Source organism: Lates calcarifer, linkage group LG2 (genome assembly GCF_001640805.2).
Source record: "Lates calcarifer isolate ASB-BC8 linkage group LG2, TLL_Latcal_v3, whole genome shotgun sequence".
NCBI lineage: Eukaryota > Metazoa > Chordata > Actinopteri > Centropomidae > Lates > Lates calcarifer.
In genome coordinates, this window is record NC_066834.1 from 14,380,480 (window position 1) to 14,668,837 (window position 288,358).

Sequence of the window (288,358 nt, forward strand, 5' to 3'; positions counted from 1 at the left end):
GCATTTACGAAGAAGCAAATCAGATAACAAGGCCGAGCAGGGAGCACTTCACCAGTTTAGAGTCAAGACGCTGAAAATAACAGCTGCCTCTGCAGAGAGACGACAGATACAAGACTCACTCTGGTCTCATCAGGGTGTCTGCATGTCTTTAGAAAGTCCTACAATGTCTAAAATCCAAAGTTATAAATATCACAGTCTGAGAATTTAATCTGATTTCATTTCATATTTTTGTTTAAATCTGTGTTTTTCTTTAAGTCGTTTTGCAGCCTCTAAAATCTCAAACCTCATCCCAACCTTGGAAACAAACAAACTGGCCATGAGGTCTATTAAGTGACAGCTCAGGAGCTTTCACTTATCTTCCTCAGCAGATGGAGTTTGCTCATATCCAATGCTGATACTGATATACATTCCAAATATATGAAAATTACTATTTTTATATTTATATTACTAATTTTATTACTAAATAAATATAAATAATAATATAATTAAAAAGGGATTCCCACCAGAATTACATAGGTGGAGGCCTAAGGAAACATTTAGATCATAATGAGGGAAGATAACATTAGACAGAAATAATTTAAACCGTAAATACAATATATTAATGAGGATATATATATATATATTTTTTTTTTTAATCACACAATTTCAGGTGTTTTGGTTCCAACAGGAAAAATCAGCCAAGGAAAACAATTCAGGTCTGTTTTTATTTTTCTGTCTTTATTTCACAAACTCCACTCCAGGTTTTCATCTCTACATCTCCACACAGTCAGGACACTGAACCACAGAATCCAGGTCGGATTTTAGGAGGCGACTGAAAACTCCACCTGTTGCAGATGGGTGTTGACGTCATAATCAGTGGACCTGCATCTCGGCAAAACGACCGATACAACCGACACAAACCGCGGGACCAACGTTCGGCAGGTGCTACTTTCTCAGTCCAGGATGTTTATTTTCCCCTCAGGTAAGTTTCCTGACAGTCTGTTCTTTAAAATGACAGATGACGTAACAGGGCCTGGCTAGATTTGATTGGTTCATAGATAAATCTCCGAGCAGCGGTTTGTTGGTTTTAAATCTCCACGCAAACGCGTTTTACTAACCGGACGAATGAAAACAAAATGGCCGAACATCTTTCACAAGGAAAAGGTAATTTACTGTCTCTGAAAAACTGCTGTAACAGAAGGTAGTTTTATATGTTTAACATGTCACCTGACCTCATATTTACCCGTGTCTGCTTCACCGTAAATACGAACAGGTTCTACCACATAAAAGAAGTCAATGAGATTTTTTCATTGAGTTTTGAATTATTACAGAAAACAAACTATGACCAACTAAAGTTTCTACTCCGTAGAGGTTTAGTTCATCAGATAATCACCACTGAAGTTTGAAGCCTAAATTCAATCTCCAGCAGTAAAAAGCTAATGTTATATAGCTATAAACCCACTACACCATGGTCACATGATGACAATGTCTCCACTACTAAGCTTCCAACTTGTCATTGCTAACTTATTTCCTGGTTTTAGGATTCATTCCTGCAGCTCTGTATTACATGGCAAAAACATGGAGTAGGATGTGGTCTAATTCCTGTCCTGTGGTCTGTTCTGGGCTGAATGTGACCATCTTCTGGTTTGCACAGTCTTCAGGTTTGTTCTGGCCCAGGCCCAAAGTTCAGGACCTGTGAAAACCTGAGTTGACTCTGACCAATTAGACACCTCCTCTCCCTCTCTCTCTATTAAGATGAGAACAAAGTAGATGATGTAGTTGGTGTTAGGAGGAGGTTGTGGTGGATGGAGATCTCTGTTCACTTTCTGTTTGAACCCAATAGTCACTGTTGTTATAAACGTATTTTATTTAGAATAAACAAACTAATGATTGCTGAAATGTGGGAAAATAAATTACACAGTACCAGGACTTCTGGTTCTCGTACCAGTCCCCTCTTCTGTTTCCAGGCTGTGGGTTTGACCTGTGAAGCTGCAGATTTCCTGTGAGGTGAGGTGGTGTATCGGCAGCCTGGTGCAGTAATAATCTGTCAGAGTGGCTCTTAACGAGTGCTGACGCTTCACTCGCTGCTCTTCAGATGCTAATCGCCTTACTAATTAGCAGCTCTCCTGAAGGCCGCCGCTCGTTTACTAATCAGCCTCCAATTTGCTTAATCAGCGGTTTAATTGAAGTAATGGCCTCCTGCTCACAGAGTCACTGGAGTGTGCAGAGTGGAGGCAGGCGCTGCTGAACCTGGTGACGCAGCTGGGAATTGAACCGCTGATGACAGTGGTGCTAGTGCCTTGCTTCATCCTGAGTTTGATTCCAAAAACCACGAAACACAACACCAAGTGAAACCAATGTGGATTTAGTTTTAGAGGCTGTTTACAGACTTCATAGAGAAAAGCTTTTTATATCAGTTGACTGGTTCCCTGTCAGTGCCCCCTTAAGGTTGCAGAGGTCACTACAGCCACAATCTAAACAAAAAAAGGTTTGTCCTGTGGGTGGTGCTAGAGGAAAAATCATGTGATCATTTATACGAATCTGAGCAGCAGTTCCTGACAGTTTGAGTTCAGTTTTTCTAGAGTTAAGTTCAAATAAATGTGTTGTTTTTTTAGATTTATTTTTCTGTGAGGTAGCTATCTTTAACAATTATTGTTATTTATTATAAAGAAATCTGCCATTTATCTCTACAATTACTGTTTATTCTATAGAAATATCCAAATATAATCTGTAAATGTCTACTAACAGTCCCAAAGATATTTAGTTTACGGTGATAAAAAACAGAACCTGGAGAGTCTCTTTAACTTGCTGGGTGGTTTTTTAATGCGAAATGTGTATTTTTTTTAATGTACCTACATAATATGACAAATAAAGGAATCTGATTCTGAATTGGCGATTGATTGATATTCTGTCATCAACTAATTGAATATTGACAAATTCTACCAATCTATAGAAATTTTAATATTTATATAAAATGAATCTAAAGAATATTTCTCAATCTGTCAGAGTTCATTGTGACTTGAACCATGAAGAAGAAAACCTTAATGACTTTTACTCTTGTCATTCACTTTATTAGGGCTGCAGCTACTGACCATTTGTGTTGTTGATTAATCTGTGTCTGTCCTTCTTGACTAATTGTTTGGTTATTAAATCTCAGAAAACTGTGAAAAATGATTCATTTATCACATGTGAGATGGTGGAACAAGGTCAAAATGACTTACAGGTTTTATTTATTTCAAAACAGTTGTTGATTAATGTTCTTTTAATTAACTAATCGATTAATCGAGTGATTCAGCTCTAAACTTTATTTAAAAGTTTTTGTGGTGCTCTGTAAAGACTGAAACCTGTGAGTGGTACAGTGATAATGTTGTTGTGCAGGTTCCTGATGATGAAGACGATGCAGGGAGCTTAAAGTGGAGGAAGTCATGCACAGACGGTGGAGATACAGAGCCTTCGACAACAGGAGGTAAATCACACACTGATACTGAACGCACTTGGATGCACAGCAGCGTGACCTTTTGACCTTTTCTCTGAGTGTTTACATTGAAAGATGGAGGCAGGAGCATGAACTGGGCGTCAGGATTATGTTCAAAGTCAAAGCATGATTGTTGTTAAATGTTTGGATTCTTGGTGGTTTCTTAGTGTGGATGGAGCCTGGGACTCTGAACCTCCCAGTATAATGTGGTGGGGTTGGGGGGCCTGCTACTCCATATTCAAACAGTGTAATTGAGTGATTTACATTGTTGTGAATTCTCTCCTCCTCCTGATAAATCAGCAGCTCTAATAGAGGCCACCAGCTCTGACTGGGTGGGTGGAGGGGCACTGTTGTAGGCAGCGTGCTGAGTGGTAACGGCCATGACACAATCAGTGGCACCCATTCATTTGTTTCATAATAAGGGCCTGGCTAACCTGCGGTGGCGGCGGCAGCAGCAGTGGGTGGGGTGAGGGGGTAAGTGGGTGAGGGTGGGGAGATGTCATTAATCCATCACAAATTGGAGGCTTGGAGGCGCTCGATGAGTCAACAACAGAGGAATATTTAAACACACACCGGTTCAGCTTCATTATTTGATGCCTGGATGCTGAGCTCGTCATGATATGTGGTAAACAACAGTTACCAACGGTTACCAACAACAACAAAGACTGTAAATTAACACGGCTCAAAGCGTGCAGGATTAAACTCTGATTTCTTGTCGTGGTTCCTTCAGCGTTGTCTGGCGTTTCACCATGTTCTTGTCCAGTTTCAGTAACAGAACCATGAGTATGAAGGTTCATCAGATGCCAGTAACACTTAACAAGCATTTTACTGCTCACCTTTTTGACCAAAACTATGTAAAAACCTGCTTGGACCATGTATGAACATGGACAGTATCTCTCCTGTCGGGCTGCTGACAGTCTTATCAGCTGTTGTTAACTTGTCATAACATCAGTAGTTTCCTCTTTAGCTGTTCATGTTCCTGCTGTGCACCTGACACACAGGCAAACAAAAACGAGTAGCACTGGCCTCCAGTCCATGTGCTGAAGTATCCTTAGGCAAGATACTGAACCTCAAATTGTCCCCAATGTGTACCATCTGTGTGTATGTGTGTGTGAATGGGTGAATGTGATCTGTAGTGTAAAGTGCTTCGAGTAGTTGATATGATCAGAAAACCTCCATATAAATGCAGTCCATCCCTGAACCTCTGGTTTAGGTTTAGGTTTACTTCTTTTACTCCTCAGAAGGTTTTAGGTCCTGGTAAAGTTCTTGTGGTGGAACAGGTGAACATATTACATTGGTCAGTGCAGCATGTCTTGAGGTGATTTTTGACTGTCGTTATGTCTTACACTGGTTGGTAAGTTTGTTTGGGGTCCTGCACAGTGAGGGGATTGAGGGAGAGGTACAACATGTCCATTGTGGTTTAGACATCTAAAACTCTTTGGTTAAGGTTCAGGGAAAGATGGACTCATGGATGGACAGCAGATGTGGTTTGAGAAGGTTTTATTTTAACATTTATTCTCGATGATCAGTGATGATGATCATGTTGAATGTTAAAATGTGTGTTTAGGTTTAACCGAGTTTGATTTTTGATGCAATTCGCAGCAACCTTTTAAAAATGATTTAAAGCTCTTTCATCATGTTATACAGTTGTTTCATCTGAACTTCAGACAAATTCAGAGCCATCGGTCTGCAGAGTGTAAGTCATATTCAAAACAAAGGTTTCAGTGGAGTGTTTCTTTAATGATGGTGACATCTGTCTGTTTAAAGCCTCTTAGACACAGGGATCGTGCTATATTGGCGTTAAGAAGACTCTTGAATATGTTGCTTTTGTTTGTTCACATTGAACCACATGAAGCCAGTTCAATGCTGAGATTTATATACTGCAATTCCTCGAATGTCCACTGGCGGCTGGCTTCAAAATCAAGCCAATCCCCATAGACTATCATGCTAACAGCAGAAATAAACATGTTTACAGCCTGGTATAAAAAATAGTATGGGTGTCTAATTCTTACCCTTTTAACTTGTATTAATGTTTAAAGTTATACATAACTGGCAGCGCCTTGAGTGACAGCTGGGTATCATTACAGGTGGCTAGCCATTCAGTGGCTAGTTGCTAGCTGTCTGCTAGGCATGACGTCAGTATATTCAGGTCAGTGAACGTGACCTCTCGGCCATGTGTCCAGTGGAGTTGATTACTTTTTCACGCAAGTTTCAGCCAGCAACGCAGATTAGCATATAGCCTACCTTCTTAGCCTTAGCTAGCTTTGTAATTTTGCAATTTGGAGACTGTGTCCATCTTTATTTACGGTCTGTGGCTACGACAGGCCAGCAACTCACAGAGCTGAGGTGTGTGTGTCTGTGACTGTGTGTGTGTGTGTGTGTGTGTGTGTGTGTGTGTGTGTGTGTGTGTGTGGTCTGCTTCTTTTCTCTGAGTGCAGCTGAAGTGTTGGTGGATGATGAGGAACGTGCTGAAGTGCCACTGCTGCTGCCGCTACTCTGCATTTTAAACACACACACACACACACACACACACACACACACACACCACTCTAACGCTGTTGTACAGATTATTGCCTCAGCTCAATGATCTTCACAGAAAACAGTACGAGAGGAGGAATCACTCCTTAAAATATTTACTTCATTTAAGAATAAGAGCATTTTAAAATCAGTGATCGGGGTGATCCTGATCCTGATCCAGGTCCTTTAACACTGGGTGTCTGCTGATACTGAATCCGATTTGATACCAGGATTAAATAAAAAGCAACATTTTAAATCTGATTAATTTTCCTCTGGTCTTCAGTTTGTGGATTAATCCACTGCTGAAAATAGTCCCCAACAAAATCACTATTTCCTCCTGTTGGTTTGATTATAAACTACAATGGGCAGCTGTTTTAGTCTTTGTGTTTTTAAAGATTTACGTCTCACAGACAGACGAGGGAAGGTGTTGAGAGACAGACTAACACACTTGGTTTGACCTAAAGAAGAAAATTACAGAGGAAAAATACAGAATAACACATCCTGAGGTGGCCCATTCATTCATTTAATCTGTTCTTGATTTTCTTATAAACGGATCTTAGAATGGAGTTGATGCTTGGACCAGACTTCATCTTCAGAGCCACTCTGAGGTGATTTAAAATAAAACTCTGATGAAGATCTCGGTGCAGGAAAATGTAGATGTCTGTGTCTCGTTCTGTCTGAAACACAGAAAACAAAACATGTTGTTTCTTCATTAATCTGTTGTCAGCTGACATCACACTACTGTTTAATCAATGAACACACACACACACACACACACCATCCTGCTAATTGATCAACAGCTTGTTGAATATTTAGCACTGTTAAAGTTTAACACTTCAACCTGCTGTTTATTATCATTATTACTAATAATGATAAAATTATATTTACTCAGTCATCATTAAAACCAGAAGCAGTTCTGCTATTAGTGGCACAGTAATATAACTGTTATGATCAGTGGTAAAACAGTGTTTCATTCAGTTCAGTAAAACTTTATTTACTGAATGTTATTAAATACTTAAAAATTAAATATATAAGATGTAATAGTCTAATAGTCTGAATCAGATCCTAATTTTACTACTAGAGATATTTACATTTGTAATATTAGTATTATAGATTTTTACATAATAAGATCAAAGTGTCATTATTTCACTTCCTGCCCTCTGATTGGCTGCTGTGTGACCAATCAGAGATTAGCTTCGGCAGGAAACAGAGAAGCTTTAAAATTTAAACTTTTCTTTTCTTTTTTAAACATTTTCATCCAGTCAGACACAAATATTTACATTCACTGTCAATATCACTCACCTGGTACTTCTCCAATAAATTATACACCTATAACAACAACAATAATAATAATAGTAGTAATACAAACAAAACAAAAACATAGAGAAGAATCAATAATTATTTATCAGAATCGTTCATCTTTCATGTTGTCAAGACAAAAATAAAAGCAAAATAAAATTTAAACAACTTCAAATACAAACTGGACTTGATAAATAAAATTGACATAAAAACAGTTAACTGTGAGTGTGTAAAGAAAACTGTTAAGAAATTATTGTTGTTTTTAATTTTAAAATAAAATCACACGTACAAATCTGCAGGGAGTTGTAAACTTCTCTCATCAACTATCAGATTATGAATTTATTTTTGTTATTATTTATTTTCTAATTAACTTTTACTTAATTATCTGAAAAACAAAATATAAGTTAAAGTCATTATAAAAAATGAAATAATTAAAACAAAAAACAATAATAAAACGTCAAGAATCCCATAAATAAACAGGAGAAACCAAACAGAAAACCAATCCTAATGTGACTGATTATTGATCAGATTAAAAGTCTGTGATCGGCTGTTTTAATTGACTTCTTCTCTTCATGAATTCACGGAGCTGCAGCGTCTGTGTTGTCGGAGCGTGTCTCTGCATCCTGAACCAGATTATCAGATCACAGGTCAAAGGTCAGACGTGTGAAAGTGGCTCTTTGGTATCAACCCCCAGCCCCTCACCCCCACCCGTCCTCTGGGAATATTAAAGCTCCTCCAGCCTCAGTCATTTATCAGAGAAACACGTGTTTCCTGTTTATTCCATTGAAACACAAATATCATCAGCTGTTAAATGCCAGACCACGTGACCACTGGTTAAAACAATAAACTTACTGATTATTGATTATTGACTGTAAATCTATAAAATCAATCAGACAAACAATTAACTAATGACTGTCTCATATAATTAAATTGAGTCTATTAAACTGTCATTATCAGGCTGATACATTAACACTGAGACAAAGATTAACGAGACAAACCTTTCATTATTATTAATATTTTGGTTATGGTTTAATTACTCATAATAGTATAATAAATAGAACCTTAATTGTTAATTAATAAAATAAATATAAATAATAACAACAATAATAATAATAATGTCCAGTGGACCGATGCGGCTCGTGCCTGTGCGCGTATTGTGACAGAAACTGTCCGTAATTGTTTTATTTTATTTTTTCTCCTCAACAGAAAAAACAACAAACTTTTGGAGTGATTCAAAATAAAGCAGAATAAATTCTCAAAGTCTGGAAAACGAAACGCAGATTTTAAAATTTAGATTACACAAAATTTAAATTAACAAATTATTTCTGATTTAACAATAAAAAAAATAAACCTTCAAAGACAGTCATGAAAAATAAGATCGTTAATGTTTTATGTCAGCGATCTAAAACACATGAAACAAGTTAATTGAATCCTCAAAAACTCAAATGTTTCTTCAGTTTGATTTAACGATGATGCGAATTAAAGATGTGTTTTAGTCTGATAAATTAAAGGATTAAATCAACTTGTTTGTCTAAATTAGGAGATTATTAAAATAATGTAATGTTTCTTGTAGAGGGTGTCTGTTCCCTGCGCTGCGATAAAGTTCTGTAATAAAAACACCTGGAGACTGATCCGTTTGAAAACCGGGAAACTAAAGAAAAGGCAAAAAATTCGGCTAAATTCGACGATTTAATTTACCACTGCAGGTGCGTAAATCAAAGTGTTTTTTAAACAGTGTTTTTCCCCCACATCATTTTAGACTAATTACAATGTATTTCTCATGGTGATGGTGGTTTGGTTTAGTTGGAGCAGCAGCTTCACATCGACGCTGTGAAAGGAAAAAAAAAACCCGACATAAAACAGGAACAAAACAAATTGCCATTAAAGCCGCTCAAACAGCAGCTCTCAGCGGCTCTATTTGTCAATGCAAATTGGTGAGGGGGCACCCGACACCCCCTCAACCCCCACTCACACTCATACACACACAACACACACACTGCGCGTAAAATGTTGCCAAACGCACCAACATACCTCCACAGAGCGCAACGCGGCTTCGCCACAAACATCCCCGACAATCAGACTCTCTGCTCGGCTTCTCTCGGCTCTTTTTGCCGCCGCGGCTTCAAATGAAAGTGACTTGTGTTGGCTCAGCGCGTCCATGTAAATACGTGTAAATGAAATCACACTGTGCCCCTGTTCCCCCCTCCCTCCTCCCTGAGTCCACCCCCCCGCCTCTCACCCTCTTTATCCCTCCTCCTCCTCCTGGCTGTGATCATGTGATGGTGAAGAAGTGGCCCATTAATGAAGCTCCTCTCCGGGGGTCTTTTCTGCTCCTGTCACCGCCGTCCAGCCGCAGACGGGACAGACCGACAGAGAGAGGGACATGGAGGACGCCGCAGCCGCTTAGCAGCAGCGGGGGAAGGAGGAGGACGGGACACCGCGCTGCACCTGCCGAGGACCCGAAGCAGCAGCAGGAGGAGGAGGAGGAGGAGAGGAGGAACCAGCCGCTGCTTCTCCAACTTTTTTCCAACTTGTCTGCGGAGTTTCGACCGCGTGAAAAACGGAAGCATGCGCCAGTCAAGTTTCCTCTCGTGCGCAGAGGTACTGTGAAGAGTTGGACCACTTTGGAGAAAGTTTGCAATAAGTGAGGCGAGTCTTTCTTCTCTGTGGACTGAGACTGAACTGATCCCGACCCGGCTCGGTCCGGCCCGGTTCAACTGAATAATGCCTCGCCCGGGGAGGAACACGTACAGCGACCAGAAGCCTCCGTACTCCTACATCTCCCTCACGGCCATGGCCATCCAGAGCTGCCCGGAGAAGATGCTCCCCCTCAGCGAGATTTACAAGTTCATCATGGACCGGTTCCCGTACTACCGGGAGAACACGCAGCGTTGGCAGAACTCCCTGCGGCACAACCTGTCTTTCAACGACTGCTTCATCAAGATCCCGCGTAGACCGGATCAGCCCGGTAAGGGCAGCTTCTGGGCTCTGCATCCCAACTGCGGCGACATGTTCGAGAACGGGAGTTTTCTTCGGCGCAGGAAGCGCTTCAAGGTGGGCAGCATGCAGGCCACGGACCCGCTGGCTCCCAGCAAGCCGCAGGACGCCGCCCACTACCTGCAGCAGCAGGCCAAGCTGCGGCTCAGCGCGCTGCACGCCGCCGCGCACCTGCCGCAGATGCCGGGCGGATACAACCTGAGCTCCGTGTCGCAGCCGTCCAGCTTCAAACACCCGTTCGCCATCGAGAACATCATCGCCAGAGAGTACAAGATGCCGGGCGGGCTGGCGGCATTCTCCACCACCGGGTACCCGCTCCACAACCAGCTGACCCCGGCCTGGCCGCACATGTACGGCTCCGGGATGATGGACACCGCGGCTCCTATCTCCATGGCCAGCGACTACTCGGCCTACGGCATGCCGCTCAAATCCATTTGTCACGGCGGACAGACTCTGCCCGCCATCCCGGTGCCCATCAAACCCACGCCCGCCTCGGTGCCGGGGCTGCCCGGGCTGCCTGCGCACATCCCGGCTTTCCTCGCGAACTCGCCCCAGTCTCTGAGCCCCACCTCCCCGCAGACAGCCACGGGACAGAGCAGCCCGGCCGCGCCCGGAGAGGCGCTGCCCTCGTCGGCCTCGCTGCAGTCCGCGGTGGCGGTGCACTGACGGGAACCTGGACTCTCTTGTGTTTTTATAAATAAAAAGAAAAAACACTTTAAAAAGGGAAAACGACGAACTTGTTCAACTCCAAAGCTGTGTTTCATCTCCGGGACGCAAACGCGAAAATGTGCGTTATTTTTTATTTTCGTGATATTTCAGTGTTTTTGTTTTATTCTGAAAAGAGAGTAACGAATCATCTCATCCTGCAGCACAAACATGTTTTTCCCATCATGTACAGAAACGGCAGGTTGACCTCTGACCTCCAGTAAACGATAAAAATAATGATATTTTCAGTCTGAATTTGTTTTATTTCCAGATTTAAGTCAGAAACTAAAATAAAAAGCTAGTTTTTCTTCACATTCCTTCACAGCAGACCGACTGTGTGGTGACAAATTATCCAGATCTTTTGTGTTTGCAGCCTTTTCTTCTCAAACTGAAAGAAGAGTCTCAGATTAATGACTGCTCTCTGGCCTCTTTGCTGTTTCTCTTCTGCCTCCAAAACAAAAGTTTAACCCCTAGATGACGTTAATTTTACCACTCGCAGGATTTTTCCTCCAAAAATCTAAACAAACTCTACAAAAGTCAACAGGAAAACCTTAATTAAAATGCAGAAAACCAAATAATGACCCAGTCTTTCTCCTTTTTTTGATTTTATTTTTTTAATGATGAATATGAACAATCGCAGAGATGAGAAGATAAAATGAGACTTGAAATCATATATTTATGTCATAGTTTCTGCACAGTTTAAAAAGAAAAAACACTGGAGATATTTGACCATGAATGCAAGGATCTACTGTCTCTGATGCACTTTTTAAAAAATGAAATCTAGATGTTTTCTATTCAGCTGCTGACAGCCGTATTGATTTAATTTAAATTTGTTGTTTTCTTTAAAGAAGCTGTGGTGTTAAAATGACCCGCTCTGTGTATTTGTACTGCTGCATGCTCCAACTGTCTGAAAAAAGAAAAATATCTCGGTGTTTGTAAGTTTGTTTTTGTTTGTTTTTGATTTTGTTTATTTTTTGGGCTGAAAGCAAAAAAAGCATGAACATGAACAACAGGGTTTTTATTCCCTGCGCTCTGTCTGCTCATTCACATCCATTAAAAAAACCTTCCTGGGAAAAATATGCCAAAAAAGACGCCTGTTATTCACCTCCACACACACACACTTTGTTTTCCACATTTCAGAGAAAAATATTTAGATTTTTACATTGTTTCTCCGATTCCTGTGCAGATTCACATTTTACCTCCAACAACAACACCTCTCAGCCTGTCAGGAGATTTATAAAGTAGATTTATCTCCTGTCTTTTCTCTCTGTCAAACATAATCTAAAGAGGTTTAACGATGAAGTTATCTGGCTGAAAAATAATTTCCTGCTTCATGATCTCTTCCTTTGGGCAGAGCTGAATGACATGCAGAAAAAATCATACTGTAATTATTTTTGACATTATGATACAAGTCATGATTTTAGTGGGAATTTTTAAATTGAATTCACATCTGGAGAATCTGATTTGTAACATCACAGTGATTTATTTATGATGTTGTGACACATTTGACTTTTATTTGGATATTGCACTCGGCCATATCTGGATAATATTTGGATTAATTTAGCTCTACATGTGGATATGAGAAATTAAATTTGACCAAAATCTTCCAGCACAGTAATCTAATGAGAAAATACTGAACAAAGTATTTCTGCACTCTTTTGTTCTAACAGGGCTGCAAATAACAACCATTTTATTTCTGAATTAATTTGTCAGTTATGATGGTTTGTAAAATGTCGTTTGTCTGAGCAAACCCACAGAAAAACAATTTAAAAGTCATTTACACTGATATAAAACAGATAAAACTATAATAATCACTGGCAAATACTGAACACTTTTCCTTGATTGAGTCGAACAATTAAAATTTCTGTCAATCAACTGACTGATCATTAGATTCAGCACTAAATAAATCAATAAAACACAAGCTGAGTGGAATATTTAGCTCATCTTTCTCATACTGATCCTGAGATATTTATCTTCATATTCATTTTCTCTCCGTCTCCAACCTGTCGCAGGACTTTTCTCAACCTGTCGGAGCATGTCATTAAAATCTTAAGCTGATCTGAGAGGGGAAAAACTCCAAACTGAGCAGACGTCAACAACATCAGTCACTTTGTGAAAAATATTTCACAGTAAATTACTGACTGTGAACTTTAACTCACCTGTGATCTGCTGCTGTTTTCACAATACATTTAAAACAAAAACAAAAAACCACACACAAAACAAAAACCTTCATTTTATTTTTAATACAGATGTTGGAAAAATTTCTAAGAATCGTTCTGCGATAAAATCTTTATAAAACATTGTATCTGTTCATGTAAGTGGAAACTTTAGAGTGTTGACAGTATTCAGGAAATTAACACTTGTGATGACTGAGTGAGTTCCAGGCTCTGATTGGTCGATGTGGAGTCACTCAAATCAGGAGACACTTGTGACTGTGTTTGTCTGCTGCATCTCTTCATCTCAGAACAAAAAACAAAACCATGTCAGTTCTACAGCAGAGTTTAGGAAAGACTGCGTGATGCAGGAATGAAACAATCTGAATAATACGTCACTCACTTCACGCCACATTTTTTAACTCCTAACCAAGAGAGTAAAATGTAAAAATGTAAAAAAATAAATGATTAAAAAATTACAAAAGAAATGTCCTGAAAGTGACATTATATTTGTACATAATCCCATGAGGATCATACACTTCAGGCTGCACATGGATGTCCTCAGTCTAAATTCACATCATCCTCACATGACCCATCACCTTCACTCGACTTCTTTGTGTTATTTAAAACACGTCAGTTACCTAATTTAAGTCTCGTACTGCACTTGAAGTACATTTTGAGGTACTAGTACCTTACTTGAGTATTACTTCTGCTCCACTACATTTCACAGGTAAATACTGTGGTTTTTAGTTGAAACCCAACTGTGAGACCAGCCCTACAAACACAAATGTTTGAGTGAGTGAAGTTACACTGTTGGTCATCCGCCTTTTGGACTTTTGCCATTGGACGTTGCTAGGGATGGGCATAATTAATTGGTAAAAATTTTATTGATCACATGAATTTAATCGATGAGTTCATCTCAGTGAGGTTGTGTCATGTGTCTTGAAGCAATATAATGATTTTCGCTACATGGCAGCAACCAGCAGGAGGCGCTGTTAATATTTAACTGAGAAAACCGAGTTGTCAAAGAACTTGAAAGTAAAGATGAAGAGAGCAGGAGAAGTTTTGGGAAAGTTGTCTGCCTAAATAGCCTTTTTTTTTTTTTGATATGATTGATAACTTGTTTGTATTGCGTCTAAAAGCCTCTCAGTTATTTTTCTGACAAGCATCGCAGCTTTGGTTTGTTAATTTGTTTGGTTTGACTCGGAGTCTCTGGCTCCTCTGCCTTTATGAGGCCACGGATCTTTGTTGTTTTACTTTCTGTTCTGTTTCTTACCTGTTCTGCTGTGGTGTCAGTTTTTACGGGGAGTTAAACCCGACAGTGGAGACACTCGCCACATCCGTACATGGTCTAACCATATACTTGTTACCAGGTCGAAGAAGTACTCAGATAAAAAAGTAAAAGAAGCAGTATCATCCTGTCAGAATACTTTGCCACAAGTAAAAGTTCTGCAATCAAAATTTTACTTTTAATAAAAGTTCAAAAATATTTTCAGCAACATGTACTGAAAGTTCTAGTTTAAACATCTCATTGTAAACACATAGCCTAAAATAAATGTGCATTAAAACTATTTTTCTTTTTCTATTTCCTTACACTCTTTATAGCAGTTTTGATGTTTCCCCTTGTCGTATTGTGTTTTTATTGTGTGTGTGTGTGTGTCCTGTTTTTGTGTTTTGATGCTGCTGTCCTGTTGTGGGACAATAAAGATCCGAAGTTTTTGTAGCAGTACAGGTGTGTTTCACCTATTAAATGACCGCTCAGTAACTGTCTTCATCAGCTTTATTTTTGTAAAACTCCTTAAATAATCTGAGCCTGCCTTTAACCTGATCCTGTAGTTGTGAGTGTGTTGAGTCTCAGAGGTTAATGTGTGTGTCCGATAGCAGCAGATTTTTCTCTTGGCATGTCTGTTGAGTTTAATCGACTCTCTACTGCAGTTTCTCCAAATGCTGACAGCTCTTCTTGGAGGGAGAAAAGCTCTGTCTGAAGAGCTTTTTATTCTCCCACAGTGACGGAGGTCTGGTGTGTAAACACTGGCCGGTTTGTGGAGGAGCGGTGAATTAGCAGCAGGCAGTGTCTGGGCGGCCGTAAGGGATTAGCCAGTTAACACCTCCCTGGTGCCAAACACAATTGTGCGCCATCAATGTGTATAGGTCTTTGAGTGTGTTGCCGAGAGACTGCGACTGTTACCGTAAAAATGTCAGTTTGTGAACGCACCACCCCTCCTCCTCCTCCTCCTCCTCCTGAGCTTTCTGACCACACACAAGTAAAACAAATGACATTTAAACAGGAAAACTCTCGTCTGCTGTTATTGACATTCCTGCTCAGAGAAGGAGAAGAAAGACTTTAGAGAATAAAAAATACTCCAACAGAAGTAACAGGCCTACAGGCAAATATTTACTGAGGTAAAAGTTACTGAGCGTTGGCTGTAAAATATACCAGAGGATTAAAAGTACAAGGTGGAGGAGGTGGATGGAGGATGATGATTCAGGTATCAGGAACAAAATCAAACTCTCACCTGTTCTCAATGATTTATTGATCTATTAATTCCCAGGAGACTTCATGAAATGAAATCATTCATTGTGATCTCCCCAGTTTCATTATTAGTGGTGGGATTCGCCATTCCTCTGGGGGGTTCAAATTTAAATTTAAAAATTATTTCTGTTATCAACTAATATGCTGACTATTTTTAATCATTTAGTCCATGAAATGTTCAAACATTTAACCTTTTATTTTGAAAAAAATCAATGATGAGGAGGAAGGGTTGGAAACCTCCTGTTACTCTGCTGGGATTCAGATGTCGGGAATAATATCACACTCTCACCTGTTGTCATTGATTTATTGATTGATTAATACCCTTTAAATCCACTAATTCCCTCTTTACATATTAGTTTTCATTATTACTGGCGGCCGTCATTATTCTGCTGGTTTGGGCATAATTAATCGATGAACACTGAATTATGGCTAGGAGTTTTGTCAATCACCTTAAATTTAATCAATATATTTATATTAACAAGGTTGTGTCGTGTGTCTTGAAGCAATATAATTCTTTTCACTATGTGGCAGCAACCAGCAGGAGGTGCTGTTAAAATTTAACAGCTTAAACTGAGCTGCCTTCGAGCTGTCGTAGAAATCGAAGGTAAACATGAAGAGAGCAGGAGAAGTTTAGGGAATAGTCTGCACTAAATAAACTAATATTATATACATATATTTTATTAACGTTTAATAACTGATAACTTCTTAGCTTTACTTCTGTTAGTTTTCTGTTAGCTTTGTTGAAGAGGTTTGTTGTTGGACTATAATTTCTTCTTGGAATCAAGATTTCATTACGGAAAAGACACTTTGTTTAGTAGCCAATTTTTTGCCATAAGTATTTTCAGTATAAAAAATAATGTTTAATAAATAATTGATCGTTAATTTTCCAGATGATCGATCAAAGAACTTTCTTTAAATTCCCATCCCTAAATTCAAATTTAAAAATTATTTTTGTATCAATTGATCTGCAGACTTTTTAAAAATCATTTAGTTCAGGAAATGTTTAAATAACATTTTAGTTTGAAAAATGACAAACATTCATTATTCATCATGATTAATCGACGAATTGTTGCAATATGGCTAATGCTAAGCGAGGGTCTGGCAGTCGAGGGTCTAAAGTACCATTGACTGAAACACAGCAGAGTATTTTCTTTAACCCTGAGATGTCTGTACGGAAACATTTAAAAAGCAGCTGAGAAGCTTTTTAACGTTGTTTCTTTGACAACCCAATGCTGTGATGTCATATTTTAGTTTCAGCTGAATGAAGCTGGACAGGAAACGATTCAGGTCTAAAATATCACAACCACAATTAAAATTAAATATCAGCTGGATGTCCGATGTCGACATCACCGCTCGTTGAGCTGTAATTAATCACGAGTCCCTTGCTGCCATTTGTGTTCGTTAATTAGACTCTTCAGGGAGAAGGTGTGACAGCGAGGTGTCGGATGCTCTCGCCAAAATCTTAATTAACAAACAAGTTCTTCACAAAATAGGCAGAGACCAGACCAGACCAGAGGAGGAGGACAACAAATAGCAGAGAAGAAGAAGATGGTGATGATGACACGGCAGTGCACGGAGCCAGCCAGACGACACATGGGTTATTTACACTGATGAATAAATTCAGCAGATGATGAAACACTGTGAAAGAAGAGGAAGATTTTTACAGTCGTCAATAAGACATGAAGAGACAACGAAGAGGAGACAGGAAAGGAAAGAGAACTATTTAAATGTGTGGATTTTGTTCTTGTTTACCTTCATCATCGTCATCATCACAGCGTCTTAACTTGAAGGAAGTTTCTCTCCAAGCAGAAATGTGGGATGTGAAGACAAAAGGACATAACTTGATATTAGAAATTTCCTTTAAAGTTGCACTGATCGATATCTGAAGTTGTCTCATCTCTGCAGCTTTACAGAGCTTTTAGCCTCTTTTAGCTCCTAGTTTTGGTTAGTCAGGCTTCATTTCCACTCATCAGTTCAAGTGTCGTGTATCCAGATAAAGTCCAGATGATTCAAGACGCTCCCTCTCCAGTCCAGTAGGTGGTGATAAAGCACCTGAAGCTGAACTAACAAAAACACCAGAAGAAAACTTCTGACCTTTTAGCGGCTGAGTTAACCACAGCGACAGATTAGCAGCAGGCTAACAGCGATCCAACACACAGCTGGGTCGTGTTTCTGAGAGAAACTGAAATTCAATTGTCTCAATTGTCTCACACGTAAAAGCTTCAAACATCAGGAGTGGGGGATTTACTGACAGAGTTTCGTAGAATAAAACCTGAAAATGTCTTGAGGTTGTGTTAAAACCACAGACCTTATTTCAGATATTTAAACAAAAATCCATCGACTTTGGGACAAGGGAACAGGAAGTGCTAACATGCTAACTTCCTGGTTTTAGGATCATTCCTGCAGCTCTCTATGAATTTCAGACCTCCTTTTGAACGATCATTTTGTTGTCCCCATTTGTAGTGGACATTTTGACCTGTTTGTCAGACCTTTTAGTGTGTTTTACTGTTTTAACCCAAACCACAATCTTTCTGTAACCCTATCCAAGTAGTTATTGTGCTTAAATTGAACCACATTTCACATTTTCCTCCCTTCCTCACCTCCTCTCTCCTCTTCCTCCTGATGAAGAAAAGCACAGACCTGTCTGAACAGGTGGAAAATTCAGTGTTTTATAAAGACCCGTCACTTTTCACTTAATATATGATCTGTGGTTGTTTTAGAATCTTAATATCTGTCTGTCACTGTGTTTTCTTTATCTGATGTGAGTTACCTGTTGAGCTGAAACTCCTGACCCTGGTCTGTCCTGAGGTGTTGATTGACCTCCTCTCAGTCCTGGTGTGGAAGCTGGTTTTCCTGTTAAAACTCCTCCAAGCCCCCTCAGGCCTGATGTGGCCTTTTTCCCCCTCAGCTGGAGGAACATTCAGCTCCCATCCTTTTCTCTCTCTAAATGTTTCTTTCCTCCCGACAGTAATCTACGACACCTCATCAATCTGCACATCTTTTCCCCTCAAAGCGCTGGGCTGGTTTTTGGCACCTCGGCCTCTCACGGCAGCTTTGAAGTGTTGCTGTTAGGTGTTAGTTTATGGTCGGACGGTGGAGATAAGATTCCTGAACGGGGCCGTAAATTAAAGTCGTATGCAGAGAGAGAGAGAGAGAAATAAAGCTGGAGGCAAAAACACACAGAGGTCATTAAACCTGACAGAGTCTGTTATCACCTGACACATTCTCCAAATACAAGAGGAGCTGTTTAACAGCCAAACAACTACTGGACCCTGCTGCATGAGAAATACACACTGATAATAAAAAGACTGTGTCACAACTGAGGCCCAAACATTTGAAAACACTGATTCACTTAAGTGTTAAACTGTTAAAAGCTTAAAACCTGTGTATCTGTTTTGTAGGCCAGGGAAGAGGACTGTCATTTTAAAAGATTCTGTTTAAGACAGAAACTGATCAACAACTTACATTTGTGCTCTATCAACACCAGGAGCTATTTTGTAAATACGTGGAACATGTTTAGAATAATTTGACTTTAAATGGAAGTTGCACATTGTTACTTTTGACCCTGTCAGCTGGGACTAACACATCAGTAGAAATGCCAGTTGTTCATATTATTCTCGTGTTTTTTTTTTTTTTGAATGTCTGACAGTATCCTTGTTAATATGTAACTGCAAACACATAATGTCCTTTATCTTAATATCAAAATATGAATTTAAATTTAAATTTTATTTTTAGAACATAGCACCTAACGATGAATGCGCACTGATTTTTTTTGTGGATCAGACCATTAACATTTTGTATTTCCTTAAATTCTTGCTTCAAATCAAACTTAAAGATGTGTTAAAGTACTAAATTATCTGTTAATACATTATGTCTATGACACACAAAACAATTTTTAAAAAATTATTGCTTGAGTGAATTTACAGTTTTGCTGTTGAAAACAGTTTCCTGAATAAAACTCATATTTGGGTAATATTTTATGGTAATGGTTGAGTGTTGCGTTTACTGTCTGCCGACACAGTCAGACATATCACACTTGAACAAGCTCAGAGACTTACTTTTGTTACCTGGTTCTCCTCTATGTCCACGCTAATACGTTTTAGCTTTATAACGCATCACTGTTGCTGTGGTTAAGCCTGGCATCCAAACTACTACAGAGTTTTCCAGACCCTAAAATGGAGACTTTTGGAAACTCTGCTGGCTCTGTTTTAGTTTGAAAACTCTGGGGTTGTGTTTTAGTCTGGACACCCATGTTCACTTCCTGATTGGCTTTCATCAGTGTCTGCTGGTGTCTGTCCAACTATGATGACTCTACCTTTTATTCAGACATTGATTCAGCTCTGTGACTACCCCCATTGCCAGGTTAAAGGTAGGACAGCAATCTTTTAAGAAGTAACGACACAACACTCCTGCTTGTGTGTCTTATAACTGGGGACAGTGAAGTAGCACATCTGGAGCTGGATTCAGTCTCACCTTATACCAGAAAGAGTAGGCTAAGATACTAATTTCTTTATTTTTTAGTTATGTGGAGCTCTATGCAATGGCTCCCCACTGAGTTCACACACCTGGAGCACAGGTGACCAGGGGAAAGCTCTCCTCTCGGTACCCTGCATTTGCGGAGTGTCGCAGGCCACAGGTTCATGAATTTGATAGACAATACTCTGCACAGGGCTTTAGATACCCAGCTGCCTCTTATGTCATTTCAAACATTTTATTCTGATTTGGCCGCACCACTTTGAAACTAAGGTCAATTTTTTATCATCCAGATTTCAGTTAAATGTTTGTTTAACTTGAATCACTTTTTGCTGCTGTTTTCTCTCTCAGACTCAAACCTCTGTGTATGAATATATCGACTGTCAAACATCAGGATGAGAGTGTGTGATGTGTGAATCAGTTTCTCTGTGAGTTCGTTAGTTCACTGACAGTTTACGGCCATGTTGAACCCACCTGATGGCTGCAGGGAGCAACCCCTCCCCTCTCCTCCCCCTCCTCCTCCTCCTCCTCATCATCATCACGCACAGGTGCGTTATGGGAGGGCGGAGCCGCCTACCACAAACCATTTAGAGGGCAGAGAGGGGGGAGGAGGAGGGAGGTTAGTTAGTGGGTGTGTGAAAAGAAAACGACACTAATTCATTGGCAATAAAACCCCCTATTCCCCCGTTCCCAGGCAGTGCTGTACTCAGCAGCAGCCCCCACCCCCGACTAATTGTTAGACATGTAGGGGAGGAGTTTCTCAGTAGCCTGTGACCACCACGGCTGATACACATCATCATAAACAAATCAATAAACAACAGTGTTTTAGTGGGGACAGAGAACTTCTACACGGTGACCTGGAAGACTTTTACCTTTATCTAATCTGAGATCATATTAGTTAAACTGGGCAGTTAAGCAAATTAAATGGGTGAAAGAAATAATGGATAAACCTAAAATTTATACTTAGATCAGAGGGTTGTTGTTTGTCTGTGGTGCAACTCAACAAATATGAAGTTTTTACTTTACAGATGAATATTATTCTGGTTTTTCCAAGATTTTAGAGGCAGCCACTGAACTCTGCTTCTCTATTTTCTGTAGAATGACTTGTCAGATGAGATTAAATAAGATAGTACTGTTTTTAATCCAGAGGGAAATTCTTGCCAGACATAGCTCCAAAAAAGATAAAGTGACAAATGTAATATAGTAACAGAATAAAAACTATAATAGAGACTGTTAAATATAAGTGAAAAAACAAAAAAAAAGGTATAAGTGTAAAGTGTATAAACAATAGAAATAGATTAGTAGCTTAGTAGAGTTACTTTCATTGACATAGAAAGTAACATTGGCAGTGAATAAAGTAATATAAAAGTAATATTGCACATGAAAATGAATGGGTAAAATGATATGAACTGTATTAAGACACAATATCTGTAATACTGATATCAGTTATTCAAATAGCAATTCTTCATTACAAACTCGAATAAATTCACACATGAACCAAACTCTCTGCCATTCAGCCTTTGAAGGAAACTATAAGAAATTATAAGCAACATATGAATTCTCTAAGGAAATGATTTGGAAGCTCATCAAGATATTATTCTGCAACAGAATAGAAAGCTGTTTACAGTATTTGATTATTACCTGTTCAGACCAAAGCTCAGACATGTATTAGAGTCATGTTAAACCAGGTCAGACATCATGTGTTGACCCCTTCAGACTGACAGACACACAGAAACACAGGTTTATCCTCTGTCACTGCATCATTTACACGCTCTCACAAGGGGAAAACCTCGTTATTTGGGTCACACATGAAATCAAACAGATTCACCTCTAGCTGAGACGGATGATTTATTCAGACGCTGGCAGCCGGTCGTGCTCAGTGACAGATTGTGTTCTTGGTGATCTGCCCGACGGCGCCGAAGGGAAACCGACAGACGAGGCTCAGCAGAGACTCACAGACAGAGTTTAGCCTCACCAAGCTCAAAGACTGAAGCTCTGGGAACCGTCGCTTCTCAAACTACGTCTCACTCTGACATTCAACAAGACACATGTAAATCAGGAGGGTTTTTCTTCTCTTGATGGAGCTAGGCTAATAGCTTCCTCTGCTTCCAGTCTTTGTGCTAAGCTAGCTGGATGCACAGAGATGACACTGACATCCAGAGGATTTCCATAAATGTTGGACTGTGCCTTTAACTGTAAAATACATGAACCCAATGCTGTTTTAACTGTTGTAGCTGGATTCAGATCATTTTTGTTTATAGTTATTTCTGTCGCAGCCTAAACACACAGTTTGGCTGTTGTCTGCTTGTTTCCCAAGAGCTCAGTTTTTGCGACACTGGTCTGAGATCACGGTTTCCATCAAGTCTGAGCTTCAGGCCATTTCATCCAATTCCCTGGACCTTTTTGTTTCACCTACATCCATAGGTGTCAACAGGTGGTGTCCAATTGTTGTTTTAAAGGGAACGTGCAATGAAAAACAGCAGAGTGTGAAATGTATTGTATGTGTGTCTAGAGTTAGGGCTTTTAGAGTTGTTATAATATATATTATATAGACATATTTTTACACGCAGATGTTGCATTGGTAGGATAGCATCCAATTTTGTTGTGAATGTCCAATTACAAGAAAGATATATTCTGTTCTCTTGCTGCTGGTCAAACCTCTGAAGCAGCTGACATGTGATGTTTGGTATGAAAAAAATAGAAGTAGTTCAGTTATTCATCCCAAGTTATATGTAACTGTGGGCTACAGCGTCACACGTAAACAGTAACAAAGCATTTTTGCGTTTTTTATCAATGCATTTCTTAAATTAGCCTTTGATTATGTTCTGGTCAAACATCTGCTGACTTAGAAACATAGAGGCGTGAGGCCAAACTTACCTGGTGACCTCTGACCTACATCATCTTTGTGTTTTCCTGTTATGGTGTTGTCAAAACATAACAAAGATTGTGCAGGAGAGGTAAGAAACCCATAGTATTTATTGTAAAACCTCCCCTCTAGGATTTACAGTTTATTCTAGTTCTGAGAATATTTTTCTCCTTAACAGTTTAGACAGCAACAAATGGTCGTAAATGAAACAAACATGAAATGAAAACACAAAACACATGAACACATGAAAAAGAGGAAAAAAGTGATCCATTAGCTCTGCCTTTGTTTGTGTTCACATTGACTTTTAATAAATAAACCAATTAACAGGCAATTCACTGATTGGACAGTTTTGGTGACATTCAATCTGATTATCAGTATTATTAGTGTAATTAGGATGCAAATCGACTGCATATTGTGAAAACTTCAAACTGGTAGACACAGGATGAAACCCAGAAATATTGTGGAGGTTTTAGTGAACAGTTTTTTTCACTCAATATCTAACAGTTTGGTTTCGCATCTACAATAATTTGGTTAATTAACAGGTGAGTGAGCAGTTCAGACAGTTTGGTACGGGTTTCCTTCACCTTCTGTAACTCAGTCTGTGTGTTGTGTGTAATATGTGTGGTTATTTGCCTTTCACCTTTACTGTCTATGACGTCTGTGTATCTCTCAGCTTCTCCCTGTCAGTGATGGATATTACCTCTTTAGCAGATGTAGCTGTTGGCAGTGAACTTCTCTTGTGATGTTGCCTGATTTTTACGCCTCAAACAAAAAGCTGGAATTAAAATTTCAAGTCTTGAGACATCGGTCCAATCAGATTATGGCGAGACACATCAGTCAGGCTCATCATTGACAGCAGCAATCAGCAGCAATTTTTTTTTTACTTTGAGGTATGATTACAGCTCACGCCTGCTTTGATGTTTGTTTCTGTAGGTCGACGAGTCAGAGTTCTCTCACAGGCGAGCGATCAATCAGCCACTGTCTGACAAACCTGCTCTTGCCTCCTGTGTCTCCAGGTGAACCCCGTAGAGAAACTGTATTATCAAGCTGTATTTTTGATGTGATCAGCTTGGTGTTTGATATCAGTGTATTTATGCACCTGAGGTACTGGAGGAATTTGCCAACTCGTAGAGGAGCATGGGATCCCTGAGTGATTTTTAGAAATATCAAAAATGGAAATGCATCAATCTTGATTTACTGAGGATCTGCAGTTTTTTTAAATTTTTCTGGCCTCATCCTCCTTCTTAAAGATTCTAGGCGAAATCGGAGAACCCTTCTTATTACTGACACCTGTGGCCATCAACTGAACTGTAGCCTGTGTCCTGTTGCTCGCATATGTACTTGCACTTCGTCAGTAGGCAGGCGCAAGCATCCATAAAGTTCTTACCAATCCTGTCAGAACATCAGCCAGAACATTACAAAGCAAGCAAGTACAGGTTAGCTAGGTAGCTGTACCTTAAGGTGTGTTCCATTTACAGCGAAAGGCAGTGGTCGAACCACATTCCAGTTGAGAAGGCAGACAGATATGGACACTCGCATGAAAAGCTTTTGATGTTCTTGCACTTTCAGTGCATGAGAACAAGTCTGTGCTCCACCTGAAGAACACCTCAGCATATTTCATTGTGCAAAAAACACTTTGATTACATTTTATTTGTCATTCTGTTACCAAAACACAAAACCAATTAGCAGTGTTCACTGCTATTGATTGATCTGAGTAGCAGCCATCTCGAATTCTAAAGTTGGGGTTGATAGGGTTGCTCCGACTTTCCGTGTTGGAAATCCGACCTCAAGGGGGCATTCCATTTGAAACTTCTGACTAGGAATTCAGAAATTCTGACTTCTGAGTACATCTAGAATGTGCCATTATCTACACTGCAGGGATCTGGTGTTGGTTTGTTAGCTGATGAAATAATTATCAAACACTATGCTTGTCGGTTTATCAGATAGATCAGCTTCGGTAGTTTGGATGAATTAGAAGGCATTATCCACTCAACACAGTAGTTTGCTACCACTAATGCTAGAAAGCATTAGCCAGCTAAAACCACAATATCATAGTAAATTTCACAGGCTTTGCAGTGATGTTAGCTGACCTGTCCAATAGGAAGAGAACCAGCGCAGGGTCAGTTTTGATTCCCAAAGCTTGAACGTTGGTCCAGTTCATCTTTGGCCAAAGAGGCTTCATACAATTTTCTGGTTTTTGTTCTTGGAATTTGTGTTGGAGTATTTCTTGTGCTGGGGGCCGGTCATTTTGTAATGGTGGCAGGCTCCATCCTGAAACTAACGATAGTACACTACTTGTGCTGTAGTGGTACAGAAGAAAGACTCTTATTGTGGCGAGGCAACTCGACCAGAGTCCTTTACAGGGTGTTATCAGCAATGGAGAAAGTTGGGGAATGGCTAATTTTTTGTGTCACGTTACAATCTTTACACACATTAATTGCTTCAAATTCTTCCATACAGTACCTTTAACCTCTGAAACCTCAGGCCATACCCACTTCACCATGATTGGACATGTGGCTCTATGACGCCTCCTACACCTGGTGTTTAGGGGCTGGTGGGTTTTAGGTGTGTGGGTGGTGATGGTGGGGTTGAGGGGAATTGTAAATTTGACCCAGCAACCAGGAGCAGACATGCACCGTCAAAGCTCAGGCCTCCGTCTTTCTTTACTTTGTTTTTTTTTTTTATGACTAGCCGTCCTGCACCTGGAGTCTTTTTATCAGGCGAAGAGGACGATCCAAGGCTGCACGCATTCACATTCACATCTACAAGGAGAAGATTAGGCCCCAATTCAGCCTCTTTTCTTTCCACTGAGCCTGAAAGACAGGATGAGGGGAGGGAGAAAAGAACAACTGAAAGGACTCCTCTGGTGGTTTCTGCTCTTGAAGGCTGAAAGGCAGAGTGAAGAGAGAAAAGAAAGAGGGAGGAGAGAAAACAGCCCATTGTGTTTCTCTTTAACTGCTAATTCACATCTGATTCTTCTTAATGCACTCGTGAGACTCTTTTAATTGTCTGAGTTTGCATTCACATGGTGTGTTTGTAGCTTTTTAACTATGGTGTCTTTTTTAAGGTGTAATTGAAACAAGACCTGTTTAAATACTTGGACATCTCTAACCTGCTCTGGATGCTTGTTGTCGGCACTGATAAATGACTGCTGACGAGAGGTATTTTGTACTTCAGTGGTGTGTTTACTGACCACTCTTGGCAAAGAGATGGGCTTGGATTGGGGATGGATTGGGATGAAATCTGGTTCAGACGAATACCTGCAGAACTAATAACATTCCCGTCAGCCTCAGCTGTACCATGTGTTTACTGACTGTATCAAGATTACTCTAATTGTTTCTTTTCTATCTGCCTTTTTATTTGAGTGTCAGTATTCACAATTTATACAGTGCCCACTAAAATCCTACAAAGGAACAAAAAAATGAGGGTCTGACATTGTAGCAGTACTTGATGCTAACAATCCTAAAAAGCAGTTTTCCGCAGTTACCATCGCTTTTTGACTCCTCAGCTGTCAGTGGTGACACAAATTGATGAGTGTCAGAAATCTCAGTTTACAGTTCTGTATTGGGTAAACTTGCTACGATGTAACAAATGAGTGACCCAAGTGATTTCTGACACAGTCCATATTAGTCACTGTGAGAATGTTAGCATTTGGCTCAAATCACCACCTCACAGAGCTGCTGCCTGAAGATTATTTTTTATCACTTGGATTTGCCATATACTATTTAATGAGTTAAGGCCAATACGTGGTTTCCATGCCTACATGGCTGTAGACGAGTAAAATGGACACGCTTCTTTTTACTGTCTCACTGTTGCCATAACATATTTCTAATACATCTGTGGAACATGTCTGTGTATGTACCTGGTTGTAGTAATTACAGAAACGTGTCCACAGTCCAAGTCCACAGCTGTTCATTGTCTCTGACTGTACTGAAGTATGAACAAGTCTTTAATTGTTGAATTACTGTACATTTTCTGCATGGAAATTCCTCTTGAAATCAATAACTGCTTCCAAACTCGACATAACTAACTTAACTCTGAATTAAGAAGTACCAAATTACAGTTATTTCTAAGAGCCAACATAGGAGATTATATATTTCCCCGGCATATATAAATGCTGCCATGAGAAACACTGAATCCTAATTTATTTAGTCTGTAGACAGATTTAAATGTACAGAGTTAAGAATAACCAGAATCAGCCTTTATACGCATCATTTGTAAGATTATAACTTTCTAATTTTATCTTTCTTTCTCTGATTGTTGTAAAATGGTGATATCAGTCACTCTCGAATGAGATCTTCTGCTTTGTGTGAGTGTAAGAAGTTTAATAAGGTGATGATTTTTGTTTAACTTTGTATAATTCTTGATAAATAAGGATTCTGATGTCCATCACAATCGTTCTCCTTCCTGCTTTCCTTCCTCTCTCCAGTTCTAAGAATAAACCTCTTAACACAGTTGGATTTCTGCTGCAGAAACCTGCTTTCTGTGGCCATGTAAAAACCCCTAATCAGGTCTCTAAAAGGGTTTTTTATGAGGGAGCATTTGCATGACAAAGTCTCAGCTCAGGGAAAGTATCACTGTGGCAGCAGAGCAGCAGGATGAAAGGGCAGATAATAACACAGAGCTGTGACTCATTGTACACAAAATAATTTATTCCAAAGTCCAACTGAAACGGAACAAAACTTTGCTAATCTATTATAAAAGTTAAACTAATAAATAAACAGACTGCATGCAGCGTCTCTAAAGTGAACTGAACTCCTGTTGTCAGGTTTGAGCTCAACTGTCAACTGATCCAGCTGACTACAGGACAGACTGCTGACTAGCTGGTTAGATCATATGTTAGAACATACAACATGTAAGCTAGCTGTTGGAAGGTGGCTTCTCTCATGTGCAGATGGAGTTAGACCAGTAGTTTTTACCTGCATCTAGTCTTTGTGCTAAGCTAGGCTAAATAGTTTAGTTCAGTTTGGTTAAAGTTTCAGTCAAATAATTAAAACCGTTAAGTTCAGGTTAGCTAACATTTCACTCAAATAGCTAAACAGTTTAGCTCAGGTTAGCTAACATTTCAAGTAGTCAAAACACTTAAGGTCAGGCTAGCTAACGTTTCGATCAAACAGCTAAAACAGTTTAATTCAGGTTAACTAATGTTTCAATCAAGCAGCTTAAAAGTTTACTACAGGTTAGCTATGGTCTCAGTCAAGTGGCTAAACAGTTTAGTTCAGGTTAACTTGTGTTTCAGTCAAATAGCTAGAATAGTTTAGTTCAGGTTAGCTAATGATTCAGCCAAGCAACTAAACAGTTCAAAGTTTAGTTCTGTTTAGCTGTTGAAGCTAGTCTATTTGAACCTAAACTGTTAAACAGTTTTTTTTTTTTTTGTTTTTTTTTTTGCATGACTTAACTGTTCAGTTTAGCAGTCAAAACCATTTTATTTCATGGCTTCCTTTGACAGTTAGCATTAAAACAGTTTGCGTCAGTTTTGCTAAAGGTTCAGTGTAGCAACTAAAATAATTTGATTCAGGTTAGCCAAGAGTTCAGTTTAGCAGCAAGTACCTTTTGCTCAATGTTAGCTCACAGTACAGTAGCCATTAAAATAGCTTGGTTGATTTTAACTTACCAAGTTTAGCAGTTAAAATTGTTTGGTTTAATTTATTGGCTAAAATAATTTATTTTGTTTAGTTTAATAACTAATTAAATTTGGTTCAGGTTACAGTTAGGTTTTAGCAGATCAAAGTCTGTTTGTGGTAGTCAGTATGTAGCAGCTAAAACTGGTTTAGCAAATAAAAACTGTTAGTCCGGGTTAGTTAACAGTTCAGTTTAGTGCAGTTTGGTTTCAAGCTGCAACAAGTAGTCGACTAATTGATTATTAAAGCGAGCGCAAATAAATTGGCAACTATTTTCATAATCTATTATTTATTTAGGGCAAATGTTTGGAGGATTTTAGGTTTTCAAATGTGAGAAATTGTTGATTTGCCTTGACTTACATTTTAGTAAATTGACGATCTTTGGGTTTGGACTGTTGGTCCAATAAAACACTTGATGATGTCACCTTGACAACTGACATTTTTCACTGTTTTTTAAAAAATGTTTTATAGACCCATTGATTGATAGATAATTATTGTTTGTTGACCTAGTTTGGTTCGAGTTAATCTACAGTTCAGGTTAGTTAACAGTTTCACCTTTAAACAGATTCCGATTCAGTTTAGCAGCAGAATTTGAGCCTCACTGCTCTCTCCTATTCCATTAAGAACTTTTTTCAGCATTTTAAAGTGAAGTTGGTTCTTAAGTGTGTCAGTAAGGAAATGTTAATTGTTGGGAAATTATCTCACTGGCCTCTCTGCTCTCATCTGGTCTGCAGTAAAGTGTAGGTTTCTCCACAGTTTAAATCTGTAAAACTAACAGTGCTCTTCCAGCCATATTTGCTCACACTCATTCAGCTCGACACAAAGCACGGTTCAATCACTTTTTTCCACAAGTGGAACTCATGTTTTGTTTCGACAAAATAAACTACCGGAGCCGTCCTTTCTTTCTTTCAGCCTCCTCGCAGCTTTTATTTCACGGCTGCCCCAAGTCTCAATGAGAGTGTCAGCTCTGAAGAATGCCTCGCCCTCCTCCTCCTCCTGCTCCGCTCGCTGGGATTCAGCCGCCGTCCAGCCGGCTGACAGCTTCCCCACCACATCGCCTGGCGACTGAAGGGACCACACACGCTCTCTGTTCTCCATGCCTGAGTAATTCTTCTCCTTGGCTTTTTGGGAGGGTGAGATTGTTTGCAGCCACAGGTCTTTTCTCTCTGGCAGCTTTTTACCCTCAAGGACTTCCAAACAAATTTCAAGCATGAGTGTAAAAGCTGTCGAGTGTTATTAGACAATGAAAATGTCCCCTTTTTGTCTTTCAGGTCGAAACTACACAACACTTGTATCTGTGTCTGCGGAGGCCACAGCTCAGTAAGTGTTCACATTATTTATGCACCATCCACAGAGAATAGTTTGTAATGTGTGATATCTCATCAGGAGACTCTTAAAGAAAATAAATAAGGTCCTATACATTTTGCTGACATCATACTAAAAGGATAAAGTGATGAAGTGATGACATTTTACATCCCAAAGGTCAAAGGTCAATTTCACTATGATATCATAATGTTCTGCAAGAAAACTTTTCTATCCATTATTCACTGACATAACTCAGGAACAGAAGGAAAGATTGTTCACATTTGGTCTGATACTGAATCGTTGACACTGATCTTGGTGCTCACCTTGAAATTGTGGTGATTGTGCTGGGTTATGTGTTTTAGCTTCTTTGCAGCACATCCATATTTACAGCATTGTCTAAAGCCATGGCTACAACTTTGTGTTCAACCAGAATCAACTTTATCGTCCAAACATGCAAGAAAGCAAGCAAGTTGATAAGATGAAAAGCTACAGACAACAGAAGCTGAACTGCAGTGTTTTTGTTTGCTGTTTGTTTGTTTTTTTTCCCCCAACATATTGTAAGGATTGTAACATTAGTGTATTTTCTTCATTGACTGAATGAGTGGACTTTTACTGAGCGCTATTAGGGGTATCATTTGAAATGGTTTGATTCATGTAGTGATATGATACCTGAGGATACTTGAGGATAAAAAAGCCCATTCCTACTGTTTTAATGCAGCCAAATTCACGATATAGTTGTTTTCATTTATGTACTTTTCTATTCTATATGACCTCAGAGTTGGTTAGGCGATCAGATCCTGTTGATGATCTGTGGTAATGACAGTATGATGACATGAAAATACAGATAATTACCCAGCCCCAGTTTTACCATTTAAACTTACTTCAGCCTGAAACATGGCGGATGTGAGTGACATTTTGGGGATTGATTGACTGATGGCCTTATAAAATTATTTTTTATTCTTCTTTGACTCCTCCTTTTCCTACCAAACACAATGGACTGTGGAGAAAATGACACCAAGTCGCGCTTCGGTTGGCGGCCGACTGACTGACGGCAGTGAAAATAAATCGGCTCGGCTGCTGGCTCACAATCATTCTTAAAAGTTAAACAGCCATAAAAGGCTGCAGGAACTCTGACCTTCACAATCTAACCGAGCAGGAAAAGCCAATGATGTGTACAAGGCCCCGCTCGGCCTCGGCAGATTATGATAAAATATGTCTCAGCGTCACAAAAAGATAACTGTACGTCTCGCTGTGACAGATACGAGCCCGCTATTTTAATAACAGCCCAATTTCTGTGGCACTAAAATGTTTTACTGTCGGCTATAAAGCATGCAGTGTGTGACACAGGGAAGCATGCGTCGTCTCTGAACGCTTCAAAGTAAGATGGACCACATGAAGCTGCAGAGGATTTAAACTAGACGACCCAGAGTTAAGTGCCATGACATCAAAACATGTAAACCTCCACTTCTGCTCCACCTCAGCCAGGGGAGATTTGTTGCTTTTCCTGTCTTCACAGCAGCAGGAATTGTTTTCTTCTGATAATTTTATTTAAAATTATATTTTTTAAAGCCAGGAAGTGAGTAAGCATATTAGCAAATGACAGAAGATTATCTGATGAACTAAACCTGTGAAGATCAGAAACTTTACTTGGTCACAATTTATTTTCTGTAATAATCCAAAACACAATAAAAAAAAAATCCCATTGACTTTTTGCGGAGTGAACCAGGGTGATATTAACTTCAGGGCTGGACTACAAAAATACATCATCCTGTACCACTCTGTTAATGGATTGTGTTACCTACCAAACCATTAGTTCTGCCAGTCAACTTGGAAGAACCTGTGGATGCTATGTGAGATTCACTTCCCAGTTCCTACCTTGTTTCCTTCCTTCAATCTTCGTAACACTGAACTTTGAAATACTTTTTCCTTTCTCAGGGTTTGATCCTCACAAAAAAGTCAGTCACCTTTAACAGTACTTGAGTAAAAGCACTTAGTTACTTTCCACCACTGCACTTAATTTGGAGGATTTGTTGTGGTTGGTGTTTCAGTGGGACTGAAAGAACAAAACCAGATTGTTAAATCGGAGTTGGTAAATTGACATTATGCCCACCACTTCTTAACATAATTCCACTTCCTAATGTTCCTCCTGCAGCTCCCCCTGCCTGCCTGCTGTCAGACTGTGAATATTTGGCCGGTGGTTTTGGTCTCATGGGACGCCCCACCTTTGCCGCTCCCCGTCATTGGCAGCATCTTTTTTAAACATGGACACTGCTGCCGTCTGTGATCGAGGAACTTCAGTGTCTCTGTTTTATTCACGTTACACAGTCAGTTCCCTCTTTGTGCTCATTAAATATTTAATGGGGGGTTTAAGCGTTTGCTGGGATTAGGCTGCAGTCTCCAGGGAGCCAGCTGCATTGTTTCTCTCCATGGCTGCTACTTTACAGTCTGTCTGTTTAATCTGCCATTTACATCTCACAGTTTTGTTGTATTTTGTTGATGTTCTGACAGTGAATGAAAACATTGTATCCTCTCTGAGAGTTGAAACTAAAGCTGCTGATGGACACTGCAAGTGCTGTTGGGAGTTAAACCTGTGACTTTACTGCTAAAGCTATACAAGGACTATATATGTTTGTATCTCATGATGCAACAAAAAGAGGAAAATAGGGGAAATGTCCTTATAAAGATTGTAGGGCTTTTTTGGGAGGTTAAAGGAGACTTTTTGATGGTAATAGGGGTCCTTTATCAGAGTTACGGGGTTCTTGTGGAGGATTTAGATATCCTTAATTGGCTTTCATCAGAGTTTACATTTTTACATGTCACTGAAAAGATCCCAGGGCTTCTTGTGTCTTTGATAAAGCTTGGTTAAGGTTTAAACATATTCTATGTGTCTTTGAGGAGGTTCTATGGGCTTTTAGATATCTTGTTGGAGGAGGATCTATGTGTTCTTTAAGTGGTTCTGCAGGTTAAAAGGGGTTTAGACGTCTACAATTATGTTCATGGAGTCCTGGGGGAGGTTCCAGGTGTCTGCTTCTATGGGTATTTGATGATTTTTTTTTTTTTTTTTAATTCAAAAAGGTTCTATGAATATCTGAAGGGATTCTCTGTGTTTTTGAGGTTCTGTGGGTATTTATGATGTATTTTAGTTTTATAAGGCTTTACAAGGTTATATGTCTTCGGGGGAACCACTGTGCATGTTTGAGGAGAGTCTACATGTCTTTGCCAAAGTTCTAGGGGTGCTTAAGAACATTCTTGGGATCCTTGAAGGGGCTCCAGGTTCTATAGATGCTAGAAGTTTTTGATGATTATGGGTATGTTTCGGGGGGATTTAACAAAGTTCTAGGGGTTTTTGAGGAGGTCTAATGGATAACCCCGGTGGTTTTGGATGTCTTTGATGGGGTTCTAGTGGTGCTTGAGGACGTTCCAGGGACCATTGAGTATGTTTTAAATGGAGAGTTTTCCACAAGTTTTTAAACAAGGCATTTGGAGCAAGTAGGTTCTTTGGGTGTTCAAGGACATTTATAGATACTTGAGGAGGTTTTTTTTTTAATAAGGTTCTAGATGTGCCTGAGAAGTTTCTGGGTGTGTGGAGAAGGGTCTAGGTGTTAATAGGTGGATTCTGCTAGTGTTTGAAGGGGTTTTTGATGTCTACAAATAGGTTTTGGCATCCTCTAGGTGTCTGGAGGTTCAATGGGTGTTTTTGGTGGAGTTGGAGGTATCTTTGGTGAGTTTCTATGGGTGTTTGGAGAGGTTTTTGGCATCTACAATTTGATTCTAGGGACGGTTGAGGTTTTAGGTGCCTGTGAGGTGTTTTTAGGCAAGTTTGAGGAGGGTCTTTGAGTGCTTTAGGAGGTCACATATACCTTTTAGGAGGATATAAGGTGTGTTGAGAAGGTTCTGAATGTCTTCGAGGAGGTTCTATGTTCTCTGTCACAGTGAAAAAGAAAGAGGAGTAAACATGAATGAATGAAAATCATAGCAAGTGGATGAAATCATAGCAAGTGCTGCCAGCAGTGAAATCTTGGCCGCCTCTGTGATTCTGAGGAGGTGGTGGTGAGATGATTTTCTCTCAGTGATCCTCTGGTGTTTCAGTTTGTCTCACAGAGATCTGAAGTCTCTCCATGTCCTCTGGGTTGGCAGGTTCTGGTGTTTGCATGTGTGGACTTGAACCCAGTTTAACAGAGTGGTTCACATGTGACTGGCAGTCCTGCTGTCTTTGTAGTGGCAGAACTCTAAAAACTGACACCCCGGGGGTCTTGAGGGCTGGGGGACGTTAGTATTGGGGGACTGTGGGGCCACGCCTTCCAGCCGCCATATGCTCGGGATACCAAGTCAAACATGGGACTCTTTTCTTGGCTCATTAAAATGTTCGACATTTGGCAGAAGACAACGCTGTGTTTTCCTGACCTATTTTCCAGTATGGAGGCTTTTCAGTTAACGTTTCAAATCCATACTGAGAATTAACACTGATGCCCTGATGCTGACAGTGCATTATTTACTTTACTCAGATCTGTGACCAAGCAGATTCTGACAGGCATCAAGCTAAACTAATCTGACGCTGATACATAGCTAACAAAACATTCTAGCTGTTAAGTCACTGGTGGACAAACTATATTTTACTCTTAACTCTTTCTCTTAAGGACTTTTATGTGTATGTTTAGAGTGATTACCATGTTGTACTTAATGGGGGGATTGATGTTTATCCTCCAGGATTCCTTTTTAAGTCCTGGCATTAGCAACATAGTATAAATCTGACACTGGGTCTTTACTTTTTTTGAATCAAGTTTCCTCATCCTCAATCGTTCATTTCACACATGTTTAGGCTTCTTATTATTCTCTGGCTTGCAATCACTTGTATTCAGACAGATCCAGTAGATGACTTAAAGGTGGGTGTACTTCATTGGTCTTGCATTGCAATTTGATTGACTTGTGGGGCTTGAGGCGCCCTGGCAGCCAAACAGTTAAGGCACAGATCATATAACCATTAAGTCCTGGTGTCACTTCAGCCAATTGGACCTTTTTCCATGTCCTATCCCCTTTTCTCTCTCTCCCCTTGTTTCCTGTCTACCTCTGATTCTGTACTGTGCAGCAGAAGTAGCGATACCCTGAGATACTCCAAAAACACTGGGTCCTACATTTCCCATAATGCAACTGGACTTCATTAGAGGCTCCCTGCCTGATAACAGCCACATCTTTCAAATTTCACATCTCTGGTTTGTAACACAGACTCTGTGTTGGATATTTTTTTCTTCAAGCCCAGACTGATATAAAGTTTTAGAACTACAGACATTATCCAGCTGTTATTGTGGATGAGTCAGCTGATGAGGCTTTAGGATGAAGAGACTTTTGCTGTGTTTATATCAAGTTTTCGTGAATTTCTTGATGACAAAAATCCTCATTTAACCAGTCACAAATTTACACAATATTACACTACTCCACAATATATATTACATATGTATTTTCATGGTCCAATTAGACTCCACAGAATGAAACAACATTTTACATTATTTCATATTTTATTCTTGACTTTCAATCTCATGGACTTTTTCTCCTGGACTGAGAGCATCTTTGGTCATGGAAGTAATGGAAGTCCTGTGATCTTCATTAATCCACTTGACTCCTGATTTATATTTATTTTGGGACAGATCTCTAATATCAACTATTTGAAAATATGACTTTTCTGTATTATAGTGGATTTGATTATAGCCTCTAGAATAGTTTTGAGGCACTGCAAAATGTGAAATCCAGCACACATCCCGTAAGTCTGTGCACGATAGATTAAAACATATTTTTAAAAATGGTACTCCCTCTTGGACCTATGTGTAAAGCTTGACAAAGTGCCTGTTTAGATTTTGCTATGTTTTTAATTCCCACACCATGTCTTGTTATATTGTTATCGCACTGCCATATACTGATGTTTTCTTTAAAGTAAATATAAACCTAAACATAAAGAAAAATAGAAAAACAAACACGATTGAGTTAAAGTGAGTCTATCTGTCTATCTGTGGTATTATTATTATTAATAATAATAATAATAACACCTCCTCCTCTTATTGTCTTGGCAGAGCAGCGTCTCCTTTTATTACCCTGCAGGGTCATTTACAACCCATCCTATCTATTCATTGGTTGAGGAGATAATCCTGTGATAAATCCTGCGCCATGCCCTTCACAGTTGTCATAGCAAGACCATAAACAGCATTTATAACAATCTTGGGGGGGGGGGGGGGCTGGGAGCGGGTGGTGGTGGTGCTCTGCTTAGCATGCAGAACAGATTAAGATGGGACGGGTCTGCTTAGAGCCGCCACTCCATCCGTGACAGACAGACGGACTCATGGGAAATGTTCCATCGCCCACCCGTTTATTCTCAATGGGAAATGAGCTGCGGTGACAGCTCACTCAGTGGAAGGAGATGCAAGAAATTTACAGTTTTATGACTAAAAAAATGTTCTGCAAGTAAACATTTTTGTCCACAAAAAATGTAAATGTAAATATACCTATCTCTCTCTCTCTCTCTCATATATATGTATATATATATATATATATATATGTGTGTGTGTGTATATGTGTATATGTATATATATATGTATATATGTATATATATATATATATATATATATATATATATATATATATATATATATATGATACTATACTATACTGTAATATGTACTATTATTGAGTTTGGGGATTTTTGGGAATGACTGAAATGATTGATCAATGATGTAGTAGTTGATTAGTTGATAAATATTGGATTTACCTGGTGCCACAGTAGCTGTGTTTCCATATAACTGTCAAGTGATTTTGAGGCAAACTTGTGAAATGTCGCAAAAAAAGAAAATGTGAATTAGATGTGTTTCCATCAACTAGTTTGGAGCACATAAACTACGCTGTGTAGTGTTGCCACAAGGTGGCGGTATAGGCTATGTTACACATGGCCGTAATAAACAAGAGTAGAGGAAGTAGGAACCAGCTGATCAGTCATGTGACTTCACTGTTCGCTACATCAGAACTTATTTGAAAAACGTCGTTTCATCTCCCATTGACCGCACTAACTCTTTTTCAAGTTTAAAGAGTTTAAACACTTTTTTGTGCAGTCGAGGAAGCCCCCCCATTCCCCCCCCCCACTTCAAACTGGGTATAAAATATGTTAATGGAAACACAGCCTAATTAATTAATATGTAACCTATAGATTCTGTTTACTGTCGTTAATTTCAGCTTCAGAAATCAAAATAATAATAAAGAAAAATGTTAATACCCCACAACCCCACCCCCACGGCATTTTGATGAGTTGAGCCGCACACAGTGTGGCAGCATTTAGCCGGCAGCGTCCAGGCTAAACACCACCGGAGGACTCTTCACAGGTACACAATTAATCTTAATTAAAGCTGAGTGTGACAAACAACACAGACACACACACATACACCCCCCCACCACTACCACCCCCCACCCCCCTTTTGTTCTCCCTTCAGTCTGGATGAAAGCAGCAGAGTGTCCTGATGAAATAAAGAAACACAGAGAGCAAATGAAGCAAATGAAAAACTGACAACAGACGAAACACAGATCAGAAGATCAGAATCAAACAACATCACAGAATCCCAAAATCACATTTAAAGTCAGGATCAAATAACAGTATGTCAGATTAGAAATTATTCTATTACCAGTAACAGGCCTGCAGTAAAAGTTTTTTAGTTAAAGATGATCAACAAACATAAACATGTTGCTATGGTAACATGTTGACATACAGACCCAAAACAGCAAGCTACAGATGTGTTTTCAGTTTTCTGATCATCATCATATTTATATTTATGAATGTTATGACTTGGCTGTTAGCAGCTCATGAAGCAGAATTTTGAGCTCTGTGATTCGATCTTTCTTTCAGAAATGCACCATGGAAGTTGTAGTTAATGTCTACCTCTAAGTTTTTATGTTGTTGTTTGTGTAGTCAACCAGTTTTAACCCAAACCACCATCTTTTCCCAGACCTAAACACACTAAGAGCATTCCATAATGTTAACTGTGTGTTTATTATCGTTAACATTAGCGCCAGCTGTATTGAAATAATTTCAGCTGACTACTTTCTCACTGTTTCAAGTCACTGTCACTTTTTATAACATTATAATCTTAAACCAGATGAAGATTTTTTGTTATCAGATGTCTGGAACTTCAGTAATCAGAGAAACACGCTGAGCAAACAGCCGCTCTCCATGTCCAGAGCATCACGGAGAAGCATCAGTTTTTAACTCGAAACAGTTTTACTCAGTGTTTTTACTGATTTTAATGACTTGATCTGTTTGTTTTGGAGAGGAGGAGATCAGTGGGGATAATTCAGCTCTTGCTAAAAACCTCCTGAACAATGAACACTGAAGGAATCTGAAAGTGCAATCAGGCCAATTACTTCTGTAACCCAGACTTTGTATGCACTTGTCTAACTTTCTTTTGAGTACATTTCACTACAGTTGATTACTTACACTGCAGTAACAATTTTGAATGCAAGACTTTTTATTTTTCTACACTGAAGTGATTGATTAATGACAAACTCAAACCAGACTAAAACCAGACCTGATTGTCTCCTGTAGTCTGTATCCTCTGTGCTGCAGCCCTGCTGACTGTCTGCTGACTGCTCTGTAAAGAAAACAAAGGACAAAAAAGCAATTAAGTCCAGTAATAAAAGCCCAAGTACCATAACATGCTACATTAAATATCTGTTGAGCTCCATAAATTAACAGCAAGCAGCTTCTCAAGCAGTTTGTCTCATTGAGGTTGTTTACTAGAGGAACAAACTTGGACTGTTACTGGTCCTGCTGCACTTTGGATTTTTATTGACCACAGACACTGAACTGTATGAAGGACCATTAGTGCCAAAGATACATAAATACATATAGGAATAGGGAAAGGTAGGAATTATGTGTCAGTAAAATCAACGTTTTAGTTTTAAAGCTCATCAGTGTTGCTATGGTTACGCCTGGCGTCTACACTACTCCAGAGTTTTCGAGCCCCTAAAATGGAGACTTTTGGAAATGCTGCTGGACCTGTTTAGTTTGAAAACTCTGCCTCAACTACCAGTGGTGAATATAACATGGAGAATAATTTACAGGTGTTGCTGACCTCAGTGTCTTTGCTAGCAGCTGTTGCGCAGCTAAATTCTGCATTTTATAAAGATACAACTGCCTTAGTACGGACAAAGATTATTTCTGATACGGTGGTAAAACATATGTCTGGACAGAGATCATTTTCATTTTAAAACTGCATTAAAATAAAACCCAGAGAAGCAGCATTCAGGTTTTATGCTCCATATATCTGAACAGCTGTTTGTCACTGCCTTTTAATGAATTATATTTGGGACTAGTTATACACTTTACTTCCCTAATTAAGTCATTTTTGTGTCTGAATACATCCAAACCCTCAACATAACTGTGTAACATCAGGAATTTTTTTTTATTTTTATTTTATTTGTTTATTTTATGGATGTGGGGATGGAGAACTTGCTGGGTTTGGGAATGGAGGACTTCTTGAGTTTGGGGATGGAGGACTTTTTGGTTTTGGGGGTGGAGGACTTGTTGGCTTGGGGGTGGAGGACTTACTGGGTTTGGAGAAAGAGGACTTGTTGGCTTTGGGGGTGGAGGACGTGTTGGGTTTGAGGATGGAGGACTTGCTGGTTTTGGGGGTGGATGACGTGTTGGGTTTGAGGATGGAGGACTTGCTGGTTTTGGGGGTGGATGACGTGTTGGGTTTGAGGATGGAGGACTTGCTGGTTTTGGGGGTGGATGACGTGTTGGGTTTGAGGATGGAGGACTTGCTGGTTTTGGGGGTGGATGACGTGTTGGGTTTGAGGATGGAGGACTTGCTGGGTTTGAGGATGGAGGACTTGCTGGTTTTGGGGGTGGATGACGTGTTGGGTTTGAGGATGGAGGACTTGTTGGCTTTGGGGTTCAGTTCTTTACTTATTTCAAAAAACAGTTACACGTTAATCTGTATTTTCTAGGTTTCTTGGTTGTCTCTTATTTCTTGTTACCCTGACATTAAGAGTCTTTGGAGGTGTGGTGTTGAGGCTGTTTGATGGTAAAAAGCGTGTTTGTTTTGGGGTCCCAGTGGAAGAGGTGGAGGATGTAGAGGAGGGGTGTATTATTTTGTTTGTCATGATGGCTCCTGACTCCTCCTCCAGGGAGTGATGGAGGCAGCAGACTGTGGAGGGACAAACACTGAGGCTTTAAATCTGATTCATCTTCATTGTTAGAGGTTTTTACTACATCAGCACACACACTGTTACTGCTCAGACAGAACCACTATAACCATATACTGAACACGTTGAAGCTCTGTTTCCTCCTCTTTCTTTCTTCACTGTAAAATTATCTGCCTTTCAGTCACTGTTTAACACTGAATCCCGTTTAATGCATTTTGACAAAACAAGGCATTAAAATCAAATCAGATGTGGTTATTTCAATCTTTTACAGTGGAATTGTTAAATGTGAAGAGCCTGCCACAAGTATTTTCCCCCAACCATAAATTCCCATTGCATAAGCAGTGGAGGAGGAGGTATTCAGATCCTTCACTAAAAGTACTGAAATTACGCTGTAAAAAAGCATTTATTTCAGTAAAAGAATGTGAGTATAATCAGGAAAATGTACTTAAAATACTAAAAATGAAAGTACTTGCTGCAGAAAAATGTCCCATTACTGTTACAGAAAGTTAGTGATACTCTTCAATATTATATCATTCCTGCTGTCTTAATACAAAAGAAGCATTTTACTGTTTTAGTTTGTTGAGATGGAGCTAATTTACAACTGACTGAACTGATTATCAAAATGGTTGCCAATTCATTTTCTGTTAATCACCTAATCGTTTCAGCTGTAGGCAACACTATTAAGTATTTTATAAGCTCTTCATATGTTTTGTGTGTTAAGTAACTAAAGCTGTCAGATAAATGTGGTGTAATAAAAAGTACAATATACTATACTAACATACTGATGTAGTGAATTAGAAATACAAAGCGGCATGAAATGGAAATACTGAAGTAAACATTACTACTAAACTACTAAACATTAATTAGAACAAGCTCTCCTTGGACAGCATCAAACACTGTTAACACAAGAGTGACACAGTGAAGCAGTAATAACTCAATAATATATAAAAACACTCTGACACTATTTTGCACGAGTACTTTTACTTTTGATACTTTCAATACATTTTGCTGCCCTAAAACACTGAAACTGTGAATTTGAACTCACTGAAATATGTCCCTTATTTCTCTCAGAGTTAAAACAAACAATTAAAATACTAATAAAAGTAACTGAATAGCTTTAATTATCAAATCAGTCAGGGGTCATTTAATGTGTTTTTTCACATTAATAACCATAAATTGCCTCAAAAAATCTTGTAATTACACAAGACTCCACACTTCAACCCATAAATACATCTCTTAAAAACCTCTGATGTTCACCTCTCACAGCCGTTGCTGTTTAATAAAGAATTCATCTGGATTTAATGAACAAATTAAGGACATTTAACGTCTAAAATAACATGTTTTGGTTCATTCAGGGGCCATTGGTGGAGGGATGAAGAGCATCCCACCAGAATAAGAGCACAGATCTGGAAGACGTTAAAGAAAAAGCAGCACATTACAGAGGAAACACTGAGAGTTGAGTGTGAACTCAGTTTGTCTCTGAGCTCCAAAACAGCAGCCAGCATGGTGCCAATTAGCACGGAGCACACTAACATACGCCCTCCTGTAGCTTCTGATTAAAGTGCATATTGATGGTATAAATTATCTCTCGCTACAATAGATAGCTGGGCATCTATATGTAAATGTTTAATTAACCCGTGGCTGAATCGCCGCACCGGTCCAGAGCGGAGGTTATTAATCTGATGATGGCGGCCATAACGCCGGGCCAGTGCCGCCACAATGAGCCGTCTGGACACAGCGGCAGATTCATCAGAGACACCGCCTCGTTTCCTAAAGTGCTGTTTGTTCTCAGTGATGAAGTCTGCACCACATCCCTCTTTAAGGAGGACTCAGATCTGCTTAATGCTCTGGCTGAATCTCACATTTAAAACAGAATCTGCTGCTCATAGGATCTCTGTTCAGCTCTGAGATCTGCAAATAATGAAAAATATTAAGTCTGTGGTTCCTAGCCTAGGGGTTGGGACCCCTATAGAGGTCACAAGTTGAAGATGATAGGTCACAGCATGTTTCAAGTGTGTTAGAAGTAAAAGTATTTTAATTTTAGTTTTTTAAACATGGATAAACCCACTAAAAAAAGTAGGGTAGTTGACCTCTGTGTTCAGACTGTGTTCAGACTGTGTTGTGCTGTATGTAGCCCATAGACAGAGACTGTCCTCCTGTAAAAAAATGACCACCTATGTCACTTGTGCAGTAGCTTATTACGGCCTACAGTTACTTCTACTTGTAAAGCAACATCTAGTGGCTATAGTACTTATGACATCTCTGACGTAAGGTATTGTAGTATAAAGAGCAAAAAAGTCCACACTAGACGCAGGTTATGGTGGATGGATGGGTCAAAAAAACACAGGACTTTCACACAGAAAACTTGAGTTTGGGTCACGTTTGAACCTGAATCCGTTTTTCACAAGCAATTTTAGCCAAAACTGCAGTCTTTTCTTAAACCTAACCAAACAAAGACTGCTCCACCAACAACGGTCTCCAGAGGTAGAAACCAACACTGGTGTTTTGCTTGTAGTTCTATCACCTCTTTTCCTCTACTGAGGTTAGCAAGCTAGTCAGCTAGCCCTGTCTGTCTCGTTAGTGTCCAGACTGCTCTGAAGAAGTAGCTCTGCTCAGATGGTGTATGCTAACCTCTTATATTGTAAACACAGCGATGGCTGAAGCTCTGGGCAGGGACCATCACCACCACCTGCTATTCACAAGCAATTTTCTATCTATCTATCTATCTATCTATCTATGTCATATAGAGCCATTTATTGTGTGAAACCTTCTGAAATCATCCTGGTTTTCCCTCGTAAACATCTGTCTTACTGCAGCTTTCAATATTTGCCATATCGTTGTCGTTTAAAGGCAAATACCCTGTTGACACTTTACTCACAGAAGCAGCTGCATGAATATTTAATACGCTGTAATAGAAAGACTCTGAGTGCTCGTGCGTCAGTTGTTTACAGCCTGAGGAAAACAAAAAAACAACAGGGAACATTAAAGCTAACCTCTGAGCCGTCAGTTAGTTCATTACAAGGAAACGAAGTGAGACAACAGAGCAAATAAACAGTGAACAACAGCGTCGCTCTCACACTCTGAACATGTGAGGGTTAAAAGGTGCTTTAAGGAAACAGCAGCTGCAGGTGAAACTCAGGTGAGTTTGATTTGAAGGGGAAACTATTTTCTGCAGTCAAACAATGGGATTTAATTTCTTTAAATCCAGGGCTGACTATGTGTAATGTTCTCCATAAGACTTTGTAGAAAAGTGTATAATTACTGTGGTTTTCAGTTTGTATCATTATACTGATAAAACAGAGAACACCAGACGTAAATAGTTTTATATGGATAAATAATCTTCTCTTCTAAATAGAAACAAAAAATTACATTTATGTTTTTGTGGTCCTGAAAGTTAACATACACATGCTACAACTAATTTATTCTCTTTTTTTGGTCCTCTACCACCTCTGGAGGGAAAACTCTGTCTCTGTAGCTGCTAAATGCTCCACTATGTTCACCAGCTCTCTGACTGAGTCTGTCTGAGCAGACAGAAAACACTGGCTTTATCTGAGCTAGTTTAATGACAACAGCTGAGACTGAACTAGACAGAAAATATGCAGGAAAACTACGGTCTAGGAGCATTGATCACCTGCAAGTGTTTGTTCTGTTATTACTGATATTTGTCATCAGACCACTGGACACTGTTTCTCCATCCTCTCTTTCCAACCTGTAGAATAGGACACGCCCACTGACATTGTCATGGTTCACACCTGAAAAACAATTTTTGGCTCAAGCTGGGAACTGACTTTTCAGTTTCAGAACCTATTTATTTCTGGTGGAAATACTTTGAACTGTTCTGAAATAGTGCAAACTAGAAATTCAGGGGGAAGTGTTGAGTTTCATTCATGGTAGTTTAACATCATGTGGAGGAGAGACTGACAGTGGACAACTGATGTGACCATAAATTTACTTTAATTTTATTGATTTATTTGTGTACTGTTGTCGTAGGCTACAAATTCTTTATTTGTTACTTGTGTTGACCAATGACTTGGTCGTTATGTGACACCAGCTTGTGTATGAGAATTCCCAGTGAACTCTTATTGAGCACCTACAGATACAGGTGTACAGGTTTTTTGTGAAAATAGTGTCAACAGCATTTTTCTTTAGGTCTTTACACACTGGGGTTATTTTTTCATGTGATTAATTCAAGTCAATACATTTTTTTGTACTGTTGATTTGTCGTGACTACTTCCACACAGAACAAGCATATTGAGTGAAGGACATTGATCTCTGAGCTTTCACGCTGCAAATAAAGGCATCAACCAATCTCAGACTGTCAGAGGCTGCCCTGGGATGTGGAGGCAACATCCCCAGCAGGACCTCAAACTGTAGTTAAAAATATCCATCCCGTCCCGAACCGGTCGTGATGGCACTTCAGCTCCTGAATATTCACAGTAGAGCGTTTCACATTTTAGTGTTGTTTATTCTCATTTTACTGTATGTGTAAAGACCTTTATTGTGTAATTAAAGAGTAAAAAGGGGAGAACAGACATTATATTACAGTCAGTACAACAAAATGACTCTGCAAACTTTGGCCTTTTATCATAAAGAGTTAATGAAAACATGGATCTAAATACTCTGCTGAGAACTGAGGCCTCAGGATTCACTGCTGCAGTTTCACTTGTCTGTTGTCTTATTGTCCTCCATGTCCTGTTTTATTTTTACTCTGCAGTGATTAAATGTGTTCTCTGTACAGTCTGCACTGACTCTGGGTAAACGCACAGAGATGTGGATGTTTCCTGTCTCCTCCATGGTGAGGACTGACAGACAAAGACATGTTGAAGCGTCTGTCAGAGGAGTCGAGTCTCATTATTCCCCCGTCTGCAGACAGACAGACGGATCACATGAGGAAAAACCCTCTTTCCTGTTCTTCCTTTGCCACTGTGCAGGAGAGGAAAACGTCACTGTCCTCCCTCCCTCTCTGCAGGAAAGTGACAGCCCGTCTAATTGGGATTAATCAACTGGCAGCTCCAGTTGAGTGGCGGCGTCGCGATCTGAAGAGAAATGGCATTGACCCAAAGAGAGAAGGTGTATACCGCCCCGGGGCCGGCGCTTGTACCGATTCATCTTCCTCAGCATAACATTATTATTCCCAACTCCACCACAGAAGAAGAAGAAGGAGCCTCTTTAGGATTCCTGGGTCAAGAACAAAAAGCTAGAGAGGGTGAAAAGAAACTGAACTAATCAAAAAAGAAAGAAAAAGAGCAGCACTTGACAGTTTTTTCCCACCGAACACAAAAAAAAACCCAAATGAAAGCTGAAGAAGAAGCAGCAGCAGCAGCGCTACATTATTCTTTTTTATTCTTTCTCTCGCAGCCATCGCTTTGAATTACAGAGGGAATCTTTTTGCTGAGAGTCAGGCGTTGAAGAGGAAAAAATCAAAAATTCATCTGAGAGACTTTCAGGAGCGAAGACAGAGAGAGAGAGAGAGAGAGAGAGAGAGAGAGAGAGGAGGCGAGGAGGAGGAGTGTTTTGTGCTGGAACCAACATTTGCAGAAAGTTCCAGCTCCTTAAGCAATTATTAGCGGTGATAGTTTGACATGTTCAAGAGTTGTCAACAACTGGCTTTAAACAAAAGTACAAAGCAGAAATAAACACTGCCCGCGGTGGAATTAACTTGAGGGACGTGCAGGGTCGATGAATTAAACATGTGCTGCCTCGTCTTCTTCTGCTGCTGTGTTACAGCCGAGCGCCGGCGTTCGTGTTACCAGGAGGCTCCAACGCTCACTCTGCTGCATCGATGTGGAAAACAGACGAACACTGTAAAAATCTGAGAGCCAAGGCAGATGATCATCTTATCATTAACTCAGGGACACATTAGGAGCCGATGGGCACTGACGGGTAGAAGGCCCTCACCCAACTCTATAAGGCCCTCAGACAGGTGTCATATGTGGTCATTTCAGCTGAGCTCTCTGACTAACAAGAAATATTAACTTAATTCACTGTACCAGGGGCCCCTGGACCTCAAGCCTTTGGGCCTGTTCAGTGATCTATCCATATAATAGCTCTGGGGTTTTCTCACCAGTATAAGACTCAGGTGCAGCGTCTCAGTCAGGAGAGGGTCTGAACTGGTTTTCACTCGTCAAGAACTGGTTTCTTCAGTGGCAGTACCAATCAAAATAAACACCGAGACAAAGAGGTGAGCTGCCCTCTGAATGACAAAAAAACTGCTTCGAATAAACATCACGAATCTGCCAAGTGTCGTCACTTTCAGGAGCTAAGGTCTTTTCACAAACAGCATGGACGTGAATAAAGAATGTGAAAGTGCAATATACTTGTCTACAAATATTGAGGAGCTGAAGCTGCACTACAGCCAGTTGTAGACATATTTTAGGATGTGGGTGGGACAGTCTGAAGTCCTGCTGAGGAGGCAGAGACCAACTCGCAGGATCCTGTGACCCAGAGCAGCGATGTGATTGTGTTTCCTTTATTCACGGTGAGAAAGCTCAGAAAAATCCACCCTTAAAAATGACACAAAATGACATCGCTTAGCATTCACATTCTGTGCGAAAGTACTCATAACAAAAACTACAGTTTGAAAAAATAAACAGACGTGCAGATTAATTGTACGAAAAAAAATACTCCCAGTGTGAAAAGACCTTTAGACAGTGTCACCTCCATAATTAAAACTACTGGAATAAATCTTGTTATCTATAATGTCAGGCCACTGCTGGAGACTTTGTTTCCTCAGAGCTCTGACTGGACTGTGGTGGAAAGTAACATTTACATTACACAGATACTTTAATCACATTTTTCTAATAATACTGTAATTATTTATAATTTATTTTTTATTCTTTGGTTTCCTCCTCTACTTGATTGGATGATCCTCATATATGGTGTTTAATTAATTTGTAAAAGCAACAAAACAAAATGCATATGTGTGAGATAGGAATGCACAGAAAAGTATCTGTAAATGGAAAACCATCCTCATGAGGGAGCAGCTAAACATTTGCTCCTCAAGTGGTTTGTCAGGAAAGGAGTGATATTCATGGCTGACAGGTCTCCTTCAGCAGGGGCTTGTGTAGACTTGTGTAGACGGTCTACATTTATCATAGTAGTTGGGTCATATCTACCACTGCTGTTAACTTGGGATTAATCATACATGTAAATGTACTTAAAGGATTCAGTTTTTAAAACTCTTATCAACATGGGAGTGGGAGTAAATATGCTTGCTTTATGCAAATGTACAATAGATACAGCTTTGGCCTTGTGGAGAGAACCACCTGGTAGAGCTTTGAAGCTGAACTTTGCTTTTCAAAAAAACACTTATTTATCCATTTCTGCTCAAGGAGGTTTGTTTCCACTCGCCATCCAAAACATTACTGCTGCATCGCTTCTTGATTTCCCAAACTACAGGGCAGGCCAAAGGTGATAATCACAGAATGTGCACCCCTAAAAAAGTAGTGGTAGTGTTAAAGTAAAATTTCATTAACTCATGATTATCTCGTTGACAACCCTACTGTCGATACAAACAGCCTCTGTTACATTTTTGTGTTAAAGACAGTATAGAGTTGGCTGTTCCTCTCTTTACCTCTTTATTCTCCAACATCTTCTTGATAATCCTGCCACCACAGACGGAGTCAGAGGATATGAGATGAGATGGAGACTGTGGGTGTTGAAAGTGACCAATTAAAGGAGCAGACATGTCAGCCTTTAAAAGTCAATTTGACGAGTGAGGGTCGAGTGGTTGTGCAGGTGGAGCAAAAACGCTTTCCTTGAGAGGATGGTTTTCTGCTCGTGGATTCTGCTTGTGTTCTTGTATCAGATGCATCCTTGTGGTTTTTATGTGGCGAGTTTTAAGACTAATTAAACACATATTGAGGAGGATGTGAACGATAACTTCAGCTTTTCTTAATTCACAAAGATCCATTGAAGCCATGGCTAATTCATCTCTAAATAGTACCTTCACCAGTAAACATGACTAAACTGTTGATTAAATTGATCATCTTAAGTTTGATTCTCAGTCAACAAACTGTTCAGAGTTGATTCATCAACATCAATTCTTCATCACCCTAACGACCATAAACAGAAGTAATATTATATTTTTTACAGTGCAGAGCAGTGTAATGTGCAGCTTCTTGCATCATTTCCATCGACATGTAATGAAGCGACCCTCGTCTCCCCGGGGGGGTCATTCATTCACTCTGTTGTTTTCAGTGTTTTATTCTGACTCCACTTACCAAAATGTATTCATCCTGTCTCTGCTGCTGCTTTGCTAATTAGCAAAGTGCTTAAGACATAAAAGACTAAAGTTTTATCCTTTTAATCTCTTATTCCCTTGTAGTTCTTGGAAATGAAAACACTGCCTGTTCTGTTTTTTTTTTTCATGCAAATGGCAGCTGCTGAAAACATTTAGTATATTTTTTATTATTTTGGCTTTTATTGAAGCAGGATGGAGAGAAATTTAAATTGTGCAGTGGATCCAGCAGAGTTTATGAGGTTAATTTATTTCTGGTGTTAAGAAGGTAAATAAGTTGAACAGGGCTGACTGTTAAACAACACGATGACCCGTTTGTCTGCTGGATTTTATTCCGTTTGAATTGAAACTTTGCTGTGTGTCAGATTTTAACCCAAAAAGAGCTGAAATTATATGAAGTCAGTGAAATATTTTGGTGGGAATGTGGGAGTTTTACCAACCTGAGATTGAAGGTCATTTCTGACAGAATCCAGAGTTTTTATTAACCAAGGAGAATTTTCTCACCTGATAAATGAGCCTGAAACTTTCAACTGATCTGAGAACATTAACAGATACAAAGTGACAACATGACAGGTGAAAACTTGATGCTAACACTTTTTTTTTTGACCCTTCAATTGAATTAAATAACTTGAGAAAATAAACAAAATTACCAGCTGTTTTCCTGGTATCACCAAATGGCCTTATGATAATACATCATTTTCCTCACAGGTGCTATATGTAAGTTTTGCTATCACTACATAGCTAACGTTAGCATTAACAGCTGTTTACTGACCAGTCTAGAAGAAATGTTGTGAGTTTAACATCAAACAGCTGTCTCCAGAGGTAGAAAACAACACCAATCTTTTCCTCTATTTCTATCATTTCTTTTCTTCTTCTGAAGTTAGCATGCTAACCAGTTAGCCCTGTCCATCTTGTTACTTTCCAATCGTCTGTCCTCAGTCTGACATGAGAGGATGAAGAAATACCTCTGCACAGAGGATGTATTCTAAGCTCTTGGAAACACATCAATGGTTGAAGCTCTTGGTAAATAAATAGCTGCTGATGCTAAAGCTGGATATGTAGCAATAGCAACAACTTACATGTAGCACCTTTAAATCATTGTGCTTGTCACCAACACCATTTTTTGCTTCTCGCGTGTTATTTCATGCCTCATCATTTCTCTACTGACTAACCCTGACTCTTTAACCAAAATGGCTTTAAATGACATGAAAAGCTTAAAACGCGTAGACATGACAGGTGAAATGTGCTTAAAAGTGGCCATTTATATGTAATCCCATGAGATCATGTAGCTGGTTAGTTCAAATTTTATGCAGAAACAAGAAGTAAATCCTGTGTGATAACTGTGTCTTATTATATGTGCACAAGACAAACAAAACCTTTAACCAGCAGCAGCAGGTGTTTCGTGTCCTGAGCAGTAAACAGGTGAAAATACCAATACACAGTGAACTTACCTGATGCTCCTGTCAGCGGATTTCAGGAGTGACAAAAAACAACAGGTATGATGAAGCTGAAGCGCTGAAAGGATTCAGTATAAATAACTTTTATTTTGCGTACACCTGTGAGTTTGTAGAAAACTTGATCTAATGTCTTTATTGTTTGACTCCTCCTTTGTTCTCTTTTGTTTGTTTGACTGTCACCTGATTGTGATTCTGATCCGATTCTATTCATTATGTGAACATTAAACCAACATAACAGGAAGTCCACATTAACCCAAACATGTTTACAGTCTTAAGAGACCCCTGCTCTGTGGCAGAATGAAATTACACCAATAGGAACTTGAGTATTCATATATAGGCCTACTGTAGGTTTGGACAGACTCTTTGTAGGTGCTGTTTGCAGCCTGAGAGGAAGATTTAAGACTCCGACTCAGAGCAAATCCTCTTATTGTTTTTCAGGTTTAACAAATACATGTCCTATGTAAAAGTTTAGGCTCTAAGTTTTTATTTTTCTGTAAACTTCACCTAAAGTTTAGTAGAGAGAAAATAAACTAAATCAGACCAGTATTTTCTGTGACCCCCTTTGCCTTTAAACCATCTCCACAAAAGATGGCCTTGTTGTTTGTACTCAACAAGACGTGTGTAGCAGATTGATGAGAGTGGTGTACATTTTCTCAAAGACACTGGAACTGAACGTTAGTTAAATATGAAGCAGAAAAGTTTGGTTCTCTTTGTTGTAAATATAAAAATTTAACATAATCTGTGGTAAAATATCACACAACTAAACATGATTCAGGCAGAAACAGCTGCTCCATCTGTTTTAAACAGAGTTAGAGATTTGAATTTCTGATGTGTTACAGTAAGATTATTACTGAAACAATTCCCTCATGATTTTTCTTTTCTGGTTGAAGAATCTCCTCCTTGTGAGGAGCGCTTCTTTAATCCCGTCAGGTCGTCTCTAACAGCGCTCTGAGGAGGGAGGGGTTAATTCAGGCGACGAAATGCCCGAGCGGAACAATTCAAGATCGCTGCCTCCTCAGCGAACAGGAATATTATTAACAGTAAGTTGTGGAGCAGGCAGGCGTTTTCCCTCCTCTCCGTGCTGCCGAGGTCCAGACTAATCCCACAGACCAGAGTCAGAGAGGAGTTATTATCTTCGAACGTTTGCTGCATCTCTGCCTCCCTGCATGTCAACCTTCGCTCTTCATAATCCATTACGTTGTGATCAGAATGAGCTGTGTTGATTGATTCAAACATGTTAGATCAGGGAAGCAGGGGGTAGATTTAGAGTAATGGAGTCTCAGGCCTGGTTCACTTAGCAGATGGATGATGGGAGTGGCGGCGGGCCGTACATCGAGGCCCTCCGCTCCATCAGTCCTGACGCCGTGAGATAATATTTGAAGTGCAATGGATGTTCACGTTCCCTCTCTGTGTTTTTTACCCAGAGTACCTCTCTGCGCCTGTTTTCCTCTCCAGGTGAAGTCGGCGGGTCGTGTTGTCGTTGGCGGGCAAATCACTGCAGGACGTGACATTAATGAGGTTCCCCTCGCTGGGTACGCTCTGTGGTTCAGACACACACCTGATTCTGTCTGAAAGAGCAGGAGGAGGGAAAACATGCGGGTGACATCAAAATAAAGGCGTGGAGGCCGACGTCTCAACTTTAAATCAGATTCAGCACGAATTTATAAAGAAGGAAACTTAATATGTTTTATATTTATTTATCTACTTTGTTCACAGTTTTGTGTTACATCAGCTCGGTCTCATCAAATGATATCTGAATAATACACCATTTCATGTGTTATCACTACATATTTTCTTGCTTTTTGCGTCATTTCACAGCTTTTAGTCTCTATTGGCAGTTGGCAGCCATGACAGTCGACTCAGAGCCTGTCGGCCTGTGGATAGAGAGCTGTGTTTATTAAGAGGGTCAAGGTGTTTTTACTGTGATACATTAAACCAATTTGAGTGCTTCTTTTTGTCAAATTGAAGAGAAAGTAATCAGTCAGAGGACAGTGAACAAAGTCTGAACAAAGAGAGAAACATCAGAGGGGGGAACAGTTTTAGCTCTTCCTTGTGCATGACAGAAAACCGATTTCTATTGAGTTCATAATTTTGTCTCTGTATTTTAACATTTACAGTTTTCTCATCTGAGAGGAAGCTAAAACACAATCAGAGCCTGTTTTATAAACTGTCCATTCAGGGTAACTTCAGCTAATTAAACCGACGTGACGAAGCAGAGTGAGAATAATAGTCATGATTTATTTTCAGTTGCTGCGTTTTCCTGATAATTTTCTAAAAATGACTAATAATAATTTCCTCAAGGACATTTAGACTCCCACAAAACCAAAACATCATCTTTGTTTCTGTCAGGAGGTAAATTAATATTTGTGGATCCAGAATAGGGTCCAGAGTCTCTCAGACTCAGGCCTCCCATCTATCAGCAGAGCTAATTCACTCCCAGTATAAACCAGTACCGCCTGAAAAACAGCCATAATTTTCTCCATCCTTATGTATTTATCAAGATGAATAATCAAGATGAAAAAGCCTCCCCCCTCGCTGCTCGGGAGCGGAGGATCCTTCACCGCCGATCGCTCTGCCACATCAATATTCAGACGATCAGCGGCCCATGAGTAAACAGAAAGAAGCGCTGGCCTCGGCATATTTAAAACGCAGCCATTTTAACGCAGCACCTATTAACTGATCTCCCAGTTATTTATTTCCTTTCCTTGTTATTAACACCGGACGTGATATTATTCTAATTATATCAGGCCCAATCAGCAGTATTGCCTGTCTCTGGCTCATTTCCATTAGCTTTGTCTTTCACACTGTGATACTAATTCAATGAGACATCAAACATTTAAATGGAGCTGAGATGCAGAGGTCAGGAGTTTTTCTCTTTTTTTCTCCCTCTCTCGTCTTGCCTCTGCACTCTGTTATTGCTTCGCTGTAATTGTGTTTGTCCCCCCGCCGGATGACTAATTGTGCTGCGCTGCCCGTCCCATCAGATGAACTGCACACTAATATGTTAGTTTGCTCTCTAATGCTAATATGTGTTTTGTTGTGGACGAGGCTCCGCTGGACTCTGTGCACAACCCTGGATTTCTGTCGCACAAACACACCGTTTACACAAAAACTGAAGGAAAACTTCAGAGAGAGAGAAGGAGAGAAAAGAAGGTATGGTGCAAAGGTAGATGGACAACAGGGACAACAACAAGACAAGAGGATAGGGATGAAAACATGGGAAAGACAAGAGGACAGCGTGAGACAACAGATAAGACAATGTGATGGGGAGGATGACGACATGAGATGGTTGGTATGACAACAAAAGATAACGGAGAAAGAGGAAGAGGGAGGAAGACATGAGACGAGAGGAGAAGAAGATGAGGAAGAATGAAATGAGATGCCAGGATGACACCGGGGCAGTGAAGACAATAAGACAAGATGACAACAACACGAGATAAAGAGGAGGAGGACATGAGCTCAGGGAGGATGTGATGAGGACAACGTCAAACACCAGGGAGGACAACAATGCAACAAAGACATGAAATGGTGGAGGACGTGACAAGAGAACAATAACCCCTAAAATGCCAGGGAAGAAAGGATGAGGATGACATGAGGGAGCAAGGTGGACGCTGCTAGACAGCTGGGACAAGAGGACAAGACAACAGAGACGCCAACTCAAAATGACAAGAGAAAGAGACAACGATGGGGAGAAGGACATGAAATGACATGACACATCAGGGGAGATGACGAGACAAAATGATGGTCATTGTTGTCAAGTATCTCACTCGGTGAAAAAAAGGGAATGCTCAGAAGTTCAGACAAAGTCCAAAAAGTCCAAAAATGAAAAAATCCATGGCACCATTCTGGCAAAAAAGTTAAAATATTCATAATGAAATTCGGATGGACACATGTTAGACTTAGACTTGACTTTATTGATCCCTTTAGGGATGACTCCCTCAGGGAAATTAAATTTCCAGCAGCTTATAAGGAAAGAAGCAGGACACAGGACAGTTTGCAAACGACAACAGCTGCTTGCAAACAGGTATAAAAAACAGTAAACTCTTAAAATATACAAAATATAGATAGAATAAAATAAGGATGAAATAAGATAAATGTAGAGAACTGTATATGGCCTGTGGTTAAATTATTGCACTGTGGCGGTAGATGAGATTATTGTACACAAAAGAAGAATGTCCAGGTCTGTGTGTGAATGAATGAGTTATTGCACATTAAGTGGCTACCACCACCTATCTCCTCCTCCCCCCAAGTGAGGAGTTATAGAGCGTGATGGCATGATGGACAAAGGAGTTCTTGAGTCTGTTGGTCCTACACTTGGGCAGGAGCAGTCTCTCGCTGAACAGGCTCCTCTGGTTGCTGATGACGGTGTGCAGAGGGTGGCTGGCATTGTCCATAATATCCAGCAGTTTGTCCAGTGTCCTCATCTCTGCCACCGTCACCAGAGAGTCCAGCTTCATGCGGACCACAGAGCCGGCCCGCCTGATCAGTTTACCCAGTCTGGATGTGTCCTTCTTGGATATGCTGCCCCCCCCAACACACCACAGTGTAAAAAAGGACGCTGGCAACCACAGACTGGTAAAACATCCACAGCAGTTTGCTGCAGATGTTGATAGACCGCAGTCTCCTTAGGAAGTACAGCCTGCTTTGTGTCTTCCCATACAGGTGGCTGGTGTGTGTTGTCCAGTCCAGTTTATTATCCAGCCACAGCCCGAGGTATTTGTAGGAGTCCACAGCCTCCACCTGAGCTCCCTCTAACAGGACTGGTTGCAGTCTTAGTCTGGACCTCCCAAAGTCAATGACCAGCTCCTTCGTCTTAGATGTGTTGAGCTGTAGGTGGTTAGTGTGGCTCCATGCAGCAAAGTCCCCCACCAGTCTCTGATACTCCTCCTCTCTGTTATTCCTGATGCACCCAACGATGGCTGTGTCATTGGCGTAATTCTGTATGTGACACAGCTCCAAGTTGTAACAGAAGTCTGAGGTGTACAGGGTGAAGAGAAGAGGGGCCAGCACTGTGCCCTGGGGGGCTCCAGTGTCAGACGTGGTGTCCTTCAGCCTGACGTACTTTGGCCTCCCAGTGAGGTAGTTGGATGTCCCAAAGTATGGGGGGCTGGATGGGAGTGGGCTCGGTGTAGCAGGTAGAGGATGGCATCCTCCACACCAACACCTTGCTAGTACGCAAACTTCAGGCAGTCCTGGGCGTGTTACACCTGGGGTCTGAAGAGGCTGAGGAAGAGCTGCTCCAATGTCTTAATTAGGTAAAAAAAAAAAAAAAAAAAGCTGAGTAACAACCCATGAGTAGCAGCACAAACCTTCTACAGGCTGGATAAAGGCTTTTTAACTTTTTTGCCAGAACACTGGATTTTTTCTTATCGGACTCAGTAATTTGAGTATATTTTACCTTTTTGTGTATTTTTTTTTTTTACACATTATTAATTTTCCCAGTGTAAAAATATGTGTATATAGGACATAATCACAGTAATAATTTTGTCCACACACCTGCCAGATTAGCGAGTGAATCAGCTTTTTTAGCAAACGCCTGTGTAGCAACAGCTAGGACGCTAGCTGTTTGTCAGCAAATTATTAAAATAGTCAAATGACAGACAAACAAGTCTGCCCTCCTGTAAAAAAAAAAAAAAAAAACAAAAACCAAAAAAAGCCTACAGGTCATCGGTGCAGAAGTTCATCACCACCCAAAGTTCAGTTTTGTTGTTGTGCACCCTCTAGTGGTCATAGTGCTTGTGACGGTAGTACAGGAGGAAGTCATATTGTTTATCAGTTAAGTTCAATTCTTTATTGGTATGATTATATTCAGATAAAATATCACCACAGCACTGTGTGAATACTTATGTTAATCTATAAAACATTCACGTTTGTTACAGAAAACAAGATACATTTGGAATATTGTTGTTTTTATATTGGTATTGAAAGGAATCATATTATTTCCTATGTTTAAAGCAGTGCTGAGCTTTGGTTACGTTACTGTGTGTGTGTGTGTGTGTGTGTGTGTGTGTGTAGGAGGTGTGGGGGGGAGGAGTCTTGTTAATAGTATTTAATCTATCACTTAAAGTGGTGAGCGACCTCTGGGCGTCCCGGTCCCTCCATCACCTCCTCAGCTGCTCCCTTTAATTGTTGGAGCTGAGAGAGTAAATGAAAATCAACTGGCCTCATAATGAATGGAGGCCATTACTCTGTTTAAACCACACACCCGCACACACATACACACACACAGGGCAGTACAAAGGCCGACTGAAGGTTTCCCATCAAAGGTCTAAGGAAACAGTCAGAAACATCAACCTGTTACTTACAGAAAAACTTTCACTCAGTCACAACAAAGAGTGGAGGAGTGAGGTGTTGGACTTACAGACATCAGAGGTCATCACAGACCCTGACCTATGACCTACGACCCAGGTCCACATTATTTCTAACTGAGTCAGATCTGTGAGGGTCGTGTAGCTTTTAAGGCAGACAGACAGTCTTAAACAAAGCCTTTAAAGTTGAACTAATAGAAAGTAAAACAACAAAGTTATCAATCATATCCAACAGTTATATGTTAATAAAAAAAAATGTATAGGCTAGTATTAGTCTATTTAGTGCAAATAATTTTCCCAAAACTTCTCCTGCTCTCTTCATGTTTACTTACCATATCTTCAACAGCTCCAAGTTAAATTTTAGTAGCGCCTCCTGCTGGTTGCTGCCACATAATGAAAATAATTATATTGCTTCAAAATAAATGACACAGCTTTGTTGATACAAACATATCAATTAAACTTCACATGACCGACAACATTTTTAGCGATTTTAGAGAATTCAGTCAGCGATTAATTATGCCAATCCCTGCTGAGAGGAAAGTTTCCTCTATCTTCGACATCCAGTCACTGTAAGAAACTGGTTTACATTCACTAAAGTTCAAAATTCAGTCTAACTGGTTTCTAATGCATTTTGGTGCCATGACTGATGATCACATTCAGCGAACTGGATTTGGGCTGATGTGAACAGATCATAATATTTATTGGAAAGTTTCTGAAGGAAGAAAAGGAAGGATGTCTGTCTAGCTTTGTTTTAGCACAAACTAATTTTAATTCACCACAGATCTCAAACCTTCAGCCTCAGCAAAAAAAATAGATAAATAAACAGCTATTTATTTTATTAATTTGTGTGACTGGATCCTTTAAGTTTTTGAATAGCCGAAGATCATCACGTTTTTCTCCCTAAACCTGACGAAGGAAACAATAATCAGATTACTTAAATGCATGTGCACACAGTGACTTTCCCTGACAATGTGTTAGCCCACGGCCTGGAGCAGGACTGTATGGGTGGAGACAGATTTGTGGATGAGCGTCTTCACACAGGACAGTGTAATGAAAAGCCTCAGAGTGGCTCTGCTAAAGAGTTCATTACACCCCGTCATCAATCCTTCCTCTTTCTGAAGCATTACATTCATCAGGAAAATTAAAAAAGTGTCATGTCTGCAGTGATTTGTATTCTTCCATCAAAAACACACACCGTCGAGCCGCCTCAATTTGCATATTCTCAGGATGTAATAATAAGTCATTGGGGCCTGGCTCAGCCTGCACAGAGCTGAGGAGGAGATGGAGTCTCTCAGCAGGAGAAGAGATGAGCAGACCGACCAGAGGAGATGGATAAAACCACCGAGAGTCTGCGTGGAAAAAAAATCCACAAATAAACACATAAACACGGGTGGAAACATCATCAGTCGTGTTATATGCCCTCCAGTCTCTGGTGTGTGAATAACTGGTCAAAATGTTTGTGCTTTTCCCAGTGCATATTAAGATTCAGATGCTCTGCATCCATGGACTAAGATTATTTTAAATACAAGACTTAGAGATACTTTAATGAAGCAAGACCAAACAAACTGGTATGTCTGCCTCGATCCATTCAGGTACATGACTGCTTGAGAAGTTTAGTTCCTAGAGAGATCTGTTGCCGTTTCTTTGTGCTGTCAAAACAAACCATGTGCAACTATAATTCCAGACAACTACAAATGTTCTTGCTCTGTCCAGTAATTTACCAACGTGCATTTCACATCAACCACCGGAGGACATGAGCCAACCTCACAACTGCAATCATTACAACTACAACAACTGTTGTTGTGCCACCAAGTTTTATTAAAACAACGCCAACTTAAAGAATTGCCTCAGTGTTTTTGGAGATGCGAGACCAAACTCAGAGTCGTCGCAGAGAGAACAGTCTGATCGCAGCTGCTCTTTGGTCATTTACCACATACTCATTTACCACATATTAGTTTGTCTAAGGGGACAGTAAAATGTCTGACTCCATACATGAACAGATCTCGTTGGTTGGAGTGCTGTTGCTTTAACTGCAACAGTGACAGAATCTCAATCGACACAGTCTTGTCCCTTTGACCAGTAGCCAAACTGTTTGTTTCTCAGAGAGTTTCATGCCCATGTTAGTGCTGATGATCACCTTTCTGTAGGAACCCTGGACCATACATTGAACCACGCCCTCGAGATGTTTGTCTTTGATAATAAATCCCACTGCTGTCTTAAGAGCCTGAAGGAGGGAAGGGGTGGTGGTCACCCAGGGGTGGGGTGGGGTAGATGAGGGTTATTATGTTGATGATATATATATGGGAGAGGAGGATCAGAGATGGAGGACACAGCTGACTGAGTCCATTTACATGACGGCTTTGTTAGGACGTTCACTGACAGATGATGAGGTTTGATCTGCCCGAAATCACGTGACACTCGTAGGGAAAAATTTACAGGAAAATGGTGGATAGATAGAAAATAAGGAGGTGGATAAAAGGAATAAGATGTTGGACACAAACTGAGTCTCTGTGTGAAGGAGCTTCAGATGTATGTTTGTCGTTTTTAAGACAGTGAGGTGAAAAATGCTAACAGAGCAGCAGGCTGTGAAACATGCAGATAACAGGGTCGGATCAAAGATCAGCTTTGTTGCAGATGTGAGTGAATCACATTATAACCTGGTTTTTGAAGCAGCAGCAGCAGCTTGGTGACACGCTTGTTGTCCGACGTGCAACGATGATCCCTTTGTTTAACTTTATATTTCTGCATATTTTTCCCCCGTCTCTGTGTGAAGGAGAGAGGCTGGAGTCACAGCCTGTCACTAATGGGAGCTGCTCATTTCATAATCCATGAAGAAGACGGCTGGAAGACGAGACAGCAGCTGTGGTGATGTGAGGCCTTCGGGGGGTAAGACAGGAGGGGCTGTCGTTATTACCAGTGCTGCTTTTATAATTGTGTGGATGAGGATTTATAGAAAACATGAGGAGAGGGAGCAGGTTAGCAAGTACATTTACTCATGTACTATACTGTAGGTAATATTTTTATTATTTCAATTTTATGCTACTTTACACTTTGTTTTTTAATGCTTTTCTACACCACAAATAATCACAAGACTCCTCAGATGTTCTTAGGAGGAGGCCTAGACCTGTCAAAGGAACCACTGGACTAATTGTGTAGGTTCCCCTGTTGCAGCCCTGACCCACTGGCGTATGGACCTCTAGGGGTGGATCCTTTGGGTCCTATGGGTTGTAGAGTGGGGCTTCCATGGATCTGGCTTGTTCCAGATCAACCCACTGATGCTGGATCAGACTGGGATCTGGGGAGTTTGGAGGCCAGGTCAACACCTTGGACTCCTTGAGATATTTCTGAGCAGGCTTTGTGGCATAGTGTGTTTGTCTCCGTGCTGGGGGGAGCCCCTGCACGGAGTGTTGTGTTGGAGGGTGTGCTTGGTCTACAACAATGTTTAGATGGGTGGTACGTGTCAAAGCAACATCCAGATGAATGAAGGACCCAAGGTTTCCCAGCAGAACATTGGTTTGTAAAGAGATGATCAGTGTCCGTCAGTTTTACCCTATCAAAGATCTGATTGTATAATTACCCCAAACAAATCAGAGGATGAATAGCCTCATTAATTTCCATCCTACATGTTGATAGTTGTATCTGTGCAGATGCACACACTCGGTATTGTGCTCTGTGATTTTTTTCTTATGTATTTTTGGGTCATTTTCTCTCTAATCTGAATCTTTCATTGGGGCAAGCTAATCAACTCTGCGCCTACAAACAACATCAAATAGTGAAAGACAAGTGTTTGACTGGAGTGCTGGATTCGCTCTGCCCGTGCAGTTTGTTTTGAAGTGCTGAGCAGTAGCCAAAGGCGGGAGTGGAGAAATTTTCTGCTTCCCCTTTCGTTCACTTTAATTTTAATGATGCTCTTCCTCAAGCTTAAGTAAAGTCTTCCACAGTGGGCTCTGGAGCCAGACAGGGTTTACAACTCCTTTGAAATCAGATGTAAGTATATATTTAATTTTGCTGCTGGATGGCTGCAGGCACACACAGACACAGAGATTAATTGGCACAGCATTATATGCCCTTATAATGTTACTGCACCTTCATTATCTGCAGAGTGAAAGATCTGACTGGAATAAAACTTTGAGACGGAGCTGCTCTGTGAGTTTTCTGCACTACTTACCTGAAAGTTTCTTGACTTTCTCCCACTTGTCACAACTCAGCATCGTCAGGGAGCGATGATTCCCTCGGTAAACTTCCAGCGGATTGCTTTCCATCTAGAATGTAAATAAGTTGGTGTGAAATAAATAATGTGTACAAGTATATCTCATAAATGCAGCAGGGAGATTTGCATTCTCGCAGGCTGCAATTCTCCGAGGCTTTTTCTCCTTGTAATCAAACTGCTCTCTTTGCTCCCAAATATGTTCAATAAAAGATTCCACAAAGGGTACATATGTTTGGCTGTTTGCCTCTCTTGCTTCATCTTTGTATGTTAATGTGGAGAAAAGTACACTTTACAAAGGTTTGTCATTTTCCGGCAGCGCTCAGTGACATCTCTGGGACGCATTCAGCCGGATCCTGTTTCAGCAGCAGCAGCAGCAGCAGGGACGACGCAGGGCGGAAGGAGATGAAATATTTATGCTAATTGTTGCAAAACTTCCCACAAAAGACGACAAGAGGCATGTGATGAGGAGCTGTCAAGCAGTGCTGTCATTATGACAAGCATGAAACCCACGGAGGAGCAGAAATCAAAGGCTCGTGCACGCAGCGCTTGGGTCCCGGACGGGGCGCGCAGAAGGTCGGAGCCCCTTTAAAAATATTTATAATGAAGGGCTGGCATCAGGAGCACGTCAGGGCAAATTAGCACACACGGGCGTCACTGCGCCAAATCAAGCCTGCAGGCTAACTCTGCTTCTACCTGACTCTTCAATCTCTTTCAGCGTCTGTCTGCATTCTCAGTCAAGAAGCCAAGGCCTGACATGAAAGTCAGGATGCAGGCCTGATAAACTTTGCATATTCCCCAAGAACAAGAGCAGCAGAAGAAGAAGAAATGGCAAGATTAAACATGTGCAACTCAGTAGGCGGGCATAAATAAAAATTTTAAAGTTCCAGAGCCTGGCTTCATTTGCATTTGGCTTTGGAGAGCAGAATGAAAAGGCGGCAGAGTGACAGAGAACAACCACCCTGTGTGAAATTTTTCTCTTTGTTTTGACTCACAAACAAGTGTTTTTGGTCGCTGCTTTTTCTTCATGTGTGTAATGATGATTCAACAAGCTGCGACTTTCATGGATTCTGTTCAGCAGGAAATATTTGTTGAGTTATCTCCCTGTGTCAATTTTTAGTTTTCTGCAAAACACAGCTTTCTCTTTTGTAACGGAGGAGTGGGGAGCGGGGCATTAATCTGCGTTTAGCCAGAGGAAACGTGCCGTCACGGGGCTCGTTCCTTGGGCGTCGCTTTGATCAGAGGCCCGGTGGAAAACCCTCCTTCAGGGTGAAGAGAGAAAGACGCTTGATCTCTGCGCTTAATTAGCGGCCCGCTTCTTAATTGTTCATTTTACAGATCGGGGTGGGTGGGGAGTATATGCATGTGGCAGCTTGGTGTGCTCATCATAATTCATGACTCGAAGCCTTGATTTGAGCTGAAAAGCCACTAAATGGTTTTACTGAAATCTGTTGTTCTGCATTATGCATGAATGAATTGTTGTGGTCTTTTTAATCTTTTTGGATCTTCAGAGTAATTCGCTTCGTCCTGGAAAATCATTCATGTTAACAGCTGTAAGACTGAGTGTGTCAGAATTATATTTGTCGAGTTTTTTATCCGACGGGTAAAACTGGAAGTCTGGAACCGGTGGCTCTGTTTGGTCACAGGCAATGGTGACATTAGGATTCAGTGCTGTCGGCCCGTGGCGTCGACCATGAGTCAAAACAGACAAAGACAGACAAGACAAATGCAATTCTGCAGCAGTTTGAGATGAAACGAGACCTTTCGCTCTCTGCTCCCCGAGAGAAAACACAGCTGAGAGCCATCGTTTCTGCTCGTCACCATTAAAACAAAACCTGAGGCAGGACAGAGCAGGCGAGGGGAGGGTGGAGTGAGGAGGCAAGGCGGGGTGGCACCCAACATCCCCTCCAGTGGTTCTCCAGAGGGGGCTGCCAGATAACATTTCAGGGTTAGAAGATGACTTATGATGATTTATTGGAAAAACAACAACAAACAAGAAGCATATTTAATATTTTTAAATTCACACAGTCTTTGTTTTTAAAGGCTCAGCTGTGAAGCTTGGTCACGTGTATTAAAATGTGAACTGTATCCAGATAATAAACAATCCAGTCTTGTCTTTGAATTGAATGCCACAGATGAACACCACTGTTCTGATGTTTGAAGCCTAAATACAATCTCCAGAAGTAAAAAGCTAATGTTAGTCTATAAACCAACTGTACCACGGTCACATGACGTCAACGTCTCCACCACTAAGCTTCCAACTTGACGTTTAATTTAGCTCTGACCTCTTCTACAAAAGCCTTTCTTCTTAGAAAGTTAGTGATAGTTTGAAAGAGTGTGAGTATAAACACAACAAGGCTGTAAAGGTGGACTGGTGAGTAGATCAGTTTTCATGTTAACATCCCCGACAACCTCTGCTGTCTCATTTAGACACTCGTTAGCAACCATCTTTTTTAAGACACGTAAAAGCTTCAAACATCAGGAGTGGAGGATTTATTGACTGATTTTATGTTGTAGGATAAAACATGAAAATGTCTTGAGCTTGTGTTAAAACCACAGACCCTATTTCAGATATTAAACCAAAAACCCATTGACTTTGGAACGGGGGGAACAGGAAGTGCTAACATGCTAACTTACTTCCTGGTTTTAGGACTCATTCATGTGGCACATGACTATTCTGGTCCAATCATGACCAAGTGATCACACTCACAATAAAAGTTAGGCTAGTTTAATTAGCTCAAGATGGATAATAACCCAGAGACTGCATACCGTGTACACAAAATCAATAGAAAATAATTTTCTGATGAATCATGACCAGCATCTGTCTTTACTCTTCACCAGGTTCTTTAAGGTGACAAACCTTAACTACACTTTCTTCTAAATTTATTTTGTTTGGTTACGTTGGGATTGATTGAACATCCAGAGGAACAGCTAACTGATAAATTCTGCCTCACTCTTGTTAAAACCCTCTTGTCTTCTCGGCAGGAGGTTAATTAACTGGAGGAGGGGGTCACAGAGAACAGCACAAAACTCCAAAGGTGAAGTGTCACCTGTCGTCAGCAAATATACTTTTTAAAGAAATTTCCTTGTGACTTTCAGACTTGAGAAACACTTCAGGTTATAAAGTGGATTAATCTTAAACTCAGATCTCTCTGCTGTTGTATTTAACAGATCCTCCTCTCCTGGCTTCACCTTCAGAGTCCTCCTCATGTTGTCTTTTACCGTCCCAGTGGCGGCTGCGGTCAGAGGAAGGAAAATGGCAGTGAGCAAGCGGCAGTTGTAATTATCTTGTCCGTCTGCAGCTCCGTGAGGAAGGAGAGTCTGACATTTAGTTCATGTTGGAGTGGCTGTCGTGGTGATTTCTGCTTCGTCTGTAGGTCTGGGGGAGAGAGTGAGAGAGAGGGGGGTGATGGGATTGAAAAGGAGTGCCGGTGATGGGATTATGGGAGCGTGACAATTGGGGATTAGCTCTGCTTTAAACAAATAACACTCGTGCAGGTCAGCAGATCAACATTCAGGGTGGAGAGCTGGAGGAAGAAGCTGCTGCTGACTTCATTAAGATGTGAAAATCAGGATCTGTCGGACCAGAAGGTTGGTTACTGTTTCATTTATGGACTTAAGTGACAAACACAGGGCTGTTTATTAAAGACAGAGTGAGGCATCCTGGAGAAAAACTGCTGATGTTGAAATCAAACACACCCTTCCCTTCAGTCCTCCTTCAGAAGCTCTACCACCCAAACTCATGGACACTCATGGTACCTTCCATTTACATCGGAAGTTGGAACTGGGAGTGATATCACCTCCGAGTTGACCACGTTCCAGTTGAGAAGACAAAAAACATGGACACTCAGTGGAAAGCCTCTGTTGTTGTTGCTCTGAGTAGTGTCAGAACAAATCTGCTCGTCACCTAAAGAAGACCTCAGATGAGGAGAGGATATCTTTGTTTTTCAGCATTGTGATTACATTTAATTGCCATTCTGTTACCAAAACACAAAACTGACGTAAAATTAGCAGTGTTCAGTACTGTCGATGTGAGTAGCGGCCAGCTTGAATCCTTATGTTGGGGCTGGCTGTTCCAGTTGAGACTTCTGACTAGGAACTCGAGATGGAGTGTGTCCAATTTTTCACAGCTGAAGCAAAACAGCTCACATAAAATGCCATCAAAGGCACAGCATCCGCAACATAATGGAGTAAAGATTGGCAAGAGTTAGTTGTTTAGATTGTTTTTTCAGAACTACAGTGGCCAAAGACAGGCTTGTAGATTTGTAGTTAAACTAACAAGGAAGGAAACTTCACCTTGCATAGCATTTCAGATTATAAATCAATCCCACGTTTGATTTCAGGTCTTCGCATCTATAAAAGCCTTTGCAAACATTCTCTCAAACCTCTGTAGTGGTAGCATGCAAAAGATATTCCCTGAATTTGAATAAAAGTCCATTAGATTATAATTGCTAATTCTACCTTTAACTAACTGACTTATTCACATTTATAATGTGATTTGGAACAATGAAAATCCCAATGTCAGGCTCCATAATGATGGAAGCAGTTCTCCATATCAGTGACATGTCTTCAGATTCATTGGTTCAGTCTTTGTGAATCCACAAAAAAAAAGTTTCACCTGCCGTCAACATGTCCACCCTTCAGCTCCTGCTTGCCAGAGACATCCTCATCGCATCAGACCATTTTCAAAGCTTCTTCCCTGTCGATCTGGCGCCAACATGAAGCCTTGTCTGTCATCGCTTACATCCAAGACAACAAGCTGAAGATTTTATTTCTCACTGTGAAATGAGACACAGTTCATCAGGTGGAGTCTGTCCACCTGTCTGTCAGTCTGACAGGAGACGATTTATAAAGGGATCAACACCAAAATCAGAACAAGCTCCTTCCTCAGAGAAGTTCAGGAGAAGACGTGATCAAATCAAGTTTTTATAAGGAGGTTCTGAACTCGTTCCTGTTCTCTAGAGAACGAGCCCCTCAGATTTTAATGACCATGGCTCTAAGAAGACTGTAGGTAAATCATCAGGGTATTAATTATTCAGTCATTACTGTTGTGTTTGTAATGAACTCTGCAGCATTGAGAGAAAAGACAACCAGTTGATTTTAAATCTCTTACTAGTTTTATGCAGATGATGTGCTAATTTACACACAAGGTGTTGATTAATCCAATGCTGTCAGTATTTCTACATTAAGTTTCATTTATACTATATCTGAAAATAATGAAAATTCCTGCTGTAATGTCTCATCTGTCTTTTTATCTGATCACCAGACCAAACATATTAATTTAATTATCATATATGATAAAGAAAATCAGCAAATCTTCACACCTGAGGCTGAATTTTTTACATTTTTGTTCAAAAAGTGACCTGAAACATCAAAGCAATTAATCAACTATCAAAATAGCTGCAGTGTAAGTAAACAGGCCACACTGCTGGACCTCTTCTCAACTGTTTGTGGCCTCAGGCCGCAGACGGATGGACAGACAGCCCACAGCCTCGGGTTCTGTTTGAACAGATTCAACCAAAGACTTCATCCACACTAAACTGCCGATTCTGAAAATCACATTCAACGCATGAAAACGATGTTCGTCTGAACTATAGAGAGGAAACTTGAAGTTATCTCTGACCCAGACTCAATCATCATCTTCCAGAAGCTCAGTCTTCCTCATCACTGTGACAGAGATAATATCTCTGGGATGTTGGTTTGAAAATTCAGAGAGATCAGCCCCAAATAATGTTGCAAAGGGGTGAAAGATTTCTGGTAAATTTCCAGAAACTTTACATGGAAAGTTAAGATGGGGAATTTTGGAAATATTCCAAGTTGGAAACTTCCCATCTGAATATATGTGAATTAACGGGAATTTATAGGAATTAACTGGAAATTTGGGGTGATTTATACTGTATCATATACAGACATATTAAATCGTCATTTTAAAAAAAAAAAAACTGAGTTTAGTGAGGAGTGGTTCCTGTCAGCTCCCGTTCTTCAGCCACTCTGATCTGATTGGTCAGTTTTCATCACCGCCTTCTTCACAACTGTTTAACAAATCTCCCATGTGGTTCACTAGTGCCGTCCCAGCATGCTTTGCATCACTAGGGGAAGGAGAGATAGAGAGAGAGAGAAACACTACAGCCTCCCTCCTCTTTATGATCATCAGATTAATCTGTCCTCTCGTAAATCTCCCCCTTCCCTCTTTGCTTTTATAAAACAGTCTTTTGTCTCTTTGCACCATATTTAATCCTTTATTGGTGATAAACATAAAAGCTGCACAATAGGCTAATGTCCTCATCAATATTATGACTAAATGATAATAAATTTGAGGACGGTGTTGCACTCGGGAGTTTCCTCTCACAGTATAGAGACACAAATAGGAAAGTGTTGGTTCACACTGAGCTTTAAAATCCAGCTTTAAAAACCTTAAAATGCATTATGTATGATTTGTCATTAAGCTGGATGTGTTTTTATTTATTTCATCTATTGTTAATTAATTAATCCACAATTAATTAATACAAAGATATTGATTATAATGAAACTTTAAGTTGAGACTATTTATTTAAGTATCATCATGAAACATCTCCAGCTGATCACTTATATTAAGACAATTATTTTTTTCTGTGACCAGTTTTACAAAATTTTTGAAAATGTAAATGATGAATTATCTAATTTAAAATGAAGAACAGAAATCAGAATTTTAGATAGAGGTAGGTCCAGAACTCTTGTTTCATGTTGTTGACATTAAAAGTCAATGTTTTTTTTGTTTGTTTGTTTGTTTTTGTTTTTGTTTTTTGTTTTTTTTTTTTACAGGAAACAGACATTAAAAAAAAACATTTTCTCAATGTTTTTAGGATTAAAATCAGGCTGCAATCAGTATATGTTAAAAACCTTCCAATATAAACAGGAATAAAACAAAAGGAAGGAAACAACCTTTAAAGTTTTGTGTTACAATTCAAATTTATATACGCAAACAGACCAATGTTGTAAAATAAAAACCTAAATTTGTATTTTTAATGTTATCTTTCTACTGGTCTGAAATAAAATGTGTTATAGAAGCAAAATAACAAAAATCGCAGTTTTGAGTTATTTGTAGTTTTACAAATAGCTACAAATATTTGTATTTGTAGTTATTTGTACAAATAGTACAAATAGTTGGTACAAATAACTACAAATAGCAACACTCAACATGATCCTTGTCATAGTTACAGTCTGTTTCCTCCCTTTGTCTCTCTCCCTCTCCCTCTCTCAGAACGGCAGAAACTATGAACTGTTTTTTTTTCTGCAGCTAAAATGTAAATGAGCGTCTCTTAGCTGGAGGTAAAATTAGCATCTTTAATTAAAAAATTAGCAGCAAACAAACAATACAAAACCTACGAACAATTACAGGAAAAACAACCTGAAGGAGCAGCAGAGGAACCTTTTTTATCTGGATTTAATGATCAAACATGAATTAATGTGAGATTACACAAACACAAACACACATCACAAATATGTGTCTATGTGAGTCTGTTGGGGCATCATTAATAACCAATATTTTCACATCAAATACCGACTTTGATCCAACAAACCCTGATTCGTCCTCAGGAGAGAGATGACACTCAGCACAGGAAAACTTTACTTTTATTTATTTCATCATCAGTTTGACTTTTTTTTATTTGTCGCACAAAAACCTTCATGTTTTATTATAAATTAATCTTCTCCGGATAATAAACAATCTTTCTTTTACATTTTCACCCGGTATTTTTAACCCATTCTCGTTCACTGAGATCAGATCTGTGTCTTCTGTGAGTTAATCTGAGGTGGAGACAGATCATCTGTAGGAGTCAGACATGTCTGTTTCTGTAAGAACTGTCCGGTCACCACAAAAACACCAACAAACATCTGGTTTCCTGAGGCTCCAGGTGACGAGAATCTAACATTTCTACCAGTCACTGTAACTGTTAGAGCTTCTGTCTTTACATCTTCATCAGCTACAGCTAGTGTGTGATGTGCAACAACAAGACCAACACAGCACATCACACACTAACAGATTCACCACCAACAACCAGAGTCTGGACTCTCAAAACTCAGAATCTCATGTGGTCAAACACAAATTTAGAGTAAACAAACGTGGCATACGACAATGTATCTTGTTTGTTGTGCTTCCATCTTCAGTCAGCTTGCCTCCTGATTAACTATTGTTCCGTTCCATGTGACAATCCACAGAGTGTGTGCTCGGTTTTCCTCTGTGTTCCTCCCCACATGGTTTAATATCAGGTGTAAACACAGATATTGATCCCAGACATGCAGTGAAGGGGTCCGGCCAGCCAGGAGTCAAACCAGGGACTTCCTTCTCAGGGTATGCGTCCACATGGTACACACCCTAACCATTCAGTCATCGGCTCGCCCCACGTTTTATTTTTTTTTTCTCCCACTCTGTCAACAGTGTGTGTCTGTCTGTGTTTGTTTGTGTTGTGTCATTAGATATGTATTTTCAGTTTCATTTTTTCTGAAATTTCAGTCTTTATCTGACCTTCTTGTTGAAGAATAGTAAAGTTAAAACTCAGCTGAATAAGAAATACATACGGAAACTCAACAACTGTTGACTCCCCTAAAGACTTCAGCTCACCTCAAGTATTGAGTTTTGACCTGACCTCTGCATGGACGCACAGTACATCACACATTTGAGACCTGGATCTATTAATTTAAAGCACTTGGTCTAAGGTAGTCCAGATTATCAGATGGGCAAAGCAAGCTACCACCCCAGGACCCCAGAAAAAAATAATTGTCTGAAGCAGCTGAAAACATGTCACTGAAGGTGTTAAAGTAAAAACACATCAATATTTTACTCTTTATTATCAGTGTAGATTTAGTCTGTGATGTAATCTCATTGAAGATGATTTGACCTTAACCTCGGGTGATGAAAATACAGCCAACATTTCTTCCTCAGAGGCTAAGTAGAATCTGTGTGTGTCTCTGCTGCCCTCTTGTGGTCACTCCATCAAATAGCAAACAAACACAAACTGCTGAAAAGTTTTTATTTTTATTTCAGAAACAGAAGCTGCTCAAAAGAAGGAGGCGACACACTCTGTTTAATATGAACTTAACAAAGGGCTCTAACACTGTACGAACATCTGCAGTCAGCTGACATTTTAAAATCCAACTGCCTTCTGGGAAACTGAGTCCAGACAGAGCTGAGGGTTCAGTCGTCTCCTCCACACAGACTGAGCAGAGCCTTCTGGTAATCTCCTTTAGTGTGCTCCTGAAAAATAATATAATAATTGAAAGTTAGATTACTACTTACACAATGTCAAAATATTACATTAGAAGTAAAAATACTGCATTTATAATCCCACCAAAGTAAAAGTAATATCAAATTATGCTTTAAGTATCACAGGTCTATTACACAGGAACATGGTCTATCAGGGATCTGGTCTACCCCACAGACTGGTACTCACAGCAATGGTCTGGTACAGTGACCTCTTGTGCTGCCTCTTGAACTCTGTCCTGATCTTCATCAGATCGACTTCACAGCGAGAAACCATGATCCTGGTCACCACCTTCTCCTTTGCCCCTTTACTCTGAGAAAGAAAACAGATGTCAACATGGAGCACCAGTTTGAGGACGAGTCAGTTTCAGCGACCAGTCAAGCTCGGGAATGACTTGGTCTGTCCCCAAGTCTCAGGGATGAGTTGGTCACAGGAAGGAGTCGGCCTGTCCTCAGGTCTCAGGAATAAGTCGGCCTGTCCTCAGGTCTTAAAGACAAGTCGGTCTGTCCCCAGGTCTCAGGTCTTAACTTGATAAAATAAAAATTTACCTTCATGGCTTCACTGAGTCTGTTGGCGAAGTACAGCTGTCTGTTCTCAAAACACTCAACTGTGAAGAGACAGCAGACACACCTTTAGTTCACCTGTCCTCTTAAAGGGCCAGTCCACCAATGTCTGATTGTCACCGTTAAAGGACCAGTCCGACATGTTTCTAGTTGGACGTACCCAGAGTGAGGAAGGACTTCTCCAGGTCTCCCTTCACCTCCTTCCTGATGCTCTCCTTCATGTCGTAGGGACTGTAGCTCTTATACCTCTCAAACACTGAAACACACACGACAACCAGTCAAAAATGATGTTGACGATCATTGTGTGATTCTGTTTGTGCGGAAGTGAGCCATGTGTTTCCAGTGCTGCAGGTGTAGTTCACCTTTCTGCAGGTGGGGGACGCTCCTCTGAGACATGATGGAGATCCAGGTCGCCACGTCAGTTCCCTTCCTCTTCACCCCAGCTTCATACAAACACTGAGACGTTCACACATGAGGACAGTTAAAATCATTTCAGGAGATGACCACAGAGATTGGCTTTTTAAAAAATTTTTAAATAAAAAACCTTTATATAAACATGCAGTTCAACTCACTCTGGCATCCTCGTCAATCTTCTGATAGTCAATGACATTAGAGGGTTCGTCTCTCTTTGTCTGCAAATCAAAACAGATTCTAATGTCAGAATAAAAAAATAAATAAAAGTATAAAAGTTTTCATTTCAGTGGCAAAAATAATATCAAATTAATGTTTTTTTCTAATCTGACACATTTAAAAAGAGTCCCTATTTGTAGACAGTTAAGAATAAACAGCTTTTACAGTTTATAACATTTTTCAAATCATTACCAAAAATATTGTGAATTAACATTAACAGTTTTTAATTTAAAAAAAAATCATATCCATCTGCTGAAATAAAGATGCTGTAGCAAAAATAAAATAAAAATCAGTGAGAAAGAATCCTAGATTATGTTATAAGTTTCATGTAATGAACAGTTGCTTAAAGGAGAAATTGTTTTTTCAGAATAAAAGCTTAGGATGTGTCCAGGTCCTGGTCCTGGACTGACCTGAACCAGAGCCAGCAAAAGTTTAGCGAAGTCTCCTGACGTATCTCCTGCGACGTCTTTGTCCAGTTCCTTCTTAAACACTGCAGAGAAAAATAAGACAATCAGACGACCAGAGGAAACTCAGGATAAAGCTGAGGTTCCTGCTCTGATCACATGTAACTGTGGATCTTTTCCTAACAGACTAAATACACTTGTTAGTCATTAACAGGTTAAATAAATGAGACAAATGTGTTTCTTGGTTCAATATGGATCAGACTCTGTGTTTCAGTTTAATATTTTAATGTCTTACTCTCTCTGTAAACCCTCTTGATCTCCACCAGCTCCTCGTTGTTCCTGGAGCAGACGATCTCAATCAGAGTCTCCTCGTCTGTTCCCAGTCCCTGCTCACAGAAACAAAACCAGGTGAGAACGCCAGGAGAGACCACCAAGTGAGACTACTAGGTGAGACACTGTGTAAGACCACCAGGTAAGACCACCACCTTGTTTATGTAAAACTGTTAAACAGGAGGGTTTTTTTTTTCGAGTAATTAAAACACCTCCTGTTCTATAATATTCCAGTCTGTGAGGCCACAGTGAAGTTAGTGGCAGTTCTGAATCACTGTTACTTTCTTTATCAGGTCTGTAGAGCGCCACCTACAGTCCTGATGCAGATGTCACATTTACAGACACATTTTAACTGAAGTGTGAACTCTGACCTTCATGGAGGCTCTGAGCTCGGAGGCATCATATTGAGCAGTGCTTTTCATCAGTCCCAACATCAGAGCCTCCAGTGAGCCGGACAGTGCCGCCTTCAGGGCTGTGATCAGGTCCTGAAAACAAACACAGGTATATTACAGAGATCAGTGAGTCCTTGGAATAAAACTCATATTATCTCAAACCAACATGTCAAACTTCACATGACGACCATGATTGTTGAAACAGAAACATGTTTAACCTTCTTGGCGATTCGTTCATATTCGAAGGCGATCTCTCTGCGCTGCTCGTAGCTTCGTCTGGTCAGGATGTCGATGATGGTCTGTTCATCTACACCTGCAGCAAACAGATTTAAGTTTTAATTTAACTTAAATAACAGAGTTCAAACTTTTAACTAACAGAGCTGCTGACTCTTAAGTTATTACGTAGTCTAGTTTTAGTAGAGAATTGTTGTTCTTTGAGTTTATTTAATCTGACCCAAAGAAACTTAACACAGGAAAAAAAAACTGGAGTAAAAAACATAAATGTTGTTACTTCTGTTCCCTGATCAGAAGAAAATATGAATAAAATATTAAAATGTCAACACTTAAATATAAATTTGAGATACTTATTATATTTCCATTTTATACAACTTTATATTTCTACTCCACTTTTTATTGCTCTGCATTTATCTGACAGTTTTACTCACCAGTGACTTTAAAGACTGTAGATACAAAATATTAAAATTAAATGCTAATGCACAGGTAATACTAATCCACTGATATAATACAATAGTTAAAGCTGTAAGCAGGAGTTTAGAAATACTGAGCTTCCATGTCCAAAACCCCAACTTGCAAATATTTGTAATTAGTTTTTAAATGTTTTTGTATCTTATCTACATACATGACCAGTTATTTTCCAGTAACTTTTAATTTAAAAGACTCATCATGTGTCAGTTTTTAATTGTTACTTAAAACCTCAGAGGATAAATCTCAGTGTCATCAGCTCTGACAGAGGCTTTTTATATTTTGTACATTTTGCTGATATGTACTTTTACTGCACGTCTACTGCAACTTTTACTTGTAATAGAGTACTTTTACACTGCTGTATTGATACTTGTACTTGAATAAAACTGCCTCCCTTTTGTCCTCTGTGACTCAGTGCTCCTGATTGTTTTTGTGGCAAAGAGAAATCAGGTCAAGTCCTTCAGTTTTTTTAATCAGAAACATGTTTTTCATTCATGTTAAACTCTGTGGTTTTATTCTCTAACTGTCAGCAGCTGTTTCTTTGACGGTGGAAAATCCTCCAGCTGCTGAGGGACGTCCTGCTCTTACTGCAGCTCACACAGGAGGCTGAGTCACAGCAGCAAACAGAGGCGTCCAACCCATACCATCCACTCCAAGGGTTCGATTCCCTCACACAGTTTTCGACAGGAGAGCTCTGTGCCTTGCTGCATATGAATTCCTCTAACTTTAGTCAGTTTCCACTCGGATCAAAAACATTCTGTCATGGTCTGAACAGCTCATACGTGGACAGAAGCCAGGCAGTAATCTGATACCTGACTGTAACTGGATGAAGTCAGACTTCTGGCCTGTTCTCCTGGATGGAAACTGGAATCTGCTGAAACACTGCAGGAGTCTGGTTCACATAAAAACAGGACTAAAGGCTGTTCTAAGACCACTAGGGGCCGCAGAGATTAATACAGCCACAGTGTAAAAGTGTTGGATAAAAACAAGGTACTGGAGCTAAGAATGTAAAGTTTGTCTTGAAAGTGGCACTAGAGGAAAGATCATGGAGTCACAGGCTTTATCCTCTGGAGATCAGGAACACGTTAATGAGAGTGTGAAATGTGTTTCCATCCATCCACCCTTATTATAGCAGTTTGGGCATGAAGAACCTGATTCTAAGTGTGAATAAGCACTGACGTACATGAAGCATGAAGAGAAGAAAAACTCAGATTTGTCTGGATTGATGAGGAGACTGGAACCTTCCTCAAATTATAGTGGAAGTTCAGGACTTTTACATATAAATGAACGTTATGTTCAAGTCCGCAGTGCCAAACAAGTTCATACGATGCTGATGTAGCGATGGAGACTGAGTAGCCTACAGCAGCAGGGAGTATGGTGGAAAAACCTGTAGTGGACCTGAGTCCAAGAAAAGTTTCTGATGCTTTCCATTTGTTTTCCTCCTCGTATCTGGGGTCGGGTCGTGGTGACAGTACGTTAAACATGGTATTCCAGATGTTCCTTTCCACAGCAGCATTTTCCACCTAGTCCTGGAGGATCCTGAGGTGTTCCCAGATCAGATGGCATATGTAGTCCTTCCAGAGAGTTCTGGGTCTACCCTGGGATCTCATTCTAGTTGGACATGCCCTGAAAGCCTCCAACAGAAGGCAGCCAGGAGGATCCTGACCAAATACCTGAACCACCTCAACTTCCTCCTTTCAACATGAAGGAGCAGCAGCTCTACTCCAAGCTCCTCACCCGGACTCTGAGGCTGAGTCCAGACACCCTACAGAGGAAACTCATCTCAGCTGCTTGTATCCATGATCTTGTTCTTTCAGTCACTACCCAAAGATCATGACCAAAGGTGAGGGCTGGAACGTAGATCAGCTTCTTCCTCACCACAACGGTCCGATAAAACGTCTGCATCACTGCTGATGCTGCACCAATCCACCTGTCAATCTCATGCTCCATCCTACCCTCACTCATGAACAAGACTCTGGAAGGAACAAAACACCATTTTCCAACATGATGTACCAGATGTAGAAGAAACTCAGCTGAGTGGAAGGGTCACAGTCTAACTGATTGATGGATTGTAATTATTCTCACCACCAGAAGGGGGAGACAAAAGTTCTGTCTGCAATACATGAAACAAAGAGAGAAGTCAGATTTCCATCATGTTTTCCGTGGTCTTAGCTTTGACTCTTTTAATGACTTCATCTCACTGTGTCTTCCTCTTCCTTCTTCTTGGTCTGTGGTTTAATAGCAGCAACTGGAGAATCAGCTCCATCTCTCATCAGCAGAAGAGGAGGGAAACAAGACTTCACTCAGGTTTTACTTTGATGATTTTGAAGTTGACTGGCAAGTCTTTATAGTTTATTGGAGGGTGAATCAGTCTGATGTCTTCTCGTCTCTGACTCTGACTAAACCAGTTTCTACTCTGACAGAGCAGCTTCAGTAAAATCTGGACACTGACAAACAGCTGCTATGACAACTTCTTTTGTTTCAGACTCTCCCGCTCCCTGTTGGTTTGTTATTAGTCAGCGACGAAATTCCATGTGTCAGAGTCCACCAGGGTTGAACCTTTCTTTCAGTTGGTGAGCAAACTGGTGATTCTACTGAATTTAACTGATGGTTCTGGTAAATTTTACCTACTGAAAAGCAGCTGTGTCTGAGCTGCTCACATTAAAAGCTTTCTACCATTGATCCACCTTCAGCTTTTTTGTACCTGTAGAGGTGGAGAACTGACTGTGGAAACTGCCTCATCAGATTCTATGCATGTCTATGTTTTTATCCCTGGTCATGGGCTGTATGTGAAAAACATTATTTTATAAACTCTGAATTATCCTGTGATGGAAGAGTCAGGTCATAGAGTCGGGATGGTGTGTTACTGGACTTGCCCACCTTTGGTTTTGATGGCCGTCTCAATCCTGGCGGCATCTTTGGCTGGGTCGAAGTCTCGTACCGGCACCACTGTGGGGAATTTAGGTTCCTCTTCCTACAGAGGACAGAGACACTTGTTACCTTACAAGACTGGCTGACAATGATCCTCTTATTCTTTACACAGTGTCTGAATGAATCAATCCTCAGTTTATCAGGCCTCTGATGACCTCTGGGTGGAGAACGAACCACACCTTCACCTGCTTTATGACGGCTATAAAGCACTACAGAGTCTCCACACTGTGGATCCTCTTAGAGCCTCAGGCAGTAAAGATATGGAAACATGTTCGTACTGTATGTGCAGATATATAATCTGAAGAAGATTAAAACTAGAGTAGATAGAAACAAGAGGTCAGAGGCAGCAGAGGGAGACATAAAAGTTACCTGCATCATCTTGTCAGTGTATATTGATTTGCTACTGATGATTTTGTTTTAGGTATCTGAGCACCAGATGTCTGCTATAATGTCACACCTATTCTCTAATTAGAGCTGTTCTCAGGACAGTGTGAATCCAACCCTTCTGTTAGATTTATTGCACCTATCAGAGCAGGACAACCCCAGATTATAATTATTCGTTTTTATCGTTATTACCACATACAGCAGAGCCTTTAATCTGAAATCTGAGACCTGTATCTGTCAGATAAATGTAGTAAAAATACAATCTTCCCTCTAAAATGCAGTGAAGTACAAGTATAAATATGTGTAACATGTAACAACAGAGTAAATGCACTTAGCTACACTCCTCCACTGGCTGCAGGTTGGTGATATGGACAAATACGATGAATATGAAATTGTGTTTTATCTGACTCACCGCTCCGTACGACAGCGTCAGTTGGCCCAGAAACTCAGACACCAGCGCCATGATGAGTTTAACCTGCAAACACACAGACAGAGCTTGTGTGTGATTGGACCAGAGGAAACCACAGCAACACTGACAGTTATATTTCTTTTAAACTGTTGTGAAAAGGACAAAGAGAAGCATTTTCACATTGCAATAATCAGGTTCACAGAAAACAACAACAAGGAAACATGAGAGATATTTCAAACACCAGCTATAACAAACTGAAGCTGAAGTCTCCTGTTCAGATGTATGGTTCAGTATATTAACTGGATCATGTTCTGCAGTCACAGGATTTAAATGTTAAAGGAGATGAGTTTATGCTTTGTTAGTCCATATAACACAGCATAGAACAACAGCAGCGCCAGTGACAGTCAAATAAATAAATAAAAATAATGTTCTTATCTGAACATGTGAGAAAGGATCTTTGAGTGTTATTATTTTTCTTACTTCTAAAACAGATCTACAACGAGGAGTTTAAACCAAAGTCAAATCAGTTTGCTCTGTGTGGAAAACTTTGATTTCCTCTGATTTTCTAAAAATGGATGAACAGACAATAATCTGTTCCAGCGGGTTGTAAACGCCTCAGTGAGAGCTCAGATAGGTGTGTTTAATTTATTGACCCGGGCATGCCAGAGGGTGTGTCTGCAGATAAGGAAAATGGATCATAATGCAAACAGATCTGCAGAAATGTGGAGCCTGTTATGTAACACGCACGCACGCACGCACGCACACACACACACTGTTATGATCAGTCATTGAAAGCAATAAGGTGTGAACAGTGAAGTTATAATGGTTGACTTTGTTCGTTTCGACCCTTGCTCGTCTTACCAAATGCAGGAAGTGTGTGAGGGTCAGCGTTTCATCACCCAGCAACAGCTGGTACAAACAGTCTTGAGTTTCAGTCCAACAGGCAGAAACACTCGTCTGTTTGCTGGGAGTTAAAGGAGAATGCCACCATTTTAAATATTCATCTATATCAGTGCAGTGGCGGAAGAGATTGTCAGTGTTTTTAATCAAGTCAAAGCACTGATATAACAGAGTAAAAACACTTCATTACAAGTAAAAGTCCTGCATCCAAACTTCTACTGAGGTACAAGTAGAAGTATTATGAGCTTAATGTAGTTTACAGTACTTCATTGTTGTAGCTGCTCCAGGTGGAGCTGGTTTTAACTACATCAGATACAGTCAGATAGTTGTGTCATAGTTCTCAACATAGGGATCGGGCCCCTCCAAAGGGTCACCAGATATTGATCCAGTAATTATTGCTGATGGACATCCTATTGATTGGCTGCTGAGCGTCAGGGAGGCGGGTCTTCTCTCAGGGTTCTTTCACACCAACCTTATTTGGCTCAGACAGCAGGTGTGAAAGGTGTCTCAGACCACGGTCCAGACCAATGGACCAACCTTTGGTCAAAGGACCAAACTTTGGTCTGACCAAAAGAGGTCTCAGTCCAGATCAAACAGAAACATGGTTCTGATTGTTTGCAGCAAGAAAACACTTTTTGGACGGTTCACACTTTCAAATCAGTTACAGGAGGTTGAAGCTCATCACCCATTAAACAGTATAAAAAGAAAAATAACAGGAACAGAAGTAAAAATGCACACAGGGAGAGGAGGAGGCAAAATATTAAACTGATCACGAAATCAAAGTGAGCTTGAAAAACAACAAAAACATGAACCTAAGGTGTGACACCTTAATATGAGCCAATCAGAGACAGATGCTGAGAGGAGAAATAAACTGTTGAGACCATGATGGACAATGAATGATAGTATAGAGTGGTGCAGGGATGACGTATTTTTGTAGTCCAGCCTTGAAGTTAGCATCACCCTGGTTCCATCCACGGAAAGCCAGTGGTTCCAACTTGTCATTTAATTTAGCTCTGACCTCTTCTACAAAAGCCTTTCTTCTTAGAAAGTTAGTGATAGTTTGAAAGAGTGTGAGTATAAACACAACGAGGCTGTAAAGGTGGACTGGTGAGTAGATCAGTTTTCATGTTAACATCCCCAACAACCTCTGACATGTAAAAGCTTCAAGCGTCGTAGAATAAAACGTGAAAATGTCTTGAGCTTGTGTTAAAACTACAGACCTTATTTCAGACATTTAACCCATTGACTTTAGGACCGGAAGTGCTAAAATGCTAACTTACTTCCTGGTTTTAGGATCATTCCTGCTGTTGCTGTTGTACAGTTAATGTAGTTCATAGTGAAAGTTGTGAATCTGCTGTGAAAGAGTTTTATTTAACTCTAGTTTCCCTCCACATTTCCTCTCCCCAGGTCCCAGGAGCCTGGGCCTCGGTTCAGAGTTGTATATGCTGTTTCTGGTAAAACAACCTCTGCTCTGATGGTAACTTTTTCCAAAACAAGTTGTGTGTTTGGTTTGAAACACCTAACAAAACTCTTCTAGTGAATCATCTCCCTCCCCGGCTTCAAAATAAAAGCCCTCAGTCAGTGTTGAGTCACTGAGTATTTATGAATGGATTTGATTAGTTTTTCATGCTGACATGCATCCAGATGAAACATTAGAGAACAAAAGTAATAAACTCTCTCTGTAGAGCCTCATAAAGTCTTTGTTTCTGCCTCCAGATAACGAGCGCCATGCTCTATCACCTCTCTGTGATCCTCTCTCTGTAAATAACACAAACACGATACTGTGGTAATTACAGGCGAGTGGAGGGTGGAGTGGGTCTGCAGGGAAGACTTCACCCGGCTGCACCCAGCGACCAGACGCACATTATCACATCAGAAACATTTAATATGAGTCTCCTAAGTGAAATTTCAGCTTTTAATAGATTCTTCACAGACTCCCTGAGACTGAATGACTTGTTCAACAGATGTTTAAGAGCAAAAAAAAAACACCTAAATACTTCCCGTTGTTTTGCAGTTCACAGTAAAACTGCAGGAAAACTGAGTCTCTCTTCAGACTAGGGTAGTTTTCATGTTTTCTTACCTTCAGAGAAGCAGCAGCAGTGAGGCAGCGAGCAGCAGCTCCGTTATGATCCAGGACTGGGCAGGGTGTGGTGTTTATATACCAGCTGACTCACACACACACACACACCACACGCACTCGGCCCTATCTCACTGCCTGGATGACTCACTGGACGAAACTTTTACACATTACATGGACATAAATTCCTCATTGAGGTTCAGACTCTGCCTCGCCTGCTCTCAGTCCTCCTCCAAGGTCAGAGACACCAAAACAGTTTGACCAGAGGATAATAAACTACAGGTATCCATGGCAACAGTGTTGATGCTTCACACCACAGTTAAAGTAACAATAGGTGAAGAGGTATCCTAAATATCATCACCTACTTGGAGGTCCTGGTCCATGCCCTGACGGGTATTAAGCAAGAATCTGATGTTTTTAGATACACATGTGCCTCATACTGAGTTGTTTATTTGATTAATATCTGGTTTAGATTATAGGTATAAGACTAGGGATCTTGCCCAACGTTGCACCTGAGGGTGACGTCTTCACTAAAATAAGAAACACTCACTTTTCCAACTCAATGTGTGAAGGAGCTGAAAGAAGGAACTGTCTTTATAATTTGTGGGGTGAAAGGTTTTTCAACCTGCTCCTGAACTCTGGGTCTATTCAGCCTGAGACACTGTCAATAATTGTTTGCAAATACCCACAGGAAGTGGGTGATTTGTTATTTTTTAACAGGGGCAATGCACCCATAAACATTTTAAGACATTTGGAAGGCAAAAATGAGAAAACATTAGCTTTATCTTTTGTCATGTATCTTTATTTGTCCTATCAACTAAATGGTTTACTAAATTATATAATATTTCCTCCCACCACTCAGGCCTCTTTAATTTGGCTGCTTTCCTCTGATAAGTTATGAACGAACAAGGCATGCTGGGAAATGTTAATTGTTTGTCCAATCACCCTCTGAGAACTTGTGCCGACGTGATGACGTCACTTATCCCTCTGCGGTTCAACCTGCTAGCAACTAGCTTTTCAGCTAACTTTTAAAAAGTTAGCAGGAGAGTCTAGTGATGTTTAGAAAGCCGGGGAAGAGAGAACATGAGAAGTGTAGCTAAACTGACGATATTAGACTGTAATGATAGCGTACAACCGGAGGCGTCTATCGTGTTTCAGTTTAGATCAAACCACGCCCACTTCCGTATACGAAATCCTCGACGAAACGACAGCCGTGTTCCTATGGAAACAGCACTGACGCTGGTTCGAAAAAGGATAGACGCCAATAGCAACGATAGCGTTCAGGCTAATGTTATCAAATGTAGCGTACAGCCGGTTGCTAACGTTAGCGATGTTGGTGTGTAGCCGGAGGCTAACGTTAGCTCGTCTAGCTTAAAAAATTAAGCTGCATCGGCCCCGTAGTGAACCCTATATCCCGCCAGTAGGAGATCTTCCCTGCCGTTACCTCAGAAGTCGGAGTCTTCCCGCCACAGACAGGGGGCTCTATGACGGTCTATGAACTTCTAATGGGTGAGTACAGCTTTCTCATTGTTATGAAGAGGCATCAGGAATTTAAGTCTGTAGCGGTGTCACTGTTATTGTTAGAAAATGTGCAGCTACTGTAACCTGTGTCAGTGAAGACAGTTGGTTTGTGCCATTGATTCATTCTGCATTGATGATGAATGATTCATTCTGCAGGTGACTGTGTGATCAGGCGCTGTCATTCATTCATTCATACTGTGTGGGCCTGTTCTATTCTTATCAACAGACTGTGTAAGCTTCCTTTCTGCTGATTTGTCAGTGTAGGCTAAAGCTATTTCAGATGTTTGATAGTTGGAGTAATTAGGTTGTGGTGGTTGAGTGCAGGACAGGCTGCAGGATTTTCCCCTCTGTTTCAGAATCAGACCCACAGCTTTCCAGTGACCGTGCTAACCCTGTTGTTTCTGGCCACTCCCAGCTCCCACCCTCCACTCTCCTGAGCAAGGTCACTTCCTGCAGTGGTTCATGGTCACACTCACCTGGCGCTGGGTTTGTAAGAGTGGGAGCTGGGAGTGGCCAGAAACAACAAAAATTCTTGAAACTTAATTACCCTGTTCAGATCCATAAACCCCCACTCTGCCTCTCCACACCCACTTTATCACTCACTGTCTAGATAAAATTAGCAGAAGTGATTGAAACACCTCCTTCAGTCCAACATCACTGGCCACAGATCCAACTGTGTCTGTTTTAAATCTTTTAAGCCAGATTTTAACCGGTGTCTGTGTCACAATTCATCCGAAAGTGAGACAGTAAATATCAGTACATAAGTGAAACTGTTGGTGAACTTAACCACAGTTTTTGGATCAGAACAAAACAGGAAGTTGAGGCTCTGACTATCAGATTCAAATGTTGGAAAGTGTTCAGTTTACCTCTGGCTGAGTTTCAGGAACACAGAGGACAGTTCTGTGTCAGAGCTGGGTGTGGAGCTTCAGCCCAATTACTTTTATAAAGACATAATGTTTCTGCACAGGAGACGGAGGGAAATTTTCCCCCTAATTCACAAAAAGAGTCTCCCTCAGTAAACTTGATCAGAAATAGTTGTAGAATTAATTCAAAGGTTTTTAGACGGTTCAAACACCCAACAAGAACAAGCTTTTTGTTTGAAACATACTGACATCTCAGTTTTAACCCTGACTCATGAGTAAGACTGCAAGATAGTATAATGTCCTCAGATGTTAAAACATGCTGAATCTCATCATGACTGTGACAAACTGGTCCAGTATGAGGTGACGGTCTTAAACCAACAGAATCACATAATCTGCAAACATTAGAATTTCAACCCTAATGTCACAGATCAGCTGAAAACCGAGTCCAATCTAATCAGAAAACAAAGCTCTCAGTCTGGTTAAAAAGACCACTGGGTGAGTTGTGAGGGCCCCTTTAGCCCTTTAATTGATAACATTAATTGATATCGTAATGTTGACAGAACTTAAAAGGTGGAACCTAGAAATGCCCGGACAGTCTATGGCGTGTACATAACCAAGACACAAGATGGCTGAGCGAGAAATCCAACCTGGATAAGAGCCATACTATCTTCAAGCTGTGTCAAACTAAACTAAAATATTTTAGAAACATGACAAACCATATCACACGTTTCCACCTGGAGGTGCCTAGAGATTCCTACCATCCATCCATTTATCCATCCATTATCTACACAGCTTATTCTTTGAGAGTCACTGGAGGCTGGAGCCAATCCCAGCTGACACTGGGTGAGGGGTGGGGTTCACCCTGGACAACAGCCACAGGGCTGACGTCTACAAACAAACAACCAATTAACCTGCCTGGGTTTGGACTGTGGGAGGAAGCTGGAGGAAACCCACCCACACACACACACACACACACACACACAAACACACAAACACAACCCAACTGGGGTTGAACCCTGCTGTGAGGCGACAGCACTAACCACTGTACTACTGTGCCGCCCTCCAGGCATCTCTAAGTTAAATAGGAAATATCTCCCTTGATAATAGGTGGATGTGGGGACAACAATCCAGGCTGGACAAATCTACAGTGTCTCTCGGTGAAGCTGAGGCAGTTTGGTTCTGATCAGCTGCCCTCTACATTTTTTCCTCTGTTATATAACACAACTCTGAGACTTACAGAGGAAACTCCTGTGGACAGAAACTGAGCTGTGTTGATGTGAAGAGGAAACTCTATTGTTTTCTTTTCTGTTTCACCTTCAGCAGCAGCGGAGCCTGACAATGGCCTCTCCTCACTCCACTCTCCAGAGGAGGATATTAACTCAAAAGCCTGACATTCACTGTCGATTATTCCTCTACTGTGCCAGTAACTTAGTATTTTTCTGAGGATTCCTTGATTTTTCCTGTTGTTTGGAGATTAATTATAGCTCCAATAATATTTTGGCTCAGATGGTTCAGATATGAAATATTGTACTTTTTACTCCACTACATTTATTTGACAGTCGTAATCATTTTTTTGTTTTTTTTTACAGATGAAGATTTTACACATAAAACATAGTCACTTCTTTAAATGCAGCCACCAAAAAACATATTAGCTTCCCCTCCATCAGGTACAAAATAAAAATTCTGTGCACATATTACATCAGCAGTAACAGTGATCCAGTAAAATCTAACACTTACTGTAAGAGGCCAGTCTGCATAATGTGTACTATTACGTTTCATATTTAAAGTTAGGGTCCGGGTTCAATCAGCTGCTAATTCAAACTCTAACCTACAGTCTTTATGAAAAGAAAACCGACAGAACAAACAGCATCACAGCTGAGCTAGCACCATGATAACTATCCTCTTAAGCTGTCAATGAAATGTTGTTAGCTATGATCTGTGCACGTGTTGGAGGAATGCATAGTGCAGGGGAGAAATTCAGCTGAATTTACATTAAAACAGGTTTTTTTTAACTACATTTAAGTTCCATGTTATAGACTGAGCTGACAATTCACAGAATTTTGCAACCCTAGTAACAGATTGGAATACTTCTGGTAATCCTTGTGTCTAATACTCAGTATTTATCTCCAAGACAACATGAGGCCTTCGGGGAATATCAGTTGAGAGAAAACACTAAAGAAAATGATGATTCTCATCAGTCTCTCAGCCCGTTTCCATATCCACATAGCACAACAGTCCAGCTGTTTTATATCACATACTCCAGTTCAGGCTCTCTCAGTGTTTCTGCAAAGAGTTGAGGAGGTTTTATAAAGTGGTGTAATCCAGAGGAATGTGATCTGAGGGTCATGATCAGAAACTGTGTCAGAGATAAGAGAGGTGAAAACTTAGACTTCCAGTGAAGTGTTGTAGTCTGGTCACATAGAGGCAGGTTTGATCAAACAGTTTGAAGAGAAAGAAAATGAGGATCTCAGGTATCCGGTTTAATTGGACTTGCAGCTGGTTGCTGGCAGGCTCGGCTGTTGGCGGAGGATTTACTGTAAGCCAGTTCTGGCCTCGACTCAACTGACAGATTTGGCTTGGTTGTGGAGATGAGGACTTGAGTTAACAGCTTTGGGTCAGAGACAGAAACCAGAATCAGCCTGGTGCTGCTCCACCAAAGGGAGTCACAGTAGGTCTGGTGTTTGTGGCCTGTGCTGCCATCTGGTGTCTGAAGAGTGAATCTGACTGGAGTGGTCTGGAGATTCCCTGCATTGGCTGCATTATCACATGATCACCTGCTGCTGTACAAGCTGCTGATTGGTTTAAGAGCATCTCTGCTCTGTGGGAATAATAGGAAATACAGTTATTTAAATGATTTCAAATAAATTGGACCCAGTTTTGACCCTGGAGGTGACTGATTCGTCTTTTAAATCACAGGATCAATTTTCTATTTCTATTTCAGAAAGATCATTTTTAAATTCATGGCATTTATGGCTGAAATTATATTGATTTACGTGCCCAGATGTTTCTGTTCTCGTCCAGCTGTGATGTTACAGTAGTAGTAGTACAGGAAGAGAGGAAAGAATTTTAAGATATTAGGAAGGAGGAGAGGAGGCACAGAAGGAGGAAAGTAGGTAGGGAATTAAATAGAGGTGGGAGATATGTAAATGTATGGGTGTAAGGGTGAGGATGGATTGCTCACGGTCTGAAGTGTTCTCAGGAGTGTGGTCTGGCTCAGGTAGCTGCAACACCTGAGCTCCAATCCTCTGTTTTGCTGACGCTGAACTTAACCTCGTTAAGTGAAGTTAAGCAGCTTAATCCTCCTCAGGGCCACATTAACAGCTTTAACCTGGAGCCACCGCAATATGCTCAGAGCTGAGAGGCCGGCTTACAAACACACTGTAAACAACACAACAACAAAACAGCTCCGTGTGCTGTCAGGTTATCACTGCAGAGGTTTAAAACATACAGAAACACACAGGTATATATACAGCAAAACTACAGAGAATCAGCTGTAAAAAGGACAGAGAGACACATAATGAGAATCATTTAATCAGAAATAAGAAACTTTATTCACTGAGTATAAGCAGAATTTATTCTCTGCAGGAGAGAGAGAGTGGATAAATCAAGCTTTAAAAAATTATAATTAAAATCTTAAACAGTAAAACACACAGATATAAAGATGATAAATCTTAAGATGTTTACCTGCAACCTCCTCTCACCAAAAAAAACTTAAACCACATGACGTAAAATATCTGAAACTAGACTGTACAGAGTCTGGACCGATGATCCTGAGGTTTGTGTGCAGTCCTTTGATTTTCCTCATCAGTCGTCAATTGTCCATCACCACGAAATCTTGACACAGTGTCCTTGGATTTGTGAGACGTTTTTCTTGAATTAGAAAGACGGATCGGGTCTTTAGCTCTGTAGTATCTTTAATTCTGATCTCTTATTTGTGATCTCAGAGTAAAACAATGTTCACAACTGGAAGCTGCTGTCACTCCCAAACCTAGACTCTAACAGACTGTCTGTGTACAGCCAGACTACCCAAAACTCAACTACAATCAGTCCTATACCAGGCCCATTTCATTCTATGATAATGTGAAAAATACTCATTAATCCAGCTGACATACCCTTTAATTATTCATATCTTTATTTGTCACCTGTCTGTATGTGTTTGTTGTTAAATAGTCTGTGTTTCTTTTATATCTTGTGTCTCATGTAAAGCACTTTGAATGATCTGTTTTTGAATAGAGCTGCAAAGATAGACTTGCCATCCTGTGTTAATGTTAATGGACCTGTTTCTGTCTTGAACACATGAAACTGACATCCATCGTCTGAATGACTCTGTAGGAGATATCTTTCTGTCTTTCCAGTTGTCTAGTTTTAACCGCCAGTCATTCATTCCTCATCTTTTGACATGAGAAGCAACCATGTTCCCTTGATCCTTTCTGCCCTTCACTGGTTTCCTGTGAGTTTTAGAACTGATTTTAAAGCCTTGAATGAGCAGGGTCCTGCTTAAGAGCGTGATCTCTGCCTGAGATCCTCCAGCAGGGTCTTACAAACTTCGACTGGTCAATAAAGGTGACCCGGACATTTGCTGTTCGGTTCCTCAGCTGTGGATCTGCCTGGAGACTTCAGGCTTATTCTTAACTGTTGGTGTTTGTTGTAACTATTTAAATAATTTTATCTTGTTCTATTTTATCTTTTTTTGAAAGGTATAAATAAAGTTATATTGTTCAGCCTTGGGACCATGGTTCTGGGAGTCTAATCTGAGCCCTCGTCCCATCCTGGTCTGTCCCTGGTCTGTCCTGGTCTGTCCGGCTCTGCCCTTCACTTCCTCAGTAATCCTGTTAGCCGTCTCTCCCTCTAATCCTCCCACAGTGTTCAGATCCCTGTAGGTCTTTACAGCCTCTGCACCGCAGCTCTGTGGGATGCTGCTGGACCCTGACTGAACGACTCAGGTAAGACCAGAGACCCCCACCATACAGACCACACCCCCACCCACCTACACCTCTGCACCACAACCTGAAATACCCCTACATCCAGCTGCACAACAGAGGAGACAAGTTTCTGTCTTTGGTTCATGATTGATTATTTGTTTTATTTTATTTTGTTTGGAGTATTTGAAATGTACAGTGAGAGGTTTGATGTTTTTTAGAAATTATTTTCTTTTTATAGGAACAGGAACGAAAACACTGCTATGATTTTTAGTTAAATTGTGGTTTGATGAATTTGGGATCTCATGGTGGTCTAAATAAGGCCATGGGTAAATTAAACATCAGGGGATGTTTTCTGGTGTTAGCATCAGTAGAGGATCCACCACTGTAACTTCATTTGTTGGAAGCAGGTTTGTATATTTAACCCAAATGGTTTGGACTAGGGATTGACATTGCAATGTTTAAGATGAGCTATTTATTTAGCTATTTATTTAGCTAGTTATTTCTTAGCTTGAAATGGTCCCACATCAAACTTCTGCTCTCTTCAAGTTTACCTTCCATTTCTACAACAGCTCAAAGGCAGCTAGGTTTAACTAAATTTTAATTGTGCCTCCTGCTGGTTCCTGCCACAAAGTAAAAATTACTATATTACGAACGTGTCAATTAAATTCAATGTAATCAACAAAATTCTTTGTGATTAATAATTGATCATCAATTAGTTACATCCATCCCTAGTTTGGACCAACAGTGATCTGGTTTTGGGACCTTTGTGTGTCATATATTGTACAGACTACATGAATAAGACTGACCAAGTCACGTGATCCAGTACCGGGTGCTGGCACTGGTCCAGAGGAGGCCAGAGTGCTGCTAACTGCACTTAGTCCACATCTGCTACCGTAACACCGCTGAGTGTGCTAACAGTGTGCTAACACTCAGCCACAATCAGCCCGACCAAATTGAGCCACATCGTTATTGACTGCTAATGTACTCAAAGACCCAGTTCTGACCCATGATGAGTGGCTAGCTAACCAACTGACTAGTTGGCTAATTCACTAACTAGCTAGCTGGTTAGCGATTGGGCTAGCTAACTTGTTAATTGACCAACAAGCTAACTGTTTGACTGATCAACTGATTGCTAGGTTATCAGGTTGATTAGATAACTGGTTACTTGGCTGATGCTCCACCAACCTACCTACCTTCCTTCTTTCCTTCCTACCTATCTACCTTTCTACCTATTTACCTCCCTTCCTTCCTACCCACCTTCTTACCTATCTACCTTCCTTCCTTCCTTACTTCCTTCCTATCCACCTACCTACCTACCTGGTTAACCTGGGTGAGTCGTCATGTCAGATTCTATTTGTCTCGCTAACTGGCTAACTGTCAGTGTGGTCACCTGACTGACTGACTGGTGAGTGGCTCAGACACTAACTGGAAAGTGTAAGTGACAAACTGGGCTCCATTTGAAACGGCTGTATAGATGGGTGGATGGCTGGATGTGGAGCAGCAGAGTGACACAGCCGTTTCCTGCTGCCAGACCTCCTGTGGTGGATTAGGGTCATGATCAGTCAGCTCTAATTGAGGCTGACGCTCAGCCAGACATGATCTAAACACCATTAAGTACAGGGTCAGTAGTAAACTCAGTACAGACAGAAATAATTACATCTGCTTTTTATTTGTTTTTTTAAACCCTTGAGCTGAACCTTTTTTTATTTCAAGTCTGAAAGTTAATTTCCTGTATCATTCCTACAGGATTTCTCCACAGCTGAAATATGTTACAGAGGGATTGATTTTTATTCCTCAGGCCCAAACAAACTTGTGTTGTTTTGTCTCAGCATTTTTCAAACACACAGGACTTTATTTTGAGATGTAACATATATTCTCACCTGAGACATTGTGTAACATGTCTAAACATTTATTTAGATATTAGATATGTAATATTTCCATCTTATTAAAATACATTAAATAAGACAGAGATTTGGAACAAACTCACCATAAAATCAGTTTGTTGCTGCTCTGGAGTTTTCAGTTTCACATTAAAGGTCCAGTGTGTAACATTTACAGGGATCTATTGGCAGAAATGGAACATAATATACAAAAATGAGTTTTTACTTTTGCATAGAATTAGCAGTTTACATCTACATAGGGAGCAGGTCCTTTTCCATGGAGTCCGCTATGTTTCTACAGTAGCCCAGAATGAACAAACCGAACCAAACTGTGTTCTATATAGGACCTTTTGTGTTTTTATGTTGAGCTTGTTACATGTCAGCTATTACCTATAGTTTTACAGATTAATAACTAAATGCAAAATCCAATGCTGCGTTCCATTTACATTGGAGGTCAGAAGTTGGAACTGTGACATTACTTCCGAGTTGACGGCATTCTAGTTGAGAAGTCAGAAAAACATGGATGCTCACAGGAAAGCCTTTATAGTTGCTCTACTTCAAAACAAATCTGCATTCCACCCGAAAGACACCTCAGTTGTTAACATTAGATTTTAATGCAAACACTTAAGAATGGTCCTAAAAAGTTGTTCAAATTTAACTGTTTGAAAAAAACCTAACATTAAACCACGAACGTGAACCGATTCAAACATGTCCTGGACTAGCCATTGCCAATGCTAGCTATTGTTAGCAATACCAGTTGATAACAATACACAGTATTTTGCAAACTGCATAGCAACATGTCGACAGATAAAAACTGAACAGTACTATGTGTATGAATGACTTAATGTGAAACAAATTAGACAGAACTGATATATACAGTAAAATTAGCACTGCTATTCACTACTATTGATGCAGCCATCTTGAATTCTTACGTCGGGATTGGTGGGGTTGCTCCAACATCCGACAGGGTATTCCAGTTGAAACTTCTGACTAGCAACTCAAAAATTCTGACTTCCAAGAGCAGCTGGAACTTACCATAAATACACAGTGTTTCTCTTAGGATGACTGTTATCTGTGGGGGACTGTCCTGTGGGTTGGGTTGGTGGGGTTATATAATAATCAATAATAATCAACAAACTTGCAGAAGAGGACTCGAGCTAGCTTCCCTGCCATCAGACAGCATCCATTAAAAAAAAAAAGTTACTTTGTCCTGACTTTCAGATGTTTGGGATTAACGTCTGTCCATCTGTGATTTTAAAGATACATAATAACGCTTGTGGGAGCTTTTCTTGTGCTGTAAATGGTAACAACACATTATAGACTCTCACACTGAGCTGAAATAAAACAAGTGCACAAAAATTAGGTCAGTAACATAAATAAAATATTTAGTTTTCCTGGCAGAGTAGCCTAATCGCTGCGTTAGTTGATGCCATTTTGTCCCTTTATAGCCAGTGTAGACTCTCCGACACGCTTGGAGAGAGTTTAGGGGACAGGTATCATTTGGCTGCAATCTGCCTTCTCACCACTAGATGTCACCAAATCCTACACCCCGCTGCTTTAAGGTCTTCCTCAGCAGATGGAGACAGAATGGTAAAAGGTCAAACGTGTTCTTATAAGTTACTTGTCAGGGCTCGACATTACAACTGGCCCGCTGGCCGGGACGCACTATTTAAGGACTCCAGGCCAATTGATTGCATGTTCCACTGGCCCACTCAGGCCAGTCAAAAAACTGACATAAAAACAAACTAGAACTGAATTTTACATTATTTTCCTGTGATATTGTTGTTTTGCTGATGTTATTTGTCTGACCTTCTCCGTTATTTACCACTGCAACATCAAGATTTCATAAGCACTATAGTTGAAAGGCAGCCACCACCTGTCACACAGTATAGGAATGGCTTGTTATCTTTTCTGATGTGTGCAATCAGTTAATCAAGAACTCAATGAATTAGTTAAAATAGCCAAAGAAATGTAACAAGGAGTTAAATAAATTACTTTTGTATGATAATTTAATTTTCTTCATTAAGAGTGTACATTTTTTACTCTTATTTGCCAAACTAAAAGAGATGTTCCTGGGCCAGTGGTCTTGAAAAGCCACAGGGCACATCACCTTCAAGTCAAGTACATAATTTAATCTCATCCCCTGCTTGTGCACTTTGTGCTGAGATTTTTCTATTCAGTTGAATGAGCTTTTAATCTTAAACTCTGGAGTCTGGAGGAAAGTGGCTTGTTAAAAGTCTAAATACATTTATGGAAAATCAAAAGTTGAAAGTGTAGAACAACAAATCAGCCTTAAATCTGTCCTGATCTGTCCAGTCTGAGTTATCTGATAATTTAATTGTTTCTCTGCGTGTTTATCAATCCAGGATGTTGAGCTGGGTGGTCAAAGTCGTTCCCCAGCCGCCTGAGCCTCCATCCAAAAAAGTCGAAGAGCAGGATGACAAATCAGCTGCCGCTCCGCCCCCTGCTGCAGCCCCGCCTCCATCTCCCACGCCTCCACCTGCTGCAGCCCCGACCCCTGCTCCTGTAAGCCATGTGTCTTTCTTTATTATTTTTGATGTTTGTTTTTATCTCTTATCCCACAGACAAATATATGCATTTATGCGTTTTACCATTTTTTACTTTGTGTTTTGAACAGGAGAAGAAGGTGACCTTTCAGGACGAGTGTAAAAATGAAGGTAAGCTGGGTCACATGTTGTGAACATTAACTGGTTCAGTTTGATACTGTTTTTCACACTGAATGTACTTCACTGTTGATTGACAGCTTCAAAAGACCAGAAAGCTGACCAATCCAAACAGGAAGGACAGACGGCCGAGGGGAACGGGTGAGTTACACTGGTGTCCACAGTGACAAGATACGATGAGAACCAAAGTTATTATGCTTAAAGAAAAGATGTCTTCACATTTGGTACAAACATTCTCCTGGACTCAAGAATGAACTGATTAGAATTTGGTGGTTGAAGGTCAAAGTTTTTGTTTGTCTTTGTGGAGCACCCACAATTTCTTTGTACTCAACTGTACAGTGACAATAAAGCCTATTCTATTCTATTCTATTCTATTCTATTCTTAAGATCAAGCTAATTAACAGCAACTGGATTGGCTGACAGAGGCACAGAACTGTTTGTTTAAAAGTTGATTAACAGCAGCATATTCATCTGATGAAAATAATCCGAGCAGCTTTTTTGACGGAACTAAGAACGTGAGCGTTTGTGTTGTTTGTCAAAGTGTTAACATCTATTAATTTTATAAGATGTTGCAGCAGGTCACATGAGTGTTTCTGTAATGTGTTTGTGAATCAGTGAGATAAAAACACTTTATTAACACACAGGTTCATCCATGGTGCAAAAAAAAGGAAAGAATCATGTTTTCTGTTTCTCTCAGTCTCAGTTTATGACCTGACTAACCAAACTCTAACTCTGACCTAACTTCCTGTTTCCTCAGCCCGGCACCCAGCGTGTTGACGTGGATCAGCGGAGCTCTGCCTCAACCGGTCTCACCTATACTGAGCCGGGCCAACTCCACCACCAAGGTGACAGTCAGACTCTGACCTGGCATCAGATTCTACAGCAGAGATTCATCCAGAGTTCAGTCATGATAATATTTCTGTGTGTTTCCTTCTCTCATCACATCTGTTTACAGGAGGAAACTACAACAGCCAGGTAAATATACAGTGTGTGTCTCTGTGTGCCCTTGAGTTTGTGTAAACTTCATGTGACTGATATTGCATCTGTGTTTTCTCTACCCTGTGGTCAACAGTAAACCTGAAGAAGAGTGAGTAACAATGACAGGAAGCGCTAAATGCTAAATAGTGAGCTGCTTTATAAACCCACTGAGGCAGGATGCCAAATAGTGAGCTGATCCGTATACTTGCATAAAACATGCTCTAATTCTCATTTTAATCCTCTAAAATAAAAATGCATATTGTTGCTTTCAGGTGAAGTCTATGTCTCCAAAACATTACCTTCAGAGAAAATATGAAAAAAAAGTTTCATCTGGAACAAGTAATATATGGGGCTATATCAGTGTTTCCTTTTTCAGGTCAGGTTTTATTTTCAGTGTCAAAATTTTAATGTCACTATTTTAGCTCCATAGTAATGGACATGTAAACTTCACAGCTCATGAACTCTAATCTTTCTAACAAGCGTGACCTCATCTTATCAAGTTAACATGAATATTCATCCTGGTCAGCGGCGTAACGAGTCAGCACCGTGTCTGGTGGTCACACTGATGGTCGAAGCAGGCCCCGTCCATCACAATGCACCACAACCCATAACGTGGGCGAGTCTGCATATTTTTGAACTTCAGATCCTTTATCTAAACTCATTTACTTTTGCTGGTTTATGTGAAACTGTTATGTTATTGTTATTTATTTGGTGAATGAACAACATTAAGGAGCAGATGACTATGAAAACTGCTTATCATGTAAGTGTAGTTGCCCCATGTTTACTGTAGACTCAGTGCTAGAGATGCTTACGCTCTTTGATTTGATAGCAGCAAGATTAAATTAACTGATGAAGCAGGACCTCTGTGCAGCTGCATTATCTGCATGTTTGGTAGTTACACTCCTGATCCAGCTCAGCAGTGAAGTTCCTGATCTTGGATCTGCAGCATCAGACTACGATAAACTGTATATTTACTGTCAGTGTTTGTCCAACAGGAAAGGGATGATAGCTTGGATCGCTCAGGGTTTGGAGAAGGTTGTTCCTCAGCCTGATCTGAAGAACAAAGAGTCAATACCAGCTGAGCTGCCCGCTGAGGTACGACAGTCTGTAGAGGAAGTGAATTACAACACTCCTGTTGTTTCATTAGAGAGTAGACAGAGTTAACCTGGCAAGTTTGTAACATAGTCTTTCTGTTATAAATGTTGAGCCCAGACAGCCCCGATGTTACTCTGTTAGTCTCTCCTGTAGAGTGACAGATTTTATAAACTGTTCACATCCTGACAAGTGCAAACCATGACAAGTGAACTGATCTTGTTGTATGAAACCTGTGCATTGCTCTTCTAATGTCAGCCTGCAGCGTTGTCAGCTCCTGTGAGTCAGGCAGCAGCTGCACCAGGTGAGAACACACCTGAATATTCCTGTAAACAAACATCAGTTTCAGAATAGTCCAGATGTTTTATCACTGACATGTTTTCTTGTTTTTCAGCTGCAGAACCTCCAGTCACTGCCCCCACCGCTGAGGTGAAGCCAGAGGAGAAGACTGACAACAAGACCCAGCCTCCCAGGTCTGTCTCTGTTGTAGAGTGCATATCTAAGTGTATGTTCCTGCAGGAAACGGCAGGTAAATGTTGGCTAATGATGTCAGGGTGGTGATTTTAGCTGGAGGAGATTCTTATATGTTCCTCTGTCAAAACAAAAAGAGCTGAGAAACATCTTCTCATTGGTTAAACGGTCTTCATCATCCTGACGTCTCAACATCACAGAAATAAAAACTGACGTCTCCTGCCAATGAAAAAGACGCCAGACCTCAGTTTTCTTTTATTAAGTTGTTTGTTTCGTTTTTTTGGGCATTTATTCGATAGTGACAGTCACAGCTGCGGTAAGGAGTCAACCTTGACCCGCTCTCTCAGGTGAGCTGTTGGGGCGCCCCCATTTTGAAACTCTGGTCGAAATACAGAAAATATTATTATGTTTGTTCTTTTACAGAAACGTGCAACATGCAAATTAAAGTCAGGGAGCGAAATCTTTTAAACTGTAGATCAGGTGGAGCTCAGTCATTAAGAGGAAAATGTCAGATATTGACTTGAATAATGGGCCAAAAATCTGGGTTTGTGAGACTCAGACAAGAGCAAGAGTGAGGGAATCAAACTGAGAATTTGCATGTTTGCATGTGGAGCAGCGAAGTCGTCACGTTAGCAGAGTCCATGTATATGTTAACATGTTTTATCTTTGTGTTTGTGCGACTGACAGCATGATGGAGTGGATAAAACATGGCATAGAGAAGGTGGTTCCTCAGCCAGAGATCCCAGTCTGCTCAAAGACAGAGAGCAACGAGAAGACAGAGGCTCCGGCTCCAGCTAAAGGTACCTGCGGATATACGTCAGATCACCGTCACAAATCACACAGTCAAAAAGTTTAAACTTGATAATCTAAGTGTTATTTATCTGAGTGTCTCCTGCTGTTTTTGACAGTTGATGCTCCACCCCCAGCTCCCCCAGCTCCTCCAGCTCCTCCAACAACACCATCAACCCCAAAAACCCCCACAACACCAAAATCTGAAACTGAGAAGTGAGTAAAATCACACACTGAAAGAACTGTAATTCACAGAGCTAGATATTAAAATGTAGAGCCTGAGAGTGGAAAGTTGTTGTTGATTTTGGTGATACTCTAATGACAGGACACTATAGGGGCTAAACTCAGACTGGGTCACATGCTTGCTGTCAAACACTGTTTTTCTTTGGTCCTCTCAGGTCTTCCAAAGAAGCAGAGCAGCAGCCCAAGTAGGTGTAAACACATTAATCCAACATTACAGAGACATTAGACCACAGAGCAGGAATTAAACTTCTCAATTTAGAAAGGACTCAACTGGGAAACTGTTTTACTCTCAGCTACAAGCAACATAATGTCAGATGTGCTTGTTGTTGGCTGCAGAACAGAACAACTGACAACTACAAATAATACAGTGTAACATCTGACATGCTAGTTAATGTTAAACAGTAATGAAAACTGAGCACATATACTCATGCACTGTTACTCAGTACAGTTTTGATGTATTTCACTTGAGTATTTTCATTTAATTTCTGCTACTTTATACTTTTACTCCACCACATTTTAGAGGGAAATATTCATTTTTTATCCTTCTAAATTTACATGAATGCTATAGTTACTTCGATTTCCAAAGCAGAAAAACATCAGAGAAAAGTGCAGAAACTCAAAACAGTCATACTTTAACTACACAAAGTAGTTTTACTGTTATACTTGTAGGACTTATGTAATGGAGTATGTTTGTGGTACTGATACTTTGACTGTTGCTGTCATGAAGCAACCAGTAGAGTTGTAGGTTTAGGACAAAGGAGAATGTGTTTGACTTGTTGTTAACATGTTGGTGTTGTGTTGACAGTGTGGTTGGGTGGATCGTCAGTGAGATCAGTCGTATTTTACCTCAGCCTGTACCGAGGCAGGTGAGTCACAGAGTTCGGAGTCTGTTCTACAACACTCAGAAATATAAATCCAAGTTAATCCAGGATACCTTCTCTGAATATGTTCTGATGATGTTTGTTCTCCTCATGCAGGACGCAAGCAGTGATGAAGTGCAGAGCAGTAAGTACAACCTCTCCACAGCTCACACATGAATTGATTGATTGATTGGTTGGTCGATTGGGTATTACTAGCTGTGTATTGATTGGCAGGGGTTGGTGTCAGTGATGAGGCGGACTCTAACCGGGCTGCTCTTCTCCTTCTGTTTCAGGGGGGAAAGGAGGCGAGAGCCCCTTAAAATAAAAGGAGAAGGAAGAGTGGGGAAGAGTCGCTCACACTGACACTGACAGCAGCAGACACTTGTTAACTGACCGAACAACAGACAGACAGATAGACAAAGCTGCAGTGCTTTCAGTTTTTGCACAGCTATAATGCATTAAAAACTTTTCTTTTACCAAACAAAATGGAAAAAACAGAAGAGCATGGACTAAAATCTGAAATATATTTCTACCAGATGTCTGTTCTACATGTATGTGAACATGTTAGCCTCTGAAGAGATTGTATAAGATCTCAGAAATATAAAATATAAAAGTTTCTGTATGTCACAGAATCACTGTTGACACACCAGTATATCTTTGTTGGTCTACTGTGTTTAATAATCCATGCTACAGTATAACAGCTGCAGGGACAGACAGCTGTTATTCTGCCATTGGTGCTACTTCGTACTAGAAACCCACAGAAACTGCTGTATTAACAGCACATCTGGATAGTTCTGGACAGCTGTTTGCTTTCATTACAGGCTTTTAGCTGATGATATAAATGCAGTGAACTTATTAAAGCACTTTACTCTGAATTCATGAAAATAAAGACATTAACTGTAAAGAGTGGTTTGTTGAGTGTTTTGTTGTGTTGGTTTGCAGGAATCAACCAATCAATCAATAATTCGATCAGTCAATCAGTGGTCTGTCAAACACCTGTTTTCATCACTTTCCATTTTCATCTATTAAGACTCAAATCAAACTAATGTCTGGATTCTTTGATTAAAAAACTATGAGCCTGTCTGAGCAACATATTCACAGTACAAACTTTAAATACTGTCATACTTTAACTACATGAAGTAGTAGGGATTATGCTACATCTGTTAACACCAGCACAGTCTTCAGGAGTTGGTTGGGGTAGATGGATGACTGTCAGACCAGAGACCAGGTTCACATCCAGAGTCTTGTCTGTTGGTTCAGACTAAAGCTCTTTGGTTAAGTTTCAGGGAAGATGGTGATTTACACTTTGTGTCTGAAGTCAGTCAGTCTGAACCAGAACCATGAGCTGAGAGAGACTGAACAGAACCAGAAAACTGTTTCATAATATTACTGTTGCAGTGTAGTTGTGTTGAAATGAAATTTTTTAGGAGACAACTCTCCTATCAGACCCTGCACGTTGAAAAATGGCACCAGTGGGGTCCTGACCAAGCATCTCTATGCGACGACCTGGGTGTGACATGAATTTAGAGCTGCCAGTAGTTGATACATATGAACAGATAATCTTCAGCCCTGTTCTTCCTGTCATGTTACATTCAGTCATCATCGTGCAGAAGAAGACAGACCTGGTGCTTGAGGATGTGGAAGAGGATGAGGCATCAAAAAAGGGGGTGAGAGTCTCACTAGATTGTCCCGGCATTGAAGTAACAGTGACCAGCTCCTCTGCTTCAAGCATAATGTCGACATGGCTTTGTCATCATGCTGACAAATCATTCTGACAAAGATATTTCCATGTGATCGATTACAGATGGATCAACAGAGGGACAGTGTCAAGAAGGAGGAGAGGTCAGCTCTCTCTACATAATTTCATTTACTTGGGACACTAGCAGGGCTTTAGGCTTTTGTCCTCCTTTTGCTTAGACTCTATAATGTCCTCCTTATTGTCCTTAATGTACAGACTGCAGCAGGAGCGTCTGGAGGCGGCTCGAGCCGCAGAGGAGATAGCCAGGAAGGCGGCGGAGGAGGCGGTCCGACAGCTGGAGGTGGAGCATTCAGCTAAGATTGTCATAGAAACGCTGCCAGAGCCCAACGAGCAGTAAGTCACATAAAGTTATTGAGTCCAAACCCTGTATTTCCAGACTGTCAACTTTTCAGGAACTGACAAGAAAAGCGGAATTCGTTTTTGAAATGCATAATATTTGCATTGCACATACAACAGATGCTAAAAGTACTCCCAGAAACATGTCCAGTAACTGTCCTGCTATTTGGTCTCAACAGACTGCCCAATATCCTGGAGGAGGAAAACGAGGACGAACCAGAGTAAGTCCATCCTCATGAAACCCAAACACCAACCTTCTGCTAAATTTCATTAACTGTTCCTAGATACTCGCTGTTGCAGCTTCTTTGTCGACTGAAAATCACATGAGCAGATTAGCAGATCACGGTCTACTCAGTGATGTATGGTGTCAATATGATTTGCTGCAACATTCCCATTCACTGTGAGTGCCCTCTGCTGGCAAAGTTAAACCTGAGACTCGTGCTCTGCTGCTGTCCGCTTGACTCTGATGCTGCTGCTGTTTTTAGCAACTAATTTCTGTCTGAAACATTGAGCTAAACTGTCTGATGGGGACTCTCTGTCTTGTTTGTCCCTTGCTGTTCACCATTCAGGTTGCAGAACCTGCAGGAGGACAGTGACGACAGTACAGAAAATAAGAAAAAACCCAATGAGTAAGCTCAGCCATACTTAGATAAAGGCTTTCCTTTATCTAAGTTTCTATAAGAAACTCTCAGATGCTGGTATATTTTGGTATGGGTTGCACACTTCTTGGTCATAAACTTGCAGCTTGCACTTTGGTACCATTGTATCTACTGAGCGAGCTGAAGTCCTGCCCTGTCCCAGGCTAGTGTTTGTTCTTATTAGAGGGTCTCTGTCAAAACTGAACTGCACCAGACTAATAATAATAACCCATCAAGACATCCTGGGTTATGCTGTCATAGACCTTCTCCACAGAAGTTAGACTGGATGAGTGAACTCCCATGACTTCTCCACAGTGTCTTTGCAAAAGCTGCTCCATTTGTCCCAGGATGTAATTAGCCAAAGCTTCATTTCTACCTTCCTACAACGTTTTTTTGTTTTGTTTCTTAATAATGGCAATTCAGACGCTCCGGTGACAAATGGTTGGTACAATGTACCATTCCACAGGCCCTGACTGTCCCTGACCTCCATGCACAATTGAACACATATTGAACCATTATGTCATCCAAAAGAGACCCACAATATGCAGAGCCTTTAGGGCGAACCTCATCTATCCTGGGTGGGTACTAGGATACTAAAGAAAGTGTGTTTTTCCTCAATGAAATCTTTGTTCCAAGAAGAAGTTATAGTCCAACAACAAATCCTCTTAAACAAAGCCTTTTAAGTTGAACTAACAGAAAGCAAAATAACAAAGATCTGCAGCACTCATAATGGCAGTGGAGCTCGAGGCTCAGAGTCAAACCCAACAAATTAGCAATCCAAAGCATTGGAGTCCCTCCATGCTAACACTGAGGTGCATTAACTGGACTCGGGTGTATATTCTTCAAGTGGTGCATCATTGAGGTTGTTGTTGTAGTAGTTATACACACCACTGCAGTGTTTACAATGAGCATTGTTATTTCTTAGCTTGAAATGGTCCCACACCAAACTTCTCCTGCTCTCTTCATGTTTACCTTCGGTTTCTACGACAGCTCCAAGGCAGCTCAGTTTAATCTGTTAAATTTTAACAGCACCTCTAGCTGTTTGCTGCCATGCAATGAAAATCATTATGTTGCTTGAAGACACATGACACAACCTCATTGATACGAATGCTTCGATTCAGTTCCATGCGATCAAAGAGTGCATACACCACCAAATTTGTGAAATGATTCAAAAGGTTCAAAAGGTATTGTCCAGTTGAGTTGTCCATAATCTTAGCTTAGCTTTCTTAGCTTCAGTTCAGCCTGGAACGAGGGCAGGACTTCTGCTCGACATAGTTTCTTTATACACAAACAATTTGCCGTCTGCTGCACACCTGTTTCTAAAAAAGCTTTGCCCATTACTGCAACATCTTGTTATGACAAAACAGTTTAACTTTATTTTGTGTTGCTTTTTGCCAACTTGTCTTCTGTAAATCAGGGCAGACATCAAAAGGTAGGTTGGAATTTTTACAGTCAGTATAACAGCTTACTCAGCAGGCAGGATAGTGAATTGTTTTTTGAACTGTTTGAACCTTTATTGCTAAACTGTTTCATTGGTTGGTCTTACATTACCTGGACTGGTTAAAGATACACCATTTAGCATCAATCATGTCCTCCACCTTCACTTGTGAACATCAGGATTACCAGGATCAGTTTTTCCAGTTTAAAAGAGGTTTATCTTGTATTTTGGTCTTTCTTAACATCTGCCCCTCTTCACCAGGTCCCTTTTAGATGTCTGCATAGCTGAAGGTGGTCAAGAGGACAAGCCTCCAGCTGAATCCAGACCAGCAGGGGAAGTTGCTCCTTCATCAATAGAAGTGGAGCCAGCATCAGAGAAGAGAGACCTGGAGAGTCCAATCACCCAACAACCACAGTCACCAGCTCCAGAAACTCTGACCACAGTAAATCTTTCTATGAAACTTTTAACACAAAGAACCGAGCAGACATTCAACGATTCTTTATACTGATCCCAAAGAGTCTTCTGTACTGTCCTGGGTTACATGAGAGTAGAAACATAAGTTAATGTCTATCAGAATGCTATGGTGGTTAAATAATATTTAACCTAATATATTAAATAATATTTAATAATTCAAATCTTCTTCCTCTTTTAGGGCAATGATGCAGCAGCAGAAGGAGGAGGTGAGAGCTAAAAAGAACAGCTGTTTTAGACTTTATCATAATTAAATGATAAAAGAAATTTAGCTTGTTAGTTTGGTCTTTGGTGCCGCTATTTCTTCCTTCTCTTTCTGGAATGGTCTGTAATTTAGTACAAGTCGATCCCACCAGGATCTTCTCAGTTCTCATCTTGTCCCTGACTGTTTCTCCATCCAGCTCCTGACATTTGCTCTCCAATAAAGAGCTTCCTGCTTCGAATCCCTCATGTTGCTGAGTGTCTGGAGAGCTGCAGAGAGCTGATGCATGACAATTACCTCAACCCCCCCAAGCTATCCATGCCGACCCTGCCGCCAGAGCTCGCCCAGCTGATCCAGGAGCTGTCGCAGCTCCCCAAATGGGCACATCAGTGCTGCATGAGCATCATCAGCCACCTGAGACGCCTTAGCTCCAACTCCCAGCATCCTCAGCAGCCTTAAGCCCCCACCTTCCTCCTGTAGACCCGTAGTGAAACCTCTAGACATTTAATTTTGTGTAAATCCAAACCTTGACAGTGCCAAACAAACCCTTCTGTCTGAAGGTGTCCCTGAACATTCCACATCCTCCTCCACATCGCTCCCATCATGCTCCGCATCTCTGCGCTGCTTCATCAGCAGCTAACAGCTAACCACACCTCAGGTGATCTTAAAAAAACTGGATGTTTGTGCTGTGCTTGGCTTCGCTCCTGTGCAGTCTTTGTTCTTTTTGTTTTTGTTCTTTTTTTTTCTTAATTTTTGTTTGTTGGAAGATGTCCGACAGCTTTTTTTTCTGCTCTGGTCTTCAGCTCCGGTGCTGAAGGTGGAGGATGTGGATCCGGATGTGGGACAGGGAAAAGTCCTGACCATCCCCCAAATTATCACAACCCCAGAGCCACAGTCAAAACCAGGGTAACCCATCTGCCCTGCTGCTGACTCACCTGATGGGTGTGCTGTAAATATTACAATGCCTTAAAACCTTAGAGGTGTTTTTGTCTTCATGTTTCCTCACTTCTGCTATGTCCCCCTCAGTCATGGAGATGAAGAAGATGAGGAGCTGATGAAGGTTGATGTAAAGACCCAGGCCAGTCAGGGAGACCTGCTGGCTGCAGATGAAGAGTGAGAAAAATCACATAAACACTCTGTCCTCTACCTCCTTCACCTCTGTCCTCCATGTTTACCGTCCTGTCATTGTTGTCCTGCAGGACTCGTCCTCTGTCAGCCGCCAGCGTCGGCAGCATCGTGATCCAGGACCGTCTGACCGAGCTCGTCATGCTGTTTAAAGGTCGAACAGAGCGCCAGAAAGAACGGCTGGTGGACCCTGACGAGTCCGAGGAGGAGAGTCCCACAGCCTGTACGAGTCCTTTATGTTTCTGTCCTCTTGTCTTTGAGTCTTGAGTTTTTGTCTTTGCCTGGGACACCAGTGTAGAACCATCTCATTAATGTCTTGATGTCTGATCTCCACAGCCCCAGCCAAAGCTCCACCTCCTCCTCCTCCACCTCCAGCAGGGGAGGAGAAGAAGGACGATGCAGCGGCAGCAGTAGCAGAAGAAGAAGTGGAGCTGGGGTTCCAGTTTGAACTTCTTGGACACCCAGTAAAACTTCCCAAACTGCCCAAACTTCCCAAGATGCCCGACTGGCTCCGAGCCATCGTGGAGTACCGCTTCCCCTCCAGCATCGACCCCTTCACCGGTGAGCAGAGAAGGTTTTTAAAAAGAGATGCTTGGTCAGTTAGTCTATTGGTCAGACTAAACAAGACACCTGAGGATGCCTCTTTGGACTCTTCCAAGTCATAATGAACTTTTAATTTTAACCGAGCTGACAAGGACTTCCTGTCTCCACAGATCTGATCTACGTGATCTGGCTTTTCTTCGTGGTGGCAGCATGGAACTGGAACGTGTGGCTGATCCCGGTCCGCTGGGCGTTCCCCTACCAAACCCCAGAGAACATCCACCTGTGGCTGCTGGCTGACTACACCTGCGACCTCATCTACATCACTGACATCCTCATCTTCCAGCCCAGACTGCAGTTTGTCCGCGGAGGAGACATTGTGGTCAGTGACACCAACAGATGAATAAATATCAGTTTGACTTTTATCTCAGTAAATTAAAGCACAAACAGCGTTTTTAATCTTTTCTGTTACAGTGTGATAAAAAGGACATGAGAGAACACTACATGACCACTGAGAGATTTAAGGTGAGAACAAATCTTAGCATCAAAAGAAGTTTAGTTTCCCTCTCACCTTCTTTAATTTGTAAAACACCTGTTCTGTTTCTCTGCAGTATTTTCAGTTTGTGGTTTCTCAGTTATCACATCGTATAAAGAGGTGTTTTGTGTTTCACAGATGGATGTCATCAGTCTGTTTCCCATGGAGATATTTTATTATTTCACTGGAGTGAACTCTCTGCTGAGGTTCCCTCGTTTGCTGAAGGTCAGGATGTATTTCACTTCATGCATCATTCAGATGTTTGTCCTGCTCGGTGTTTCTACAGGCAAGCAACTGACTCAGGTTTTTTTCTTCTCTCAGTACATGGTTTTCTTTGAGTTCAACGACAGAATGGAAGCTGTGATGAAGAAAGCATACATCTACAGGTGAGGGATATTATTATTAAAGAAATCAAACCCACAACTACAAACAGGTCTGTCAGTTGTCTTTCTTATCACTTGTTTTATTTGACAAACAATCCAAAATCACAAATCTTCAGTTTACAATTAGATATGACAAAAAAAATTATTGAAAAATGATCCCAAACAAGCTCATAATTGGCTAAATTTATCAGTTATTGTTATAATATATTGGTTAGAAAATAACTATGCTGATAAATTATGGATTTTTCATATTTTGCTGTAGCAAAGAGCTCAATTTCACCTTAGCAAACCTTTTGAGTTGCACTCTAATTCTCTCAGAGGATGTGGGAAATATTTTTATAAACATGCTGAAGTTGAAAGTGCATTTACTGCATTAAACCATTTTAAATTTAAGGCAGAAGTTAACAAGTAATCAGCACAGGAACTTTAAAACATCTCTCCTCCGCTGGATCAGCTTTGCTTGACCAGTTATCAAAGCTTGCAAGTTAATTATTTAATTTAATGAGTCTAATCAACATTGTTTTATTCTGGCTGAAGTTTAGAAAGTTTTCTGGCATCAAAAAAAGACTGAAAAAAGTTAAAGTCCTAAAACTGATCCTTAAGGAACTCCATTATTTTAGTGCTTGTGTTTCATTAAATCTTCACCCTGTGTTGTTGTTGTGTGTCAGGGTGATCCGAACCTCCACCTACCTTGCTTTACTCTCTGCACATCAACGCCTGTCTCTTCTACTGGGGCTCAGACTACGAAGGACTGGGATCCACCAAATGGGTTTATAATGGAAAAGGCAACGCGTAAGAAACACGACCGTCACACATCTGAGTTTGACTTTAAGTTCGATAAGGGCTCATGTTAATGTTTGTTTATTTTTTCTCTTCAGTTATATTCGTTGTTACTACTTTGCTGTGAAGACGCTGATCACCATCGGAGGACTGCCCGACCCCACCACCGTGTTTGAGATCTGCTTCCAGCTCATCAACTATTTTGTTGGTGTCTTTGCTTTTTCTATCATGATCGGTCAGGTCAGTTCACCACCTCCACCACTGGCTTGTTTATTACTTTATGGGTTTTATTGTTGTATTGATTTAGTCTTTTATAAGGGACAAACATTAAAAGAAACAAAAAAAAAAAATTAAAATAAAAAAAATAAAAAATTTAAATAAACTAGTTTTAACCTCTTCAGGCATCTAGTTCCTTTGATTACACTTGTTAATTAATTTTGGTGTGTCTTTGAGCACTAACTGACCTGACTGTCTTTGTCTCAGATGAGAGATGTGGTTGGAGCAGCAACGGCCGGAGAGAACTACTACCGGGCCTGTATGGACAGCACCGTCAAGTACATGAATTCTTACAACATCCCCCGGGAAGTCCAGAACCGCATCAAGACCTGGTACGACTACACCTGGAAGAGCCAGGGCATGCTGGGTGAGCAAAAGGAGTTTTTGTGTCATGAAACCCAGGGAACAAAACATTTGCTTTGAACCTGAACATCTCGTGTTGTGATGTTTCCACTGCAGATGAACAAGAGCTACTAATTCAACTTCCTACTAAGATGAGACTGGACATCGCTGTGGACGTCAACTATGCTATCGTCAGTAAAGTCGCACTGTTTCAGGTCAGACACACAGAAAACACACACACACACACACACATACAGAAAATCAACTGAATGGTTAAGACTGTGAAATATAAATCTCTCCGTCCTCAGGGCTGCGACAGACAGATGGTGTTCGACATGCTGACGAGGCTCAAGTCTGTCGTCTACCTGCCCGGCGATTTTGTCTGTAAAAAGGTGAGTGCACACCTGTGTGAGCATGTAAAGCTATTACTAACTGTGTCTGTGTGTGTGTGTGTGTGTGTGTTGACCTGGTGTCTTTGTGTGTGTGTGTGTTTCAGGGGGAGATCGGCAGGGAGATGTACATCATCAAACAGGGGGAGGTTCAGGTGGTGGGCGGTCCTGACCTGCAGACAGTGTTTGTCACCATCAGAGCTGGCTCTGTGTTTGGAGAGATCAGGTCAGAGCTGCTTCCTGTTATCCTGTTAACCAATTAAAAATCAGTATGTGGGACAGTATGGAGTTGGCAGGAGGGCTAGACGAGGGCTTCTTAGACTTCACCGTAGAGATCAATACGCTGGTGTTTGTAAAGGCTCTTAAACAAAATGACTAACAGGAAGTAAAACAACAAAGATATCAATCATCAAACTTTAATAAAATGCATTAATAAAAATATTAGGCTAATTAGCGCAGCCAATTTTCCCAAAATGTAACTTATATGAATCCCAAAGGCTCCAGCCAAGAGAGTAAAGTAACTCCAAATACTGATTTTTGTTGAGAAAGATGTTGTTGTGTTGTAGTTATACACAACATCATAATGTTTACAATGAGCTTTGTTATTTCTCAGCTCAAAATGGTCCCACACCAAACTTCTTGTAATTAATGTTAATAAATCATTGTCAGGTTGTGGAAAATCTGATTCCTGCAGACAGTTTGTCTTTTTGTCTCTTTAATTCATCTCCAATAAACTGTTTGATTCCCTGAGCCTCTGTAAAACAGCTGCAGATGATCTGGATCCATTTAATATCTGTAGAAATGACTGTAGTGATTTCATCCAGGCTTTAAAGCATTGACACTGACTGGCTCTCTCCCCTGTCTCTCTGATTGGTCAGTTTGTTAGCGGGAGGCGGAGGGAACAGACGCACTGCCAACGTGAAGGCACATGGATTTGCCAACCTCTTCATCCTAGACAAGAAGGACCTGGCAGAGATCCTGGTGCACTACCCAGAGTCTGAGAAGCTGCTCCGCAAGAAGGCAAAGTAAGAGCTTCCAGGTGTTTTCCCACTTAAACCCAGTTGATAGAGGCAGCACTGAGGAGAGAATAAATCTGTCTTCACCTCTTTATTGTTCTTATCCTGTGAGTTTTACAAAGTGGCTACACAGGCTGTTTTCTCACCTAAAATACTGAACCAAACTTCATGTTTCTGTAAGCTCACTAAACAACTTGACATACCGGCATCCTGTCGTCATCACGTCTGCTGCATCTCCCTGTACTTGACACTGATTGGTTTATAGACGGATGTGTGTCTGACGTCAGTGTATTGTAAATTCAACTCATTCTCTCAGAAAATAACTCAGAAATTTCTGTATTTTTATGCAGTTTTAAAGTTTTGATTTTGTCATCAGACCAAATCACAGTTAAATATTTCGTCTCCTACAATTCAATTCAAGTCAGTTTTTATTTATATAGAGCCAAATCACAACAGAAGTTATCTCAGGGCACTTCTCATATAAAGCAGGTCCAGACCATACTCTTTATATTATTATATTTACATAGAGAGACCGAACAGCTCTCACCATGAGCAGCACCAGGCAGACAGAGGAGAGGAAAAACTTCCTTTAAGAGGCAGAAACCTTGAGCAGAACCAGACTCAGTGTGGGAGGGGGCATCTGCCTTGATCAGCTGGGTTGAGAAAAAAGGGGCTTATGTACTGCGACTGCATTTTTCCTCTTCTATTGTTTAATGAGTAGCAAGCCTCAACTTCCTGTACCTGCTGTTTTGGTTCGGACCAAACTGAAAAGTCTGAAGATCTGGACTAAACAAAGTCAGTGTGAAAGCCCTCATAGAGACGTGTATGGACAATGAACTAAGAATAAGAAAATGTCACCAGCCAATGAATCAGAGTTGGATTTTAATCAGCTGGTGGATGCTTCTGGACAGAGAGAAGATGCATGTTCAGGTAGCAGTGTACTACTCAGTTTATTAGTATGACTAGCTAACTTAACCTACTTACATTAACAATGGTTGTTACGTAGAAAACAGGTGCAGCAGCTTCTCTCTACTTGTGGACATGCCTGAATTTCTTCCAGCAATAAAGAATTAAAGAGGAAATATCACATTTAAGCCTCAAAGAATAATAAATGATAATAATTAAAAGCCCACCCAGTTTGTTTTCGTCTACTTTCCTTCCGTCTCCGTCTCCTCGGCCCTCTTCCTCCGTCTGATCTCTCTTCTGTCCTGAACAGGATTAGACTCGTCTCTAATCTGCTCACTCAGGTCGTTGTCGTCGGAGAAGGAACCAGGTCAGATCAGTGCAGGGATCCTCCCGCTCGGCTCCATGTTCTCAGTCAGATCATGGTGCTGCAGCAGAGTGGGTGGATGTGCTGGAGGTGCTGTAGGTGTTGGTACGGGACCTCTGTAGTTTTACAGTGTTTATAGGTCAGATTCTCTGCTGTTTGTTTGTTTTACTTTGAAGTTTTGGATCAGAAAGTGTCGACGACTCGGAGCTCTAACAGTTTGTGTTCACATTGTGTTTGTGTCTCCCTTTAACCCATTATTGTGTCACTGTGTGTTTGTGCAGGAAGATGCTGACAAAGGACAAGAAGCCAGATGAGAAGGAAGGTAAAGAGGTGGCAACGGTCATCCCACCCAGACCCGACACCCCAAAAATGTTCAAGGCGGCACTGAAGGTGACGGAGCAGGCAGGAATAGAAGGAACCTTCGCCAAACTGAAGCAGGCCTACAAACCATCAGAAGAAGAGGTACAATACATAGGATGACATTGTCCTTCAACCCTTAAGAGATTATTTACCTTTGGTTGTTCATTTGAAGGGAAGTTTCAGTTTTTTACTTTGGTCCTGAAACAGGAGTAGTCAGATGATCAGACAGACCACGCTTTGTTTATCTAATCTGTTCTCAAACCAAAGCGGAAAAACAACAGGAAATAGTTCGGAAATATTTGTATATTTGTTCAGACCTTTAACCTTTAAAAATAAATCCTGAGGAGAAACACTTACATGCAGGTTACAGTTTGATGCAGCTGGTCTCAGGTCTCAGGTCTCTGTCAGTCTCAGGTCTCTGACCTGTGACTGAACTCAAACATGAGTTCTACAGTTTGTTTCTCAACACTGACTCATGACATTTATTCAAACTGATCAAACACACATGATGTTTATTACCAGGCTACATGCATCCAATTAAATACTTAGATCTACAGAACATGTATTAAATACATCTGACTGCACCATATTGTGCTGTGTATATACATTATATATCTGTTTACTGTGGAGGTAGTTTAAAAAATCCTCACAGCTGAGTCCAGTTGTTTAAGATAATTTGTTAAAGAATCATGTTCTGACAGCTGCCGTTCCCATGACCTGATCGTTCAGGCCAATATGCTATGGACCCCTGTGGCCACCAGAGGGCCCCCAAGAGGGCTTTAATTATTTATTAATTTATGGGTGTGATATATTACAACCAGTGTTGGGGGTAACACTCTATATAGTAACACATTAGCGTACCATGGTTACTGTTTTGTTGGAATTAGTAACGTAACACACTAGTTTTGCACGTAGTTATGTTTTCAAATAAGCAATCCGTTACCATTACCGAAACATATTTGCATAGTCTGGTTCTCTCCTACTGCTAGCATACTAGTGGAAGGTATGCTTCAGTTACAGTACTGTCAGATAAGTATTTCTCAGCTGTGAAGAATTCTATTTCAGATTTTAAGAAGCAGCTGTGAGCTAAGCTAACAGCTTCACAACACTGGTAGTGAGGCCTGGTGAGGAGAACGATGCCAGTGCTACAGCTACAATGTTTTAGTTCGGCTAAAGCTGTCACTCCAGTGGTAACACAAAAGTACTCAGACAAGTTACTTTTCTCAGTAGATAACTAACGTAACAAGTAACTTTTTAATATCAGTATACTATAATATACTTATATTATACTTATATACTTTATATTACGTTAATGCTAACTGCACTAATGCACCGTCAGTCAGACTAATGTTAGCAACAGAGCTACAAATTATAACACTGATAATGGTTGTGTTAGATTTACAGTAGGTGTGTGAGTGATCAATCATTGACAATAGTCAATATTATTGGGGGTGCCAAGGTGTTGTCAAATTCAGACCTGAACTGACCCTGTTCATGGAAGGGAAAATTTCTGTTATGAGAAATAATCATAAAACAGAAGAAAGGAAGAAATGTAAGAGGAAGAAGGGAAGGAAAGAAAGAAGGGAGGAAGAAAGAAAAAAGGAAAAAAAGAAAGAAGGAAAGGAAGGAAGGATGAATAAAGCAAAGAAGGGAAGAAGAATGATTGAAAGGAAGGAGAAAATGACGGAGAAGGAAAGAAAAGGAGAAACGAGGATTGAAAGAAAGGAAGGACAGATGTAAGAAAGAAAGAAACAGAACCAAGTTCATCCCCTCCTCCATCTCCTCCTTTTTGTCCATCCCAGGCCCCCCCCTCCATCTCTCCGATGCCTCCTCCCTCTCCAATGCACCGCCGCTCTCCGGTCCCTCTCGCTGTGGCTCGGGACGACGACGAAACAGTGGTGGAGACGGCCGACAGCTCCGTCATCATCAGGATGACGCCACGACACAAAGGAGAGGAGCTGCTCAGCGTGGAGGTGGTGCCCGGTGGAGAGGAGGAGGACGGAGAGGAGAAGAAGAAGAAAGAGGAGTAGAGGAGGAGGGAGGAGGACAGGTGTTACTCTTCCTCCACCTGCCTCATATTCTTCTGCTGAGTCCTGCTGCTTCCCAGAATGCCTTTCACCAACCTCCAGAGAGGACCCAGTGCATTCTGGTCTCTGTTTTGTCTACCTTACTCTCCCTACAGTTTGTTTTTATTTTCCTTTTTCATTCCAAACATCCAGGGTGCAGTTCCGTCTTTGACCACACAGGCAGATTACCATTAGCATCTAGTGTAACACAGGGGAGTGCTGTTTCACCCATGTTTGGAAAAAATGAATGAAAAATAGGGACGGCATGGATATAACAACAAAATAAGTGTCTGTTTTTTGGCATGTTCATTAAACTCAGTTTCCCAGAATCCCTAGCTTCTGTTCTGCAGCTCTGGTGCTTCATGGCACAGCCACTGACTCACTGTGGCCTTCACTGAGCTGATTTTACTGTAGAAGCAGCTTCATGTTTAACAGTTATGATGATGTAGGTGTTTTATTTTTATTAGTTTAAAATGAGACTGAATATATAATTGTCTCACATGGTAGAGGCCAGAAAATAAACGTAGAGCTCATTGATGTAAAGACAATTGTGTTTCCTGTTTCCACTGTGAGCCACTCAATAACTGTTGGACTCTAACTGAGCTCTAATGACTTTTAATGATTTTACTCCACCAGTTTCCAGGTCATTCTGGATTATTGGAATGTGTGTGGACCAGTTTTCAGCCTGGTCAGGGTTTATTTCAGGACCAGGATCAGGGTTTAATGTTGAAAGGTCAGTTTGTATTTTTTTTTTCGACACAAGCTGGTGTGGAAAACTAAAATAATATTCATTTTAAATCTTGTAACTTGCCAATTTAGACAGCTAGCTGCTAGAGGGCAGTGCTGAGCTTTTTATTGAGTAAATAGAAAGCTGCAGGGAGACATTTAATACCCCCCAGTAGGGATATAGTGGTGTGTGAGAGTGTGTGTATGTAACAGGAAAAACTTCAGGAAGCAGAGGAAACTCTCATTGTGTCGGTCTGAGTTGAAGGGGAAAGACAGAACACAAGAAAAGGCGGGAAAAGAGAAACAATGCTGAGCTGAAAGCTGGACACAGGAAGCTCTGCTGATTGTTGAGTGTAGAAGAAGACAAAGAGGCATACATTTATACTGGAGCTTAAAGAGCCACTCATGTAAAAACTTTTCAGTTTGTAAATAAAAGTATTTAAAACAGAGCTTGTGTTTGTGTGTGTGTGTGTTGCAGCAGCACAAGGACTGAAATATGTACAAATAAATATAGAAAAGTAAAAATTATTATAAAAAAATAAGAGTAGAAATGAACTATACCAGAGCAATTAAATTCCAAGGCAAGCAATAAACATACAGTACCTACAACCAATGCTGTAAACTAATCACCCTGTTTTTCTGCTGTTTTTTCATTTTTTCCCCCCTTTTAATTTGTCACCCCTAAGTGTAGGCAATGATGCCTTCAGGGTCCATATGTAACCCTAGTCATGTACAGGAATTTCTTGCCTCTGTCCAAGCTTCCAAAATACACCTACAGCACCTCTAAAACTCTGTAATCAACATGTTACATCTTGTTTGGTTAATCTGTACACAAAGCATAGTTTGTGTTTATAGCAGGAGTAATAGTGCTGGAACTATTTCTTTTTGCAGTTGGACTATGGCTAAAGAGGCTGCACACAGGCGGATGGATACAATGTTGTCCATGCCGTTAACAACCCTTAAAACCACAAATTGTTATTTTTACATTTATCAAGTTAAACATGAGATTCAACATGTTAATTATAGTGAACAAGTTGGAGTATTTTTGTACACTGGACAGAAGCAGACTAGTTGTTTCCCCCTGCTTCCAGTCTTTATTCTAAGATTAACTAACCAACTCCAGACTCCAGCTCTGTACTTAAAAGTTAATGTTAAATCTGTACCACACAGAAATGATACCCATGCTCTTATTCAACTCCTTGAAAGAATGCTCATAATTATATCTTTCACAATATTCCTTTAAAACGTTGAGGGAAAAAACACAAACTTGAGATTAAAGTAAGAGTTTAAAAAACTACAACTTTTAATTAAAACATAATTTGTTAGTATAGATAAAAGACCTGTGAACATGACAACAAGCATTATTTCACTCTTTGCAACTGAATTACTTATACTTTTTTTTCAGCCTACTACTGATGACAAATCCGTCCCGCCCTCATCTCTATAACTTTACTACTCTTTTCCGCGCCCATTTTCCGCTCAGCACACATGTCCGACGACCCGTGAACGCAGCAGAGTCAGTCAGCAGCAGTCTTGACTTTTTATAGCAGCGAAATCAGCGGCGTGACACACGGCTCCTCTACCGCGGGAAAACCGGACATTAATCGCCTCTAACAGCGGAGTTTTAACTTTTAATTCACCTTTTAACGCCAGAGCTCTTTACCCGAGCGAAACTGGGAGGAATTTACTGCGAGGAAACGGCGAGGAGACGGGGAGGAAGAGGAGGGAGAGGAGCCGCTGCTTGGGACCAGAGGTAAGGAAAAGTTTGGTCAAACTTTTTTTTTATTCCACAAACTCTGGTGGTTTATGCGGACACTGCCCCCCCCCCGCCCCGCTCTGACCCTGTCGTGTTGTGCAGCTGATGTCCTTCACATGAACCAACAAAGTGTCAAACAGAGCAGATCTGATTCACCTCCCTGTCTCTTTTCATGCGGCCGTCCAGCAGTTTCCACCGCTTCAAAGCTCTTTCTCTCTCCTCAGCGGTTTTCAGCTGCAACAAAAGAGCTGCGGCCTCACCTGGTCAACACAAACACACACACGTGCTGGAGTTTCTATGGTAATGACAGTGACAGGGCTGAAACACAGCCACATTTACTGATAAATCTAGTTTGAAAATAATCCAGAATATAAAGACAGTTTGAGACACATGTAAATGTTTCCAGCTGCTAAAATTAATAAGATCACATTAAGAAAAAAAAAAACAGTTGAAAGAGAGAGAAATTAAAACAAATGGCAATAAAATACTCACTACAGTGCTGTATCCAAGGGGTGGCTGGTCCCCCCAGGTTACAGTTGCCCCCCCCCCCGGATCAAAAGCTTTCCTGTGCGCGTCCATGTTTTTCTGAGTTCTCAAATGGAACGCCGTTAACTCAGAGTGACTTCCAGTTCTGACTTCTGATGTAAATGGAACGCAGTATAAGCCTCTTTTATTCAGCCTGGTCACGGCAGGAATGTTACGCCATTATTCTACCGCAACTAAAAGATTGACTGATCATTGCAGTTCTAACTTTTTCGATCAGTTGACTAATAGTTTCCATGAAATGTCAGTAAACTGAGACAGTTGTCCATCGTTGTTTTTCAGAGTCCAAGCTGATGTCCTCAGATGTCTTGTTCTGTGCGACCAATCATCTAAAACATTTACAAAGATATAAAGCACAGAGAAGGAGAGAATATTCACATTTGAGAAGCTGCAGCCAGAGAGTGTTATTCTAATTATTGGTTGTGGATTGGCTAATTGATAATTGATAATAATAATGGCTAATTGATTAATTATTTGAGCAAAAAGTCAAAGGCACAAGCTTTTTAACAGGTTAAAGCCTCATCCACTTGTACACAGGTATGTTTTAAAATGTCGATTTTTCTCTGTGTTTTCGCCTTTGTCCAGTTTTCGTTCTGACCTTTTGCAGAACTTCTTCCCTGGTGAAGATGTTCAGAAACTCTGTTTTCAGTGTTGATGTGTGTGAACAAAAATAGTTTTTGTCTTCGGTGCATTCGTTGTTGTTAGCCTATCAGAGGCAGTGAGAACTTTTTTCAGGCTTTTAATTGGTTGACATATCTTTACAGTTATGATTATATTACCACCTGTTGGTTTGGCATGCTCTCCACAGAATGTTTTTGAGTTTTCATGTGAACTGAGATTTTTTTTTAAGAACAAAGAAGAGTAATGTGGTCAACTGTTTGCAGTTAGAGACCCACAGCTAAGAGCTAAGAGCTTTTTAGTCTCTTTTAGCTGAGTTTTGGTTTTGCTGTGTGTTTCTTGTCTAGTTCACTTTTAGCTGTTTTCAGACCAGCTCTGATAAACTCACTGTTCAGCGCATCTCATTGGATTTACTGTGTTTATTTTCTTTTAGCTCATAAAAAGCTGACGTCTTGGAGACACAGTGACGTAATATACTCATGTCTTTCAAAAAGCAGATGTTGAACAAACTTTCCACCGCAGCACCTTCATCCCTGTAACTACATGTCTGACACTAAACCCAGCTCTAATCCTGGTCCTGAACCCAAGATTAAACTTTAAACGGCACACAGCTGAAGTGAGGACCTGCTGCTGAACGTCCTCACTCTGCTGGATTTATGTAATTTTCCGGTCCTCATGAGGACATTTGGGACTCAGACACACTGCCCGGTTTCCTGTTCATGCTGTGTGTGTGTCTGCAGTGTTGTGGGTTGAATCACTGCAATGATGATGACAGTAACATCAGTGTGTTTGGTTGAGGAGGCAGCCGGCCTGCAGGGTGGAGTCTGAACACTCTGACCGCTCCACAGCAGATCCTCTATAAATAAACTCAGTTTTGTCTGCAGGTTTTTTCTCGTTTATCACTGAGGCAGAGCAGCAGCCACATCACCGAGGATCAGATATTTTACTGACGTGGACGTCCTGCAGTCTGCTGGTTTATTTCTTTTAATTAGACGAATCATATTGAAAACAATGTCAGAGAAAATGTCATGATTTCCTGTCATGAAACATCAAAACACTATGTTCTAAATAATGAAGAGTAAAGCTACAGATAATATATATCTAAGAGTGATTTGATTTGCAAAGTTGGTGATTTATATGGCTATATATGGAAAACAGGACTGGGGCTAACCTCCCTGCCAGCAGAGCCACCGTTGGCAGATAGAAAGGTTATCATTTGTTCGGGCTTTTGGACGTCTGTGGTCAACGTCTGTCCATCTCTAATTTTACAGAGACTCACTTCCTAACTTCGTTAAGAGTAAGAAATGTTTTTTTGATGGTGATTTTTGTCATTTATTGTTAGTAAAATCATTGATAATTCACCTTAAATAATTAACCTGCAAAGCTAATTTCAAATCATGCACTAACAGGAGCTGTCAGTTTGGAGTTGGCAGTGCATACAAAGTCCAGCTGGGAGACAGAAATAGTCTGCTTGACTGCATTGTTACACAACTCATTGTGTTTCATCTGTAGGTTCAGATTCCTTCAGTGTTCATGGTTCAGGAGGTTTTTACTGGGAGCTGAATTATCCTCACAGGTCTCCTCCTCTTCAGAACAAACAGACCTGATCAATAAAACAGTTTCATGTTAAAAAATCAATGTGATCCTCTTGGGTGGACACAGGATGAGCGGTGGAGAGCAGCTGTTTGCTCAGCTTGTTTCTCTGATTACTGAAGATCCAGACGTCTGATGACAAAAATCCTTCATCTGGTTTAAGATTAGAGTTATAATGTTAGAAAAAGTGATGGTGATATGACTTGAAACTGTAGTTGAAATAGTTAAGATATTTTAATGTCCAGTCAACAGCCAGTGCTTACAGAAAACCCTGAGTTTGGACATATTCAGGTCCTTCACAAACAGACCAGTGACTAAATGACGGTTAATCCATCTTTAGTTGTTTCTGTTCGATTGATTGGGGCTGAAAAACACCCTGATCAAGCCAAGATTCAATCCAACCAGTAGCAATGTTATCACCACCTGTGGCGTCCTTCACCTGACGCCATCAGCCTGTTTTTACCTGTATGAATATACCTGCAGTCGGTGGTTGTTTCATCTTTGTCTGTATCAACAACAGTGTGTTTTATCTGCTGGTTTGACCTCCACATCCTCTGGATTATGTCCAACAGCTGTAAATTTTTTTTTTTTTCATGCAGACAGGCTACCTGTCTGTAAAAAGTGTTTTTTGAACAGAAGCAGCTGTTCAGTTCTCTAGAGACAACATGTTCAGGCAGAACTGAGTTCAGACTTTCTGACGTGTCACTGCTGTAACTACTGGTCAGCTGGAGAAGAGAAGCTAGGCTAATAGCTAGGCTAACAGGTCATTACACACACACTTCCTCCCACTCTCCAGACGGCGGTGACATTCTCCTGATAAACAGTTGTGTTTCAAACCTGCATTTTCACATCCACTAACTATGACGATGTGTTCAATGGTGTTGGATTAAAGTGTGTTTTTCTCAGCTCTTCGCTCTGATCAGCTGAGTTTCCTCCTGCTGCAGCTGTTTCTGCTTTACATGGTAAAAGGACACTGTGTCTCTGTAACAAACACATACCAGCAGCAGTCACTCCGTCCTCACAGAAACCAGCCTCATTCACTGCAGCCACTCACATCATTAAAGATTAACTGAGTGTTTGCTGAGTTCAGGGCCTGAACCACAGCTCAGTCAAAGCTGCTGATAGCTGATGTTTGTGCTCTTACATCTGCAGGTTGTTGTGTTTGTCATAATAAAAATGAGTCTGTTTCTTCATCACTGTATGAGGACACATGGTGTTTGTAGGTGGTGCAGTGAGTTCAGATGTGGAGTAAATCTGATGAGAACGTAGCAGCAGCACGAGGTTTGGACTCATCTGAGGAAATGTGATTTACTGCTTCATAATCAGAGTCAGTGCTACAGGGTTTGAGGAGGAGGAGGTTGTGTGAGAGGTTGTGGGAAAAGTTTCAGATGGAGGAATGTGAAGGATCGATGAGGTCTAAAATGGAGAGTATTTTAGGCGACAGATGTGGTTCAAGTTGTCTGTCAATCAGAGATCATGTCGGTGGACGCTACAGTAGAGGATGTCTCTGTCTTTATTTATCCATTGGAACTGATGGGAATATATGAGAAATAACTGGAAATTTGTGAAAATTTATACAAACTGTATAATATACAAACATAACAATGAAATGTATCCATATAAACTGTTAACTAAACAACTGGACGGATTTAAAATATATATATATTTTACAGTTGATGCTGGATAAATGAATAGAAACAGAGTAGATGAACATATGAACTCTCCTAAATCAGCTGCTAAATCAAACTCTAAACTGCAGTCTAGCTAGCATCATGATAGCTAGCCTCTTAAACTGTCAATGAAATGGTGTTAGCTAGCTTGCATTTAGCATCTCTGATTTAGCAGCTAGCTACTGTACAGACAGATGTAGATGTGTTTTGTTGCTGGTTAAACTTTAGTAGCACAGATCAAATATATTGAGCCCAGTGATCTGATCCAAACTGACTTGACTGGATGTGGTCTGTGGGTCAGATGCAGTAGTGTGGCTGTAGTGAGCAGGACTCTAGAAATGATCTGTGCATGTGATGGAGGAATGTCCAGTGCAGAGGAGAAATTCAACTTAATTTACATTAAAGCTGGTTGTTTTAACCAAGATTATGCTGCAACATGTTTTTTTTTTTCAACTACATTTAAGTTTCCTGCTGGCTAACCAGCAGTTTGTATAATTTCCAGTTTATTCCTTTTACTTTCCATGGAAAGTTTCCAGCTTTGAAAATTCCCAGAATTTTGCAACCCTGTGGAGCTGTAATGAGTGTTAAAGGGTGTAGATCTGACAGTTGGGACTGGGTGGTGCCTGCTAACAGTGAGAAAGTTGCCCCAGGATGTCAAGTTGAAAACACTCTGAGAGGACTTTAATGTTAACGACATCACCGTTGTGATTCTGAAATAAAAACCAGGACTTGACTGTGACTTCAGTCTGAGTTTCCAGACTCTGACCCAGCCCACATTTAATCCACGTTTAGATCGTGTTCCACTGAGTCGACAGAACACCAGAGTCTCTTGGTTTATAGAAGACGTACAGGCACATCACTGATGTGTAGGATTAACTGTAGATTAAGTATGTGGCTGATTATTTATGTTTTAGGTTTTAAAGTGAAAGACTGGTTTTATTCTGTATTTTTTTTCTGGTCATTAAATCTCATGCACAGCCTCAAACCAACTCTTACTGTCTCCTACCAGCACATGCTGTTATATATTGGATTCCTCTGAGTTTCCAGAAACTACAATCCAACAAATACAGGCACCAAATGTGGATTAAACCGCTGCTGAAATAGTCCCAACATCTACACTGTTTCCTCCTGTTTGTTTGATTAAAATGGCAGTGAGCAGCTGTTTTACTGAGCTGTTGTGAGGTGTTCTCAAAGCCTTACATCCTCAGTAGGAACCAATGAGCCGAGAGCCACAGACAGAGGAGGGAAGGTGTTGAAAGACAGATTAAGACATTGTTAGAGTGTAAACATTCGCTGACAAGTAGAAAAACACAGAATAACACCAAAGAGATACTTAGAATTAACTCTTGAAGTAACAGTTTTGTTTGGTGTATCAATGGCAAAATCATTGACTTTTTATTTTAATTTAATTCATTCCTCTATTTTTTAGTTGTTTTATATCTGTAGGTGTCTGTATCAGCTGGATAAACTTCTGTTCATGTACCTGTTGTTGGGGTTTGACTTGTTTTGAACTTGATTTACTTGTCAGACGTGACTTTGACTGACACCCCGGCCTCCAACTGTCAGACTGTTACAGGAGCTGCAGTGAGTGCTCGGGCGTGGCGACTGGATTTAACGTCTTTTTATATGATGATGATGATGATGAAGGTTAAATGTGTGTGTGTGTGTGTTCAGAATGGGAGTGTACACTGTGTGTGATTCTCAGCTGGGACAGTCTCTGTTATGTAACGTGTGTGTGATTAAAACCAGACGGCTGCTCTCTCTGTGTCGGATCCACATGAGTCCAGCAGGTGGAGCTGTTGAGTCAGATCTCCCATGATGCCGCAGGGCTTCTGTGTGTTTATCAGTAAAGTACTCCAGTAAAAAACACTTTTAAAATGACCATAAGAGGCTGATGTGGTTTCACTACAGAGCTGAAAATCTCAGTTGAGTAATCTGCTCTGACTCTCACTGGATTTTATTTTGAGAATGAAAGTGTAGAATATTTATAGATGGATGTTTATTGTAAGAAAAACTACTTATTCCTCTGAACTGGAACAAATGAGTGTGAAAATATAGCAGAAATCTGGAGCTCTGCTTTTTCTTCTTGTTAATTTCAGACTTGTTATTCACACTTCAACTCCTGGAAGCAAAATATAAATAACACTGGAACAAAACTTTTTACCCAGAATTAAACCAATAGAGCTGCTTTCACTCAGTGTTTATTGGACACAGATTAAATGTGATTACATTGATTATTTCAGTCTGTGTTTGGAGCTGGATGACGAAGATTCAGTGAGGGAAAGTTAGCAACATTATTCTTCATCCTGCTGAAGTTTGTGGTGTTTTTTTGTGTTGGTCTGCGGTGCAGACACAAGTCTCAGTCACTCTCTTTATATGATTTATTCTCCTTTAACTCCTTCACTCACTCTAAATCTAAAATTATTAACAGATGATGATCAGTTTCGAGAGATGAGGTCTTCACCTTCTGCTCCTGACATTTGATTTTTGTTTTTGTCCGCCTGCTCTCTGTTGTTACTCTGAACTGATGCTGCAGGTTGGCTGTTAGTTTCTATCAGAACATCAGAACATTTTAAACATCAGTATCTCCGATTATTTAATCGTTATCTTGTTTAATATTCGGTTAGTTGTGCAGCTCTAATTTCAGCCTCTATCTTTGCTGTGTTTTCTGTTTTTCACATTTGGGATCAGTGTCAGTCAGTCAGATAGCTAAAGGCATCATAACTGTCTGTTCAGAGGTTTTACAGCTTCCCGCTTCAACATATCTGTCTGCAGCTGGAGCTCATCAGTCTGTACAGGACGGTAACTTCATACTCCGCTTTGTTTGATGACAGTTTGATGCTGGTTTTAGTTTCTCTTTTGATGGAGTTATTGTCAGCTAGCAGTTCCCCCTGATTCCAGTGTTTGTGCTAAGTTGAGGATTTCCTCTGTGTTTGTTTTAAGAACTTTGCTGGGGTTTCAGGGTTTAGAGAGAGAGGGGGAGAAAGCCGAGACCAAAACAGAAGCACAGGAAGAGGAGGAGGAGGACGAAGGCCACCCTCCTCCCCCTCCTCCTCCTTTCTGCTGAGTTGTTTCCCTCTCCGTCAGCTTTTTTTCTTCTCCTCCTGCTCCTCCTTCATTTTCCTTTTTTTTCCCTTAGATGACTGATGTCATGTCACGGCCATGTTACATGGTCTTTTCCACCCAGCTGGTCACTCTGTAATTTCCTCCTAAAATAGCTCAGATGAAGAGCTGAAATGGGCGTGTGCAGTGCACTTTGGGAATCTGTAAACCACTAAACCCAAACAGTTTCCCTCTCTCGCTCTCTCCTCTCGGGTTTAGTTTTCCACAGCTGCACAGTGAATTCAGGTGGAAAATACTGTTTTCTACATCAGACTGTGCTTTGAAATTACAGTTTTTATTGTTTTAGAAACATCTGGCATCATTCTTACGCTCCTCATGAAGTTAGGTTTATTTTCCAGCAGTGCTTGTTATTCAGGTCATTAGTCAAAAAGCTTCTGAGTCGAAGTATCTAGACATCTCAGTTTTATCCTCATTTGTGTCTAGATACTTAAATAAAAACATCAGACCAGACATCTTCTCAATCATACAACCTGTCCCCTTCAGCCTTATTTTCATTTTCGGTTTTCGATTTGGAAAAATGAGAGTTTCCTTTGGTCTTGACCAAATCTAGATTAAAATATTAAATTATAATAAAAGATTAAAACAGATTCGTCAACTCAAACAAAAAAATAGACTAAAATGTAAAGTGTTTTCATTGACTAAAACTAGACCAAAATGTTTATGGTTTTCTTTGATAAAATTGGACTGAAATTGGACTGAGTTTTAAACAACGAGACTTGAAATACTTAAACAAGACTAAAAAATAAAAAAGATAACATCAACTGAATATAGCTAACATGGAGTTTGGCTCTCAGGACTAAATCTAAAAATATCTCTATAACATGACTGACTACAGATGAAGAACAGAGATGTTAAAACCTGGGTTAACAGGAGACTCAGCAGCATTTTATTAAACCTGAATAGTTCCAGGTCTCTAATAAATAAACATGTTGTGTTTGTATCATGGTTCTCTCTTCACATATCATATTGTTGACGTTATTGTGTTCTGTCTTTGCGATATTGTGGACCTTTGTATCGTGGTTCTGTCTTCACTCATCGCCATATTGCAAACGTTTGTATCACATTTTCTGTCTTGATTTTTTATAACTTAAACTGGATTGAAAATATGTAATGGAGACACTTAGAGCTCTGCTCACCACTCTTTCCATGAAACCCTACCAGCTGTGTGTAAAGTCAGATATTACCTGTGCTCATAAACCTGTGTCCCTGGAAGACCACCTGGAGTTTAAAAACCTGGGGGGGGGGGACCTGCTCTGTCTTTGTTTACAGGACCTGAATCATTTATTAAAAGCTCCTTAAATGAAGAGAGGAGCATGCTTCTACTAATCTGCTCTAATCCAGAGGGTCTGAGCCTCTTATAGTCACTAACACACCTGATGCCCCACCCCTCACCTCCCAGGAGGACAGGTGACCTTCACATCACCCCTGCACTGGTTTTTATGTTCCTCATTCAGGGAGATATAAACTTCTTTAGAAACATGTCAGAGTCTGATCTGATAACTGAACTCACCACATCCCCTGTTTACTTTCCCTGGAATGTTTTATTGTTTTATTTTTTATCGGTGACTGTTTGAGGGAGTTGGCAGGTCACCACACAGAACAAGAGGGTTTATTTATTTAAAGGCGTCTCTCAAGTTCTGAGTCTTTGAATAGAAACCGGGTCTTTGTTGTGTTCCTTTAGACGTTTCTGGAGTGCCATGTCTGTTCGAGCAATGCATTCTGGGACAAAACACTCCCTGAACCTCCTCAAGATGTCTCCAAACCTTCTCAAGGATCTGTACCATGTGAACAGTAGTTTAACATGTGTTCAGCCTCAGTACATGTGACTGCTGCTCCCTCTGACTCCTCCTCCCTCATTAGGACCCTGAACGTGGTCGTCGGACTGGAAACATCCCCCTTTGTTCCAGAAACAGTCCCGGCTCTGTTTACAGTTACCATTTCAGGACGGGTCACCCCTCTATATATACAGTGAGGTCCTGAACTGATCTGCAGCCAATCAGATCCGCGCATCACAATTCACAGGCCGTGATTTGGACTGTCAGCTCCCGCTGAGTCCAGGTCCCAGGACCCAGGATCCCTTGGTCTTGTCACGTATACAGGACAAGGGAGGTCGAGTTTTCCGGGACACTGAGCAACAAGGTCGACTCTGAGCAAGTGAACGAGTCCTTCACTTGACATCTGTATGCCTGTACGATGGAGTGTTAAACCTTGAAACCTTGAAGTATACGACAAAAGAATCCTACAAAATAAAAGCCTTTTTATGATCTGACACCTCCAGAGATGTCCTGAGCCAGTCCTGATGATCAGAATCTGAGCCAATCAGGTTTATATCAGATTCATTGTAATGGTTAAATGACTTGTAACAGGGAGAATGGAGCCTCTGTCATTCCCACTCTGCTCCTTGAACACCTGTTCTAGCTGAACGTATCTTGAGCAGGTACAATCTCCCTCTAACTGAGTGATAGTCAGCAAGTTAAACTGCTGGAATCAGGCCCAGCGAGTTCAAGATTAATGCTGAACTGTAGATCTGTTAAAAAGACTTCAAGAACTCAAAAAAGTCATTAAAAACCAGCATTCATCTCTGATATCCAGTGAAGAAACTTTGAAATTATCAAGAACCACAGTTTGGTGTGTTACAGCCACAGCACAAGGGGATCATGGGTAATATTGGGACCTTCGTGTTGATATTTAACTTTACATAAAACCATGCTGTGGTTATGACCCTGTGTTACATCATCAGCGACTGACCGTGGTCGTCGGCTCAGTTTTATCCTGCAGCAACAACAGATGGTCCCAGGACAGGGAGGGAGAGGGAGGAAGGGCGAGAGAGGTGCACACAGAGTGGAGGGGCTCTCTCTCTCTTTCTCTCTGTCGTTCACTGAGTCTGATGGAGGTGAAGACGCAACCTGCCTCTGCTTTAATCTGCTACAGAGTCACACACAGGATAACGGAGCCGAGGCTCTGACAGTCCTGGATCATCATGGACCCGGACCTGCTGCTGCTCGTCCAATCAGGTCACAGACTGAACTAACAACTCGCTAATGAACTAACGAAGCAAACAGAGGAAAAGACAGAAAAACTGTGAGCACTGAAACAAACATGGAGGAAAAGTTGACGGACTCAGCAGACAATCTGGATTTTTCCTTTTCGGTCGGTCTGGAAACCAGTTTTATTCTCTTCTTGGATCATCAGTTATCGTACCGCTGCAGAAACTTGCATCATATCAAAAAATTCTGAGACTTCTTGTAATATTTTAACTCTGGAGTCTGACGTCATGTTGTGTCTTTGCTTCACATTTTTATCAAGTACAATCAGTTTTATCTTTTAAGGTAGGGCAGTTTTCTGAGCTCAAACACTGGTAGAAGACTGGTGTATCTTTATTTTTTTTTTTTTTTATCTTGGTGCACAGCTCTGCATCCTCACCTAAAAATTAAGATTTTTAAGTGTTTTTCCTGAACTATCTTGAATCAAAATTAAGCTAAAAGTTGCAATTGGATTTATTCCATCAAATTAAAATCTAAATGTAGCTTAAACTGTAGAACCACATGTAGAATAATTTCTTAGCTGAACAAACATCAGAATCTAGCAAAATAAATACAATTTTTAAAAAAAACAAATCGTTTTTTTTTTAGTCAAACAAAAATCTATATCTAGCCAAAATTACTACAATTTTTTGTGTGTGAATGATTTAACTCTGTCTTTATGTGGTGACTTTAATTCAAAAAATCAGAACCTGAAGATGTTGGAGGTTCAGTGAAGTTATTTTTTGAGGCTTCAAACTTTGAGTAAATTAGTAATAAAATCTGTTAGTGATGCAGCAGGTGTGACTTCAGAGGGTGAAACTGATCAGACGTGTTGAGTTACACTGAGAAACTGAAGCCACCTTCCTTCAGGCTCTGGTTACTTGTTACCTGTGTTACCTGTGGAGTGACTGTGGACGTGACGACGGGGACAAGGTCCAGAGGTTTTTATCAGCTCTGTGAAAATGTGATGTGGACTGTGAGGGGGCGGGATTCAGGACAGAGGTGAAACAGGTGAGAGAGGGAGAGGATTATACAAACACAGCACAGCAGGATTAAAACATACAGCTTCATTCAGCTGTGATGAGGACTCAGAGTCCTTGTTCTCAGAGCTGAATTCTGGACCAGGACCTCTTTTTAACTTGTCTGGATCCAGAGATGATGAAGCCAAACGTCCACTTGAATTAACCCCAGAGGACAGTTTTGTGGAGGTGAACTGGACCTGTGGGAAGAGGGTCATGTATGTCCTGTGCACCCTGGCGGTTCTGACCCTCCACAGCCTCTTCAAGAACCGGAACAAGACCGTGGAGCCCAGCGGGACCTCGGAGACCGCAGGGCAGAAAGGTCAACCAGAGGATGGAGGTGTTGTCGAGGTCTGGGGGATTCGTGGAGACGAGTCAGTGAGGATCGTGGACCGCAGAGGACTGATGAGCTGCAGAGGTGAAGGGAAGAGGAGGCGAGGAGGAAGAGGCGTCCGTAATGTCCCCGACAGCAGGAAACGAGTCCAGGTGAGAAGACAAACATCACGTTCAGACAGGACGATTTCCTCAACTTAAAATCTGACTGTTTCATTTTTCAAAACCCTTAAAAAACAGCTGGGTAAAAGTGCTGCTGCAGAATGAGAGACAATAATACTCTAATACAGTTTTAAAGTACTTGATTACTGTATTTCCATTTGATGCTACTTTTTGCTTCATAGTTTGATGATCAAATAATTATTTTGGGGAAAATGTTGAATATTTGCTTCTCATTTATGAGGAGTCGATACTCTTCATTATCACACAACTCTAAAGGTTTTGGATTTTTGACTAAACAAGACATCTGAGGACGTCATTGGTCTGTGAGAAGTTGAATTAACACACTTTTGACAGACTTAGTAACTGGCTGCTTCATAGATTTAAAGACTGATGAAAATATGATCCCTTGTTACACGTGAAATATTTAAAACCAGCTACAACAGTAAAATATTAATAGAATTATGAAAGCGGCACTTTTAATCAGTAATAGTAATAGTAATATATTTACACTGTGGTATTTGTACTTTTACTGCAGTAAAATATCTGAGTACGCCGACAGATTCTGGATGTTTTTAAACTTCAGCTCAGCTCGTAATAAAATCTGTTGTGTTTTGTCAAGCATATTTTATAGTTCAATAATAAATTTTATAGCCGTAAATATAACTATAAACCTCAGACATTAAACTGCCTGTTAGAGTTATATCTGTGAACTCCTCTGTCACAGTTCAGGTCAACAGTTCACTGTTGAAATCAAAGCTCGAGGAAATTTAATTCAGATTAAATGTAAATTCCTGAGGCTGCAGCTTTGTGTCTCTTGCTTCAGGTGGAACATGAACTGATTGATGTTCTACTTAAGTTTGGACTGGACGTTATTTGTACGTTACTTTATACAAAAGTGTAAAAGTGTAATGTAGGTCACTATAGCAAGAGTGATGATGCTTCAGTTAAACTAACCATGAGTTAAACTGATGCTTCAAGCTAAAGAAACAAACCTACATTAACTAACTACATGGCTTCTCTGGGTTTATTACTTTTATAAAATGGTAACTTCATACACCTGGTGACGTTTCATAAAATAAACACATCAACAAAAAGTGCAATAATTTATCAATAACAGTCTTTGACTCTGGACAGGTGAGATTTAATTGCTCCAGGATCTTCTCTGGTTGTAGTACAGTCAGATTTCAGGGACGATTCACTGACATGACTTCTCATAATTAACTGACCAAAGATGGTTGGTGTAGTTTGTCGTCTTTGGTTGGAGATAAAAGGACAGGACACAGGAATTTTCTTTGGGCACTTGAATGAATGAATGAGTGAATGGTGCAGTAATACTGATTTAATGCAGTTACAAGTGTGTTTATAGAATATTTTATAACAGGTTCAAGTGCAGCTCAGTCAATCACAAACAAGGACCAGAACTATCTTTAAAGTCTCATGTACCCCTCTTCTGTATGTAGAACAGGTTCTGTTCCAATTTAAACACCTGCAGTTTGACCCATTTGCAGCATTTCGACCAACAATAAACTGGTTCAGAACCTGGAAAATCAGTTCCCAGCTGGAACCAAAAAATACCAGGTTTTCAAGTGACAACATCAGGTTGGACAGAGAGGATGGAGAACGTCCTGTGATAATGATGCATCAGTGAATTACTGTGTTTCTGGTGGAACTGTGGTTTGGTTCAGTGGATAGAACTTAAAACGCTAAGAGCTCTCAGCACCTCCTGGTGATACAGCCTTTAATCCTGCGCTCACAGAGACTTCCTGTCTCCTGGTTAATGTTGGTACGTTCCAGTTAAATCTGATGTTTCTGCTTCCCTGTGGTTCTTGTTCATGACAGGAAATGTCACGCCGTCCATCAGAGGAATGTGAATCTGATCTGATCACATGACGTGAAACATTAACATCTGAAATCCTCCGACCCTCTGACTCCTGTTACGTGTCGACGGTGTTCTGGGTCAGATCAGTTACGTAACAGCAGATTCATCATCTGATGATGTTAATCTTCCTGAGCTGTGGACGCTCGGACAGGACGATGCTTGCTCTTATCATCCTCGTCTTCATACCCAAAAAGCACAGACTGCGATCTGTGACTTTCTCAATGACTTTTAGAACTGAGCCACTAAGTACAGAAAACTGATCAAATAAAAGGGAGATCTAATCTAACAGAAAACATAAAACATTTTTAAAAACTAAGTTAAACAAATTGAATAATTAAAGTATCATAATATGTAATTTTTTGCCACTAGGGGTCTCTCAGTCAGAGAAATAACAAAAGACAGAGGGTCGTGATGCTGTGACGTAGCATGGAATCGTGGGAGTTGTTGTCTTCACCTCCTTGTCAGGATTCCTTGAGTGTCAATGAGTCAGGAGCCGAATTATTGTCAGAGGTCTCCTCCTCTCCAAAACAAACCAATCAATGGTGTTTGGTAAAGCTGAGCTGCTGCTAACGTTTGTTCAGCTTGTTTCTCTGATAACTTCAGATCCAGACGTCTGACGACTAAAATCCTTCATCTGATTTGACAGATTTGGGACAGATTTGAAAGTTTATATTATACCTTTAACATGTTTGATCTGATTTTATTCGGTGCTTGTGGATGAACGGTTATTTAAAGTCATTTATGTGAAGTTATTTTAGTAGAGAGGCTTTAGACACTGCCTGTAAACAAACAGTTGTGCAAACTGTTCACAGAGCAAGGATATTAAAGGGGAAATGTTTCAGTGAGAAGGTTTTTAAATAAGTTACTTGTTTTGATTGATGTTTCAGCTGCTGAAAATACTGAACAGTTCTCAGATAGTAACTGAATTCTCTCGTCCTTTTTATTATTTTATTTTATTTTTGATTTTTTGACCATCTGTGCCTGCTGCCACCATCAGTTGAAACTGTCGTAAACTTTAAAAGCTGTGTGCATGCGTCAGTGCGTCAGTTTTAGGGGAGAGGCGGGACATTTGTCATACATCTGCCATGTATGACAAATGCTCTGGTCTGCCTCCGTTAACTGTAACATTAATTTGGCCACAGCCCACAAGGAACAGTTCAAATTTCATGATTTTCATGATTATTGCAATATCACAAATTGTGCAATTATTTTGACCAGGATAATCGTGACATGAAATTTTCATATTGTCCCATGCCTAAAACAAATACTTTTTTTTCGATAAATAAGGATCTGATATTTTGATGAATAGATATTTAGATAATTTTTTCAGTCACAAATGGAAAATGTAGTTTTAAACAGCGTGAATGATAATGCAGCTGTAGATTCCACTGGCACTCTACTAATATTGTTTTTTTGTACACACACACACACACACACACACACACACACACACACACACACACACAGAGAGAGACTGGGCTTTGAATATTTCAGTTGGGGGGAGGAGCAGCTCCTCACGCTTCAGTTGAGGCTGAAATATTTATCTGTCGACGGGATGGAGGGAGGAGGGAGGAGGAGGAGGAGGAGGAGGAGGGAGGAGGGGCTAGAGGAGGTGTGATGCTGCTGTGCTGTTGCTAGGGAAACAGAGGGAGGAAGCTGTGTGTGTGTGTGTGTGTGTAGAGGGGGTCGGCGGGTGGTGCTGACACCGATCCTGCTGCTGTGTGTCGGTCGGCGTGAAGCTGCAGCAGCAGGAGGAGGAGGAGGAGCTGGTGGTTGGAGGAGGAAGATGCAGCGATGATGTGGACATGGCGGAGGCCATGGGGAGAGGGAGGTAAGACCCGAACGGATGGGTACAAAGATGGAGGGATGGAGGACGGAGGGGAAACAGACATGTTGAATAGAGGCGGAGGTCTGGCTGTAACCTGATGCAGAGGGTTGTGTTTCCTCTGATGACCTGGATACGTGTCGGGTAGCGGGTGGTGATCAGAGGACGGCTGCTTCATCTCTCTGTAGTTTTATTTCCCTGTGTGGATTTCCTCTCACGTCCTGATAATCCTCCTTTTGTCTGGTAATGTTTTCAGCCTCTCCTGTGTGTGTGTGTGTGTTTTCCTTTTACCTCAGTGATGATCAACGCCTCCCACATGTAGAGTTATTTTAAACAGCTCACTCAAACAGATTTCCTCTACACAGGACGTGTTGCATGTTGTAATTACACTGTCCAGGTAGAAAAAAGGTGAATTGTGTGACTTTTAATCATTTTAGTCTTTTATTCGAGCAGAAATAGTGAATTGAAGCCAAATATTTGCTGCTTTTCTTTGTCATTTATCACTGTAAACTGAATATTTTGGACGAAACTGGGGTTTTTGGACTTTTGAAGACATTACCTGCAGTTCTGTGAAGTTGCGTCCAGCCATTTTTTGACCATTTTATTCACATTTCACAGACTAAACCCCAGTACAGGTACAGGTGCAGCTACAGGACAAAATTCAGCATGCGGCCCCCATCCTCTCTCAGCAGGTGGAGGTGATAGTTCTGATGTTTTTAGCTGCAGATGCTGATTATTTATCAAATAATCAATTTAGTCTATAAAACAGTGGAATAGGCATGAAAGCTGATGTCTTCACGTGACGCAGCTCAAAGATCTTCAGAGGAAAAGCAGCAACTGTTCATCATCCATCATCTTGGCAGAATATCAGTGATACGTCGGCGGCGGTTCAGTTGAAGTAAACACTGTGTGCTGCCATGATGATGTGTCTGTGTCTGTGTCTGTGTGTGTGTGTGTGTGTCTGTGTGAGCAGACAGGGTTTGACTCCGAGCACATGGAGAGAAACAGAGAGCTCATTTGACCCAGTTTAGGAGGAGGAGGAGGTGGAGGAAGGGGATCTTAAAGTCTCTCCGGGAGGTAAACAGAGCAGCAGAGGATGTGTCTCCACAGTCGATAATATACACTCATCAAAACCAGCTCTCTAATATTGTGTTGGTCCTCCTTGTGCAGCTCTGACCCATCAGGGCATAGACCAGGACCAAGGGGGAGGGTCCTGTGGTCTCTGGTTCTGTAGGTTGTGGGGTGTGGTCTGTGGTTTGATCCCCGGCTCCTTCAGTCTGCTTGGAACAAGATACTGAACCCCGAATTGCCCCCAGTGGTGTACCATTGCTGTATGCGGCTCATTTACCATTTTTATTCAGGTGGTTGTAATCTGCATCCTCATCACTAGATGGCAGTAAATCCCACAAACTGGTCCGTTAACAGTTATCCTCAGCAGTGAGCAGTGATGTGGTTGTCAGTGTTCAGAGACAGATGATGTGTGAAACTGATCCAGAGTCAGTGTTTTCAGCCTGTTGGACTGTGAAGGTGTCAGACTGCAGCAGATGGCTCTGTGCTGCGTTCACAGCCAGGAAACCGTCAGCTGCTGGTTGGAAACTGTGGATGGAAAAAAAATAAATGGGGAAAAAAAAACGTTCCACGTGTTGATGATTCACTGCAGGAGGAAGCTTCAAACTGAGCTGAGCTTTAAAGCTGCAACATACGGCTGGTAAAAACATGAAGGGCTGAGAGGTGAAGTCGAACTGGAATCAGTGTTTTTGTGCCTTTGTTTGCCCATCCCATTCTCATGAATACGATATCTCAGTAAAACCTTGAGGGAATTTCATTAAATTTGGCACAAACGTTCTCTGAAACTCAAGGATGTAGTGAATAGAATTTGGTGGTCAGAGGTCAAAGGTCAAGGCCACTGTGACCTCACAAAACAAAACTCAAGAATTTATGTGCTAATGAGGATGAAATTTCTCACAAATGTCTGACAGGATAAAAAGATGAAGTGATGATGTTTTATATGCAGAAGGTCAATGGTCAAGGTGACTGTCGATGGATTTAATCTGCAGCCTGATTGGCAGCAGGGAATAAACATGAGGTGGTGATTCTAGTTTCCTCAGTGGTGATTGGTCTTTTCTCAGCCTGAGAAAATATGTGTACTCTGCATTAAACTGTGTGTGTGTGTGTGTGTGTGTGTGTGTGTGTGTGTGTGTGTGTGTGTGTGTGCAGGCTGCAGGGTGGAATGTGTCAGCAGCTGTCGACATTAATAAGACTTTCATGTATTATGTGTATAGTGTGTGTGTGTGTGTGTGTGTGTGTGTGTGCCAGCATCTTAGTCCATCCTTAAAGCTCTAATCCACACTTTCACAGCGCATTGTGTGTGTGTGTGTGTGTGTGTGTCAGCAGCAGTGTAATACCTTCTTATCCTCGAATACCAATGTGAGAATAAGTCATTTGTTGTGTACATTGTTCCTGGATGTTGCTGCAGCTTGTCGTGTTTTTCTAAATGAAGTACTTTAAATACATGGACCACACACTCAGAGGGTAGACGGTAATTAGTAGTTTGTTTCTAGGCAACCCTAAAATCCCCTGAGCGTGTTACTCCCCTGTGGGACTGAACTGAAACACAAATGAACATCAGTCAGTGAATGGTTTGCTTCATTTCTGCCAAATCTGTAGCTGCAAAAAAAGACAAATTCTGCAGAACTGGAGGCTGAAAAGATGGAAACCCTGAACTCACTTCACTCAGCAGGTTTCTGAGCGTCATCAGTGAGATGCAACAAAGACAGGAGGCAGAAAAACAATACAAACATGAACATGAAACTGCACCAGTCTTGGAGAGTAATGGGTTGAAACTATTTATTATCTCATAATCTGTCAGCTCAGAGGAAAATAAGCTGTTAGCTCCAGTGATGTGGTCGCAGCTCTGGGTTTTATGAAGCTGCATGAATAGAGTGGTGCAGGGATGATGTATTTCCTGTAGTCCAACCCTGAAGTCAGCATCAGCCTGGTTCCCTCCTCAAAAAGCCAATGAGATTTTTTCATTGAGTTTTGGATTATTACAGAAAACAAACTGTGACCAACTAAAGTTTCTGATCCTCACAGGTTTAGTCCATCAGATAATCTTCACAGATGAACACCACTGTTCTGATGTTTGAAGCCTAAACACAATCTCCAGAAGTAAAAAGCTGATGTTAGCCTATAAACCAACTACACCACAGTCACATGACGTCAACATCTCCACCACTGAGCTTCCAACTTGTCATTTAATTTAGCTCTGACCTCTTCTACAAAAGCCTTTCTTCTTAGAAAGTTAGTGATAGTTTGAAAGAGTGTGAGTATAAACACAACGAGGCTGTAAAGGTGGACTGGTGAGTAGATCAGTTTTCATGTTAACGTCCCCGACAACCTCTGTAGTCTCATTTAGACACTCGTTAGCAACCGCCTTTTTTTAGGACACGTAAAAGCTTCAAACATCAGGAGTGGAGGATTTACTGACTGATTTTATGTTGTGGAATAAAATGTGAAAATGTCTTGAGCTTGTGTTAAAACCACAGACCTTAACCTCTCAGACATTTAACCAAAAACCCATTGACTTTAGGACGAGGGAACAGGAAATGCTAACATGCTAACTTACTTGCTGGTTTTAGGACTCCCAGTCTGATCCAAGATTTGTGGGACCTGCCCAATATTAGGTTGGTAAGGCTGGGCAAAATGGAAAAAAATATTGTTGTGATAATTTAGGATATAAATTAAGGACATAAATTAAATCACTGTCTCTGTTGAGCTTAAAGGTTCCCCTTTCCTCCTCATTGAGATGTTAAGATATTATCAGGTTAATATTTTTGTGGGAACATGTTCTTCCACACAGTTTGCAGTGCAGCTACTCCGCTTCTTGTCGGACTTTAATCAGCCAAAATATCTCCACACTACTGAACTCCTCAGACCCTTCTTTTCAACAGTCTCCTCGTCTTTTGAGCCTCAGGCTGTGTTCGTTGGGGTGTCTTCTTCAGTAATGCTGTTGCTTGAGTTTTCATTAACAATTTCTGTTGTCATTTTCTCTTTTATCTCATTCCCACTCCTGACGTACTTGGTGCATGGATGCAGTCGCCCAAACATGGATGGAATGACATTGTATCGACCATGTCTTATATTTCTATTGAGGGAAAGCTCTGACCTGTCAGGGCATGGATCAGGACTTCTGGGGATGTCTTGTGGGTCCTTTGGGTCCTGTGGGTTGCAGGGTGAAGGGTCTCCATGGATCTGGCCTGGAGGGTGTGTGTGCTTGGTCTACAACAATGTTTAGGTGGATGGTATGGGTCAGGAGGTGTATATTTAACTGGAAAGAGTTTCATTCATTAACTACTTAGTGTGATCTGATAGTGAACAGGACTCCACCTCTGTTTTCTCTGCTCCTGTTTGGTCGACAGTTAATGAGGCCATCTGCTCCAGGATTAACAGATTACAGTTACGTCAACTTCACCCTGTCTGGGAAGGTTTCTTCTCAGCTGGTCTGAGATCAGATGTAGAGTAATCCTGGTTCTGACCCATCAGAGAGACTGTAGGTAGGTTAACTGACTCCAGGTCTGTGTGTGTGGGGCGGGGCAGGAAGCTGTCAGTGGCAGGTCACAGGGCTCTGTTTGAATGGGACCAGTCCGTGTGTGAATGGGATCGGCTGCTGTATGTGAGGATGTGAGCTTGGAGTGGCAGCATGCTGGGCTGGGTGGGTACTCTGATCAACAAGGGCTGGCTGGACAGGGAGCGGTACGTCCCCCCCTCAGAGAGGAAACTTCGCTGTGGACATGGACGGGTAAGAACAGGGTCAGGTTAGAGGCTGTCGTCTGTTTGGTGGAGTCCTGGAGGTGAGACAGGTTGTGAAGATGTCTGATGGTCGTTTTTGAAAGCTACCTTGAACAGTAATGATCGGAAATAGTTTAAACCTCAGATAGACTGACTCGTCTGCTCAAGTAGTGCGTTCACTTGCAGTTGTACTGACTGGAGCGAGGCGAACGTTGCATTCACTTGCAGCTGTTTTGACTCCAAGTCATGTTAGCAGCTCTGTGAGTCTGGTGTGATGTTTACCATGTCCACCATCTTAGATTAGCATGTTAGCATGGCTGCACCCCTCTGTGACCTGTAGAGTTAGTTACCTCCACAATGTACTGAGCAAAATGTCTAAGAGCTGCATGTCTGCCTACGTGAGTGTGTTATCACAGGATTTACCATCTAATTATGGTCTAATCTGTCAAAATGACAACAGGCCTTCAGTCATTGATAAAGAATTCAGTCGAGTAGTATTTGGTTAACGTGACCCGTGGGCTGGTTTGTTTGTTTTTTGTTCATCTAAACTTAAGACATCGCTGCATTAAACTGCTGTAAGCTTTCTGTACATGGTCCATTAACTACTATTTTGACTTTTAATCATGTGAAGAGTACCTTAACCTGTCTGAGAATCTTGTCCTTGCTGACCTGCAGTGCTTCAACTCCTACCGAATACTCTGTGAGGTCAAAGTGTTTTTGTATGGGACACATATTTTTAGATTCAGTGTGACTTCCACTTCCAGAAGATATCATTATCTCTGATGTCCTTTCAGAATAAACCTCCAGAAATCCACTTAGAAATCAGAGAATAAAAGAGGCTGCAGAACTCCATTCAGAATCCTCCTGTTTTACGTTTTCTCCAGTATCACAGTAATCCAGTGATAATTGTCTGTACATCCATGGCTACACTGCAAACAGGAGCTGATCACAGCTAATTCAGCTTCTTTTAATGGGACAGTTTGACTGAATGGAAACCAGTGCATGCTAATAATACACACACATGCAGAAAAATATACAGCATCAGCAGACTGATACTCTAACAGTAGAATTAGGTTGTATTCAGGTGGAGTTTTGGACTCTCTGGTCATGACTCGGCTCTAATGGTGTTTGTGTGTCTGTCCCCGTGTTTGCAGCCGGTCCAGCGGTCCAACGCTCTGCTCAGCCCGGCGGTCATGTTCGGCACAAGAAAGACCTGGGACCTCGGCCACGCCCCCTGCCTGCAGGAGCTCTGGAAGAAAGACATCTCATTGGACGGTGAGTCAGACGTCTGCTGCAGAGGAGGGAGGGAGCTTAAACACCAGCGTGGCTGCATTTTTGGCATGACAGAGGTGTGTGTGTGTGTCTGTGTGTGTGTGTGTGTGTCTGTGTGTGTGTGTGTGTGTGGAGGTATGAGAGGTGAGTCATACCTGTTAGAAATGAATGGAGCTCGACAGGGAGGAAGCAGTGGAAGTGTGTGTTTGTGTGTGCAGACGGTCAGAGGGACGAACAGGTGAGCTGAAAACATCACCTTTTTGTTTATTTATTAGTTCATGTATTCACTCGCTGCCTGTGTATTTTTCTCAGCTGATCATTTTACAGTCAGAGTCCCAGGAGAGGACTGAGGATCAGGTGAACAACACTGCAGCTATTATGAGAGAAACACAGAGAGAGAGTTTCTTCTCGTTTTCACTGAGCAGATTTTTTCTCTTCTTTTATCCAGTGAAAGCTCATTTCTCTACCATCCTGTACATCAGTGTTTAAAACAGTTAAAGTTGAGGTTTGTGTAGATCTGTAGTAATTAGTTAGTTAATTAGTCAGTGGGCTGAAAATTAAGCTACTGATTGATTCATTTAAATTTATGAAAAAATGTCAAACCTATCTCTGGTTCCAGCTTCTACAATGTGAGGGTTTTTCTCTGTTTTATTGGACAGAAAAATACATTTGAAGATCATTTATTGCTCTGTGATGTTAAATGGAATTTGTTTGAATGTGCTCAACAACAGCAACACAGTGCACACACAAGAAATGACCACAAAAAGCAGCTACAACTGTAATATAGTTAGTCTAACCATGTGGATTGAGCCCTTAAAGGTGCTATGTGTAAGGTTTTGCTATCGCTGTAAAGCATAGCATTAACAGCTGTTTACTGACCAGTCTAGAGGAAAAGTTGTAAGTTCAGAATAAAACTTCATTCATTTACTCACCAACAGCTGTCTCCAGCCATGGAAACCAAGACCTCTATTTCTGTCACTTCTTTTCTTTGACTGAAGTTAGCATGTCAGGATTTTCCTGACCATTATAAGACAAGTGTAGCAGCCATTTTTGGCACCACGTCAGTCAAATAATTGTAAAATCACAGGGAAGAACATCAAGCATCAAGACCTTTTCCAAGTTACAGTTGGTTCCCAGTGAACTTCATTATCAGGATTTGACTTAGGGTTAGGCTTTTGGGGTGTCTTTGGATTTATTTATAATCTGCTTGAGCTTTTCCAGTTTTCTCTATACAGATAAGGTAATAATAATAATGGTCCAAAATGGTGTGAAACTGCTTATTTTTCATTGAGAAACATAAAATTTTCTTGTAGGAGGACCCCAAAACCTCTCATAGAATGCATCCACCCAAGTCCTGCATGCTAACCAGCTAGCCCTATCCGTCTCATTAATTTCCAATTGAAACTGCTCACAGGATGTATTCTAACCTCTTGTATTATAAACATAAAGTTGGCTGAAGCTCTTGATAAAACCACCACCACGTTTGGTGGATAGGGAAAAAAAACTTACAAATAGTTCCTTTTAAAGCACCAGATTAAAGTTGTTTATACAACCAATGAAGCATTTAGGATGTGGACTGCTTCAAGGTTAAGTGCTTTTGAAAAAACAAGATGTTCTGGTTTTAATACTTTGAGTCTTTTAGCACAGAGGAGTTGACTGAAAGGAGGATTTGCAGGGTGAGAGGAGTCCTGAAGAATTTTAAAACCTGCTGAATGTGGGAAAGTTCAGTTAATAGTTGCTCTCTGACTTCTTTCATTACATTTTTTTAATTCAATAGATTAAGGCTGCTGCATTTCAGAAGTTTTAAAGGTTTTTAAAGACTAAACATCTGACCAAACATTTGCTTTATCATCCACCCTGATTAGAGCTATTGATTATTTTGGATTAAACAACATCTTCAGAGTCCAAAGTGATGTCTTCACCCTGTTTATTTAGTCTGACCAAGAGTCCAAGAATACAGATTGAATTAACAGTTAAAATGTAAATATTTAGTGTTACTGAAGAATTTATTTAATCTGTTTATTTAAAAGGACAACACACCTCTGTTTTAACCAGCCAGTGAGTTTTCACCTGCACTCTTTTAAAGGTGCTGTATGTACGTTTTTGCTATTGCTACATAGCTAACGTTAGCATTAATAGCTGTTTATTTACCAAGAGCTTCAGCCATTGTTTTGTTTACATTAGAATATGTCCTCTGAAGCTACTTCTTCATCCTCTCGTGTTGGAGTGAGGACAGACTGGACTCTACAGAGACTCGCTGTCACAGAGTGGTGTTTCGGGACAGGCCAGAGCTAGCTGGTTACCATGCTAACTTCAGTAGAGGAAAAGAACAAGAGGCAAACATTAGCGTTGCCTTATCAGGAGTTTGAGTCAAGACCATAATATCGTCATGCTTAGAACAACGATGCCTAATTAATGTTTATACCAAAGCATGTTTCCCGTTTCTGTATCTTTGAGGAGAAACAATCAAAAGTCAAAGTAAAGTCAAGTTAGCAAAATGAGAACACACCAAACACATAAAGCAGCAACACATACAAGAAATGGCATTTCATTTCTAACGGCTCAGCACCAACTCCTGACTGTGACAGGTCTGTGTGTGAGTGTTTTCAGCAGAATCGACATTTACTGTGTCGTCCAGAAAAAGGCAAACACGCAGCGTTTTCTGTGTTTATTTGTAATCCTGTTTTCTAATCTGTCAGTGTTGCTTAAGGCAGGTTTCTCCTCAGTGTGAGTCCACGTGTGCAGGTCTAAATACACACTGTGTTTGTGTTTGTGTGTGTGTGCGTGTGTGTGTGTGTTAGGGTTAAGTCTGTTTAATGCTCAGATTTTACCCACAGAGAGCAGATTGTTCTCAGGTTGATTAAGACCTCATATACTCAGAGAAACTTGTGACCACACACACAAACAGACACACAGACACACACACACAGTATGAGCAGGTTAATGTGTCAGCGGCTGTTATCACCTGTTATCAGGTTGGACTGGTTTCCGTGGTATTCAGGAGGGGAGCAGGTTTCCTCAGGAGGAGAGAGTCAGAGCTGATTCAGGAGAAACAGATCCAGCTCAGGTTTATTTCTTATCGCGTACTACGGCCTAAGTAATCACAGAGCACCTGCAAATCTTCTTATGGATTAATTTACATTCATCTGGAGACGCTTTCCTCTCAGGAGACTTGAACTTTGTCCCATGCACATTTCTATTTGGTCTTTGGTGTGGACGGGAGGAGCAAGGAGTTTGACCAACAACTTGAAGACTGATAACACTTGGGACGACCTGGAGGTTTATCAGAGCTGTTGCTCATTCAAAAAGTCAAGTTCGATATCCAAACAGAGTGATGTCTGAGGCACAGAGAGCTGTGCCTGATGGTGTGTTCCAGTTTTACTCAGAAGTCGTAATTTCTGAGTTCCTAGCAAGAAGTGGAACGCCCCCTGAAGTCGGATTTCCAACTCAGAAAGTCGGAGCAACCCCACCAACCCTGACATAAGAATTCAAGATGGCTGCTACTCACATCAATAGTAGTGAACACTTTTTACTGTTTATATCAATTTGTTTCGCATTAAGTCAGTTTTTGTGTTTCAATAACAGAATGACAAATTAAATGTGCTTTCATGTTTGCACCAAATTCTGACCCTACCACCTGAATGTCGCAGCAGAAAGCAAGACTCATCAGACCAGGCAGCCGGGACCAGCCCTTCTGCTTCAATGCTCGACGTGTTATATGTTCAGAGATGATCTTCTGTAGACCTTGGTTGTAACAAGTGGTTATTTGAGTTACTGTTGCCTTCCTATCAGCTTTAAGAGTTGGCTTTTAGAAGGAAATCCGGAAACTCCTGGATCCTGCAGGAGCTCGTCCACCTGTCTGAATAAACTGTGTAACACCTGTTGTATCCAGCCTCACTCTGTTTGTCCCTCCTGTGTGTCTGTAGCGAGCTCAGTGGACTTCCTGATGAGTGATGGTGAAGACGACGGCTCCTTCCTGTCCCTGCCCACTGCCGCCTTCTCACAGCGCCCCTCTCTGACTGCGGAGCTGACAGAAACAAACGCACCCAGCCAGCAGCTACTCATCCAGGTGAGGCAGGGGATACACGCTGACTTTCTCTTGGCGTGCTGGGTGTTTTGTGACCTGTCTATCCAGGGGCCTGTTGCTGAATAATGTATCCATGGCTGTGCAATATGTGGAGCTACAACAGCAGCTATTTATTTATATTGTTTCATATTAGATTCAAAACTTTGGAAACCCACCAGGGTAGTGTTGTCTCAAATCAAACATGGCCGCCGTGCACTAACCAGAGGTGACAATGGTTGTGTTTGAAGTCTCTCACTCATTCACTTCTCCCTGCTCACTATGTTTCATTTAGAGGACTATAAACTGAGCTCATCTGTAAAATGTCCGCCTGCTTTGCTCACATCGTTCCACACTCAACTTTTTGACCACTGTGAGTCTCCATCTTGGTTTATAGTGCACTCAGGCTGTCACTTTTTGTTCGAAATTGGAACATGTGTTCAAACGTGGGGTGGAAAGCTCACATTTAAGCTGCAATGACCCGTTTGAAATGCAGGCTTCAGTCTCTATGAGCACATCAGACCAGCAGATCCAGCAGAGAGCGCTCTATGAGCTTGACCTATTGACTTATTAGTAAACTAAACTAATGGTAATAGTGTTGTTTTGTTAGGAAAATGGAGGACAGCAGTGAGCAGAGCCGTCCTTAGTGCACAATCACAACACCAAAACATCAGAGAAGCAGCGTGTGGATCGTAAAGTCACGAATAAAGAGAAGGTTACTTGTCTATAGTGAATTGTGTGTTTCTGTACTTGTCAGTGTGAACACGCTTATGGACTAAGAATAGCAAGTGTGAGTTTTTGTGTGTGTGTTAGAGACAGTGCTGACTCACAGCTGACATCAGCACAGACGACAGTCAGCTGACTGAAGCTTTGTCTGTTTTCACCTTAGAAAGACGTCACCTCTTCACATCTGCAACATCTGACTCTGTCGTCTACTCGGTCAAATATTTTCTGTCAGTCTGATTCCAGATCCTGAATCTCTGCTCTCCCAGTCAGTCTAGTCGTTCAGGTCTTTGTGTGCAGGACTGCAGTCGGCCATATTAGCTGCTGAGTTCCTGATGATGTAAATCTATTTTCAGACCTGGAATCTGTAACGTCACTGTTCATCAGTGTGTTAAAGTGACACTGTTTGTCTGTTCAGACAGAGGAAACTTTCACATTAATGTTCTTCATATATGTGCAGATGATGAATAACAGGACGTTTAATTCCTGTTGACATGCTGTGTTTGTAAAGAATTTTACTGTTCAGTTTGTTCAGATTATTGCTGAACCAAGGTGGTGTCAAAGTGTCTGTTCAGTCTGAATCTGAAGCAGAATCATTTCTCTCTGTCTGTTCACTCTCTGATGTCCTCGTCTGCCTCTTCTCTCACTGAGCTGTCCTCCATTTTGTTTTCCACGCCGTTCTCCTCCTGCAGAAGGTCACCTGGTCCTGCTGGTGGACTCCTGCCAACGTAAAAACCTTCACTCTGCCTCTTAGTGTCTCATAGTTTCTGCTGCTGTTGTTTCTAGTCTCTCTGCCCCCTCTCCTCGTCCTGCTCTGTTTGCTGACTGACCGAGGTTGTAGAGCTGTAGTTGTAGCCGTGGAATCCGGATATTTAAAGCTGCCCGCCTTTAGAAACAGCTCCTTATTTTGTTACACAACGGAGTGAATGATGCTCATTCATTCATCCTTCTGTGTGTGTTCAGACTCTACAGGACAAAGTGTGTGAGTTTCAGGCTCGTCTTCGCTCTGAAGAAGTCACTCGTCACCTGCTGCTCCAGCAGCTGCAGCAGCAGAGCGTCCAGGAGAAGACGTGTGGAGGCGGAGGAGGTGTCCAGACACTGCAGGAGGAGCAGCTGTCAGCTCTACCCAACGGTGAGACCAGAACAGAGCTGAGGTTATGATTGAATTATTAAAATCCAGCTGTGGGATCAGTCTGGTCCATGTTCTGAATTGGAGCTGATGTGGTCTCTCAGCTGCAGTTTTGACTCTTTAAAGAGAAATTTATCACCGAATTTGTCTAGTCAAAAAAGATTAGTAACAGTATAGTTAGATAAAATTATGTGTTTATTTGTGCACATGTGCAACTGTAGAGGTACCTAAAAAGAGTTAATTAGATAATTAGAATTAACCAAATTGTTAGAGTGGACAGGAGGGATCTGAAGACTGTGTTATAGGTGGCTAATAGTTGGTGTCTTAGCCACCACCTCTGTTCAACGATGGTCATTTTAATTCCTGGGACGACTCCATCAGCTTTTAGAGCTGATGCACCCTTTCAGATGAGACGTGAAACATCTTCAAGGAATCTAAAAGAATCCAGCTGCCTTCAACTCTAGCACTTAAGACGATCATGACCTGAGAAACTAAACAGGCAATTAACTAAATGACAACATATTACTATATAGTCTGTCTCCACCTGTCCTGCCTCTAAAAACGCATATATTCACTTTATGACTCTCAGCTGATTCTGGTCCAAGTCTGTAGTTGTAATCAGACCAGGAGTTATCTGCCAGGTCCGTCCCATTCTTGTGAACATGACATCTATCAGGAATTCCTTAAAGGAATTTCTTCAGATTTGGTTCAAATGTTCCCTTGGACTCAAAGATGACCTGATTAGATTTTGGTGGTCAGAGGTCAAAGGTCAAGGTCACAGTGATCTCTCAAAACATGACTGGTTAGTGGAGGCATACAACCATGAGGCAGTGATTGTAGTTTGAGCTAAAATATGATGTTAAGTTGATCTTTTGGTCAATAAGACTTTTCCCCTCCCCACAGACTGTGGATAAAAGTGAAGTTGTGAAGCTGAAAATCTGAATTTAAATCTATTTAGATATCACAGAAATTAAAGTTTCAATTCTCTGTGTGTAGGTGAGAGGGTGCAGCCTGGTGAACAACCTTCAAATCGTCTCAACTGTCCAGAAGAAGAGCAGCTCGTTACTCGGCTGCGCACACAGGTACATCACATCATCACACCTGACAGACAGGAAAGGCATCATCACACCTGTACAGGAGTCCTTCAGGAAGTTAACTTTTTGATAAGCTGAAATTAAAGCCAAATCAGCTGTGATCACCTCCAGTTTGCAGTGTATCCATTGATGTACAGACAACTGTCACTGGATTACTGTGATACTGAAGAAGAGCTAAAAACAGGAGGATTCTGAACAAAGTTCTGCAGCTATGAGGAGCATCTGTGCTGCTGCCTCACAGTTTTGAATCCTCTGAAATGCACAATAAAGGTCTGAGAACGTCTTCACGTGTTTCAAACAAACACGTGAAGTTGTGTAACTGAACTTTCTCTGACATGAATAATCACAGATGCTGCATCAGCTGTCAGACTGACGTGTTCACATCAACATCAAAGATAAAAACCAGTTTGACACTTTGATGGGTTTGTTTTATTCTCAGTCAGAAATACAGCTTCACCTCACTGAGCTGCCGCTGCTGTTCACGTTTAATGAGAAGTGAATCTGTGTTGGAGAATTCAAGGAATTCATTGTCACATGCATTAAAATGTCACCAGTGCATTTCCATACAAAGGAAAACTCTAAGCCCGGCTCTCCAGGCAACATATAGACCACATTAACATGATTCACACAGAGTCACGCTCATACAGTGTAAACAAATTAAAAGAAAGAGTGTGTTTGCAGGTGGAGGAGCTGGAGGAGAAGCTGTTGGATCAGACTCAGGAGGTGGAGAGACTTCGCTCTGAACTGGTGAGACCCTGCTGGATCACATTCCTGAGGAACCCTGGGAAAAAACACACAGCCTATATAACACACACTCTCACTCTCACACACACACACACACACACGTTTGTCTTTTTGTACTTGGGAAAACCATGAAAATTCAGACAGACCTTAAAAGTATTGAGGACCTGCAGACATGTACCCACAGCTCAGATATGTCCTCACTGCGATGGGTTAGAACTGAAACTGGTCCTCACAAAAACAGCAATACAAAGCTATTCACAGTCTCACATGTGTTGAGTGTTCAGGTGTGAAAACAGGTCACATACACTGATGCAGGAAAGAAAACACCTGTCAGAGAAATGATTAGTAATACAAGTAATACAAGACGACACATTGTTCTGTTGGTGGAGGAGAATACTGGAAACAGTCAACAGGAGACCAGAGTATTATGTTATGAAGTTTTAATTAAAAAGAGTTGGCGTTATTCCTGTATCTTCCCAACCTGCAGGGGGCGACAGACCTGGAGAAGCAGCTGGAGCTGCTGGTAGTGGAGAACGAGCGTCTGAAGCAGGAGCTGAAGTCATGCAGGAGCTCAGAGCTTCAGAAGCTCGAGGCTGCTGCAGAGACCTGCAGCTGCAGCCACTGCCCTTACAGCCAGGTACGTGTACAGGTATACACACTGCACAGCGGTAAACACACTGCCCTCACAGCCAGGTCTGTACAGTACACACAGGTATACACACTCTTCACAGCCAGGTGTGTACACAGGTATACACACAGCACACAAGTATACACACATAAAGGTACAAGCACTACAAACAGGTGTACAGTCCTGCAGCTGCAGCCACGTGAAGCTTTAGGAGTCACCCAATCACAGAACTTGGTTCTGTCCAGACGTGTTTTTAAACCCTGTCTGTTGCCTGCAGGATGCAGAGTCCCTGCGGAGAGAGGTGTCTCGCTGGGAGAGCCAGGCCCGGCAGAGGGAGCGGCGGCTGGCTGAGCTGGAGCGAGAACTGCTGGAGAAAACCTCAAGGGTGGAGTCTCTCCACCGGCAGCTGGACGACTCCACCCGGCAGCTGGACGATGGCCGGAGGCAGCTGGAGGAGGCGAGGCGGAGGCAGGGGGAGACCGAGCAGAAACTTGGCCTCCGTCTGCAGGAGTGTGAGGACGAGCTCGCTAGACAGGCAACGGCGCCCCCCAGAGTCAAGGTAAAGAAACGCTGGACATAATATCAACTTTTCCTGGAGCTTCGGCTACATCTCAGGCTCTTCATCAGTCTGATATCTGTGAACTCTCTTTTGTTTGCTGGTCAGTATGTGACTCATACGGTGGAGGTGGAGTCGGCAGACTCTCAGAAAGCTCTGGCTGAAATGCAGACGAAGAACACTACTCTGCAGGAGCAACTTTCTGTCCAGAGACAGCTGCTGAGAGAGCTGGAGACACAGCTGCACGAGTCGCAGAGGACCTGCGCTCAGCTCAGGACACAGGTAACAGCAACATCAACAACAGAGACCAGTCTGCTGCTTGTCTGTTTCCTGTTTCCTGTCTCAGTCACAAACAACCAAGATCACACAGGGAGTCTGCAGCTGGCTGCATGAACAACATTAAGGACAGGGTTCCTACAGAGGTAGAGTTTTTTATCAAAGAGTAATTTTACTGAACAGAACACAGGAGCTGCTGGAATACCACTGCCTCCATCTGTAAGTGAAGCTTAGCATAAAGACTGGAAGCAAAGGGAGACTGTTGGCGTAGCTTAGCACAAAGACTGGAAGCAGAGCAAAACTATTACCTTAGCTTAGCGTAAAGACTGGAAGCAGGGGGAAACTGTTAGCGTAGCTTAGCACAAAGACTGGATACAGAGGGAAAGTATTAGCATGGCTAAGCCTAAAGACTAGAAGCAGAGGGAAACTGTAGGATGTTGAATAAACAGACCTCAGATCAGACTTCAGGTTTACCCCCCGCCCCCCTAGACCCTTCCCCACCCACCTCTACAGTTAACCTTCTCCTCTCTCCATGCGTTCGGTTGCAGTTGCTCGCCGATCGAGGCCGTCTCTGCAGCCTCCTCTCCAAAGCCATCGGCAGGGGCAACAGTGAGGTGGTTCGCAGGTTGTCCAAGGTTGGCCCCGCCCCCCCCTCTCTGTGACATCACTGAGGTTCAGAGGTCACAGTGAGAGTTAACCCCCATCATCCCCTCCTGTCTGATCGACAACTCAGGCTCCAAAGCTGCAAAACAAACCACAAACTGCAGCCGAGGGTGGGGATGGGGGGGTTGCACATGTGTACATGTAACTTTTATAGATTCCTTCACAATAAAAGCCTCATTTTAAAGTGAAATCAGTTACGTCTGAAGTGGAGGAAATGTGGTTTAACTGGTAAACTGGTTTTACTGGGAAGCTTTGGACCCGGTCAGACTCTGTGAGCTCTCCCAGTCTTTGACAACCCAGTAACTCTCTCCCAGTGCTCCCAGTTTTTGTATCCTTCGTTCACCTGTGTGATAGCACCAGATCATTGATGTAGTGCAGTGTTTAATGTTTGTGTTGTGTTGTAGGTTTTTGGTTGTAGCCCTGTCGTTCCCTCCTACGGTCATCTCTAGATCCTGTGTTCGATCATGTGGTTGACATGTTTTTGCAGGTGAAATGAGGTCACTTTGACTTTAGACTGAGATGTCAAAACAAAACTTATAGTACATCTGTATATGTTTATGTATATCTGTGATGTCTTATGATACATCTGTGAGATCAATAAGATTATGGATCAGAGTCTGTATTGATAAGACTTGTCAGAATAGTCAGTTTGGATCCACCGTTCAGAACGTTTTGACTCTGAATCTTCTCACCTGCTGTTGTTGGTCCTCTATGAACATCTTGTCCCACTGCTGACGATGGCCTTTCCCAGCCGTCTGTAAATGCCTCATCCTGCCACTGGCACTCTTTTAATCTGTTCCTTTTTATGAACACTTGTTGTGCTGTGCTGCCAGTCCTCTCTGAATGTCTCCCCTCCTGCTGTCAGTCGTCTCTACAGTGTCTGGGTTTTTTCCTTCAGATCCTGGTGTATGAAGGAGAGATGGAGCGAGCTCAGGGTCAGCTGGAGGCCGAGATGCAGAACCTGGAGGAGGAGAAGAACCGAGTGATCGAGGAGGCGTTCATCAGAGCCGAAAGCGAGATGAAGGCCGTCCACGAGAACCTGGCAGGTCAGACTGTTTCCTGTTCTGTTGCAGCGTGTGATGTTCAGCTGAATGTGTGTTTGTGGACTGATGTTCAGTGTATTTGTGTTGTTGTTGTGTTGCAGGAGTGCGTATGAACCTGCTGAGCCTCCAGCCGGCTCTCAGGACTCTGACCTGTGACTACAACTGTCTGAAGAGGCAGGTGCAGGACTTCCCGTTCATGCTGGATAAAGCCATCACTGAGGCCAAGCAGGAGGTGTGTGAAGATGATTTTAGTTTAAAATTGACTTTAGGAAATTTTACAAAGGGTACTGAATTTCCCTGAGATCCTCGAAGGCCTGGTCACTTTCAATGACGAGTTCAGATTTTAGAACCATCAGGGGCTTGAAAATAGCCTCTCACCAACAGTAATTACATGACACTGATAAAATTCAGTGATGTTGGTGTCCTGTTGGTGCAACATCACAAGTTCTTGCACAAAACTCAATTTTAAAGAGGAATAAAATATTTTTTTAATTCACTGCAGATCATTTTTGTATAATTTTGCTCTCAGCTAGTAGTAAATAAATCATCAGAATATCACAACATTCATAATCTAAAAGACTCAAGTCCATTTTTTTGCCCAGAATCACACTGACTGGACTGTGCAGTTATCAGCTGCTCCACCAGTGTTTTCTGACTGTCAGCCAGACATTAAAACATTGTGAGCCGTGTGTGTGTGTGTGTGTGTGTGTGTGTGTGTGTGTGTGTGTGTGTGTGTATTTCTCATTGTTTCAAGTCACCATCACTTTTTCTAATGTTATAACTCTAATCTTAAACCAGATGAAGGATTTTGTCATTAGACATCTGGATCTTCAGTAATCAGAGAAACAAACTGAGCAGAACAGCTGCTCTCCACGTCCTGTGTTCACCCAAGTGTCACAGAGAAACATTGATTTTTTAACATTAAACTGTTTTATTCAGTGTTTTTACTGATTTTAATGATCAGGTCTGTTTGTTTTGGAGAGGAGGAGACCTGTGAGGATAATTTAGCTCCCAGTAAAAATCTGAACCATGAACACCGAAGGAATCTGAACCTAATAACAGGCTGAGCTAACGTTAGCAGCAGCTCAGCTAACAGCCTGTGTCCATAAAGAGTGGCGGAAAAACACCGATTTTAAACATGAAACAACTTTATTCAATGTTTTTTCCAGTTTTATTCAACAATGAAAACAATAATTGTCAGGAAACCGTGCTCCACAAGATAACTCAGGTCGTCTTTAAGTTATCCATGACACCAGTTTCACCTTAATTCATCCTCCTTAAATCCTCTCAGTTAAACTCTGTGTCTCAGATCATAGTAGAAGATGTATTACCTGACAAAATGTATTATTTCAGAATTTGATGGAGATGAAGCAGCACAGGCTTTTTTCTCATAGCTGACAGTTTAGTATTAGTCATATTTATGTGTGTGTGTGTGTTTGTGTGTGACAGATCTGTCAGGTGATCAGTGAGGTGAGCAGCACAAACCAGGAGCTGCTGCGTAAATACAAGAGAGAGATGAACCTGAGGAAGAAATGTCACAACGAGCTGGTTCGACTCAAAGGTGAGAGACAGGTTTATATTAATTCATTATGAAGCAAAATTTAAAGATGTTGTGTTTTGGGCTAAATCTCCCGTGTCCCTGCTCTCCGTTTCCCAGGTAACATCCGTGTTTTCTGCCGCGTCCGGCCCGTCAGTCAGGAGGAGCAGGACGCCGCCGCCGATGCCAAAACCATGCTGAGCTTCGACTCGGATGACGACGCCATCCTCTACCTCTCCAACAAGGGAAAGATCATGACCTTTGAACTGGACAAAGTCTTCGCTCCACAGGCAACACAGGAGGAGGTTAGTGACGCCTAAACTCACCTGAGACACACCTGAGACAACTGATGTGTGGTAAAGTGACTGTGTCTCTCTCCTCTCTGATTGGTCCACCAGGTGTTTCAGGAGGTGCAGTCTCTGGTCACTTCTTGTATCGATGGCTTTAACGTCTGCATCTTCGCCTATGGACAAACCGGCTCTGGGAAAACCTACACCATGGAGGTAGGAGGGGTGTTTGAATATTTTTCCAGAGGTACAGGCAAGGTCTTTGTTTTTATGTCGACTGTCTGCTGGTTACTGATGCACACCTGTCTATTCGTCTGTCTCTTTCAGGGCGTGGTCGACGACCCTGGCATCAACCAGCGAGCACTCCGCCTGCTCTTCTCTGAGGTGACGGAGAAAGCTCCAGACTGGGACTACAAGATCACAGTCAGCATGGTGGAGATCTACAATGAGACGCTGCGGTGAGGAAACAGACTGAGCTGGTTCTGAGTCAGGGGATTTTATTAGATCTGAACATGATGACCAGAAGGAAAAGACCAGACTGCTCCTTTAACCTCAGGCTGCAGTGAATGCAGATGTTGTGTCGGTGTGTTTCATATCTAGGACAGATCTCCTGCCGTGTCAGAGCACTTATATTAAGGTGGATCGGTTTATCTCTGTCTGTCCAGCTGTTGTGCAAGAGAACATCTGCATAAAGCCTGTTGAGAGCTCAACATCTGGACACTGGATTAAGTTTTTTTGGAAGAGAGGTCCAGAATTCTGAGAAGTTGAGTCAGATTAAAGGGTCAGATTATCTGTCAGCTCAGTTTAACATTTCACACAGACATTTAAAATTCATTTAAGAGATTTTACTCTCAGCTCCACTTACTTCTGGAGATGGTATATAGGTTTCAAACATCAGAACAGTGGTGTTCATCTGTGAAGATTATCTGATGAACTAAACCTGTGAGGATCAGAAACTTTAGATGGTCACAGTTTATTTTCTGTAATAATCCAAAACCTATTGTTTTTTTGTGGAGGGAACCAGGCTGATGGACTGTCACTATAGGGGGGAGGGGCTTCTCTAACAATCACCTGATGTGTTGTCTGAGCCCTGAGTTCAGTCTGCAGGCAGTTAAAGTCTCTGTCATCCTTCAGAGACCTGCTGGGAGAGAATCCCACTGACAAACTGGACATTAAGATGAACCCTGACGGCAGTGGACAGCTCTACGTCCCCGGACTGACCGAATTCACCGTGCAGAGCCCCGAAGACATCAACAGGGTGAGGACTTCCTGCTGTCCTTTCAGAGTAAAACACCCACAGTTAGCTACTGGTTTCTTTAGTTAAAGTCCACACTGTTTAAGTAACTTTTAAAAAATCAGTTTAAACATTTTTTTAAACCAAAAAAATCTCTGGTTCCAGGTTCTCACGTGTGAATACTTGCCAGTTTTCTTCGTCTTATATGATTAAATTGATCTTTTCTTTTTTTTATCTTTGTGTTTTCATTATTTTAAGTGATGTGCATGAAATATGTATTAATTAATGAAGGACTGATATTCTGTAGATAAAACTACAGTGAACATATTGTACATAGGATGTAAAGTAGGATAAAGGAAAGAATTTTTCAATATTTGTTTATCCCTGTCCTCACCTGTCCTCAGGTGTTTGAGTTGGGTCACATGAACAGAGCAACAGCCTGCACCAACCTGAATGAACACAGCTCTCGTTCACACGCTCTGCTCATCATCACTGTGTCCGGATTCAACACGGCCACTGGAAACCGCACACAAGGTAATGTACACGTGTGCACACACAGATACACACACACACACACACACTCAGAGACCCTGACCCTGACTCAGGTCTGTACTCTGGTGTGTCCTGGTCTAGGTAAGCTGAACCTAGTGGACCTGGCAGGCTCGGAGAGAATCGGTAAGTCGGGGGCGGAGGGCAGTCGGCTCAGAGAGGCTCAGTGCATCAACAAATCCCTGTCGGCGCTTGGTGATGTTATTAACGCGCTGCGGAGCAAACACTCCCACGTCCCGTTCAGAAACTCCCGCCTCACCTACCTGCTGCAGGACTCACTGAGTGGGGACAGCAAGACCCTCATGATGGTGCAGGTGAAACCAGGACCAGGTTTAAAGGACCAGACTGCTGTTTCCCAAAGGTTTAGATCTGAAAGTGTCTCATCTTTGTGTCTTCAGGTCTCTCCGTTGCCCAGCAACATGAGTGAGTCTGTGTGTTCGCTGAAGTTCGCTCAGCGTGTTCGCAGCGTCGAGCTGAGCTCCTCGTCCAGGAGACACGAGAACTCGTCCACCTCGTCCTCGCCAACCCATGACAGCGTCGAGGTAACAAACGGTCATAGGGTTTGGTTATTTCCTGGTTTATATCATGTTATTTTTAGTGTTTATACTCAGGAAAATAAGAAAATAATATGATTTTACAGTAAAAGAGAAAATACATTTAGATTTTTGAAACAATAAACTATAATTGTACTTGGAAAACTTTTCAGATTAAAGCCCCAAAGAATTGAGTTTGACCTTTGACCTCTCCTCAGCTGGACTCTCCCCCGGTGACCCCGGTCCCTCTCCCCATCTCTCGGGCCAGCAGCGCCGGCTCCACCCTCTCCTCCGCCTCCAGAACCCCCAGCAGCTCCCGCAGGAGGTCGCAGTCCCAACTCTCCACAGGTACATATCAATCAATACACAATATATACAGGAACAAGGATTTTATTAGAAACAGGTTTTAACATTTCTTTGATATTTGATCATATATCAGTTCTTCCTGTTTTCTGATCTGCTCCTTCTCCTCCTCGTGTTTAACTTTCATCCTGATAAATTCATCATCATGTTATTCTCCACAGCAGAGTTCGTCATCACACTCTCCTCTCTCCTGACAATGTTTCCTCTGTTTTTATCAGCTGAGGCTTTTATTGTGAAATATCTGCAGCAAGTTTAGGCTTTTATTGATAGGTAGGGTTGCAGCTACTAATACTAATACTAATTATTCTACACAATTCATCAGTCAAATTGTTAACGAGCTGCGACCAACCATTATTTATATTATTGAGCAGTCTGATAGTTATTTTCCTTGATTTATCGATTATTTGCTTCATCTATAAAATTTCCTGCAGCTCGAGGCGACGTCCAAACAGAAAACCAGGAATTTTTTAATTGAAAAAGTTATTTAAACAATTAATTGTTAATCTGAAGTGTTGCCACTTTATTTTCAATCAACTAATCAATGACGTTTTTATTTTCCTTCTCAGCAACAACTTATTAAATAGTTTTAATTCCTGCTGAATATTTTTGAAAGATTCGATGAAAGACCTGTTGTGTGCCTGAAACCAGTTTATTTCCGTGTCTTTGTACGTGTTTCAGAAGACTTTTAGGAAACTGGAACCAGAAAATATTTCATATCTTTACTTTAAAAATGAGTAAATGATTAACTGATTATAAAATAAATATAATATATTATGTAGCTGAAGAACAACTTTCAAACTAAAAGTCTAAAAACTCGTGATATAAACTTGCGTTCATCAGCAGCCTTCACTTTTCTGGAGGCGGACAAAAGGCATTGTGGGAAATGTAGGAACTGAGCAGGAACTGAGATAAAAGTGGGTGAGGTGAGAAGAGTAAATAATAATAATAATAATGATAAATAACTCCTGAACATCACAGGTCTGAACTGTAACAGTGATGGAGGATTTTCCCAGCATCACCTGCTGTCAGTCTGCTCTTCCTCTTCCTCTGTGTCCTCATTCTGTGGTCTGATTGGTTGGTTTACAGACAGACAGGTAGACAGAGCCAGCCCATTGGTGGGGGACGGTGGGCAGGTAGGTGGGGGTGTATGCTGATTGGTGGATAGCTTGGCATGGAAGCGTTCGGCATGGCATGGTCCCCCTCCCCCCTCTCCTCCTCCCCCCATCTAACACTCCCTACCTCTAACCACAGAGCTCCACCAGCTTCTGTCTGTGCGCCTGCAGAGCCGTGAGCAGGGCCCACCGAGCACACAGGCCTCCTGTGTGCAGCGAACTGTGCTGTTTGTGTCGTCTGTTTGAACTCAGCATCTGTGGAGAAACAAGTTCAAGTCACAAGGAAAATAAAGGAAAACAGTCTGACATGTTAGGAATACTTCACTGGACTTTTGTTTCGTCTCTGTGTGTCCAGAGCAGAGAGAGCTCTAGTTTATCTTATTTTAGCATAAACAGTTGTTAGCCTAGCTCCGTCAAAAGAGAAAAAATCACCCTTAATGATTACAGAAAGAAAAGCAAAGTCATTCCAAGATTTTTTTACATTGGATTTAAAGGACAAGTGTGGTATTTTGAACCTCAGCTTTATTTTCCCATATTTTGTTCATGTCAAAGTTCTTGTTTTTGTCACTGACAGGCTCAGATTGTTATGTGTCTGACAGCAATATGAATAGGATTCCTACAGAGAAAGAACTGTTTATTAAAGAGCAAGATCATTTTTGTTTAACTAGAAACATCGCTATATATCACTACCAGACTGCGTTAACAAAAACAGAAATTTTGCCAAGCAGAACATTGAGTTACCCTATGGGAGTTACTAATTACTTCTGCCTCAATCTGTTAGTTAGTTTGTGTTATTGTATGTTACTTTTACTTCAGGAAAGGATCTGAACAATATCATTAACAAACAAACTGATGGAGGCAGAAGTAATTATTAACTCTCCTGGGGTAACTCCCGGTTCTGCTTGATAAAATTGCTGTTTTTGTCCATGGAGTCTGGTGGTGATATATAGTAATGTTTCTGGTTAAAGAAAAGGTCAATTGAATTAGTAGTGTTAGTGAGTAAATGTGCCAATACAAAGACGGTTTTTGTTGTGAATTTAGCTGCAGAAGCATTTGAGGCAGTTATGGACTGTGTAAAGCTTTAAAGAGAGCTGGGCTAAACACACAGAGATTAAACTGATATAAACGCAGTGATTTAATCATAGTCAGGAATCTGTGACACCTGAAACGTAACAACAAACCATCTGTGAGTGTGTGTGTCTCACTTTAACATCCTGTTCTAACCAGATTTATAGATTTAATCCATTAACGTCTTCCTTGTGGCTTCAGAGTGGTGGTGTTGTGAGTGAGTTGGTGTTGGTGTGGATGAATCCTGTACCCCTTCTCCCTGTCCTTCCTTGTCTCTGCTGCTCTGTGGCCTGGCTGGGCATCCGTGCTGATGATCTGAGGATTGTGGGATTGTTTACTCCATGTCTACACTGATAAATCTGAAAACACTGTTGGTATCTGTGTTAATAGAATAAGAGGGACACTTCGTGTGGGTATGCCGTGAGTTGTGTTTTTTGTTGTTTTGTTTTTTAGAGCAAAGGTTTTCAGCAGTGGATCATTGTTTGTCATCAGTGTATAGAAAGTGAATTGTCAGTAAAGCCTGGCACACACTAAAAGCTTTTTAAAATCTTAACCGATTTAGAAAATGTGAGAGACCACACACATGACGACAAATAATGTCAGATCTCACAGTTTTGTTCTTATAATGTGTGATGTGTGACAAGAAGACCAACACAGCACACCACACACTAACAGATTCACCACCAACAACCAGAGTCTGGACTCTGTAGAGTAGACAAACATGTTTGTTGTGCTTTCGTCTTCAGTCATCTTGCTTCCTGATTGGCCACTGTTCCGTTCCACATGACAAATCACGGAGTGTGTTCTCATCTTTCCTCTGTTTTATCCCCACACAGGATTTCTGATCATAAATACTGAACATTTAATATTTATCAAGGTGGATTTACCGATCGTCTTTGGAGCAGATCAGGGCAGGGTAAAATCACTCTGAACACATTTCACCCAACAGGAAAATCTGATAAAATAATCTTTAGAACCATCAGATGATCAGACCTTTATTGACTTTCATCGAGAGGGGGTACTGCCCGAGTATCTTTTAGTGTGTACCCTGCTTAGATGAACTAAATGCTCAGTGATAGATTTTCTTAAATTAGTGGAACAGACAGTAGTCCAGACTTCATGATTTTGGCTCTTTATCTGAACATGAAGGAGGATTTAACCTCAGTTAACGTTTGGTTTTTTGGTTTTAGAGAACATGTGCAGAAACAGAGTGGAGTATCAGGTCACTTCCTAATGAAGTAAAACTTTGTGTCTGCAAGGCCAGCGTGTTAGAGAAACAAACATGTTTTCACATTTATTCTGAGTAGTGTGGACATGGTTATACTCAGCGATGTGTCACATGACCTCTGACTGATGTTGTTGGTTTTCTCCGCAGGACGACTGAAGCTGACGGCCTGAGGGACCCAGAGACGCCGATGCTGTGGGACGTCCGGGTCTGATCGCAGGGTGTCGGCCAACACCCTGAGGATTTTACCTGATGGGACATCACATCCATCCTGTCCTTGCTGGATTTATTAAACCCCCGTCTGAGCGGGACAAAGGAGCAAAGACTTTTGGCAACTTTACAGGGTGGAACAATCTGAAATATCCACTGACTCATGTCTCTTTCAGTGGAGAACATGGCCAAATGTTTAGATTTCTTCTTGCTGTGATGGACATTTAAAGACTTTTACAGACTCTGATGAAAAACCACTGAAACTCCTAAAAGTCCTCGAGCTCCTCCCATCTGGACCGAACTGAAATTCTCACTAACTCATCCTCCCAGAAATCAGTATACGCTTTCCAATCACAGTATTTTATTGTTTCTTTGTAAAGTTGCACTTTAAATTTCTAGATTATTTTCTAACCCACAGTTCCAGATGTGGCTGATTTATAATATATGCATAATATGGTTCTATATTTATGTTTGACATGCTTTAATCTTGTTTTTTGTTTCATTAAGATGTTTTTTTTTTTTTTTTTTTTTTTTTTTTGCAGGCTACGTGAAAATTTTGAGGTTAATCTTAAGATTTTGAGGTGAAAATGAAGATTTCTGGTTTAAATCTCAAATTATTTTATCTCAGAAAACTGAGATTGATCTAATTTTATCACGTCTTGAATCCTCTTCTGTAGTTCGGAGGCTGACTTTGTGTCCTCGTAGTCCTCCTTCATCCAATCAGGGTACTCCACTGATGCTGAGCTGTCCAATAGGACGTGAGCAATACAAGGAAATCGTCACGTGTACATGATTGTTGTTTTTCGATCTTCTGCTGTTCCTGTGGATGTTTTTTTTTCTCTCTCATGCAGAGCGGACGAATCTTCGTCTTCCTTCAGCTCATTTAAGTCAAAACAAAAAAAAAAAAAAACACTCAAATCTTCTTCACTTTCCTCGACTGTTTCTTCTCAGTGTGATCCTGCTCTTGTCTCGTCACCTCTGTAGAAAACAAACCTAGGGAACCACAGGTGACCTTTGACCTCAGACTGAACAGATCTGTAGCCGTTTGAGCTGGTGCTGAGGTTGATGCGAAGCAGGAGGATGTAAACTGTTAGTCGTAGTTGTAGTAAACAGGAATGCTTAGAAACGCGATGAGCTGCTGTGTGTTGTTGACCTGATGATCAACATGTCTGCTTGCTTTGTCTCCACTGTAGATTTCTACAGTTTGTTTTTTGTTTTGTTTTTTTGTATTCCCTTTTTAATAAACACTCCAAAACAAACATGAGCTTGACTCACTGTGAAATATTTGAAGGAGCAGGTCTTGGTTTTTGTAAATGTGCTTATTTGTTGGGTGAGAGATGTGAGACGTTACGCTACCACAGGGCTGGAGTCAGGATGTGTTTCTTTCTTAGCTTGGCGCAAACATGGCAAATGGGGAAATATTTAAAGCTCTTTGATTAACTTGTATCAGGAACAATTTCTTGTTGAGCCTTGTCCACATATCTTGTGACCGCATGTTAATATATGAGCTTTAAAGATGCTGGCTAGTGGATTGTATGACCTTACACAAAACCCAGGCTTTATTCTGCCACCAAGAAGTCTAGACTATAGACTGTAAATGGTCCAGACCGAAAGATAGAAAGAGCGCATGTGCGAGAAGACGCTCCCGAGCTAACTGCTGCTGTTTCTCTCATATTTGAGCTCACACTCTTTTAACATAATCGTCACTCGAAATATGTTTCAATATTTGTAGCAAAAACAACCAAAGAGGGCTGAGATTCCAAAAGCCGCAGGTTTCTGAAAAGTCAGAAAACATGGCCGCCGATCGTTTTTCCAACCGTTTAGATGGCTGCGTTTCCATGAGGAACCGCGGTGAGCTACAATAGGCGGTAAAATGGCTGTTTTCAAGGAGGACAGGCGATCACAGTTACACAGGGGTGACGAGGTTTGCGTCATTTCGTTGATGCATTTGTTATACGGAAGTGCGCGTGGTTTCATCTAAACGTGGCAGGAGAAACAAAAGACGCCGCCTAGCTGTTAAAACTTTTCCAACGAAGAGTCTGCTGAATCCCACCGTCCTTGATTTCATCACCGCAACCGAATTATACACCTTCAGTCTCTCCGACCTGTAGTCTGGTCCCAACCTGTGGGGGGCAGCAGAGTGCCGCGAGGCATCCGGTCCTGCCGGAAACTGATAGGTAGAGGAAGACGATATCCGCCATGTTAGTTCTGCTCGCCTCAGATGGGGTGTGAGCAGAAAAGTTTGCAGTTTGTAAACAGTTTGGTTGTATTTCGAAGTAACATCAGGAGAGAAGATATTTTCATCTTGAATATTCGCTGTGGGATTGTTTGTGAGGATATTTGAGGTGAAAGTCGCTGTGACACGCAGCAGTTTTCTGGATTTAATCAACGAACTTTCTCCATTGTGCTAACCTGGTGAGTTATCTGCTTATTTAGCACCGTATTCACTGAAATGCCACATTAGCCGTTCATGTATCTTATATTTCTGAATAGCGAATGTAATTTCAACCAGTTTGATCTTCTCCGGTAAATGTGAAAATTGGTAGCGTAGTCCAAGCAGGTGTGTTTAGATTTGGATTGTGTTTTTTGGCTCAAAGTTTGTCTTGTTGCCTCAGTTGTGGTCAGCTGTAAATGTTTTCCGGTATCTTTAGTTTTTATCACCTCAGTTTGGCGGTTTGATTAAAACGTTAGACTTGTTTTGTCGTCCAATATGGCTGCCTGTATCCAGAATTCCGGGGATGTAAAACTACTGGACACGTGTTTTGAATAGCCACATGCTAATATGTGACGTCCAGCCGAGTCACGTGACCAAATACGCGTGAATATCCCTATCGGAACAGCGGAAACAAAACCATTTTCACAAACATTTGTTTTGTGTCCTATACGTGTATATATATATATATATATATAAGATGATTCTGGTATTTTGAACCTGGGTGTAACTGATTGATCAGGACAAAAAAATTATCGAATGGGTGCAGTATTGATGAAGAACCGCCAACAGCTGTTGAAATGTAAACGAACAGGGCATTTGTCCGCCTGAATTTAAGTCCACTTAAGTGCTTGTTTATGCCACTGACATGCTCGGATTGTTATTTTCTGGTATTTTCGGGTTATTGTTTAACCAGAAACATTGCTTTATGTTACTATCCAGACTCCACTGACAAAAACGGGAACTTTATCGAGTAGAAGACGGGGAGTTGCTGCCTCGATCAGTTAGTTGTTGTGTGGTGCTTAAACTTCCGTAAATGAAAGCCACACAGTAACACAAACAAGCGAACAGATTGAGGCAGTAGTATTCCAGCAGCTCCTGTGTCTGGTCCAGAGTCCAGAGTGAAATTATCACAGTCTTGGTAATACATTTTTTAGGTCACACGATATTACATTATTCTCTTTCCACTGGACATTTTGGCTGTTTATGTTTTATTCTAACACGCGATGCCGGTCAAAACGTGACGTTAACTCTTGATTTGCTGCTCCACGTGTTGTACATTTTTGTGAGGAGAGGTATTTAAACAAACAGTTTTTTTTTTTCATGTTATTCTGCCATAAACCCGAGTGTTGAGCAGTCGCATTGTGTTTATAGTGTTAACTGGTTGTGTTGGACCCTTGTAGCCAAAATGCATAGCTTCAAAGCATACCTCAATGATAAGGAAGTTTCAGAGTTAACAGAGTCACAGTCAGTAAACATCCCTATCTAAAAGAGGCAGGATCTCAAACAACAGACTAATTAATGTATTTAACCTCTGAGGCAGAATAAAAGTTATGGCAACAAAAACGGAGTCACAGGTGAAAATATGTTCTGTAGTACACCTGCCTGAGCAGGTGCATTACATTTAATCCTTGTGTGTCTCTGTCAGGTGTAGTCAGATTTTCATCATATGAGTTGGGTTGGTGTAAAAAGCTGTAGGTTTGCCACCAAATCTGACAGTAAAAAATGTTTTGTTTTGTAATATCTGTAATTTTCCTTTTTCTACAAGAACACACATAGTGAGCACAAACACTCGGACTTTAACACTCCTTTTTATTTGTGCAGAGTTTCAGAGCATTCTGCACAAGCACCCCCGCCTTCACAGCTTGTTCAGGAAGCTGCACACACAGGGAGAGTGTCTGAAGTTCTGGGTTGGCTCTTCAGGATTCATGACCTCCAGGTCGGTTGGTTTCACTTCTTAATGCCTGATAGAGATCATGTAGTGGATCATCTTTGGTTAAATGTGCAGTGTGTAAAATGTAGGTGGGTCTGTTGGCAGAAATAGAATAAATTATTCTCCCTTGTTGTCATATTTTCATCAGCGTATAATCACCTGAGGCAAAGAATCACTGTGTTTTGTTATTTTAGAATGAACCTTTCATATTCACCCAGGGAGTGAATACTCTTCCAGAGTTCACCATGTTTGTACTGTAGCATGATTTGTGCAAAACTGGTGCACATATGTGAGTCAGATTGGGCAGCAACTTAAATTTGTCAGAGCTACAGAAATGCTTGGGGTTCATTCAGCAACCTCACAGCTAAATACTATGAAAGTGTACAAACTGCACCTTTAAGCTCTTGTCTATAAATGCATAGTTTTGCGTGGCTGTACTGATGAGCATCTCACTGCAGGAACAAGATGATGTCCATGTCAGACGAGCTGCTGTCCTGTTCTCTCCCTGTCAACCTGCATGAGGATGACCGCAGCTCTCTGAAGACCTGGATGTGAGTTAACGTGTTGTTTACAACTTAAGTTACACTTACAATGGAAGACAGTTTATCTGTTATTACAGTGACAGTTATTACAATGCAGGAAGACATTTATCTGTTTTATTAAGTGACACTCTCTCATGCCGCCTAGATCAGGTCTATTAGAGTTGTAATTTTTGCTAGGTTAATGGTTTTTGGTTAGATATCTGAAATAAGGTCGGTGGTTTGAACACATCCATCTCAGCTGAAAGAATGGGTTTTCCCCACCATTATATGCCTCAGGTGCAGCAGCCATTTTAGGCACAACCAAGGCAAACTAATGTGAAGTCATCACTGAGAGCAAAAGATCCAGTGGTTGTAGTTTGTCCCCATTTTGTCTCCTCTACGTATTCTTGTATGCATATATGACAATAATAATAATAATAATAATCATCATCATCATCCAAAAAGATGTTAAAATGTAATCTTTTACATTGAAGAATGTAAAGTTTTCATGGAGGAGCACACTTAAACCCCCGACTGTATTTGATCACATAAGGTTTCCACAAACTATGGTAAAAGCCTGTGTACAGCTGTAGGAACATTATATATTAACCATATAAAATTAAAGAAGATGGAGTTAATTACAGGACTGTGGACTGACTAAGCATCAAAATGTGGAACAGGTTTCTCAGTGTCACATGACACACTCCAACATTAGCACAGATCAAATAAGTAAATACTAAATAACTGGTCAGGATGATCCATATGTGTTGAGAATCGGTTTTACTTTATAAATTGAACTTGTTTTTCATGCCATTTGTTCCAAACTTTATGGTGAAAAAGGATTAAGTTCCCAATAATGTTAAATACTAGGAATGTTGCTCACAGACCTGTTGTTGTTGTAAGGGCTGTAGACTTTGTTTCCACTGTATTTCATTTAGATGAATATAGAACTACAACAAAATAATCAGAATTTCCCTGTTAATGTGACGTGATATAAAACTCACTGTATAAACGTCAGTCCACAGTTTAGCTGCAGTGTTAAAATGACAACAGTTGTCGTTTGATACATGTGAACATAATTTCCACCTCTGATGTTCATCAGTTTTTTTATTTGTCAGATTGATTGAGAGAAGTGACATTAATGGATATTTAATTATATTTGTGGCTCTTGACATTCTCCTGATGGGTCTCTGATGGTTTGTTGTAGCAGTCTGAAACATGTTCTCCTCTCTTATCTGTTGCAGCCTCATGATCCAGACACTGATGACACTCAGACCCCACAGTCAGCTCCAGTTCACATGATGTCCCTCTGCTGAGACAGGACTGTGCTTCAAGGTAATGTAGTTATTAAAGTCACCACATTGGCTGATATATATGTATATGTATGTATGTATGTATGTGTGTATATATATATATATATATATATATATACATATACATATTTTTTTTTTTTTTTTTGCACTGATTTATGGTCTGTATCTAAGTAACTCTAAAGATCTGGTTAACACCAGAGTTTACTGTAGACTTATTGTTCAGTAAATGTATTTAATTAAAGTAGTCAGCATGACTGAAATTCTTGAGCGATGTTTGATGTGCAGGAGTTGTGCTAAATGCTAATATGCTAAGTTGAGCACAGTCACGGCCAAACACTCAGTGACTCTATTGACAAAATGTTGGAGGCAAAATCAAACACTTACATTATATAAGTTTGTATTGAAGGAGGTTAACTCAGGTATTTTTAAAATCCTCGTCTTTATTGTCCCATGTGTTTGTGTGTAAATGACAGGACAAAAGTCAACTGTAAACAGCTGCTAATGTCATCAAAGTACGTCCACTAAAGTTCTTGTTGCCACTGACGGGTTCAGATTGTTATTCTAAGTGTCTGACAGCATTATAGACAGATCCTTTTTCTTTAACCAGAAACATTTTTACTAGACAGGACACAGGAGCTGCTGGAATATCACAGACTCCAGTGTCTCTTTTGTACATATAAACCTAACATGATGCAGCGTTTGGTTTTGCCTCTGCTGTTTCAACAGTGAGAGACTCACTGAGTGTGCAGTCATGTGCGTTTGTCATTCTGTGTGTGCTGACGTAGATTCTTTAATGTCTTTTCACGTATTAGACCACAGATGTTAAGTCAATGAGCAAAACATTTCATGGTAATACTGGATTTGTTTGTTTTGTGGTCTCTGTGTTATGGTGACTTAATAAAGAAACGTTGCATATGGGTCTTTTGTGTTAACTTGTTTTATTGATTTCACAATGTGTTGAGTCAGCACTTAGAAGTCACTTCACATCCTGCAGCCACCCGTCTACCCTCCTGCCCTCTGTATCACTTACCCTTTGAGGGTTGTGGGGCATTATTAAAGGCTCAGGGCCAGTTGTACAAAAGTGAAGTCTGATAGGCTATAAGTAATGTTCAGATTTGCAAAATGCGTGCGGAAATATGGAATAACGGGGCCCGAAAAGTTCGAGAAGTGGGGACCGTAACGTCGGGGCGAGACACTGGGGTGTCAGAAGAGCTGTGGACAAAATGTTAATTTGTAAAGCTCTTCTGACACCCCAGTGTCTCGCCCCGACGTTACGGTCCCCACTTCTCGAACTTTTCGGGCCCCGTTATTCCATATTTCCGCACGCATTTTGCAAATCTGATATTTCACGCTGATGCTGCAGACCCACCACAAACCTCTGCTCTGCTGATTTGTCTAATTGGGAACCTCTAAACTGATAATCTCAAGGACCAAGGTACACCTGTGAGGTCCCTCAGAGACTCCTGATGAACACTGGGAGAGGGCAGAGCTGAGCAGCTGTATCTGATGAGCCATCAGATCCAGGTCTGCAGGGTTCAGCAGGAGTCTGTCTCTCAGACCAGGATCAGCTGAGGAACACTGCCCTCTGCCACCAATCATCAGGACTCTGAGGATTTCAGTGGTGAACCTGTGTTCCTCTGGATAGAGTATGTGGAGGATACAAAAACCAATCGGTGGCAGCCTTCCTCTCCTCGGTGACCTCCTCATCTGCTCCTGTGGCCTGTTGAACAGTTTAAAGACAGAAAAAAGACATTTACCATCTTTGTCCTACAATTGTAGCCTCAACAATTTCTCTCAATTCAGACAACACAAACCACAATTTGACATTTTTATTGTCTGATGTTTTATGTTTATCTACATTGAAGTTATTTCATTTATACAACATTTTTATTGTGACTCTAAACTTGATCAGAGGTTCTACTTTGGATGCAATAAAAACATCTTTACAGACTGAAAATCTCCAAATACTTTTTTATACAGGTGGACAGAACAAAAACGTGCTACATGTTGTTCAGTTACTTTACTCTTAAATAACATGTGTAGGTGACTCAGATGTCAATAATACATGAAACTAGGAGTAAAACTCCAGCATCAGACTGTGGCTCCACAGACACTGATTCTTTATTGTAAAAAGATCTGTAATCTGATTATCTCGAGACAGATACGACCAATCACCTGCTGCCAACCACAGCCAAAATCAAATGCAAAGCAGTGGACATCAAATAAACACAGGAAATGGACGATTTTAACTGTCTGAAAATCAGAACTGAATCTGCTGTCAAACATCTTTTAAGAGTAATTTATGGGACACTTTTTGTCTGTCATCTACAGGGCGCAGGGGTTTATTAAGACTGGTCTAACATTTCATGACCTGTAACTGTAAAATAGAACATTGCTTAATTAAAACAGTGTTTACCTTCACTGTCTTGTTCCTTGAGAAAATGCAGAGGACCCAGCAGAAGAAGTGACATCATCCTCTGTGTGGAGCTCTGGGCAAAGAAATCAAAAACACAATTAGTTAATGGAGCAGCTTCTGCTTGTTGACAGCTCCAAAGTTACATTAAGTAAGTAATTATTAAGTTTAAACACTTTGTTACAGGGTCCCCTCTACCCCTGGTCACCACTTCTGTTACTGTGAATAGCAAAGAACAAGATGAACTGAAAACATTAAAGATGAAACATTCGTTTCCACAGTTTAAACAAGGTCAGAGTATTCTTTACCCTAAACCCTAAAAATAACACAAGTTCAAACATTCAGCCTTGTTATTATGACCTTTTTAACACAGACACAGAAAAACAATTAATGGTATTGACACTTACGTCATCATGAAGCCGTGTTGTGCTCAGTCAGTTCCATGATGCCACTCCAGGAACCTCATCAGATCCTCATCGAGCCCAGTGAGGATGAACCTTTAAGGTCAAATTCTCCAGTCTTATCGACAGGAGGTGGAGGGGAGACAGAAGTTAAAACCTAATCCTTTAAACTCGCTCCTCTAACTGGATATTTTTGAATGAGTAGAGCAAATAAACAACCACACGCACTTTACCTTCTGTTCAGAGAACAAAGCTGATTTATCTTCAACAAACTGTTCCTCCTGAAACATCTGGAAGTTTCCAGCCCACGTCCCAGATGTCAGTGGAAACTCTTCTAATGTCGTCTTCACTCAGGATGATGAGGAGCAGCGAGATGAAGCTGTGTCACAAACAAAAACAAAGAACACAAAGCAACTTTAACATTTATGTACTTTCACTGTATAAACACCTCACAACAGTCACGGATAACAAACTAAAATTTGATCTTAATTCTGAGGCGTCTGTTAGAACAGACAGCAACATTTGTTTTATGTACGTCTTTGGAAAACTGAGTGTTGATGTTTTTTCTCTTGTACATGTGATTGTGGAGCCAAGTGTCTGACCTGTGATAATGACATAACTGAACTGACTCACATGATTCTGATTCTGTTTATCCTGTCACAGCCTCGCTAGTCAACTCACTGTGTGAACAGTAATAACACTAAAGGTTGACACTGTTATTATTGTTTGCTGCTGCAGCTGAGACTGACTGCAGAGCAGAGAGACAGAGACCAGTGACAGCTCCACTGAACTGAGAACACTATGAAAATGTTATTACATAAATCTGATTAGTGAAGATGGAGATAGAAAATTACATCATTACATCCACTGAACCTCTTATTGTGATTTTCAAAATCAAATTCAAAATAACGTTTCATATGTTTTAAAAATTAATCAAATAACAAAGAAACCATTTCACTGTTACAGAATTATATACACATATAGAAAAATCATTACCTTTATCACTAAAAGCGAGTTCTCTGGTTGAGTCAAACCAGTGTCTGCAGAGGAGTGGAGGTGTGATCAGGTGATTCAGGTCACGTGATGCTCCAAACCCAGACTGTAAACAATAAATATCACATTCAATAAACTGGATTATCAACCTGTGCATCCATCTCATACTTCTCTTAGCTTTCATCTCAACTTTATGGAGAGAAAAATATATACAAGGAAAACTTCAAACAGTCTAATGTACTAAAACATGACAGAGCTCCAAAGGTAGAAAGTCTGTGCAATGAAACTAAGATCATTTGTTAAACAGTTTTCACTGTCAACACTTTAAAGTTTTCTATTCTCCCTTCGACACTTTATCATGAAACCCAGTTTATAGACAACAACTCTAAATATTGACATTTATAACATCATATGAATCCTGAGAACCAGTAAAGGACTGTGCTCTTAAATGATCAGATACCACATCAATCACTGAACTCTGTACCCCAACCTACTGATGAAACCCCCTTAGCTTTCACGAAGCTGGAGATCTATCAAAAATATCCACAATTTTACACGAGAGGCCAGAGATGCAGTTAGATGGTTAACAATGGCTGGTTAGTGATCAGTGAGTGTCTAATGCTGACTGATAAAACATAATTTAACACCTGTCTGTAAACACAGCCACATTTGTCTCACCCCTCAGTCAACAGCAACAACATCAAACACAGCAACTCGACCACAAAGTTCCTCTAAATCCATTACAATGATTGTAAATATTACTGACTGTTTAATGGCTGTTCACCGAAATCAAACAGCTCGTAAACTCAGACACATCCTCACACGGCTAACTCAAGTGGTAAATGTTTGTTAGCTGAGTTAGCTTGTTGGCCACAGTGGTCAGGACTCTGGATAATGCTAGCGAGGCTTTTACAACTCTTAATCTACTTTGTTTTAATCTGCTCTACATAAGCTCCACAGCGTTAAGAGACGAAGATGACAGTTTATTAGTTTAAGTTTGGACGTGACACAGAAGCCGGAGCACCTCAGCTAACGTCGCATTAGCAGCTAATGTAGCATCTGTAGTTAATGGTGAACTAAAGACAAACATTTGGTCAAACGTTGCAGTCCGGAGAACAACACAAGTTAAAATTATTAAAACGAGTTCTACCTTTTGTAGCTGGTCTCTGTTTGTAACCAATTTTACTCACCTTAAAAACAGACTCCAAACGATGTGAACATTTCCTCAACCGCCATTTCTCCATGATGGCGGAGTTTAAATCCCCGCTCCCACAGACTCCTTCACTGTCAAGTTGACAAGTGATTTAGTCGGACATGAATTCCGTTGTCAGCCAATAAGTCAGTATCATCAAAACAGCTTCAGCAATCTTCTTTCCCGCTGACATGGAGTAAAATGTTCAGGTAATAAACTGTCATGGTGACTGAAGCTAAGCTAACCCAGGCTAGCTAATTAGCTAAAACTCCCGGTAACGACACATATTGACATAACATCGATCTTTCAGCGGCTGTTAAAGCAGGAGGAAATCCCACCGCTGACACTAATGTAGCCGAGAGTTATTAGCTGCTCCTGTACTTAGTAAATCTATAACGATGGAGATGTTTGTAGCAGAAGCCGCGAGGCAGGTGCCGCGTATGAAGGGTGTGTGTCAGGTGCAGGCCGCTGCGAGGATTCTATAGGTCCGTAGAAAACCATGTGACCAATGATAAGTCGCAGGTGTGTTCGAGAGCGACTTCACCTGACTTTAGGTCAAAATGTCAGACATGGAAAACCTGCTAGAGCAACACATTTTAAATTCTTGCAGTTTAACAAATGTACTGTGAATATCTGCAAACATTTAAACAAAATACATTTAAATAATGGTAATTAATCAAAATACAATTATGACTAGTAACATTGGGAGTTTTACCTGTAAGAATTCTACTGCAGATATTCATGATGTTGACTTTGAATAGGAAGAATTATGCTGTTGAGCTCTGAAATATTCTTTTAGACCAGGGAGAATTAAATTACTGATATCTGCAATAATATAAATATTAAAATGGTCTCTTACACTTTTTCAGAATTTTTAGATCCCACATCAACTTCGACTGATGAGAGATGCTGGTGCAGATCTAATGTGATCACAGAAAGGAATGGTTTGCCATATGAACAGCTTTAACCAGATCCTCTCCTCCTCACCTCCTCCTTCCTCCAAGTTTGGAACAAATCAGTTCAGAACTTTCTGTGTAAACCTGCTGACAAACAAACAAACAAACAAACAAACAGGCAGACAGACAGAAAACAAAACTCTATTTCAATCCCAACATGTACAACTTTATTTAAATAAGGAGTAGGAACTGTACACTTAAAATAGTGAATCTAAGAGTCTGAAAAGTAGAAAAAGACAAAGTGAAAATATTGGAACATCATCAGTCTATGAAGGACTAAACGTGTTGATCACAACATGTGAACTAAGTGTTTGCATTTTTATTTTTCTGACTGAAACATTTGTTCATTATGAACGATTAGAGATGTCAGTCAGAGGTCAGAGGTCATCACCGACAACCTGAGACCCTCTGTTTCAGCCAAGCTCAGGCACAGAACCAGGCCGCCCCCTCTTCCCTCCACATTAGAGTTAAAACCTGCAGCTGTCTGAGGAGAGCAGCGACATTAAAGAAACAGCTCCGAATTTTGGGAAATGTGCTTATTTGTTTCTTGCAGTGTCAGATGATGATGAGGATTAATCCCACTCTCATGTCTGCACGCAAAATATGAGGCTACAGCCAATTAGCTTAGCTTAAAGACTGGAAACAGGTAGCATACAGGTGTGGTGACAGGTGGTTCAGCCAGCTCCTGTTTCCAGTCTTTATGCTAAGCTAAGCTAACCACATTCTGTCTCCTGCAGACATGACAGTGGTGATGAGAGGCATCGAAAATTTCCCACAGTATAGAACTCCTTTAATTTGAGCGTAGTGTGGCTAATGCTGCATAACATTTTGTGTTTGGTCACTTTACTCAGAGTCGGATCAGTTTTCATTCTGTCAGCTGACTAACAGATGAAAACATGTCTCTAGAGCTCTTCACACACTGGGGGGGATTTCAATCATGCGATTAATTCACACATCAGTGTTTTAAATTGTGGTTTTCGTCATCAGTACTTACATTGGTACACTATTACATAGTGAAAGAATAACTTCTATTTTCAGAGAGAGGTCAAGTTTTCTGAGTGAGGACTTACAGTGAATAAATAACATGAAAATGCAAAATACTTTTGTGAATATACATAGGTTCTGCTCAAGAGTCTAACACCACATCTGAGGAGGCAGAGACCAACTACCAGGATCCTTTGACCCAGAGCCTCTGGCAGTCTGTGATTGGTTGATGATTTTATTCTCGGTGTGAAATTGACCTCTTTCCAAGAGTAATGTTGGATTTTCACCACATAGTATTCGTGTTGTGTCAGAATACTTGTGACAAAAACACCAATTTGAATACATGTGAATTAATCGCACAAAACAAACAAAAAAACGTCCCCAGTGTGTGAAGACCTTGAGTCCGATTTTTCTCTGAGGGAACAGGCCGCTGTCGTCTCATAATGACATTTATCTTGGCAAAGTGTGTAAAGAGTCATGTGGTTCTGATGTAAACCACAGCAGAGTCCGACCTATCTGTCGTCTCACAGTCTGATTGTCCAGCTCATGTCTCTTCTTCTCTGATTCTGAGAAAGGTGAAGGGATGAAGTGTCAGATTGAGGAAGACTAACAAGTTTAAATAACACTTGTATCAACACATTTATTTTTCTTCCCGCTCCCAGTGTGACCGCAGCCTCTGCAGGATAAGTTTCTGTGAACAGGAGCCTCAGACGATCCTGTCGCCTTCATCCTGCTGCGGATCAGCTGATCCACTGACGGACCGGTCTGTGTGAAACCTTCAGTATGGTCCCGGTTCTGGTTCTCAGAGCGAGTCGTCGAGCGGAGCCATGAGCAGCTGCAGCTCTTTGAAGGCGCTGCCATGACGACCGACCTGCGCCGCCTTGTTCTTCACGATGTTGCTCAGGTTCTTCAGCTGTTTACAGCACGCTCGGCACTTCTGGTGTCTGCAGCCACACAAACATCAGGTAACATCAGATCAATCATCTTCATCATTATGTAAAAACTTACAGAGCTGGAGAGAACAAAGATGTTAATGTTTGTTTTCATTAAATCTTGGTTAATTGCATTTTTTAATTCTTTAAACTGAGCCTTTAACAGCGTCCTTATTTTCAGTGTCTGTGGGTGTACATGATCGATAGGGACTGATAGGAAGGATGGAACATCCCAGAGTTTGTTCTCAGTTTGACTGAAACTGCAGCCTCTTGATTTTCTATAAGAACCTAGAGTGAGTGATGTTGAAGGTGTTTGTTTTCTGTCACATGACATCAATCATTATGTTTTCTTCAAATACAATCTCTTATTAATGTTGTTGCTATGTCTGAGGTCTGTACCACTGATGGACATGAAGACAATAAGAATAAAACCAGGTATAATAACATTTTTCAGTCATTTTTATAGGAACATAACGGTCTGTGTGGCAGCAGTAGGAACATGTGAATGTGGAAATAGTGTAATGTGTCATTTACTGAACAAAGACACAAAGTCCTTCATGTTTTCTTCATGGATAAATGCACAGAGTTAAAGGTATTGTTTTATATGGGAGCTCATTTCTGGCTTTGAAATGAAAAATAAAAAAAAAGTTAAAGTAAAGTTGTTATAAAGACATTCTGGGTAATTTCTACTAACTGTATCATATACAGGCGGCACGGTGGTGCAGTGGTTAGCACTGTCACAGTAAGAAGGTTCTGGGTTCAAGCCCCGGTTCTTCCGGGGCTTTTCTGTGTGGAGTTTGCATGTTCTCCCTGTGCCTGCGTGGGTTCTCTCCGGGTACTCCAGTTTCAACAACCCACAGTCCAAAGACATGCAGGTTAATCAGTGACTCTAAACTTAGTCTGTCTGGTGTTTTTAAACGTGTTCATTAAAGAGAGTAAAGAGCGACTAACCTCTCCTCTCGTGTGATGTCGACTCCGACAGACGGCGCTGCCTTCAGAGTGTCTGAGATCAATATCCAGAAATGTTTCATGATGAGCTTCAGAGACGTACAGCCGGTCTGCATGTAGCTGAGAAAAAACACAGAGATCAGCCTTTAATGTTTCTGAACATTTCACACAGAAGCACGGAGATCAAACCATCTCTGTGCTTCATGTTCACTTGGAAGAGACAGAATTTCATCTCATAAATTTACAGTAACGAAGTATTTATGGTGAGAAGAAAAAGTTGACTAAAGCATTTGAACATCATCTAAAAACAATCATCACTGTCACCCTGGGATTTTTCTTTACTTTTATTCCCAAAAAGAAATAAAATAATTAGTTAGTTAAAAGCCAAACACTTCGAGGCTCCTGCTTTTATTTCCCATGTGGCTGTAAACTGAATATCTTACATGGATTATATTGATTAAATATAATATCTAAGCAGATAAAACTCTGAACGAACAGAGAGAATAATCTGCAGATGATGACAGAGATCACGACTTCAGCCGTACAGTTCAATCAAACCTTTATAAACAAGACAAAGAGTCTCTCACCTCTCATATTTACTCTGCAGCAGTTTGTCAATCTGAGGGAGAATCGTCGTACAAAGATCCAGTTTCCATAGAGACCTGAAACACAACAACAAACTCAGTTATTACTGTTAAACAGAATCATTCCAGCTGTTGTTTAAAGAAGGAACTGATATCAGAATCTTTATTCAAGAAATGATGTGAAGGTATTTATCCAGAATATTTGACAGTGGACAGGTTTTCTGTTCTGTCTGAGGACGTAATTTAAAATAGTTTTAGTAATAAAAACTTTTGACTGGAAAAGGAGAGAGACCCACACACATCCATCACTTTATTAACATGAGGTTTAGGTCCTCAGATCTTCATCTGTTTCTGCCTGATGAAACATCAAATTAATAAAGTGAAGGACGGTCTGTGGGTTTCCTGTTTTTATTAAAATAGAAAAATATAAAACATTAAAAATAAGATATTTTAGGAACAATATAATAAACAATAAATGTGGATTTACCAATTGACTGATCAATATGTTGCGTACTGTGTGTTTGTGACTCACGGTTGGAGGTTGATGATGTTGAGGATGTCCACGACAATAGACAGGTCATTCATGGAGACGGCCGTGTCCAGAGCGCTCTGCACAGAGACAGCAGACAGGAAGTGAAGAGGAAGTCAATGAGATGTGGTTGAAAGTTTTAAGTGGAGTAAGTAATATACTTAATGTGGAATAAATGGTGAATGAGTCTTTTATTTCTTGTGCACAAAGAAAAGAAGAATCAGATTTTTTTCTCACGTGGTGTCAGTCAGAGGAGAGAAACTTTGAAAAACAATGACAGTCTCCTTAAATGTTTTACCTTTCATTCTTGTTCAACATCTTAAAACGGAAATACTTTTACTGCAAAATGAGTAAAAATGTCACATCCTTCCATTTCAAACTCTGCCCAGGCAGCTGTGGACTGTATGAAATAGAAAATGGTCTAAATTCTGTCTAACAAAACATGAAACTGATGAGAAAATCTGCAATGTTAGAGAATTGCTGTGATTAATAAAGACTGACAAAAAAATATGTCTTAGGCCAAAAGTCACTTTTCCAAGTGTATGAAACAGATCCCAGGTCTGTACCTGGCTGAGGAGAGGAGGCAGGATTTGGTCTGAGCTGAAGGAAACACAGACTGAGAGAGAGTCTCACCTTGATGTCCTCTCTGGCCCACACGGCTCGGACCGTCTCCAGGTTCTTGTGTCGGCTGCTCAGCATCACACACATGGTGTCGTGACCCTTCTTGATTTGAGACAAAGCCTCCTCATCGCTCAGAGCTCCAGGTCTGTTGTTGGGCGAAGGCTGAGGTACAAACCAATGCACAGAAAAAGACTTTAGTTGGATGAAGATCAGGTTTTTTTAAGCTCTGTAGAAAACTGTCAAGACTCACAGGCAGGAAGTCGGCCACGTTCAGTCCGATGGGTTCATTCCTGGTGCTTAGGATGATTTTAGGTTGTGGTTTAGACTTGGCTGTGGTGACGGGAGGCTGAGCAGGAGGGGGGCGGGAGGCGGGGGGGTTGGAGGACGACGGTCCCACCTCTGAGGGGGCGGGGCGCTTTGCACAGGAGACGACTGTAGGCTCCACCCTCTGGACAGGAGTAGAGGCAGCCAGCGGAGGAGCCTTCAACACAACAGCACTTTATCTTCACACAACAAAGGAACAGACACTGGACATATGTTCAGACCGCTGCTGCTGCCTTCACTGACCTGCGGCTTATCAGGAAACGGAGATACCATGTCCTTCAGCTGACGGCCAATCGCTAAGATGGTCTCTGAGAGGACAAAAGAACCGACATCTTTTATCACTCACTTTAAATTTATTTACACAAACAAAATAAAATCTGATAAACAGTGACATTGTTTGTTCTTTTTGAAAATAAAAACTTCATTATTCTCTATAAATCCACACAGGCAGTAATGTACTGAACTACAAGTAAAGCATATCCAGTGTGTAGTGATGATGGTTAGGATTAGAGCTGTTGTTAACTGATGTGGTTTCTGGTGTGTAAATGATAAACTCACCGTCTTCAGGAGGAGCAGGGAAAGGCTCTGACATCCTGGGAGGAGTACGAGCTGGAAGAGACAGAGAGTCTGTGATGATCCTTTTCATTTATTAACTCAAAACTTAGACCAACAAACTTCATTTACCAGCCTCATAATGATCTGGAATTAAAAAATAATAATCAATAAATCACTTCAAAGAACTTCATTTTGATAAGTTTTATCTTTAAAAACTCAAAATAAACTGGAAAACTGAACTACGAGAACAAAACCTCAATCCCAAACTAAACCAGGTTTGTGCAGCAGGTGTGATGGCAACAGTCGACTTACAGATGGCGTTCTTGGGCTGAAAAATCTCCTTGTAGTCCTCAGCGTTGTGGATCTCAGCTGACGACACTTTCTCATCCGCCTCGTCCTCGCTGGGGCTCCGCCTCTCACCTTCGGGGCTCCTCCTATCAGCGTCCGACCTCTGCTTCACCCTGATGACATCACAACATGTGGAGTGACATCACACCACTTTTTTGGGGTGCGTATTTTACCTGGAGGCGTTTGGATGTGTCGTACCTCTGTGAGCTGCAGGTGGTCGTTGGTCTCTCATAGTTCCTTCGCAGCGCAGCTCCTTTGGGATCTTTCGGCTCAGTGAGCGGCTGATTGTCCTGGATGATTCCCTGGATCACAGCGCCGCCGCTCTTCTTCACCCGCTTCAGATCCACGACGTAGGACGACACGCTGGAGAGCTGGTGAGACACGCCAATCTGACAGGCAGAGGAGAAGAGGAGGTCAGAGTTTGGAGTTTGTGTTTTTATGATGTCAGTGATGTCTTCTTCCTGTGGGCGGAGCTACACACCAGCTGCTGGTTGCAGACGGCCAGGTCAGAGACTTTCCCCCAGCCCACTGGCACCATGTCGAAGCAGCGGTCGGGCTCCCAGCCAAACACCCGCAGAGAGTCTGTAGCACCGCTGTACAGACAGCTGCCGTCCGGACTGAAGAATATACACCTGAAGCCACAGGTCAGAGGTCAGAGGTCAGGGGCCACACTCCTGTAGAGTGCTGTCCAACCTGCTACACTCACCTTACAGGAGTCGTGTCTCCCTCCAACGAACCGATCATTGTAAATTTCTCCAGATCCCACAGTTTGATGGTTCTGCAGAAAAACACAGAGAAAAACACAAACACATCAACACACTGTCGACAAAAACAAAAGTCAAAATGATTCATGACAAAAGATCAACACGCTACCTTCTGTCAATTAAGCTAGTGTAGAGAAGATGGAGGCGGTGTCTGAAATCACTCATTCACTACTTCCTGTTCACTGTCTAGGTAATTCAACGTAGAGGACTACGTTTTTCAGACTCTACTCAGATTGTTTTCTCTGCTCCGCTGATTACGTTGTTGCTGTCGCACAGTTAAAACATGTCAGATCAACGTCGGCTGGTCGACCATCCATAATAAATATTTTCAGTTTTCTGCTGCCTCCTATTAAATCACATTTGAGGCTCATGATAAATTTCTTGCTCTGCATTGTACATTTTATTCTTATATTCTATTTGTTTTACTGTATTCTAGTTTATTTTCATTTTCTAATCTCTTAACTATTGTACTTGAATGTCTGTTTCGGTTTCACTTTGTTTCACTTTGTCTTAATGCTTTTAAAGTTTTTTTATTTGTCTTGTGGTTGAAATGTTCTGTACTGCAGCCGTTTGTGTCGTGATTCTGCTCTGACCCTCTCTCTTCTCCAGAAGAGGATTTATCAATTGATAACTGATTAATCATATAAAAACTGTATCAGTATCAGTAGAGCTGTAAAAATAACCAATCATCTCTGTGGAAAAGCTGAGTCATCCCTACAGGATCCTGGCAGACTCAGTATGACTCATAACAAACAGGTTCTTGTTTCTGAGGAGACCGAAGTATCACAACTGAAGTCAACAAGGACAGGTGTGTGAGCACCTGTCAGCACACGTCACATATCACTGGTGTCAGGTAGAGGCATAGAGACAGTACAGACTGTTAGAAACACATTAACATGTCTGATTACAGTTGATTCATATCCAGTATAATCAGGCAATGTGTAACAGTTCAGCTGATAACTGTATTTTATATTAAAGGTAACAACAGAATCACTCATCTGTTGAATGTGGAAGATGTTTAAATTCTGTGACTTTACACAACACTTTCACTTATCTGATGTAACTGAATCGACAAGAATCAATCTTTGTGAAATAAACTGAATCAGGAGATCAGAGCTGATGTCCAGCCTCAGAGTTCAGGTGGTGGTGGTGGTGGTGGTGGTGTACCTGTCGGAGCTGCCTGATGCCAGCAGGTACTCGTTGGGGTGGAACTGAACGATGTTGACGGCTGCGGTGTGAGATTTGAACTCCGTGATCGTCTTCCCCTGAGTCAGATCCCACAGCTGAGACAGAGAGACGGGAGACACAGGTGAGGAAATCAAACAGTTCCCAGTTCACACAATGACATCAAATTTAGAACAAAACAAAGCAAATCTCCAGCTCTGTTTCTTCAGTCAGCAGGATTATTACAGGATTCACAGAGGAGACCCTGATGTGACTGAATGAATAAAACCAACAGATGGGAACAACAGAAACTGGTTTTTAGATGCTGTCCTTATTTTTATGCCTCCACAGCTGTGTCCATCACATTCTCCTGAAAATGATTTCTCAGGAACACTTGGAATGAATTTCTGTCAGAGGTCAAAGGTCAATGTGACCTCACGAAACACAGCGGCTAGACTGGTTGGTGAAGGCATACAACTGTGAGGCAGTAATTCTACTTCTCTAAAATAATTTAAGAGTTTCTGTCTCCCCTGAGGTAAATTCAGCTTCTTCTAGTCTTGAAAGTACATTTGGGACGATGTAAAATAAATTTGCAATGCTATTAATCTTAATTAATGCTATTAATGCTGTTGCTGCTGTGGATAGTTACATTATTTTAACTGAATGATTTTGTTGCCTTTTTAAAATTCAGGTTATGATGGAAAAATTCTGAACTAATCCTTAATCACAATCCTTAACAAGATGAAACAGTTTGATTTAAATCAGGAACTCTCTGATCAGACAGCCGATGCCACCTGTCACTACCTGACATGTTTAGATGCTCCGAGCTCGGAGGTTTGATGCCTGATGCTGCAGCAGATGAATGTTAGTGTGTCATGAATCAGTTTGTACCTTGACGGTGCAGTCGTCACTGGCTGAAGCCAGCCACTTCCCATCTGGACTGAAGGCCAGACTCCTCACAGCCTGAGTGTGACCCTGTAACACAAACACAGCTTTATCTGTCAGAGAACTTTTATTCTGAAATACTCATCCTGGTGACACCACACACACACACACACACACACACACACACACACACACCTCTTACCTTATACCTGAACACGTATCCTTTCCTCCGGACGTCCCACAGCTGACAGAGTGAGATCAGGTTCACCATGTTCACATCAGATCAAAAAAAAAAAAACAAAACTTCCATTAATTCATCATTCATGAAAACAAACACTAACACAAAACAACACACACACACAGCTACCTTGATGTTTGTGTCCATGGAGCTGGAGGCGAGGAAGTCTCCAAATGGATGGAAGCCCAGACTGGTGATGTTGGCTTTGTGTCCCATGAGAGTCCTCAAGACTGGAGCAGAGGTGTGTAAAAAAAGAAAACAAATGGCACAAAAATATGTATAAAAACCAATAAAGAAAAGATGAAGACACCTTTTAGCCAAACACAGACACAAAAGGGACAAACTGGGTCTCACTCTTGGCAGCCTCCAGGTCCCAGACTCGTATTGATCCAGACTGGGATCCAGCAACGACCTGTTCCTCTGACATGTTGAACTGGACACACTCCACTGGGTTCTTGTGACCAGTCAGACTCTGAGAGACGACACACACACACACACACACACAGTGGGGATACAGCAGCACAATCTGAATTTAAAACAGCCGCTTTCACAACAACTTCAAAATCAGCAGGTAAACAGACTCTCAGTGGATTAAAGTGAATCTGATGCATCAGTTCAGAATCACAGCAGTAAACCAGGGACAGTCCAGAGCGCCTAACACAGATCCATCGAGGTCTGTTTGTGGAGGTCTCACCATGATGCAGTTGGCCTTGCTCACAGCCCAGATGTTCACCCTGCAGTCCTCCCCTCCTGTGGCCAGCAGGCGGCCGGAGCTTTTCCCCAGGGCCAAACAGGAAACACTGCTGGAGTGAGCCTCGAACTCCTCTGTACAACAACACAGGAGGGACATATTCAGTGCTAACCTGCATCTCTACAGAGCTGCACTGAATGACTTGTTCACATAGACAAGAAGCAGTGATGCTGGTGCCACTGCACCACATACTGTTCTCTGGACTCTGTGAGGACCTGCAGGATTAAGAGTAGAACCTGTGGGGGGCAGATTAAGACCAAATCCTCCTTGATCGACATCAGAACATCTTAACAGAACTAAACATGTCGACACTCAGGGAGCATACTGTGTTGTGTATGCTGAGAGCACAAAGATGATAAACCTCGGTTCACATCCTGAAACAGTGCCCCCACAGGTTATGGAGTTTATTACCACTACAGACCACATACAGGAAAATAAGTTTTAATTCTTTTTTTTCCTTGGTAGTAAATTATTTATCATTGTATCACATTTTTTTCAGTGCTTCCCAATAGAATATAACAATAATTTCTAACAATATAATCAACTAAATTCATGTGACCTGCAACCAGATAAGCAACAGAAACAGATGGATTAACCAGTTAAAAATGATTCATTTGTTTAAGTTAATTTCAGTTTTTGACAGCATTCAGATGTGTTAATGATGGAAAGATCAGGTGAGTGTTAATGTGCAGTCACACCAGCAGCTTCAGGAGTTTTATCAGGGTTTTCAATCTGAACCAAAAAGGATGTTTAGCAGGAATAATAAAGTTTCTACTCACGCAGTCGCCATGAGATCTTAGTGGTGCTGGCAGCAGCCATACTGGTCACACTGCTGCTTCGTATGAACTACTGGACACCGCCGAGGTTAATTCATGAATTCAGTCGGGATCAGAGCTTCTCATTTAACCTGTGGACTCAACTCCACCTGCAGTGACACAACAAACATGCAATAAACCCGTTAACGGAGCTGCGTGATGTTCTGTGTAACATCTGTCTGACGACTGCTCAGAGTTTAAACAGGCTAAAAACAGGATCCACAGCTGGTTCTGGTTCCTTTTAATGCTGCCTCTCTGTACCCTCCCAGATTCTGGTCCCAAACTCACAGAGAGTCCAAATCTTTAAAGACTAGATTCACATTTTTTCATGTTGATCTTTTTAAAACATTGGCTGTGGTTGTTCCTCCTCTTCACGCTGCTAATGTCAGCCTCTAATTTAACGTTATTATGTCTGTTGTTATGGAACTTTTTTTGTCGTTCTCCATTAAAACTGTGGAACAGTTTGCTCACAACTATTAGGGATGTTTGAACCGTAACACCAATCTCTTCCCTTAAGCTTTTAGCTCGTAACTTTTCTCTGTTAAATTACATTCTGGTGTCTGTATACAGATTTGATTTGACTCTTGATATTATTATTATCTATATTTCATATTTTTCTTAAATCTCACATTGATCTAATGATCATGTGATTTTCATGTTCATCTGAGTCACTGATAACCTTTTAATTAATAGATATACCTGTCACTATAACACAACAGAGTTCAACAGCAGCACAAACTACATCCTCCAGAATGACCATACAGGTGAATCAACACCTGTCTGAAACAGGAAAACACAGACTGGTCATTATGAGCTGATTTATTACAGAACTGTTGGACGTAGTTTTAGCTAGGCGTTCCTAATAAACTGGACCCTGGATGAATGAATCAGCATCACACTTTACCGTATGTCTTAATACTGTGAATTTCGCCCTAAATATTAAAGAAATAAAGAATGATAAAGATTTTGATTTCCCTCCTCAGGTCACAGAATGTGACGGGTCCCAATAAACAGTGTAACACCCCTTAATTAAGCAGCTAGCTTAATGCTAACGGTTTGAAAAGCTGATTAACAAACAGCACGCAGCTAATTTATCACACGACACTTTACACAAGAGGTCAGGGACAATCACATTAAATGACTGAACAGCAGCTGGGACGGCACTGGTCAGTTTACTCGGTTTATTTACCGTTAAACAGTAACGTTAGCTGACCAGTGTTAGAGTCAGTTAGCAGTGTGAGCTAATTAAAGCTAACTGTTATCAGAGCGGTTACCGTCAGTTTACCTCCGTCTGTCCGCAGCCGTTCACCATCTGAACGGACACGTTAACATTTAAACGTTTAACCGGCCGCTGATAATCCGTCTCAGCCTCTCACGACAACTTGTTGACAGTCCGGTTGCTCCTTGACTGCAGCTTAGCAACTGGGCAACGGAGCAACGGAACCTGTACTTCCGCCGCCGTCAAAAATAACTTTATTAACAACAACAACAACAATTAACAATAATTTCAATGTAAACTACTGTAAACAAATGATCAATTTACATCATTATACTGTTATGTTTCCTCATTAATTTCAATGTTTGGTTAAATTTAATTACCACTACAACAAGCTGTTGTCAAGAATTTGCTTTAAGGAGCTCAGTTAACACTGCAACAATAAAAGCATAAATATTAGAAATAGTATATTTATAATACACAACGTTCCTTGTATGTGTAAAATAAGCCAAGGAGCATGTACCTTGAGAGCAGGACGTCTGCAATTCAGATGTTAAATAACCTAAATATATTTAAAAATACAGACAACCATACGAATAAAAGACAACCAACTAAAAACAAAATATGGGGTTTAATATCAAAGAGCCCCGGGTAATGTGCTTCTTTTCCAGTGCTCAGATTTAAAACAGAGGCTGAGAATCATTTACTTACAGTTCAGGTAGAAATACCACTTTGAAACTCTGTTACAGGCGAGCACTGGCTACCAGTCATGTAACACAGGATCCCTGCACGTATTAGTGTAGACAGAAATGAAGTGGCTGACAAATATGTAAAAGGGGCAATAAGAAAAAGAGAAATATATATTATGGTAATATATGGCACGGCAGAAATGAAAAAGAAAGGAAATAAGGGCAGACATTACTATAGTATTAGGTTTGGTCACTCTGGTCTGAATATCATATTAAAACTACAGAATAAACACGGGTAGATGTGAACATTGCAGACTACAGGAGTTCAGGTGATGAAGGGTACAGGATTATTTTCAGATGTTTAGAAAACACGGGGATTATTAGGAGAATTTAATGAAATAATTCTGATCAATGACTGGCTGTTATCAACACATCAGGCCAGCAGGGGGCGGTACTGCACCTAAAGCTGTTTACAAACCGCCGGTCAACAACTAAAGAAGGAGAGCTGGTACCGGGTGTTGATGTTGGTTGTCCGCTCAATGAGTTTGTAGAACATTGTCATATTTTCTGCTGTAGTTTATCAGTAAATATTCACATAATAACCGGTTTTAACGAGTGTGTTTCGCTGACAAACCGCCGGCGGGAAGCTGTGTTTGGAACCTGCCCATCCAACATGGCGGCGGTTGACGTGGAGGACGAGAGTATTCTGGCGTCGATCTTTAAGGACAGCTTCCCGGACAGCTGGAGGGACAACCCGGACTTTACTGCCTACCTGTCCGAGTTGAGTTCCTTCGGGGTGGAGAAGCTGAGCCGGGAGCCGGAGCGGCTGGCGGAGGAGCGGGCTCAGATCCTGCAGCAGACCCGGGAGCTGGCCTTCTCCAACTACCAGACCTTCATCCGCACTGCCGACTGCACCGAGCACATCTACCGGGACTTCGGCCGGGTGGAGAGCAGCGTGTCCCGGCTGCTGGACAAGCTGCCCGGCTTCGGGGAGAAATGCAGGTCGGTGCTAAAACGGGATTACCACCTCCGGCTCGGTAGGCACCTGCCCCAGGGCCCAGAGGGCGGTAGTCAGTTTACATATCAGTTTATAAATTACAGATAACTGGAACAAATCTTAACGACCTTACCCGCAGTATTACCTGCTGCTGAAGCCCTGGTCTGGAGAGTTAAAGAAAGTAGAGCTGAAACTGACAGAAAACTAACTAAATTAACTCAAGCGAAGACCTAAACTGTGAGAACCTGCTGCTTTTCTTTGGTTTATATGATTTTTTTTTAAATGAATATTTGTTTGGCATTAAAAGAGGTCTGTGGATTTCCAACAAGAAATCTAAACACGCATGTCATACAGAGACCTAATCCTGCAAGCACACGACCTCTCATCCAGACTGAGGTTTCTAATCAGGTCACAGAAAAAACGTAAAAACACTGGTGTCACTGTTCTCCTCAGAGTCAGTGTTGGTTTTTCTGTCTGTGCAGGGGGTTCATGAAGGAGGCGGAGGAGATCGGGGCCAGTCGTCGGATGAACAGCCTGACGCTGAACCGTCACACCGAGATCCTGGAGATACTGGAGATCCCTCAGCTCATGGACACCTGCGTCCGGAACGGATACTACGAGGAGGCTCTGGAGCTGGCTGCGTACGTCAAGAGGCTGGAGAAGAAACACTCGTCGCTCCCCGTCATCCAGGTGAGTCCAGGAGAGAGGTGGAGGGTCTAGAGAAAGACTTGTGAAGACCAGAGGGTGACTCAGACTGTTCTGATCTGTCTTCAGGGTATCGTGCGTGAAGTGCGTCAGTCGACTCAGCTGATGCTCAACCAGCTGTTGCAGCAGCTGCGCAGTAACTCGCAGCTTCCCGTCTGCCTGCGTGTGATTGGCTACCTGCGGAGGATGGACGTGTTCACGGAGGCGGAGCTGCGGGTAAAGTTCCTGCAGGCTCGCGGCACCTGGCTGCACTCCATCCTCGCCGCCATCCCCGAAGACGACCCCTATTTCCACATCACCAAAACCATCGAGGCCTGCAGGGTCCACCTGTTCGACATCATCACCCAGTATCGGGCCATCTTCTCTGATGAGGACCCGCTGGTGCCCCCAGCCGGTGGGCAGGTGGCGGTGAACGAGGGCGCCATCTTCCACGGCTGGGTGGTGCAGAAGGTGGCGGAGTTCCTGGAGACTTTAGAGAGGGACCTGCAGCGGGGCGTGGGGGGCCGCCTGGACTCCCTGCTGGGTCAGTGCATGTACTTCGGCCTGTCCTTCAGCAGGGTGGGGGCGGACTTCCGTGGGCAGCTGGCGCCCATGTTTCAGCGGGTGGCGGCGGAGACGTTCAGCAGAGCCGTGCAGGAAGCCGTGGACAAGTTCCAGGAGGACATGAACCTGTACACCCTGATCGCCCTGCCCTCTGTGCTGGGAGGGACCATCCCGCCCGTGGCCCCCAGCACCCAGCCCGGCACCCTGCAGCCCCCCATGTCCCTGCTGGACTTCCAGCCGCTGGCCTGCTTCCTCAACAACATCCTGACCGCCTTCAACGACCTGCGGCTCTGCTGCCCCATTGGCCTCGCACAGGACGTCACCAGATGTCTGGAGGACGCTCTGAAGAAGGTGAGCAGCGGTTGTTGGTCTCATTTACCTATCAGGTGAGCCGGGCATGTCTGGACTAGCGTGCTGAGCATTGTTGGTCTTGTTTCCCATCAGGTGACCCGGCAGATTCTGGTGTTCCACCGGGCGGAGGAGTCAGCCTTCAGCAGCAGAGAGAAGGAGCTGTTTGTTCAGTTCTGCTGTTCATACGCTGAAGATCTGCTGCCGTTCCTCAACCGCTGCCTGCAGGTCCTGTTTCCTCCGGCTCAGGTCGCTCTCATCCTGGGTGAGGAAAAAACTTGGAAACTCCTTTCTTTTCCAGTCACGACACCTCAATGTCAACAGACATTGTGTCATTTTGCAGGGCTGAGGTCAGGGACCGAGGGTGGTTGTGGTTGTACCTGGAGTTTTGAATATGTTCTGTGTTTTTCTGCAGGTGTTCCTCCGACTCAGCTGCACAAGTACGACAGTCTGGGCTGCATCAACCTCGCCGCCATCCTCGAGCCTCTGGAGTTTGTACTTCCACAGAGGGAGACGTTAGCTCTGCCACCAGCACCCGAGGTCAATATCGCCGCTGAACTGAGCAGCCTGACATTTGAGACACAGCCAGAACCAGTAACAGATCCAGACCCAACACTGACATGGTCCAGTCCCAGAGACCCTGAGTCTGAGGCCAGAGCTGAACTCACGGTGCCAAAGTCTGAGGAGCGAGATGAGGAGACGATAGAGGACGAGGAGTTTTCTTTGGAGTAACAGACTCTGTTGATTCAGGACTTATATTTTTCTGAGTTTCTGATGGTGAACTGAGTCTCTGTGGGGTTTTGGGTCTGACTGAATTGTTGTGGACTCTGGGACCTGGTGATGGAATTTTTATTTTGTCAGAATATTATGCACTAAATGATAAATTAAAAATATTTGTACATGAGAAACATGGCCACGCTTCTGGTTGTCTCTTTGACCCAAATTTAAAATCTGTAAACCTCACAGTTTTCGCTCACTGAGACGGTTTCTTGGGACGGGGACGATGCAGCACAGTTCATATTCACCTGTCGTCTGCCTGTGTTACCTGTTTTCTTCTGTGCAGGTAAACTCTCACATATTCAAATGCCTTCATGGACACAGCTGGGACTGAAAAGCAACCAGGATTATACACCAGTTTCATCTCTTTGTTTAGCATAGCTTAACATAAACACTGAGACCAGGGGGAAACTGTTAGCCTAGCTCCATCAGAAGAGAGAAAACTGTTTCTGGAGTAAATGGTTAAGATTTTTGTCTATAAATTTAAATGACATTATTTAAGAATATATGATTAAAAAGATTTAAATGAAGCAGTGTTATGATTCTGCAACAGATGAAGTCAATCTTTAAATTTATTGGGTATTAATACAGAAATATTATATTGATGAGTCTCAATACATTTGGGAGGGTTTAACATGAATCCTGTACACAAGGAGAAATGCTGGCTTTATATTTAGAGTTGAGAACGGTTTCTGCACGCTTCACCCATCACTGTAAATCACATGCACGTTTCTGCTGATTCCAAATCATCTGACTGGTTTTAGGTTTATTTTCTTCCACAGAGCCACAATGTCAGTTCATGTCCATAAATATATCAACCTGCTGCAGAGAGAGACTGTCGGTGTGTTTACACGTTATCTCTGTGTTGAGATAATGTGTAAACACTTGAAGCGCTGTGAGAGGAACAATGTGAATTGTTAATTTTAATTTACTACAGTATCTGGTGGTCATTTCTTTACATAAAAATCCAGGTTGTGATAACTAGAATTTGAAACTGAGAAAAAGTAACCATTCAGTTTTTTGATGATCTGCATCAACTCTCAAATTAATGTTACAGAAATGCTCTGAGCAGTGGCTGCTGGGAAGGAAACAAAGACGACTGTCACGTATGAAAGATGTAATGTTGAGACTCAGACACGAAGAACCACCTGTGTTAGTCCTTAAATCTCTCACAGATGTGATGACGCTGTGTCTTCACGTGTCCAAACGTCCGTCAGCTCTTCACTTCTTCTTGACAAACTTCTTGCGGGCGGCGTTGGGATTGGCTCGCCTCCTGCCGCCTCCACACTGACCGTCTCTGATCTGCAGGTTGGCCGCTCGGCTGTAGATGTCATTCTCGCAGAAAGGCGACGCTCCAGCCACGTAGTCCGGGTCAAAGACGTTGGTCTTCTGACGGGCTTTTCTGGACAGTCTCTGCTGGGGGAAACGCTGATCCTCCACCAGCTGGGGGTTGTTGGCATGTTTCCCTCCTTGAGGCTGAGGAAGCGAGTGCTGAAACACACAACACAGGAGGATTATTGACTCTATACCTGGACTTTGATGTCTAGAAAACTGGCTGTGGTTAAGGCAGGAATGTCCACAACTTAAATGTAGCTTAAAAAAACATGTTGCAGCATAATGTTGGTTAAAACAATCCAGATTTAATGTAAATCAGAGTTGAATTTCTCCTCTGCACTGGTCACTCCTCCATCACATGCACAGATCATTTCTAGAGTCCTGCTCACTACAGCCACACTACTGCATCTGAGCCCACAGACCACATCCAGTCAAGTCAGTTTGGATCAGATCATTGGGCTCAATATATTTGATCTGTGCTACTAAAGTTTAACCAGCAACAAAACACATGTACATCTGTTTGTACAGTAGCTAGCTGCTAAATCAGAGATGCTAAATGTAAGCTAGCTAACACCATTTCATTGACAGTTTAAGAGGCTAGCTATCATGATGCTAGCCACAGGCGTCGCTAGACCTTGCCCCAGTATAAATGCCATGATTAATTAGTTCATTCAACAACACTAAATGTTTATCACTGCACTAATTCAGATAATTACAGCATATTAACAGGAAAAGAATAGATGTATTTCTACTCAAATGTGTAGCAAGAGTGTTAACTCCAAATAGAAGCTGTAGCCTACACACACATTCTGTACATCAGTGCATGTCACTATGCTCGAGCAGCAGGTGAACTACAACACACGCAGCTTCCCCATGTGCCTGTTTGCAGAGCTTTGTGCCAAGCAACAGCCCTGTGATGCTGTTTCTTCTGCCAGTTTTCTGTTCATAAAGACTGTAGATTAGAGTTTGAGTTAGCAGCTGATGGAGGAGAGTTCATCTGTTCATCTACTTTGTTTCTATTCATTTATCCAGCTTCAACTGTTTTTCAGGACATTCCAATTGTCAATTTACAGGTAATTCCCATTAATTCAGTTTAATTTCCATGGAATGTTTCCAACCTGGAATATTGACAAAGTTCCCCAGCTTAACTTCCCATGGAAAATCTCCTGTTTGTCTTGAAATAAAGAGTACTAAAGAATCAAAAACCAGGGGAAAACAAAAACAACCTAGATGACCAAAGAGGAACTTAAAACTGGAATATCTGGGAATCCTGTGGAGTGAGTCGTCAGGATTAAGATGGAAAACCAAATGGGAGGATTTCATTCTGCGAGGTTTATGTAAGGTGTGTGTTTGTGTCTCACCCTCATTCCTCTCGGGTTCAGCACTTTGGGGTTTCTGGAGAAATGCATCTGCATGCTGCCATCCTCATTGAGCGTCACCGCCAGCTTCTTCAGAGTTTTGTTTCCACAGTGAGGACAAAACACTTTGTTCATGTTACTGGTCGTCCTGGATTAGAAAACACATCCAGATTAAAACACAAACCAGCCATCGGACAGTTTGTTTTCAAATCATTAACTGTCAGTGTTGTTTTTTACAGACTGTGACTGGACTCACTTGAAGCAGGCGTGACACCTCAGGATGTAGTTCCTCGCCTGTTTGATCACCATTCCGTTAACAGACAGAACGTGAAGTCCAATCTGGACCAGGACATTCTGGAAAGATAAAATGATCTGTCGATTAACTGATCAAACTAATTGATTTAACATCATAAATCTGCTTTCAGGTGACGTCTCTGACAGATACGAGGCATCTGTTACCTGCATGGCGAAGTCAGTGGTCAGACACCCAACTGTGACATCAGCAGGTGCTGTCCAATCAGCTGAGTCCATCTTCACCTGTTTAATGTTACTGGGAGTGATCCAACCTCCTCCATCATCATCATCCTCCTCCTCATCTTCCTCCTCAGGCTCGTTCTCTTTGTCCTCGTCGTCTGATTGGTCCTCTGTCCGTGGCAACGTGTTCAACCTGCCGTCTGACGCCGAGACACCGTCCGCTTTCTGGAAACAGACACACACCATCACAGTGACACACAATGGACTGGAGTTTGTGTTCTGGATGAATCTGAGTGATGGAAACTCACCAATAACTCCAGCAGACTGTCGTCGATGGTCGGCAGTGGTTCTCTCCAGAACTGGAAGCTGTTAAACTCATCACTGTCGGTCGTCGCAGGAGGAGGAGACATCTGTTTCTGTTTGTCGCTCGAATTAAAAACCTCCACTGGATCCTGAAGGAGCGATAACAGACATTTAACAACACTCAACATCTTGGCTATAGCGCCCTCTACAGACTACAGTTTATTACAATCACAGTATGAAACAAAAAACATCCTAATGATTGAATGTAACATAAAGAAATGAAAGAATATTAAAGAATATAAAATTAATTTAGTTGCACGACAGTTAAATTTAATTCGTGTTTTTTATTTCAACTAAGCAATTATTTCTGACGTGGAGCTAAAACATTTGTCTGGACAGAGATCGTTTTAGTTTCAAAATGAAAACACATTATTGTGGATGTAGCCCTGTTTTCCTAAACTTCAGTGACCAAGGCCAAATGTTGTGTCTCTGTGTTTACTGTCAGTCTGACTCACCAGTAACTCCAGTAGACTGTCGTCGATGGACGGCAGCGGCTCTCTCCAGAACTGGAAGCTGTTAAACTGGTCGCTGTCCGTCGGGTTTAAGGTGTCTGTCTCTGTTGGAGTCTGTCTGCTGCTCAAACTGTCCACAGGTTTCTGAGGAGACATCAAGGAAAAGACTCAGTTTTGACTCGTGCATACATGAGGACAAAATTCCTGGAGGTGGTCATCTTCATCACAAAGCTAACAGGCCTAGATCAGCCTGTGTTTTACCTTGGAGGGGAAGTGAAATCCTGCAACATTGACAGGAGTCTCCGGGTGGCGCTGTGTGCTGTGAACGTTAACCTGAAACAGAAAATATACAGTCCCAAAATACCTTGTTTAGCTTAGCTTAACATAAAGACTGGAGGCAGGTGGAAACTGCTCCACCAGCCAGTGGCAGTGGTTTGTTGAGCAGGTACCTTGACCTCCGGTTCTCTCCTCAGGTGTTGGGAGCCGACGTGCTCCAGCTCCAGCTGATAGGTCAGAGCCAGGACTTTGATGTCGGTGGCTGAAAGACTTGGGTAGTCTCCAGTCTTCTTAGAGAACTCTGTCACTGAACAAACACAACAAACACACAACATCAGGGTTTAACAAAACCCTCTGACCCATGTCTGATGTGTTCAGGTTTAGTCTAATTACTGTGTCTGATGTGTTCTGGATGTGGTTCTTTGAAGTGGAGCTGGTACGGCAGGAAGGCCAGACTCCTCCTGGTGGGTTTGTCTCTGATCTCATCCACCACATCTCTCAGGGTGTAGATGTTCCTGCCGATTTCCTGCAACACAAACCAGCACAACGATTTCAAAGACCAGGAACAAACCAATGAAAAATATTCCTTTATTTGGTGAATTGTTCCTTTAGTTGATGTACTAACGTTGCTTTAGCTCTTTATTTTTATTAGAAACCTGCTAAGAGCTGTCAAGTGGGTATTTTTTATAAAATAAACATGTGTTACCTTTAAATAAAATCAGTACTTAAATATCTAAATGTTATTTTGTTGTTTGTCAGTGGCTCCATGTTTCTGTGGGCCTCCATTTCCAGCTTGACTCTTTACAGCCTCATAAACCGATAGCGCTGACGGCTCCATGATCACCTGACAGGTGTTTATGATCAATAAATCTGATTTAAGGTCAAACATAGAACAGAGTCTCACCTGCAGAGGAGCTTTCTTTAAAAACGCTCCTGCGTCTGCCACAACATGCTCCACCAGGGTCGGTGCCATCTTGGATTGATAACCAGGCCTAGACCGACCAATCAGAAGAGACAACATAGTCACGTGATAGACGGAAGCCTCGAACGCATCATTCGTGTCGGAAATCTGGCACCTAAGTAACGTTGTACTTTACATTATAAGTAATTTTAAAATGACATTAAAAAAAAAAGCAGTTTTTCATATGAATGTTGAACCCAAATACACGTTTAGACCAACATTTGATGTTGTTGTCATAACGATTAATATCCAAATTCATGGTAATTTTGACTCACCTCATAAATTTGACTTTTCGATTCTCAATTATTGATTCTTATCTCATAACTGCAACTTTTTTAACGGATAAGTTTATCTAAAAAATTTACTTACTTACCTTTTCTCTTGTACAGGTGGGTGTGACTTCTGTCAGTCAACGATTAGTGGGTCAAAAGTCCCAGTAATTTTTTCTACCATGTCTAACTTGTCTTCTTTACGTGTTTTTCTTTTAATTTTTTTTTTTTTAAACTGAAAGAACTGAGTTTCCACACCGCAGCAAGACGATGATTCGCGGTATTGACATTATGACAATTGTCTCGCTCATCTGGTTTCCCGTTTTGCCAACAGATATGAACGCACCATCAGCTGTCGTCAAGGTCACGTGACGTTTGTTGACGGTAGAAGACAGAGGAAGATGGCGGCTCGCTGGAGCAGCGAGAATGTTGTGGTGGAGTTTCGGGATGCCCAGGTATTTCTATCTGAAAGCTCCGGAGGGACTAAAGGGACTGACAGCTCAGGTGGACAGGGGGACTGGTGTTCACGTGGAGGACGGTTTAATGGCGGGACACCCCAGAAAAAGTCCCGTTAAACACCGTTAAACACAGAACTACAACCCACAGTCCAAGTTTAAACTGTGACACTTTGTTCTCGATCAGCAGTTAATCGAGTTTAATCGAATAATGGATGAAGTTATTTATGAAGGATTAAACACATTCTGGTTTCAGCTTCGTCCTGAAGAGAAGAGCAGGACAGGAGAATAAATGATTACAGGCTAAATAATTTGATAATACAGGGGATAAAACAATATTATGTGGAGTTAATTCAGATTGAAAATATAAAATGATTACGGCCCTTCACGCGTCATTAATCCAGAATAAGTATCACAAACATTTAGTGCTAAAACAGAAAATAAATCAATAATACATTTCTTTGATTAATTGTAAATGTAATTTCTGCATTTTCATTTCCATTTAATCTGTTGATTGTTTCCTAGATTAATCGTATTTTCCTAAAACTGAACATTTAAAACTCAGACATTCAGTTTAGTATAAAAACCAACAGTAAATATTGATCTTTTACAGTTTTCTTATATAATAACTCAAACCTGATTAATTTGGTTGCAGCTTCTTCATTATTAGCCAATTGATTAGTTGGCAGAAAATTTATTTATTAATATTTTCTGTTTTATGTCTCAGTAAACTGAAACTATTTGGACTGAAGACGTCAGTTTGTGATAATTAAACACTAGATTTTTATTTAAAATAGTAAATAAATTAGGCTGACTTCATAACGGGAAAACAACCTACATGTATTGAAACTGATTTTTGTCTCTATTGTACTAGTTAATGATCAGTAATATAATTTTACTGGTCACAAAATGCATTCTATTTTATTCTGAATGAACTTTAGTGAGCGTTTCAAATGTAGATAACACCCAACTGTAAAATATAAAGAATTCAGTAAATGCTGAATAATTCATGTGTTTGTGGGTTGTTTTGTTTGATATCAGTTGTTTGCCTTATCACCTCCTTCTTCTTCTGTGTTTTCAGGCCACTGCTATGTCTGTGGACTGTCTGGGCTCTCACGCTGTGCTGTCTGGGTAAGTTCAGGCACCTGAACGCACCACAGTTCTTCTTCACTGTGGAAAAAGAAAACAGACAAATGCATCTGAGGTGAAAACTGTGTGTTGACTGTGATACTGACCGATGAGAGGAAACATTAGTCAGACCAGTTAAAGGTTTAAAAGTAGTGATGCCAGAGTGTAGAAATACTGTCAGTGAACTCATCATCACGTAAACTGCTTCTACAACCTTCTGCTCCTGTGGTTCTGGTTTCTCAGGCGGCGTTTCCTGTACATGGTGAATCTGGAGGCTCCATCTGAACCTCCTCGGAAAATCGGTCGACAGAGTAAGTGGGACGTGGGGACGGTCCAGTGGAACCCACACAAATCAGAGTCCCACGTCTTTGCTGCCTCCGTGAGTCCTGCTCCTAAAAATGTTCAAGATGAGAGCCGACATTAAAATCAGATCCAAGAATATTACAAATAAAAAGCATTTTGTCATTGTGTATTTCTGTGTGTGTGTGTTGTGTTTAGAGTAACCAGCGTGTGGATCTGTACTCGTGGAGGGAGGGCTGTGGAGAGGCTCACACCTCCCTGCAGGGACACACTCGGGTCATCAGGTAACAACAGTTAAATCAAAGCACCTCGCTGCAGGTTAACACACAGTCTGGACCCACTGTGATGTGTTCACTGACTGAGTGTGATGTGTTCACTGTTTCCCCATGTCTCCAGTGATCTGGACTGGTCCTGGTTTGAGCCGGAGCTCCTGGTCACCAGCTCAGTGGACACCTACATCTACATCTGGGACACCAGGTCAGAGGAAGTCATGATCATTATAATTTAACAGATGGTTTAAACCCGGAAGATGAAGAGTGAGGGAAATAAATCCCAAACTGTCATCACATGATATATAATATACTCACTCACTTCACCTGTAAATGTGGTCTTTGTGTCTGTTTGACTCCACAGAGACACTCGAAAACCCACAGTGGCTCTGTCTGCTGTCGGTGAGTATTTAAAGGACCAGACCATGTTTATTCACATCTATGAAAATCAACCTGCAGAGAGAGAATCCACCACTGTCAGTGTTTAATCACCCATATAGATTATTATTTGCTACATTTAACTTCAGCATCTTTAATGTGAGAAACAAACTTTTTCCTGTCTCATTTTATTTTGGTTCAGTGTCAAATGTAAGTAAAGTGTAAATGAACAGCTGCACAAAACAATGCTAAAGAAAAGAAATAAGTCCTGTGTCATAAATGATCCAATGAACCCAAACAAAAGTTAGTTTATTTTTTTCTAATGTATTTGTATTCTGTTCATTCTCACCTGTTTTGTCATCTCTCTGTTGTTCACTCTCTTCTTCTCCATCTCATGTGTTTGCAGCCGGAGCGTCTCAGGTGAAGTGGAACAAGAAGAACCAGTACCTGCTCGCGTCCAGTCACGACGGAGACGTACGGATCTGGGACAAAAGAGTGAGCAAGTCAACACATCTGAACCACACACTGAGCTGTTGCTGTGAATGTAAAAGTGATGATGTGTTTGTGTAATTTCATCTGAACAGAAGCCAAACACGGCGGCGGAGTATGTGGCAGCTCACCTGTCAAAGATCCACGGCCTCGACTGGCACCCGGACAATGAGTTCATCCTTGCCACGTCGAGCCAGGACAACTCAGTCAGGGTGAGACTCAGACAACGTTACTGTAATAAATCTTTAATATAAAGACTCTGAAGCTACAACTGGAATTAATCATGTCTCCTGTGTGTTTAGTTTTGGGATTACCGACAGCCTAGGAAGTACCTGAATATCCTGTCCTGCCAGGTGCCGGTGTGGAAGGCCAGGTACACGGTGAGTATCGACACCTGAGCTCACACTGAACACTGTGATACGTCTTTAATAAAATAATAAATCAGACAATAATAAGCTGGTGTATCAGAGACCAGATGTCATACTCTCTCTCTCTGTGATTCCTGTGTCGTCACAGCCGTTCTCTAACGGTCTGGTCACAGTGATGGTTCCTCAGCTGAGGAGAGAGAACAGTCTGTTACTGTGGAGCACGCTCGACCTCAACAGTCCTGTCCACGCCTTCGTCGGACACGATGACGTGGTGCTTGAGTTCCGCTGGAGGCCCCAGAAAGAAGGTGACCGATCACAGTTTCCAGCCTTACACTCCCTGAAAGTCTGTCTTGTGGATTTTTTTTTTTTTTTTTTTGGATGGAACTAGGCTAACAGTTTCCCCCTGTTTCTAGTCTTTGTGCTAAGCTAGGCTAAACATGTCCCAGACCTCTGTATACGCTGGAAACACAGAGGTGAAAGTGAAACATCTGACTCTGCAGGAAATAGAGAATCAGAGAATAAATATCAGAGTGTCAGAAATGTTCCTCACACATCAAGTGATTTAGTAAATATGTGGAGATGATTCTCTCCTTTGCTGATAATATATATAATCACATCAGTCCCTTTTCCAGTGAGAATTTGCATTTTGCTTTTAACTACTGTCTAAAACTCTTTTTGCACTTCACACTGAGCTTTCAGTCATATCACACGATCTCCCTCAGCTGTTTAAACGTCCATCTTTCTGAACATTTTGAGGACTTCTCGTCCTTCTTGTCTACATCCTGACATATTGAATAAATCCAACTTTTGCCTACAAGCCATGCATAATGAATACTTTAAGTCAGAAACAAAATTGAAATTTGAACATCTATAATTCTGTTACAACTGAGCAGTTTTATCTCCTGAGGAGGACCATGTGATGTGACTGAAAGCTCTGGAACAGCCTGGACTTTTTGGTGCGACTGTTTTGTTGTCTGGTCTTTTAACAAGTGAAGATTGAACTGACTGGTCAGACTGTAAATCAGATGTGTTGTTGACTCCACAGGCTCTAAAGATTACCAGCTGGTCACCTGGTCCAGAGATCAGACTCTGAGGATATGGAGGGTGGATCCTCAGCTGCAGAAGGTCAGTGTGTGGTCAGCCTCAGAGAAATGATTCACATAGACCTGTTCTCCTGATCTGATTTATTCTGATGGCTGCTCCATGTTGTTGTTGTGGTGCAGCTGTGTGTCAGTGATGTGGTGGAGGACCTGATGGAGGGGATGTCTCTGACTGTGGAGTCGGAGAAGTCTTTGTCCTCTCAGGAGCCAGAGAGTCAACACAGCGTCGGTCCTGCTGCCAACAACCTGCAGGGTGAGAAAATATCAGAGTCTTTGCTTTTCTGGAGTAAAAACCTCATGCCCTCGCTCACCACAGGTTGTCCAAAGAATATCAGAATATTTTTATGTGAAAAACCATGAAACTGTGATCCAGAATCAAACAATGAACGTCTCATCACCCTCACACCAGAGTTGACATGGTGAATAATAAACTTGACGTTTCACCACAGATCAGGCTGAGAAAACTGAAAACAAAAAACCCAAACTGTGACTAATAACACAGTTTCTTTCCTCCATCGTATCTGACCTTTCGTCTTTCCATTACTCCACCTCCCTCTCAGACCAGGACGGCTCTCGTCAGGACTCTGCGGTGGGTTCAGGTCTCCCTCAGACCCTGCAGCAGGAGTTCTCTCTGGTCAACCTGCAGATCAGAAACGTCAATGTGGAGGTGAGACTGTAACATCCTAGGCTGCCTGTGACTATAAAATAAATCACTTCGCAGGGAAACCTTTAGTTGTTTAAATCAGTTGTGGTAAATATGGTTGTCAGGGTCTTCATCCTTTTGTTTCTCCTCTCTGCTCGCAGCTTTATTTTGGATTTTCCTTTCACTAATTTTGTTGTTTTTCCATATTGTAATGCAAACTGTTTTCACATCCATATGATAACAGAGAAGGTGATATTATGAACTCTTTTTATGAACTTGTCTCGTCGTCGTTGTGTAGATGGACGCAGTGAACCGCAGCTGTGTGGTGTCGGCTCACTTCGGCAGCCATCAGGTTCATCTGGTGGTGAAGTTTCCCGCCCAGTATCCCAACAACGCAGCACCAACCTTCCAGTTTGTCCCCCCGACCACCATCCCCTCATCCATGAAGACCAAGATCCAGAAGGTACAGATAATCCTGAACGCACCACAATACACTATTTTTTTTTTTTTCAAAATCTTCTGAAAATTCAGATAGAATTTTAGATTTAGTTTTTGTAGTTGCTGTAAAACAGAAGCAGAGAACAGTGATCTGTGAGGATGATGTCCTGAGTTCAGATGTGTCTTTGTCTCTGCTCAGATCCTGACGGACACATCTCTGCAGAAAGTGAAGAGGAACCAGAACTGTCTGGAGCCGTGTGTCCGACAGCTGGTGTCCTGTTTGGAGTCTGATATGGTGAGAACTCACACACAGCCCCTAACCCCAAACTAGACCTGATCCTAACCTGATCCAGAACCCCACAGTGTTGTTAGTTTACAGCAGAGTACCTGTAAATCAGCTGTCTTCTGTGTCTCTGTGTGACCTCTCTCAGACTCAGGAGGACGGTCCGGCCTCTGGTCCCTTCGTCCTCTCGAACCCCGTCACTCCAGCTCTGCAGGCGTTTCCTCGAGTCACCAACACATACGGCTCCTATCAGGTAACAAACATTCTGAAAACACTTTTCTTCTGTCACAGTAAAACTGAGTGTTCCTGAGTTTTGGTTAAAACAACAATTACTAATTATTGACTGAAAGCTGAAGTTTAGGGTTTTTTTATGGAGTGAGTTCCCCACAAAAAGTACATTTTATTGCCAGGTAACTGCTGAAATGTTCAACATAACAGATGATATGAACAGAGAAGAATGACGTCCATAAAAGGAAAAGTTCCCTCTCCTTCTCGTTGTGTTTTTAGGAAATTATCTTTTGTTTTTCCAGGACGCTAATATCCCGTTCCCTCGGACCTCTGGCGCTCGTTTCTGTGGCACTGGCTGTCTGGTTTACTTCACCCGACCAATCACCATGCACCGCTCTGTCCCGCCCACTGAGCCCACTCCCAGGTAAGAAAAAAAAAATTAGTAAAGCAGGAGTAGATGTAGGTGCTCTGGTTTCTAGGGTTTCCTTTAATGGTGGACCGTTCTTTTCATGTGTGGTCAATGTGTGTGTTCAGGTCTCTGTCAGCTCTGTCGGCCTATCACAGCGGTGTGTTGACGCCGATGAAGATGCGTTCAGAGTCTCAGAGCACTCTGAGGCTATACAGCGGCAGCCCGACCCGCTCTGACAAAGACACCGTCTCCATCTCCTCCTTTTACTACAAAGAACGGGTGAGACATACACACACACACACACACACACACACACACACACACACTCACACTTCAGGTGAACATTTCTGATGTATTTCTGTTTTCTGTACATTTATGTAAATATGACTTTGTTGTTCTGACTAAATTAACAGGCACATAAAATGTTGTTGGTTTGCACAGACTCAGCTTTTGTCCCATTAACCCGTCGTCTGCTGTACAGAAGTTCAATAAAGACAAAACTGTGTGAGCACAAAACAAATTCAACAACTAATCAGTCTGTAAGTAATGATATGAGAGCACAGGGACATCTATTGATCGGTTTGTCAGTTAATTGATTAACAAACCAGTTACTGCTAACATCACTGGAAAACTGCAACACAAACCAGTAACTTCACTGGAAAACTTAGAAACGTCCTGAAACAGCAAGTTCCCAAACACTGAGGTCGCTCCTGCCGATTATATATTTTTTTGAACAACAGCTGAAAATAAAGTGATTCAGTTCAAAATGACTTAAAGTAACATAAGATTTTTTGACAAATTTTCTCAAAGCTTCTGGATGAATCGGCCTTTTTCACAGCAGAATTTCGACCCTGGATTCAGTGTCAGGTTCAGGTGTTGCTGATATTTTCTCACTGTCACACCATCATGGTTTGGTCATGGTTTTCTGGGGCACTTAAACAGAATGGAGTATCATTGGTGTTATAAGTAACACCTGACTACTATGACAACATAATGAATGGTTCAAATTAATTAGCCTATTAGATTTTTATTATGACAACAACCCATTGTGTGTCTGCTTCAAAAGCTGTCAACTGTGCACAAAATCCAGAGTTAACAGCTTATTCTTTCTAGATACAGAGTCACAGACTGAATTTGTCTTGTTCTCCACGCTATAATTTTGTTATAAATTAACTTCCGTACAAAAAGAGGAATGAGGCTCTGTGGTGAAATAACTCAAAACACCACTCATCACGCTCCGTGTCGTTCACGATTCAGCGGGTAGTTCAGTGGGGCTGGGAAAGAGAGCGCTGCTCTCTCTGATATCTTCTGTTGATGAGGCTGGTTGAACCCTCCTGGTGATTCTGTGTGAATGTCCCGTCTCTCTCTCCCTGATGGGTTTTTGTTTACTTTTACTTTTTTTTTTTCTTTTTTCTGTGTTGTTTTTCTCTGGCCAATCATCTGTCCCCATGCTGCTGTGGGCCACTCCTCCTTCTCACTTTCCTCCAATCAGAAGCTCCCAGTCTCTGCCTCCCGCCGCTGGTCTGTCCAAACCCTCCATGACTGGCCGGTACTGAGCCCTTTTTCCCCTCAATCCATCCATCCCTCTTTTCTGTCATCTTTCCCTCTGCCATTCTTCTTCTCCTCTGGGTTTTCTCTCATTACAGCGCTGGGATTTTAACATGTTATTTGCATGTTGGGAAATTAACATCCATGTTACATCTGTCACATCGATGTTAACCTCTTTAATAAATTGAGTCCAGCAGCTCTGTGAAGCTGCAGCGAGGACTCTGCAGCGATGCCCGGCTCTGACTCTCCATCCTGACTGTCACTGTTAGCTTAGTAAAAACTAGCCTGTTGAAGCAGCAGTGACGAGCACTGTTTGCAAAGTTCTGCTTCAGGGCACATAACTGAAGTTGATTTGACAACCAGTAACTGCTGCCTGACTTCCTCTCTGCTCTGCAACAGTGTGTCTTAATGTTCACTAACCTTTAACATCTGCAGGTAAGTTTCTGTGATCGGAGCAGAAATGGCTTTGATTTTGTTTTAACTTGTTAAAGTAATTTGGCTTTTCAGGCTACATGTTAGTTTGTTAATAAACTGAAAACTAACCATGTGTTCACACTGCGAGCGCTCAGACACAAACTGTTGATCCATCCATAGCCACGACAGGTAGGTTGAGAGCCACAGATTGACAATTGGAGGGAAAACAGATTTCCTCTTGTAGATGTTTAATAGAGCAGAGCAGGGAAGATGTATTTTTATAGTCCAACTCTGAAGTCAGCATCAGCCTTGTTCCCTCCACAAAAAGCCGATGGGATTTTTTCATTGGATTTTGGATTATTACAGAAAACAAACTGTGACCAACTAAAGTGTCTGATCCTCACAGGTTTAGTTCATCAGATAATCTTCACAGATGAACACCACTGTTCTGATGTTTGAAGCCTAAACACAATCTCCAGAAGTAAAAAGCTAATGTTAGACTATAAACCAACTACACCACGGTCACATGACGTCAACGTCTCCACTAAGCTTCCAACTTGTCATTTAATTTAGCTACCTACGTCCCCGACAACCTCTGTAGTCTCATTTAGACAATCATTAGCAACCGCCTTTTTTAAGATACATAAAAGCTTCAAACATCAGGAGTGGGGGATTTACTGACTGATTTTACGTTGTAGAAAAAAACATGAAAATGTCTTGAGCTTGTGTTAAAACCACAGACCTTATTTCAGACATTTAACCAAAAACCCATTGACTTTGGAACAAGGGAACAGGAAGTGCTAACATGCTAACTTACTTCCTGGTTTTAGGACTCATTCCTGCAACTGTTCCTGTTCTGCTGAGACATGATCAGGAAACTCATTCAGCTGCTTAAATAGTTTAAATAATTCAATAATAGTCCTCAAATCTTATAGGCCAGAATTTACTGAAGATATTCATGCTCCACAGAGTATGAACCCTGATGATCTCTAGGACCCACTGACCTTACAAGATTTATGAAAACTACTGCATTAACTGTGTAAATTCCCTAAGAAATTTCAGATTTCAACTTGAAACTTAAAAAGGATGTTTTCCTTCACGGTAGCATCTCGCAGTGTGAACAGTCTCTGTCAGTAATTTGTCGTCCAGACCACTTTTAATCAGGTGGTGCTTTGTCTCCTCTGGACCTGCTGTCTCCCTCCTCCTCCTCCTCCCATCTGTCCGCCCGTCTGTCCATCAGAAATCCCGCCGGTTCAAGACGAAGCGAGAGGGGACAGACTACGGCAACCGTCCCATCAAACTGGCGGGGAAAGTCATCATCCAGGAGATTTCCTGTCTGCTGCCCGTCCACAAAGCTCTGGGAGAGAGCTACATGTGAGAGACTGGATCAAACAAACAGCTATTTTAATAATCAACTGATCATATTTTGTCCATGAGTGTTGAGTTTTAGTCATTTATGTTTAGTATGTTTTCTGTCTTGTCCAGTCTGAATATGAATGACATCCAGGAAACGTGTCAGAAGAACGCAGCAGCAGCACTCGCAGTCGGACGCAGAGACGTGGCAAAGGTCAGGATTACATTTGTTTTTATTTGTCTTTTCTTTTGTTTCCTCCTTCTGAAGAAAAAAATCTCACAGGAATCTGGTCCCAAATGTAACTTAAATTGTTTTATAAGTCTGTCTGTCACAATCTGTGTTTTTGTCTGCGTAGGTCTGGGCTTTGGCGTCTGCAGCGACTAGCCAGGACCTGAGTCCAGATTCAGACCCGGACACAGAGACTCCCTGGGCCAGACACCCGTTTGGACGCCACCTGCTGGAGACTCTGTGAGCTTGTTTGTTTCTTCCACACTCGTCACAAAAGAATTCAGATGTTAAACTCTCTGGGAGAGTTTCAGAACCTGGACTAAACTCTGTCTGTTTGTGTGTCAACCCTTCAGTTTGGATCACTACAGTCAGATGAGTGACGTGCAGACTCTGGCCATGCTGTGCAGTGTGTTCAGAGCTCAGGCTTCACCTCCAGACTGTTACTCTCTGTATGGACACCACCCGTCACGCTCCTCCATGTTCCCCCCACACCACTCACGATATGTAAGTCTGTTCTCTTCTTAGTTTGTTTGATCCGTGTCCTCCTCCGTCAGAGTGGAAGATGAGCTTCACCTCTGAGCATCCAGTGCAAAGACACCTCCAGGACATGGTTAGCCTAGCGCCACAAAAAAAAAAAGTGGAAACGGGGAAATTGTTAGCCTAGCTTTGCACTAAAACTGGAATCAGGGAGAAACTATTAACCTAGCTTAGCACAAAGATTGGAAGCTATAGGAAGTGATGAAAAGTGTCTGTCTTTGCCTCAGCCCAGCTACACCTCCAGTTCAGTCACCTCAGGCTCCTGCTCCAGCACCTCTGACTCCATCACTACAACCACCTGGAACACAGGTGAGTCTCCACAGCACCACACACAGGCCGACTGCTGCCACACTACATTATACTCATTATATACGCTCATGACGTTCACATTTCTCTCCACCCAAACAATTTATATTTTTACCTTTTCAGGACGAGACTCTGAGCACGCCAACCCCTGGGGCGAATCCTCTCCTGATGACTATCGCTATGGAAACCAGGGTTACACAGATCCCCGGGAACGAGAGCGAGAGCAGCATGACATGAACAAGAGGTGACATAACTCCACTTCCTGCTGAGACAGACATTTATCCTTCAAAATGGTCGGTCTGTGTCTCACTGACAGAGCTGTGATGTAATTTCCTTTTCCTGTGCAGACTGCTGGACCCCGCAAACACGCTGCAGTTCGATGACTTTAAGAAGTGTTATGGTGAAATCCTGTACCGCTGGGGTCTGAGAGAGAAAAGAGCTGATGTGCTAAAGTTTGCCTCCTGTCCTCCTGAACCTCATAAAGGCATCGGTACGTTATTCTAATAATACTCTGACCTCTCTGCTGATGTATTTAAATGCTCAGGCATTGTAGGAGAAATAACGACCACCAATTAGTTTGTGTTCTGTTTGATACGAACCCTCTGTTTGTTTCCTCTGCAGAGTTCGGTGTGTACTGCTGTCACTGTCGTAGTCAGGCTCGTGGGACTCAGTGCGCCGTCTGTAAACGTCTCACCTTCCAGTGCGCCATCTGTCACGTGGCCGTACGAGGCTCCTCCAACTTCTGCCTGAGCTGTGGTCACGGAGGACACACCAGCCACATGATGGACTGGTTTCGGCGGCAGGACGAGTGTCCGGCCGGCTGTGGCTGCCACTGTCTGCTGCAGAGCACCTTCTGATACAACACAGACACTGCAAACAAAAAGCAACAGATCTGAGGTACATGTGCTCTGACGTCCATCAGTGCTGTGACTGATCTGAGCCTCTGATGCAGAGGAGGGTTTTTGAAGACCCAGATGTCCTCATACAGGCAGGACCTAAAGACAGTAGCACCAGATGAGATTCACTCTGGTAATTCATGGTCCCAGAGGATGGCTGTTTATGTCCTCCTAACTTCTCCTCTGGTATCATTATGAAGGAAAATTTTAACTTTCACATTAGACATGAAGTCTCACGGAGCCTGGCAGCAGAGAAAAAAAAATCTATTTGAGAACAGAAGTCAGTGCATTTTCTCTCTAATTAATTATTTAATTATTTCTGTGCACAGATTAATAGACCATAACAAACTACATCTAAGATATTAAATTAGATGTCAAAGATAACAACATTGTTTAACAGGCAACATGTAAACTTTATACATTTATCTGTGTTCAAAATCAAAACAAAACTGTTTATTTGTCTGTTTATTTAGCTGCATTAGTCTACACAGTGGTAAATGTGCAGGTCATTTATTGTAATAATACCTCATATTACTACTATAATTCATTTAGTATTTGTCGACACCACAGCTGCTAACACTCTCACCAGAGTAGAAACAACATGTTCCTGCTGCTTCACTAAATGAGTTGCAACATTAATCCAAAATAAAGTGACAGTTTGTCGCATCTAAATGAGCCACTTAGACAAATTGGTTTGGATGGAGATATGTGGGTATGCTGTGTATTTTAGTTGTTATATGATGTTGTCTCTGAAATCACTTAAATGTGTTAAATTGTTGAACAATATAGTCTGTTCTTTTGTGTACATAAATTGTTTATTTGAGAAGAAAATTGATAAAATAACATCAGTTTGGCTGAATATCCGAGTCTATGAGTTGGAAATTTGTTATTTTGGGTATAAGGCTTATTTTTTTATTACTTTTGCTGCTTTAACGGCCTTAAAGTTTAAATATTCTAACTGTATAACCTCAAAACAGCAAAACTTGATGATGGGATGAAAGTTAGACACCAGCAGTATCATATATAACCTTCACTGACACAGTGAAATGTGGAATATTTCTAACATTAATAATGTGACACGTAAAATACTGAAGCCTGAAAACTGGTTTTCATTAAATGGAAAAAATAAAGTTGGTATTGAACATTTATCTTTTAATTTTGTTTTCTCCATGACATCTGCCGGGCTCTGTAAAATCTGATGCTCAGATTCTTTAGGCTCTTTATTTACTTCTCTAACGCCATCCTCAGGATGAAACTGTCAACACACCTGCACACACAATCTCATGATCTCATACTGAGTCAGATGAGGAACTGAGATGTTAAAGCTACATGTCATCACTGCACCTGAGCAGCCTGTTCACTAACCTGTGACCTGTCAGTCATCTTATGTTTGCTGTTTGCATTTCCCTTTAAGTCTCCACTGTTGTGTTGACTGTGCCGACAGTAAACAGTTAAACAAAACCAGAACTCACAGTCCAAACAGGTGATAAATGCTCAGATTATGATGCAGTAATATGAGGGTGTTTCTCCTGTAGCTGTCACTTCATATTCACTGTGGCCTTAAACGACTAACTTCCGGACACAGACGTGGTCACATGACTGTTTTTATGTGTTCGACATGTTAATGTAACAACACCGACAGAGACTGTAACTCTCTGAAGATGAGGACTGTGAATAGTTCACGACTGTACTGTAAAAATACGAATAATAAAACAAGTATGTTTGAATTCAATCAGATTGTCATTTATTCAAAAAAACAAAACAAGTTTTCAATGACCTAATTTTCTCCTTTGACTACACTACTGGTAAGACAAACAGCACCTATCTACTTGCTTTTTAATTACACATTTACATGGACGAGCAGCGACGATACAAGAAGCACATACATTTACATACCAGCCTATGTAGTTTGATAGTATTAAAAAGTATAAAGTGCAGGGAGGTTAATCATCCCTGGATGACACCAATATCCTCTGGTGAGTAGTTTATACTTTTGTTAATGTTTGTGATCACAACAGAATAGGCAGCAGCTGAGAGACACGCAGGTTACTGTAGAACTGCACCTAACAATTATTTACATAACTGATTAATCTGATTATTATTTTTTGACTAACCTATAGTGTAGTGTACAGTCTTTATAGTCTATAAAATGTTGAAAAATGGCTGAAAAATTATGAAAAATGACTGTTATAATTTCCCATAGACCACAGTGACATCTTCAGGTATTTTGTCCAATTTTTGACCAAACCCAAAAATATCCACTTCACTTCAATGAGTTATTCTGTGTCAGAACAGATCAGGTTGTTGCAGCATCGTCTCAGATTTTGTTCAATACTTGTCTAAATCTGTAACAGATTTTTTCAGCCCTTGATATTATTTCATTTTTACTCAAAAACATCTTATCAGTGAAGTTTAGATATTAACATGTTGAACAGTTTTATTCCTGTCCTCATCAAACTCTGTAGCCTGCTGATTTTCTATTAGGCCAAAGTATAATGCCTGAACGTGGCTTCACAGATAAGGTGTGAGTGTAAAACGTCAAAAATAAGCAGGGCCAAAAACATATAAAACCATCTGAATTGAACTAAAATATTTTACAGGTCTTAGTTTTGGGACCCAAACATCATACATACAAGACAAACTCAGCAAAATCTGAGAGGGTACTTGATTCTCCAGGATTCTGTCTGATTCTGTCTGCTGAATCCCTACCAGCTGTTGCTCTGTAGATGACCTCTGACCTCTCAAACAGGAAGTCACATGACAGGCGGAGGCTGTGGTCGGTATCTGGATGGAGATTTGAGTCGACAGAAGACGCATTGAGTAAGCAGCTCTGAGGTCTGTAGTCTGGACACTGGGAACGGCTTTCCACACTCTGCACACTGGAAACACACACACACACACTTTACACTCTACAACCAACCAACCAGTGTTACAGACGGTTTAAAAGAATGAAACAACACAAGAAATCAGGTGTAAAAAGGTAAAATGTTCTGTCACATATTTGGTTGAACTAAGTGACGTAATTCATAAATAACTGAGGAGGTAAACAGGATCAATGACTCTGACCTTGAGGATGTGAATCCCTGATCCTTCAGTCCTCCTCTTCTCCATTACCTGCGGGATCTCCTCCATGTTCTCTATGTCCCATAACCTCACAGTCCCATCCTGCAAAGACAATCAATCAAACAACAGAGGACAGTTCATTCCTCAGAGTGAGCAATGCTGAAGCATGAATGACTGTCTCACCATCAGGTCTCAAACATCTGGTGAGAGAGGTCACTGCAAAGAGGGAATACTGCTGCCATGAGGAGGTGTACGTGGTCTGTGACAGTGTTCAGGGAGGTGGTACATGTCAAAGTAACATCCTCATGAATATCAAGTCTCAAGATTTTCCAGCAGAACATTACCCAGAGTGTCACACAGCCTCATGCTTATGTGTCCATGGTAAGATGGTACAGCAGTGGACAGGGGTCATCATGGACCCACTGACCGGTCTGTGATGCTCTGTGGGTTCGGACCACACAGGTCAGCCTTCACTCCCCATGTGGATCCAGTTGTCCTTCCTTGTCCTTTGGTCGGTGCTGACCGCTGCACACCAGGAACACCTCACAGTAACTGCTGTTCTGGAGATACTCTGACCCAGTCGTCTAATCATCAAAATTTGATCCTCGTCAAAGTCGCTCAGATTCTCACACTTGTTTTTTCCTGCTTCCAACACATCGACTTCAAGAACTGACTGTTCACCTGCTGCCTAATATATCCCACCTTATTGTAGTGAGACTGTTATTCACCTCACCTGTCAGTGGTTTTAATGCTGTGTTTTTTTGAGTTGAGAACAGTGGCTATAACTTTTGGCGTGGGGGTCTTATCCCTACAGGAAAACACTCTAAATCATGCACACATCTGAGCAGATCTACAGGGCTCAGACTGTCTGCATGGGAAACCTTTGGAAAAGATGCACAGACTTGACTAGGTAAAAATAAGGCTGAAGAACAAATGACCAAGATCCACATCCACAGGAAAGTCCCTGCATTCAGCACACATTTCAGAATGTCATATCTGTGCCTGTTAGTGACGCACATGAAGCATGTTTAGACCCTGAGAATCATGGATCCCAAAATGTACAAGTCTGATAAGTTTTGTTTAACTGAAGAAGAAAACACACTTCACTAAATCCACAATGTTAGCCTAACTAAAATGGATGTACATTTAACCTTAATTCTGGGACAGTTGAGGTTCTAATCAGTGCAGGTGATGAAATGTTGTGGACAGAGTGGACCAGTACCTTGGAGGCGGAGGCAACCAACTTCCCGTCAGCGCTGATTGACACGTCTGTCACCCAGTCACTGTGGCCCTGTGACAAAGAGATAAAATAATCTGTAAACACAATACCCAATGTCTTTCACAGTGAGGAGTGAAAGAGTTTGACTACCTTCATGATGAGACTCAGACAGAGGGGAGACGTATCCCAGAGTGCAACAGTCCTGTCGTAGGAGCCGGACACCAGCAGGTTTGCTGAGGAATCATGACAGGAAGTGTTTCATTGGACATAAATGTTAGGTCCTGACTGTGTCGCTGCCTTGCTCAGAGGTAACTCACCGTCAGCAGAGAAGCTGCAGGAGCTCACGCTGCCTTCGTGGGCTCTCTGCAGCGACGTCCCGCCATGAGATCGAAACCCTCCCGCCTGAAGGTCCCACAGCTTTAACGTTTTATCCCACGATGCCGTGCACATGAAGTGCCCGTTGCTGGTGAAGCAGCAGTCAGAGACAACATTGCCGTGGTTACTGAGAGAGAGAGAGAGAGACAGAAATAACAATAACACAGGGGGAAGTTTATTTAACTAATTTTAAATGTATTTACCTGTGACACACTCAGATCCATGCAGTGTTTTCACTTAATTTCCTGAACTTTCAGATCTTCCTCAGAGCAAACATGACTCAACAAAGAGCAGACACTCTAATCACTGGCAGTATGTGCTACACCTGTGACCACCCTGATGGTAGAGACACCTCCTGGGAATTGTAGTTTTAAAGTACTGATGGGAGCAAAAACAAACACGTCAGAATAGAAACAGAACAAAGAGCTATGAAGGGAAATCAAGTGAAGTGAACCAAAGACCACAACTTCTACAGTAGACACAAGGAACAAAATTCTGGGCTATGATACACCAAGGTCACGTATGGTGTTGTATTTTGGTAATATGACAGGAGATACCGTGTTGGGAAACAAACAGAAAGGTAGAAAGGCCATCACGAGGAGATGGGGCGAGGCAGAACCACTAAGACGAGAGGAATGGAAGAAAATTGTGAATGAAATATTAATTACGGAGCAGCTGACTCATAGGATAAGGACACAACAGTATTGAGAGAAACTGAAGAAATGGATGATATCTACATGTCAATGACAGGATAATGACTGAAACACTGAATAAGTAACAGGGACAAATATGTTTTATAGAGACAAGGCAATCCAGATTCTTATTTTTTTGTTGTTTGATGATGATGTTTTGTGTGTTTGTATTCTTTCGTAATGTAAAAAACATTCAAAATAAAGTTTTTTTTTTTAAATGAAAAAAAAAAATATATATATATATATATATATCTTGGATTTGGTTTTAGCACATGTGTAGTTCTACCTGTATATCACCAGGGTGTGCAGACGTAGTGCATCCTGCCAGTGATTAGAAAGTGACTGTGTGACTTTGCCTGTCTCTTTGTTGAGGCTTGAATCCTCTGAAGCAGGTCTGAGAGACTGAAAGTGAAAATCCTACATGGATCTAAGTATGCAGAGATCTGTTTCTATCATTCACTGATGCTTCCAGCACCTTAGCAGAGAACTGGTCAGGTGGAGTGGTGGTTATCCTGCATATGATTTTACCTACAGTCACCAAAGAGCCAGTGATAAGCCATTATCATCATCATCAATAGTAGTTTACAGTGTAATGCATAATACGAGAGGAACATTGTTCCTGATGTACAAAGAAAGTTCTGTTTTTAAAGTGTTAAATAAATAAAAGAAAAAGAAGCTGAGATAAAAAGCTAATATGAAAAGTTTGACAGAGTCTTCGTCTGTCACCTGTTGATGGATACAATGGTTTTCTGAACCTTCAGGTCCCACAGTTTGATGCTTCGGTCTGCAGACACTGAGGCCACCTGCTGGCCCTGAGGGTCGAACCTGCACCGTGTGATGGTGGAGCGGTGATGATCTGGGGGAGAAAACAAACGCACCTTCATTAACACTTCATATGAACATGAATCCTGACAATCTGGCTGAGCTGCTGTCGTACCACTGACATGGTGCTGCGTCTGTCCGCTGGCAGCATCGCTGATGTAAACTCCGTTCTGTGGATCTGCAGCACAAACGATCAGCCGGCCGTCAGAGGAGACGCTGCAGGAGGTCAGGAGGCCGACCTGCCTTGACTTCCACTGCACGACAAAGACCACACGATATTCAATAGGAATGTTGCTGGTTTGAAACCCAAGAACTCCCAGAATAACAGAGCAGGCAAAGAGCAGAAGACTCACCACAATCTGTCCAGTCTCCAGGTCCCAGACCACCATCTTCTTATCCCAGGAGACTGTCACCATCCTTACAGACACACAGTCCACTCAGCTTCAACTCTAATGCAACATAAATAAACACTGAATTTGTAAAGGTGGTTTTCACCTGGGACTCACCTGTTGCTGTTTGGGATCAGAGCACACTCAGTGATGGTTTTTCCATGAACTCCATCGAACATCCTCAGAGGTCTGCAGCTCTCCACGTCCTGTACAGGTCACAGTGTTTTACACACTGACGTGTGAATATATGGTGTCTAAATAAATAAAGTAGTAGCAATAGTAGTAATAGTAGTAGTAGTGGTGGTACAGGAGAATGAGCAGATTACCCAGAGGACAGCGGTGTAGTCTGAGGAGCAGCTGAGTATGCAGCGGTCGCTGAAGCAGAATCGAGCAGCGGTGACGGTGTCTCCGTGAGCTCGTAACACCTTCACTGGAACCTGCAGACACATCAACACACACAACATCACAACGCTGTTACATGATAAACTACACGACACACGCCAAACTCACACACACTATCAGACAATTCATCTGTTGGTCTGCGGAGAGAAAATTATGTATGGCAGTTCTGACAGATGATTACTTTTGTCAGATGAAATACAAAATCTTGTGTATTTTTCAGTCCTTAATTCAATAATATTATACGTTCACATATTCATCAGAAAGAGGCTGGACTCTCCTATAATCATATCGTATCTGTACTCTCTACATGAGGGAGTTTTCTTTCTAAAACGCATCTTAAATTTAATTTTTACAAAAAAAGAACAGACATTATAGCTTCTTGTATTAAAAGACCAACAGTGTCTCCTACCGTTATTGTTTGTTTCACTTTAAACACCGAACTTATTTATTTTGGTAGTTGCAACATATTTTGCTGAAAATGTGATAAAATCTTCACTTTGTATTGTTATTTTTAGTTGGTACATCAGATATTATCACTCTGTATTAACAAATTATAAAACCAATGTTGCTGTCAAATATTAAAAGTCTATCAAACTGTTTAAAAACAAGCATTTTACTACACATGATCATCATTTTCCTTTTCTGTCAGTGAACGCACCAATATTTATGCTAGCTACCGTTAACCGTGAAGATACCGAACATTTCACCTGAGTCTCCCGGCTCCACTCCCCGGCAGCTCCTCTCTGCTCCTCCTCTGTCCTCTTGTCCTCCTCCTCTTCTCCTCCTGAAGCCTCCTCCACCGATAAAGGGTCAATGTTTCTAGACATTTTACAAACTTTCGGTAACACTTCACTTGTTTGAGTGTTAGCTTAAGGTGGCTACTGCGGCAGTTACCATAGCAACAGCCCCCCCCGCGGCAACTGCCTGATGGCGCCGTCAGGAGCTGTGGGACATAAGAGAATTTGACGTGTGACAAACGATTCCCAGGTGAATGTTAGTAAACGGATTTATAATACAGACAACAATGTAATATAGTCACAGTGAACGTGAATCCTCTCCCCTTTCCATTCTTTAACTGCTCAGCTTTTCTTTCCCAAATCCTTCTTTACCTTTTTCTTTACCCTCTCGTCTCCCTACATTCTCCTTATTTTCACAACAAAATTGAATGGGTCGCAACAAATCAGGAAAAAGCATCAATAAAAAAACAAAATGCATCACCTGTATATGTTAAACATTTTATTATTCAAAACAGGAATAACAGGTGATCTATTGTGTAAAATGAAGTGAGTGCAGAGCAGACAGATTGTTGGTCGTCCTCACAGAGGACAAACACCCTGCTGGTTCACCAGGTCTGATGAGACCGGATACTCTTCAGTCTGTGAGGATGGAGACACAGAGACAGAGCAAACACACATGAATATATATGGTTAGTTGTTTGAATACACAAGGCTTTATGTAAGATTAGAGTTGTTTTATCTGATGCTGTTTTGTGCTGGGTCTGTGTGACCTCTGACCTTTTCAGCAGCTCCTCTGTCGACACCTCTGTGTCTTCACCGTCACTGTCCTCATCACTGTCCTCTGAGCTGCTGTCTGATGCCTCCTTCTTATTCTTCTTCTGCTGCTTCGCTTTGTGTTTGTGCTTCTTATGTTTCTTCTTCTACAAAACAAAATGTAAAGTCAAGATCACAGCTGCAGTAAGAAGAATGAATGAACACTGTTTCATTAAATACACTTTTTTCTTGTTTTCTGACCTTCTTGTCCTTCTTGTGTTTGTGCTGCTTCTTGTTTTTGTGTTTCTTCTCTTTGCTCTTCTTACTGGGTTTCTCCTCTTCACTGGGGGAGCAGAGGGAGGTGGCACCTCCTCTGACTGAACAGGGGAACACAAGTATTTATTTTAATGACGAGGCTGCGATTTTCTACATGTTTTCTACATTACACCTTTAAAAAAAAAGAAACTAAATATTTATGAGGTGTTTTTAAAGATTTACGTCTTCAGTGGGAAGTTACAAAATGTTCTGAGCAGAATCTTAACAACCTGATTTTTCTCTCTGTTGACGCAAGAGCAAATTAAACAATTTTTATTTTAAACAATCTCAGCAGCAGGTTGTTTGTTTTCCTGTCTGGAGGTTGATACTCAGAAGTGTGTGGACTCACTGAGAGCACCTGAAGGAGGCGGCAGCTTTGGACCAAACTCCTCCTGCGTTGAGGTCTGAGACAAAACCACCGCTTCTTATTAAAAAACACAAGAGCAGAAAACTGTTAAAGTCAGAATCAGAATCCTACATGTTTACAATAACGTTACTTGTTAGTGGATTACTTCAGTGGATCTGTAATAACCTTGAGGGACATCAAAATGTAAAAAGAATTTAAACATTTTTAGGAGATCTTCAAAGGTGTAGTATGAACCTTTTATGGTGTTTTCACGAACCTCAAATTTGGTCTTCAAAAACCGACTTTAACCACCACCTGACTTGTACCTTAACGTTCTGTTGTGGTTCCACTGTTCTCCCCTCGTTCTGAACTTATTTATGACACAGAGGAAACAATTTCCTCTGACGGGTCTTTGTGTGGTTTTGGTCCAAACCCAGATAAGACTGCTGTTCAGATCTGCCCAAATGAACTGTACAGATATGGGGTCAACCACAGTCCGATTCAACAGGACTCAAGATTTTATTGCAAATGCAGCAGATAAAAATGACGATGACGTGATGTTCTGTTTTGTGAAGCACAGTGGAAACACAAAAGAGAACCTTGAACCAAAGCCGGACATGTTCAGGTTCAAGTTCAGCTCAGAAGGAGGTTGTTAAATTCTCATTGTGAGAGAAGCCTGAAACTGTATTTCTGTCCTGTGGAGGAGAGGGGAATCTGAGGGTGTGGTTGTGTTACCTGTCTGCTGGTTGGATTTAGTGGTGGTGGAGGAGGAGGTGCCAGAAGAGGAGGTGACGGAGGAGGTGGAGGTGATGTTGGAGGAGATGTTGAAGAGGTTCGGCACCTGTGGGTCCATTTTCCCCTCATCCTCCTTTGTGTCCTTTTCCTCCTCCTCATCCTCACTCTCTCCCTCTGATGAAGAGGACTTCTCATCAGAAGAGTTGGCGAAGATGGCCTTAAACAGATCCATAGGAGGCCTGCTCTCTTCCTCTTCCTCCTCCTCCTCATCATCACCTTCTTTCTTCTTGTCTGAGCTTTGCTCTTCTGCTGACTTTGTCTATATGAAGAGAAAAGAGGAGGTCAGATTCCTGCTTCCCAGATGGATGAACCCTTCAGATTTTTACGACTATCGACACCGTACCTCTGTTCTGTCGCCTGGAGCCTGATGGTTGGTGGGAGCAGGTAAAGCAGGTACAGAGGTTTGCTCCAGTTTGGCCTCAGTTTGTTCACTCAGCGGCTTGTTCTTCTTCTTCTCTTCCTTCTGGTCTGAAACGTCCCACCTCGACTTCTTCCCCGTCTCTGGAGGCTTTGGAGGAGCTGAGGAGGAGGAAGAGGAAGTCAAGTGACGTTAACCAGAGAGAAAATGAAGAGACAAACAGAAACAACTATTTTTTCTGGACCATGAGGAATAATGAGGTCGTGCTTAAATATTAAAAAGAAGGAGGGAAGTTGATAACATTTTAACAACCTCATTACTGCCACCCTCAGGTGGAGGGGTGTGATGAAAACTGCAGCTGCTCTGAGGTCAATTTAGCAGATCCGAGCGCTCCCTGTCTCCTGAACCCTGGAGGTGAATGAACCTACCTGTCGTCTCTCTGCTCTCTGTCACAGTCAGGAAGTTGAAGACGGAAAATTTGTCTCTCTTCACCTTTGGCAGACCAATCATACCTGACCTGCAGGAACAATCAGACACACAGTTAGATTTTTATATCTGTGCAGACAAACAGGAACTCAACAAACTCACAGACATTCAGTTAAATTTACAGCCTCTGATTAAATGACTGGGACGTTACAACATCCAGTTAAAGAAGTGTGATGTCGTACCCAGGGTACGGGTCAGGGACGTTGAACCTCTTGCAGAGCAGTTTGTCAGGATGCCACTCAAATGTTTCTCTGGTCAGTTTTCCAAACATCTTCATCTTGACAGCGGCCTGTTTGTCGTCCACGTCACCCTGACAACCAAAAAAAGCAACAAACATCAGACTGTCTGCAGTGAGCAACAAACAAGAGCCTTCAGTGTTCTTAAAAGTTCAGGTTAGGGGAAAAGAGCTAACATCGTCGTACCTCCTGGTCCCTGTTGACCGCTACATTGTCGTCGTCCTCCTGGTGTTTGGCTCTGGTGAAGCGGGAGGAGAGCGAGGAGGAGGTGGGTCTGTACAGGATGGAGGCTCGGACGAACTCCTCCCTCTCCCTGCTGCGCTCCCACTCCGTCATCCCCTGGTCCAGACTTTGGTCCAGGGCGTCTAAAACACAAATCAGGTTTACATTTGATTTCCAGGTTTAGGGATGCTTGCAGTACATGATGGGACCTGCAGGACAGATCCTCATACCTTTGTCTCCCTGTTTGAGGCGGCTCAGGTAGAACTCGTAGCGCGCCTGTTTGCTCGGGTTATTCTCAAACGGTCTGAAGGTCTGTGAGGAGGTCTGGACGCCTCTCCACGACACCAGAGCCTCGTGCTGCTGCTGCTGGAGTCCGGAGGACGCTGCGGCACTCAGAGCCAATGACCCCGCCGACGACCCCGCCGACGACCCAGCTGACGACCCAGCTGACGACCCAGCCAACCGCGGGGCATTGCAGGATTCTATGGTGGGGGTTTTGGTGGAGGGAGGGTTGGAGGAGTTGCGGAGGTTGAGGAGTCGCTCCCTATCTTCAGGCCTCAGCAGCTCCATGACTGAACTGGGACCTGATTGTGATTCAGGACAACGACAGGAGGACTCTTTTACTCAAGAAGGTGACTTACCTAAGAACGTCTGTGTCGCTAATTGAATCTTTTCATACCTTGCAGGGCGTCCTCTCCCAGCAGCGCCCTCCTCTGGCCAGAGTCCAGCTGGTGGCGTCCTCCTTGTTGGGGCTCCTCTTTGACCATGTGGCCCCTGGAGGTCCTCAGAGCTTCAGCCAGAGCCGGACTGACCCCAGAGAGATGTGAAACACTGACTGCAGGATTGAAACGATGGACCGGTCTGTAGTCACGGGGCAGCACGGGGGGAGGGAAGATCTACAGAGAAACACAGCAGTTTATTAGAGATTGTTTTTTTTTTTTAAACAGACAACACACAACGACAGATCCTAACATATAAGTTTAAGGTGCTTACAGTCTTTTCCTCGGCTGGTTTTTGAGCCAGAGTGAATCCCTCCAGGATTTTACCAAGGTATGATGCATCTTTGTTTTTGTCTAAAAATGAAAAAAAATATATATATATTTACAACACTTCTTAAAACAGGTTTTACTAATAAAAAATGTTTCTTAGAAATCTATTTGTACATTCCATCTGTACAAGACGCTTTACAGAAATATGTTTAAATATAAAGGACAAGTACGAATTCTACAAAATCTCTCTTCCAGCCAGTGTTACCTCTTTTCTTGGTGTACTGCTGCGGTGCCGTCCAGCCGTACAGTCCGTCTCCAGGCTCCTCTCCTCCCAGCACTGAGTCGTACCTGGACATGGAGTCTCTGTGGTACACATCGTCATCATCGTCATCCTCCAGGGCCCCAACCCCGAACGCCTGCAGGTCAAAGGTCACCAGAGGCATTTAGAGTTTGAGAACAGCAGACGTCTTTTTTTTAAAAACTTCAGAAATCCCACCTGTCCGGCCACGCCTCCTCTCCGTGAGCTCCTCTGAGTGTCTCCAAACAGACGACTCCTCGTCTCAGACTGAGGTTTAAACAAGTCGATGTGCTCAGGTGCTCCTTGGCCCAGCAGAGCCAGGCCTGGATCCAGACCACGGTACCCCAGACCCTGAACTCCCAGCCTGGGGCTGAAGTCCACTGGAGTCACGTCCTTCGGGGCAAAGGTCACATTCTCTGGAGCAAAGTCGTCATCGTCGTCCTGACGGGAAAAGACGGGGAGGAACAGGAAGTATTCACGTTCACATTCTTATGAAGCAGCTTAAACACTTTCTTTTTATTTAAAAGCGTCGGTGATAAAGATGAAGCTGATGGGAACTGAGACCTGACTGACGAAAAAGTATCACCACATTTTAACAAGTGGAGACGGTAGGATTTTCAACACAACGTTTCAACTTCACATCTTCATCTTTAATCTCACGACCTGATAAAGTTATACCTGTAAGCATTAAATTGCCTTTTGTGGGAGTATTTATTCAGTGTGTGGGTGTCGGCCAATGCACCCAAAAATATGCAATCAGCATCAGCTCAGTTTCAGTCAGCCTGACTGAAACAGTGGTGCTGAAATAACTAGTCCACCGAACATGTTTTTGGGATTTTTATAGACTAATCAGTTTATGGCTTAATTGTTAAAAACCTAAATCTTGGCTCAGGCCTCTGGTAGCAGCTGCAGCACAAACTGTGTTTCTGAGACAACAAACAAGAAAACCACTGAAAACAACAACATTTCTCTGATGGTGGAAACCAAACAGCGCTCCTGGAGCCTGGACTGAGGCTGGTCTTCAGCCCTGTATGTCTGACTATGGAGCACAGGTACTGTGTGAAGTGCCAGGGACAGGGGTTATAAAAACACCCAGATGTTAGCTGGTCAGTCAGAGCTGCAGCAGCTCATGGAGGTTCTTAAAGCACTTTTAGTGAGATCATGACGTTGACTAAATGTCCATAACTCCACTAAGAATTCAGAGAAAAAGAGGCTGCAGAACTTGGCTGAGACTCTAAGTTTCAATAGAGATGATTCAGTAAAATGTAAACTATGATGAGTTTACAGGGACACTGTCAGACTTCTGTTCTGGACAAACCATCAGACTGTGGTCAACTGCCTCACCCACCTCTGAGTCCTCTGAACCAGCAGGAGGCAGCGCACAACCGTACAATCTGACCTCATCTGTCAGGAGGAGAAGACGACAAGGAGTTTTCATTTACTACCTACTGTCCTTTATCCCAAACATCCCTTTATTACAATTGATAAAACTAAATCACAGGACTCATGATACAAATAAAAAGACAGGATCTAATAATAATATATTTCAAATTGTTGAATAGAAAGAAAAAGAAAGTCTACAGGAGAAGAGAGATTTCAGGTAGCGTACGAACCAGTCTGCTGTCGACGCGCTTTCCTCTTCACACGAGGCCCGACACCCTGACCTTCCTTCCATCCCATCCTCCTCAGCAGCTCCACCCCGATGGACGACCTGGGAGACAAAACCTCAGACTCAAACACAGACTCACATCAGGAGAAAACTCCCACTGATTTTACCGAAACTGATTTCATGAGTTTTCAATTTTTATTTTAATTATTCAGGTTTCCTGAACATCGTATTCCCTCCTGTAACTGGTGAAAAGGCCCCTGGTTCACAGTGAATGGTGCAGGTGTTGTCAGTTACCTGGCAGGTGCAATCAGATCCTCCAGCAGAGTGTCTCCGGGGATCAGTGCAGTCTGAGCGTTGATGGCTCTCGCCTTCTCTCTGGCCGCGTCTCTACGGCTGGACGAGAACTCCTGACTGGTGGTGATCTCTCTGGGAGCGATGCCATGCTCGCTGAAGTCCTGACGCACAACAGCAACCAACAACATTTACTTAGTAATTTACTTAAGAAAACTCTACAATCCTCAAAAACTTTTCCATCTCCCACCAATAAATATCCTGTTCTGAGCACATGAAGAATAATCTGTTAATTAAAGTGTGTTTCTGTTCCTGAAACCAGACAAAGATCTCAATGATTTCTGACCACCATCTTTCACCATCTACCACTCAGAGTTTTTACAGTTTTCTCCCTTAGGACGGTCGTACCTCCTCATCCATGAAGTCCTCTGGCCTGGCATGATGTTGATCAGCTTTCTGTTGCCGTGACGACACAAAGGTTGACGGGGCCCAGCCTAAAAACACACACAAACAAAAATGCTGAGTTGAGTTTGAAAATAAATGTGGTTTGAGCTGAAACTCCTCACAGAAACAAACTGAAACATGAAAAAATTTAAGCTGTGTCACAGGCAGAGTACAACATGTGAGCGATTTCCCAGCAAATACATGTTAATACCTATGTAATCTAAACTATATTCAATTTGTCAGAGTGAGGGAAAAGCTGAACACTGGTCTGACATGGATCCAGATCTTTTATTAACAGAAAGCTGAGCAGGAGATGTGATGCAGCGGCACTGACCTTCTTTAGAGCCGACAGTGTTGAAGTAACCGGCTGAAAATCCTCCAGTGAACGCTCCGTGGAACCTTTTGTATCGTCCTTTCTCATCTTTGACTGTCTGCTCGTGGAGTGGGATGGGTTTCTTCAACGGCTCATCTGCAACAAACACACAAAACACATGGAAACATAAACACACAAAACACACCATATATCCAGTGATGGAGGAAGTATTCAGTTCCTTTAAAGTAAACCTGCATATGTGTAACCAGGAGAATGTGCCCATTAACAAAACTAAGATACTTAATATTAGAGCTGAAATTATTATTCAATCACCAGAATATTAATCATAAGAGTATTTTTTTATAATTGACTATTCATTAGTTTTCAAATTTTCTGTATTTTAGGGGACATCATTTTAAGGATCTGTCCTACAGCATAGTAAAATGAATATATTAGACTGTTGGTAGACCAATAAAAAAAAAGGGAACACTTCGTCACCCTGGAAATTATAACATTATGGCATATTTCCCTATTTTCTGGTGTTTCACAGCCCAAATAACTACTTGATATATCAAGAAAATGATCAATAGATGAACTGCTAATTTAGTAAAAGTTTCGTAAAAATGTTTTCGTAAAAAGAGTTTAGTTTCCATCCGATACAGAGGAAGAGTCTTATAAAACTGAAATATTCAAGAGCACTGAAGTTAATTGTGCTTAAGAATAACACCGGAGTAAATATACAAACTTTCATCCTCTGTGTAGCTGTCTCACTATACAACATTAACCTTACCTACCTACAAAAACCGACAGTAAAGCCTTTCATGTAGCAAAAGTTATTTAACATATCACATGATTAAGAATAATTTCTGAGCCGAATACACAACTGGACAATGACGATTCGGAAAAATAACTTCAATGAAAATGCAGCTGTATATAACTTATGCCGGTACATACGGGAATTTTAAAGAGATATTTAATTTGAGTCTGGTTTACAAACCAGTGGGCTATGCTAACAGCTCAGAGTCTGTTGTTAGCTAACTGGTCGTTAGCTTAGCATCCTGTAGTGACCGTTGGAGACGTCGCAGCTCATTTATCTCCTCATAAAACAATCAGAATCTGTTACCGTGCAGGCGAACGGATTAATTACGGATTAAATTGAACTCTACCTTCCTCCAGAGGCTCCAGGGGGATCCCGTAAGTCACAAAATCCTCTTCGCTGTCACTGTCGGACGCCATGTTTGTACTACAACTACGGTAACCGCGGTTAAACAAACTTTGCGATGGGCGGCGAAGTGTTAATTCTAATATTTCAGTAGTAAAATGGCGACGTCTTGTGGTGGTGACATGTACAACAGCATTAAAGGATCATTTCAAATAGAAAAACACATTTTCTCATTTGCCTCCAGTTTTAGTTGTAGCTGACTGAGCACATTCAGCTAAATATTCTTTATTTAGAACAAAACACGCTTCCAACCACTTTTAAAATTATTCCAAGAAGGTGAGAGAGGTCAGAGCGAGTGCAGCAAACTGAAACCTATTTATTCTATATGTTTATTGTAAGTCTGAGATGTGTAAGGTTTCCTTTCCTAACTTGATCTGTTTTTATAAAAATTGACCTCCTATTTTATTGATATTTCCAACTTTAACACATTCAATAACTGTTGGTCTTTGATAAGATCTTGTCTGCTTTTAAGATATTATCATTTGCTTGTTCTGTAAGTCATTCTAATGAGAAACTTTTACATTTGTATTGTCCTGCATCACTGGAATGACTTTAGTTTAAGATAAAGTCTATTGAAAGATATTCCTGAATTAATTAAATTATTGAACTGAATTAATTAAACTGTGAAGGCAACACAACCAGTGTTAATGTGATTGAATCTTGGTTTATGCAGATAGATAGATAGATAGATAGATAGATAGATAGATAGATAGATAGATAGATAGATAGATAGATAGATAGATAGATGTGATGTTTCTGATTTAACAGTATAAGCTGGTTTGCTGCTTCAGAGGAGATGAATTGTTGGCTATCAAATGTCTGTCCAAAGCTCACAACAGTTTGTCATTTGTTTTCATTGAGCCTGAAATCGCTCACACCCCCTCAGTGATCTATAAAACCTCACGCTGCTTGACACAAACCAAACGCCTGGCTCAGCAGAAAGCCGAGGCCCCGTAAAGATCCAAATCTGAGACCACCACCCCCCGGCCTCGGCTGCACAGAAAACACAGAGCACTCCTTGCTCTTTGTAACATGACCGAGCTGCTGAACTTCAGGGGGTTTAAACTAACTGAACCTGGAAAGAGCTGGACTGAGCTCAGGGTGGGGTGCACAGGGGTCAGTCTGGTGGGGGTGATATGTGATGTTTGAGCCAGGAAGATGGACTCAGGACAGAACCAGGGTAGAGTCAGGACAAAGCCTGGGCAGTTCTGCAGAAAGAAGGCTGCAGGACTCAGCTGTTAATGTTGGGGAGGGGGGGTAATACTGGATATTATCTCCTGATATAACTGGAGGAAATCGTCATGACATCAACAGGGTGCGGTTTGATTCACACTGAGCAGCCTGAGGAGAGGAGATCAACACTGGGAGCCAAACATGATATAAAACACAGATAAAACTGCTGACAGTGTAAATATTAGGTCATGTGATCGTAGATTATGAAGGTAAAACCTGAGCAGTGTAAAGTGAGAAAAGGAAATGAAAAGCAAGGGAAGAAGGTTGGGAGGAAAAGGAGAGTGAGGGTAGAATGATCTATCACAAGGCAGCTTAGATTTTAGAGGAACATTTATCACAGTAGAAAAAAACACATGATGTGAAGTTTTTTTAAGGAAAAACATGAGAAACATCAGCAGAGATGAAACTGTTCTGCCCACGGCCACTAGGTTTCACTGTCCACTCACAGTTGGAGTGACTCTGCGTTTATCTAACAGCTGGATTTACTAGTTTCTCTGCACATTCATACATGATATTCAACATGAAACAAGCACAGTACAAAAGAAAACTGAGCAGACAACTGGTCCACATCTCTAAAACATTTAATAATTATAAATTCTTTTCCATTTAATACAGCTTCATTTGTCCAAGAAAAATGAAGCCAATCAGAAATGTTTTGTACATGCTCCTTTATTTTTTGATCCTCCTGGACGTGGATGATACCAGAGATGTTCTGCTCTTCTTCACACATGATTCTTCTCAGCTGAAGGTTTTCTATTGGATTAAAGTCCAGGGACAACCTTGGCCAGGTCACAGCTTTCACTGTTTTCTTGTGTGATTTTTTGCATTTGTGTTTGGGATCATTGTCCTGTTGGAAACTCTCCTCTCCTGCCAGACTGAGACTTATCTTTTCATTCAGGTGTGGGGTAAATAAACCTGCACCTTCTGCTCTCATGCAGCGTCATATCAGCTCTCTCCCACCTCCATGTTTCACTGTGGTTTCATCTGACCCAAGAATGTGCTGCCAACATTCACCAGGCCTCTCTTCATGCTCTGAGTAAAGTTTAATCTGCAGCTTTGTGCAGTTTCTACTCCGACTTTATGCATCCTTCTCATCAGTCACTGAAACACCAGGTTGCACAGATAGAAGCGCTGACCAGCATGTTATTGGTTGCTTGGCTCTTCCTTCACCTCTTCACCACTGCTGCACATGAGTTTCAGTTCATGTTCGGTCTCCTACTGATGCTTCTGTTCCCTCTCTCCATCTCTATGTAGCCTCACAGTTTCACAAGTTACTTATTGTTCAGGTGAGTCATGTTGCATTAAATGTAACCAGGGCTCGACATAAGTACCTAAGTACCACTGCTGAATTCAGTCTGTATTTGGCGAGTGGCACAGTCACTCTTACTAGCCACATTTTTAACTTTTGAATATATTCAAAAGTTAACTGAAGTAATAGACACATTGCACCTGTGACACTACAACTCCCATGAGCACCTGCAAACATTGTTTGTAACCTTGAAGGAGAGGACTAGCTTCCTGTTCATCAGCAGCAGAGCCACTATCGCCTGACTGTGTGTGTTAGAAAAAAAAAACAGTGATCTTTTGATCTGACTTTCAGATGTTTGTCAATCTGTGATTTTAAAACAGACCTACAGCACTTGTAGGAGCTTTCATTGTGCTTAACATAATGACTTGTCAACCTGTGTCCTCTAAGACACGCACATGAAACAGGAGGAGAGAGTGCACATAAATTAGGTGAACAACACATGGTAGAGGGAACACTGGTTACTAAATAACCTACCCCCCCGTCTCAATCGGTTGCATGTTTTCATGCTAAAGGAGCTTTACCTCATCATAGGTATTTATGTAGTCGTAGTGTTTGGTTTTTATAGTGGTCATTTACATTAAAAAGGGTTGTAAATTTAGCTCTTCAACTCAATGGTAGCACACCACAGTCAGCTTTAATCAAATAAAATGCAACTTCCCAACTAGAAACTTATGGCTGACTTTGGACTTTGGAAAACCAGCAGCCACAGTGGCTGCTGAGCAAAAAAGTCAATGTAAAGCCCTGAACACAACCCAGGACAGAGGAGAGGAAGCTGTGGGGTTCACAGGTTCTTCAGGCTTCATTGGAAATCACAGATGTGATCAACATGTTGGTTGAACTTTGAAGTTTGTTTTTGTTGCAGTCTGTCTCACCTGTTTGTATTTAATTAAACATCAGATCACATACTCTGCATTTAGAGTAAAAAAAATACAAATATGGTAAGAACTCTGAGTCATTTAACAGATAAGTGACATTGCACAAGTTTTATTGTCGACTGTAAATAACTGCATCTGCTGTCAGGTCTTGCATCTGTAAAACATCTGCCTTGTTTTAACGTTATTCCTCAGAGTTTGAATTCACCTAACCTGCAGAGGAGAGTGTGATCTATTAACTGATCCGAGAACAGGGAAATCCACAAAGCTGTTTTCACCAGGCAGCACCAACAATTATAATGCAGCAGTGTGATGCAACCACTAACATGATGCTTGAAATCATTTTAATTTCTTTTTTTCTTTTTTCTTTTTCTTTTTTTTAACAGTTGGTTCATGAATTCCTTTTATAGTGTCTTCTTCTTTTTTTAAAATTCTTCACCCAGTTCTCAAACAAACACAACATAATGAATAATTAATACATTTAACACATGTTTAATTTAACATGTCTCAGAGACGCACAGTGGATTTCTGTCATGTGTCTTTCAGGGTCTCTGGTGAGTTTTGACTGTCAAACAATGCATGCTGGGAAATCTTTAAAACACACTGACCATGTTTCTTTAAAAACTGTATTTAACAAGTTCAGTGAACTCATCATTTCAAGTCAAGAAGGAGCCATGTTTCTGAAAATGAGAAAAGATTAGTTGCTTCCATTTAATTCCTGTATGCTGTTTTAATGTACAGGGGTGGACAAAATAATAGAAACACCACACAACATAGGTCAACAGCAGCAGCACATCTGAAACAGCAGGACTGTTGGTTAAGACTGAGTTAGCTTTAGTTAGGTGTTTCTAATAAACTGACAGTGTATACAGGACAGCTACAGATACACAGGGATAGTGAACCATTTCTCCTGTATTTGGTCTGTGGAGCTGAGGGATAGAGAGGACGGTGGAGGGAAAAGTAACAGTGTGACAGCACATCTGGAGCTGGATTCAGCCTCACCTGCCTGCTCTCCTCACCTGACACAGGTCTTTCATAGAGGTCATCAAATAATGAAGTGAGCTGCTCAGTGTTGGACCATCAGATAATATTACAGCATACGTTATGATGTCGGCACAGCTCTGGCCCAGAACTTCCACCTTCGCTCTGCTTGGCGTTCAAACTGGCCTCATCCACAGAGATGAATATTTGAGATGCTGTCCAGGCTTCGAGCTCCAAGATTCTAGAAGATAAATCCACAATGAAACATCAGAGTTACACCACTACACTAGTTTACATTATGCCTAAACATATCCTGATTTGATGAGGCAGCAGACTTGATCAGTACTCTCACGGTAGTTGTAATGTCCTGAAGTTCTCTGAGCTTTATGTTAATAATAATGATAATTTTATTTATATAAACACCTTTCAAAACAACTGTCACAATGTGCACAAGGAAGGATAATTAAAAGAAAACAATCAGAATCAAAGATGATGGATAAAATAACATAAAATCAATTTAAATCAGTTTAAAATGACACATAAACAGATAAAAGTAATAGTACATAAAGGATAAAAATAACTTACTAAAGTAACAGATAAAATGAATTACAGATATAATTATTATTATAATGATTATTTATAATGATTATGTAAAAGCCACTCAGTAAAGGTGAGTTTTTAGAGACGACAGTGAGGTTTCTAGTCTAAGTTCCTCAGGGGGTTGAGGTCTGAACAGCAAAGATCCTGTTACCCCTGGTTTTCATTAATTTCTGGAGGGAAGCTAACAGGATCTGATCAGAAGATCTCAGACCATGAGCTGGTGAGTACTGATTTACCAGTTCAGTATAGTAGGTTGGTGCCAGACCATGCAGAGAAAAGTCAAGAGTAATACAGGCAGCCAGTGAAGGGAAGCTAAAACAGGGGAGATTTGATCATGCTTTCATGCTCTGGTCAAAAGTCTGGCAGCTCCAACCAGCAGGAGGAAACAGTTGTGTTCAAAAATCAAACCAACAATGAACATATATTCTATCTAAAGAGCTGAAGAACACAGCTCAGTCAGATGCTCGTGTAGAAAACACATCACCTGTTGGTTTGCCAGAAGTTTTGGGAACTGATTCCAGTGCAGGGTGTTGTAGGTTTGGCTGCTCTCAGACCAGCCTCTCCCACTGATAAACCAGAGTTGATGATCAATTACAGCCCCTCTAATCACATCTGAGACTTCAGCTCTGGGCCTTCCTCCTCACACATACATACTCCTCTCCTCCTCCTCCTCCTCCTCCTCCTCCTCTGCAGCAATCTCTCCTCAGTTTTTATTCTGAAATAAGTTGTGTCTTTTAATGCAAAAAAGCAACTTGTTATTTGTGCTGCTGGTCTTGGCCAAGTCTCCTTTAAAAGAGAGATTCTTAATCTCAGTGGGAACTTCCTGATTAAATAAAGGCTTAATAATTAAAATGAAATTCTGTGGCTGGGTCCATGTTTACAGAGAAAAACTCTTTTAAACACCTCAGCTGTGGTTGATGTTTGTTTTTTCCTTCTTTTGGACATAAACACAGCAGATTTTGGTCATTTTTTGTTTTGTTTTGAACATAAACGAACAGTTTTTTACAGTAAATGTGTAAAATGGGCTGTAAATACACAGAGGTTTGTTGGTGGTTTGAGTTTGATTGAGAGAAAAGAGTTAATGGGTTTTTAAAGATGTGGTGATTGAATGGCTGTTGTGATCCACAGTCGCTCTGACTGTGTGAGGAGTTTTGTAAAAGTGAACTCAGTGAAGAAAGTGTGAGTAAAAACCTGCATGTGTATGTATATGTGTGTGTTTACTTTAACTAAACCTGAAATAACCTGAAACGAAGCTGACATCCTCTGCTGAAGTAAAGAATGAGAGTTGTTCTTCTTTTTGCTGTCGGTGTCCTCGGGTCATGTTGGAGCAGCGTTACACCTCCTCGGCTCTAAATGTCATCATGGTGCGATAATTCCGAGCCGCCTGAAATATTAAAGAGACGAACGTTCAGGCTGCTGCACAGAAACTCATGACTAAAGCATTAAGAGCTGCTTCTGATCTGCCTCTGCAGGTCTGCTGCTGCATGAGGCAACACACTGCAACCCTTAGCCATAGTGTGTGTGTGTGTGTGTGTGTGTGTGTGTGTGTGTGTGGATCCTAACAAGAACATGAAGAAGAGAAGAAGAAGAGAGAGTGTGGAAAAGAGGATAAAAGGTTGCAGAAAAGAAGAATGAGGATGAATTGAGTGAAGCAAAGAGCAAAGATGGAGAAGAGATGGCAGAGGGAAAGGTAGAGGAGGAAAGAAGGGGACAGGGATGCATGTTAGGAGGTAGGAAAGGAAGGGAGGAAGTAGGAAAGAGAAGGAGGATGCATGGAGGAAAGAAAGAAAGGATGAGGTTGGGAGGTGAGGAAGAAAAGAAGCAACTAATAAGTAAAAAAAGGGAAGACTGGGAAGGGAGGAGCAGGTCCAGAACTAAGGAAGGAATGAAGAAGGGAAGGAAAGAAGGCGATAGAAAAAGAGGATAGGAAGTAGAAAAGAGAGGGAAGTATGTATAGAAAGATGGAGTTATGGAGGGGAAGTAGTTGGTGAAAGGTAAGAAGAGAAGGTGGGGAAGGGAGCAGGAGATACAGAAGGAGGGAAGGAAGTACAAAGCAAAAAAGTGTGGTTGGTAGGGAAAAAAGAGAAGTAGAAAAGGGAAGATATATGTATTGAAGGAAAGCAGGGAAAGAGAGGCTGAAGGAAGGCCTGAGGTACAGGAAGAATGAAGAAGGGAAGGAACCGAGAAAATAAGGAGAGGGAGGAAAGAAGCGACTAACTAGTAAAAAAGTGAAGGTTGGGAAGGGAGCATAAAGTCCAGAAAGGAGAGGTAGAGGAATGAAGGTGGTAGGGAAGGAAAAAGTGGGGGAAGGAGGTGTTAAGGAAGAGTACCAGGGGTAGGAAAGGAAGAGAAGAAATAGAGAAGAGAAGGAGGATGTATGTATGAAAACGAGGAGGTATGGAGGAAGAAGGTCGTAGGGAAGGAAGTTAGGAAGCAGAAAAGAGAGGGAGGGAGGTATGTGTAGAAAGTTGAAGGTGTGGAGGAAAAAGAAAAGGTTGAGGTGGGGGGGAAAGTAGCAGAAAAGTATAAAGAGAAGGTGGAGAGGGGAGCGGGAGATACAGAGGGAGGAGAGGAAGTAGGAAGCAAATGAAGGAGGTAGGAAAGGAATTACGATGGCTTGAAGAGAAAATAATTATGTTGGAAAGGAAAGAGGATAAATAAAGAAGGATAGGAACCAAGGAAATAAGGTGAGGAAGGGAAGGAAAGAAGGAGGTGAAGAAGGAAGGAAGTAGGAAAAGAGAGGAAGCACAGAAGGAAAAGAAAGAAGGTAGGAAGACACAATGTATATATACACTATATGTGTGTATTTGAATGTGTGTGTGTGTTAAGCTGTCAGAGCGCTGGCTGCTGCTGCTCTGTGTGGAGGTTCTGGTTGGTTCTCATTCCTCCTCTGCTCTCTGGCTTGAAGCTTATCACAGCGAATTCCCTGCAAATCAGATTAGGACTGACGGACTTTGTCCTGCAGAGGGGGTGGGGTGGGGTGGGGGGTAAATAATGGTGTGCAGACAGTTTTCCAATCATCTGAAGTGACTAAACAACATTTCACTGAAAACTAATTGTGAACCCTGGATCCTCATCACTTCTTATTCAGCTTCAGTGTGGACACCCCCCCCCCCCCCCCTTTCCCCCAGGCCTCCTCCCAGCAGAGCAGATAGCGCTGTACGGCTGTTCATCATCAAAACTCCTTCAAAAGTAAGTAAAATTCAACAGGAGGGGGGAGTGAATACAAGAAAAAAAAAACAAAAAAAAAACCTGGAGCTGAGGCAGGACGTTCCCCGCGGCGCTGGGAGCTGCCAGCTCTGATCTGCGGGGGTGGAGGAGGGCTTTTGGAGGAGTTCAGAGGCGTTTTGGACAGTGAGAGAGAGAGAGAGAGAGAGAGAGGTGGGGGAGAGATTGGGAAAGCAGTGCAGAAAAGTGAAGAACATACAGATTCAGTTTTATGACGTTCTATTTAAAAAACACTGAAGCAACCAGAGCCAGGAGACATCTGAGGTCTGAAACTCACTGCTCAGTCCAGATACATGGGAGGGTGGTGCAGGGACACTTCTCACCCTCAACGGCTGCCATCTTGGCTACGTAGCAGAGGGGGAGGGACACAGCAACATGTTGCCATGTTGGATTTGAGACAACACCACTTGGTCGACATTCACACCCCAGTGAGTATACTGAGTACACAGTGTACCACATGTCAGTGTACTAACTGAAGTATCTGATTTCAGACACAGGAGGTGACACCAGGATCTGTCAGACCAGAGCGCAGGTTCACATCCTAGTGAATGTAAATTTCCACTAATAAAGGATTATCTTATCTTAGAGTCTCGTCTGTGGTTCAGATTCAGAGGAAGATGGTTGTTCTGGTTCAGTGTAAATAACCAGGTTGTGTCTGAGTCACTGTGAACTTTTTCTGTATTAAACCAGACCAGGATCTTTCCCTGAACCAGGGGCTGAGAGTATGAACAGAACCAGGAAGATGGAGTCACAGGTGGAGACTGAGCCACAGGATCAGATAAATTTCCTTGTGGCATTGACAGAAAATGCCATCACGTTTCCTGCAAACCATAGTTGCAGTTGCAGTTTAGTTGGTCACAGAGACAGTCCGTCTCCATCTGTCACATTTGAAGGCAGAGGACATTAGAGAATGGACCCAAGTGCAGACACAGACTGAAACTATTCAGAGATTTAATATGAACCAAAAGAAGTACAAAAGACTTACTGGCAGTTCAGGCAGGTGAAAGAGTCTGAGACAAAGACAGGAAGTAAAAGAAGAGAGAGAAAGAAACCAAGGAAAGTAACTTCAAAATAAAACAGGAAGTACAAGGACACCAGAAATACAATATCAAACATGAACCAAAAAACACAAGAAATACAACATGAAACAGAGAAATGAGAAGTCACTCCAGAGGCAGACTATGACGACATTTAATTCAGCTGATGAGAAATATTTTATTTTCTGTCAATGAAGGTTCGACCACTGCAGCATCTAAAATGACACCACTGTGCTGCAGAATCCTCGGGCTGAAAATTAAGATTTGTGGAGAAAAAGAAGTCTTTCCTGCCTGAGCACTTCCATTCTCAGGTTATGGGACACCTTTCTCCCCTCATTTCTTCCTTCACTCTTTCCTTCATCCTTCTTTCCTTCCCCTCAGTCTGTTATCCGCTGACAGACCTGATCTGCACTGAGCTCTGTCCTGCAGTGAGACAAGCTGAGCTGTTCATGTGAAAGAGTTTGGCTCCAGTTTGATTCTTGTGTGGGTTGAGGAAACAATGAGGGGGTGTGTTTTTCCTTCTTTCTATTTGGTCCAGTTAATAAAACATGTGATATTGCAGTTGTTTGTCCTGCTGTCAGCAGCCGTCAGTCAGCCAAACTCTTCGACTGCCTCACACTGTAAAAAAATCTGCTGGCGAGTGTTTCTGTCAGGTCTCATCTCACTCAGAAATAGTTGGACTCCTCTGCAGAGAAACATGTGGATGTCCTCTGTCTCTGCTGAAGCTAAAGAAACACCTGCTGATGTGTGTTTGCTCTGTTTTCCTCTTATGTAGTTTTATATTCTCTACCTGCCAAGGACGTGAAAATTAATTTCCTCTTTGCTTTTCTTCTCGGAACACAAAAACACAAACAAGAAAAAGACAAAGACATAGTGATGAGGAAAACAAAGAACAACACAGACGAGGAAGAACATTTGTCAGCTGCTGTCTTCACTGTCACTGTAAAATGAAATAAAAAGTGATCTGCAGTTGGGATAAAAAGAGGTGGATGCTTCATGTCTCTGCAGGGCACAGGAGGTTTGTAGTAAAGGTTTGTATGTTTTAAAGTGGATCTCTGAGTTTTTTCCTTCTGGAGGAATTTTAAAATGTTTCTGCTGACCTGATGCAAACATGCTGACACCATCATACAGGCCTGAGTGTGAACCAACATGACAACAGAAAAAAATAGACCCTCATCAGATGGTCTGTCAACAGTGCTCCAGTTCTCTTTCAGCCCTGACTTTTTCAGCATCTATCTGTTTCCATTCAGTCAAACTGTCCCATTAAAAGAAGCCGAATCAGCTGTGATCAGCTCCTGTTTGCAGTGTATCCATGATTTACAGACTACTATCACTGGATTACTGTGATACTGAAAGAAACTTAAAAACAGGAGGATTCTGAATGAAGCTCTGCAACCTCTTCTTCTCAGATTTCTAAGTGGATTTCTGGAGGTTTATTCCAGAGGGATATCAGAGATAATGATATCCTCAGGAAGTGGAAGTCACACTGAATCATATCAACACATCTGAGGTGTTCAGATCTGACTGACTGACCTGGTTACCTGGTTAGACTGTTTCCAGTTTTCATGCTAATCTAAGATAAGCTAGCTACGTCCTGGCTCTAGCTCTGTATTAAACTCAGAACTGTGATCTTTTCTTCACTACATGGGATTTTATTAAAGATATAATGTTACGAAGTGATTGATGAGGGAAGATTCCTGAAAACACTTTAACATCAGACCACAGTTACATGTTGAACCCTCGCTGACCTGTGTTTGACCTCTGACCTCAGATTTTAGTGCAGTTTGTGACTCTTGTTTCATTCTTGGTGAGAAAGCAGGTCAAGGTAAATCCAGCAGATTACTTCTTCATGACTTATCTCACACCATTTGCCTTCACGCTGCTTGTTATCCGCTTGTATTAGCCAGCTAGCATGAATCAGCTTACACACTCAAAAGGTCCCAAACCAGTTGACCCCCGTGTGACCTCCCAGGGCCTCTGAGTCCAGGTTAAGGTAGGTTTTTCTTAGAAACCACTAACTGTATATTACTTTTAAGCTGACTCCAGTAGTCATATGCTGAGACTGGATCTGTGAAAATCACCTACACAAACACACCACTGTTGATTTCCCATCAGCCCCCTGCAATCACATGCTCATTTCTCTCACTTTTACTGGAGATTAAGATGGTGGAGGAGATTATCACAGATCAGGCTGCTCTCTGTTAGAAAGGCTTCATATGGGAGAATGTACACAGCACAGGAGGAAAGTAAATCTGTTGAGGAATGGCAGTTCTCACACAGCCTGTACCCTGATGCCACAGAACATCAACCATCCATTCATTCCTCTGGGAAGCTCCAGATGGACCATATGTGTTCCACAGGAAGTTAGCGTATAAACAAGTTTGTTAACTTTTCAATGACATTTTTAGCTAACATTAGTAGCACGGTAGCTGTGCAACTTTTTGTATTTTGTCTTGTTAGGAACTTTGTAGCTGGCCTTTGAAAGTCCTTTAGCTCATACAGCCATATCAGTCATTTGTTCCTACACTTAAATACGACTAAGAATATGTCTCCTGAACAGTCTCTGTTTGGTTAGGTTTAGGTATAAAAACTAACCTGGTTTGGTTTAGGAAAAGATCCATCCTGGATCCTGATCCATCTATCCACCCAAACAACCTCCCAGCATTGACTTTTATCTACTTAATAAATGTTTTTATAGGAGGTCAGTCTCTGCATAGTGGTTCAAATGTCTTTTCACAAAATATCGCACAAAACTGGATCCACACCTGCAGACCAGCGTCCTCACAGTAAATACAACTGGACAGCTGTGATGGTGTTTTTATCCACCTGTAAAGACATGCATTTCCTTGACAGATCATGTTCTTACCATGAATGTAAAACATGTTTCTCTCATTAATAGACATTATCGTGCTGTGTGATGGCCATGTGGTAATATTCATCCAATGCATTCCACAGATACATTAATAAGGCAGGTTTGGGTTCATGGTTTCAAACACTCTCCCACATCATCATCATCACAGTTTCTGTGGGTTATTCACATAAGCAACATAACCACAGTCTGTTTTACTTAGATTCTTGAAGCATTCTGTCTCTATTAGTTTTAATAAGTTTACTTGATTATTTCTTCTTTTGTCTTTGAGTTACCGTGTCTGCTGCAACAGTCCTTCCTGCTTCAGGCTGAAGAGGTGGTTGAGGGTGGAGCCCGCTTAAATACAGAAGCTCAATAAGTGGACCACACCATCAGCTGCAGCAGGATGGGGGGTTGTTTCTGTGTATTGGGTTTTAGTCATTGTCTGTGTCATTTCTCCTCTTTTTGTTTTCAATGGCCTGATGAGCCACTATATGCATCTCCTTCACGTCTCATTTTATTAATGTCCTGTTCTGTTAGTGGTAATTTTTTGAGTAGAGTTTTTCTTGTTTGACCTTAAAATAAAGCCCATTTTTTGAAAAGGAAACCTGCGTCCACTTGTCCTTTAACTGCTTCGTCCCTAACATGCAGTGTAGGAGAAGATTAAATATAAAAGAGTGGTGCTCGGTTACAGCCACACTACAGGGATTCATCATCATGTCTCCACCAAAGATATAAACAGCTGAGCCCAGGTTTTAATTAAAATCAGTGAGCATCATTGTCTGTGAAAATAAAATCTGTTTGACCCCATAAAATTTCATGATCGTCATTGATAAAAATCTAATTACACACACCACACACGCTGTGACAGAGGAGTCCAAGCTGACATGATGAAGTGAGCTGTAACTCTGTGTTTACTGACCTTTGACCCTATAAACTTTATTAAACTAACCAGTCAGTGACAGAGGTTGAAGTGACCTGTCGATGGAGCAGTTCAGTCTACAGATAGGTTTCAAACACAGAAAACAGACAGATGGTGTGAAAACCTCAGATAATATTTCCATAACTGGACCATCGTCTTACTTTTTGAAATGGACAAAAATAGTTCAATCTTTTTATTAAACTAAGGATGTAATAAAATGTTAGAACTGTTCGGTGCAGCAGTAAACACCTGACCAACCTCACTGTCCAGCCAATCACAGAGCAGCAAGACATACAGGTGAGAACCAATGGACACTCTGCAGACAAAATATGGAAATTAACATGTTTATACTCAAGTACAAAAGCTCACAGATCAGTCACAGTGGGGCAAATGATATAAGGAGGTAGTGAAGGAAAGGAGGATGTATGAGACAGTAAAACAGTACATGCTGAAGGACAGAGGGAGGTAAAGAAGGAAAGGAGGGTGTAAAAGAGGAAAAAGGAGGGAAGAGGGGATGGAAGGAATAGTGAAAGAAAGATCAGTGAGGGAAAGAATAAGTTAGAGAAAGAAAAAATGTGGTGGTGAAAGAAAGAAGGATGTAGCAAAGGAAAGAAGGACATAGGGAAGGAAAAGAGTAAAAGAGGTAGTGAAGGAAGGAGGGGGTGGGGGACAGAAAAGGGTACTAAAACAGAGAAGGAGGTGGTGATGATGTAGGAAAGAAGAAGACAGGGTAGGTAATGTGACAAGGATGTAGAGAAGGAAAGAATGACATAAGGGAGGAGATCAGATGATAGTGAAGGAAACAAGGGTGTAAAGAAGGATGGGTGGTAACATTAACCTTGGCTCCAGCAGCAGATATTTGTCTTTTGTTTTTGTGTTTTTGTTTAAATCTCAGGCACAAACGAGGCTGACGACCTTGAACTGATGGAGCAGAGACTCCTGACAGTCTGCCGCCGCCACACAACAGGAAGTCAACAAACACAGGACAAAAGGTTTTCTGTATGTATGAGTGAGACCTGAGAGTTTCATTCCTCTGTCTAATAAACTGTGTGTTAAACTGCAGGCTGTTGAACCCACAGTGTGTGTGTGTGTGTGTGTGTGTGTGTGTGTGTGTGTGTGTTTATTGTTGATCATCAGGACACAAACCAGCTGGAACAACAGACACATTAAGACAAAGAGAAAGTGTTTGATGAACCTTCTGATCAGGATGGAGATTTTCTGTTTGTTTTAAAGCGACTAATTAATTATCAACGTCCCTGTCAGTTCTCTAAGATTCTGAGGTGATGATCAAAATTATCAAAAATACTAAAAGCACTGTACAAAGAAACAGGGAACACTATTAACAATATGTTCAAAATTATTTTACAGCAGGTTGACTGGAGGTAAACTGAAATATGTCACATTACATCGTGCATGTGGGGCATCAGAGTGTAGACGGCAGCTCAGAGAGATGCTGAGACCTGGAAACTTGGCTTGGACTTGTCTATAATAATATAACACAAAAAATATCATTCTGAAATATGTCATCCTGCATAATGAGTACTTTTATTTTTAGTAGTTAAAGTACATTTTATACTTTATTATAACTCTGAATCAATCAAATTCTTCATCTTAGATATCTGATGAATTCTTTTGTCCTGATCAGGTGGAGTCGCCTCACCTCAGTTTAAGTTGTTAAACCTATTTTTGGAGTGTAACTGTTTTGTGTTGGAAACTGTGGTGTCCAGAGCAGCAGTGAATCAGCACAAAAACTAAAACTCTGAAGAAGCAGGAAGTGGTTTCTCTGACTTCCTCTTTCAGGTTTACCAACAGAAGAGACAAGAGAGTGAGACACATGACAGACGGGCAGCGAGGACCGAGGACACCCCAGACCAAGGCCAGAAAATAAAACCTGCTGCAGAGTGGTTGGCAGAGACACAGACGTTGAATCCTCTTACGGCCCATGTGCCTGCTCGTCATTGCCCACACACAACACACAAAGGCTGAGCTCAGATCAGTTATATAAGTGTTCATATAAGCAGCAGACAGGAGTTGTAAAGAGCTTAAAAACCAAACAGTCAGCATGAAACTGTTAAAACACTGGTCACCAAACTGATTCAGAGGCCTGAAGGTCACAGTGTACAAAACACCCCCACACCCCCAACAACAAACTGACCCCACAGACCTGAAAACCTGATGTAACCTCAGTCCAGCTAAAAATAAAATAAGAAACTTCCCATAGTCTCAGACAAAGTTAAACAACAGTTTTCATCTTGTTAAAGTAACAGAATTTACTTTAACAAGATGGATCCTCTGGGTCCACTGTCACACTGTATATGGGTCAGATCCATGGGAGGTCTCCAGATCATCCCACAGATCCTGGATCAGACTTGAGACCAGGTCAACACCTTGTGCTCTATATAGTGTTCCTTGAGACATTTCTGAGCAGGACTGGTGGCGTAGTGGGTTTGTCCTGCTGGGGGAGGCCCCTGACATTAGGGAGTGCTTGGTCTTTGTGTATTTTGTTCCTGTCCGGACAATAATCGCAAGCAATCAACACAACCCAGTGAAAAAGGAGGGTGTTTTTATCGTCCAGTTACAGCAGCATCTAACTGAGTTACACTAGTGCAAAATGAATAAATAAATAAATCTAAATCAAACAAAAAACATGACAGCTCCTGTGAAAACTTATGTCACTACAACTTCCTTTTTCAGTTTCCATGTTATCCACTGATGCTCTCTTCGTTTTTTTACTTCTTTTTTTTTTTATTTCACTCAGTGTTTTGCAAAAATGTTTTTACAAATGAAATGAGACAAAAACAAACAACAAATAATAAATAAATAAATAAGTAATCACATTACTCTAATAGGTTACGAGGAACTAAGTTACAGCCCAGCACTAGTTAGTTAGTAGTTGTAGTTAAAACTATAACAGCTCCACATGGAGCAGCTCCAACAGTAAAATGATCTGATAATGTCAGATATGATCAGAGATCAGTCACAATACAATTAGTACTCTTGTTAGTAATACTTTTACCATATTTTGCTGATAATATTTCTGTATTTTTACTCAAGTATTGTTGTATTGTATTTTTACTTCCTCCTCCCCGGCTCCTTCAAACATCTCCAAAGAGTCAATTTTTAACTTGTTGCTAAACAAAAACAAAACAGGGAAGTAAACAGTAACTTGTTGTGTTTTTGATCTGTCTGACCTTTTGTTTTGGTCGATGAGCTCCAGACCATGCGCCCCCTCTTCTGTTTCTGTTGTCATGACGATGAGCTGTTCATCATCAGTGGGTGTGGGTGGGTAGCAATGGATGGATGGATGGATGTGCTGTGGGCCGAAGTTTTACAACCCACTGATCGCAGTGACTTCTGACCTTTGATGAGAAGGCAGACAGGCGTCACATGACCTTTAAACAGTCACATAAATGATTCCTTGTTTTCCTTCGGGCTGGAAGAAGTTCTCACATCTTTACCCCAATGTTCTTGTTTTAAAACCTAAGTGAGAATCTGCAATAGCAGAATTTAAACCAGTTTTTAATTAATTTGAACTGATCTACTGACTTTATCTGCAAAAAATAAAGTATAAAGCATGTTCCTGCACTTGAATTGTTAAAAATGAAACTTGATTTTTTTGTTTGTTTTCTGTCTTTTTTATTTTTTGTTCCTTCTTCCTTCAGTTTTGTTTCCCTCTATGTGCATTGATGACTCCTTTATTTAGTTCTTCTTCATTTTTGTGTAGACAACAGAGATTTCAGAGGCTGGAGTTGAACTCTGAGGTTTGACATTTCTTGCTAAATGTTGAGAATCACCTTCACTAAATCTACAGCTCAGATAAGGAACACACACTTAATGCACAGTTTTCACAATAATCTGTCATTGTGACCTGTGACCTCTGAACTTCTCTGTACGGGTGTGTCGACGCCTGGAAGAGGAGGTTAACTCTAATGCAGTCACATAAATCGTGGCGATAGCGGACGACTTCCACTGTGAGAAATATGAGGTGTGTTCATGTGTGAAGGAGCTGAAGGATTAGGGCTGAGTTTCCTCCCTGCAGACACACGATTTTAACATTTCAGCAGCTTCTCCTGCTGAAGACTGATGTGGGACAGAAACAGAGACAGAGACAGAGACAGAACTGGAGTCAGGGCTTCGTCCTCTGCATCATCTCACTGTTTTTTTCTGTTGTCTAGTCTTGTCATCCTCCATTTTGTGTCCTCTTTTCTGTCTTCTCGACCCGTAACCCTGTGTTGTCTCACCCTCTCATCGTGTTGTCTTCCTGTGACCTCCTGTCTCTAAGATAAATCTGTCTATGTCCATGTGTCTCTTGTTGTGTCTTCTTGTTTGTCTTTTTTCCATCATGTCTTCAAATTCAGTTGTTTCTCTTTGTCTTTTTCCAGTCCCCTGGATCATTTCTGTTTGATCATCCCATCTTTTTATTGACCTGTCATCCTCTCTACAGTTTAATAACATTGTCCTCTCTATCATCTCATCCTGTCATCCTCTCTGTCGTCTCATTGTGTCCTCATGTCCCGTCATCCTCTCTGTTGATCTCCTTATACTGTTTTCTCATTCTGTTGTCCTGTCTCGTCTCTTCTTGTGTCCTCCCATCCCATCATCTTGTCCTAATGTCCTCTCATGTCCTCTGTGTCCTCTCTGGTCTTATCTTCCATGTTGTGTCATCCTCCCTGATGTCTTGTCTTATCTCGCCATTTTCTTTGTCATGTTGTGAACTCAGCTTCTGTCCAGCACAGACCAATTCTGAATATTACAAATAAACTGCCTGATGTTGTTGGGTAAAAACACAAAAAGCCTCAGAGGTGAGAGGAGTCAGTGTTACTTTAGTTTCCTCATGTTTTTAAGGCTTTTCATGAATTTTTATTTCAGTTTCAGTTTGGTTTTTGTTTGTCTTCATTGTGGTTTTTATTAGTTTCAGTTTAAGTCTTTACTCTGCCCCAGTTCTGCTTCTGCTGTTTCTGGCCTCAGTGATGAGAAGGTGGGTCATGTCTATGATGATGATAATGATGATACTAAGATAAGTCAGAAATTTTTCCTGCATCACAGAGTTCATCATCATCATCATGACTTACATGTATTCAAAAAAACAAACAAACATTAAATTAAATCCAAACCCAGGATTTGTGATATTATTTAACCAGCAGATAGGTTTTAGTCCAGTCTTTTTACTGAGTGTTGCCCTGCTTGTGTGTGTTTTAGTATAGACAGTAATAACTTTGGTATGTTATTGTCATGTGGTAATGTCACTGTAACCGCAGGTTCATTTAAAAAGTAGGAACTCTGTTACCACAATAATGTAACTGTGAAAAAAGGAACAGTGAGTCTGCTGCATTAAAAGGACGTCACACTGTTGGCTGTTTTCTCTGATCCATAGCTTCATTTTTACAATGATTCAAATGATTTTAAGTGATGCATGCAAAAGTAAAAGTAAAAGTAAAAGATGTCTATGGTCCCAAGAGAGAATTGTCTCTGCAGCTTTGAGCAGCTTTCCAGTGTCTTTTAGCTCCTGGTTTTGGTTTTACGGCACATTTCCTGGTTCAGTCTCAGTGTTCCCAGAGAAAATCCACAGTCCTCTACCTGCTGAGCAACAAACAGCAGACAGACTCAGTCAGAGAGCAGCTGGTGAACACAGTGGAGCATTTAGCAGCTAAAGAGACAGAGATTTCCCTCAGAAGGTGGAGGAGACCAAACACAGAGTTAATGAGAGGGAATACTGCACTAACACCACTCTGTAACTGCTGGATGTGGACATAAGCAGTTGTTGTTGCAACTGTGGAGAACAAGTTCAATATGTCAACTCGATGATATGCTGATGATATGTGAATCACTTATTGCAGGTTTAAAACAACAGAGGTGCAGCAGGCTAACCAGACGTCCCTCTCCCCAGCAATATTCTCCTGGTAGATCCCAGGCCAGATGAGATACTTAAACCTCCAGAGGAAGGTACCCAGAAGGATCCTGATCAGACACCCAAACCACCTCAGCTGGCTCTACCTGACCATCCCATACCATCCCATCCCACAAAAATAATCTCATTCCATCCCAATCCCATGTCAAGTTGTTTCCTGTGTTGTGTTTTTTGGCAGGAGTTCTGTCAGTTCTGTCAGGCCATCTTCCCCGAATCCTCCGATTATTTGGCTGCACTGTGCGTCTTCACCCTCACAATAAAATACTGTTTCTTCTTCATTATTATTCCTGGTCCCGCCCGCTCCCACTGACTTTTATAACCTTTTATTCCCCATTATTCTCTATCTCTGAGGCTGAGCCTAGACACCCATATCTTGAAAAGTGCAGCTTCTTCCTGGTTCAGTTTTTATTTTAATGGAGAAAGAAAAAAAAGTAAAGACTTCCAAATAAAAGCATCCAACAAACAGCACAGTCACAAAAATGAGGAATTTAAGCCTAAAAAACTACAAAACCTGACAAAAACACCACCTAGTTTGCCCAGTTTGGGCTCCTGGGTGAGTGGGTGTGAGGCGGGCGGAGTCGACCACATGCCCCCTCAGACAGCTGCTCAGGTAGCCGTGTTGTTAGATTACATCGTCTCGCCGTCTGTGCTGTGGCACCAGACAATTACCAGGCTGAGCCCATAATGACGCCACATTAATCTGTTGCCCTGGTTACGCCACACTTCAGCTGCCCCCCGCCCACTACCGCTGCTACACCTGCACAGGCACCGTGCCACATCACATCATCGCCATGACATCACACCTCCCACGCGTCCAATTGCAGGTCAGAACGCGTGAACCCACCACCACCACCACCACAGCCTCCTCCTGATTGGCTGCTGATCCCGCCCTTAATTAAAGTGCGGTGACAGCGCTATTAGCTCAGCATCTATCAAATAAACCCTCAGTGTTATGACAAGGTAATTACTGGTTTGAGAATCACACAACAGGACTCTGAGTTTTATTGATTCAATCAGTCAGCAGATTAAAGAGCTTTTCAAAGAGGAGCAGCTGGGCCTCGTTCACAGGAGTTTATTTGTTTTCCACAGATTGTTTCTGCACCACAATTACAGCTCTGGGCTGGAGAGAAAACTCTGGTGATTTAACAGGACAGTGGTGAACCGCAGAGCAGCAGATACAGCAGATGACAAGATCATGAAAACACTCGGAGCAGCTGAGAGGCGGCGATTCAGTAGTAATGAAAGCTGTAAACAGTCTGAGGCTGAAACTCCTCCAGCAGCTCTCACATCTCCTCCTCATTGTTCCAGAGTTTTTACTATTTAAAGGCTGCGAAGTGTTTGTTTCTGAGCCGTGTGTGTGAGTGTGTGTGTGTGTGTATGTGTTGATCACAGGCTGGCAGTCAGCAGCAGCAGATTAACAGAGTTTCTAATTCATGTACACACACAGAGCAGGTCGAAGCTGGATCACAATCATGCCCATGCTCACTGGGATTAATGACGACAGAACACACACACACAGAATCCTGTGAGAGATGAATGAAAGTTTAACCTCCTGCAGGAAGGTACGGCAAGCCAGAGGGGCAACGGGCAGAATGGTGCACAGACACTGAGCAGCGGAACAGGAGGCTTGATATGGTTTATATCTGAGTGACAAACAAATAAACATAGAATCATTAAGAGGTTTTAAGAGACAAGCAGGTAAACAGCTGAGGGTGAGTTCAGGTGAGGATGAGTCCATGTCCAGGAAGTAGGTGAGGACTGAGGCTTTTATCAACTGTCATGAATGTGAGACGTTATTCTACATTATTAACTCAAGTTCACTTTTACTAAAATATCCCCTTTGTTTGGTTTTCTGTCAAAGTATATTGTGATTTTTATTGAACAGTGTGTGTTTTTACATTTTAACATGTGAGAAATATTATTATTACAGGAACTTGTAATGCTATTATCCCCAGCAGAAATATAATAAGTAATATAAGACAGTGCAGAAATATTCCAGGACCTTAAATGTACAGCTCATAAAGTGCATGTGCAGACAAGTCTGTAGAGGGATATAAAAATACTTCTCAAGGCGCCACAGTAACAGTTACAGTTGTTGATGTTGGTGTTGATATGAAAATGTTATGATGATATGGTCACATTATTTCATCATGCTGTGACCTTAGTGTGACTTAATACTGAATTTTGATTTTGTCTGTTACAGCAGTTCATGTCCAGGTATACAAAATGTGATCTACTGATTTTGTGTAAATGGACACAAATTCACAATTTTTTTCATGGCAGCGAGCATGACTTTCAAACTCATGTATTTCAATTGGAAACTTAGGAAATTTGGTCGGAGGCAGGTTGGGATGGATGTTAAAGCTCTTTGGTTAAGGTCAGGGAAAGATGGGGTTTTTTGTGAATGTAATTGTTCACATACTTGCCTATGTACAACACGTGCTACTGGAGGATTCCTCTAGAGGGCACCAAAGAGCTCAGACTGTATAGAACTACTGAATTTACATGATGTAAACAATAAACATGGCGACAAACATAGATCATCGTACAGATGCAGGTAATTGTGGACTTGGTCTATAGAGAGCTGCAGGAATGAGTCCTAAAACCAGGAAATGTAAGTTAGCATGTTAGCACTTCCTGTTCCCTCGTCCCAAAGTCAATGGGTTTTTGGTTAAATGTCTGAAATAAGGTCTGTGGTTTTAACACAAGCTCAAGACATTTTCATGTTTTATTCTACAACATAAAATCAGTCAGTAAAATACATCATCCCTGCACCCCTCCATTAGCTTGTCATCAAAATTTTCCACCATTGTTGTCTCTCCTGATGTGCCTTCGCTGTCACATTCCCATACTGCCTCTACACTGCCCCCTACTGTTCATGTGTATATTGCATCTTGTGTAGTGTTAATTTCTGAGGATGTACACAACAGAGATAAGTGAGGCAGCCATCATGTGCACAGAAGACATGTGGTTTAAAACAAATTAATCTCTGACTTAAGATGGTGAACTTGTTTAAACATTATACCTGCTACAATCAGTATGTTAGCATTTAGCCACATTCTGCCCCAAACATGTGCTACATTCACCAAACAGATGCACCAGGCTGGAGTCACAGTTTGAGGTGCTCCTCTCTCCTCATTCAGGGCCAGATCCAGCTTGTCTGGCCTCGAGGCTAGGTACAATAAAAAATGTCAGTGAGACACAGTGTTACAGTGTGGTTTTATATGTGTACATACCTGTTAAGTGTAACCTCAGCACAGGAAAACTTTGTTATTGCATATTTCAAAGCATAGATTCATACAAAACACCTACATGTCTGAATTAAAGGTGAGTTTATCTCCTCACTGCCACCAGAGAGTCTGGAGGAGCTGTTGGAGTGAATGATAGTCGCTTAGTCTTAGTCGCTTGCCCACAGATTCATACTGTTTGTGTGTCTTTATCCACTGCACTGTATTGAAGGAAAGATTGTGCAAATAATAGGAGGAGATGTTAACAGAGGCTAATTATGTTTTCTGTTCTCACAGCTAGTAACAGTCAGTTTTGGAGGAAAAGCTCCTCTCTCTTTTAAAAAGTAGGCAGAACACAAGTTGAATTATAAAACCAAAGTAAACGTGAAGGCTCAGGTAAATGTGAGCCGTTATGCTGCCTGTGATTAAAAACAAGCGAGTGAAAAACTGCATAATGAACTGCTGTCTCTGATCAGGAGAAAATATCTGATCAAAGAAGAAGTAAACACGACCTGACAAAGTGTCCGACGCCGATCCCCCAGCTGCTTCTTCCAGCTGCCCACGAGGAGTAACACCTCCCTACATCCACCCCTTGTCCTGCAGCAGGAGTCACTGACAGCAGTGTGATCCCTCACTGGCTTCCCACCGCTGACACCCAGCAGTAAAAAGTGAAATTGCCCTTGTGATGTATTTGGTGGTTAAAGCTTAAATAAACATGATTTAAGAGCGAAATAAATTTGTTCAAACCAAACACAGACTTCTGAGACTTTCAGTGTGAGTGTGTGTCAGTTTGGGGTCAGTTTAGTGTCGTCAGTCATTCCCAGCATGCTTTGAGGCGAGGCTGAAACAACAAACTGCTGCTGATGAATGAAATGACAGTGACACATCAAGTTATTCTCTGCCATCTACAGTAAAAGTAAAACAAACAAAAAAACAAAAAAACCCCAGATCTTTCCACGCCTCATCATCTACTGTTCTTTGTTTCTTTCTTTTTTTTTTGATGTAGCTCGTTAAATAATTGATGTTTGAATCATTTTTAATTACAGATTTTTGTCTATTCTAAAATGCGATCACTTTCCATCCTCTTTATTCTGAGTGTTGTCCAACAACAACTCTTTCTTTTGTTATTGGTGAAGCTCTAAATCTCTCTGAATGTGTCCACTGAAGGAACTACAAATGGATTATATGTATAAGTTATTATTATGTTCGTTTTGGTTCAGTCCAGATCTTTATTGTCCCACAAGAGGAAATTCTTTTGGCAGCGAGGAGGCAAAAAAACATGAAACACGACCACAATAAAACTACAATAAGACGACTGGAGACATGAAAAGTTCTGCTACTTTCCACACAATCCAGAATAAAATGAACAGTGAATGATAAAAGCAAGCTGTGTTTTATCAACCTGTTTATTTTCTGTATCAAAGAGACACCTGTGGAACAGGTTTGGAAACCTGCTGTGTGTGTCTGCAGTTTGAAAAACTCTAAGGTTGAGGAAAATGAGGCATTCACTGGGCCTTGGATCACAGAGTACTAGGAAGAACCACAGACAGAGAATCTTGAACCCTCAAAAGTCTGAGCGTCTATAATGAAGGACACAGGAGCTAGACCATCACAACACAGTGTACCCAGAGGTCAGAGGTCAGCACTGTCAGACCTGTGGGGGTTCATCTCTCTGGCCAGTGTCTGACCCTGAACTGACGGACAGAGTTTCACCTGCAGCTGCTGGACGTGTCGAAACTCTGCTATTGCTTCAGCGCTGCAGATTTTGAAACCTGCTGGAGATGAAGACAGTTGTTCTTTATTGATGTCCTGTGGTCAGGTAGTTCTGCAAAATAGCGCCACCGTTTACGGGACGAGGCCGAGGTGATTGGCTAACAACGCACCAAACAGGAAGTTGCGGGTTTTTTGAACAGCGTTCGTTAAATACACCCTACATACATGATTGTGTGATTTCTCTGCGGCGGCCAGTCGGTACCTCCAGCTCCAACATCACTGAGGAGAAACCGGTTACCTAACAGCCCTGATCTGAGGGCGGCAGCCAGGTGGGATCATGTAGATTCTTTACAGATTTTATTCCTCAGAAACAATCTGAGGTGTTACGTCACCCAGCTGTTCTCTGTTTATTAATGCTCCATCAAACAATGCCCAAAGATCTTAATGCTCTTATGACCGGTGCTGCTGCTCAGTACCCAGTGCCAGCCAACCAGTCAAACCAATACAACGCCATCCAAGGCCATTCAAGGACATTCAAGGCCAGGTCGTGCCAGGAGTGGCTGCCATGTTGTGACGTTGACATTTTTAACCCGGGAATTAAAACTCCAAAGTCCAAACACAGAAAAGTAAAGCTCTGTAGAGTTTTATGTTTGAAGTTTTTTTTTTTTTTAACATTTGGATTAAAATTTTCTTGTTATTTTTGTCAAAGATTTGGCCGGCAAGGCTTCAGAGGAACCACAAAGCCAAAAGTTAAATATGGAGAGTTGGAATTGTTTGACATTAAAAACATTAAAGAACCCTTTAAAGACACAGACGTCTGTTGTTTCAGAAGTTTATTCTAAATTCTACAGACGATCTCAAAGTTTCCAAAGATCCCAAATCTGTCAGGCTGATTTTTGATGTGTGGAATATTTACATCTGATGACACAATGCAGATTCTCAGTGGAAACATCATACAGTTTAATGAGGAGCTGCAGCAGGTGGAATAAGATGATTTCAACCTTTAAAAAAGTAAATAAAAGAAGAAACTTCGTCAAAGGGATTAAAGCTCATTCACGTCTCTCACCAACACTGACTGATTTATCATTGTGGTTTAACAAACATGCTGAATGCGTGTATTGGTGTAAGTATTTGTGCTTTACTTGAATAATTCTATATGTTTTACTCTGATAACTTTAGTTACTTTGAAGATTTAGATTAATGATAGAAAATTTGGTCAGCATAAGAAAAATGGTGTTTATGATCACCCCAACATGAACGAGCCTCATCGTCATGGTAACTATAATAAACACTGTTTATGGAACGGTCACAGTTTGGTTTGGTTTGGGCACAGTAAATGACTTGTTTAGGTTCAAGAAATGATCATGGTTTTAGGTTAGAATAAGTACTCCGTTGTCATGGTTACAGCAGTAAACTCACTGTTAAGGTTGCGTAGCGGTCAGGGAACAAAACAGACAGCAGTGATTATCAGTTTGGAAACAATCAGAGGTCTCCTGTGTGAAAGTCCTGAGCTGCTGTGTCTCAATTCATGTAGTACTTCCTCACTCACAATGTTGAGTTCATCAGTGCGTTCACACTGACAAATATGGAAACATACAGTGACCTATAAGAACCAGAAAGAGTTGAGTGTGGAAAGACGGACACTTCTCACCCTCAACGGTCACCATCTTGGCTACGTAGCAGAAGGGGAGGGACCAACGGATTTTCAAACTTGTAAAAATGGCGGCCGCGGAAGGAGGGCTCGTCGTTAGTATGTTGTAATTTACATGTTGCATGAAACAGGGGGAACACAAGAAAGTTAAACTTTCATTTTTAAGTCAAGTGAGCAAAAAGCAGCCAGAGGATATTTTTACTGGTGTAAAACTGTGGTCACACGTTGCAATCATTACAGTTATAACACATAACAGTTATGTTTGATTTGAGACAACAACTCAAAATTCACACACTACACCAGTGAGTATACTGTGATGCACTGAAGAACATTCTTAAAAAGCCATTCAAATTTAACTCTTTGAAAAAACGTAACATTAAGCCATGAACAGACTACCTACTGTCAGTAATACCAGTTGATAACAATACTCTTCATGGTATTTTGCTTATACAAACAGTGTAGCAACATGTCCACAGATAACAACTGAACAGTAATATGTGTATAACTGACTTAATGTGAAACTAATAAGAAGAGTGTTCACAACTATTGATGGTTGATGAGTTGGAAATCTGACTTCAGGGGGCGTTCTCGTTGAAACCTCTGACTAGGAACTTGGAATTGTGACTTCCAAGTACAACTGGAATGCACCATTAATCCTGCATCACCTGACTTCCTCCTTTTTCTCCTGTCATAATTAGAGTGCACTTTACAATAAAACCTAACAAGCTGCTGCACAGACAACCTGTGGGGTTGTTTTTCACATGAGGGCAGACTCCTGTTGGTAGTAGACACATTGCACCAAATTAGATTAAATTTGGAACATTATTTTTTTCCCCCCATTTCTAGTCGACGCCAGCTGCCCCCTAGTGGTCTAATACGAGCTTGAACACAGGTGTGTGGATGCAGTACTTAGTGGTTTGGATTTGTTGTGGATCAAAACACCCTGAGGAGCTGAAGTGTGCCAGCATATTTCTTCTTTGATTTTTTTAATCATCCACCTGGAATTGGATTTTTTATTCCAACCCCCACTGTGGAAAAGGGCAGATTTTTTTCTTCTGAGAAATGAGCTTATATTCTAAAAAATCTTTTTATCACTGCAGCTTCACATCAATCACTGATCCATTAAAAGCTCCTGATACCATCTCTACTGTTTGAAGTTGTGATATTTTAATGGAGAAATTAATGACATTTAATGATGAAATTGACGCGCAGTGGCTTGAACTAAACAACCTTTAAAGAAGAAGTGAAGAGTGGAGAAAATGTTCTCACCCTGAAGGATTTTATTTTTCCTCCTCTGATTGTTGTGATGACATTTGGCCACAGCAACACACACACACACACACACACACACACACACACACACACCCATGCACCCCCCATGATGACTCGTCCCATGATTTAGGTGACAGATTGTGTTGATTGATGACTCGGCGCGCTGGAGGTTCATTCGCTTCGTTCCTCCAAAACCACAGAGCACAATAACATCCCACCCTGCCAAACCCGCAAGACCGGGCGAGAGACACCCTGCGTAGGTGAGAGAAAGAGAGAGAGAGAGAGAGAGAGAGAGATGGAGGGAGGAGGGGAGGGAGAGGGAACTTGCCTGATGGGTGAGGCAGAGAGGGAGGGATGGGGGAGGAAGGTTTGCAGAAACAAAGGATAGAGAAGTTAAAGAGAGGAAGAGAGAGGGAGCAGAAGGTGTGGTCTGACCTCAGAGCAGTTTTCTGTCTAATGAGAGCGATTACCAACCTGTCAGCCAAAACTCAGGGTTTACGACCACCCATCATCTGCCACTTAAATATCCCTTATTTACTGTGTTCAATCACGACAAATTCATCAATTTAAATGCCAACGTGAGCTGGATGTGAGATTTTTGGTGAGGGTGGGTCAGGTTCACTCCAGACCTCTTAGGTGGTCTAGGACAGTCCAGAGTCCATACCTGTCAGATGATCCGGGACAGGTCCAGAGTCTAGACCTCTGATAGGGTCTGGGACAGGTCTGCTTACTGTCCTCTAGAGTACAGACCTCTCAGGTAGTCTTTATTATTTATTCTCATCTTGCACTGCACTGTAATTGTTATTTTGTTTAAACAATGTTGAACAAGGTCGAAATCTGGACCGGTTGAACTGGATCCAAATGATTCTCAGTCTAATGTGGTCTGACAGGGTTTCTGGTCTGCTAAACAACAAAATGCACCTTTTGTTCACATCAGAAAAATATTGATTACAGCTGTTTAAAGTTTGGTTTTCAGGTTTAGACACAAACCACTGAACAGATGTTGTTTTGGACTGGAGGCACAGATCTGAAACTGAATTGATATCCAAAGCTCCTGAAAGAGAAATGGTTTCTAATCTGGACCCAGAGGGTTCCAGAGATGATTAACAAGACAAGACAGAATAAGAAAACTTTCTCTTTTCTCTTTCACCTTTTCTTGTGAAATCTCACAGTTTGACCTCTTCATGAAACAATTGGAGGCAGGAACGTTGTTTAACATGTTTAAGGCTGTGTTAAACACAGACTGAGTGTATGTAACTTACAGTATAACGAGGGGTCTCCAACAAGCCAAACACACAGAGCTGATCATATTCAGTCCCAGTGGAGTCTGTGGGAGGACCAGAGTTGTTGTTGAAACAGTGTTGAGTTTAATGTTTACACTGTAAGTGGGAGACAATAGTGGTGGGAGAAGCCTGTGATTATATTGTATGTTAGTCATATCTGTACATTTCTCTGACTGGGATCAGTTCTACAGAATGAAATTATGGTGAACTGAAGTTATTCCTCACTCAGCTGTAAACCCCCCGAACAACCCCAAGGGTCTCTGCTGACCGCTCTCACAAACACTGTGGTGGACACTCAGCACTTTTTCTCCACTTTTACATCAGAGGTCAAGAAACCTACAGCTTAAGAAGGCATTTACACTTTAAACTCTGAGAAGTATTTAAAGTCTTTTCCAATATAAATCAACGTGAAATATTTCAGATTCATGTCAAAGTTTACAGAGTTTAAAGAGAAAAACATCTCAAAAACTTAATGTAGTCCTGTGATACTTTATACCTCTACTTCAGTACATTTCAGAGCAAAATATTTTAGTTTTGACAGCAGCAGTTACTGGGGTTTTACATTAAAGAAAACACTAAATAGGCTCATAAATATCAGATTAAAGCAGTGGTTCTCAAATGTTTGTGAGTTGTTTACAAAGATGAGAGAAAAGTCTGATAAATCAAAAGTGTTTTTTCTTCTGTCCTCTCATTAAATGACTTGGGATTAATAAGAAAAAAATGATGAATTATGAATCACTCAGTCATATTCTGTAAAACAAGTTCTTTTGTTTTTAATACTTTAGTAAATTTACTTGAGAAGGATTTTAAATGCAGGAGTTTTATTAATAATGGAGTATTTTTACATCATTGTACTTCAGTAACAGGTCTGACTCTTTGTTAGCAGAGCAGGTTACAGGAGGTGAAGCTCTGTGAAATGCATCTTGGGAGTCGTAGTTGACTTAGTGAAGAGGCAGACGTTTACTGACACAGCTGTTGGTCTGTCAAAGTCGTGATGATTGGAGCAGGAGAGTTTCATGTTCATCACTGGGACTACAGGAACCAGCGGTGAACAGGTCAGAATAACGTTTCTTTGGACATGAGAGAACCAGGAAGCAGTTTTAAGGCAGTTTTATTGTAGCTTAAGGTGATTTTGAGGAAGGGGCAGAGACTGACTTGCTGAGACGATGGAGGCAGGTGTACAGCTGATGAGGCAGAGCTGTGTTGGGGCTCATGGCTTAAGAATCAAACAGGAATGGTAGAAGAAGACTTTCAGACATGAGGAGCAGCAGGATCTAAAGTGAAGGGTGAGCAGGGTTAGCTCTGAGGCCGTGAGGACAGGAAGTAGGGGAATGTCATGCAGCAAAGGTCCGGCCAGATTGGGGTCCACCTGCTCAGACCAATAAGGCCAATAAGGCCCACATGGTACACGCCCCAACCATTTGGCTATGGGGGCGCCCCCAATTTTTTGTTTTTTAATGTGTTTTAAAAAGTTCCACGTTCACATGACAACATTGTGAAAACAATCTTTGATCACACTGATCTGCAAAAACAATTGAAAATCCAGTAGTATGCCAGGCCAGTAACTTGATGAGTCTGCAGCACAAACACAGCAGACTTTATATAAAAATGGACGTAACCACTGTGATGTCACCCACTGGTTTGTGAACTGCTATTTTGAAGTGAAAGTTGGCCGTCGCCATCTTGAATTTACTGCAATCAAAAAACATCTGGGGAGGAGCAAGGGGGTGGATCCATCTGAGAATATGAGGACACACACCGCCCACCTATACCCACAACCTGACAACAGTGGGCTCACAGCTTCACCGTGCTAAGTCGCTAACTGTGCTAAGTCGTTCAGGTGTACAGTTCACAACAACCAAGGTTTACTGCTTTATGCAAAAATTGTTGTTGTGTAAACAGGGCTTAAGGAAGAGGCGAGTGATAGTGTTTGTGCTACACTGATGGACGTACTAGTGAAGACTGGAGGGATGATCTGTGGTTTATATGTTGAGACTGAGGCAGTTTCCATCTTCCTCCTAGTTTGCTGACATGGTGTGGATGTGGTCACCTGCCAGTGTTTTATCAGTGACCGGACACATAGACAGAGACACAGACAGAGACAGAGCTGGACCGGAAGCAGAGACACTGTGACCTCAGCAGGATGCTTCAACACACTCACAGTTTAAACATGAGGACGTCCCTCTGTGACAGGAATGTGAACAGTTTGGTTTCAGAGAAGTGAGTCTGCTGTGCTGTCCATCTTGTGGTGATGACAGCGTGGTGATGTCATACAGGTGGTTCCTGCCACGCCACACCACACCACTCCACGCCAGGCTGGCGGCCAGCGCTGGGTGACAGCAGCGGGGGTTAAATTTAGCCATGAGTGTTAGAGTCAGCAGGGACGTGACTGAGAGTCACAGGAGAGGAAACACCAGAGCCTCGTGGTTGGATGATGACTGATGTTCATCACCACTGTCAGGCTAGATTCATCATCACAGCTGCTGCTGCCTCTGTCTGACATTCTGACCCCCACTGTCAGACACCATCAGACCAGAGTTACGTCTTAGTGGGGTTCAGTCTGCTGTCTCCTCCACCCACTGACACTCCGCTAACACACTCATGTTGTTTTTGTCCAAACTTCTTCTTCAAACCATCAGAACTTTAGTTGAAATTCTAGTGGAGATCTCAGAGTTTCCAAATATACCAAACATGTCAGGATGAATTCTGGGGGAAATGTGTATAAAATGATGCAACTCTGTACAGTGTATGGCTCATCGGTTTTACAGATTTTAAATGAAAAATACTCAGTTCAGTGTCACACACACACATTTGGAGTCAATTAAAGCTCCATTAATCAATATTTTGATATTAACTGATCAGGCAGCGTTGGTCATCCTGCCTCTGCTCGTCAGAACCAACATACATACTTTTATTTTGAAGTTTTAGGAAAAAATACACACACACACACACACACACATACTCTCTCTCTCTCTCTCTCTCTCTCTCTCTCTCCTCTGGGACATTTATATAATGTGGACTTTGTGTCCTCCCTCTGTAGGCAGATAAGAGTTAAGCTCTGCAATAAATTCTCGCACCTCCTCCTCCTCCTCTTCTTCCTCCTCCTCCTCTTTGCTGGAGTTTGGCCTTCATGAACATGCAAAAAAAAAAAGAAAAGAAAAAACACTCACACTCACACTACACACACACACACACACACACAGCACTGACAAGCAGAAAATCTCTTAATGGGGCGTCCTCATTTTATTGCTACCACAAACCACACAACCCAACTGGAAACAAGGAGAGGAGACGAGGAGAGGAGAGGGGACAAAGGAGGGAGGACGAGGAAGGGGGAAAGAACAAGGAGAGGAGACAAAGAAAGAAGACAAGGAGAGGAGAGGAAAAAAGAAAGAGGACAAGGAGAGGACACAAGGAAAGGACAGGAAAAAAGGAGAGGAAACAAGGAACAGAGACAAACACAGGAAAGGAAAAAAGACAGAGCACAAGCAAAGGAGACAAGGAAAGTAGAGGAAAAAAGGAGGGGACAAAGAGAGGGGACAAGGAAAGGAGAGAAAAGAAAACAAGAGAGGAGATGAGATAATCAGAATTGATGCAATAGAATCAGAGGCATCATCTTTTTTTATTCCTCTCTGTCACTTGGAAACAAATCCTGAGTGCAAGACTCTCGTTGTTCCAGTTTTCTCAAACACGTCAACATTAACGGAAAGTTTGTTTTTCCCACAGACATTAAACGTAACACAATTTAACAAAGTGAAAATGTGTAAGAAAACAGCTGCAGTGTGTCCTGCTGCTACAAGACATCAACACTTCATATGTCTCCAGGCTGAATGTGTGTGTGTGTGTGTGTGTGTGTGTGTTGAGAGGAGGGTGCGTTTGATTCCCTGATGTTTGGTCAGCAGTATGTGAGGAATATTAGAGATGAAACTAATTTATTATTTTAACTGAATCAGGTCTGAGCTGGTTTGCTGTTACTCTATTGTTCTATTGTCTTATTTTCTTCCATTGAATTGACACCAGTAGAAAACCAGTCAGTAAACAGCAGGTTACACCGTTAATCACAGACTGTTATATGAAGTGTCACTCAAACATTTCATACTGTGACTTACTTCCTGTATTCAATCATGAGTCATCAGTTAAACATGAATTAATTCAAACTAAATTTATGACCTTCTCTCGCTCTTCGATCAGAAGTAGCTGATCCTGCAGTCTTCACTCTGGAGGAGACGTATATGGAAAGAGTTGGCAGTCGGAGGCTATGGCTCAATGAAAAGACGTCTTTTAATGTGCATAATGATAATTTATTGAAAAAAGCTAAGGCCTAAACTGGGTCCTTATTTCCATTTTATAGAATATGTTGTTATAGCTCTCCATTTAAAGCCTGTTCCAGAGGAAAATACACATTTTTAGCTAAACTACCCACCTTTATCTCCACCTTCTTATCCTTAATACCAACCTGCCAGTCTGATTCTTCTAATTGTCCTCAGCTGACATTGGGTGAGAGGCAAGTACACCCTGGACAGATCACCTATCATAATCTATCACAGGGCTGACATATAGAGACAAACCTTGACCAGGCCTCCCTAAAAGAAGAGCTCTTGTTTCTCAGTCAGAATTTTCCTGGATAAATAAAATCAAATGAATAACTGTATCATCTGTAGGTGGTACCAGATAATCAGCTGTGCCCCAGATCCAGCTTTCTTTAAAGGTCTGGACAGAGATGCTGGTGTCAGATGCAGCTAAATGTTCAACATGAAATAAAAACACCACATTTTATGCTCAGATTTTGCAGCCTTGCTTTAAAATGTTGTCACTGAAATAGGCCTGTGCAGGGGAATGAAACATATATATGATGTTGATGAGAAGATGTGATGTGTTTGTAATGAGGACAAAGATTTCAGACAGAGACAGTCACTGCAGACACATAAAAAAAAAATAAACAAAATCAGAGTAAAACTGAAAGTGAAAGTGAAATAGCAGCTTAATGAGTCAGTTTTCCCAGATGAATGAAAGGATATTTTTAAAGTTTAGACACATTGTGAGGAATCTCACCACAGGACCAGAGACAGGAGGTAAATCTGATCCCAGAGCAGCTGAATATAAACAAAGTGTAGACTGAATCTGCTCGGGGGCACTTCAATATGTGGCTGTTTCATTGGCTTTACATCGCCATGCTCCCTCAGTGAAGTGACGACAGACGGTTTGAACACTCACATTGTGTTTGTGCGAGTTTCACGGTTTTGTATCTGGCTCAAAGTCAAGTGTCTGACTTTTACAACCTGAAGTTACAGTGTGGGAGAAAAGCAGAGGTGAATTTAAAAACTTTACATGAGTGACTTCAGGGTGAAAACTCTCCAGACTGGGAAAAAGAAAAGTTCTGCCTCACGCTCTCCTCTTCGTGACAGAGTTGAACCTGTGAAACTTTCAGACTCTCTCCTCCTTGTCTCTCTGCTGAGCAGCGCTGCACTCTCAGCTCAGATGATGACAGCGGCTGAAATCCAAAAAAGCAACTTTCCCAGGTTTCCCTGAAGCATTTTTGGGCACCGTTCACCTCCCGAGCAGCAGAGGAGGAATTATTTTCAGGAGGCTTCTGGGAAAATGCAGCCTTAAAGGATTAGTTTTCAAGATATGTGTGTAAAGTTCCCGTCCACGTGGGACGTGTGTGTTAACGTGAACTGTGCAGTCTGAGCACTGGAGCCAAGAAAAGCTCAGAGCTGGACCCGTGCCCACACTCTGATTATTGTTTGGTGCAGAAAAAACAAAACTAAATAATGTGAAGGAAGTTAATTCAGAGGGTGTTTGTACTGGCTGCATGACAGGAAGAGAAGAAGGAGAACAGTCTGTAAAAGTCACTGACATGTCACATCAGACTGCTAATGAATGCATCGCTGTATGAACGTGAACATGACACACACACACTTTCTTTTCTACCATTGACCTGAAAACGATCAGGGTGAATAAACTCAAACCATTTTACATTACAGTGTAAGATCATAAAAAAAAAGGAAGGAGGACACGTAGTTGGCGTCGATGGCAGCGTCATTAACATGTCATATGAAACAGGAAGAACACAAGAAAGTAAAACATTCATTTTTAAGTCAAGTTGTCAGTTGCTCGGTTTTAGTTCAGGACCGAGACACAGACACAGTGGCTGGGTTGTGACATGGTAAAGGATTTTAATTGACGAGGTGATGGAGTGAGGGAAATGATGAGGGGGTGATGAGGGCCGGGACAGGAGGAGGAATGGTGGAGACTGGCTGGTGGTTGTAGGTGAACGGAGGTCCAGCTGATGATCTGGCTGGGGTGGTGCTGAGCGGCCAGGGTTTTTGTGCTGGAGCTGATTGGCAGATGAGGTGCAGGTGTGGAGATGAGTCAGGTGTCTGATGAGCTGGCCACGCCCTCAACACACAGACACTCCCACAGACAAGGGGGGTGGAGACATGACAAACCAGGGCTGTGGTCAAACAGACAAAAAAATCTTGATGGAAAACGCCATGAGGTCAAGGAAGGAGAATTTATAAGGACTCAGAAAAAGAGAGTATCCAACTGCATTTACACTAGGCCTTTTTTTTAAACCAGCTTTATTTATAAGCCATGGAAGACATGTACGCTGTAGGCTACAACTCAATAAGGTTTCTTGTCCTTGAAACTACATATCTTTGTAGAGTATTTAGTTATGTTGATGATGATAACTATAAATTAAATCAGTCTGTTCTTCATGATGACTTCTGACTGGATCTGAAAGAGGAGAAATCTTTACTTAAAGATTTGGGCCTCAGCCAATCAGAAGGGATTTCCATAAGTTTCTGATAGTGTCACAAACATAGAACAGGAGCTCTGCTGTGTCTACATGTGTATGGACTTTCTGCAGTGAAACTACGATGGTGCATCGATTTAAACGCTGCTGCTGCAAGAACTTATGTTCTTGACTCCTTTGGTAAAGGAAGGTCTAATGTCTCCTCTGCTAAAGATAAGATAGGAAACACTAATGCTCTTTTCCTTAATATTTAGAGAACAAATTTAGACTTGTGAGTAAAGCAGCTGGAAGGTATTTTGACAGGTATTTGGCAAATTGCAAGTGCGTTGATACTGAATGGATCAGTCACATGTTCACAGACATGTTTGTTTCCTGATCTTACAGATCAATATCCAGTTGTAGTAAATCCAGCATTATTAAACTTTTTAATGGTTCTTTGCCATTTCAGTGTCCGAGTCAGACATGCAGCATTTACACGATAAAGCCCTGGAACTGGGACACTTAAATGGATATAGGACATCTTTAATCTAATCAGACCTGTGCTTTTCCTGCTATAATGTGGGAAAAAAAACCTCAGTGAAAAAAATGTGTGATCTGTTGCTGCAGACCTAAACAGGAGTGAAGCCTCTCATCGTCCCGTTGAGGTAAAACTTGCTGGCTTCAGTTCAAACCACATCTGAGGTGTCAGTAACCTCATACAGTAGCTGCAGCAGAACATGTTGTGTTGATGCTCTGTAACAGATTAACACCATCCAGCATCAACACAACAAGTCAGCAGCAGGTTTTCAGCCCCTCCAGGTTGCCATAGATGCAGTATAGAGAGCCCGTATCCAAAAGAACAAGGAAACAAGACTTCACTCGTGTTTTATTTTTATTTTCTGTATAGACGTACACTTCAGTTAAATGCCACAGACGCCTCATGTCTGCTGTGAATTCCCAGTTAGGTCTCCATGTGTTTAATCATTGTCTATTGCTCTTTTCATGTTTCATTTGTGCAGCTGTTGTAGTTTGTTCTGTTTGTGTTTACAGCTGCATTCATGAGCAGAGCTGTTTTTGGAAAAATAGAAATGAATCAAATCATCAATCAATGAATCAAACCATGGACAGAATGTGAGATTAAATCTTCACTGACCCAAATTAAAAAATAATTTGTCCTCACAGCAGATGTTTCCAGCTGTTTTACTCTGCCGCTGATGTGCTCTTGAGACAGATGCATCTCTGCATGTGGAGCTGCATCAAGTGTAAACAGGCCCAGTCTGTTTGTCTCAGTCAGAGGACACGGACCAATGAGGGCTGAGCGTCTGCTTTCAATTATCCTACGCGTACGCACACAGACACACACACACACACACCTCTCAACATAATGACTTCAAGAGAATTAGGCTGCAGAGTGTGTGAATTTATTTGTGTGTGTGTGAACGTGTGTGTAGGTGTGACCTCAGTTACTGGCAGTGTGTTCTTTGATTCAGCGATTTTCCAAGGAAAGTAACCTGCATATGTGTGTGTGGACAGGAAAGGGAGAGTGTGGGTGATAAATCTTTTAAAACTTACTTTGACTGTTGTTAACGTCACAGCTGTGTAAGAAGTTAATTTATTAAACCCTCTATTTAATCAAATACTTTCAGCCTCAGTCTCTTCATGTTGCATATTTTCAGAGTAAGTTGTGTTCCTCAGAGAAGTCATTGATTTGTCATTGAGTTGTGCTGTAAATGCCTCCACCCCACAACCCACAGAGGTCTTGAGGGTTAGGATTAATGGATTCTGACATTCTTTGTTTTACTTATATCTGGGGTATAATCACACTCTAAGCTACATTTCCCATAATGTAAACACAAAGCATGATGTTGCCATACATTTAGTGAGCTAGAGCTCTGTTGTTTCAGCCTGTATTTGTTTCTATGTAGTGAAAATGTCACATTAAAAGAAGCCGAATCAGCTGTGATCAGCTCCTGTTTGCAGTGAACTCATGGATGTAGACCGTTCTCACTGGATTACTGTGATACTGAAGAAAAGTTAAAAACAGGAGGATTCTGAATGAAGTTTTGCAGCCACAGATTTCTTAGCAGGATTATACATGACAGACATCAGAGATAAAAATATCCTGAAAACGTGATGGTTTTTTAGGCTAACTGCAGTGAGCAGGTGCAATAGGTTAAAGGAATAGTTCAGAATAAAAAATAAACTCAGCCATCTTGGCTCCATCTGTCTGCATGTGGTGAAATAATAATAATTAGACTGATACATTAGCTCCTAAATCTTTTCTCTCTCTTGAAACATAAATGATTTCATCAAGAACAGAGCTGTTATGACTAACGTGCATGTTTCATCACAGCTGAGTTCTTCAGTTATTATCCAGTGTTCGCTCTGATGTGAGCATTGTATATAAACACAGAGATGTTTGAATCATGAGCCAGACAGTGTCATCTGGACAAAAGTGGAGCTTTCTGAGAATAAAACATTCATGTAGGAATCAGAGCTGTGAAACTACAACAACAAATCAAACCCAAACCTGATACACTACATATTGTTTACGCTGGTAAAAAGTTTCTGACCTGTTCTCATTCACCAGGTTTTATCAGAGAAGTGTTGTGTTACTGTAGCATCATCAGTAGCTTTACACAATAATATCATCTTATTCACTTACCCAGCCACCACATAGTTTTCTTTTTCCTACACTATATAATCAGATAGGGAGCCTTATTGATTGCATGATGTAAATAGAGCAGAGCACTTCAGTTTGGAGATGTGTGAAGCTTTAGAAATTATATTTTTTAAAGCCCAGCATTCCTAGACATGGCAAAATTTTAACTGAAGTCCAGAAGCATAAGTAGTGTGGGTTTATTCTATAGCTGCACATTTGTAGTTTTTTTTTACTTTTTACCAGGAAAATTTGAGTTTTAGATGTAATTTCCTGCATTCTGGAGAATTTTTAATGCATGTGAATCACAGTGTAACCTATGAACAGCGAATCTACTTTTAGGTGAACAAATGGTTGAAAATATTCTGTAAAAAATGGTATTCATTCATGCACATGCATTCATGCACTTTGCTCAACTATTACTAATAGCTAGTTAGATATGTATAACAAATACAGCCTCATCACATCTTTTCTGACAAAATAGTTAATTTTACCAGTGAAAGCAGTGAAAGCAACCTGTTGTGACAACTTCAGTACTGCTAGCTAGCTAGCCTGACCCACCAGAACAGCACCCTCTCTATGATCCAGGACCTCCTGATTTACAAATTCAGCACTGCTAGCAAGCCTAGCTAACATTAGATTGCATTAGCTAACACTAGTAGACACTATGATGTTCCTCACTGCTGGTAGGTTCTCATTCTTGTTCTTATTCCTCCGACTATCAGATGTGACAGAAACACAGTTGCTTATCACTGAGAAAAAATTTAGACACAACTTGTATATTTACACTGAGCCACCATCTTTGCCTGAACCAAAGAACTTTAGTCTGAACCACAGATGGAACTCTGGACGTGAACCTGGACTCTAGTCTGACAGTCCTGATCTTTGTACGTCCTCCAACCACCACAACAACCTCCTGGAGACTTTGCTGCTGTTAATAACTGTTACGTAATTCTTTAAAAAGAACATGATCCAACCAGAGATTAAGTTTCCTATAAAACATATCTGCTGTTGCAGTTTAGTTGCATGGAAAAGTAATTTCTAGGACACTGTGTTGGCTCTGTGTAGTGTTAGAGTATTTACAGAGAACTACAGAGTTAATTCTTCTCATCTGAATCATCTTCTGTGGGTGACGGTAATGTCTGAGAACTCTTCATGCTGAATTTTGACAGGTCCGCCTACATCAGCAGTAAAAGGATTAATATAAAGAGAGGATGGCCACGCCCCCTCTTCTATTGTACACATACTTGCAGGTCTACTGGTGGTCTGAGGTGGGTCTGATGGGATGATGCATCAGTCCCTGAAATCAGACCACTCACAGGCTGCAGTGAAGATACCTGCAGGTCAGGGCGAGGTCTAAACTGAGAGAAAAACAAATGTCTATCAACAGCTAATCATCAAACATGACTCATGAGCAGAGACATTGTCCTTATTGTTTTCATATGAAACTCCAGAGTCACGACTCCACACCAGAAGACATGTAATAATCTGTTGCCTTTATTCTTCTTCTTGTTATTATTCCTCTTCCATACAAATTTCAGTGCATTACTAGTCCTACAGCTTTTGGGAATAGTGTGCTGTGTCTTTAAATAATGTTTTAATTCAAACTATGATGATGTAAATTGCAAAAAAAAAAAAAAAAAAAAAAATTCCAATTGAAAATGAATGGGAAGTCGATACGAAAATGATCAAACCCACCCCATTTTATAATGGGTGTGTATTGCATGGAATCTTTTGGGCTAGAGTGTGTGACATCACCGGCACTCTAACTGCAAACTCATACGAAGACGTAGAGCAATTTGTCCTGTGTCACCCGGTGTGATTCTTATTGCAACATGAGTCCCAGTTTTTGAATAAATCGCTTCCAAGCGCTGAACGACAGTCCCATAGACTGCCATGTTTAACTGAGCTCTGAAGTTCTTGTTAAAAACAAAGATGGTGAGTGTTTTAAAACTGACAGTGCCTAAACTGTAAACAGTGTGTACACATATAATACATCACTGTTTTTATTGAAGCTTTGTGGAGCACATAGGGAAGATAGGCTGTGAGGGCATTTTTGATATTAAATTTTGGCTTATGAGCAGTTGTCAACCTGGGGTTACAGTGTGGTTTGTCTTTGTCGTTTCAGTCAGTAATGACTCAGCAGTTTCTGGGCGGAAGTGGACCAAGGTGACTCTGATTGGCTGATTATGCTGCATTCCATTTACATCACATGTCAAAAGTTGGAACTGGGAGTGACATCACCTCCAAGTTAATACCATTCCAGCTGAGAAATTGAAAAAACATGGATGCTCAGGAGCCCTTATAGTTGCTCTTTCTTAGTGTAAGCTGTCAGAGTCAGACAGACAAAACTGGACCCACAGAGCAGACCCGAGACAGTAGGATGAGGTGAGGCGGTTTATTCACAAGAATAAGTGAAGGCAGGCAGAAGTACAAAATCGCAAGGCAAAAACCGGGTCACAAGAAACAAACTTGGTCAAAATCACGAAGAACTAATCACAGGGAAAACGCCGGAAAGCTACACACTAGGACGCAGACAATCTGACAAAGACACACTGGGGAAACAGGCTTATATACACAGGAGGGGAGGAGATAATGAGACACAGGTAAAATCAATGGGGCAATCACACACAGGGGAAGACAAGACACCTAAAATGAACACAAACAAGAAGTAAGGAAAACCAAAAGAATAAAACAGGAAATCAAAACAAACTACACAGTAAAGGGACTGACATAAGCAACCTCAAAATAAATCTGCACTCCACCTGAAGATCACCTCAGTTGTTAATATTAGGTTTTAATACAAACACTTCGTTCTTAAGCGTTCTTAAAAAACAGTTCAAATTTAACTGTTCGAAGAAAATGTAATGTTAAGCCATGACTGTGAACTGATTCAAACATATCTCAAACCGGCCATTGCAACTGCTAGCCACTGATAGTAATAACAGTTGATAACAACACTCTGTATTTTGCGCATACAAACAGCGTAGCAACATGTCCACGGGTCAGGGTTGGTGATTTTTTCTCTGACTTTCCAAGTCCTGAGTACAGCTGGAACGCACCATTAGACTGATTAACTCTTAGTCTCATTGGGGCCATTTTTGCTGCTGGATACATCAAGCAGCAGGCACATTCAAATTTTCTCCAAAAATTTTCTATCTTAGTACTTAGTTTCAACATTGTGGCCTTTATTTGTATTTTAATAACCTGGTGTACAACAATGTTTAGGTAAATGGTATGTGCCAAAGTAACATCCAGATGAATGAATGACCCAAGGTTTCCATGCAGGACACTGTATTGTAATGATCGATTGTATCAATGTCAGAGGTTTTTGTTGTCAGAGCAAATGAGGCAAATGACATGAGCTGTGGATGATGAAACTCAAGAGGTGTTGACAGACTGAAAACAAGTGAGATGAAGTGATAAAAAAGTGAAAAAAAGAACAGGTGCAAGACAACAAAAGAGTGAAATATGAGAAAGGAAATGACATACAGTCATTAACTGCATTTACTAAAACTAAACTAAATTTTGAGTAGTATAATCAAAATAAATGGGACTTTTACCTGCACAACAAAGGCCAGAAATAACCACAGACAAACTTCAGTGAAAAGCAGAGGAGTCCAGGTTTGTTAAAGTGATAAAACCACTTTCAGAGCGATTCACTGCCTCCTCCTGACATATTTATCTGCAGATCTGCCATTTCTCTCTCACTCTGTGCTCAAACAAGAGCACATTCATCCCCCAGCAGCTGTAAATCATCTCTCTGATCCAAGAATCCACCACAGCATATGAGAACTTATGAGGATATATGAGAATACATCGTATTTCAACCATGTAACAGGAAAAATGTAATAAAAGTCAGAGCATGTGGTGGCAGAACCAACATAAAGCTGCTGATATGATGTTGTTGTTGGCTGAATGGAGAGATGGAGAGATAAACGGAGAGTGAAAGATGGAGAAAGTTTCCTTTTGTTTGTTCTCTGCTGATCAGCTCAGGTGACAGTGAGAGAGCTGAGTCTTGTTGGTTGGACCGTGAGGCAGGTTTTTATCTCTTGTGAACCAAAACTGGTCCAAGTCCAGACAGTTTGTTAACTAATCTGTAAAGTGTAGCTCAGGTTTATGTCACTAGTGAACATCAAGTAGCAGGGAAAGCTCTGGGAAATTTAAAAACCAAAACAAGGAGCCTGAGTTCTTGGTAACACTTTATGATTCAGTGATTTACAGTCTAATGTCACTGTATGAACCAGGTCCCAGTAAAACACTGACTGGTTTCTGCTGGTTCTTACATGTCTTACAAGATTCTTGGGAAGAAATGAAGCTTAGCGGAAGTTCAGTCAGAAAGATTATTTCCCCTATTGTCTCTTTAAATCTGACGCTCCATTCCCTCACTGATCAGCGCACTCTCCTGCTCTCAGCCAATCACAACCAAACATGCTCGCCTCTAGAGCAATCACTGGTTAGCTGTCAAAGTTTAAAATGTTCTCTCTCCCTGCTGTCATTCAGCTGTCTTTCAGCAATGAAACCGCGTGACTCACCTCCACCCCTGCACCACCCCATCTGCAGACACCTACCTCTCGATCGAAGTTCCCTCCACGAAGACCTCTTCAGGTTCTATCCTCCACCACCACCAGGTCTAGGCCCCGGGGGAAGTCCTCAGCCAGCCTCGCCAGCTGTCCGAGGTGATCTTCTTCCTGCTGGGGTCTAATTGCCAAAGCCTGCTTACCTCAATAAAATCACCTTTCATGTTTCCCTTATATCGGTCTAATCATTTGGTCTTTCTGATTGAAATAGGTTTCTGTAAATACTGGGTGCTCACATGGAACTGAACATGGAGAAACAGCATTTAATCCTATTAGACATTTGTGTGAAAATGTTTTCTGTGAGGTCACAGTGACCTTTGACTACCAAACCACCAAGAGGATGTTTGTGTTTCATTCACGAGAATGGGACTGACAACCTGAAAACATATGGCCTCTGTGGAAGCATAAAAACTGATGATTGACCCGTGAGGATGTGTCAGAGGGTTCTGGAGGTCCCTGAACCTTACTTTGAGAATCACCTCAAACTCTGCTGATTGGTCCAAACTCAACACAAACTGATGATGTGTTAATAGGCGCCCTGATTCATCCAGGTGAGCCTGAACAATGCCCATTGTTACTGTGGATGTAAATCTGAATGTAAATCTGTCATCAATCATCCCTCTCACCAGCTGGTTCCCACAGCAATGCCAAATGACCTTTTGCAGAGGTGTAAGCTGCTGGCGGAGGCTGACGGATGCCAGCGCAGACGAAGAAAAGGCCATTGTATTTGAGTCTAATCACAGCTTCTATAGATCCAACATCACAATGAGCTTACTACAGCTAAACCAGGCCAGCAGCTAACAGAAGCTAACGCCTAACGCAAGCTACACACGGACACACACACACACACACACATAGAGAGTGAGGTTGTACAAGGTGAAAATGAAGTTACTCACCTCACAATCAGAGTACATTCAATTGCTTTTTAAAAAGTTCACAGGAAGTTCAGAGAAGCCATGTGTTTATTATTAGAAGAGGGAGGATTGTGAGGAAACTGCATCTTGAAATGCCCTGAAAGCAGTTTACATTTTTTGGCACCATTAACCTATAATAACATTAAATGAAAAAGCTGCATTTACAAAATCTTTACTTATTTTTGTGGGAGCTCAAAATTAGCTGTCAATACTAAGATGCTGATGTTTAGCAGATGTAATGTTCACCATGTTTGCCATCTTAGCTTAGCATGTTAGCATGCTAACATTACCCAATTAGCAGTAAACACAAAGTGCAGCTGAGGCTGATGGGACCATCACTATTCCTGCAGGTAGAGAATAGAGAGCAGCAGGAATGAGTCCTAAAACCAGGAGCTAAGTTAGCATGTTAGCACTTCCTGTTCCCTCATCCCAAAGTCAATGTGTTTTTGGTTAAATGTCTGAAATAAGGTCTGTGGTTTTAACACAAGCTCAAGACATTTTCATGTTTTATTCTCAGACATAAAATCCACCAATAAATCCCCCATTCCTGATGTTTGAAGCTTTCACGTGTCTTAAAAAAGGCGGTTGCTAACGAGTGTCTAAATGAGACTACAGAGGTTGTCGGGGACGTTAACATGAAAACTGATCTACTCACCAGTCCACCTTTACAGCCTCGTTGTGTTTATACTCACACTCTTTCAAACTATCACTAACTTTCTAAGAAGAAATGCTTTTGCAGAAGAGATCAGAGCTAAATTAAACTGTGATGCAAGGGAAAAGATCAGAGGATCGTCAAAGTCATTAGGATTCATTGTCCGGAAACCATGCAGGTCTGTACCAAATTTTGTTCCAATCCAACCAGGGGATGTCGAGATATTTCGGTCTGGACCAAGGTGTTGGACGGTAGACATGTTGCTGTGTTTATTTTAGTGCATGGTGGTAGACTTAGCGTCCAGTTAGCACCCAGTTTTTGTACTTTACTTTTATGCTGCACTGTATGATATTTGGGATATTGTTACTGTGATCTTTTCTTCTGGCTGCGCCCTCAAGACAAACTAAATTTTTTAGCTCCACTGCTTGTCAGACTCTTGTTTGTTCATATTGTATGTGTAATGAACCTTGCAGCCTCTGAGGGCCAAACTGTTGGTGTTGTTAACCAGACGCCTGCGTTCAGCCTGTTTTACTGAGCACTGTTGGAACTCTGACAGTTTGGTTTGTACTGTGTGGTTTGTAAACTGGTTTCATGTTTCTGCCCAGAGTACTGCAGGGAAGCTGGATGAGTTTCAGAGGAAGCAGATTTCCAGTGAAGACCTGGGAGGAGCAGCTGTAGATGATTCAACCAATAAAAAGCCTCAGGGTGACAAATAACATGAGCTTAAAGTTAGTTACACTCACGGATCACTGAGCGGTATGAGGGTGCTGAATATCAAGTTACACAAGTGTTTGCAAGTGTATATCCAAGCATAACATATAATAACAGATAATCATCATAATGTGCATGACTGAACAGGATGAGAGGTTTAGAGAGAGGATGATCTGAATCCAACAATCATGATACAATTTAATTTAATACAAGTAAGTGCAATATGAAATATTAATATGGGAATAATATAATATAGGAAAATTAAACCGGTGACAGTGGATATTTGAAAACAGTGTGAAATTGTAAAAGGTGTATCTGATAGTGAGGAATCTACAGAGAATAAATTGCTGAATCTGCAGCTCCCCTCAATTTTCTAGTGAGTTTCAGCTCCTTGTTTATCTATCTGGACCAAAACTTTACCATTCTGGTTCAGTCTTACTGCTCTCATCGTTGTTTTTCTGCTTCTGTTTTCAGAGAAACAGCTGTAAAAAAAACCACTGTCCTCTACCTGCTGAACAGCAGACAGAGAGCAGCTGGTGAACATAGTGGAGCATTAAGCAGCCAAGAGCCAGAGATTTCTGTCAGGAGGTGGTGGAGACCAAAAACAGAGCTAAAAGAGAGGGAATACTGGACAAACATCGCTTCACATGGATCATCATGTCACTCTGTAGCTGCTGGATGTGGGCATAAACAGCTGTTACAGAACAGGATCAACCTATCAGCTTAAAAGCTGTCTTGTTTCTGTTGAAACCAAAAACATCAGTTTAGCAGGTTTAAAAACAACAAACAAATTAGTTGAAATTAGGGATGTAACAATATCAAAATCTCATGATAATACCTCAATAACAAGTCCATGAGACAGTACTTATGGCAATATTTTAGAATAGGCAAATGAAGACTTGGGAAAAAATCTGTTTATTGCACAAATAATGAGGCAATCAAAAACACAAAAAACAGTCACATTTCCCAACGTGTAGGTAACCTCAGTCTGGCAGTGCCTGCATATAGTTTTTATATGTCATCTTTTCCCCTCTCTCATTTCGTGACACAGGGAAACTGAAATGCTTCCACGCGTCAGATCTAAAAGACACTGGAGCATCCACAGTTTCAAAGGCTTCATCTCTCTCTCTGAGGAGGGAGTGAGTGGAGCGCAAAGGATGATGGTCTCTGTGGTTCTCATATCTCTTCACTCTACTCCACCACGGCTGTTACAAAACTACAGTTTTGCCCAGAAAACCTATTGTTTGTTACCTTCCAGGTCCATGACGGTATTGAGACACTTTTGTTCTCATGATATAATGAAATTAATGACACTGTTACATCACTACTTGAAGTCTAAAAGTAGTAGTACTATAAAGTAGCATAAAACTTAAATAACAGAACAGAAGTATTCTTAGAACTGTACTTAAATACAGCACATGTGTAAATGTAAATTTCTGATGAATTAAAATGAACAGTAGTTAAATACTGAGTGGGTTGTGTTCAATAAGATGAACAGCAGCTTCAAGAATAAAACAAGGTCAAACTTCCTGTGAAACTGTTGTGTTGTTGTGTAGAGCAGTCGACTGCAGTTTAAACTTTCACCAGAGGGCTGGACCAAAGCTGATCTCCGTCCAAAGGAGAGTTTAACCATTGAAATAGCTGACCTTTGACCTCTGCAGGTGCACTGACCTGGTCAGAGGTCGGGGTGGATTTCTATTTTCTCCTCTCAGGGTTAATAATAACCAGTCTGTCAGACTGGAAACTGCAGCAGTCTTAGTCACAACTCTGACTATCAGCATTTCATCAGGTTTATGTACGGTGGCCCTGAAAGATCAAGTTAGGAACACACAAACAAATGAAGGAAATATCGCCACCGGTTTGACAACATGTGTGGCATTTAGAAAAAATGCTGCAGAGTTAGAAAACACAACCAAATACTAGAATGCTGGAGGTGACACAGACTGTGACAGAAATGTTTCCAGGTACACGCCATGTTGTTGCCATAGTGACTCACAGTTACTGAGGTCAACACTGTAGTTTTACCTTTACTCACATACAGTTGTTCAGCTTTAACACAGATAGCATGACCAAGATAGAAGAAGTCATGGAAACAGTCTGACGGACTGTCTGACCTTTACAACTGAATGATATCAACACACACGCACACACACACACACACATATTTGTACGAGCCTCATGACTGAGCAGTGGGGTCAATGTGACAGGAAATGACAGAGGAACACAGACCTGAGTTAGATCCATGTTGATCTGATGCTGATGTTCACTCCTTGTGTTGAGCAGAAGGACGGTAACTCATAGTAAGACCAGCTCAAGTCTTCTGACTCAGACGTCATCACTTCTTCCAGTGAAACTGATTTAAGTCTCTCTCTCTGAGATTAGCATCAACAGAGGAAAAAAATTACACTAATATCTATTCCTACTAACTGGTTTTTAAATACGAACCTCTCCTTTAAATGTAAAAACACAGAGACATTAAATAATTTTCTTAAAGGTGAAGGACAAGAGAAAAGCAGCACTAATTCTACACTGAGCTCTTATGGGTGTTTCTTACATATTTTTTTTAAATTCCCTTTTTACCCCTTTTCTTGCATGAACAATCTCAGCTTTATCTGTACTGAGGCTCCTGTTTGTCCTAGAGTTGTGTGTAAAATATTTTAAATCTTTTTATGAAAACACACCTTTACTCATGTGGATGATGTGTTCTGGTGCTTGAAATGATGCCAAAGTCCTCACAAAAATAGTGGAATATATGAATAAAATAGTAGGTAAATGTATAAAACATGTCTAAAATGAACAATGAATGAATGTTTTTTGAGCAGAGGAGTTGTGTGTTACTGTACTTCGATGAAATGTCAGAGACACAAACAGACTGAACACTGACTTCATATGACACTTCATGGGATGTGTGCAAATGAAAAATCAAATCAAACCAAATCCTTCAGACTCTGAACCGGTGTCTAAATCACTGCTGCCTCGCCACTCTTCAAAGAGTGCCTGATTGGTCAGTCTCACACAAAAGGAGATGGACAAACAAATCCACCAATGAGGCACGGAAAGGGGCAAAGCTCCTGTTCTTTATGCTCACTCATCGGCCTTCAGTGAGTGACATACGATTTTTTGAGACTATAGACCGGAAAGCCAAGAGTTTTCAGATTCTGGTGATATTTAAACCATGTTTCTAGACCATATTATTACAGATTTATAAATAAAAGCATTGCAAATATTATGCACAGAGTCAAAAATGTTGAAACCTGTTTTCACAGTCTAATAATGAGCATCATGTAATTGTATCTGACATGTGTTCATGTTGTTTTTGATGAACGACTCTGACTTAAAAACACTCGGAGTTTCATTAAAGCCTTCATCTGTAAATCTAATTTGTGTCACTCTCATTGTTTGTGGTTTTCATTTATTGCTCCATTATGTGTCACTGTGAAATCCTCAGAGACAAATAAACTTTATTTTAATGATGATAAAACTTTGGATGAGTTAAAGTGGTGAGATGAAATTAAAACAATCTAACTGAGAACAAAGAGAGCGGAGACAAAGGACAGAAACAAACAGAGCAGTGATCAGCAGCGGTCTGACAGAATGACAAGCAACTCTCTTTTCTCCACTCTTTTATTAATTCTCATCATTTCTCATCACGTCTTTCTCCTCCACAAACCACAAATATGGCTGCCATGCTCACTGCCTCTCCCTCAGCAGCTGACAGATTCAAACCTCCTTATTAAACCTGATTGGTTTTGTGTCAGTGGAAACAGGAGGGAGGCTGGGAAATCTGCTGTGCTGAAGTCACGTGGGTGGAAATAAAATCCAGGCTCCTCACTGACTAACAATCTGTGGGATCCTGTGGTCTCTCTCTCTGATGACCAGAAACCACCAGTTTAATGTGAGTGCTTCTTTTCCCATCAGGCCTTTCTGATCCCGGCTGACTGCAGGACGATGACGTGGGATTCAGAGGCGAAGAATCAGAGATTAGAGAGGAGATGATGCTGGACCTTAGATCAGATCACTCTGTGTGTAGTACCACTTTTAGTTTAACGTGTCAGTCTGAATAAACACCTGAAACACTTTGATGTAAAAGTGTCTGAACTGAATGATGTTGGATTAGACACACAATATTAAGACAGAGTTTAGTGACGTTGTGAAGTAGTGTGGGATCATGGGAGTTGTTGTCTTCACCATCATTATCAGTACAGTCAACTTCTCCAAGTTAAGTGGGGTACACACTACAAGCTAATCCCCCCTCCTGATCAAAGTCAGCAAAGGCCTGATCATCTGACATGTTCAATATTTACGTTCATAAATCCTGTTGTGTGGGGGGAACATAGAGGAAGGCTGAGCACACACTCTTTTTTTTTTCATAAAACAGGAAACAGATTTTATTCTCTATTAATATAAAGTGTTGAAACTGATGGCAAAGTAAGTTTTACCATCCATCAGTGATGCGGCCTGAGAGAAAACAGAGAACTCCTCTTCCTCACAGTCATAACATTTTTAACCCACTGCTGCCAATTGTTGAGAGATTATGTATACATTCTGTAACAACAGTAGGAGTGTGATACAGAAGATGTGTGACAGTATGTTTTCCTGTTTTCATTGTTTTCAGTTTTCATTACTGTGTGTGTGCAATGTAGAGTCAGACAAAGACAAACAGAGGGACGAACATGTTTGGCCGGTTATGTTTGCATAAATCAAACTCAAACAGGAATGTAAACACAGAAATACACATAAACATGATTCTGATCCGGGCACTAAACAAAAGCTTCCTTATTAAAAACCCTGATGACAAACGCTGGTTACCGTGGAAACGGGGGTTAGTCTGGGAACTGTGAGTATACAGATGATAAGTTGAATCACAAACTGCACATTATCACCCTTAAGATGAGGATTTATTACAGTTTGATTAGACTGCATTAGTTTTAGCTCGGTGCACCTAATAAAATGGTCAGTTTCTAAAATTCTTGACTCAGCTGTAATTTACTTTTATGATAATATATAATTTTTTGTGCAGAGCACCCTTGGCCTAAGATTGACGATTGACTTTGTGGTCATAGCTGCAGATCTGTGCAGATATGTCTTTGAATTGATCACCATGTGCTGGTGAGTTGGGTTGGATGGTAGGAGAGGCTGCTGGACAGACCTGGTAAACCCAAACGTGTAGTAAATGTGGCCTGGTGAAAGCCCGAGGCCCCTGTCGACAAGGTCTCCAACTTCTGTAAGAACTTCTCACGCATCCTGGGAGAGCCTGAGGACATGGGATGTTCAGAGCCCCCATTGTGGAGGCGGCTGCTCAACGTTACGGTTAGAAGATTGTAGGTGCCTGAGTCCTCCTGAAGCATCTGATGGGTACTGGAGAGCCAGAAGGGCCTTGGCTATGTGGGAGGAATTTGGGGAGGCTATGGAGAAGGACTAGCCCAGAGGAAGAGGGCAAACAATCAGCTGACTCAGGAAAGTAAAGTAGGGCCTAGAGTTGGCCTAGACTGTGTTTAACGTGCGGAGGAGAACTGCTGACACTAACTGGGGATATTGTCAGGTGGTCGAAAGAGCACTGTGAGCAACTCCTGAACCCAACCAACATATCCTCTGAGGAGGAGGCAGAGTTCGAAGACTCAAGCATAGCCTCCCTCATGTCTCTGGCAGATTCACTCTGAGATGCATAAACCTCTGGACATTGTTGGGCTGTCTTGGCTGACACACCTCTTCAAATCCACATGAAGGTTCGGGACAGTACCTGTGTACTGGCAGACCGGGGTGGTTGTTATGTTTTCGTAGTCTTATTGATGTATCACACTACTCTGCATCCCTGGAAAACTTATGCCAAAGTGCTGGAAAGGAGGCACCAACTGATTGTTGAACTCAGATCCTGAAGGAGCGATGCTGAATCTGACCTGAGTGGACCTGCTCTTTACCCTTGCAAGGCTCCTGGAGGGGTCATGGGAGCTCATCCAGTCTACATGTGTTTTGTGGAGTTGACTTGGAGAAGGCTAACAACTGTGTACTTGGTACATCATCATCACATGGCCTTCATCAGGCTGTGATGTTGGATCATTCTTCCCACTCCATTTCTTTGCAGATGACACTGTTTTATTTACGCCAGGCTCCACTCAGGCTCTGGCTCTGACTCAGCCTCGGTTTGCCTTTGATGACTTCCAACTAAATGTTGTTGTCCATCTCCACCAGTGGTGTGATTATCTCTCATTAAGACTTCAACTGGGCCCCATATCGCTGTGGCTTAGTCATATAAATACTGAGAAACTGGTCTGGACACCAAGTGCAGACACTGTTGCAGTTTCTTACAGGTGCCACTAGATGTTTTTAAAGAGCCATATTTTACTGACTGTACCTTTTAAATTTCAGTTGTCTGTTTCAGTTATGTGAGAAATCTGCTGCTCTCAAACACACTGTGGTCAGATAGAGAGTAATCAGCTCTGATCAATACAGCTGATGTCTGATCGTCTGTCACATATCTCTGTCACTGGGAGGAACGTTATCTGCCTTCAAAGCTCACTTATCTCCCTGTTACTGACTCTTATACCCAAACAACCTGAAATATGTCGAAGTCGACATGTGGTGTGAGGAGGTTGTCCTCATTATGCAGCAGGTAAATAAGATGCTCGTGTTCACTGTCTGCTCAGTCAGTCTGTTTGTGTCGGTTGTTTGAAGTCTCCCAGTTTGTCAGATAGTGATTCAGAGGAATCGATGATGAATTTCTGACACTGAATGTTTCAGATGTGACTTCTCTCTGACCCTCAGATATCGGTGCGACCTGATGCTGAATCTGTGAACAAAGTCCGTCTGGTTTTATCAGGTTAACATGTGACTGCTGCTCAGACTGCAACACGCTAAATGACATAAAACCACCACTGTGTCTTTGTGTACATTTGATTGTGTATTCAGTTTTGTTTTACATTATTTGCATTAACCACCTGTAACATGCAGGTCCTACATCCTGCATCTAAACTGATTACTGTGCCAAACACAGGGCATCTCCAACCCCCTGTGGTTGAAATATTCAAAGTGTGTGGAAGGAATGACTGAAAATGTGACTGGCACTGAACAGACAAATGTTCTTGTTGTCAGTGCCAGAGCTGCACAGATCTAACACCTGCATAATTACAAATATAAACTAATTAACACCTTTCAGTGTCTGTGTACCTGATCCTCTGTAGAGCCACAAAACTGAGAAAATGTGTACAAAAGTAGTAAAAGGTTATCAGACAAGTCACAGATAAAACTGAATACATTGTTAAATAACAGCTTTAGTTAAATAATTAAAATGAGATAAATACAAGTATTAAAATTGAGCGCAGAAAGAAATTGCTGTTGTTTTGGGAGAAGAGATAAATGATTAGTGTGCAAAAACCAAAACAGTGATAAAATGAAGGAGCTGAAAATGAAATGTCAAAAAATAAATATTATTTTATGGACGGACTGTAGGTTAAAGGAAATTAATAAATCTTTAAGTTTCTTATTACAAGCAGAATACACTCATGTATTTTTGTGGCACCACTGTGACGAACAGAAGCAGCAAAGCTCTGACCTTGTGCAGAGCACATGGTGCAAAGGCAACTGACAACCAGACTGAATACTTGCAAGAAATGTGCAGCAGTAATGGAATAATATTTAAAATGTAGATAAACGATTTTAATTAAACACCATGCAACTAAAAGACATATTTAAATCTGCATGAAAAATTAACATTTCATGTGGTTGAGGCAGGAAAATCAGTGAGAATCAGTTCAGGGATCAGAGAATCAGCTGCTTTATACTGAAACATTTCTCCTTCAGTTTACTGCAGCCGTCTGAAGGCAGCAGGACACATGTGATGGTAAATAAAAACCCTGGTGGGTTGTCCGATGACAAGACCGCTTGTGAGTCATTCACATGGGAATTTTTCTCCAGTCCATACCATCCATCCCACATGATATGAACATAACATGAGCCTCAGGTGGTCTGTGCACTGTGATTTTTGGCCCTCTTGCTCTGAGTGGTCTGTAATGCAAGAATCCAAAATTAAAATCACGCTGAGAGCAAAACATCAACATAAACATCAGGAGAGCAAATCTATGTTTTATTATTATAACAGGTGGCACATGGTCCAACACATGATACTGTGTGTGTCTGTGTGTGTGTGTGATGTTTTTTCTGAGTTTTGTCCCAAAATGACACAAACAGGAAGAAGAGGAGAAGCCTGCTTTTCTCTGTCAGCCCTTTTCGCTTCCCCTTTCTCCAGGAGGCCTCCTCCTCCTCAGCGGGGGAGAGGAGTGAGGAGCAACCGTTAGATTGTGACTCATCCATCCTCCTCCTCCCTGCTCCTCCCTGGTCCTGTGGTTTTATATTCTGGACACAAACTGGACACACTGGTCTTTAGTTCCTTCTTTATTATTCATATGGTCTGATGAACGGTGGGAGCCGCTCCTCAACTGGGTCCGACACATGATGAAGAAATGACCACAGTCATTCTGCAGTATAATGCTATGGTAAGCTATTTTAGGGCCCCCCTTCAGCTACCCACTGGCTCTGTGTATTTGCTGGAAACACTTCCCTCATGACCCATTTATCAGCTCTATATGGTGGCCTCAGAAAGTACTGACCCCCTCAGTGAAGAATGATTGGCAAATGCAGTTAAGTCTACAATGCAATGAAGTGTGCAAAAAGCTAAGGGGTCTGGCTACTTTCAGAAGCCACTGTATGTTGCCCCCTTAAGTACAAATCTTCATCTATTTACTGTAACATTTCTGCATATTTGTCTGAAACACTTCCCCTGTGCACTACCCAACTGCTGTGTCTATGTAATACCTATTGTTCATTCTCCCAGGCCATCTGAAACACTCTCCAGCTCTGTGTATTTGCTGGAAAGGCAACACTTACAAAAGGCCCCTGAACTAACCAGGGGCTCTGTGCATTTTCTCAAATTTTTCTTTCTCCCAGGCTTTCTGAGTTTCCCAGCTGTAATAAGAACTCAACCAACCCACCTCGTAACTCCCACTAATAATGTCCCATGGTCTATCTTCCAGGGATGCCCTACTCTCTGATGGCTCTTCTGAAACAGGCACTGGCTCTGTGTATGTACTGGGCATACTCAACAATCCCAGGACTATCCACCTGCTCTTCACTGTCCCGAAGTGCAGTTTTACTGTCTTTGTCTACTTGCTGAAAACTCTCCACTCACCCCACTGGCTCTGTGTATTTACTGGTGTGTCCATTCAGCAGATGAACAAACAGCCTGCAGGTATCTTGAATCCAGAGATTTCTCAGGATGATGTAACACCTCCCATCAGCACTCTCACTGACCTGCAGGACTGATGATGTGAAAGCAATGCACACGTGGCTGCAACTTCCCACATTCATGTCGTCACACTCACTCACACACACTTGTCTGTATAAACTGCATGAATGATGTATGATGATGGTGTAAATATCCTGACCCTGCATATTTCATACTGCAGGCTGTATTGTGTATTGGGTATTTAAGACCATAAGAGCTAATATATGTGTTTGGCTGCTTCTTGAGTCTCACACAACAAACTGTTACTGTTTCATTGACCCTTTTTTTCTTCCTCTTGAATTTAATTGGGGGCCCTGTAAACCCACACGGGTGTTTTCACTTCAAGCTAATCAGACCTCTCCTCAGGTTAATGTTAAGCAGAGTAACACATGGAATTACCTGGTGTCACTCTAGTCTGTACAAATAAAAAGAACAGAGTTTGCTCACTCAGATCTGTTAGAATTAATTGATCAGTTTCTCTGTTCAGCACAGTGAAAATACACAGATGTGTTAGCTGCAACAGACACACACACACACACACACACACAATTCTGAGGAGAGTCTAATCTCAACAGAAAACACCTGTGTAGAGCATCACAGTAAATTCCTCAGGTACTGGTATCTGTGCTGATCTGAGTTTGCCCCTGACTGTCAATATAAGCAATCAACCCTTTGTTTTTCTGCATATTTGTTCAGACAATGTGAGAATAAATACAGAAACTCTGCTCCTAAACAGGGCCAATGATGCAATATTACATCATCTCCTTAAAAACTTCACTACTACTACAACACTAATTCAGGTGAATATGAACTATAGGTCTGACCCTATATTAAAATATACTGCATAGCTGTATGCAAGATGCGATCAAAAAGCTTGGAGACTGTTCCTATTGTAAATGAATGAAATGAATGAATGAGTGCAGGGCAGTAATGAGCATGCAGCAGATACAAGCAAACGTTGCCAATTACCCAATCAAAGTCAGAAGAGGCCTGATTGTCTGATGGTTGTAAAGATTATCTTGTCAGATTTTCCTGTGGTGTGAGGTGTGTTCAGAATGATTTTAAGATTTGGGGTTTTGAGAGTCCAGACTCTGGTTGTTGGTGGTGAATCTGTGAATCTGCTGTGTTGGTCTTCTCTCTGCACATCACACACTATAAGAACAAAACTGTGAAAGTCATTATTTGTCGTCATGTGTGTGGTCTCTCATACTAATACTTTATAAATACTTTCAATTAAGATTTTAAAAATCTTTTACTGTGTGCCAGGCTTTACTTGTATTTTTGTAACCACTTGCAGGTGTGTGTTTGTGATTTCACCATGGAACAGAATCAGCACAACAAGCCCAGGATGACCAACAGTTACAACCCAGAGACCAGACAGCAGTGGAAAAACTGCAGTATCTAAGATGGAAGAATTTGTGACATACTTATTGTTTTCTTAAACATTCAATGCATTGTGCATTATGAATTCTTCCCTCAGGGAGGACATTTGGTGTAAACAACTTGAACTGCTGTGCGATGACAGTTGGGTTCTCTCCCCAAAATGAAACTCAAGCTGAAGGGTCATCTTTTGGACACAGTGGAGGAGATCCAGCATGAGTCGTAGATGATGCTTGACATTCTTACAGATCAGGAGTTGCAGGGAGTGGTGCATCGCTGCACAAATTGACTACATAAAAGGGGATGGCAAGCTACTACTTCAAATTTATCAGTTAATTTCTCAGCTCTCCTTTTGTTGGTCATAAAGGATTACTGGGGATCCCACAGCAAGTATAACCAGGTCCACATTAATCCAGACCTGCCTGTGGAAACCTTGTGTTACTGATATCTTTTTCCTGCAGCCACCACCCAGCCTGACTGATGGATGATGTTTCTGTTCATCACACTTTTGTCACAGGCCGATTCAGTATTCTGGTATATTTCCATTCTGAGATGAGTAAAGTTCCCTCCCTTCCTTCCTTCCATCTCTCCTCCTGCAGCCTCCTCTTCCTTCCTTCATCCCTCCCTCTGCAGTGACACCTCTCTCCTTTTTCTCTGGTATTTTACTGTTTTTCCTCCTTATTCTTGTTTGTTTTCTTGTCACAGCTTATCTCCTTCTTTCACCCAGTTTAAACCAGTTCAGCCCAGTTCAACAGGACTCTCTGCTGTTAATATCTAAGCTGCCAAGACAAACGTGCATACATCATTACAGAGAATAATTACTGCAGTGTGAGAATTCATGAGCTACAGAACAGTACCAGAGTTAAATGTTCTTGATAAGTTCCACTTATGATAAAACTCGCACAGAGATCCTGTTGCTAAAAAAACATCCATTGTTTCTGGCATCCATCTTTGTTTGGTTGAAGGAACAGAAACACAGTGAGAGTTTGAAAAGTTATCTTTTTGCTATTTGAGGGAAACTGTTTCTTAAATACACCGCGTGGAGTTTCTGACCACCGGTGGCGCTGTGTGGAGCAATGTTCTGATGAACAGACGCTTTTTGTTCAACAAAAGAGTTTACATAGGAAGCAGAACATTCAGGTTCTTTTCCAGAAGAATAAAGAAGAAAACTTCATTCGAATAAACAGATTCAGATCAGAGTCTGATCTGGGGAGTTTGGAGGCCAGGTCAATACTTTGGGCTCTCTGTCGTGTTTCTCAAGACACAACAATGAATTTGTTGTGCTGGTGGAGGCCCCTGACAGTGTTGTTGCCGGGTGGGGGGGTGGGGGCCTTGATGTACGACAATGTTTAGGTGGGTGGTATGTGTTAAAGTAACATCCACATGAATGATGGACCCAAGGTTTCCCAACAGAACATTGAATCCGCTTTTTCACAACGATGGATGAATACTGTTTCCTGGTCCAACTTCTCTTTCTGCACGGCTGCGGGTACTAACGTTAGGTAGCTAACCGAGCTAACATTAGCTAGTGAAATCAGGTACCAATATAAGCTATGGGCTTTACAGGGTGTTTCTTGCTATGAGCCCACATCTTCACGTTTCGGTTGTCAGTCCTTTTCCGTGCACCACAAAAGTAGCTAAAATAGCTAAATATGGCCACCTGTTTTCACCTCAGCTGGGTGAAGACAGCCAGCTAAGGCCAGTTTTATTCACCTTAGCTAGACAGCACATAAAAGGACTGACAACCGAAACACAAAGATGTAGGCTCATTGTTCATTATGCTCATTGTTAGCATACTCAGACCTGTTAAAACAGCAGGAGACACAGCACTGCAGCATCTTGAAAACAGGAGAGACTCAGAGAAGTTGGACCAGGAAACAAGATTTTCATCAGTCATGACTTAACAAGCAGATTGTAATGAGATGATCGCTGTTATTCACTTCACCTGTCAGTGGTTTGATGTTGTACTGATCAGTGTATGTAGAGTATTATCAAACAGTTTATAGTAATATATATAAATAGCCTCAAAAGTTACTCTTCAGCTGGGATATTTCTGTGAGTAGGATATGATCATTATGCAAAAGTCTCACATGTAAAAACTCAGATTACATCAGAGGAACAAACTGGGGTTTTCCCTCCCTGAGCTTCACTCAGTGTCTCCTCCAGTACACTGTCTTCTTCTTTGTTTCTTTCCGTCCTCTTCTCTCTGTGCTGATGAACCAACATCCTCTGCAGGTCTTACTCTGTGTCCACCCTGTGTCCTCTGACTCACTGTGGCGTTTTCATTGCTTCAATCTTGACATTTACACACTTGTGAAAGTCTCCAGACTGAATGTCCTTTACCTTAAACCACAGTAGAGACACTCATGTAGCTGCACCGCACTGTTACTACACCAGGCTGTGGAAAAAAACTGTTTTAGTGGCGCACTGGTACAAGTTAATGTTAGACATTAACAGCTGGACATTAATGATATTTTAAAGAAGTTGCCCTATATTCATTTAACAGATTTACCCAGATATCTGCAAAATTAAAGGATTCATTTATTGAGTTCTTTTGTTTAATTAAAAGTACCAGTATTACTGTATAAAACTAAGCCCTGCGTTCAAAACAAAATATACTTGAAACGTCTGTAAATAACAGAGTAAAAGTATTCTGATTCAGGAATGTTTATTGTATTATATCTGTATTAGTTTATGTACTCCAGTTGTCCAATAAAAATAAAAAAGTTCTTCTAACGAGCAGATAATTCCACATACTCCTCCCAATTTACTTCAATAAACCATTTATTTATCTATTAATCTCAATTTCAGATTCCATTAGAAAAACCTTAATCACATTATTATTATTGTAAATAAACAGATTTCTGTGATTAAGTCGTTATCTCAGCATAACAGTGGAGGATAAATGTGTTTTATCTCAGGGGAATAGGATCATTAAGTTGTCATATTGATAATGGACCTAAAAATAATCAACATCCCTCAGATTTGGATTCATATTAATCAGTGACATAATTGTATGTAATTATAGCTAACTGGATTATTTCCATTCAAATCAAACATATAATGGCAGTACAGAGCCACAGAGCTACAGTTCCACAACAGTTTTTAAAATATTATATAATTCTAATGCTATGAGACTGTGTTCTTGTTGTCATATTAATTATACATGTGCAAAATCCACTTATTTTAATATTTAATTATTTTAATGTGTTGATCTGGCCTCTAAACTCCCCAGATCCCAATCTGATCTAGCATCCAGAGATTTACATTAAACATAAAACCAGGTTTTAATCCTAAAATCTAATGTTTGATCTTGTGGGGACCTGCTTTTTGTCCCCAGGCACATTCAGATACTTGCATTAGAATTAATAATTTCTTTCTCGACAGAAGACACATCCTTAAAGTCAGACAGCCTGACAGTATCATGTATATATTGTGTATCATGTTGTTGCATTACTTCATTGAAACTCTGTTTTCACAGTGAAACATTCAAACCACAGACTCCATGTTTTTATAGCTGCATTAGTCCATCAGATGGAAATACTCTCTGTCTGTTGCTTCATTTTAAACATATTTTCCCCAAAATTCATCCTGACAGATTTGGGGTCTTTGGAAACTCTGAGGTCTTGGCTGGAATGTAAAATAAAGACAAAAAAAGAAGAGTGGAGGCTAAAACAAGAGGAGAAAGAAACTGACAGACTGATATCACTGCAGAAAAACTGAGGATGTGGGAAGATACTGAGGTGTGTGTGTGTGTGTGTGTGAGGTAACTGTCCTGCTGTGGTTCGTTCTGTTCTTTCGTCCTTCGTCATCTTTTGGTACCAGCTGCCTTCTTTCTCGTCACTCACACTTCCTCCCCTTCTTCCTCCTTCCTTCCCGTAAGTTTCCCCTTTTTTACAACCCCCCCGCCCCCGTCCACACCCACCCAACACACACACAGACACACACCACATAAAGAAGTTACACATGTGTCCCTGCTCACTCCAGGAACTTCATGTTCCTGGAAATAACAATCACAAATAAATTCAATTCTTCAATTCTATTACAGTTATTTATATTTCATACTTTAATCTTTTTATACTTTATTTTTTTTGACATTGAAAAATAACATACATATCCACATAAAGATGAAGATTCACTCTGTTATAATGAGTCTCTGAGGTGTTCAGTTCTTAAGGTGTTTTCTGTGATTGATTTGGGTCAGTGGTGGAGTGTTGTGCACCCCATAGGGCCACCCAAAAGTGGGATGTGACACCAACATGAGAGGATGAAGAAGTTTGTATTCTAACCTCTGGTCTTGTAGGCAAAAATATGGCTGGTGCTCTTAGCTTGTATTGCTAATGTTGGCTGTGTAGCAACAGCAAAAAACTTGCAAACAGCACCTTTAAGCATTAAATGGAGGGCCCAGAGCTGCTGCTGTAGACAGGGCTTAATGTGGACACTTGGAGTCTATTAATTATTAATGAATTACAAAAACACTAGAATTGAAAATATCCCTGAATATCAGATGACACATATTATTCAGCTTAGTAGTGAAACAGAGGATCTAAATCAGGAAGTGTGTGTGTGTGTGTGTGTGTGTTATGATGTAAAGCAGTGAGTGAGTCAACCCTGGTCGGCTCCGTGTGTTCCTGTGGCATACTGGGATACACCCATCCCTGTTAAAAGGGTCAGCACTCAGTATCCACTTCTGCCGCCTTTACTGAAAAGTCCAGCTCATTGCTCAACATCAAACTGTACACGACCGATGGGAAACGTCCCCGTGAGAAAATAAGAAAACGTCCCTCGAAAGAGAGACCACAACATCTGTTGCAACTCCACACCACCGCTTCCAGCTGCAACAAGAAAAATCCATACAAAGACCAGATCCTGATTCACTGGAATTTTTTTCTCAGTCGGCCTCGACTTCTACCTCTGCTCGTTATTAAACAGGAGACACTTTTCTTTGCCACCATCACTGAAAACATGATTCATCACAGCTGACAGGTTCATACATCATCCTGTGTCACAAACCCCTCAACTCCTCTATGCTGCTGAATCATTTTATGACTTTGTCCTTTTTCAAAAAAATTTCAAAGTTAAACTAGAAAATGCATTTCCTGTGGAAAATGCGTGTGAATCCTGAGAGCTGAATGAATCACTGAAGCAATGCTGAAAATGGCTGAAATTATTGTTGAAATGAAGAAGAAAAAGTTGAAAGGCTGAAATTGTTGAAATGCAGAAGAAAAACTTAAAATTTGAAAGGCAAAAGTCATTGCTGAAGTTTAAAATGGCTGAAATTATCAGAGAGAAAGGGTATATGTAGAAACTGAAAGTTAAAACCAATAGCTTAAGCATTCATTTGAATAGCAAAATTGCAGATTAAGTTGAACATTTCAAAAAGCATAAAGAGTTGAAGAAAGTTGAATCAGCACAAATGTAAAAAGGTTTAAACCTTTTGATAGTTGAATGGTTTCTGTGGCAGAAAGTATGCAGGAGTAGTTACAACACAAACGGGTGGAAGCAGAAAGGAAAAACTGATAAATGCAGGATCAAAAGTTGGAAGTTAAAATGTAAAAGAGGTAGAAACAGTTGAAAGGTAAAATCAGCTGCTGAGGGTTTGACTCAAACAGTTCAAATGGAGGGAAAGAGGTATGAAATCCTAAACACTGCTTAAAGATAATTCAACTCTTCAATTAGTGATTTGTGAATAAGAGGAACCCATGTATCTTGTATTGACAGAAAAGTAAGTCAAGAGTTTGATAAACAGCACAGACATCAGAGATCAGCTGATCACAGTCACCTGTTTGTGTCCAACTGCACTCACAGGTTGCCATAGCAATATCAAGGTCTCAGCCTCTACAGAGTCAGATTTTGCTTTGCGCACCTCTTGAACTCCTCCTAATAATTCAAAAACCATAACTCCTATTGATAAAATCTGGTGGCTGCCAGCACCAAGAGACACAGACATGTGTTATTTGTGTAGATAAAGTGAAAAATGACCACAGTATGGCAAAACTGGTATGCTTTGGCTGCTGTATGAAGACAGTTAAAATGGAGAGGAATGGGGCAGTTGAGGGCTCCTCTTGGTGATCAGAGGCTGTTGCCTCAAAAACTGTAAATCCTATGGCTTAGGGAGTCACACTGTGTGACAGAGCATAAAATTATCTACAATTTGAGGTATAAATTGTGTGTGAGAAGTGAAAGGTGTGGGCAGGAGAAGAGATGAAGCACAAAAATTTGAGGAAAAGTTGAAGGGCTGAAAGCCAGAGTGGATGATGCACAGCTGATTAAAAACCGTCAAACAACAGATTGTCTTAGGTTTGATTGGTGACCAGTGGTTTTTACTTTAAATATTTCTTAACTTTACTTTTTGACTTTATGTTGGATTATCAGCTCAAAACAACCTTGTCTCTGGTGGTTTTCTACCCATGACACTGAACCCAGTACAGACTCCTACAGGAATGATCCTAAATTCTGGAGTAAGCATGTTAGCACTTCCTGTTACCTCGACATTTTCATGTTTTATTCTACAACATAAAATCCACCAGTAAATCCTCCACTCCTGATGTTTGAAGCTTTTACAGGTCTATAAAAAAGGTGGTTGCTAACGAGTGTCTAAATGAGACTACAGAGGTTGTCGGGGATGTTAACATGAAAATTGATCTACTCACCAGTCCACCTTTACAGCCTTGTTGTGTTTATACTCACACTCTTTCAAACTCTCACTAACTTTCTAAGAAGAAAGGCTTTTGTAGAAGAGGTCAGAGCTAAATTAAATGACAAGTTTAGCTTAGTGGTGGAGACGTTGACGTCATGTGACCGTGGTGTAGTTGGTTTATAGTCTAACATTAGCTTTTTACTTCTGGAGATTGTGTTTAGGCTTCAGACATCACTAGGGTTAGTTCAAAAATAAGAAGAAAGACAAAAAATTAAGTATCAGAAACTTTAGTTGGTCATAGTTTATTTTCTGTAATAATCCAAAACCCAATGAAAAAATCCCATTGGCTTTTTATGGGGGGAACCAGGGTGATGCTGGACTATAAAAATATGCTGGCTAACAAAAAAATGATAATAATACTTCTCTTCCTCACATGTATTTCTATTTTCTCCTCTCCTCCTGCTGTTGTTTCTCCTCCTCCTTCCTCCCTCTCAGCCTTTCTCCTCCTCCCAGGTGGGAGTTAGTGATTTACAATAATTACACCAATTAAACTGTGAGGACTGACAGAAACAGAGCATATGTTTTCTCAGCAGTGTGTGTGTGTGTGTGTGCGCGTGACATAAATCCTCCTCTCTGGTTTAACTTCCATGTCAGCTCCACGTTGGACCTAAACCAACAATAATGGATCATTTCTTCTGCTCACCATCAGCCTGGTTCTCATTTTCATATTTACACATTAATAAATGGAGCTGAAATGAGACTGAGATCGGCCTGTTCCTCGCACTCAACATCTACAATCTGCTCTGTGTCACTGTTTTTCACTTCTCTATGGTTTATACACTTTTAACCTTTTAAACACCGTAAAGAGTTTTACTTGTAAAAGTAATGAACAACATCCTGATGATTTATCTCTTTTTAGAATTTGAACAGAAGTGGAGCTAAATCGTCACATATGGATGCTTGGTCAGGACTCACTGGTGTCACAGTTTGAAGCATTTATGCACCATTTTTCAGCGTGCAGGGTCTGATAAACGTGCTGTCTCCTACAAAATACACTTCAGTACAACTTAACTGCAACATTAAAAATGTTTTGTATGAAACCACTATGTTTTATGATGTTTTACATTTATAATGAGGATTGTAATATGTTGACACTGAACGTCTCACGTTCACTGAGAAATGTGTTTAAAATATAAAAGAAGATAATATCCACTTGTAGTGACTTGTAATAGTTGACTTGTAGTTTCCATTTACAAGGGCCTCCAAATTTCCATTCTTTTGTGACAGCCAGCATGACTTAGAGTTTGTCAGATAGTCATGACATTTGTACTGAGTTATTTCGACTACATACACAGGAAGTGTACATTTTTTTGTTACAGTAAAACATCCACCTGTGTTGACTCCAGCTTTATGAAACAGTTTTCTGGTTCTGTTCAGACTCTCACAGCTCCTGGTTCAGGTTCAGGGAAAGATCCTGTTCTGGTTTACTACAGATAAAGTTCAATGTAATGTTTGTCCTGAGAGTGGCACTAGAAGAAAGTCTACAGGGTTCATCCTCTGGAGAGCAGGAGTCAGGACATTTTACATAAAATATATATACATTTATTTTGTCTCCTGAATGTTTTCATTTTTTCAATTAAATCTACAGGTTACATATTTGTGGGTTTGTAATTGTTTTTCTTACAAAATAAAAGTCCCTGGGTCAAAACTTGTCCACACAGCACCAACTTGATTTATTTATTTATTTTACCCAGAACCAAAGATAATGATACTGTGTTTTAAAAAAAAATCTTTCTTTTATATACAGACGCTGTCCTGAGTTGAGTATGATGAAAATATGACAAGATAATTTAGTTTGTTTGATTTGTTGTGTTCTGGACAACATGCTGCTAATGGGACAGAAATATGTGAAAAGTTTGGGGTCAGTGTTTCTCCAACTGTTTCCCCTCATTCTGCTGCTGCTGCTGTGGATAAATGACAGTCATTAGCTTCATGTCAGGGTCTGTACAGAGTCGGGGGGGCTGTGCGGACGATGCTCCCCCACATCACATTCCTCACAGAAGGGGCCGTTTGTCTTCAGCAGCACAATGAGCATCGTCCTGATACCGCTGCTCCGACCTGATTATTCTCCTCCGTCAGCCTTTAAATCTGCCTCTCGGAAGGAGAATGTAATTCACATCACAGCTGGTAAATATAAATATTATATAAATATTGTTGCAACACGTGAGAAAACGTGAGAAAGAAATCCTGCATCATGTCTGATTTTAACACTGACTGTGTGAAATCTGTTTCCAGATCAACCAGTTACTGCTCTGCGTCACAGACACTGCAGTTCATCATCAGCTGAGACTGAGATCATTGTTTTACCTCATTACAGTTGTGTAGTCACACAACACTGTTTTTCACAACTATGGGGCTGCGTCAACAGGAAGTCATTTACATACATGGACGCTGGATGTGGTTTCAGACACAGACAGGGTTTGTAAATGAAGAGGCCTTTCTCAATGGGAGTAAATCATGATGATCATTAGTAATAGTTCTGTTATGGTCTTGAAGATTAAGATTCACTCTTTAATCAGACCCTAAGTGCTGCTGCTGTTCATACAGAGAAAAGCCTCCACTCAGCATCCACCTGTAGGCCCTGTTATCATTATCATTATCATCACTTCTCTGTCTCTGCTGGCCTGAGCTCGGTGTATTGTCATGTAAGTAACCAATGACTTTTCCCCTCTCAGATACGGTCTACATACCTCAGCCAGTCATAACTTATTTGGGACATGTGGGACAGCAGCGCCTCCCAATTTTGTATTGGCTGAACATTATCAAGCTAACTAACTAGCTAAGTATCTACCCCCTTTAAAAATCACCAGTATGCAGTATTACATCTGAAACAGCTTCTGGACCTCAGTTAAAAATTTTGCCCTGGCTACGGTGCTGGAAATAACTATTTTTAATATTAACTCTGTAAAGAAACGAGAGGAAAGTGACAGGAAATAGGGTCTTTAAATTTAGGCCCCTGTTAATGAATGTGCTCTTTAAAACTACAGAATGTGCCTTTAACATTTGCCGGTCGGTGAATGTTGGTGTGTGTGTCTCTGTGGTCTTTGTGGACATTGTTGTGAAACTGGACCAAAGTTGAGTGAATCTCTGCAGAGAGAAACTACAATGAATTTATTCAGGAAATGCCAGCTCTCCTCGTGGGGTGCCAGCGCCAAGCATCGCTGCCCAGATGCTGACACCGGACTCTGAGAAGCACAGGAGACAGAAATATTCACTACACCACAATTACCCGACGTCTCCGAGCCAAACGCTGCTGCTGCTGCTGCAGTTCTTTCTTTCTATAGGGACGTGATGACACTGCACTGCACTGATGATTTATTTATTTATCTACCAAGTCACAGAAAACACACATGCACCTGGAAACAGCGTTCACACAATCTTCATGGTCTGATTCAAAGCAGTCACTTATTTAACTGAGAGATTTGTTTCATGTTTCAGGTAAAATTCAGATAACTGGGAGAACTGCAACTGAACAGAGGAGGATAAAATTGACAAACCAAATCAAAGGGCCAGAAGAGTCAACAGATGGAATCTGGGAAATTAAATGCATAAACACCACAAACAAAATATGCCAACAGTAATAAAAATATAAAATAATAAAACCATAAATAAGGCTGATATACTTCAACCCTGCTACTGTGCCACCAATGGACAGCTCCACTTCCAGCACTGCTAAAGAAAAATTGTAAAAAAAAAATCTGTGAGGGTTGTAATTTAAAACAATGAAAAGTTTAGACAGAAGTGTGGAGGGAGTGAAGAAGAGAAGAGGAGGAAGAAGACTCTTGAGAAGAAGAGGCTGGAATCTCAAGTGGTTTCTGAGAGTTGATCCTGTTATACAATTTATACTGAGGGAGGAAAGAGGGGGAGAAATGATCAAGGAGATGGATGAAGAAGGGAAGTGAAAAGAGGGAGAGCGAACAGAAGCAGACTTAATAACTCTCATGAATGCTATATTTTCTGCATGGGAGCTGACATAGCTCATAGCTTCTGTCTGGTCACAAGCACAATAATCTGCAGAAAACAAGAAACGATTGTGTTTTTTATGAGTGGAGACGCAACATTTTTAGCCATGTTGGCTCTAAGGACGACAGTCTGACTGAAACGTCTTGGTAACTGTTGAATGGACTGTGATGAAATGTGGTTCATGTTCTCCTCAGGATGAACCGTAATAACTAATCATCAGTCTTTTCATCTAGAGCCACGTTAATTATTAACATCGATATGTTACTTCATTAATTTCTTTAAATCTGCTGTGAGGGATAAGACAGATCAGGACAGATCAGGATGTCATGTGGTATCTTCAGTCTCAGTCTCAGACTTAAATTACATCTTTGCATGAGAGAAACAAACATGACCTTTAACTATAATAACTCTGGTTTACAGTAACATTAACCATCCATACTGATCTCCATCTTTTTATAAACTTAGCAGGTTCAGGACTCTTCAGGACTCTCCGGTCTGCTGCGGGGACCAAAACCTGTGGCCAGAGGCTCGGCGCCACGCTGCAGCTGGGTTTACACGCAGCAGAGGAGTGATGTTGTTTTGATGTGAAAGAGGAGAGAGTGACGGAGGAGGGACAGATGGAGACAGCTGGGAAAAACCTCCTCTCTGCTCCCAATGAGGAGCTGACGGCTCGGCTCGCCACAAATCACCAACTATTTACAAGGGCCTCCAAAACAAACCAGAAAATAACTTCCCCGAAGTCCAACTGCAGGACAAAACCTCCTCTTAAGTGTCCGCAGCAGGAAAACAAAGGCCTGTGTTTACTGGACGGACAAACACAGACGGACGCGGTCTCCTCGTTAAACAAAGACTTAAAGACGGAGACGAACGAGGCCGTGAGACTGATGATGCAGCTCTCATCGCCGTCTGGAAACTTTCTCCTCAAGACAAAACTGAAATTAAAAACCTTAAACTTTCTGTGTTTGTCTCTGTTTGAACGTGTCATCCAGGCTCAGTCAGACTGAGGTCACCTCTCAGCCTTTTCTTTACATTCACTGGGGAACACAAACTTTTTAAGCATGTTACACTTTTCATTTAGAATTAAAGGCCCTAAATGTTGCTTAATAAAACCAACATATGTCCCCTAATCTTGCAAATCGAGAGACATTTGAGATGTGAAACTCAGAGATTTAAGAGTAGCTTCTGTTTATATTAAAGGAAAGATTTCGAGTCGTCCTGTTATCTGCATTTGTAAGATTCATGGTTTTGAGGCTACAAAGACACATGGAGGCCTCATTTCACACTTCCACAAGTCCAGATGACTGATCAGATCACAAACCTGATGTCAGTCTGCCTTTGTTTTCTCGGCTCCATGTGAATCAGGATCCCTCCTCCTCTGGTCCGGTAGGAGGCGGTGAAGCAACTGAAGCTGTTTGGTAACTTACAAAAAGAAGAAGAACTCCTGTCCTTTAGCAGTTTAGTTATGACAATAAGAGCTAATAAGCTAACACAAACACATGAATCACATGAATGAAAGTCGATATGACAGATGTGGACACGTCTACACCTTTTTAACATCTGGCTAAAACAAGTGCCCGTCCTCCTGCAGAGGTCAGGTTTCAGTCCACAGTGCTTCTTAGATGCAGACAGACAGACCTGAGATCTGCTCATGCAGTGACTGTAAACAGTTAAACACACAGAGCTGAACCTCCTACACATCAGTCATTCACAGTTAGAGGCACAACTCCTGTTTGGAGAATGTAAAATATACATGTTATATACATGATACACGATTTTTTAAATATGTGTAAGCTGCCTGCTCATTAATCTCTCAAAGTATTTTAAAATAGAAGCATTAAATTCAGTGTTGTTAATGAGGGGTGTATATATACACACTGTGATCTATTAGTGACTGACTTTACCACTTAAAAACGTTTCCAGCAAGAGTTCAGTTCAAATTCTTTTTATTAACGTCATTTTTATTCTAATGGTTGTTTTATTCTATCTCAACTTACTTTTAACTTTCATACTTACTCTTTTTAAAATCATATCGTACAACTCTTTGAATTTCACCTTGATGTTAAAATGAACTTGCCTCTGCAGACACACTGCTGAACAGACTGAAAGTTTGGTCTGTTTAGTTCCCATTCCTCTTCTTTTCTCCTTTTTCTTTTCTGCCAAACAAGAAATGTAACTAATAAATAATATAAATAATACTTTTTTAAAGTATGCTTTTAAATATCTGTGTGCTTTATTTCAGTATTTTCTTTGTAGTGTTTTCTGTGTGGAGTTTGCATGTTGCCTGGTTTCCTCCCACAGTCCAAACACTTGCAGGTGAGGTTAAGTGGAGACTCTGCAGGTGTGACTGGTTGTCTGTTAATGAGTCAGCAACCTCTGGTGCACCTCAGGATAAACAGATTTAATGAATGAATGGATGATTTTAGGTGTTTATAGGAGACATTTTTATACACAGATTGAATTTTAAGTAAACTATTTAAGACTCCAGCTCTGTTTGCGACCTGAGATAACATTTAAAGGCACTGAAATCACCATAAGCAGTGGATTCTTATATAAACACAAACTCTTCTGATTAAAAGAAAACACATAAGTTTTAATGATTTGTGTTTTTGTCTTGCACTTTTTTTGGATAAAGTAAAGTCAGTCAGTTTACATTTGAAAATCTGCACCGAATTAAAATCATAACCTCTGTCATGTTTTCTGGTTTTGTCCTGTTGCACTAATAAAGGCTTATTAGTTATTCAAATTTTTAGACAGACTTCTCAGGGTCTTCATGAGTCCAGAATCTGCATTTGTTGCAGGTTTTGTTCTCCTTTCTTCGATATAATGAGTCACTGAGAAACGATGACTTTCAGTCAGTTTTAAACACTCGTTAGAGAAATGATGAGTTCAGCAGAAAACACATCAGACCACCAAAAAACAGAGAGAAGTTGTCAAAGGTCACAGCACCAAGAAAACCCACAGAACCAAGTTATATTTTATGATGAGTTAATGAGTCACAATTAAAATTTGGTGTAAGCATCATTTTTACATGCGAGATTTGCATGTGTGATTTTCTTGTAATAAGCTGCTGTTTTCGTGATAGCCTCTTGACCTTGAGGCAGTTTTTCACTTCTTGAAATAAAAAGGCTCATTACAGACTCACTTCCTGTCTCAGTCAGACTGGACTTTTACTGTGTTCACAACAGGTGAGGCTGCTCAGAGGACGTCACGTTTACTCTCAGGTAACACAGTAAAGTTCCCCTGTCACCTTACCTTTCAAACTGTGAGAAAATGTGAGAAGAAAGTGAGTGAATCAGGGTCCAGTATCGAACTGACGCAGTATGATGAGGAAACACAAAGACTTCAGGTCACAAACACTGAGATTTTATAGTAAAGCAGGAAACATCTGTTGTCCAGCTGTGAACCTTTAGAAATCAACAATATTTACAGAGATTCTGGATTTTTACACGAAGGAGGAGAAGATGAATTTTTCCACTTGTGTATGTTTGTCTTCACATGGTCATATTTAAAATGTTTTTTTTTATACAGCACAGTGATGGGATCCATATTGAGATTTTATCTTCATTTGACCTTTAAAGTAAGTTGCAGGAGTTTTCTGTGTTGACGCTTGTCCTCAGGCCTCCCTCAGACTGATTGGCTGATTGAGAGGCGTGTCTGTGGTGGCATGGTCGCTTTGCAGTGAACCCCAAAGTTGACGTAACTCAAACATACAGTGTCCAATCTGGCCTAAATTTGCACAGGCATCAACCCGGGTGAAAATGTACGCATTTTAGGGGTCTCATGTACAAGCAGTGCAAAGTGCTTCTATAGCACCCGCCAGAAATTTTTTAGGTTTAGTTTGTCTGGGGTGGGCCAAGTATGGTAGGCATATGTAACATGCCCAGATGTACAAAAAAGTCTCAGGGCCTTAAACCTACAGGAAGTTTTCATTTTAATCTGAGAATTTAGCAATTTTTTTGCAATTTTACCCAACACCTCTAATATACTGATGATCACAGGAGACGTTTTGAAGAAGCTGAGTATTTTTACTTTTGATAGTTTAAGTACATTTTGTATGAGAGTGAATGCAGGATGTATTTCTACTGGAGTATTTCTACTCTGTTGTATTTGTACTTCTGATACTTCTTCCACCACTGGTTAAAAGTAAAAAATCGCTCATTGCGGCTGCAGAGTTTGTTATGAAGTGTCGCTTATGTAAGATGGTGTGAAGACGATACACGGTGTGTGTGTGTGTGTGTGTGCGTGTGTGTGTGTGTGTCACCACTGAAAAGAGGAAGTGTGTTGTGCTGTTGTTCAGCTCCTGCAGGGCCCACATGCTTCCTGTGGCCATCCACGCCGCGGGGGAGGAGGGGTTTTTTGGGGGGTGGAATAGGGGGGGTATGTGGTTCCCATCATCCTCGGCTCCTATCAGCTCCTGCAGTTACCAGCTCCCACCCCCCACCCCTCTGCCCCTCCAGCAGGTCTGGCTGTTACACCAGCGTGCAGCCGTGGCCCACCGCAGCTTAAATAACAGCGGCGGCTCTGATCTGAGGTCAGATCTAATCTCTGAGCCCATCTGCCTGCTGCTCGGCACAACAACACAGTTTACTCTTCACACCGCTGCTCTTTATTTCTTCTGAATCTCTGTCCGGCTGCAAGTTATAAATACTCCTCTGGTGTGTGTGTGTGTGTGTGTGTGCAGCAGCAGTTGGCCGTTACTCGTTGGGAAAGTGTTTTACCGCTTGCAGCATCTTCCTCTGGGTGGAGAAGAAGAAGAAGAAGAAGAAGAAGAAGAAGAAGAAGAAGAAGAAGAAGAAAACAGTGAGTGTTGGCCAACAGCTTCTCTCTTCAGTTTGTGACACCTTTCAGAGGTGAAACAGACCTGTGACAGTCACCTGCCAGTGTTAGCCCTGCTCCTCTGACACGTCACTGCGAAGGTGACACTGGAGGTGGGCGTGGCTTCAGGGAAACATGGGGTTCTTTCCATCCAGCTAAGTATGCTCCATCCTCTTACCTGTGACCTGGACGTTGACCTCCGCCTTAAATACACCTTGTGGAGATGTGGGCAGCTGCAGCTCAGATGCTAGAATGGGTTGTCCACTGATCGCTGGGTTGGCAGTTTGATCCCAGTGTCCTTAACAGAGACACTCAACAAGCTGCCTCACATGTAGATCACACTGGTGCCACATGCATAAATTTATATAATTGTCCTAATGAGCCAAATGACTTTTCCTTTCTTTTCTGTTCATCTGGTCATCTTCAACAACAACAGGTGTCATTATTAGACCTGTAACATCATCCTGAGCTTAAGGACGTCACCTGGACCTGTCGTCTCACAAACACAGGATAATCGGGCTGATAATAACAACCTCCCACCCTCAATCATAGTTAGCAAAGGTCTGATTGTGTGATGGTTTGGAGTTTTGAGAGTCCAGATTGTTGGTGGTGAATCTGTTAGTGTGTGGTGTGCTGTGTTGGCCACAGGTTTTATTCAGAACGATTCAGATTTCGATCTGCCTTATGTTGCTTCATCAGAAAAGGAAAAAATCAGACACAAGGAAGAATCAGAGATTATGTGAGGAGGGCAAAAAATAATTTAGTGTTGAGCTTTTCTGAAAAATCAATCACTTTCAGAATCAGTGTATAACTCTGTAAATGAATCAAGTGTTACGTTTATTTTCGATATACATCTATTTCTTATTTTTTCTGTCTCTGCAGGTTTTTATTGAGTCTGTTGTTGTTCAGTTCAGATTTGATGTAACAGTAATGTAAACAGGTTGGAGGTCTGACAGTATACACACACACACAACTACAGGCTGTGATATAACACAGCAGAGTTATAATAGATATACATAATGCACCAAGGTGACATGCACTAAACACACACACACCACTACAAAGAGGTCTAATAGAGTGCTGAAGACGTCCTGCAGGACAATCTGAGGAAAGTAAATAAATCATGTTGACACTGAAATGAGGAGGTGCGGCGAAAGAAAGAGAGAGAGAGAGACATTACAACTGATGAGGTGTGATGATGGATGGGACTGATTTGGACCAGGTCTGTTCCAGTCTGGGTCAGTTGGTTTGTGCATCACCTGTGTGTTGCAGAGGGAGACATACAGGTAAATAACCAGCTATTCACTCAGGTCCTGGTCCCTCTGTGGGCTCTACAGTCCTGCTCTCCTCTGCATCCAGGATCTCACCAAACTCAAAGTGTCTGAAGCTGCTGCTGCTGTCCAGGTTTGTCTTGGTAAATCGTGTGACAGTCGGTGGAGTTGTGAGGTCGTCAACCTCCAGAGCTCCAGTGGTAATGAGGCTTCTGCTCCAGTCTGTATGTGTGCTTCGTCCAGTGTTTGGGCGTTCCAGTCTTTAGGACAGGAACAGGAGTGGACTGAGCACAGATCCGGCAGAACAACACCCTGGTTCTCCTGCTGTAATGTGAACATATGTTATATATATTAACATTTTGAAGGAAACACTCCAACACAAGACAAGACTCTGGGCACTAATCACCCTCCATACCTACATGTTACCTGTGTGGAGGTGTTGATGGACACAACAAATTTAAAACACACCTGCTGAACCGGCCACACACAACAACAATACACATATACACATATCTGAAATAGCAGTACACACACACACACACACACAGAGCAACATTTTTTGGTCTCTCTTTTTGTTGTTTCTCTCAGGTGTGTTCAGTCTTGTCTGGGCTGATTCAGTGGTCGGTCAGGAATGTATGTGTTTGTTATGAAGTGTTGCTTATATAAGACGGTGTGTGTGTGTGTGTGTGTGTGCGTTCTCTACTGTCAGTCATTTTAAATATTTTATAATAAACTTAAAATCATCTCTCACATCTCTCAGACCTTCTCCAGGCTCCTCCTGTTTCATATATAAAAAGACAAAATGTTTTTAATAACTAAATTTAAGAGCAGGATTTAAGGATCTTTTGCTGTAACCCTGTAATTAAATTCAATTCAGAGATTTAAGAGAATCTGAGTTTAAATTAAAGGAGTGTGTGTAGATTATGGGATAATGAAGGTATTTAAAGCTTTTTTTAAAGTATGTCTGTCTAATGGTGACTAGATTTTACATGTTTACCTCCAGTTTTCTTTTTTTTTTCCTTCTAATTCTTCATCAAGAAGAAACATTTAACTGGTAAATGGACTGCTCCCCTGATAGGCTGCAGGAAATAGATGGAGCCTGAACATAATGTTATAATGTCAAATGTTAATGTAACTAGACTCAGTAAATCCTGTTTTTTTTTTTTGTTTGTTTTTTAGAATCATCTATTCAATGTTAAAGCACCTTTTGTCTTTTTAGCCTTTCTGCTAACACACCTGATGTGTGCGTACACGACTTTGTGGTTTTAATTCCTGGTCTTTACCATGAGGCCTTTGCAGCCCAACATTTGGATCGTGTAAGTTAAAACTCAAACTCATCTGAACTTGTGTTTGGTGAGTTAATATTATTGTTGTTTATTTATGATTAGTGAGTGTGTGACCATGTTGTTGTTATCACACAACCACAGCTGTTTCCTGCTGTTATGCAGGAAGTGACTGACTCAGCTGATCAGCTCCAATCAGCCTTATCAATGTCTCTGATAGGTTTTTATCAATGTCTTTCTAATTCCTCCTCCTCTTCATCTTCCTCCTGATACTCCCTGATCCTGTCATGTCCTCCTCCTCCTCTCTGCAGGTGGGGCGGGGCAGGTGCCTCCTTCTCCTCCTCCTCCTCCTCAGTTCGAGGAGCTCTGCAGGGATTTGTGCTCTGAGAGGAGAGATTAAAGTTTTTCTTTATTTTCTTTTCTCAGGTTAAACTCTGTCTGAGCTACATGATTCATCACAGACACACCTCACTCTGTGTGTGTTTACCTGTTGTTATGACTCAGTGATGATTTGCTGTTTATTTTCAACATCATAATAATGAGTCGGGTCGATTTTAAAAACAAGATGAAGGTTAACTCTTGACTCAGCTGCCTCTGTGACTTCTCAAAAAAAGAAGAAGATCAAATAAAATAAATTCAGGTATGATGAAATAATTAATTACATATGTTTTTTGTTTCTATTAAAATGTCATTATCACCTTCTCATTCTTAGTTTTAACCGATAAAATGTCAAAATTCATGATAGTACAATATGATGTCTGTAAATGACCCAGACCAGGACTCAGCAGCCTTTGTTTCCTTTGTGTTGTCTGTTGTTGTAGTCTGTCTTCAGTCTTTAGTCTTGAGGAATGTGTCATCATCACCTGTTTCAGCTCTTTTGTGCCCTCACTGCAGATCATATCGCCTCAACATGACAATGCTGCAGGGCAGGATCATCAGGAACGACACCGACCTGAACAGAAAATAAAAACACTCAGAGACACACAGAGAGACTCAGACATGAAGGTCGGAGATGGACTTACTTTTAACTACATGTTCATGTGCACAATATGACTATCTCATTTATCCTCCATTGAAATTAATGCTGTATCCCATTCATACAAGGTATTAAAATACATTCTGGGTGATTGGATCAGATGGTGTTTGACCATATGAAAGTCCAGGTGTAAATGCACCCAAG

General features: G+C 41.3%; 10 protein-coding genes, 3 long non-coding RNA genes and 1 other non-coding gene across 26 annotated transcripts; 7 read left to right on the top strand and 7 right to left on the bottom strand.

Moving 5' to 3' along the window:
- The first annotated feature begins 774 nt into the window (after positions 1-774).
- Positions 775-51,799, top strand: LOC108894321 (uncharacterized). Of its 4 annotated transcripts, none has more exons than XR_001962802.2 (5): positions 775-961; positions 3,358-3,445; positions 29,531-29,751; positions 29,890-29,938; positions 30,354-30,673. It is a non-coding gene; the product is annotated as an uncharacterized LOC108894321 (transcript). The 4 variants fall into 4 exon arrangements; XR_001962803.2 differs by lacking the exon at positions 30,354-30,673 and adding an exon at positions 51,251-51,799 and having other exon boundaries at positions 776-961; XR_001962800.2 differs by lacking the exon at positions 30,354-30,673 and adding an exon at positions 51,251-51,799 and having other exon boundaries at positions 779-961; positions 29,531-29,722.
- Positions 9,572-10,959, top strand: LOC127138929 (forkhead box protein B1-like). Its single transcript, XM_051075939.1, has one exon. It carries the CDS (start codon positions 9,995-9,997, stop codon positions 10,931-10,933), a length of 939 nt encoding a protein of 312 aa, XP_050931896.1. The 5' UTR covers positions 9,572-9,994; the 3' UTR covers positions 10,934-10,959.
- Positions 51,800-69,304: 17,505 nt separating the features above from the next.
- On the bottom strand, positions 69,305-79,414 carry LOC108894308 (annexin A2). 2 transcript variants are annotated; one of them, XM_018692942.2, is made up of 13 exons: positions 79,275-79,414; positions 76,298-76,360; positions 75,451-75,544; positions 72,087-72,181; positions 71,848-71,961; positions 71,442-71,532; positions 71,153-71,232; positions 70,685-70,744; positions 70,475-70,568; positions 70,273-70,368; positions 70,098-70,156; positions 69,739-69,861; positions 69,305-69,542 (listed from the first exon to the last, which is right to left on the bottom strand). In XM_018692942.2, the coding sequence occupies exons 2-13, from the start codon at positions 76,346-76,348 to the stop codon at positions 69,483-69,485; spliced, it is 1,017 nt and encodes a 338-aa protein (XP_018548458.1). In that variant the 5' UTR covers positions 76,349-76,360; positions 79,275-79,414; the 3' UTR covers positions 69,305-69,482. The 2 variants fall into 2 exon arrangements, with proteins under 2 accessions (XP_018548458.1, XP_018548460.1); XM_018692944.2 differs by lacking the exon at positions 79,275-79,414 and adding an exon at positions 77,156-77,241.
- Positions 79,415-80,343: 929 nt separating this feature from the next.
- cngb1a (cyclic nucleotide gated channel subunit beta 1a) lies at positions 80,344-110,623 on the top strand. Its single transcript, XM_051078320.1, is given in 41 exon segments — positions 80,344-80,780; positions 86,353-86,598; positions 90,824-90,983; positions 91,096-91,135; positions 91,222-91,282; positions 91,899-91,986; positions 92,097-92,116; positions 93,115-93,214; positions 93,470-93,515; positions 93,606-93,684; positions 94,370-94,482; positions 94,591-94,687; positions 94,870-94,899; positions 95,520-95,580; positions 95,692-95,719; positions 97,171-97,241; positions 97,379-97,416; positions 97,529-97,666; positions 97,849-97,890; positions 98,239-98,298; positions 100,007-100,187; positions 100,398-100,425; positions 100,618-100,812; positions 101,222-101,324; positions 101,445-101,531; positions 101,618-101,766; positions 101,880-102,104; positions 102,257-102,465; positions 102,558-102,608; positions 102,757-102,843; positions 102,940-103,004; positions 103,670-103,691; positions 103,693-103,793; positions 103,880-104,021; positions 104,265-104,424; positions 104,517-104,614; positions 104,708-104,791; positions 104,896-105,014; positions 105,667-105,813; positions 107,356-107,536; positions 109,237-110,623. Coding segments are annotated over 39 exon segments (3,933 nt in total). The 5' UTR covers positions 80,344-80,780; positions 86,353-86,598; position 90,824; the 3' UTR covers positions 109,465-110,623.
- A 1,071-nt stretch (positions 110,624-111,694) lies between these two features.
- Positions 111,695-154,131, top strand: kifc3 (kinesin family member C3). 6 transcript variants are annotated; one of them, XM_051075983.1, is made up of 22 exons: positions 111,695-111,979; positions 133,713-133,833; positions 137,757-137,899; positions 139,580-139,748; positions 140,742-140,827; positions 141,521-141,586; positions 142,071-142,220; positions 142,489-142,770; positions 142,876-143,049; positions 144,605-144,752; positions 144,851-144,981; positions 146,199-146,310; positions 146,407-146,591; positions 146,685-146,789; positions 146,901-147,031; positions 147,708-147,831; positions 148,212-148,341; positions 148,441-148,670; positions 148,755-148,898; positions 149,108-149,237; positions 150,231-150,385; positions 152,808-154,131. In XM_051075983.1, exons 2-22 carry the CDS (start codon positions 133,752-133,754, stop codon positions 152,814-152,816), a joined length of 2,886 nt encoding a protein of 961 aa, XP_050931940.1. In that variant the 5' UTR covers positions 111,695-111,979; positions 133,713-133,751; the 3' UTR covers positions 152,817-154,131. The 6 variants fall into 6 exon arrangements, with proteins under 6 accessions (XP_050931940.1, XP_050931934.1, XP_018548329.1 ...); XM_051075977.1 differs by lacking the exon at positions 111,695-111,979 and adding an exon at positions 123,366-124,057; XM_018692813.2 differs by lacking the exon at positions 111,695-111,979 and adding an exon at positions 123,368-124,057 and having other exon boundaries at positions 150,339-150,385.
- A 908-nt stretch (positions 154,132-155,039) lies between these two features.
- LOC108894229 (uncharacterized) lies at positions 155,040-159,764 on the top strand. Its single transcript, XR_001962785.2, has 4 exons — positions 155,040-155,282; positions 156,904-157,018; positions 157,471-157,563; positions 158,778-159,764. It is a non-coding gene; the product is annotated as an uncharacterized LOC108894229 (long non-coding RNA).
- Positions 159,765-160,171: 407 nt separating this feature from the next.
- On the bottom strand, positions 160,172-164,312 carry LOC108894230 (uncharacterized). Its single transcript, XR_001962786.1, has 6 exons — positions 163,844-164,312; positions 162,657-162,759; positions 161,894-162,039; positions 161,667-161,778; positions 161,263-161,335; positions 160,172-160,566 (listed from the first exon to the last, which is right to left on the bottom strand). It is a non-coding gene; the product is annotated as an uncharacterized LOC108894230 (long non-coding RNA).
- Positions 164,313-164,945: 633 nt separating this feature from the next.
- On the bottom strand, positions 164,946-176,714 carry katnb1 (katanin p80 (WD repeat containing) subunit B 1). 2 transcript variants are annotated; one of them, XM_018692819.2, is made up of 20 exons: positions 176,518-176,714; positions 175,208-175,353; positions 174,372-174,502; positions 174,032-174,149; positions 173,807-173,907; positions 173,642-173,683; positions 173,446-173,529; positions 172,558-172,673; positions 171,333-171,404; positions 171,108-171,258; positions 170,825-171,015; positions 170,591-170,739; positions 170,282-170,332; positions 169,967-170,031; positions 169,650-169,880; positions 169,412-169,561; positions 168,782-168,858; positions 168,253-168,327; positions 167,669-167,785; positions 164,946-166,729 (listed from the first exon to the last, which is right to left on the bottom strand). In XM_018692819.2, exons 2-20 carry the CDS (start codon positions 175,245-175,247, stop codon positions 166,588-166,590), a joined length of 2,103 nt encoding a protein of 700 aa, XP_018548335.1. In that variant the 5' UTR covers positions 175,248-175,353; positions 176,518-176,714; the 3' UTR covers positions 164,946-166,587. The 2 variants fall into 2 exon arrangements, with proteins under 2 accessions (XP_018548335.1, XP_018548334.1); XM_018692818.2 differs by having other exon boundaries at positions 176,529-176,713.
- An 895-nt stretch (positions 176,715-177,609) lies between these two features.
- On the top strand, positions 177,610-180,649 carry cog8 (component of oligomeric golgi complex 8). Its single transcript, XM_018692802.2, has 5 exons — positions 177,610-178,150; positions 178,628-178,835; positions 178,920-179,744; positions 179,838-180,006; positions 180,157-180,649. Exons 1-5 carry the CDS (start codon positions 177,822-177,824, stop codon positions 180,471-180,473), a joined length of 1,848 nt encoding a protein of 615 aa, XP_018548318.1. The 5' UTR covers positions 177,610-177,821; the 3' UTR covers positions 180,474-180,649.
- Positions 180,650-181,072: 423 nt separating this feature from the next.
- nob1 (NIN1 (RPN12) binding protein 1 homolog) lies at positions 181,073-185,814 on the bottom strand. The gene is made up of 10 exons (XM_018692803.2): positions 185,681-185,814; positions 185,170-185,302; positions 184,950-185,083; positions 184,762-184,833; positions 184,504-184,644; positions 183,994-184,137; positions 183,671-183,910; positions 183,468-183,565; positions 183,215-183,359; positions 181,073-182,009 (listed from the first exon to the last, which is right to left on the bottom strand). The coding sequence occupies exons 1-10, from the start codon at positions 185,795-185,797 to the stop codon at positions 181,740-181,742; spliced, it is 1,494 nt and encodes a 497-aa protein (XP_018548319.2). The 5' UTR covers positions 185,798-185,814; the 3' UTR covers positions 181,073-181,739.
- A 515-nt stretch (positions 185,815-186,329) lies between these two features.
- On the top strand, positions 186,330-199,509 carry wdr59 (WD repeat domain 59). 2 transcript variants are annotated; one of them, XM_018692796.2, is made up of 27 exons: positions 186,330-186,461; positions 187,543-187,592; positions 187,833-187,968; positions 188,088-188,173; positions 188,286-188,366; positions 188,523-188,560; positions 188,943-189,031; positions 189,121-189,237; positions 189,328-189,405; positions 189,542-189,698; positions 190,439-190,518; positions 190,617-190,746; positions 191,054-191,160; positions 191,435-191,599; positions 191,774-191,869; positions 192,006-192,110; positions 192,388-192,509; positions 192,620-192,773; positions 193,987-194,043; positions 195,697-195,830; positions 195,942-196,023; positions 196,166-196,278; positions 196,392-196,542; positions 196,803-196,884; positions 197,005-197,125; positions 197,229-197,371; positions 197,503-199,509. In XM_018692796.2, the coding sequence occupies exons 1-27, from the start codon at positions 186,408-186,410 to the stop codon at positions 197,736-197,738; spliced, it is 2,964 nt and encodes a 987-aa protein (XP_018548312.1). In that variant the 5' UTR covers positions 186,330-186,407; the 3' UTR covers positions 197,739-199,509. The 2 variants fall into 2 exon arrangements, with proteins under 2 accessions (XP_018548312.1, XP_018548313.1); XM_018692797.2 differs by lacking the exon at positions 193,987-194,043.
- Positions 199,505-205,824, bottom strand: LOC108894224 (WD repeat-containing protein 88). The gene is made up of 11 exons (XM_018692804.2): positions 205,447-205,824; positions 204,664-204,774; positions 204,455-204,543; positions 204,302-204,365; positions 204,064-204,202; positions 203,853-203,982; positions 202,377-202,561; positions 202,210-202,292; positions 202,063-202,131; positions 200,844-200,942; positions 199,505-200,656 (listed from the first exon to the last, which is right to left on the bottom strand). Exons 1-11 carry the CDS (start codon positions 205,564-205,566, stop codon positions 200,531-200,533), a joined length of 1,215 nt encoding a protein of 404 aa, XP_018548320.1. The 5' UTR covers positions 205,567-205,824; the 3' UTR covers positions 199,505-200,530.
- A 136-nt stretch (positions 205,825-205,960) lies between these two features.
- Positions 205,961-214,203, bottom strand: gpatch1 (G patch domain containing 1). 2 transcript variants are annotated; one of them, XM_018692799.2, is made up of 20 exons: positions 214,098-214,203; positions 212,953-213,087; positions 212,583-212,668; positions 212,178-212,338; positions 211,888-211,985; positions 211,623-211,678; positions 210,473-210,715; positions 210,242-210,392; positions 209,981-210,060; positions 209,667-209,883; positions 209,218-209,571; positions 208,952-209,130; positions 208,712-208,839; positions 208,472-208,560; positions 208,029-208,204; positions 207,626-207,944; positions 206,894-206,965; positions 206,491-206,606; positions 206,254-206,396; positions 205,961-206,115 (listed from the first exon to the last, which is right to left on the bottom strand). In XM_018692799.2, the coding sequence occupies exons 1-20, from the start codon at positions 214,165-214,167 to the stop codon at positions 206,082-206,084; spliced, it is 2,907 nt and encodes a 968-aa protein (XP_018548315.1). In that variant the 5' UTR covers positions 214,168-214,203; the 3' UTR covers positions 205,961-206,081. The 2 variants fall into 2 exon arrangements, with proteins under 2 accessions (XP_018548315.1, XP_018548314.1); XM_018692798.2 differs by having other exon boundaries at positions 206,894-206,968.
- A 3,747-nt stretch (positions 214,204-217,950) lies between these two features.
- LOC127142868 (uncharacterized) lies at positions 217,951-222,502 on the bottom strand. Its single transcript, XR_007813964.1, has 3 exons — positions 222,401-222,502; positions 220,391-220,532; positions 217,951-218,789 (listed from the first exon to the last, which is right to left on the bottom strand). It is a non-coding gene; the product is annotated as an uncharacterized LOC127142868 (long non-coding RNA).
- Positions 222,503-288,358: the final 65,856 nt, after the last annotated feature.

Excerpts from the sequence above, each read along its gene's own strand:
- kifc3 (XM_051075977.1), top strand. The coding sequence starts at position 123,788 with ATGTATGTCCTGTGCACCCTGGCGGTTCTGACCCTCCACAGCCTCTTC. Across the intron at positions 124,058-133,712 it reads ACAGCAGGAAACGAGTCCAG|CCGGTCCAGCGGTCCAACGC; the intron begins GTGAGAAGACAA and ends CCGTGTTTGCAG. Across the intron at positions 149,238-150,230 it reads GCAGTCCCAACTCTCCACAG|GTCTGAACTGTAACAGTGAT; the intron begins GTACATATCAAT and ends TGAACATCACAG.
- LOC127138929 (XM_051075939.1), top strand. The coding sequence starts at position 9,995 with ATGCCTCGCCCGGGGAGGAACACGTACAGCGACCAGAAGCCTCCGTAC.
- LOC108894224 (XM_018692804.2), bottom strand. The coding sequence starts at position 205,566 with ATGTCTAGAAACATTGACCCTTTATCGGTGGAGGAGGCTTCAGGAGGA. Across the intron at positions 204,366-204,454 it reads CTGATCCCAAACAGCAACAG|GATGGTGACAGTCTCCTGGG; the intron begins GTGAGTCCCAGG and ends TGTGTCTGTAAG. Across the intron at positions 204,203-204,301 it reads TGGAGACTGGACAGATTGTG|TGGAAGTCAAGGCAGGTCGG; the intron begins GTGAGTCTTCTG and ends TTTGTCGTGCAG.
- LOC108894308 (XM_018692942.2), bottom strand. The coding sequence starts at position 76,348 with ATGGCGCTGGTGTCTGAGTTTCTGGGCCAACTGACGCTGTCGTACGGA. Across the intron at positions 71,962-72,086 it reads ATGAACGAATCGCCAAGAAG|GACCTGATCACAGCCCTGAA; the intron begins GTTAAACATGTT and ends GTTTGTTTTCAG. Across the intron at positions 69,543-69,738 it reads CACTGTACCAGACCATTGCT|GAGCACACTAAAGGAGATTA; the intron begins GTGAGTACCAGT and ends ATTATTTTTCAG.
- gpatch1 (XM_018692798.2), bottom strand. The coding sequence starts at position 214,167 with ATGGCGTCCGACAGTGACAGCGAAGAGGATTTTGTGACTTACGGGATC. Across the intron at positions 210,393-210,472 it reads GAGGAGGCGTGGCCGGACAG|GCGTTCGGGGTTGGGGCCCT; the intron begins GTGGGATTTCTG and ends TTTGACCTGCAG. Across the intron at positions 206,969-207,625 it reads TAAATCCAACCAGCAGACAG|AAGCGGTGGTTTTGTCTCAG; the intron begins GTAACACAACCA and ends TTTTTTAATAAG.
- nob1 (XM_018692803.2), bottom strand. The coding sequence starts at position 185,797 with ATGTTGTCTCTTCTGATTGGTCGGTCTAGGCCTGGTTATCAATCCAAG. Across the intron at positions 184,138-184,503 it reads ACAGTCTACTGGAGTTACTG|GATCCAGTGGAGGTTTTTAA; the intron begins GTGAGTCAGACT and ends TCGCTCCTTCAG. Across the intron at positions 183,566-183,670 it reads CCACTGACTTCGCCATGCAG|AATGTCCTGGTCCAGATTGG; the intron begins GTAACAGATGCC and ends TTATCTTTCCAG.
- katnb1 (XM_018692819.2), bottom strand. The coding sequence starts at position 175,247 with ATGGCTGCTGCCAGCACCACTAAGATCTCATGGCGACTGC. Across the intron at positions 171,405-172,557 it reads GCATCAGGCAGCTCCGACAG|AACCATCAAACTGTGGGATC; the intron begins GTACACCACCAC and ends GTTTTTCTGCAG. Across the intron at positions 170,740-170,824 it reads ACCACCTGCAGCTCACAGAG|GGTGAAGCAGAGGTCGGACG; the intron begins GTACGACACATC and ends TGATGTCATCAG.
- wdr59 (XM_018692796.2), top strand. The coding sequence starts at position 186,408 with ATGGCGGCTCGCTGGAGCAGCGAGAATGTTGTGGTGGAGTTTCGGGAT. Across the intron at positions 189,032-189,120 it reads TACGGATCTGGGACAAAAGA|AAGCCAAACACGGCGGCGGA; the intron begins GTGAGCAAGTCA and ends TCATCTGAACAG. Across the intron at positions 192,111-192,387 it reads ACACATACGGCTCCTATCAG|GACGCTAATATCCCGTTCCC; the intron begins GTAACAAACATT and ends TTGTTTTTCCAG.
- cog8 (XM_018692802.2), top strand. The coding sequence starts at position 177,822 with ATGGCGGCGGTTGACGTGGAGGACGAGAGTATTCTGGCGTCGATCTTT. Across the intron at positions 178,151-178,627 it reads GGCTTCGGGGAGAAATGCAG|GGGGTTCATGAAGGAGGCGG; the intron begins GTCGGTGCTAAA and ends CTGTCTGTGCAG. Across the intron at positions 178,836-178,919 it reads CGTCGCTCCCCGTCATCCAG|GGTATCGTGCGTGAAGTGCG; the intron begins GTGAGTCCAGGA and ends ATCTGTCTTCAG.